The 239113-nt window shown below is 41.3% G+C and overlaps 3 protein-coding genes and 1 non-coding gene across 7 annotated transcripts; 2 read left to right on the top strand and 2 right to left on the bottom strand.

The window, feature by feature from the left end:
• The first annotated feature begins 35718 nt into the window (after positions 1 to 35718).
• TRNAE-CUC (transfer RNA glutamic acid (anticodon CUC)) lies at positions 35719 to 35791 on the top strand. Its single transcript has one exon. It is a non-coding gene; the product is annotated as a tRNA-Glu (tRNA).
• A 50197-nt stretch (positions 35792 to 85988) lies between these two features.
• Positions 85989 to 167811, bottom strand: DPY19L3 (dpy-19 like C-mannosyltransferase 3). Of its 3 annotated transcripts, XM_069550298.1 has the most exons (20): positions 167058 to 167317; positions 166297 to 166363; positions 165169 to 165310; positions 161926 to 162059; positions 139156 to 139246; positions 131948 to 132069; positions 131228 to 131373; positions 128026 to 128149; positions 127364 to 127498; positions 114738 to 114869; positions 113299 to 113400; positions 111082 to 111155; positions 110759 to 110917; positions 107522 to 107644; positions 107042 to 107153; positions 106189 to 106245; positions 101948 to 102030; positions 94748 to 94880; positions 91841 to 91999; positions 85989 to 90011 (listed from the first exon to the last, which is right to left on the bottom strand). In XM_069550298.1, exons 3-20 carry the CDS (start codon positions 165269 to 165271, stop codon positions 89850 to 89852), a joined length of 2151 nt encoding a protein of 716 aa, XP_069406399.1. In that variant the 5' UTR covers positions 165272 to 165310; positions 166297 to 166363; positions 167058 to 167317; the 3' UTR covers positions 85989 to 89849. The 3 variants fall into 3 exon arrangements, with proteins under 3 accessions (XP_069406399.1, XP_069406398.1, XP_069406400.1); XM_069550297.1 differs by lacking the exon at positions 166297 to 166363 and having other exon boundaries at positions 167058 to 167811; XM_069550299.1 differs by lacking the exons at positions 166297 to 166363; positions 167058 to 167317 and adding an exon at positions 166660 to 167047.
• On the top strand, positions 166410 to 172565 carry LOC138419517 (protein PRRC2A-like). The gene is made up of 2 exons (XM_069552401.1): positions 166410 to 167713; positions 172051 to 172565. The coding sequence occupies exons 1-2, from the start codon at positions 166410 to 166412 to the stop codon at positions 172082 to 172084; spliced, it is 1338 nt and encodes a 445-aa protein (XP_069408502.1). The 3' UTR covers positions 172085 to 172565.
• Positions 172566 to 183067: 10502 nt separating this feature from the next.
• ZNF507 (zinc finger protein 507) lies at positions 183068 to 226775 on the bottom strand. 2 transcript variants are annotated; one of them, XM_069550296.1, is made up of 7 exons: positions 224656 to 226775; positions 223099 to 223192; positions 214085 to 216222; positions 212563 to 212680; positions 208873 to 208987; positions 187042 to 187176; positions 183068 to 186915 (listed from the first exon to the last, which is right to left on the bottom strand). In XM_069550296.1, the coding sequence occupies exons 3-7, from the start codon at positions 216218 to 216220 to the stop codon at positions 186546 to 186548; spliced, it is 2874 nt and encodes a 957-aa protein (XP_069406397.1). In that variant the 5' UTR covers positions 216221 to 216222; positions 223099 to 223192; positions 224656 to 226775; the 3' UTR covers positions 183068 to 186545. The 2 variants fall into 2 exon arrangements, with proteins under 2 accessions (XP_069406397.1, XP_069406396.1); XM_069550295.1 differs by lacking the exon at positions 223099 to 223192 and having other exon boundaries at positions 224656 to 224844.
• Between the last annotated feature and the right edge of the window lie 12338 nt (positions 226776 to 239113).

Genomic DNA, 239113 nt, shown 5'->3' with positions numbered 1-239113 from the left:
CTATAACTAGAGAAGCCTGAGAGCAACTAAGAGCTGATGGAGTCAAATATATGTATATAGTAAAGGGCTTCCCTGGTGGCTCAGGGAAATTGGGAGTGCCTTTGATAAAGAATCTGCCTGGAATGTGGGAGACCTGGGTTTGATCCCTGGGTTGGGAAGATCCTCTGGAGGAGGGCATGGGAACTCATGGAGAGTCCCCAGGCCAGAATAGTGGATATATTTTTTAAAGTCCTTATGCTATTTGCTTCATAGGTTCTTTCTGTCTGAAAACTTGTAACTTTAACTTTGGGGGCTTTTATTGTATTGTTCATTTGATAATGTTTCTCTTCTGATTTCTATCTTTGTCTGTCTAGATTGCTTATAAAACTGGACTTCCCCAATACAACTTCTGTGTCTTTTTCATGTCTTCCATCTCACGATCTTATAGCTTTGCTTTCTGGAAGATTTCTTCTGTTTTATCTTCTGAACCTTCTATTCAATTTACCTCAGCATCGTATTTCCATTTTATACAAGTCTCCCTCCCAACTTTTGAAATATTTTGGCTGCATTTGGTCTTTGTTGCAGTGCACGGGCTTCTCCAGTTGTGGTGTACAGGCTCAGTAGTTGCGGCCCATGGGCTCAGTTACTCCGAGGCATTGAACCTCGGTCCCCTGCATTGCAAGGTGGATTATTATTTTTTTTCTTTGCCAGTTGGATTCTTAACCACTGGACCACCAGGGAAAGTCCTAAGAGCCCTTTCTTGTTCTCTGATTGTGCCATTTACTTAGTAGCTTGTTCTAGATTTTGAATGCAAAACTTCCTGAATATAGCAAGGAGATCCAACCAGTCCCTTCTGAAGGAGATCAACCCAGGGATTTCTTTGGAAGGAATGATGCTAAAGCTGAAACTCCAGTACTTTGGCCACCTCATGTGAAGAGTTGACTCATTGGAGAAAACTTTGATGCTGGGAGGGATTAGGGGCAGGAGAAGGGGACGACCGAGGATGAGATGGCTGGATGTCATCACCGACTCGATGGATGTGAGTTTGAGTGAAGTCTGGGATTTGGTGACGGACAGGGAGGCCTGGCGTGCTGCAATTCATGGGGTCGCAAAGCGTCGGACACAACTGAGCGACTGAACTGAACTGAATAATTAGAAAAAAATTAAATTCGCTTCTGTTTCCTGAATTAGTTCTCTTTCCCCTGGAGGTTTTTTTCTTCTTGTTGTGGTACCTTCTTATGGCAGCCCTTAGCAAATTAATACACATATCTGTCTCTTTTTCTGTCTTTTCCTCTGTTCTTTCTTCTCCTTTCTTCTTTCTCTTTCTTCCTCCTCCTCCTCCCTTTACTTCTTCTTTGTTATTAAATTTCTTGCTGGAAGAACTGTCAGATGTTTCACTTGCAGAGTTGACTGTGCATTCTGATCAAGGGTAGAGGTAAGGACTGAACTGTTTAAGACAGAGCCTTTTGAATAATCTCTGTGTTTTTGGCCCAATCTTGCATCCTCCGTCTTCTGCCTCTCTGGAATTCTGTTGGGAAGATCAGCAACCTCCTCGTGGTGTGTCCTCTGTTACTACTGTATCAGCTTGACACAGTCTCACAAGTTTTTTTACCGCTTCCTTCCACTGATGGACAACTTCCTGGTGATTTATTCCCATTTTAGTCCTTTACTACCATTTGTGTAGGGTTTTGAAAAGAAAGGAAGAAAGTGAAAGTCGCGTCCAACTCTGCAATACCATGGACTTCTCCAGGCCAGACTACTGGAGTGAGTAGACTTTCCCTTCTCCAGGGGATCTTCCCAACCCAGGGATCAAACCCAGGTCTCCCACATTGCAGGCAGATTCTTTACCAGCTGAGCCACAGGGGAGGCACAAGAATACTGGAATGAGTAGCCTTTCCCTTCTCCAGCGGATCTTCCCAACCCAGGAATCAACCCGGGGTCTCCTGCATTGCAGGCGGATTCTTTACCAACTGAGCTATCAGGGAAGCCCCTTTGTAGGATCTTGGTGGCGGTGGTAGTGGGGTGGGGGTGGGGACTGAATGGTCGATCATTATTGTTAAAATAGCACTTGTTTTCTTATCTCCAACATGCAGTTTTGATCTTTTTGTTATTGTTTAATTGCTAAGTTCTGTCTGACTCTTGTGACCCCATAGACTGTGGCCCACCAGGCTCCTCTGTCCATAGGATTTCCTAGGTGAGAATACTGGAGTCGATTGCCATTTCCTCCTCCAGGGTTTCTTCCTTACCCAGGGACCAAACCTGTGTCTCCTGCATTGTTGAGCGGATTCTCTACCACTGTGCCAACTGGGACGCCTTTGATCTTTTTGGCTGAGAAGCTATTTAGGAGGCCTGTATCAGACAGGATGCTATGTTGTAGTAACAAAATTCTCAAAATATTAACAGCTTGAAGCGACAGAAGCTTATTTCTTGTTCACCGAGGTTGGCTGGGGGCTCTGCTCCAGGTCTCCCCACTCTGAGACCCAGGCTAACAGAACAGCTGTCATCTCACTGTGGCAGAGATAACCTAGAGAATTGTATACTTTCCCTTTAAGTTTCCACCCAGAAATGATACTTATCATCTCTCTACATATTGCACTGACCAAAGAAAATCATTTGACTATTCTTAACATCAAAGGGGTGAAGAAATGCAATCATACTTTTTCAGAGAAAAGCATAATTTTCTGTGCCTAGAAAATGGAAAGCTGGAAATGTTTGTTGAGTAGTACAGTGAACCATCAGAAGACTGTAAAACTTCAAATGTTTGAATTTTAAAAATATCTAACTCTTAAATTTTTAAAAAAATTGCACTTAAGTCAGAGAATGTGAGCTTGTATCAAACTCCAGAGTTTTTTTTTTTAATTGCAGTATTTGTAAAAAAATTAGCTAATTTTTAAAATATTTTGTGGAACTGGAAAAGACACACCCTTTATTGTTAGTAGACAAGTTTGATACATACATAGCATAAAGCTATTTATATCTTCTATATACCTGTTAGTTTTTTATATACCAGATCTATTAAAGACTAATGAATTATTTGAAGTTCTTACCATATACTACTGTGTTTCTATAGATTTTTCATTGTTTTTTTGTAACAGTTTTGTACTCTTATTTATCTTGTAAGAGTTCATAGCTAAATATGCATTTTCTATGTGGATTAAATAACCTTTGTTTCAATTAATGGAACTTTTAAATTCCTGTTTCATTGACCACATATTTTCTCTACTCTTAGTATCTCAAACTGCTTTTTAAAATAAAAAAAATGTAAATTGATATTGGATTTGGTATTGATTTCTTGGATATGATGCCAAAAGGTAACAAAAGTAAAAAATAGATATATTGGACTTTATCAAAATTAAAAACTTCCATGTAGCCAGGAACACTATCAACTTAAAGAAAAGGCAACCTACAGAATGGGAGAAAATATTTGCAAATGATATATCTAATAAGAGGTTGATGTCTGGAATATAGAGAACTCCTGCCATTTACCAACAAAACAAACAACCCTATTCACAATGTGCAAAGGACTTAAATATACATTCCTATGAAGAAGGTATGCAAATAACCAACAAGCACGTGAAAAGATGCTTACCGTCACTAATTGCTAAGGAAATGCAAATCAAAACCACAGTGACAGGGAAGTATATTCAATATCTTATAATAAGCTATAATGGAAAAGAATCTGGAAAAGTGTATGTGTGTATATGGGTATATTCATATATATATAGTATCTGAGTCACTTTGATGTATACCTGAAACTGGCATGACATTGTAAATCAACTGTACTTCTACTAAAAATAAATCAAAACCACAGTGAGAGACCACCTCGTACTCATGAAAATGATTACTATCAAAAAAGAAACCCCAGAAAATAGCAAGTGTTGAGGAGAATGTGGAAAAACTGGAACTTTTGTGCCCTGTCTTTGGGAATATAAAATGATGTAGGTGCTGTGACTGGTTTCTCAAAAAATGAAGCATAGCATTCATTACCATATGACCTAGTGATACGCTTCTGGATCTATACTCAATGAAATGGAAAACAGGGTCTTGAAGAGATATTTGCACTCTCCTATTCACACCATCATTATTCCCAATAGCCATACGGTGGAAGCAGTCCATTCACCCACTGGTGAATGAATGAATGGATGAGCAAAATGTGCTATAGACTTAAAATGGAATATATTCAGCATTAAAAAGGAAGGAAATTGGAACAGGTGCTACAACATAGATGAACCTTGAAGATATTATGCTGAGTGAAACAAGCCAGCTACAAAAAGATAAATACTGTATGATTTCACTTAGATGAAGCACTTAGATGCTATGGATTAAATTTTTTCTACTGTAAATTCATATGTTGAAGCCATAAACCCCAATGTGGCTTGCTTTTGAGATGGGTCCTTTTTAAAAACATTTTAATGTATTTATTGGACTGCATCAGGTCATAGTTGCTGCGTCTGAGGTCTTTCTCTGTGGCACGTGCTAGCTCAGTTGCTCTGCGGCATTGGGATCTTAGTTCTTTGACCAGGGATCAAACCTACATCCCCTCCATTGCAAAGCAGATTCTTAATCACTGGGCCACCAGAGAGGTCCCTGGAGATAAGTTCTTTAGAGAAGTCATTATGGGTGGAGCCTTAATCCAATATGATTAGTGTCTTTATAAGAAGAGGATGCATGCACACAGTGAGGCCATTTGAGTGCGCAGTGAGGCGGTGGCCATCTGCAAGCCACAGGCAGGGGCCTCAGGAGAAACCAAACCTTCCAGGACTTGTTATTGACCTTGTAGGCTTCAGGACTGTGAAAAAATAGATTTCTGTAGTTTAAGCCATCCCCCCTGTGGAAATTCATTATGGCAACCTTAGCAGACTAATATACCAAAGTACTCAAATTCATAGAGACATTCATGGAATGGTGGTTTCCAGGATCTTGGAGGAGTGGGGAATGGAGAGTTGTTTAATGGGTACAGGGTTCAAGTTTTGCAAGATGAATTCTGGAGATTGATTATACAACAACGTGAATGTGCTTAACACTGCTGAACTGGCTGTTGAAAAATGGTTATGATAGTAAATTGTATGTGTATTTTATCACAATTAAAAGAAAACAGTACAAAACACTTGTCATGATGCTACAAACCCCTTCTACTACAGCCCTATTTTTATCCTTTTCCTTTATAGCAAAACTCCAAAAAAGTCGTTTGTATTTGCTGTTTCTACTTTCTCCTGAACTGTTCCAGGCAGGATTTTCTGAAACTGCAGTGTTACTCAGAGAAGGCAATGGCACCCCACTCCAGTACTCTTGCCTGGAAAATCCCATGGATGGAGGAGCCTGGTGGGCTGCAGTCCATGGGGTCGCTAAGAGTCGACACGACTGAGTGACTTCACTTTCCCTTTTCTCTTTCATGCATTGGAGAAGGAAATGGCAACCCACTCCAGTGTTCTTGCCTGGAGAATCCCAGGGACGGAGGAGCCTGGTAGGCTGCCGTCTCTGGGGTCGCACAGAGTCGGACACGACTGAAGCGACTTAGCAGGAGCAGCTACTAAACCAGTGATTTTGTGTCCTTCTCAGGGCACCACACCTGAAGACACATGATACCATTTTTCTTTTCTCAATGATTTTAATTTTGGTCACTTATTTAAGGTGTTGTCCAATTACCCACTGTATGCAATGCTGATCTCTGGCTACACTTGCCCTGGGGCTTCCTGGTTTTCTCTCACTTCCCCTTTGTGGGTACTGGCTGTTCCTCCTCCTGACTTTATCTGTGAGTTACTCCAGGGCTCTGCCCCAGGCTCCTTTTATTTTTTTAATTTTTATAATTTTTTACTTATTTATTTTGGCTGCACTGGGTCTTCATTGTGGCATGAGGGCTTTCTCCATTTGCAGCAGCAGGCTCTCTAGTTTTCCCGTGACACCTAGGATCTTAGTTTCCTGACCAGCAATCCAAACTGTGCTCCCTGCATTGAAAGATGATTTCTGGACCACCGGGAAAGTCTCCTGCCCCAGGCTTTTAAAATTCTCTCCCTGGCAATCTCGTCCAGTGCCACCTATACATTCAGTTCAGTTCAGTCACTCAGTTGTATCCGACTCTTTAACTCTTTGCAACCCCACGAACCGCAGCACACCAGGCCTTCCTCTCCACCACCAACTGCTGGAGTCTACCCAAACCCATGTCCATTGAGTCAGTGATGCCATCCAACCATCTCATCCTCTTTTGTCCCCTTCTCCTCCTGCCTTCAATCTTTTCCAGCATCAAGGTCTTTTCCAATGAGTCAACTGTTTGCATGAGGTGGCCAAAGTATTGGAGTTTCAGCTTCAACATCAGTCCTTCCAAAGAACACCCAGGACTGATCTCCTTTGGGATGGACTGGTTGGATCTCCTTGCAGTCCAGGGGACTCTCAAGATTCTTCTCCAACACCGCAGTTCAAAAGCATCAATTCTTCAGCGCTCAGCTTTCTTTATAAACCAACTCTCACATCCATACATGACCACTGGAAAAACCATAGCCTTGACTAGACAGACCTTTGTTGGCAAAGTAACGTCTCTGCTTTTCAATATGCTATCTAGGTTGGTCGTAACTTTTCTTCCAAGGAGTAAGCTGAATATGCTGTCTAGGTTGCTTATAACTTTCCTTCAAAGGAGTAAATGTCTTTTAATTTCATGCTGCAATCTCCATCTGCAGTGATTTTGGAGCCCCGCAAAATAAAGTCAGCCACTGTTTCCACATCTATTTGCCATGAAGTGATGGGATTGGATGCCATGATCTTATTTTCTGAATGTTGAGCTTTAAGCCATCTTTTTCATTCTCCTCTTTCACTTTCATCAAGAGGTTCTTTGTTCTTCTTCACTTTCTGGCATAAGGTGGTGTCATCTGCATATCTGAGGTTATTGATATTTCTCCCAGCAATCTTGATGCCAGCTTGTGCTTCCTCCAGCCCAGCATTTCTCATGATGTACTCTGCATATAAGTTAAATAAGCAGGGTGACAATATACAGCCTTGATGTACTCCTTTTCCTATTTGGAACCAGTCTGTTCCATGCCCAGTTCTAACTGTTGCTTCCTGACCTGAATAGAAGTTTCTCAAGAGGCAGGTCAGGTGGTCTGGTATTCCCATCTCTTTCAGAATTTTTCACAGTTTATTGTGATCCACACAGTCAAAGGCTTTGGCATTGTCAACAAAGCAGAAATAGATGTTTTTCTGGAACTCTCTTGCTTTTTCCATGATCCAGCAGTTGTTGGCAATTTGACCTCTGGTACCTCTGCCTTTTCTAAAACCAGCTTGAACATCTGGAAGTTCACGGTTCACATATTGCCGAAACCTGGCTTGGAGAATTTTGAGCATTACTTTACTAGTGTGTGAGATGAGTGCAATTGTGCAGTAGTTTGAGCATTCTTTGGCATTGCCTTTCTTTGGGACTGGAATGAAAACTGACCTTTTCCAGTCCTGTGGCCACTGCTGAGTTTTCCAAATTTGCTGGCATATTGACTACAGCACTTTCACAGGATCATCTTTTGGGATTTGAAATAGCTCAACTGGAATTCCATCACCTCCACTAGCTTTGTTCGTAGTGATGCTTCCTAAGGCCCACTTGACTTCACATTCCAGGATGTCTGGCTCTGGGTAGTGACTCTCAAATCCTATCTCCAGCCCACACTTTCCTGGAACCCAGTGTAGGACATCCATCTAACTACCCTACCTCATCATAAGGATATTGACCAGGCATCTGAAATTCATCATGCTGCAAACAAATCCTGACTACACCTTGAGAGTCTTGTTTGTCATCACAGAAAATGGCATGCATGCTTGCAAAGTCGCTTCAGATGTGTCTGACTCTTTGCAACCCCATGGACTGTGGCCCTCCAGGCTCCTCTGTCCATGGGATTCTCCATGGGGTCGCAAAGAGTCAGACACGACTGAGCAACTGAACTGAAAACATACATACAATAGATACTATTTTCCTATATATGTATACAAAAGCTTTTCTATTAATACTACGCTTGATAAGGGCTTGAGAAGAACATTTTTAAAAAAGAGACGGAGAAATTGGAAAATACTGTTGTTGCTATTTAGTCGCTCAGTCGTGCCTGACTCTTTGCAACCCCATGGACTGTAGTCCAGCAGGCTCCTTTTTCTGTGGGATTCTCCAGGCAAGAATACTGGAGTGGGTTGCCATTTCATAAACTAAATGAAATGGGAGCACTGAATATGAATGAGAAAAAGTGAAACAAACTAGATAAAAGTCAAAGATGGTCCAACTGTTGGAGACTTTTTAGTTAAATGAACCAATGAATAAATGCTTTGCATGTTGAAATTAGTGATATGAGATATAAATGTGTATTCCTGAGGACACCATCAGAAATGTAATTGAACGTTCTTCCCTGCAGGCTGCAGGTGAGAATAGGTGATCATATATCACCCAGAGAGCTAGCAGTTTCCCCATGCCCCTCTCGCCCAGTAGCGAATGTATAGCTTCCAACTGTGGCTGTTTGGAAGGTAAAAGAAGGAAAGAGATGAGGGAGAGGGAGGCAGGGAGAGAAGGAGAGGGGGGCAGGGAGAGAAGGAGAGGGGGTAAAGAAGGAGAGGAGAGGAAGAGGACTGGGAGGAAGAAGACAGACTTCCCTGGCAGCATAGTGGTTAAGAATCTGTCTGCCAATGCAGGGACATGGGTTTTGATCCCTGGTCCGGAAAGATTCCACATGCCGAAGAGCAGCTAAGCTCTTCCTACTGAACCTGTGCACTAGGGCAGGGAGCCACAACTAGTGAGCCCACGCTCTGCAAGTGCTGAGCTCCACGCAGCCAGAGTCTGTGCTCTGCAAACAAGAGAAGCCCCCGCCATGAGAAGGCCGAGCATCTCAACTAGAGAGGAGCCCCCACTCTCCATAGCTAGAGAAAGCCCGCGAACAGCAATGAAGACCCAGCACAGCCAAAATAAATAAATAATTTTTTTAAAAAAAGAAGAAGAAGGGGAAGGAGAGAGAGGGCAGAGAAAGAGGAAGAAGGAGAGGAAGAAGAAGAGGAGAAAGAAGGAAGGGGAGGAGGAGGAGGCAGGGGAGGGTCGCTCCTCGGGGGGCTGCCTCTCAGCACCACTGCTGTGACATATTTCAGGATGGACACGGGTGGTGTGGACAGGTCCTCCTTGTGTTTTCCATCACTTGCAACACAGACACAGAGTCCCACAGAGGCACAGCCTACAGAACACGTCCGTTCATCTGAATGTTTAGCCCCATCCTCCTCCTCCCAGGACTGGCCACCTGCTTGCTCAGGTGCCCAAGGATTCCTGAGTCACTGAGTCTTGATATCCTGTCAGCAGCAGAGGGAGCCCACACTCTACCGAAAGGGATTGAGTTTCTCATTAGAATACAACGCAGAAAATACAATAACTGTTTTTATTTTTGGCCACGCAGTGTGTCCTTACAGATGAAGCTTTACTCTGCCTCATACATCTCTGTTGCTGTAAATTCCTGCTTCGTTTATGGTACCATAAGCCCCGATTCGCTGGGAGAAAGCCACAGTGTGAGCTTGGGCTTCTGAGCTGTTGATACGCTGTGTTGAATTGCGTATTATCATACATTTAAAGGATATGCCTTAATGAGCTCTTTTATATCAGTTTATTAGCCATGATCCTACAGTTGATCAGATAGGTCATGGAAGGGTACCATGGAGCTCACCGACAATTAGGAGATGTGAGGGGCAGAAGGAAAAGTCGGCTTGAAATACAACAGAGTGCGGTTCATCTGATTGTCTAGCAGCTGCTGATTCACCTTCTCATCTGTTTCTAAGTAATAGATACAGTATCTTCTTTGCTCAGGGCAGGCCTGTTGTACATACAGTTGCATACAGTACCAGAAGAGTCCTTTTTTTTTTTTTTCCAAACTCCTTCCCAGGTGACTCTTAAAGGCACAGTGTCAGACGTCAGGACCCACAAGGCTTATTCTTAGGGCAAAGTCACACCATCCTTGTTCCTCACTCCATGCTCTTTCTGGGAAAAAGAAACATGTTCGCATTCTTCCTCATTTCCCTCCCAGAGCAGCTGACCTAAGTTCTGAAACCACTCTCAGGAGGAAAAAAAGCCTCGGGTCCTGTATCCTTTACGATGACAGCTGTCATCTGTGCCTGGTGGGAAAGGGGGACCACAGGAAATGTTTAGGAAAGAGTTTCTTCCTGAAACCAGTCGTGGAGTTTTTGACTTCAGAAGCAGCTTTGACGGAGCTTTTGTGGCCACTTGCTGAGATGGCAGCCTTGTTATGAGGATGGTCTCCATGCCACAGGGCAACTGTGCTGTTACCCCAAGTCGGCCTTCCTTCTCCTAGCTAACAGGCACAGGGCCAGTTTAAGAGCCTTCTAAGCCCCAGAAGCCTTTACTTTTGGAGACTCTACTATATAAAAAGTAAAAAGAAAGAAATAGAAATGCACTACCATCTCGCATTATGATAATATATGAATACATCTTTGTAATAAATGACAATACGGGCATGGAAACTAGTTAACGTATTATGTCCCATCAAGTGTGCTAATCCTGATGTTGCTTTGCTTTCTCGGTAGTTTGGTGCCAATACATTTTTTCCCTCCCAGGCTGTGTACATGCCCTCCAGTTTTCAGGGAATTCTAGGTCTCAAACTCAGCTTCTGGAGCGGGGTGGGGCGGGGGGGGAGTGTTGATGCAGACAATGAGTGCTGAATTGGAGGCCAAAATGAAGTTTGGTCCTAGTTCTCACCTGCCTGGTCCAAAGACAACCAACCTCAAAGGAAACAAGAAGGCCCTTGAAAGAAAGTAAAAATGTTAGTCACTCAGTCATGTCCAACGCTTTGCAACCCCATGGACTATAGCCTGCCAGGCTCCTCTGTCAGTGGGATTCTCTAGGCAAGAATAGTGGAGTGGGTAGCCATTTCCTTCTCCAGGGGATCTTCCCAACCCAGGGATCCAACCCAGGTCTCCTGCATTGCAGGCAGATTCTTTACCATCTGAGCCACCAGGGAAGACCCTTACCTGTCCTTAAATTAAATTGAAAAGACTCTCACCTGTTTATAAAAATGGTGCTCGGAAGGGGATATCTTTTCTAGCCACATGCTCATTCATTCATTCATCCATTCATTCACTCATTCAAAAACATTTTTATAAAAACCCTATAAGTGCCAGACCTTGTGCTGGCGTTTGGGAAACAAAAACAGATAAGATGCAGTGCCTGCCCTCAGGAGAGAGTTCCTCAGTCCCTTTGTCCGGGGGCTGTTCTTAATCAGCCTTCCAGGGCTCACCCTTGTCTCCCAAGTCTCCTCAGAAATTCCTGGCTGTTATAAGCTGAATTGTGTCCTCCAGAAGTTCATATATTGAAATTCTAACCCCTCGTGCCTCAGAATGTGACTGTATTTGGAGACGGGGCCTTTAAAGAGATGAATGAGGTCATTGGGATGGGCCCTAGTCCAATGTGAATGGTGTCCTTGTAAGAAGAGATTAGGACACAGATACACACGGAGGAAGACCATGTGAAGACGCAGGGAGATGAAGACCACCTGCCAACAAGGAGAGAGGCCTCAGGAGAGACCAGCCTTTATTTCTCCTTGCTCTTTGCTACCTCTTGCTACCTCCCAGTGTCTGTTCAGACCATCTACTGGAAGCATCTTTGCTGCTCACCAAATTACCAGCTGTTCAACCTGCTCCAGGCCCAGAGGGATATGCTGGAATCCAGCATGCTTGTTGTATCAAGGGCTCTTCAATCAAACCAAACAAAAGGAGCCCTGACTAGTCACATTTGCCGCTTTCTGTGATGTCAGTGCTCCCATCGTGGCCAGTTTCAGGCTGCCAACGTGAGGTCCCACACGTTGTCCAACAGCTCTGTTCAAACAGTTGATTTGGGAAGAGATGCCCTCTAACACCCCATTATGTTGTCTTCCCACCACTGAGCTACAACAGATGTAAAAAGCCTCAAGTTCAGGGACTTCCCTGATGGTCCAGTGGTTAAGAATCCACCTTCCAATGCAGGGGACATGGGTTTGATCCCTGGTCTGGGAACTAAGATCTCACATGCTGTGGGGCAACCAAGCCCTTGGGTTGCAATGAAGATCTCGAAGGCCACGGCTAAGACTTGATGCAGACAAAAAAAAAAAAAAAATTAAAAAAACAAAACCCCTCAAGAGCAAAGAAGTCAATAAGCCATTACAAAATAAGATAATTAGGAAGAATGTTTGGGATATATATTACCTTTGTAATGGAATCCAATTTATTTAATTTTAAGCTCATATCATTTAATTTTTTGTAACGACTGTTTAACAACCAGCTTGCAGATTTTCTGAAAGTTTAATATCTGACCCTTGTAAGCCAGTAGGAGCTGGCTCCAGCACACAGCTAGGGTGACAGTCCTCTGGGTAGAATAAGGGGTATGTGGATGTACCAAACGGGGTGGGCATGGTGAGCCAGTGGCCCTTGCCTGCAAGACAATGTGGATTGCGAATGAAAACACAACAGTCTGGAAGCTTCCAATGGGAATGAGTAAGCAGAGAGTGCCAGGGCCATGAAACCGTTTCAAGCCCTGTGGCACAGCATTGTTCCTAGACAGCCCTCAGCCCTGCCTCCATGCCTTCATTGTGCATTTTTCTGGGTGGCTCTCGGTGTCTCTCCAGATACACACCTCCATCCAGCCATGGCCCAATCCCTGCTCCAAATGGTATTGTTTTATCCTTTTTTATGGCTGAGTACTATTCCTTATCTGCCTGTCTATCTCTCTATATATACATACACCATATCTTCTTTAACCATTCTCCTGTCGATGGACATTTAGGTTGTTTCCATGCGTTGGCTATAAATAATGCTGCAGTGAACACTGGGATGGATGTAACTTTTTGACTTAGAGTTTTCATCTTTTCCAGTTATGAGCCCAGGAGTGAGATTCCTGAATTAAATATGCACTACTCACTTTTAAACTTAATTGGCATTTATTATCATTTTCTCATCACTTTTGTTAAGACAAAAAATAACTCAAGGCTTGATTTTAATGTTTGCCAGTTTCCAATATTCCCACCATGGCTGATTTCAAGCTGCCAACATTATATTACTGAATGTGGAGTTGGGTCTTCTGTATGAGGAACACCATTGCACAACATTTCAACCATGCAGACATGATACCTATAAACTGCTTCAGAATCCTAGATAACAGTAAAATGCAGTAAAACAACTGGGAAGAAAGAAGATCTGAGTATATATTTTCTTTGTTTTTCATGTAATTTATTTAATTGGAATTTTATCTAATTTAATTTTTAAGTAATGTCTGTGTTTAACAACTGGCTCCCAAAACTCTTGAAAAATTAACAGTGGGCTCTTGTGAGCTGGTAGGAGCCTTCTCCAGCACATCACTCACCACTTATGCCCCTTTCTAGTCTATGCTACCCGCACTCTCAGCTCTAAACAACCATTGATCTGATCTTAATCACTATAGATTTGTATTGTTCTTGAATTTCATACAAACAGAACCACACTGTATGAACTATTTTTGCCTGAATTATTTTGCTTAACATAAGGTTTTCATAATGTGTGATTCAGTCTTCCATAATATGGATGTACTAATTTATTTATCCATTCATTCGTTGATGTATGTTTGGGTTGTTCCTAGTTTCTGGTTACTACAAGTAATGCTGTGATGAACATTTGTGTACAACTCTTCATGTGGACATATTTTCATTTCTCTTGTTAAACACCCAAGAGTGGCATTGCTGGAACTTGCTATATCTTTAACTTTATTAAAAACTGCTACACTGTCTTTCAAAGTGGTCGCATCATTCTACATTCCAGCTGGCAGGCTGACAGCTCCATTTGGTTGATATCCTCACAAACACTTGGGATTGTCAGTGTTTTAAAATTTTAACCATTTGAGTAGGTGTGTATAGTTACCACATTGTGACTTTAATTTTCATTTCCCTAATGAATTGGAGAAGGCAATGGCAACCCACTCCAGTACTCTTGCCTGGCAAATCCTATGGACGCAGGAGCCTGGTAGGCTGCAGTCCATGGGGTCACTAGGAGTCGGAAATGACTGGGCAACTTCACTTTCCCTTTTCACTTTCATGCATTGGAGAAGGAAATGGCAACCCACTCCAGTGTTCTTGCCTGGAGAATCCCAGGGACGGGGCACCCTGGTGAGCTGCCATCTATGGGGTCGCACAGAGTCGGACACGACTGAAGTGACTTAGCAGCAGCAGCAGCAGCAGCAATGGCTAATGATGAGTTTCCCTGGTGGCTCAGTGGTAAAGAATCTGCCTGACAATGCTGGAGACATAGGTTCCATCTCTGGGTCAGGAAGATCCCTTGGAAAAGATGAAAACCCACTCCATCATTCTTGCCTGGGAAATCCCGTGGACACAGGAGTCTGGCGGGCTATAGTCCATGGGGTTGCGAAAGAATGGGACATGACTGAGCGACTAAACAACAATGACTAATGAGATTGAGCACCTTTTCTTGTGCTTATGGACCATTGGTATATTTTCTTCAATGAAGTGTCTCTTCAAGTCTCTGCCCATTAAAAAAAAATTAAGGTGTGAAAACTTCCCAAATGTTCATCAGCTGATGAATGAATAAGTAAAATGTGACATATCCATACAATGGAATATTATCTGGTAACAAAAGGAATGAAGTACTAATACATGCTGCCACATGGATGAGGCCTGAAAACACGCTAAGTGAAAGAAGCCAGGCGCAAAAGGCTACATGTTGTATAATGCTATGTATGTGAAATATCCAGAATGCCAAAAACTGTAGGGATATAAGTAGATTAGTGGCTGTCTAGGCGCTTAGAGAGGCTGTGTGTGGGGTGTAGGTGGGTGGGAGGGTGGACAGCTAAGATGATCAGGATTTCCTTCTGGAGTGAGAAATATGCTCTAGAATTGATTGTGAGGGTAGATGCGCGGTTTTGTGAATATACCAAAAGCCACTGGATTATACATTTTTAAATGGGTGAGTTGGGGACTTCTGTGGTGGTCCAGTGGTTAAGAATTGCCTTGTAATGCAGAGGATGTGGGTTTGATCCCTGGTCGGGGAACTAAGATCTCGCATGTCCCAGAGCAGCTAAGCCCGAACACCACCACTAGAGAATGCGTACACCGCAACAAAAGACCCTGCGTGACTCACCGAAGACTGCACATCCTGCAGCTAAGACCCGATGCAGCCAAATAAATAAATACATAAGTAAATATATATGTTTAAATGGGTGAATTGTATGGCATGTGAATTACATCTCAAGGAAGGTTTTAGAAATGTGGGTTGGGCTTCCCATGTGGCTCAGTGGTAAAGAATCTGCCTGTCAATGCAGAAGATATGGGTTCGATCCATAAGTTTGTATGCCACAAGAACTGAGCCAGCACTCTAGAGCCTGGGAACCGCAACTATTGAGCCTGAGCGTCGCAAGCACTGAATCTCTCATGCCCTGGAGCCTGTACTCCACAGGAAGAGAAGCCACTGCAATGAGAAACCAGAGCACCGCAGCTAGAGAGTAGCCCCCTCTCGAGGCAACTGGACAAAGGCCCATGTGATAGCGAAGACCCCAAAGAGCCAGAAAGAAAATTTTAAAAGTGTTTAGAAAAAGAAATGTGGATTTTCGTATTTTTATTAGTGATTGGTGGAATTTCTTTATATATTCTGGATACAAGTAATTTGTCTTTTTTTTTTTTTTGAAGAGCAGACACTTAAATTTTGAAGAAGTCCAATTTATTAATTTTTTCTTTCATATTTAGTGTTTTTACTCTTGTGTCTAAGAAGTCTTCTTGGCCCACTCGAGGTCACAAAGATTTTTCCTATGCTCTCTTCTAGGAATTTTATAGTTTTAGCTTTTACATTTAGATGTCAGCTCTATTTCCAGTTAATTTTTACGTATAATATGAAGTAAAGATTGAAATTCGTTTTTCTCCAAATGGACGGTCCAGTTTTATCAGTACCATTCTTTTGTTGAAAGGAATATCGTTTAGTCCTTTAAATTACCTTTGTGCCTTTGTAAAAAAGTCACTTAACCGTTTGTGTGTGGACCTATTTCTGGGTCTCTGCAAGTCCCATTCATTAATCACCTATCTTCTGTGCTTTGTGTTGGAAGCAACATCCTTCTTTATTGGCGACATTCATTCCAGTACCTCAAGTCCTCTGCCCAACACGTGCAGGTAGGTAAAAGCCATAATGCTCAGAGGGTGGCTGACCAGCCACAGTCTAGGCCAGACATCCTCAGCCCTGTAGCTCCTGCTAAAGCGAGTGTGTGCAGGCCCCAGGCATCTACCGTCTATCCTCAACTCTGGTCCCCATCAGTGGGAAAGGTGGATGCCCTTAAGTGAAGGGGACATGTAGACATTGCCTAACCCAGAGCTCAGGCGGTGAGGGCCTTCCGGCCACCCTCAGCGCCCTAACATCTGTGTGCTGTCCTGCCCCATCTCATTCCCTTTGCTTTTAGCTCTCTTTTCTGTTGCTTCAACACACGATGTGGTTGCAGTGTCTTAATTTGGTTGTCACTTCTGTAAGTGACCTGCAAGTGACCAGCCTTACATCAGGGCAAGTTCCCACTAAAAAACATTGCTCCTGCTGTTGTGGACAGTAGCCAGGAGTAGAAATGGAAAGCCCTCTTCTTGCTGACTGATCTAGGCGTATCTTTGCCATTCGGTACAAGCAGTACAGACAGTCACGGGTGCGCAGCCGGAGGTGAAGGCAGCCTCCCTGCTTGCATTCAGTTGTGATTTTGTGGGGACTAGGCCTGCTTCACTGGAAACAGATGAGTTACTGTATTTTTTGTTTCTTTCCCCTTTTTGGCCAAGCCACCTGACTTGTGGGTCTCAGTTCCCAGACCAAAGACGGAACTCAGGCCACAGCTGTAAAAGCGTCAAGTCCTAACCACTAGACCACCAGGGAACTCCAGAGTTACTCTATTTATAATCTATGTTTTAATGGGTATTATAAACTTCCAAAGAAGTTGTATAATTTGGAAATGTGTATAAACTTATATCTATATTTTTATTTGAAAATCAAAGAATACCAGTTTGGAAGGGTGCCTCCTTCTAGACAATGCCCTAATGCTCAAGAACCTGATCTGATCCTGCAGTGATGACCTCTGGTCTGGGCCTCCTGCCTGCCCCTCCCTCCAGGGCCCCAAGGAGAAGAGTGGGGGCTAGGCAGTCAAGGCCTGGGAGGGGCTGGGATGGGAGTGTCATCCCTGTCTTTCCCATTGCCTGCCTCTGCCTGGAAACCCCTCTCTGGTCTTCCTTTCTCCTCCCAGTCCTTTTGCCCAGGGAAGAACTTGCAGGATGAAAGAGGAGAATCTGATTCATGGTGGAGAATCTGATACTTTCTGGGCACTAGACAGAAGAGCCCGAGCGTGCCAGGCTACAGATCCCACTGGGGGTCACCGTTTCGATCTGCGGCAAGGGCCCCTGGCCTCAGCAGTCACATGGCAACTGCGCTGGTCCGGCAGGAATAGTGCCTGGTCTTCCCTGGATACTGCCCAGCGCATTTGGGCAGCCTCCTTGCCACAGTCTAGGACCCTGGCAAGCCCTGGAAGAGAGGAGGGGCTGGGACCGCTGGTCAGGTGTCCGAAGTGGTGGAGAAGGTTGGTGAGGATGGACTGGGAGTGAGAGGGCGCCCCCTCGTTTCTCCGTAACTGCATGCACCCACTCCACTTACCTGGGAACCGTGCCCTTTACCAGCCACTTTGCAGCAGAGACATTGCCATAGTAGAAACTACACTGGGTTTTTGGCAACACCTTTCACTCTCCAGAGTGGTTAAACCAGAAGTGTTCAGTGGTTAACCGAGACCACTGAAGAGAGTCATTGCGAATGTTCGCTCTGAAATCGGAAGACTGTGGGTGACGTGCTGTTTTCAGCGATGGGTTCTCTGTCCTGTTGAGTGGGAAGGCAGGCGGCTCGGCCAATGTCCCCTCCCTTCGGAGGGAACCCCAGCTCACCAAGCTCGAGGCATCAGGCTCTGAGGGCGACTCCTTGATTTGATCCTGGGTGCCGCAGCCCTGGTTGTCCACACTGATGGGGAGGAGATACTGGTGAGTCTAGGGACAGAAATGTCAAAAGGTCTCTCTTTAACACTGGAGTTAACTTTCCTCTGGCCAAACCATTGTTTCTGGGTTGCCCTCAGAGGCATGCCTCATCCCTGTCTTCTCAGAGCTTCTCCTGCGGTGGTCAGGCTAGCAGAAGCTGGGCCAGAGACCCCCTGGTCACTGGTCCCAAGCAGGAGCGTCTTCCTCCTCTAGGAGGCTGCAGTGCTCTTGAAGGGCCCTCATGCATCTAGGGTACAGACTTTCCTGTAAGGAGATCCGGCAGGAAGGAAGCCTAGAGAGAGACAGTAGTATTTGGCTGCTGGATAGCCAGCATAAGCATACTTTAAAAAGAAAAGTATTTCCCTGCTAGCTGTAAATGCGCATTTTAGAGCTAGCAGATATTTGCCTTAAAGTCATTATTTTAGCAAAAATGAGGACCCCCCCACGCACCCACCCGCTTCACACTACACTTTTGGGCAAAATTAAGTCCTGTGTCCTAGGCCCCAGAGGGAGTGAAGGTCAAGGACAAGTTGGAGAGTGCCTCTTTGTTTCCTAGAAAACCAGCAATGTATTTTCCAGGTAATAATAACAATATAGATAATAATACTTGATGAATACTGAGCTCATTTCATGACATAAGAACTCTGCTCTCGACTCCAGGGGCACAGAGGGTTCAGGGTTGAGCAAATAAGTAGGTTTTAATCTCCTGGCCACCTGGACCTACCTGGAGCGAGAGAGAGGAAAAGTGAGACATGCTGGAGGATAGGCTGGCTCTCTGCTATGAACTTGGGAAGGCTAGGCCTGCCCAGCCTTCTTCCCCCCTGGTGAAGCCGAGTGCCAGAAATTGTCCAGAAAGTTGTGGGATTCACTGATTGGACCAACTTGGCTTACTGGCCAGAACAGCAGCTGTCCACTAGAACTGCTTCATTTAATAATGTTGAGTTCGAAATTCTGTGATTTATAGGAATTTCCTCTTTGTCCAGTGGTTAGGACTGTGTGCCTTGAGTATTGAGGATGTGGGTTCAATTCCTGGTGAAAATTATGTGGCTAGGCCAAAAAGTAAATAAACAATAAATAAGTAAAATAAAAAGCTTTTAAAATATTTCATGACTTAAGATAAAAACAGTTAAAGTTTTCATTTTTTATCTGTTACTGCCTAACAAATCACCCTAAAATTTATGGCTCAAAAATGTCAACAGCTTATTGTATCTTATGATTTTTTTTTAGGTTATCTGTGTGGTTCCTCTGCTGATTTCACTTGGGATCAGTTATGGGGCTGTGTTCAGCTGGTGGGTCAGCTGGGATGGAAGGTTCAAGATGGCATCACTCAGGTGTTGGGCAGTTAGTGCTGGCCCTTTGGTTCTCTTGTACATGGTCTCTCATCCATAGTTGGCCAGAAGTTTTCTTAAGTGGCAGTGTTGAGGCAGCATTCCTAGAGAGGAAAATATTGAAATTGCCCTGCTCAGGAATTCACACATCACTCCCATACATTCTATTGTTCAAAGTAAGTCAGAGGATAACCCAGGTCCAAGGGCTGTGTAAACAAAGTCTGCCTATTAATGGAAGGAGGTATAAAGTATCATGGCCTTGTTCTTTCGTGTAGATAGCTATTTTTTCTGAGTATGACTATGTGTCCATGTGACAAAGTTTGACATATATTGCTCTTATTGTCCTTTATTTATAGATGGTGACTTTCGTTGAGTTTCAGTTTGACCAGGAGAATAACTTTCAGTTTACAAGTCATTAGATTTTATTTAGTTTTTTGGTTTGACCCATCTTTTTTCTTTTTTTTTAACCCTCTGGTGGTAACAGTATGTGTCCTGTTCAGTTCAGTCACTCAGTCGTGTCCAACTCTTTGCGACCCCATGAATCGCTGCATGCCAGGCCTCCCTGTTCATCACCATCTCCCAGAGTTCACTCAAACTCATGTCCATCCAGTCGGTGATGTCATCTGGCCATCTCATGCTCTGTCATCCCCTTTTCCTCTTGCCCCCAATCCCTCCCAGTATCAGAGTCTTGTCCAATGAGTCAACTCTTCGCATGAGGTGGCCAAAGTACTGGAGTTTCAGCTTCAGCATCATTCCTTCCAAAGAATACCCAGGGCTGGTCTCCTTTAGGATGGACTGGTTGGATCTCCTTGCAGTCCAAGGGACTCTCAAGAGTCTTCTCCAACACCACAGTTCAAAAGCATCAATTCTTCAGTGCTCAGTGTGGGAATTAACTTAGGTTTTATTTGTATCTTAGTATAAAATTATTATTTTATATGTACCTGGACATTTGAAAAGATTGTGTTTTTCTGTTTAAAAAGTACAGAAATTTCTAGGTTTATATTTTTCAAATGTCCTATATCCACTCTATTGTTTTTTTCTATTTGTCTAGTGATAGAATCTCAGGGATGGGGGAGCCTGGTGGGCTGCCGTCTATGGGGTGGCACAGAGTTGGACACGACTGAAGCGCCTTAGCAGCATTAGCAGCAGCAGTTTATCATGGCAGTTTCCTACAGGCTTCTTATGGCAAGCAGAATTTGGGGGCATTATATTGGGTGAATGAGGAGGAATTGAAGTAAACAATGATTTTCATTGTAACCATAGTTGACTTCAGTGGGTTAAAACTGTAGAGTTATTTTTTTCCCTTTTGCTATTGTTCAGTCACTAAGTCGTGTCCTACTCTTTGTGACCCTGTGGACTGCAGCATGCCAGGCCTCCCTGTCCTTCAGTATCTCCTGGAGTTTGCTGAAGTTCATGTCTATTGAGTCAGTGATGCTATCTGTCTCATCCTCTGCTGTCCTCTTCTCCTTTTGCCTTCAGTATTTTCCAGCATGGGTGTCTTTTCCAATGAGTTGGCTCTTTGCATCAGGTGGCCAAAGTATTGGAGCTTCAGCTCCAGTATCAGTCCTTCCAATGATTATTCAGGGTTGATTTCCTTGAGGATTGAATGGTTAGATCTCCTTGCAGTCCAAGGGACTCTCAAGAAAGGGAGAGTCTCTCCTCTTTTTTTTTTTCTTTCTAGGTCTGTGCAAAACTTAAACACAAACTTTCTATATTTCACACAATTAACAATGATCACAATCACAGAAACAAGAGTCTATGTATTCAAAGAATGCCATAGAGATGTTGAAGCTAATATTATGTGTTTCATTGTTGGTGATAGACTGCATAATTGACTTGGGAAGGGGACTTCCCTGTTTGTCCAGTGGTTAAGACTCCACACTTGCCCTGCACGGGGCACGTGTTTGATCCCTGGTCGAGGAACTAAGATCCCATATGCTGTGTGGCACAGCAAAACAAAACAAAAACATAATCAACTTGGGGAGACGAAAGTCATATAGCAAAAATATAAAGACAAAACACAGGAAGTGGCCAAAAGCTGTGAACCAAAGAGAGGGCCAGAGATGAGGAGAGCTGTGTGGAGAGGGTTGGGGTGGGGGAAGCCGCTGGGCTTGGGTTGGGGGTCTGGGCTTACAGAGCTGGCTTGAAGCCTGAACATGGTTTCGTTTGGCCTGAGGGAAGAGTTGCTCCTGAAATACTTAAAGCATATAAGCAGTTAAAGTCATAGTCACCACTAGGCTTCCCAGTGAACCAGCATAACCCATTTTTGGTAGAGCGTTGCTTTGAATTTTTGGTGGTTGCCAGGGTATCTTATGAAGGCTGATAAACAACACAACAAAGGTTGATCTTGAGCAGAGGTATTGGTGTGGCCAGTTTTGTTTTCATAGGACAGGGACCACATGGCTTGTCCTTCGTCTTGTAGAGCCATGTGGTGATTTCTGCGGTGTCCTCAAAGAACTCATATTCTTCATAAATAAAGAACTTTTTATTAAAACATTAGGGTACAGTTCCAATTGTTACAAATTGTAACTTCTTTTGTCTTCTGAAAATGTTTGCCAGTTGGTGGTTAAATTTGACCCTTTCATCTGCCAGAATGATGCAAATCTTAGGCCACTTAAGAATTCAAGAACTCCCTGTGGGATATCTTTCTGTGATCAAGGTAATGACCAGTTCAGTAAAGGGCCAAGCATAATCATAATGTGGAATAAAATGCATTATGCAGGGTGTTCAGATCCCAAGAAGGTCTTGAACTACTGTGCACATCTTGATTGCTAATTAGAAGAAGGTGTTTCAACCCAGAAACCACTGAAATATGTAAACTGAGAAGCATTGGTTATGGAAATTAAAATCAAAGGCATCAAGCTTTGCATTTTTGATTACATATTCAAATCATACAATTACAGTGTATAAAATCAATTTTTACCATAGTCATAAGTAGTAATTAGACATAGACTTTTAAAATTCAAATCATATTTGTATTAGATGTCATTCTTCCAGTTCTTTACCCTCAAGCAGAAAAAGATGTGAATGGGAAACTACTGCCTGCTCTTTTCTTCACAGATAATCCTTAACGTAGTGAAGTTATAACCTGTGTCAACTTGAGGGGACACACTGGGGAAAAAAATGAAGATGTTTCTCTTCAAATGTCATACCAGTTAGGTTCACATTTTCCAGTCTTCAGAGCTTCCAACATTTTGTCAAGGATTTGATACCAAAGAAGGAGAGAAAACAAGTAAGGGTCGGGTAGAGAAATGATTGAGAACTGATTAACAAAGACTAGCTCTTTACGAGAATGAGTAAGCAAAAGGGACCAGAACCAGTGAAAACCCTTAGCACCCAGACTGTGGTCTCTAAATACCATTCTTTACTAAAAAGAAACAAGGCTTCTTGGGAAACAGTGGATTCCAGATCTGGAGCAGCAAATGTGCTAAACTGAGGCTGGAGTATTTTGTTCCCAAATGCAAGGACATTCTCCAAACTTGATTCAAACATGGCAGAAGGATGCAAGAGTGAGCTTGAAGGCATTCCCACTGGGCAAATCTGAGACAATTTGGGCATAACAAAGGATGACAGTAATGGATTATAACGCACTTAATAAAAATTTATTTGAGTCAAATAATACTGCCCTTCATACTCTACACCATATAAAAGAGCAGGAATTAATAAGTAAAAGAAATGGTAAAGCTGGAAAATCCCTTTTTCCAACAACTTTTATAATTGATTCAGATAAAACTTATCGGATAAAACTTATTACTATTGAGTAATAGGATGTTGCAACAGGATAGTCATGTGATCTCACACTATCACCTCCAGAAGACTTACTAATTACAAAGGGGAAAGAGGGTCATTACAACAGAGAAATCTGGTAGATGCCACCTTAACCAAGCTTTATCACCAGTGATGGGAACAGCTGATACCATAAGACTTCTGATGAAGGGCATAACATCACTTGTGAGTATCCTTGCCAAAAACGTTTAACTTGAGTCTAATCATGAGGAATCTAAATCCAAATTTAGAGACTTTCTACAAAACAACAGGCCTGGATTCTTCAAAAATGTCAGTGTAAAGAAAGGCCAAGAGAGATCTAGGGAATCATTTTGGGTTAAAAGAGACTAAAGAGACCTAACAACTAAATGCCACATGTGATCACTGGGTGGATCTTGAATAAGAAAAAATGAGTCCAAAGGCCAAAATTGGGACAATCTGGAAGTTTTAAATATGGGCTGTTTATGAGTTAATAGTAAATTTATTGCTGGCAATAACTGTGTTCATGTAGGAAATGTCTTTGTTCTCAGGAACTACATGTTGAAATACATAAGGCTTAAAGTGTCATGATACCTACAACTACTGTCAGATAATTTAGCCCCCCAAAAGTGTGAATTGCTTGTGTAAAGGTGTATAGAGAGACTGATGAAGCAAATCTGGCAAAATATTAACAAGTAGTGAATCCGAAAAAAGGGTATATGTCTGTTTAATATGCTATGATTTCAAATTTTCTGCCGTTTTGAAAATGGCTGAAATTAAATTTCGAGAAGCAAGCACTGGCCACAACAGTGTGGCTGTACTTCTCCATAGGCTAAACCAGTTTTAAGTAAAAAGAATACATTTAGATGCAACTACATTTTAAAAGTAGGAAGTCAAGAGATACCTGGAGTAACAGACAAATTTGGCCTTGGAGTACAAAATGAAGCAGAGCAAAAGCTAACAGAGTTTGTCAAGAGAACACACTGGTCATAGCAAACACCTTTTTCCAATCATGCAAAAGATGACTCTACATACTGATATCACCAAATGGTCAATACTGAAATCAAATTGATTATATTCTTTACAGCCGAAAATGAAGAAGAGAGCTTCACTCAGTTAGCAAAAACAAGATCTGGAGCTGACTGTGGGTCAGATCATCAGCTCCTTATTGCAAAATTCAGGCTTAAATTGAAGAAAGTAGGGAAAATCACTAGGCCATTCACGAATGACCTAAATCATATCCCTTATGATTAAACAGTGGAGGTGACAAGTAGATTCAAGGGATTAGATCTGGTAGACAAAGTGCCTAAAGAACTAAGGACAGTGGTTTGTAACATTGTTCAGAAGGCAGTGACCAAAACCATCCCCCAAAAAAGAAATGCAAGAAGGCAAAGTGGTTGTCTGAGAAGGCTTTACAAATAGCTGAGGAAAAAAGAGAAGCAAAAGGCAAGGGAGAAAGGGGACAATACATCCAACTGAATCCAGAGTTCCAGAGAATAGCCAGAAGAGATAAGAAGGCCTTCTTAAATGAACAATGCAAAGAAGCAGAAGAAAACAATAAAATGGGAAACTAGAGATCTCTTCAAGAAAATTGGAGAGATCAGGGGAACATTTTATGCAAGGATGGACGCGATACAGAAATGGTAGGGATCTAACAGAAGCGGAAGGTATTAAGAGATGGCAAGAAAACAGAACTATTAAAAAAAAGGTCTAAGTGATTCAGATAACCATCATGGTGTGGTCAGTCATCCAGAGCCAGAAATCCTGGAGTGTGAAGTCAAGTGGGCCTTAGGAAGCCTTACTACAAAACAAAGCTAGTGGAGGTCATTTGGGTTGGCCTCAGCTGGGTGGTTCTGCTGGTCTCACTGGGCTCACTCAAGTGGTTGTAGTTGCCTGTGGTCCAACTGGGGCTGAATGGTCTAAGACGACTTCATTCACATATTGGGTAGGTACTTATTGAATTCTTACTGGATTCTTATACTTTTTCAAATCATTCCTTTGAATTTTTGAATCACATCATCCCCAAATAATGATAATATACCTCCTCCTTTCTAATTTCTATGCTTCTAATTTCTATCAAATAATTGCTTGGCTAGTGCTGCCAAGACAGTGGTATGTAATAAGAGTGAAGGGATGTTTTTATTTTCTTTATGAGTCTAGTGGGACTGTCCTTAGTACAGTATCACACTGTCCACTGTGTAGATACTGGCTTTTTTTTTTTTTTAATCATATTGGAAATGGATGGAAATTTCCTTATTTCTTTAAAAAATATTTTCTATATTTGGCTGCACCAGATCTTAGTTGCAGCAATCGACATTTTTGATAAATGTTTGCAACATGCAGGCTCTTTAGTTGGCATGTGGAATCTAGTTCCCTGACCAGGGATCAAATCGGGCCCCCATGCATTGGGGCCCGGGCTCCATGCTTGGAGTCTTAGCCAATGGACCACCATGGAAGTCCTGAAATTTCACTGTTTATCAAGAAAGTATCTTTTTAGCATTTTTGGAAGCGATTGTAATTTTCTCCTTAATTTCACTGTCATGAAAACAAACAATGTGGCTGGAAATCTTCTCACAGAATTCAAGCCAATTTCCCATTTAATATTAGTGACAGAGGTTCTTATAGAGCGCTAAGCCCAGGCTGGAAATGATAGCTGTCCAGGATCAGGGTCATGATGGTGGTAATAGGAGAGGTAGGTGAATTTGAGTTACATTTTGGGAATAATATCACTGGTGGAGTCAATGTGGAGTGTGAAGGATAAGGAGAAACTAAGGATACTTTCTAGGTTTGAGCTGACAAATGGTTCAGACAGAGCCAACAACTCTTGATTGTCAAACACGATAGGACTTTTCTCACCTTACCCAACACCTGAAGTCTGAGAGCCTGCCGACCACTCCGTCCACTTGCTGTTCTGCAGGACTCAGGCCTCCTCCTTCACTGCTCTCTCTATGTCTTCTCAGTCTCTAGACAGGCGTGTCTCCATCTGCTGGATGCCCAGGCTGAGACCCCTACCCCAGCTCTGTCTGTAGCCACCTTCTCTCCCTGAACATCCTTGGACATTCTCTTTTCTCCCCAAGGTTTCACGTACCACTTGTGAGGTGACGGCTCCCAAAACCATGTCTCAAGTCCCATCTTGCTCCTGAACTCCCAGGGGAAGATCCAGTTGCCTATAAAATTTCTCTCTACGTGGATCTTCTGCAGGTGTCTCAAATCCTTGAAGTTTGAAACCAAACTCCTTTTCTACTCCAATTCTGATACCAATTCCCATGTGCTTTTTCACACCGTCAAGCAATTCCCCAACATAAAATGCATGTCCTACAGGACTACCCTGGTGGTATAGTGGATAAGAATCCGGCTGCCAATGCAGGGGGACATGAGTTCGATCCCTGGTCCTGGAAGATCCCATATACTGAGGGGATAACTAAACCTGTGTACCACAACTACAAAGCCCATGTGCCCTAGAACCCATGCTCTGCAACAGATGAAGCCACCTCAAAGAGAAGCCTCCACACCACAAAGAAGAGTGAAAGTGAAGTCGCTCAGTCGTGCCCGACTCTTTGTGACCCCATGGATAGTAGCCTGCACCAAGGTCCTCCGTCCATGGGATTTTCAAGGCAACAGTACTGGAGTGGGTTGCCATTTCCTTCTCCAGGGACTCTTCCCAACCCAGGGATCGAACCCAGGTCTCTCATATTCTAGACAGATGCTTTACTATCTGAGCCACCAGGGAAGTCCACAAAGAAGAGGAGCCACTGCCTAATGAAGTAGAGAAAACCCACACACAACTACAAAGGCCCGGAGCAGCGAAAAATAAAAACAAACTGAAAAAAAAAAAAAAAAAAGCCAGGTGTCCCACAGTTCGACTCAATTCTGACACTGTCTCTGGAAACAGCAACTGATCCCAAGGGTTAAGGACTCAGTTCTACAAGACTACACCCTCCTCTTTCAGATGCCAACTAGTGCCTCTGACCGACTGATTGCAGATGGAACGTTCCAATAACCCCTACCTTAGGCTTGAGTAACTTGCTAGAACGGCTCACAGCGTGCAGAGAAACGTTTTGCTTTCTAGATTACTGGTTTTCTATAAAAGGATATAACTCAGGGACAGTTAGATGGAAGAGATGTGTAAAGTAAGGTCTGGGAAAGGGCTTGGCATTTCCATGCTCTCTGAGGGTGCCATTCTGCCTGAATCTCCACGTGTTTAACAAGTGGGAAGCTCTCTGAACCCTGTCCTTTTCAGGTTTTTATGGAGGTTTCATTACACAGGCTTGGTTGATTGAATCATTGGCCATTGGTGATTAATTCAGCCTCTAGCCCCTCTCTTCTCCATGGAAGTTGGGACTGAAACTTCCAAACTTTCTAGTCACTTGGTTGGTTTCCTTGGCAACCATCCCGCATCTATAAGTGCTTCCCCAAAGTTGCCTCAGTAACATAGCAGAAGACACTTTTTAAAATCACTCTCATCACTTAGGAAATTCCAATAGGTTTAGGAGCCCTTTGCCAGGAACTAGACAAGAGCTAAATATGTATTTCTTATTATAAATCACAATATCATATCTACCTTCCATCAGACATGATGGAGGTGGGTCTTATCATGGGTTCCATTCTCACCTTTTTTCCTCATCAATAAGTCACTAAGTCCTGAAGTTTCTACCATCTCAAATCAGTTCCTCCCAGCCTCTGTCTTAGTCATCTCTATTGGGAATTACATGACAGCATCCTCTACTTCCTTCCTGTTTTGCTCCCTCACATCCACCATTTCTGAACTTCTCTGTTTTCCTAGAGCATTTTTAAAAATCTATTGAGAAAGTATTTTTTGTTATGAGACTCTTCCCTAAGAATGGCTTTTTGCTGGAAAAACAATGAGCACAAGGACAGAATGCTGTGTTCTTCCTAACTCTTTATTCTGACCATAGAAACATGGGATATCAAGATTCCTTAACCTTGGGATCAGTGCTTTGTAGAGCTTCCTGTGTTGTCAAGAGTATGTAGTCAACCAGATTTACCACAAATCCTGTGCAACCTTTTAGCTTGAATTGGTCTCGGGCATCTGAAGCACAGTCTCTCACTGATGAGACCTAGATGCCTTGCTGTTTCACAAACTACTTTCCTACCTCCATCACTTGACTTTCAAGGTTAACATTTAGAAATCTGTATGAGAAAGTTTTATCCAGAAATACCTTTCTTCTTTTTTTCTACTACAACATGTGGCTTGCAGGATCTTAGTTCCCTGACCAGGAATTGAACCTGCACTCCAACAGTGGAAGCATGGAGTCCTAACCACTGGATTTCCAGGGAATGCTCCAGAAATAGTTTTAATTAATCACAGATACCAAGAACCACAGTCTGCTGTCACTGGCTTTTTGAATGACAGGGAGAGCTGTGTGTCCTGAAGGCCCATTTGGGGCAGTGGCTGCCAGCCTGTGGGGCTTCGTGACTTCTGGGCCAGGATTTGGCAGCCTGGCAGGTTAAGACTGGGGCAGGTGGGCGGGTGAGACTGAGGTGGGGCATTGGGAAGCCAGAAGGAGACTGGCCAGTCTAAGGTTCTGTGTGGGAGTCAGACAGGAAAGGGAGCAAGGCTAGGAAGTTTGGGAAGGTCTAGGAAAGGGTGGGGAGAAGGCAATGGCACCCCATGCCAGTACTCTTGCCTGGAAAATCCCATGGATGGAGAAGCCTGGTGGACTGCAGTCCATGGGGTCGCTAAGAGTCAGACACGACTGAGCAACTTCACTTTCACTTTCATGCATTGGAGAAGGAAATGGCAACCCACTCCAGTGTTCTTGCCTGGAGAATATCAGGGACGAAGGAGCCTGGTGGGCTGCCGTCTATGGGGTTGCACAGAGTTGGACACGACTGAAGCGACTTAGCAGCAGCAGGGAAGGGTAGGGGTGATAGAGACTCAACAAATGAGTTGATCTTCTCAGTGGGGGAATAACCTCAGTTTATGGGAGTTCCTGGAGAGAAAGGGAGAGACAGAGACACAAATAGGCACAGATAGACACAACAGACTCCATTAAGTGAAGAAAAAACAGTCAGAATCAACAAAAATGCCCACTAGGGAGAGAACTTAATTGAAGTGTCCTCCCTACCTGTGGAATCATTCTAAAGCAGTTAAAAGAAAAAGAAAAGAAAAAGAAAAAATATATATATATACTGTCATAATATATATGCTATTATTACATAATATATATTTTATCACTTCAGAATAATTCAATATGTATTTTTTCTTTTTCTATATTCACAGAAAATAAGTAACATTTATTGAAAGCTCTGTGAGCCAAATACTGTGTTGTGTGCTTTAAGGCATTATTTCTTTTATTCCTATTGGAGTTCTACAGAGGTGAGAAAGTGGTGTCCAGAGAGACTGAGTAGTTGGTAATCAGAGATGTTGGTATGGCACCCCAGAAGCTTGAGCTGTTAATAGCCACTCTGGACAAAGAGAACCATGACTGGTGTTTCAACCACTGGTGTAGGTTATTCGGAGGTACGTTGGACAGTTCTGTTTCTGCTGGTGATGGGTTTGAAAGAATAAATGATAAACTGGTTGATCTCCAGTTCTTGTTGCTGCCTTTGTCCTGTTTGGGACTATGAAGGTAAGGGCTGTTGAGCAAGTGTGAAGGTGGTCAGTAAATAAGTTTCGGGCATTTTAAAATAAGGTGCTGAATTGGATGTGAGATATGACATTCCCCACACCCAAAAAGCTTCTTATAAAAGTCACTGGAGTAATCAGCCCTTGATAGGAAGCCAATAGCCATATCTTTTTCTCTCCATTAGGGCACCCCAATTAAGAGACTGGACTTAAAGTCACTCCAGAATTTTATAAGATTTTAATGTCTAAGAATCCAAATTAGCACGTTTCTGTCCAAAGGGTATGAGAAACTAGTCTGAGTATAATTATCATATAATGTGATACTGGGCAGACACATGGAGCCTGTTGCCTATGGACTTAAGTTATTACTGAGGGGGTGGACCGCTAATGGCTCCATCAGTCAGAATCCCACTCAGAGCAGCTTAGGGGAGCACCCCTCAAAGGTCTGAGAGGGGTCAGCGGCTGCTGAATGTTGACAGCCTTACAGCCAGGCCAGGCAGAGAGGTTGCTTGGGAGTCCTGGAAGAAAAGCCACATTTAAAACTCAGATTTGAGATGCTCTCAGGGGGAAGATACTTGTTCAGTGAGAGGTGTGACGAGGACAACAGGAGGGGAGGGGGTCTGCGAACTTTGATTGAATGCTACCTGTCTCAATGCATCAGATCTGCCTTCAGGCTGCTCCAGGGAGCTGACCTGTGCCTTCTATTTGATTCTGAGGGGTGGGGCCACCTCTAATAGGGCATCAATAAAGCTTCAGGATAATTAAGTGCCTAATTGAGTGTCTGGAGCAATTTGCATGCAATCTTGCCAAGTCTGGGATGCCTTTTTCACTTACATCTAAGAAGTCGCATTTTTCCCCCCTCCCCAGAAGTCGCATTTTTGACTCTTTATTTTGTTTCTTAAATTCCTTTGATATGACTGGCTGCCTTTGCATATTTATGACATTGGATAGGTCACTGTGCCCACCCTGGCAAATCAACAATAAATGCAGTAGAAAAATAATACGGAAATTTAAAAAGATAAACAGCTGGGAGTTAGGAAAGAGGTTAGACAAGAACCCCAGAAACTCCCTTAGTGAGAATGACCCTCAGAGGAGTGCCAGAATATCTGGAATATTGGCACTTACTCCTGCCAGGGAACTCTAGGATTTTTATTGGAAATAATGTACATTTTTATTTTGGCTTTTAATTAACAGACCTCTTCTCTCACCTCTGGGAAAAACTTACTGCCTTTCTTTAGTATCTGTGCTTTGGTTCCCATCCGTCCAGTCAAACATTTATTAAGTGCCTAGTGTGTGCTCTCTTCCAGCTGACAGTCTGGTTCTTGCTCTCAACTCTTGCCCTCACTCTCTCCTCCTGCTTCATTCCAAATCCTCTGTCCTCCCTCTCCTTGTCTGAAAGTGGCATCCTGGCCTGGCACAGCAAGCCAGCCCAACATGTGAATCAGGGGCTGGAGCTGGTGGGGGATGTTGCAGATGGATTCTTGGAGCTTTGGAAAGCATAAAGCATTGTCCCCTTTAGCACAGTGCTGGTCTGTCTGCTCCACACCACCCAAAAGCCAGAGATTGCCAGTGGAGTCTGCACTTCAACACTTCAGAAATGTATGTTCAAATGCCTTAGAAGGAGGAGAATCTGCCCCAATTAGGGCTTTATTTTAAAACTGAGCATTACATTTTTGATAAAAAATATAAGATGTCAAAATATGTGCTGTTGCCACTTAGTGTATACACCCTTATTCTGTGCCTGGCTTTCATAGGGACAATTTCAAACATACATGCAAGCTGAGAAAATCGTATGATCCCCACATTTCATTAGCTATCAACTTATAGCCAATTTGCTTTCATCAGTACCTGCTTTCCACTGGATGATTTTGAAGCAATCCCAGCAATCCCATATAATATCCTCTGTGAATATTTTTCAACATGTATTGCTAAAAAAAGAAAGCCATTAAAAAATCCACAAATTATGCCATCCACTCTTGCAATTCCTTAATATCCATATCTAATCAGCAAACGCTCAAATGATTCAACTGCTTTTTAGTTTGTCTCTTCTAATAGGTTTTCAGAGAAGGTCCATGTGTTGCAATTGACTGAGATGCCTGTTAAGTCTCAATCTGTAACATACCACCCCCTTTCCCTTGTGTTGATCAAATGTTTCTTAAAATGGTAAAACCACTTGTTGAAGATCATCAAAGATGTGTTCTGATGTCACGAAATGATGGTCAATGAAAAATTAGAATTGTTTTATCAATTTACACACGGTTGAGAACATAGATAGAGAATTGCTTACAATGAAAAGAGTCCCCTGTGTCATCAGCTTCCCCTCCGAGTCACTCCTCCATTTTCTATTTAGCTTCTCTAGTGTTTATGTCCACAACTGTAATTAACATACATGGATCTCTCTTCCCTGGGTATTACATACTGGCTCTTCACTCTGAAAAATGAGGACTTAATGCTCTTACCTTGTCTTGCCTCCTCCCCCTTCTTACTTACATTTTGTTGTTGATAAGGCTGGTGGTTTTTGTTGTAATGTTAAATAACTTAAACTTCCATGTCTTGTTTCATTACTGTTCAGTAGAACCTCTAAGCTTGTCACCATGAAGGAGAACGTACCGATCTGCTCTAACTTCCCTTCCTCTCTCCTACTAATTTCCTAACTTTTTTTAGAGGTTCCTTTCACTTTTTCCTGTGTTCAAGGTTAAAAACATTGACCTTTTGTTCCTGTACCTGTTTGTTCTCTCTGATCTGCCTAGAGGCTAACTCAAAAAGTAGAATCTAATACACCATTTATATTATCTGTTAAAAAGAAAAAAGTTGGTTTAGATCTTGCAAATACTATTCACTGGAAGCTTGATTAAGTGCATTCATACCTAACTTGATCAGAATGAGTTCTTACCAGGTCAGTTTTCTAAATCTTTGCATATTTGAAACCACTTGATTGATAGTTGGGCTTCCCTGGTTGCTCAGCTGGTAAAGAATTCTCCTGCAATGCAGGAGACCCTGGTTCGAATCCTGGGTTGGGAAGATCCCCTGGAGAAGGGATAGGCTACCCACTGCAGTATTCTTGGGCTTCCCTGGTGACTCAGTTGGTAAAAGAATTCACCTGCAATGCTGGAGACCTGAGTTCGATTCCTGGGTTGGGAAGATCCCGTGGAGGAGGGCATGGCAACACACTCCAGTGTTCTTGCCTGGAGAATCCCCATGGACAGAAGAGCCTGGTGGGTTGCAGTCCATGGGGTCCCAAAGAGTTGGACCCAGGTGAGTGACTAAGCACAGCACAGATTGATGGTTGGCCTGGGTCAGGAGTTTCTGGGTCAAAATTATTTTCCCTGAGAACCTTGAAGACCTTTTTCTATTGAAAAAGTAACTTGCAAGGTTAGGTGTTAATACTCTGGTCATCGCATTTGAGTACTTATGATTTGAACAGTGCCAAGCACTGTTCCAAGTGTTTTAATCAGTATCAAATTTAAACCTTAGCCCTATGAAGTTTGTAGTATTATTATCCTCACTGTACATATGAGGTAGCCAAGGCATGTAGCTTGTCCAGGCAGGATTTAGACTCCAGAACCCATGTTCTGAACCTGGCAACTTTCTTTTGCCTAAGACCACACCTCTTGTGGAGGACGCCCTCCCACAGCCCCAGTCTTGCAGGATTCCTCCTCTGACCTGCTGAGGCCCAGGAGTAACAAGCTTCCAGGGTTGCTGGTCCCCATACCCCAGACCACACCTTTGAAGAGTCTGTTGCCAAAATTCAGCCTCTGTTCACTGATGCTGAATAGAAATGTGAAAACAAAGTTTGGGTAAAGTGAAAAATAGTTTTATTGCTTTGTCAGGCAAAGAGGACCATAGTGGGCTAATGGCCTCAGAACTCTCTGTCACACCCTGGAGGAGGTATTGAGCAGACTAAGGGTGTTCAAGGAGCAGGGCATGATCAGCTCATGGACATTTTCCTGATTGGCTGGTAGTGAGGTAATTGGGAGCCAGCATCATCCACCTTCCAGCTGATCTGGGGGTCTATGTGCTTGTGGGCAGGTACAGTTAACTTCTTTCACCTGGTGGGGGTTTCAGGATCTGCAAAATAGCTCAAAGGAAATGGCTCAGAATATTATCTATAGTCTTTGAGTAAGAACTAAAGTTCTCGACTTTGTTTAATGGCTTGCTGTTGTTTAGTTGCCAAGTCGTGTCTCACTTTTCTGTGACCCCATGGACTGTCCGTGGGATTTTCCAGGCAAGAGTATTGGAGTGGGTTGCCATTTCCTTCCCCAGGGAATCTTCCCGGCCCAGGAATCGAACCTGTGGCTCCTGCTGCGTCTCCTGCTTTGCGGGCGGGTTCTTTATCACTGAGCCATTATTTTGTCTTGCTTGACTGTTTTCCTTTCCTTCTGCATTTTTTTTCACTTCTCTGATGAAATTTATTCTTAGACTAAAGTTTTTCTACGACAAAAGACAGGCGGAGGACATGGGTCAGTGCCTATTCTGAGAAGGCCTCCTAGGGTGGTGCTCAGTTACATGTTTATTACACAGCTTTCCCTATACCTTCTGAACACCCAGCAGAGACCATGACCAGCACAGCCAAGTGTCTGAGAAGTACTGAGGCTGATTCAGCCTGGTTCTTTCAGACGCTGAGTGCTTGTTACCCAGAAATAAATTTAAGACATAAGAAGACAATAGTTCAGAAGCTGTAGAAAATGAAAATGGAGACAGTTTAGGCCAGTGTGTTTTAATTTGGTACTGAATATCCCCATATTTTAAAAAAGTAAACCCGTGTTAATATTATCATAATTATAACACCATTCATTTTGGCATCTGTATTTATTACTAGTTCGTATCTGTGTAGTAAAATAGTTGATCTAAGCAACTTCTCTTTTTACAAGCATCATCTAACTCTAAGTTCTTGTTTTACCATTTCTGAAGTGTTTTGAAAACCTGTGAGGGTCCCCCTGTGGTACACCCTGGGGAGGGCTTCCCCCTCCCCCATGGGTTCTTTTAGTCATCACAGAGCAGGATGGCTGTTCTCCAAAGTTTAGACAACTGGTCCACAGAGAAGACATTGTTTCGGAAAGAGTTGCCATGACAACCTCCTTCTTCAAGGTAAGCATTTGAGTTTTATCAAAACAAAGGACTTGGCTTTGTTTTAAATTGGTCCCCACGGCAGTGTTCATCATACCGTGCAAGCTGTATTAGCCGCCTTCGCTCCTGGTGTATTTTTTTTTCCTGAGATTTAGGGGCTCAGCTCATGGCTGGGTGGCCACCTTCTTGCATCTTGGACTCTGACCAGAAGTCTGATTTCTTCTGTGGAACAAGATCCATCCCTAAATAAAGCAAGCTCTCTGTTAGCTGGATAGGGCTCTTTATCATGTAGTTACTATTTCCTCTTTGAATACAGGCTCTTAGATTTATAAAAAACATTTTTTTTTTGCACTGGAATAGATGCTTGTTTTTTTCATGTTTGGCATTTCTCTCCTCTGCCCCATTTTCTGATAATAGTATTTCACTACGGATTGATCCATTGATTACTAAATCAAGTTAGTAAATATTGCCTGGACAACTGGTTTTCCATTTGGGGAGAAGTCATTTCTCTACTTTCATGTTATTCACAGAAAATCTTGATGGGTTAAAAATAAAAGAATTTCTAGAACTGCTGAAGAAAACATAGGAGTCTATTTTCATAATCCAAGAGATGGAAGGAAAACTAGAAGCAATAGAAGAAAAAAAGAGAGGATCCTTCAAATTTAAAACTTACATACATAACTACATAATAAATAGTTAAACAGTATATAACCAAATTGAAAGTATATTTGTGACATGGCAAAGTGTTCACATCCATAGCATGTTAGAGGCTTCTAAAAGTAGATAAGACAAATGTATGGTAAAAGACAGTTAAGTTTGTGAATCAAAGAGGTATAAATAAACTAGCAAAAATGCCACTGTTGGGCCAACCTAAATGTAAAAATTTAGAAGAAAATTCAGTGTTTGTAAGGGTGTGGCGGAGAAGCATTCCTGCACTGTTGATAGAATAGTGGAGTTTCCCCTCTTTGGAATAGGTAAGTACGGCAGTTTGGGTCCATTTAAAACGTCCATGGGGACTTCCTTGGTGGTCAAGTGGTTAAGACTCTGCACTCTCGATGCAGGGGACCTGGATTCAATCCCTGGTCAGGGAACTAGATATCACATGCCACAAGTAAAGATCCTCTGTGTCACAACTAAGACCTGGCACAGCCCCAAATAATAATAATAAAATAAAATGCCCGTGACTTTCAACCCCCAAATTACCTTCATACAAACCTATCCTACAGGAATACTGCTGCAGATTCAAGATGAGTGTGTGCAAAGATGTGTGTGGAGTGTGTGGGTGTGTACCACAGTGTGTGAATGTGGGAGTGTGCAGGTGTATGTGAGTGTGTCTGTGAATATGAGTCTAGCATCCTTCGTGAATTTGCTCACATGTTCTCTCCTCCACCAGAAGCTCCCTGAGGGCAGGTTCTCACTGGATCCATTCATCCCTTTATCTCAGCACCAGGGATGGCGCCCCCCATGTGGCAGATAATCAAATGTTTTAATTAATGAATGAAGTTAGGTAGCTGCAAGAAAAAACTGAAATTACGTCACTAATATGTGATACGGATTTGGATCAATCGCTCAGTCATGTCTGACTGTTTGTGACCCCATGGACTGTAGCCCACCAGGCTCCTTTGCCCATGGAATTCTCCAGGCAAGAATACCGGAGTTGGTAGCCATTCCCTTCTCCAGGGAATCTTGGATAAAACCTGGGTCTCTTGCACTGTAGGCAGATTCTTTACCATCTGAGCCACTAGGAGAATGATACGGTTGGATGGCATCACCAACTCAATGAATATGAGTTTGAGCAAACTCTGGGAGACAGTGAAGGACAGGAAGCCTGGTCCACTGCAGTCCGTGGGGTCACAAATAGCCGGACACGACTTAATGACTAAACAATAACATTAATGGTACAGAGATATAGTTCACAATGAAGGTGTTCATATTACCCACACAAATGCAGTAAATTAATGAAACTGAAATATACAAAGCAAAAGAAATGAAAGGATAAAGGGTCATAAGGAAAATCAGAGTGGGACGATTGAACACACGGTTCTCAACATTTGATAGGTCAAACAAGGAAAACAGAAGAGCTAAAGCCTTTGTATAAAGCTGATTTACAGATTCGTGGAACTTAGTGCCCTGTGCATAATCACCTTCTTATCTCAGAACCTGCAGAACTCTCCAGTTCCACACGGCGGGAGTCGTAAGGGCACATTCTCTGAAGACAATGTCATAAAACTAAAAATCCATTACAAGAAGTTTATTTTAAAAATTCAAGGCCTGGAAGTCAAGCAGATAAGTCTTTTCAATAAGGGTTAACTTCTTCCAAGTTGCAATTATGGGCTCTTTAGAAGACAGGACCATGGAGAGCATAGGGGACCTAAGCTTATGAGAGATGCAGGCAGACTATGCTCAGAGCAAAAGAAGAAATGTTTTCATTATTAGGCAAGAGAGGATGAAAATAAATGAACTAAAGATTCAATAAAAAGCTGGAAAACCAATAAAACAAAGCCAAGGAAAATAAAAATGGAACTACTGGAGATAGAACTAGGGAACAACAAATTAGAGAGAAGAGCGAAAATAGAATTTTTAATATGAGGAATGGTTCTCGGGAAAAAGTTAAAAATGACTTTGGTTTTAGCAATGCTAATCAAGAAAAAAAGAGACAACATTGGTAAATGGTAAAGGGCATGGAAGCCCCGAGATGGGCAGGGGAGATGGATGCATTTCGTCATGTCCCCTGCCCCACCTCCATTTTCTCCACAGGCCCAGCTCTCCCAGGCACTGGGAGGTGGTGAGGGCCCTCAGGGCAGCCACCGCTGGTCCCGGAAGTAGCAAATGCGCGTGTGCCTGCTAAGTCGCTTCAGTCCTGTCTGACTCTTTGTGATCCTATGGACTGTAGCCTGCTAGGCTCCTCTTTCCATGGCATTCTCTAGGCAAGAATACTGAAGTGAGTTGCCATGCTCTGCTACAGGGGATCTTCCTGACCTGGGGGTCAAACCTGCACCTTCTGCGATTCATGCATTGCAGGCTGATTTTTTAATGCTGAGCTACCAGGGAGCCCCCTTAAGTAGTATGTAGTGGTGATGGTTTAGTCGCTAAGTCATGTCCGACTCCTGCGACCCCATGGACAGAGAAGCCTGGCAGGCTACAGTCTATGGGATTCTTCAGGCCAGAATACTGGAGTGGGTTGCCATTTCCTTCTCCAGGGAATCTTCCCAACCCAGGAATAGAACCCATGTCTCCTGCATTGTAGGCAGATTCTTTACCAACTAAGCTACAAGGGAAGCCCCTTGCGTAGTATATGGTAATCCAAAAGCAGACATGTCACAGCCTTGTCCTTACCTTCCAGGAGTTAAGGGACAGATGCTGGAGTCAGTCTCTCTCCTGGAAATGAATTTAAGATATTCTCGGACTCTGGTCCATCTGGGCCGTTCCTCTAAATCTACAATATGCAGACCTGAGAGCCATTTTCTCTGGCGTTAGCAACCGGGATCTGGTCCTTGGCCTCTTTCTGCAATAGAAATTGATAAGAGGCCAGACAAGGGATTCAAGCAAGTCTTTACTGGGGCCCGTGCGACAACAGGGAGGGAGGCAGAAATGATAACTGATTCTCTTGCTTGCTTCTTGAGGTAGGGCAAGCTGGTTCCTTATATGGGGTGAGGGTAGTGGTGGGTCCAGGGGTCAGGCCAGAGGGGTGACTTAGGTGGTCTCTTCACCCCTGTGTTGGTGCTGTGTGGGCTTTTGTGTTTTTTTGTATCTTGTCATTCATAATCTGCCCTAACTGCGCAGGCACAGAGTTATTTTTAGTCCCTTATCGTTTCTTTGTGTTTTGTTGCTCAGCATGGCTCTCTTTCCACACCCTTTTGAGATAGGCTGGGAGCCCTTTGCTGGAGTGCTTGCACCTGGAAAAACATCTCCTTCTGCAACAGAATACAAAGAAACTATCAGCTCAGTTCAGTTCAGTCGCTCAGTCGTGTCCGACTCTTTGTGATCCCATGAATCGCAGCACGCCAGGCCTCCCTGTCCATCACCATCTCCCGGAGTTCACTCAGACTCATGTCCATCGAGTCCGTGATGCCATCCAGCCATCTCATCCTCGGTAAAAGAAACTATAAGGCACTGAAAATAACTGCGTGCAAATTATGCCTTATCTTATGGGCAAGATACAAAAAGGCCAAAAACCAACTGCCACCTCTGAGAGGTGTCAGGAGCAAAAGCTGGGTACTGTGTATGCTCCCTGCACACAGCACCACCCAGAGGGTGAGCAGACCACTTAAGCCACCCCTCTGGCCCGACACACTGATCCTGCCCCTATGCTCATCCCATTTAAGGAACCTGCCTGCCCTCCTTGGAGAGGGAGTAAGGGCAGCTGTTACTTGCTTTCACTCCCTTGTTGCTGCAGCCTGAGTCCCGTGAAGTCTTGCCTGAATTCTTCCTTGGGCCTTTTCCCAGTTTCTGATAAAGAGTCCAAGGACCCAAGTTGGTAACAACTCTGCCAAGAGGAGAGTGCAGCAGTGTGGGGACCAATGGAGAAAAAGAGAGACAGAGGCAGACACCAAGACCCTGTGGCCCAGAGTGACCCAAAGCCAGTGGCTGCTTCAAGCCATTGGATTCTCTGATACCTTCTTTTTTTGGGGGGGGGGTCTTATGTAAAGTGTAATTTACAAAAGATTAAATAACATGACTCAACAATAACGAGAACAAGTGTCCAAGATTTCCTTTAAATCAGGTTATGTGGGAACCAGGGAAATCTTGAAACTGGTTCAAAGTGCATTGGAGGAACTGGGTATTTTAGAGAACTTTAATAAAGGAAAGTTAGGGTAGTGAAACCGTTGGGTGTCATTTCAGGGGCTCTGAAGAGCTCCAGTACAACAGTTCCTCATGGCTCAGCACATAAAAGAATTCAGTGAGAGGCCAAGTGATAGGTAAGAAGTGATTTATTAGAATAGGACACTGGTGAGGTTTATAAGTGGATGGGTGACAGATACCTTGCCCTGATATCTTACTGGGCTGCAGTTTTATAATCAGAAGAAAAGTAGGGAGGGGAGAAGAACTTCTCTGCCTTTCTCAAGTAGATTTCTGTCTTAAGAGTTCATGCTTCTGTCATCATCTCTTCCTCCAGGTTGAGCAGGGGAGTTTTCTTGTCCTGACATGTACAAGGTAGGTCCACAAATATCCATTTTTATGTGTGCAGAGAGCATGTCCTAGGGATCGTTAACTTGCTGAGCTCACTGGGCAGGATGTGAGTCTCACGCCACCATTGTTTTATTGTTTGGGGGCACGTCTTGTGCTTCTGTTGCCTAGTTTTGTTGTTAAGCAAGCCTGCTTGGTTTTGTGGTTAAGCAAACCTGCTCTCTTGAGTAATCATTAACTTACAGGGGCCTCCTATATATTTTTTTACTTACAATCTCCTAGTGGGATTAATTATTTTATCACTTCCTTTGTCCCTTTGGGCTTCACTGATGGGTCAGCTGGTAAAGAATCTGCCTGCAATATGGGAGACCTGGGTTCAATCCCTAGGTTGGGAAGATCCCCTGGAGAAGGGAAAGGCTACCCACTCCAGTATTCTGGCCTGGAGAATTCCACGGACTGTATAGTCCATGGGGTCGCAAAGAGTCGGAAATGACTGAGAGACTTTCACTTTTTGCCCCTTTACTCTGTCCCTATCAATAGGATTGCTGGTCTAGATAGAAAACTGATTCATCTCCTACAGGACTATAACCATAGCATCTGGGGTTTGTTTGTTTGTTGTTTTCAGTGCTCAGAGATTATTTGCATATCTAACTGAAAAAAGCCTTTAACCTCAGTTCTGCTCATGCAGAGTTGTAAAATAGCCCTGTCAAAAGAAAAGCAGTCACAGGTGCAAACCCAGCAATGCACTGGACATTCGACCAGCAAATCTCACTAATCTATTTTCAAGTTTTGGATAGCTTTTATGACACTGAAAGTAGATCTCTCCTTAACCTAGTCTGAGAGTTTTTGGTACTCAGATCCGAAGTTCTGACGAGAAGAAAGGGAATCGAACAGTGGGGAGCAACCAGGTATGTCCTCAACTGCTTGGAGGACCAGCCCAGAGCACACATACTCCCATACAAGTGTCCCTCCCCACATTTCTAAGTCAAGCTCTGTAAAAGAGCAACATTTGACAAATACCAGTGAATTTTAGTTCATTATAAATTAACCAAACTATCAATCAACGTGTGTCTTTGAGAATCTGCTGCATAATCATGATCCGATTGGAAGCACAGTCTGCCCTCGGTAACCATGGGTCCCATATCCACGAATTCAGCTGATCAGATCCATGGTTGGTTGAATCCTTGATGTGACTGCGGATAAGGAGGGGCCCACTGCACTACACCTTTTTACAGAAGGAACTTGAGCGTCCACAGAGTTTGGTATCTGCTGAGGTCTGGGAAACAATCCCCTGCACAGATGCAGAAGTACTCGAAGACCACCCTGCAAGGCTTCATCGTTGTAACTAGAACACTGAAATTTGTTTTGCATGTATCATCATATACTTGTTATTTTTTCCTAGAAACTTTTTATAAGCATGATCATAGATGTTATTGTGACTTATGGAGAGACCAGGAATATTATGTGAATTAACACAGCAGCGATACTTACTAGTGAAAAAAAATGAGAAAAAGGCACATTTATGTTTTCAGGGATTATTCATGATAGTCACACCCACTGTGGTGGTCTCTGGTATCATAGGGACATTCCTGGAAAACTGGAGATTTGGAGACAGTGTCAGTTATCTTAGGATGCTTAACAAACCACTCCCAACTTTAATGTTTAGAAACAACAATAACTTATTATTTTTCTAGAGTCCATGAATTGGCTGGGCTCAGCAGGGGTATCCTTCTGTTGGTCTCCCCTTACATTTCTTAAATGACTATAGCTATTTGGCAGCTGGAGGGTCCGAGATGGTCTCCTCCCATGTCTGGGGCCTTGATGCTGTCTGTCAGGTGGACTTCTCACTCCACTTGGCCCCTCATCACTTGGGAGTCTCGGGAAGACTCACAGAGCAAGCTGGAACATTCCAAGAACCAGAACAAGAGGCTGCAAGGTTTCTTCTTGCCTAGTTTCATGTCTACCGTGTTCTATCAGCCAAACTTAACAAAGCTTAGATCCAAGTGGTGGGGAAACTGGGCCACACACCCCCGATGGGAGGAGCTACAAAGTCACGGGGAGTAAAGGGCGTGGCCCTAGGGAGATGGGCCGGATTTGCAGTCTTGTCTTATCTACCGCAAAACTGTAGGAGGTGCATGAGACAGGCTATTGGCACCTATGATTCAGGCAGGGCCCAGCAAGTGGGAGAATTTTAATAAACACTTACTGTATTGAACCAGACTGAATTAATTTAGGCCCAAAATGTTTTGTCTCCTTGTTTTATAACCTTTATAACCTTACCTTGTACTGTCAATGGACCAAAAACCCTGAAAAAGATAGTTAGAGGATTGAGTAAAACTGTCTTCAAAATTTTTCATTCTACTTAATTCTAACAAATAGTATATGTATCAGCTAATGAATATTTCAGTCTTTCATGTATGAACCAAAAATGTAATTATGGATTTGATTTTACCAGCGTTTGCTGCCTGCAGTAGTCAGTGATCACAAATCGCATTAAATGAAAGGTGAACCCCATTATGGTATCTAGAAAATGGAACTTAATAAGTTATGTAATTATGGGGCAAATCTATGCAAATTGCAATTTTTATTAGGCAATTTTCCATCTTCATCTAGGCTCTAATAGTCTATTAGACTTGTGGCAGTTCAGTGCTTTTATTAAGGAAGTTCTTTAACTTCTTTTCTGTTTGGTTCCTTATAATGAAGAAATTGTGTTTTGGGGTAAAATGGTCACAAGGCTGCTTTAACTTATCTTTTTCAATCTTATTACAAATAACCTGAATTCTAAGTTAATTATTCAGCTAAAACTTCTGTAGAGCCAATTTATGCCCATCTTATATAAAGACTTAGAACATAAGAGACTTTTATGAAAAAAATCATACCATTGAAATCTTTTCCATTTATTGCACCATGTTGAAATGTTGGCTGAAAGAAAAAGAACTTGATTTTTAAATTTTACCAGGTCAGTTTTTCATCCTAAAAATGTTGTTTCGCCTGTTTGGTGATTATGAAACTATAAATCATTTTATAGACTGGAAATTCAAAATTGACACATGAAATTACTTATCACACTACCTTTTTCTGTACTATTTTGTGGTTGTAGAAAGATTTTTATGATACATCAGATCTAGTAATTCTGTGTTTAGCAAGTTCTCAGGTCTTACTGTCATTTAAAATCTTTTGTAGTATGTTTTAAAATTGTGATTTGATGAGAATTAAATGACCCTGTGTTGCTAAGTATTAAGAATAGCCTCAGACTTCCCTGGTGGTCTGGTGGTTAAAAACCCACCTGCCAATGCAGGGGACATTGGTTCAATCCTTGGTCCAAGAAGATCCTCCGCGCCAAGAGGCAACTAGCCCTTTGCATCCCAACTACTGAGCCCTCACGCCTGAGCTCTGCAACAAGAGAAGCCACAAGAGTGGCAGCCCACACACTGAAATGAAGAGTAGCCCCCACTCAGTGCAATTAGAGCAAGCCTGAGCAGCAAGGAAGACTCAGCACAGACAAATAAACTAATTAATTAATTTTAAAAAGCCTTGTGGAAGGTTTTTCCAGGTTGCTTGTATATTTCTATATGCAGTGTTGGAGGTGGCTCAGGTAGGACAGGGCCGGACTCTGCTCTAAACTCAGTTAGGGATTTAAAGAATGAACTTGACCTAGAAACAGAGGGCATGACAAATAATGCTTGCCAGGAATAATTCCCAGTGCACCAGAACTCTCCTGACTAGGCCCAGGGACAGGCACACTTTTGGTTTCGTTTTAGGAAGGTTTTATGCCAGGTACTCATGTCTCCATAATACTTTAGGTTTTCGAGGATGTGAAAAACACAACTGTCTTTTCCAACAAATTAGTTTACATCTTGTACATGTTGCCCTTGCAGACGGTGCAAATAACCTCTTACTTGGTGGGATGGGTGTTCCCAAGTAAATGATTATCTGAGTTTTCTTGGGATCAATGATCCAACAGAATTATTAAATTTGATCAAGATTTGGCATTCATTAATAACCATGTTGTAAGACAGTTCCTCTTTCCTCTCTTGTTACAGTGATAGGTAACATCAATCTGACAACTGAGAGATAACTATACTTGCATTAGTATCTTTCTTTACTAATGTGGTACGATTCCTGGCTCCTCAATGTCTGTTTTTGTCATCTGATTCTTAATTTGGAAAGATAATCAGACTGGGAATGGTATTCTAGGTACAGAATTATTTCCCTTAAAACCTTGAAGATGTTGCTTTCTTATCTTACCATTAGGGTTGTTCTTGAGAAGTTTGGACTTTCCTGGTGACTCAGACGGTACAGGATCCAACTGCAATGCAGGAGACCTGGGTTTGCTCCCTGGGTCAGGAAGATCCCCTGGAGAAGGGAATGGCTACCCACTTTAATGTTATTGCCTGGAAAATTCCATGGACAGAAGAGCCCTGCAGGCTACAGTCCATGGTGTCACAAAGAGTTGTACACAACTGAGTCACTAACACACTTTGAGAAGTTTACTGATTCTTCTCTGTTGTAGGAAATATTTCATTGGAACCTGCTAAAAGTTTTCTTTCTCTGCCTCTCTCTTTCCCCGCCCCGCCTCTCTCTCTCTCTCTCTTTCTGATCCTCTGCCTTTCTCTCTCCCTCTCTGTGCTGTTCTGAATTTTACATGCTATGTCTGAGGTAGGTCGCCTTTCCTACTGATGTTCAGAGGGCACTTGGATCTGGGGACTCAGGTGTCTTCAGTGTCGATTATTCTTCCTCCATTTTTTTTTCTCCTCCATTTTCCTTCTGGATCTTCTGCTGAATTGCTGTTAAAATTCCTAGATCTCTCTCTGGCTCTCAGCCTTCAGGCTTTCCATCCTGATCTTGTGTGTGTCCAGATCCACACTGGATTCTCTCCCTGGCTCCTCAACACTATCCATTCTGTTGCTTGGCCCATCCCTTCATTTTCAAGATTCTTTTTCATACAGCCCTTTCTACCCACCCCAGTATTCTTGGGCTTCCCTTGTGGCTCAGCTGGTAAAGAATCTGCCTGCAATATGGGAGACCTGGGTTCGATCCCTGGGTTGGGAAGATTCCTTAGAGAAAAGAAAGGCTACCCACTCCAGTATTCTGGCCTGGAGAATTCCATGGACTGTATAGTCCATGGGGTCATAAAGAGTCGGACATGATTGAGCGACTTTCATTTTTCTTGCTTTGTGGATTCCCAGGAACTCTTCCTCTTTGCTCTTGACCACTGTTTGACATGGCCTGGTGGGGGTAGGCAGACTGGGTGGGCCTGCCTAGGGGTCACTGCTGCAGTGTGACCAGCATCTGTTTGAACACCTCCTGGAGCGTGTAGCCCCCTCCGGTCCCAGCATTCCAGCTACTGTCACAGTCCACAGAAGTTCACTCTTGTGCGTGTTTTGGCCTGGTGAGTTCTTCCAATTCAGGCCCATCTACCTTCTGAATTTCAGGAATTCTTCATAATTACTGTGTATTGAAGACATTTCTTCTTTTTTTGAGGACTATGTCATAGATTAAAAAATACGTGTGTGTGCGTGAGTATGCATGCGTGCCATTTTTAGGCAGTTGCAATTAAAGGAAGCTGGATACACTATCTTGTCTAGTCTCTTTGTGTTGTTCTGAGTTTTTTTGCCCATTGTGTGTGCATGCTTAGTTGCAAAGTCGTGTCCAATTCTTGGCGACCCCATGGACTGTAGCCTGCCAGGTTTCTCTGTCCATGGAATTTTCTAGGCAAGAATATTGGAGCTGGTTGCCATTTCCTACTCCAGCAGATCTTCTTGACCCAGAGATCAAACCCACTTCTCCTGTATTGTCAGGCGAATTCTTTACCACTGGCTCCACCAGGGAAGCCTTTTTTCCCATTAGATGATATATTTTTCAGTATCCTAAAGTAGTCTTGAGAACAAGATTCTTAGTGGTTGCATGACATTTTGTTGTCTCTATCATTGTTTATTTAACTAACCTCATATTATTAGATTATGATTTTTGCTATCATAGAAAGATGTATAACAAATATCATATACATTATAACTGAGGACTTCTTTCTAGTTATTACCTTTTCATTTGTATTTCCTTGTGTTATTATTCATATATTCCATCTCTTGTCTTTGAGACTATGACCTTTTTGTTTCTTTTGGCATTATAAATCACATTTCTTTTTAATTGAAATATAATTGGTTTGCAATGTTGTGTTGATTTTTGCTGGGCAGCAAAGTGGTTCACACACACACACACACACACACACACATTCTTTTTTATGAATCACAGTTCTAGTGACTCATTTTCCAAATGTCTCTGGCGGTACATGTGAAGGATTTCCTTTAGTTGGGGAATTACTGGATCAAAGAATATGTGTGTGTCCAACTTCACAAAATTGCGTGTTCTTTTCCAGAGTGGTTTTAGGAGTTCACACTCTGATCAGCAGAAGGGCAAGTTCTTGCTGGTCTGTGACCTCATCAACATGGGTCAGGCTTCCTTTTCTGCTAGTCAGTTGGGTGGAAAATTATGGGCTGAATCGTGTTCCCCCAAATTCACATGTTGAAGTCCTAAGCTTCAGAACCTCAGAATGTGACTGCGTTTGGAGACAAGATCTTTAAAGAGGTAATTAAGTTGAAATGAGGTCACTACGGTGGGCCCTATTCCAATATGCCTGGTGTCCTTAACTGAAGAGCAAATTCTGACACAGATATGAGCAGAGAAGAGAGGGTGTGAAGATGCAGGAGGAAGACAGCCAGCTGCAAACCATGGAGAGGGTCTGCAGGAGAAACCTACCCAGCTGACACCTGGATCTCAGACTTCCAGTTCTCAGAACTGTAAGAAAATAAATTTGTGTTGTTTAAGTCCCCTGGTTTGTGATACCTTGTTATGGCTGCCTGAGCAAACTAATATAGTCTCTGTACAGTTTTGGAAAACTATTTAATATGGACATTTTCAAGTGTTTTTAAGTGGAGAGAATAGTATAGCTGGCCTCATTTCCCCATCACCCAGCTGTGTTTATTTACTGAAGCAGTTTAAGGCAGGTCACAGACATCGTATTCACTGCGGTCTTCAGTTGCGTTTCCTGGATGTCTAATGAGGTTGAGTCATGATTATGTTTATGGGTCATTCTTGTGTGAAATGACAGTTTATCTGTTTTTGCTTTATTTTTGTGTTTAGTATTTTGTGTGTCTGTGTATGTACTTTTTCTATCTATTGGGTTATTTGTATTTTTTTTCTTATTAACTTTTAGTGGTTCTTCACATAGTCAAGACATTAATCCTTTTAAAAAATATATTTGTTTTATTTTTGACTACACTGGGTCTTGGTTGCTGCGCACAGGCTTTCTCTAGTTTGGGTCACCAGGGGCCACTGCCCAGTTGTAGGCTTCTCGTTGCAGTGACCTCTCTTGTTGCAGAGCACAGGCTCTAGGGCACACAGGCTTCAGGAGTTGTGGGGTGTGGTGTCAGTAGTTGTGGCTTATGGGGTCCAGAGCACAGACTCATTAGTTGTGGCACACCAGCTCAGCTGCCCCTTGGCGTGCGGGATCGTCCCGGACCAGGGATCGAACTGGTGTCCCTCGCATTGCTAGCCAGATTCTTAATCTCTGAACCACCAGGGAAACCATGACATTAATCCTTTGGCTGCCTATATGTGTTGCAAATATTCTGTGGCTGATCTCTTCACTTTCCCTGTACTTGGTTTTAAACTTTTAATTTTGAGATTATTTGAGACTGATAGAATAGTTGCAACATAATACAGGAAATTCTTATATACCCTTTACCTACTTTCCTTTCTGTTAACATCTTATATGACCTGCATAATATTTTTGGGTGAACAAAAGTTCTTAATTTTAATGTATGCATTCATATTAATATATAATTTATGTAATATATATCTATATACAAATCTATGTAATATATAACATATTATTTAAATATAATATAAAAATATATTCAAGTAACTAAATTAATATAATTGTATATAAGTGTACAATGTGTTGATATTCCTTTACATTTGGTGCTTTCTATATCTTATTTAAGGAATTCTTCTCTACTCAAGGTGTTATCCTCTGCTAGCTACGAGGCATTTTTAAAAATTTATTTTTTGGTCTTGCCAATGTGGGATCTTAGTTCCCCTACCAGGGATCCATCCGGTGCCCCCTGCATTGGAAGAGCAGCGTCTTAAACATCCAACACTAGTGAAGTCTCTCCTAGGCATTTTTAAAGTCTTGCCCTTCATATTTAAATCTTTATAACCCATCAAGAATTTCACTCATCTGTTAAAAGATAGGGCTTCAATTTCATCTTATCTATATAGATGTCCTTTTCATTATAGGGGACTGGAATGCAAAAGTAGGAAGTCAAGAAACACCTGGAGTAACAGGCAAATTTGGCCTTGGAATGCAGAATGAAGCAGGGCAAAGACTAATAGAGTTTTGCCAAGAAAGTGCACTGGTCATAGCAAACACCCTCTTCCAACAACACAACAGAAGACTCTACACATGGGCATCACTGGATGGTCAATACCAAAATCAGATTGATTATATTCTTTGCAGCCAAAGATGGAGAAGCTCTATACAGTCAACAAAAACAAGACTAGGACCTGACTGTGGCTCAGATCATGAACTCCTTATTACCAAATTCAGACTTAAATTGAAGAAAGCAGGGAAAACCACTAGACCATTCAGGTATGACCTAAATCAAATCCCTTATGATTATACAGTGGAAGTGAGAAATAGATTTAAGGGCCTAGATCTGATAGATAGAGTGCCTGATGAACTATGGAATGAGGTTCGTGACATTGTACAGGAGACAGGGATCAAGACCATCCCCATGGAAAAGAAATGCAAAAAAGCAAAATGGCTATCTGGGGAGGCCTTACAAATAGCTGTGAAAAGAAGAGAAGCGAAAAGCAAAGGAGAAAAGGAAAGATATAGGCATCGGAATGCAGAATCCCAAAGAATAGCTAGAAGAGATAGGAAAGCCTTCTTCAGCGATCAATGCAAAGAAATAGAGGAAAAAGCAGAATGGGAAAGACTAGAGATCTCTTCAAGAAAATTAGAGATACCAAGGGAACATTTCATGCAAAAATGGGCTCGATAAAGGGCAGAAATGGTATGGACCTAACAGAAGCAGAAGATATTAAGAAGAGGTGGAAAGAATACACAGAACTGTACAAAAAAGATCTTCACGACCCGGATAATCATGATGGTGTGATCACTCATCTAGAGCCAGACATCCTGGAATGTGAAGTCAAGTGGGCCGTAGAAAGCATCACTACGAACAAAGCTAGTGGAAGTGATGGCATCCAGTTGAGCTATTTCAAATCCTGAAAGATGATGCTGTGAAAGTGCTGCACTCAATATGCCAGCAAATTTGGAAAACTCAGCAGTGGCCACAGGACTAGAAAATGTCAGTTTTCATTCCAATCCCAAAGAAAGGTAATGCCAAAGAATGCTCAAACTACCACACAATTGCACTCATCTCACATGCTAGTAAAGTAATGCTCAAAATTCTCCAAGCCAGGCTTCAGCAATACGTGAACCGTGAATTTCCAGATGTTCAAGCTGGTTTTAGAAAAGGCAGAGGAACCAGAGATCAAATTGCCAACATCTGCTGGATCATGGAAAAAGCAAGAGAGTTCCAGAAAAACATCTCTTTCTGCTTTATTGACTATGCCAAAGCCTTTGACTGTGTGGATCACAAGAAACTGTGGAAAATTCTGAAAGAGATGGGAATACCAGACCACCTGACCTGCCTCTTGAGAAATCTGTATGCAGGTCAGGAAGCAACAGTTAGAACTGGACATGGAACAACAGGCTGGTTCCAAATAGGAAAAGGAGTACGTCAAGGCTGTATATTGTTACCCTGCTTATTTAACTTCTATGCAGAGTACATCATGAGAAACACTGGACTGGAAGAAACACAAGCTGGAATCAAGATTGCTGGGAGAAATATCAATAACCTCCAATATGCAGATGACACCATCCTTATGGCAGAAAGTGAAGAGGAACTAAAAAGCCTCTTGATGAAAGTGAAAGAGGAGAGTGAAAAAGTTGGCTTAAAGCTCAACATTCAGAAAATGAAGATCATGGCATCTAGTCCCATCACTTCATGGGAAATAGATGGGGAAACAGTGCAAACAGTGTCAGACTTCATTTTTTTGGGCTCCAAAATCACTGCAGATGGTGACTGCAGCCATGAAATTAAAAGACGCTTACTCCTTGGAAGAAAAGTTATGACCAACCTAGATAGTATATTGAAAAGCAGAGATATTACTTTGCCGACTAAGGTCCGTCTAGTCAAGACTATGGTTTTTCCAGTGGTCATGTATGGATGTGAGAGTTGGACTGTGAAGAAGGCTGAGCACTGAAGAATTGATGCTTTTTGAACTGTGGTGTTGGAGAAGACTCTTGAGAGTCCCTTGGGCTGCAAGGAGGTTCAACCAGTCCATTCTGAAGGAGATCAGCCCTGGGATTTCTTTGGAAGGAATGATGCTAAAGCTGAAACTCCAGTACTTTGGCCACCTCATGTTAAGAGTTGACTCATTGGCAAAGACTCTGATGCTGGTAGGGATTGGGGGCGGGAGGAGAAGGGGACGACAGAGGATGAGATGGCTCGATGGCATCACTGACTCGATGGACGTGAGTCTGAGGGAACTCAGGGAGATGGTGATGGACAGAGAGGCCTGTTGTGCTGCAATTCATGGGGTCGCAAAGAGTCGGACACGACTGAGTGACTGAACTGAACTGATATAGATTCAGTTCAGTTCAGCCGACTTTTTGTGACCCCATGGACTGCAGCATGCCAGGCTTCCCTGTCTCTCACCAACTCCCAGAGCTTTCACAAACTCATGTCCATCAAGTCGGTGATGCCCTCCAACCATCTCATCCTCTGTGGTCCCTGTCTCCTCCCACCTTCAATCTTTCCCAGCACCAGGATCTTTTCCAGTGAGTCAGTTTTTCACATCAGGTGGCCAAAGTATTGGAATTTCAGCTTCAGCATCAGTCCTTCCAGTGAATATCCAGAAGTGTTTCCTTTAGGATGGACTGGTTGGATCGCCTTGCAGTCCAAGGGACTCTCAAGAGTCTTCTCCAACACCACAGTTCAAAAGCATCAATTCTTTGGCTCTCAGCTTTCTTTATGGTCCAACTCTCACATCACACATTATCTTGAGCCTATTACTGAATGCTCTAGCCTGTAGTACCACCTCTGTCACATAGGGTTTCAACATCTGCTAATGTGACACGTGAGAAGTCACACCTAAGTGCAGGTTTAATGTGCATTTCTCTTATGCATTTAGGCTTATCTTTTAAGTAATATTTTCAAGACAAGAGATGAGAAGTGGTGGGTGGAGGAAGAATGAACAATTGCTGAGAACCCTTTATGAGGCCCAGATGCTGCACTTCATTTAACTCTCATGGTGGCCTGATAAGATGAGGAACCATTATCTTCCCCATTCTCGGTGAGGATGCTGTGCTCACAGAGCCAGCAAGTGGCTAAGCAGCGGCTCTGGCCAAGGCTGTCTGGCTCCCCCATTTTGCCCCCTGCAACGCCTTCAGGGATGGTGCATACGCCCCAGGGCCGTATGGGGTCAGAGGTGGGGTGCTTGCTGCCAGCTGTACCGCCTCTCTCACTGCGGAAATGACAATGATGGGGACTGGTTAGCCACATAGGGCCTTGGTCTATGTGGAATGTAGGCTTACTCCTTGCCTGACTCCTTGTCTACCTTCTCCTCATTGGGACACAAAGCTTTATTGAAAGAAATAATCTTGCTGTAGACACATAAAGCTTTATGATCTTTCTAAAGAATTAAATCTATCAATCACGGAGATATTGTGATTTATAAGAAATATATATTGGGTCATTCAGATGCCCAAAATACCTTTCTCATATATATTTGGTCTGCATTCACAGTTCCTGGCTCACAACTCCCCAGACCCTTGGAACTTCCTAAATGTTGAGAATGATAAAGGTGTCTTTTACTATGTGAATGAGGTAACTTTTAGAAGCACCTAAGAAAGGGGGCTGGTTGCCTGGAGAACTAGGCAGGTGATTAGAGGGTGGGGGAGGAGAAAGGGACTAGGGGTTGAATAAATCATCATCAGCTTGTGATTTAGTTAATCATGACTGTGTCATGGAGCTACCATGCAGACTCGGCATGGGTACTGTGCGGGTTTCGTTGCTCAGTTGAGTCCGACTCTGCTGTCCTTTAGGTTGTAGTCGGCCAGGCTCCTCTGTCCACTGAATTTTCCAGGCAAGAGGGGATCTTCCTGATCCAGGGATTGAACCTGCATCTCCTGCATTGCAGGTCGGTTCTTTACCCGCTGAGCCCTCGGGGAAGCCCAGTAAAGATCCAGAAGGACAGCTTTTTGGCCCCTTTTCACACCAGGCAAACAGACTGCTTCTAAGTGCCCCCTTGTGTGCCCAGGGCTTCATGAAGACAGAGCTTCTCTGTTTGGAACCTTGCTTTATGTATCTCTTCACTCGGCTGTTGATTCATATCCTTTAACAGCCTTTTATAATAAAGCGGCAATCGAGTAAGTAAATGGGCTTCCCTGAGTTCTCTGAGCTTTTCCAACAAATTAATCAAACCCAAGGAGATGTTGTGGAAACTTCTAGCTTATGGTCAGTTGGTCGGAAACACAGGTAACAACTTACATTAGCTCCTGGTGCCTGAGGTAGAGGGTGGTTTTGTAGGACTGAGTCCTCTACCTGTGGAGTCTGATTCTATCTCTAGGTAGAGAGGGTCAGAATTGAGGTGTAGGACACCCTCCTGGCATCTGAGAATCACCAGCTGTGGGTGTGGGGCAGCCTCCACACACACAAGTTAAAACTGGGTCCAGGAACCCTTTCCAATCACTGACTATAGGAAGAAGCTACCGAGTCTCTTGGTTTAGGCAGATATTTTAAATAAGGTTGGCTTTGTTTATTTACTTTAAAATTTGCTTGATTAGTTTTGGCTGTGCTGGGTCTTTGTCGCTGCACGCGGGCTTCCTCTAGTTGCGGCAAGCAGGGGCTGCTCCCAGCGGTGGAGCACAGGCTTCTCATTGGGGTGGCCTCTCTTGTTGCAGAGCACAGACTCTAGGGGCCCTGGCTTCCGTACTTGAGGCGTGTGAGCTCAGTAGTTGTGTCACATGGGCTTAGTTGTCCCACGGCCTGTGGAACCTTCCAGGACCAGAGATTGAACCTGTGTTCCCTGCATTGGCAGGCAGATTCTTCACCACAGGATCACCAGGAAAGTTCCTATATATATATATACATATTTTTTTAATTGATAGTTTTGATTGAACAGAGTTACGCTTGAGTTGTTGTGACTCTAAGATAAAAAAGTTATGACTCTAAATTGTTCAATGACATTTGGCAACAATTATTTACATGTATGTCTGTTTCAGTGAATTGGATGTGACGCTCATTTGATACCCTAGAGCTTTTGAGTCAATGTGCTTTTGGTATGTAAATGGTCTAGAGCCCTAAGGGTCTATCTCTGTGTTGCCTACAGATTCATCTTCATTTGTGTGCAGGGAGACAGCCTAAGGAATCCCAGGAGACAGAAGCATCTTAGACAGGGTGCTTTAATCTCTTGCTTCTTGCCTCCGTAGACAACGTGCAAGAGCACATTTTTATCAATGACATGAATGATAAAAGCAAAGTCTCGGGATTTCTGCTTTCAGCCCCAACATCTAAAGAGCTTAGAAGAAATAGATAAATCCACTATTTGGAGATTTTAACCTCTTCTGTCAGTAATTGATAGATCAAGTAGGCAGAAAATCAATAAGGATATAAACGATCTGAGTATTATCAATCAGCTTCATCTAATTGACACTTATGGAGTACTCCATCCAACCACAGAAGATCACCAAGAGAGACCAACATCCTGGGCCATAAAACACAACTTAACAAATTTAAAAGAGTATAAAGCATACAAAGTATGTTCTCAGAACAAAATGTAATGAAGCTAGAAATCTGTAACAGAAAGCTGGAAAGTAACAGAAAGCAATAAAGATAGCTGGAAAATTCCCGAATACTTGGATATGAAACAACCTATTTCTAAACAGCACACATGTTGAAGAAGAAGTCTCAAGACCAGGTGGCCAACAGGTTCATTAAAAGATGCTCGACATCACTAACCATTAGGGGGCTTCCCTCATAGCTCAGTCAGTAAAGAATCTGCGGGCAATGCAGGGTACCCAGGTTCGATTCCTAGGTCGGGAAGACCCTCTGGAGAAGGAATTGGCAACCCACTCCAGTATTCTTGCCTGGAGAATCCCACGGACAGAAAAGCCTGGCAGGCTGTACAGTCCATGGGGTCACAAGAGTCGAACACGACTTAGTGACTAGACCACAAATCATTAGGGAAATGAAAAGCAAAACTGTGATGTGATACTACCTCACACATTCAGAATGGCAGGAATGAAAAAGACAAAACACAAGTGCTGGAGAACACTTGTTAAAAAGGGAACACTTGTGCACTGTTGGTGGGAATGTAAATTGGTGTAGCTACTATGGAAACAGTAATTTCAAAAAATTAAAAATAAAACTTCTACAAGAAAACATAAAAAAGCTTCTTGACTTAGAGTTGGTGATGAGTTTTTCGGTACAACACTAGAAGCACAATCCATGAATGAAAAAAATTGGTAAGCTGGGCTTTATTCAAAGGAAAGCCTTCTTCTTTGTGCAAGACACTCACTGTTAAGAGAATGAAGAGACAAACCATGGTAATTAACATATATATGACAGAGGACTTGCGTCTAAGATATACAAAGAACGCTAAAAGTTCAAGGATAAGAAAGCAAACCCCAGTTTAAAAATAGGTAAGATATCTGAACAGAAACTTTATCAAAGAAGCTATCAGTTCAGTTACAAATAAACATATGAAAAGATACCAAACATCTTTTGCATTAAGGAAATAGACATGAAAATAATAAAACAACACTAACATCTATTAGAACGGCTGAAATCCAAAAAACTAAATGCCAATTGTTGGCAAGGATTCAAAGCAAGAAGCACTCTTATTAACTGCTGGTGAGAAGGCAAAATGGAACAAGTACTTTGGAAGACTTGTTTGGTGGCTTATTTTGAGGCTAAAATTAGTCTTACCATATAATCCAGCAACTGTGTACCTAGGTATTTACACAACTGATTAAAAAGCTTACATCCATACAAACACTTGCACACTAATATTTATAGCAGTTGTAATCATGATCACTAAGAACTGGAAGCAGGGACCTTCCCTGGTGATACAGTGGTTAACAATCTGTCTTGCAATTCAGGTTCAATCCCTGGTCCGGGGCTAGATTCCATATGCTGCCGAACAATTAAGCCTGCCCATCACAGCTTACTGAGCCTGTGTGCTTCAGAGCCCAAGGACCACAAGGAAAGATCCCACGTGACACAACTAAGACCTGATGCAGCCAAATAAATAATTAGATGTTTTGAAAAAGAACTTGAAGCAGCCCAAAATGAAATATTTTCTCCTCATCAAGGTAAAATGTATGTAATATCAAGCCACACAAAAATACAAGTGAATCTGAAAAACATTGCTAAATGAAAGAAGCCAGTCTGTAAGGCTACATACTGTATGACTGTGATTACATGACGTTCTGGAAAAGGCAAAACTGTAAAAACAGTAAATAGATCAGTGATTGCCAGGGCTTTGAACAGGTGAATTACAGGGGAGGTTTTTAGAGCAGTATGTCATATTCTGTATGACATTAATGGTGGTGACAGATATGTAAGACGGGGCATTGATCAAAACCATCAAGTGGTTTCTGTGTGCTTTAAAGTTTGAGAAGCATAGGTTTGCTATGACCCATGTATTTCCAGGTGGTACAGTGGTAAAGAATCCTCCTGCCAATGCAGGAGACACAAGAGACACGGGTTCGATCCCTGGGTAGGAAAGATCCCCTGGAGAAGGAAATGACAATCCATTCCAGTATTCTTGCCTAGAGAATTCCATGAAGAGAGAAACCTGGTGGGCTACAAAGAGTCAGATACGACTGAGAGACTGAGCTCACAGCAACACGCTCAGTCCAGCTCCACTGGTGTCAGACATATGAGTGAAGAGGACCTCGGATGACTCCAGCCCTAGGCCTCATCTGAGTGCAACAGCATGATGGACTTCCCTGGTGGTCCGGTGGCTGGGAGTCTGCCTGCCAATGCGAGGGACACAGGTTCGATTCCTGGTCCAGGAGGATCCCACATGCTGCAGCTCGTGTGCCTAGAGCTCAGACACTGACTGCAACGGAGAGTAGCCCCTGCTCACCACAACTAGAGGAAGCCTGTGTGCACGGAGAAAGACCCAGCACAGCTAAAAATAAATACATGCGATAGCATGAGACACGAGAGTCACTCAGCTGTGCCCAGTCAACCCACAGACTTGTAAAGAGATAATAATAAATTTTTGGTCTTTGCTATTAAGTACTGGAGTGGTTTATAAGGCCACAATAGATAACCAGTCCAGATATCTCAGCGGGTAAAGAATCCGCCTGAAATGCAGGAGATACAGGAGACGCGATTTGGTCCCCTGGAGTAGGAAATGGCAACCCACTCCAGTATTTTTGCCTGAAAAATCTCATGGACAGAGGAGCCTGTCAGGGGGAGTCCATGGGGTTGCAAAGAGTCAGACACCACCGAGGAGAGCCAGAGCTCTAACGTTGTACCTTGATCTGGGGACTCCTACCATGTTGCCTTGCTTACCCCAAAGAGAGAAATGCCTGAACTATCAGAGGAGAAAAATGGAAAAGATCTCTAGGCAACATTCCCAAGTCAAGGCAAACAGTTACTCCAGCTCATTCCTCACCCTTCTCACCCATTCTCCAGCAGAATGAACAGATTTCATTATAAATGGTCAATAGCTAGTTCTTCAGCTCTCTTTCTAGGGGAAGAATTAAAACAATGCTCAGGTTATCAGGAAGAAAATGGGGATGGCATCATGCAGTTATCAGGAAGGCTCCGAGAGCTACCCCACTCAGTGTGACCAGAAAGGAACCAGCGAGGGACTCAGGCCTAGATGTTACAAAAACAGTGGTGGAGAGTACAGATACACACTTGAACAAGAATTAGCTCACACAACTGAAGAAGTGAAAGTGAAAGTGAAAGTGAAAGTTGCTCAGTCATGTCCAGCTGTTTGCAACCCCATGGACTATACAGTCCATGGAATTCTCCAGGCCAGGATACTGGAGTGGGTAGCCATTCCCTTCTCCAGGGGATCTTCCCAACCCAGGAACTGAACTGAAGAAACATACTTCTTTTCTGGCTGTGCTCTGAGACCTGCAGAATCTTAGTTTCCTGGCCAGGGATTGAACTAGGCCAGCAGTGAAAGCGCTGAGTCCTAACCCCTGGATTGGCAGGGAATTCCCTGAAGAAACATTTATATAAAACATCTCTGAAGTCTCAACGAAATGATCTTTAATCTTAATCATAATCTTTAAGCTTAACCTCTTGCCTACAAAGCAAGAGGTTAAACAAAAGGTCAAAGACAAGAGCATCAACCAGCAGAAAGAGAAGGGAAGTGGCTCTTGGAAGCTGAGCAGAGGGGAAAACTTTATAGAATGAAAAGCACCTCAGAAGCACCTCGAAGCCAAATGTGTCTTGCTGCCTTGGAGATGAGGTCCAAGGGAAAGCCTGTCAGGCGCATGGGGCAAAGGCAGCGGAGAAACGTGAGGAGATGATGGATAGGAAGCTGGCAGTAACGACGCAGCACACAGTGGGTTTTCCCAACGAGAACAGAGCAGTGTAACACAACCAAATCTGTAAATAAAGTAGACAGGTGACTGTAATTTGTCTACTAAAAGGATTCTCTTACTATAAGACGACAAACAGTGTAAAACCATCAGAACCAATAAAAACCCTATAAGCATCAGGGCAGAATAAGGCCAGCTTATCATGGGAAATTTAAGGTTGGCTTTAGACTTTCCTCCAAAATTCAAGATGCCAAAGGAAAACGGAAGAGTCATTTGTAGAGTATGGTGGGAAAGCCTTTGAGCTGAGAACTCACAAATGCTTCTTAAACTATATGCTTTAAGGGAAGACATATTAAAAGAAGAATCAAAATAAAGGACATATGAATATGAAGGACATATGAGCCTTGAATCTAAATAACAAAATTATTAGGTTAAAGTGACTGACAATTGTGGCCATACACCAGAATTTACTTATTAAAATAGTATTATTTTTACATTATGTTGTTTACTCAAGAAATGTAAGAGATCACAAAAATCTCAGCTAGTGCCAGCAGAAGCAATGGAAGCAGAAAAAAATTGGAAAGGATCTTGGCTTCTTCATTTTTTTCTACAAGGGGAATGTCTTAGTCCATTTGGGCTGCTATAACATAATTCTACAGACTGGGCAGCTTATAAACAACAGATATGTATCTCTCACAGTTCTGGAGACTGAAAATCCGAGATCAGAGGGCACGCATGGTCAGGTGAAGGCTTTTCTTGCTGTGATCTTGCCTGGTGGGGAGGAACTGTGGGGTCTCTCTCTCTCTCTTTTTTTTTTTTCCATATATAACATTTTATTTAGTATAAGCATTATATCGCCTTCCTTTTTCCCCTTTGAACTTTTCATTTTGTATTGGAGTATAGCCGATTAACAATGTTTTCAGGTGAATAGCAAAGGGACTCAGCCATACATATACATGTATCCATGCTCCCCCAAATTCCCCCACCATCTAGGCCACCCCATAATACTGAACAGATTTCCATGCGCTATATAGTAGGTCCTTGTTGGCTCTCCAATACAGCAGTGTGTACATAACCAACCCAAACTCCCTAACTATCCCTTCTGTCCTCCCAGCAACCAGAAGTTCATTTTATAAGTCTGTGAGTCTCTTCTGTTTTGTAAGTAAATTCATTTACATCATTTCTTTTTAGATGTATGGGGTCTCTTTTATGAGAGCTTTAATCCCAATGGTAAGGGTTTCACCCTCATGACCTCATCATCTCCCGAAGTTCCAATATACTAATGCTATCACCTTTGGGGATTAGGATTTTAAAATATGAACTTTGCAGTGGGGAGGACACCTTCATATCATAGCAGGGAATCAAGAAATGATATTTTATTAATTTGTTTGCCAAGTGGCACTTTGGGCTTCCCAGGTGGCACTAGTGGTAAAGAATCCTCCTGCCAATGCAGGAGATGAGGGTTCGATCCCTGGGTCAGGAAGATCCCCTGGAGGAGGAAATGGTAACCCACTGCAGCATTCTTGCTGGGATAATTCCATGGACAGAGGAGCCTGGAAGGGTTACAGTCCATGGAGCTGCAAAGAGTCAGACGTGACTGAGCGTGACTCACTTCACATGTGGGATCTTAGTTCCCTGACCAGGGTGGCACACCCACTCCCTGCATTGGAAGCTCAAAGTCTTAACCATTGGACTGCCAGGGAAATCCAATAATAGTTTATTTTTAAAGCTCATAAATAGGGACTTCCCTGGTGGTCCAGTGGTTATGAATCTGCCTTCCAATGCAGAAGATGCAGGTTCCATCCCTGGTTAGGGAACCAAGATCCCACATCTCAGCCCACAATTAAGCCCAGGCCCTACCACTGGAGAAGACCCAGCACAGCCAAAATTAATTAATTAATTAAAAAACATAATAAATAACTAAATAAAGCTTATAAATATACTTTAACATTTTTATGCTATTGTTCAGTTGCTAAGTCATGTCCAACTCTTTGTGACCCCATGGACTACAACATGCCAAGCTTCCCTATCCTTCACTATCTTCCAGAGTTTGCTGAAATTCATGTCCATTGAGTCAGTGATGCTGTCTAATCATCTCATCTTCTGCTGCCCTCTTCTCCTGTTACCTTCAATCTTTCCCAGCATCAGGGTCTTTTCCAATGACTCGGTTCTTCACATCAGGTGGCCAAAGTATTGGAGCTTCAGCTTCAGCATCAGTCCTTCCAGTGAATATTCAGGGTTGATTTCCTTTAGGATTGATTGGTTTGGTCTACTTGCAGTCCAAGGCTCTTGAGCGTCTTCTCTAGCAGCACAGTTCTAAAGCATCAATTCTTCTGCACTCAGCCTTCTTTATGATCCAACTCACATCGGTACATGACTACTAGAAAAACCATAGCTTTGACTAGAAGGACCTTTGTCGCAAAGTGATGTCTCTGCTTTTTAATATGCTGTCTAGGTTTGTCCTAGCTTTTCTTTCAAGGAGCAAGTGTCTTTTAGTTTCATGGCTGCAGTCACCATCTGCAGTGATTTTGGAGCCCAAGAAAATAAAATCTGCCATGGTTTCCACTTTTCCCCCATCTATTTGCCATGAAGTGATGGGCAGTGAAGGGCAGAATAGGCATGGGTGATTCCAGTAACAAATCTGTTTCCTCCAAGATGAAAATATACTTCCCTTAATAAGCATTTCCCCACTTTTATGTTGCAAGCTTAATTTAGAGTTTTACTTGTAAATGAATCTTTGAAGATGAAGATATCATGCAAAGACAGCATAGTGTAGTGGTTCGGAGCAGACCCTGGACCTAGGCTGCTGGTCAACTCCAGCACATACTAGTTGGGGGATAATTTTTTTGCCATGTGGCGTGTGACATCTTGGGCTTCCTTGGTGGCTCAGCTGTAAAGAATCTGCCTGTGATACAGGAGACACAGGAAACAAGGGTTGGACCCTTGGGTCAGAAAGATCCTCCTGAGGAGGGCATGGCAACCCACTCCAGTATCCTTGCCTGGAGAATCCTATGGACAGAAAAGCCTGGTAGGCTACTGTCCATGGGGTTGCAAAGAGTCAGACATGACTGAAGCAACTTAGCACACACCCATGCATGTGGGATCTTGGTTCCCCAACCAGGGTTCAAACCTTGAACTTGTACCCCCTGCATTGGAAGCACAGAGTTGTAACCACTGGACCACTAGGGAAATCCAGCTGGGGGATCTTGAACAAGTGCATTGGTTGGATTTTCTCATCTGAAAGGGGGGTTTGTGATAGTACCTTTCTCATGGTGCTGAAGTGAGGATTGACTAAATTGCTGTATGTATATCACCCAGAGGGCTTCCTGGCAGAGAAATGATGCTATGGAAATGTTGACTGCAGTAAATACAATAGATAAAGGGAAATAGAATGTCTGACTGCCTTTTACTGTTGCCCTTGCTGAAGGGTGCGTTGATCGTGGTTAGGCCAGCACATGAGTATTCTGTCTTTGTATGTTGTGAGTGGGGCAACACACTGGAGTTGGAGTGATGAACTCGGCATCTGGCTCTTAAGTCTCTGGGTGGAGAGAGCACCTCCTTCCACTCAATTTAGAAATTCCTGTCCAACACCCGTAGATTCTGGACTTTAAGCTTGATGCCATGACTGGATGGAACTTTTGGATATCATCCGTGGAGGGCAGGTGTGTAAGTATATATTGCTTGTAGGGAAGAAGGGTGGTCTAAATATTTAATGACAAGAAGCATAGACTGTGATAATCTTAAGTTGGCCAGTATTTCCACTTCTCCCATTTCTGGGTACCCTGCAGGGTGCCTCTTTGGGGCCCCCTGGTGGTAGAATGAGTTGTGAGCAAAAAAGAGATGTATCATTTCCAGGTCAGAGTTTGGGGTGTGTTTTTTTAAAGTATTTATTTCTCGATTTTTGGGTGCGCTGGGTCTCTGTTGCTGTGTGCAGGCTTTCTCTAGTTGTGGAGAGCAGGGCTACTCTAGTTGCAGTGTGCAGGCTTCTCATTGTGATGCCTTCTCTTGTTACAGAGCATTGGCTCCAGGGCGTGCAGGCTCAAGTAGCTGTGGGGCACAGGCTTAGCTGTCCTGTGACATCTGGGATCTTCCGGGACCAGGGATCAAACCTGTGTCCCTTGCACTGGCAGGCAGATGCTTAACCACTGGACCACCAGGGAAGTCCAGGCCAGAGCTTTTAATTACTGGTACAAGACCCCCTCAAAGCCATCTCTTCCTCTGCCTCGGTGACCACATAAGGGGTCGCATACCACACAAGGGCCGCTTCATCAATCAGTCTATGGGGGAGGATAGCATGATGGAAATTTCCAGTCAACTTGCTGGATATGTAGGGAGAGTGGGAAATAACATTTCATCGCTTTAAGCCGCTGAGATTTTAGGGCTGCTGGCAGCAGAATTAAGCCTATCCTGAAGACACAGAAATGTGAAGGGAACATTTCACTTGTGTGAAATCGCCTTACACTCCATCTCCCTGTTTGGGGGCCAAAACCCTTGTTAAGGCCAGAGAGGAACCAGCATAGCGCTGATATGTCGTGGCTGCCTAGAAGGTAGTTTATGATTGATCGGTGAACGTCATATTTTTCATGCTAGAAATTCACTTCCATTGGACCTCTAAGGTCTCCACTAAGCTATTATTAGAACATAAATTGGAGCAGACTGCTTTGTAGTGACAGGAATATGAAAGTTGGTAACTTAGAGGCACTTCATTTTGAAACCGTTTGGACAGCTCACATTCAGGTATTACAGCAGGAGAGTTATAAGGAAAGATGAGCATGGGGAAGGCAGACAGGTTTAAAATGCGGCTGCTAGAAATACTCTGAGGGGATTCCAGCATCTCAGTATTTACTATGTGATGAGTGTTGAAGGGAGGCAGATGCTTTTTAGCATATCAATGTCCAATGACTTTGTTTTCTCATAGACCAGAAAAGGGGCCTAGTAACCCATGGGTATTAAATTTAAGTATTTAAACAATTTAAGTATTAAATTGTTGGATGTTAAGTTGTTGGGTATTGAGCAGGCTGAGGCCAAGTTCAAAGTCATTCTTTTTTTGAAAGATTTGCATTTCAATGTTTTTGAAGTATAGTTGATTGACAATGTGTTAATTTCTGCTGTACAGCAAAGTGACTCAGATAAAAACACATATAATGCTTTTTAATATTCGTTTCCATTATTATTTATCCTAGAATATTGAATATAGTTCCCTGTGCTATACAGTAGCACCTTATTGTTTATCCATCCTATATGTAACATTTTGCGTCCACTAACCCTGAACTCCCAATTCATCCTTTCCCTACTCTCCTCCTTGGTATAACCACAAGTTTGTTCTTTGTCTGAGTCTGTCTCGGTTTCACTGTTGTTGTTCAGTTACTAAGTTGTGTATAACTCTTTGCGACCCCATGGACTGCAGCGTGCCAGGCTTCCCTGTCCTTCACTATCTCCCATAGTTTGCGCAAACTCATGTCCATTGAGTTGGTGATGCCATCCAACCATGTCATTCCCTTCTCTTCCTGCCTTCAATCTTTCCCTGCATCAGGGTCTTTCCCAATGACTTGGCTCTTCGCATCAGGTGGTGTTTTGGCTAAAGTTTTCACTTTCGTCTCAGGTTCAAAGGATTTGTTAACAAAATAAGCCACACGTTATATACAGATAAATAATATAGATATTTATTAGAGAATTACCTAGCTTACTTTCAATAAGAGAACTAGAAAGACCAAATCGGGTTTTGACCAACATCCAGACTTAAACCGCGCTGGGACGTCCCATGTCACAGCACATCTGGAGTCACAATTGGGAAAATGTCTCAGGCACTGTGTCCACTCCGTGGGTGAGACTTCAAGACTGCAGTTCAGGGTTCCCGGTTATAATCCCAGGAAGGATGCCAACTGATGCCATCATCAATCTGTGACCAAACTGTAAACCTGGTTTCCTGTTAATGCTGTTTGTTTTGTCTTGTAAAACTTGGAATGTTGCTAAGCTTGGGGCTTGGCTGGCCAGGCCCCCTCAAGGGGCTCAACAATCTCAAGATTCCTTCCCCATCTCACCTATGGTGCTGCACGTCTTGCACTCACAGCAGGCAGTCACTTAGAGTCACTCCCAGTCAGGGCAGTGTCCCGGCAGGGTAAAAGCAAGGTCAGAGGCCTGCTCTGCTTAGTCTCTGAAGCCTAAACAAGACTGTTCATTTAATTCCCCAATAGGTGGCCAAAGTATTGGAGCTTCAGCTTCAGCATCAGTCCTTCCAATGAATATTCAGGGTTGATTTCCTTTAGGATGGACTGGTTGGATCTCCTTGCAGTCCAAGGGACTCTCAAGAATCTTCTTCAACACCTCAATTTGAAAGCATCAATTCTTTGGGGCTCGGTCTTCTTTATGGTTCAACTCTCACATCCATACATGACTACTGGAAAAACCATGGCTTTGACTATATGGACCTTGTCGATAAAGTGATGTCTCTGCTTTTTAATATACTGTCTCTGTATCATGGATAAGTTCATTTGTGCCATATTTTAGATTCCTCATATAAGTGATAGCAAACAGTATTTGTCTTTCTCTTTCTGACTTACTTTACCTGAAGTGGTTATCTTTAGTTGCATCCATGTTGCTACAAATGGCCTTATTTCATTCTTTCTATGGCTGAGCAGTATTCCACTGTGTACATGTCTCACATCTTCTGTATCTATTCGTCAGTTGATGGCCATTTAGGTTGTCTCCATGTCTTGGCTATTGTGACCAGTACCGCTATGAGCATAGGGGTGCATGCAAAATCATTCATTTTTGTAGTGACTCCTCTTAATTGTTTTACAAAACATTTCTTTGCCTGCTATATATCACCTTTTTCAAGACTTCATAAAGTTTATCCTTTTAATTCATTCTCATTTTTAATATGGACTGTTATTTCTATTAGTTCATTTCATAAGAGCAGTGAAAGAGGACAAGTGGCTTGGGCAGCATAATCAGCTTTGCATTTTGAAACAACTCCTCTGCAAGATGGAGAATAGATATCGGCATAGGAGTAGGTGCAGACAGACAGAAAGCTGCCCAGGACTCTAGGTGAGAGATGATGTTAGCCTGGATTAAGTTATATAAAAACGAGGAATTGACAGGTACTAGCAATGGCACCCCACTCCAGCACTCTTGCCTGGAAAATCCCATGGATGGAGGAGCCTGGTGGGCCGTAGTCCATGGGGTCACTAAGAGTCAGACATGACTGAGCAACTTCACTTTCACTTTTCACTTTCATGCATTGGAGAAGGAAATGGCAACCCACTCCAGTGTTCTTGCCTGGAGAATCCCAGGGATGGGGGAGCCTCACAGGCTGCTGTCTATGGGGTTGCACAGAGTCGGACACGACTGAAGCGACTTAGCAGTAGCAGCAGAGATATAGAAGAAATAAAATGACTTCTGGATGTGTTGGATATTGGAGACAAGGGAAAAGATAGTACAAGGATAGGTTTCTTAAACGTCAGGCGTAAACATCAGGATGGATGAAGGTACCATTCATTGAAGTAGACGCGGTGGGTTGAATGGTGCTCTCCTCAGATGTCTACATATTAGAACCTGTGGTTGTGACCTTATTTGGATAAAGGGTCTTTGCAGAGGTATTTATGAGTTCGGATCTTGAGATGAAATCATCTTGGATTTTTCCAGATCTTCTAAGAGAAAGGTAGAGGGAGATTTGAGACATACAAGGAGAAGAAGCGAACATCATGTGAAGTTGGAGGAAGGGACTACAATGATGCAGCCACAAGCCAAGAACACTGGGAGCCACCGGAAGCTGGAAGAGCCAAGGGAGGATTGCCCTCTAGGTCTCACCTTTTGAGGGAGGCTTGATTTCAGACTTATGGTCTCCAGAACTGAGAGGGCATACGTTTGTTGTCTGAAGTCACCAAGTTTGTGGTAGTTTGTTATAACAGCTCCAGAAATGAATGCACTAGTGAACACTGGAAAAGGAACAAGCTTGGGAGAAGAAATAGTGAGTCTGTTTGGACATGTTGAACTTGAACTGCCTTTGAGACAGCAAGGAAGAGAAGTTGAATGGGCCCATATGTACTTGTCTAGGCTGGAAAAATCAGTTTGTGAGTCATGTACATTTAGGTGGTCTTGGAAGGCAGGACATGGTAAGATCAGAGGAGAGAAAATACAAGGAAGAAGTATTTACAAGAAGACTAAGTCCTGAACTACCTCAGCCTCTAAAGAGATAAGTAGTAGAAGATACACCTGCAGAAGAACTAGGGAAGGGGAGGGCAGGGGAATAGGATGAATCAGGAGAGCACTGTCTTAGAAAATAAGGGAAGAGGGTTATTTCGGGAAGGATGGAGTGGTTTATTTTTTTAATTAAAATATACTTGATGTACAATACTGTGTCAGTTTCAGGTGTACAGAAAAGTGATTCAGTTTTATATATATGTTCATACATACTTATGTGTATATATCAATTAGGATAAATCTGAAAATATATGTATTCTTTTTTCAGATTTTTCCCTGATAGGTTATTACCAGATATTGAATACAGTTCCCTGTGTATTGAATACAGTTCCCTATGTATACAGTAAGTCCTTATTGGTTATCTATACACAGTAGTGATTATATGTTAATCCCAAGCTCCTGATTTGTCCTTCCCCCACCACCTTTCCCTTTTGGTAACTATAGGTTTATTTTCTATATCTGTGAGTCTATTTCTGTTTGTATATAAATTCATTTGCATAATTAAAAAATTCTACATATAACTGATACTGTATGATATCTGCATTTATCTGACTTACTTTATTTAGTATGATAATCTCTAGGTCATCCATGTTGCTGGAAATGGCATTATTTCATTATTCTCTACGGTTGAGGACTATATCACATCCTTATCTAGTCATCTGTCAAAGGACATTTAGGTTGCTTCCATGTCTTGGCTATTATAAACCACCAATGTTTAAAATCAAGAGAGCACAAGGACTAACAAGCGTCCCCAAATCTCGTGAAGTCATTGGTAACAAGAGCTAGCCAAGTAGTCCTGCTAAATCTACATTGGAATGGGTCAAAAGTGACTACAGGCAGCTTTTTTGGGGAGAGGAAAAGGGCATTAGGCCTGTTCAACAGAGAGAAATTTATACGTTGGAACGAGAGGATGTGAGGGTTTAGTTGGTTTGGTTTGTGCTTTTGTTGGTCTGTTTCTGTGAGAAGAGTCATGAGTACACTGAAAAGCTGATGAGAAAGACCCAGTTGAATTGAGAGGTAGGCTGTGTAACAAAGGAGGGAAAATCCATTCTGAAAGCATCCCGAGAAGAAGGGTCAAGACCGGAACCACACCACGGGTGAGAGGGCGCTTCTCCGTTGCGACAGGTGGTAAGGGCGATGACGCAGATGAATGAGCAGATGAGAAAGTTCTCATGCCATGGCTTCTATTTCTGTGTAAAACTGGAAGTGGGCTGTGGTTGGTAGCCTTGAAGATGGCCCCCAGTGATGCCTCCTGGTGCTCATGCCCTTGTGCGACCCCTCCCTAGAGTGTGGGCTGGACCCAGTGACTTGCTCCCACCAGACCCAACGTGGCACAGTCACGGGAAGCCTCTTCAGTTATGAGATGCCCTGAAAGGCAGTGGCTTCTGTCTTGAACTCTGTTGCTTGCAAGTGCACTTAAGGAAAGCCAGCTGAGCTGCCCTATGGAAAGTCTTGAAAGGTGAGGAACTGGGGAGGGGGGCTTCTAACCAATAGCCTGCAAGGAGCTGAACACTACCAACAAACATGGGAGTGATCTTAGAAGAGGATCCTGCCCCACTTGAGTCTTCAGGGGAGGCACAGACCTTACCGACAACTTGGCTGAAACCAAATGAGATCTGGAGCCAGAGGCATCTAGCTGATCCACACCTGAATTTCTGAACAACAGAAATGATGGACAGCAAATACTTTTCATGTTTTAAGCCATTGAGTTTTTTAAGGTAATTTATTACACAGCAATAGATCGCTAATACTCAGTTTTATCTACTGAGAATGAAGGATGGTCTTTCTGTGACATCTTCAGGGACATAGACTCATTCAGCACATTTGCTGAGGGTTTCTTATGTGCCAAACACCCTTTATGCATTAACAAATATTTACTGGGTGTCTAATTGGGCTTCCCTGATGGCTCAGACAGTAAAGAATCTGCCTGCAATGCAGGAGACCTGGGTTTGATCCCTGGGTCAGGAAGATCCCCTGGAAAAGGGAATGGCAACCCACTGCAGTATTCTTGCCTGGAGAATTCCATGGACAGAGGAGCCTGGTGGGCTATAGCCCATGGGGTCACAAAGAGTCGGACACAACTGAGTCAGTAACACTTTCACTAATTGGTGCCAGGGCTTCCCTGGTGGCTCAGACAGTAAAGAATCTGCCTGCAATGCGGGAGATCTGGGTTCGATCCCTGGGTAGGGAAGATCCCCTGGAGAAGGGAAAGGCTAGGACTTTCACTTCAGTTGGTGTCCGCTGTTCTAGACACTGCTCTTATGGGCGATGCGGAAAATTAATAAGTAAACAAAACGGTGATGCAAACTCAAAAGGAAAGAGGAAGGGATGGGATGAAGGGGACGCTTTTATGTAGGGGGCCAGGGCAGCTTAGTTGCAGGGGCTTCTGGAAATAGAGGACAGTGCAGTGAACAAGATAAAGTCTTTGCCTCCTTGATAGTTACATTCCTGTGGAGGAAACAGAAAATAGAACAAGCACAATTGTGGGACTTCCCTGGGGGGTCCAGTGGTTGAGAATCCACTTGCCGATGCAGGGGACACAGATTCAATCCCTGGTTCAAAAGGATCCCATATGCTGTGGGGCAACTAAACCCGTGTGCCGCAACAACTGAGCCGGTGCTCTGGAGCTCCACAACAAGAGGCCCAGGCACCGCAACTTAGAGTAGCCCACACTCACCCCGCTGGAGAAAGCCCGCGCACAGCCGTGAAGACGTAACGCAGCTACAAATAATACTTTTTTAAAAGTATAGCTGTAGGCACTGAGAGATGGTAGGAAGCAGAATTAGAGCGAGCAGGGCACTCCTCTCATAAAGGGTAATATCTGAACAGAGTTGAATGGAGGGAGGGAGTCCTGTGGAAACAGAATCCCAAGCCAAGGGGATGATACCTAGAAATGCTCTCGGATGGGAGCTTTGGCCAGTGCTCTGGGAAGTGAGAATTGCTTTTTGCTGATGGCACAGAGTATTTCAAAATTTTCATGGAGTTAAAAAAAAAAAAAAAGCAGAAAGTGTCTATTAACAGATGATCTCGTCACACCAGGGGTAAACATTTTATTCCATTGGGTAAGAAGAAGAATTACACAAGCCAAACTCCCCTTTAAGAACTGTCAAAATTGTGTTAATAACAGCAGTAAATATTTATTAGGTGCTTACGCCATGCCTGACACTGCCAGAGAGCTTTAAATTATTAACTAATTTAATCCTTTCAAACCTTATGGGATGAGACTATTGATTTAATCTATTTACAGTTCAGGAAACTGAGACACAGTTTCCTGTGTTTATGTGTTTCTTGTCCAAGGTCACGCTGCTGTCAAGCGACGATGCTCTGGCAGAACCCTTCGCCCTTGTGCTGCCTTCATCCAAATCTCTTGGAAGGATATTAGAAAATATTAGCAAATAATATGCATTATGATTTAAGTTTAATGGAGTGGATTATATACGTGAAGGGGAAATTAATTTCAAATATCTTAATGTAACATTAGATTACAGTAGTTGGATAGAAAGCAGCTTAGATTTTACAGATGGCTTACGAGTTGTTTGGGTGAGAATTCTTAAAATGTCACTCACTGAGTTTGTATCTTATCATAAAATATTAATGGGCTAATGATTTATGTTGAACTCTCAGCTGCTGATATGCCGAATTTTCAAATACTGTCCATCTGGAAAAACCCTAACTGATCATGGGGTAGTAGTCATTCTTTGTGTTTTATAGTCTTTCTGTTTACACAGCAGGCTCACATACCCTGCATTTGTTTTTCCTTTGATAGTTTTGAGCTCTGTCTGTTAATGACTGATTTTCATATAATTAACTTAAAAATAGACTTTATTTTTTAGAGCAGTTTTAGGTTCATAGAGAAATTGAGCAGAAAGTATAGCGGTTTCCTATACACTCCCTGCTCCCCGCTGACTCCCAGAGCTTCCCCCACCATCATCTTCCACAAGAGGAGTGCATTTGTTATAATCGATGAACCTACATCGACACATCCTAGTCACCTGAAGTCCACAGTTGAGGGTTCACCCTTGGTGGTGTATATTCTATGGATTTTGGCAAAGGTATAATGACAAACATCCAACATATATTTAGGGAAGATGCATGTCCCTAAAAATCCTCTATGCTCTGCCTATTCAACATTTCCTCCCACCAACCCCTGGAAACCACCGATGTTTTATGGTCTCCATAGTTTTGACTGTTCCAGAATGCCATATAGTTGGGATCATACAGCATGTGACCTCTTCATACTGGCTTCTTTTGCTTAGTAGAACGCCGACTCCTCTATGCTGCAGGCTTCTCATGACTTGATAGCTCATTTTTTGTGTGTGTGCTGAATCAGATTCCACTGTCTGGACGTACTACGGTTTAACCATTCACCAACCAAAGGACATCTTGTTATTGTTGCCATTGTTCAGTCGCCCAGTCGTGTCCAAATCTGACCACATGGACTGCAGCACTGAGGGACAGGGAGGCCTGGTGTGAAGGACATCTTGGTTGTTCCCAAGTACTGGCAGTTATGAATAAAGTTGCTATACAAGTAGATATACATTTTCAACACATTTGAGTAGCGTGATTTCTGTCTGGGTCATGTGGACTTGGTGGCAGAGGGACCCCTCCCTTGCTTTCAGAGGAGGACGCTGGCTGAGGGCAGGAGCTTTCCGGCTTCCCAAACCACCCTTCCTGGCACTGAGTAGGGCCTGGTGCTTGCAGTGTGCCATCCTTGAGGAGAGCCCCCATCTGCGGGGGCCTGGGTAGAAGAACGGAGGGAGCCCCATACCCTTGGCCACACCTGCCTGGAATCTAGTCTCTGCAACACGTAACTGGGGTTGAAGGGTAAGAAACGCTGTGCCTCCTCAAAAGACACTGCAGCCATCAGTTGGGAGGTTGGGGAGGGAGGCGTGTCCTCATCTACGCTAGCCTGGACTGGAGTTCCTGTCACGCTGAATAGGCAGGGGAAGGGGAGAGAGGGGCTGGCTGTGGTTCAGATACCACAGACTTGCACTGTGTTTATTAAGTTTTAACAGATTTTCTTGAATAAATGTTTTTTTTAATAAGATAATTTCCAGACACTTTAAATGGTTGGGTTAAAAAAATTATTTTCTCAATTTATACTTGTTTCACTGATGAGCAGGTCCATAGAATTCCTCGTGCTACCAGTGTGGAAGTGGCACTCTTTGGAAAGGTTTTTGCTAAATTCAATTTTATTAAGACATTAATTCCTAAAGTATTATCTAAATAGCTACAAATACAGTGTGGTAAAGAGAGAGGGTGAGGGAGATCACTTTATGGTTAACAATAGGTACCTTCATTACCGAATACCTTCAAATAATACTGTATCACTTCAGGTAAAATATAAGAATGTTATAACAGGTGGAGACAAGGGTGAGAAATAACAGTAAACAGAATATAGTCTGACAAAGTGTAAGTTGTGACTGAAATTTGGAGGAGAAGGGAGAAAAGCCAAGACAAATGTGGTAATTGATTGTTGAACAGATAACAGGTGAGACTCAACAGACACCCGAGACAGCAGAGAGCAAAAGCTAAATGAGTTTTTCTCACTTATGCCTAATGAAGAACATCAAAAGGACAAATGTAAAAGTAACCAGTGAAACAAGATACAAGCTTTCCTAAATCTAAACAGTAATTTTAGAAAGAAGTTGACATATCACATGAAGAAACATGGCAAATATAACATGCACAATAATTAAAACAATATGCCGTTAAAAAGAATTCATCTGAATCAGTTCTGATGAGATGGATGAAACTGGAGCCGATTATACAGAGGGAAGTAAGCCAGAAAGAAAAACACCAATACAGTATACTAACACATATATATGGAATTTAGAAAGATGGCAATGACGACCCTGTATGCAAGACAGGAAAAAAGACACAGATGTGTATAACGGACTTTTGGACTCAGAGGGAGAGGGAGAGGGTGGGATGATTTGGGAGAATGGCATTCTAACATGTATACTATCATGTAAGAATTGAATCTCCAGTCTATGTCTGACGCAGGATACAGCATGCTTGGGGCTGGTGCATGGGGATGACCCACAGAGATGTTATGGGAAGGGAGGTGGGAGGGGGGGTTCATGTTTGGGAACGCATGTAAGAATTAAAGATTTTAAAATTAAAAAAATAAAAAACTAAAAAAATAAAATAAAATAAAAGTATTGTATTTTATAAGGAAAAAAAAACAATATGAAGGCATTAAGACCAGACATATCATCATATCAATAAATGTTAATGGGCTTAACCGCTATTAAAAATGAGTAAAATTTCTATGAAAATATGTGAGAGGATTTCAAGGCTATATCACTAAGAAAAAATAGCAAAGTGCAAAAGGATATATTCATTTCGCATAAGGAAAAATGAAAGATAAGAATACACACACCTGTTTAGTTTTGCAAAAAGATACAAAGAAAAAATAAACACCAGAAACTCGTAAAATGGATTGTGCACAGGAATGAAGTCAGGTGGGAAGGATAATGGAGAAAATGACACTTTAAAAAATTTTTTTTGACTTTTGCAATCATATTAATGTTCTAAATACTAACAAACAAAAAACAGAACACCATGGATGGGGAGAGGGGAAAACTCAAACTAAACGCAAACATAAACCAGTGAATCCAACTGTGTTTCATAAGAATAACAACCACAATAAAGGGGGACGGGATTAATTTGAGCAATATCTGAACATAATACTTTGACTATATACCCACCCTCAGTCTAAAAAATAATAAATACTGAACACTTCCAAGTAGGTTTTATTTTCATAGTGACTTATAGGCATAGCAATTCTGAAACTATTTTATGTGATTTTGGATTGCTAACATTGGAAACCAGGGTTCTCACTGCAAAAGTAAGATATAAATATCAATTTTTTGTTAAATATAGGGAAAGCAAGGAAGAACATTGTGGAGTTGTATTGGAATTGGCTGTATCAGCACAAAGTCATGTGTATGTTTATACATACATGCATGTATATATTTACGCACACACGTATATAAATTTTCTCATGCTTGAATATATGCGCATGCATATGTGTGCATGTGTTTCTGTGTATTTCATCATATAGTCCACTGGAAAAGCCTAGAAGCCACAACGGTCAATAGCAATGAGCACATCTAGCATTCAGAGTTTGGTTTCTAAATACCATTTCTTATTAAAAGGACCAGAGCTCCTTAGAGAAATGCTTGGTCATAGGGCTCAGGAAGGAATCACACAAAGTAAGTATGGAATATCTTATTGTACCAGAAAGAGAGGAAAGGTTAAGATAAATAACAGGGCATGTGAAAAAGGCAGAAGAGTCAGCTTGAAGGACTTCCACTGTTCAAAGCTAGAAGAATGTGAACACTGACGTAATAAGATCAGGGATGGTTTGTAAATCTAGTGGAGGAGCCGGAATTGATGAAAAACAGTGTTTTTGTTCTCAAAATATCTTCCCACACATCACTTACTATTTATGTTTTCATAATTGTTAATAATAACTATACAGTGGGTTGGAGAAGGCAATGGCCAACCCACTCCAGTACCCTTGCCTGGAAAATCCCGTGGACGGAGGAGCCTGGTGGGCTGCAGTCCATGGGGTCGCTAAGAGTCGGACACGACTGAGCGACTTCACTTTCACTTTTCACTTTCATGCATTGGAGAAGGAAATGGCAACCCACTCCAGTGTTCTTGCCTGGAGAATCCCAGGGATGGGGGAGCCCGGTGGGCTGCCGTCTATGGGGTTGCACAGAGTCGGACATGACTGAAGCGACTTAGCAGCAGCAGCATACAGTGGGTAATTGGACAACACCTTAAATAAGTGACCAAAATTAATATCATTGAGAAAAGAAAAATGGTATCATGTGTCTTCAGGTGTGGTGCCCTGAGAAGGACACAAAATCACTGGTTTAGTATCACTGTATCTACATAATATATTTATCCATGATTACACTAAAATCTAAATAAACTAAATATTTCTTGAAAAGACAACATTTTCAGAATTGAGAAAAAACCCTACTGTATGTTTATAAGAGACATCATAAATGTAGGAATACAGAAAGTTTCCAAGAAGAAGGGTGGAATACCATGTAAAGAGAAATGGGGTAACTCTACTAACATCAGATAGAGTAAGCTAAGCCGATAAGCACCATTTAGAAATTAAGTGAGGAATCTCATAATACTGAAGAGATTCATCTACTAGGAAGGCACAGCCATTTAAAATCTTTTGAAATTAATTTATTTATTTTGGGTTGTGCTGGCTCTTCGTTGCTATGTGTGTGCTTTCTCTAGTGGCAAGCGGGGGCTACCCCCTGGCTGTGGTGTTCGGGCCTCTCATTACAGCGGCTTCTCTTGTTGGGGAGCACAGGTTCTAGCTGCGTGGGCTTCAGCAGTTGCTGCACGTGGACTCAGTAGCTGTGGCCTGTGGGCTTAGGTCCCCCCATAGCATGTAGAATCTTCCCAGACCAGGGATCAGACCCATGTTCCCTGAATTGACAGGTGGATTCTTAACCACGGGACCACCAGGGAAGTCTGCAATTCTAAATCTTAATGCATCCAGTAGCATAGCTGCAAGACATGTAAAGCAAATTAACAGGAGTAAACTGAGAAAAAGGCGAGCCCATAACCATAGTGGGTTATGGGTTCTGCCACCTTTCTCAACAACTGACAAGAAGAAACAAAGAAATAAGTCATTATATATATTGAATATGTAAATAACAAAATTAAATTTGGCCTAACAATAAATATTAGAGCACTGTATTCAATCAATAATGACATAATAGATATCCTTTTAAAGTGTACATATATATGTGTGTGTGTGTGTATAGTCACCATTTTTTTTTTTTTTTTTTTTTTTACTGTTGAACGCCTTGAGTGGAATTCTCATATTCATACCTTCCTTCTGGAATGTAGGTGAATCCATTTCTTCAATAGGTAGTAGGAAGGGAAGGTTAGCTTGCCAGGAAGCATGCTCTCATTCCCTTTCTCTCCCTAAGAGGAATTGACTGACTATAGCTCGGTGAGTATTTGGCCATTTTAATCTTAATTGCAGAATCCAATGCAATAAACCCTTACAGCACACTCACTCTGGGTGTCCATTCAGAGTTTGAAGATGAAAAATAAATAGTCCCTCTCAGGAAGTTCACAGCACAGTCACAAGGTAGAAACTTACATAATTAACCAGACCCTGGTGCTGGGAAAGACTGAGGGCAGGAGGAGAACTTAGTGACTAACCAACAGGATGACAAGTACCATGTTAACTGTGTAGAAACGTCTCATGAAATTAAGAACATCAAAAAGAGACATCTTAAGAAAGCCAGACTCCTGAGAATTCTTCGCCTGTACTATCGTCTTCATCAGGGATCATTTGGTTGTAAGAAACAAACACACAGTAGCTCAAGTCAAAGAAGTAATTTACTGGAAAGTGAACTAACGGGTACTTCCTGGAACCCAAGAACAATGTGAGAGGCCAGCCTCAGGGGGACTATGATTAGGCCCTGATCATCCACAACCTGCCATTTCTCCCCGTCTCACCAGGCAGCCGCATGGCTTCTTAGGGCCGCTTTTTCTGTCTGCTTCACTCCTGCTTTGCAGGCTGGTCTGTGTAGTTTGGTGTGCACATAGCTGCTCCAGTCTTGTGGTTTTACAGCACAAAATGCCAGTGAAGACGGATGGGGTCCTGAAGTCATAGCTCCAATTGCACTTATGGTAAGATAACCCATGTAGTAAGTCAGCTGTGGGGAGGATTCAGGAATGAGGTCTTTTTTGTGTTAAACAGAGGCTGAGGGGGGCAAACTCTCTGGGAAGCAGATGTGGGCAGTGTGGGTAACACTTGCCATTGATGGGCAGACCCGTAAGTTTCTCAGACTTCTCTCTACATGGTTAATTATCACAGTTGTGGCACTGGAAACAAATGTTAATTATTGTTTTCATAGTATCTATGGGGAAAATGTCAAGTTAAATCTGTGGGTAGATAAAAGTCACATACATGATATCTGCAACAATTTTAGCTGAGATTAATAGTGCTCATAATGGGTTCCATGAAGGATGGGATTACTGATAAAATGGTACATGCTGGGAATTCCCTGGTGGTCCAGTGGTTAGGACTTTGCGCTCTCACTGCCGAGGGTCTGAGTTCAGTCTCCAGTCAGGAAACTAAAATCCCACAAGCCACAGTTGGTGCAACCACAAAACACCAGAAACAATGGTACAAGCAAAGTATCAAGCATTGTGCCAGACCTACAATAGGAACTTGAAAATGTATTCTCCTCTTGTACTGAACATGCATTCCCAGCAGCTTCCCTCTCAAGAATGCCCTGGTTTTCCTAGTCAGGTGAATTACATGCGATTGGTTTCCCATTCAACTCCAGAGGGAGAAACTGATTGGTCTAAGTTGTCAATATAACCCATTCCCATGGTCTCAGTAGTTGGTTCTAAGACAGACACATGAACAAGATCAGGTCATAAAAACTGCATTTTTGGAGTTTTCTGAGCTATAGATCTTGAGAGCAGCTGACAACAAGTCTAGAAACAGGAAGAGTTCTCTGAGAATGGAGGTAATACCTTAGTACTAAATTGTACTCATTTCACATGCTAGTAAGGTTATGCTCAAAATCCTTCAAGCTAGACTTCAGCAGTTGAGCTATTTCAAATTCTGAAAGATGATGCTGTGAAAGTGCTACACTCAATATGCCAGCAAATTTGGAAAACTCAGCAGTGGCCACAGGACTGGAAAAGGTCAGTTTTCATTCCAGTCCCAAAGAAAAGCAATGCCAAAGAATGCTCAAACTACCTCACAGTTGCACTCATCTCACATGCTAGTATGGTAATGCTCAAAATTCTCCAAGCCAGGCTTCAGCAATACATGAACCGTGAACTCCCTGATGTTCAAGCTGGTTTTAGAAAAGTCAGAGGAACCAGAGATCAAATTGCCAACATCTGCTGGATCACGGAAAAAGCCAGAGAATTCCAGAAAAACATCAATTTCTGCTTTATCGACTATGCCAAAGCCTTTGACTGTGTGGATCACAATAAACTGTGGAAAATTCTGAAAGATTTGGGAACACCAGACCATCTGACCTGCCTCTTGAGAAACCTATATGCAGGTCATGAAGCAACAGTTAGAATGGGACCTGGAACAAGAGACTGGTTCCAAATAGGAAAAGGAGTACGTCAAGGCTGTATATTGTCACCCTGCTTATTTAACTTCTATGCAGAGTACATCATGAGAAACACTGGATTGGAAGAAACACAAGCTGGAATCAAGATTGCCGGGAGAAATATCAATAACCTCAGATATGCAGATGACACCACCTTTATGGCAGAAAGTGAAGAGGAACTAAAAAGCCTCTTGATGAAAGTGAAAGAGGAGAGCGAAAAAGTTGGCTTAAAGCTCAACATTCAGAAAACAAAGATCATGGCATCTGGTTCCATCACTTCACGGCAAATAGCATTCTGCCCTTTATTTTTTTGGGCTCCAAAATCACTGCAGATGGTGATTGCAGCCATGAAATTAAAAGACGCTTACTCCTTGGAAGGAAAGTTATGACCAACCTAGATAGCATATTGAAAAGCAGAGACATTACTTTGCCGACTAAGGTCCATCTAGTCAAGGCTATGGTTTTTCCAGTGGTTACGTATGGATGTGAGAGTTGGACTGTGAAGAAGGCTGAGCGCTGAAGAATGGATGCTTTTGAGCTGTGCTGTTGGGAGAAGACTCTTGAAAATCCCTTGGACTGCAAGGAGATCCAACCAGTCCATTCTGAAGGAGATCAGCCCTGGGATTTCTCTGGAGGGAATGATGCTAAAGCTGAAACTCCAGTACTTTGGCCACCTCACGCAAAGTGTTGACTCATTGAAAATGACTCTGATGCTGGGAGGGATTCGGGGCAGGAGGGAAAGGGGACGACAGAGGATGAGATGGCTGGATAGCATCACTGACTCAATGGACATGAGTCTGAGTGAACTCCGGGAGTTGGTGATGGACAGGGAGGTCTGGCGTGATGCAATTCATGGAGTGGCAGAGTCGGACACGACTGAGAGACTGACCTGAACTGAAGGACTACAGTGCTAGTCTTCTCCATTTCAAAAGGTACTACCATCATATACCCAGTTATCCAAGTAAAAAAAAAAAATTAGGTGTTTCCTTTGATTTTACCCTATTCTCAATGTATAACCAACCAGCAACTCCTATTTAACCCTCCTTCTCTTTCTTCTCCCTCACTACCATTCTGTTCCCCAAGCCACACCCTTTTACTTGAAGTACTGAAATACCCTTCCAGTCTTACCCTCTGCCCACTCAAGTCTGATTTCCACACAGCATCTGTGGTAAGCTGAGTAATGCCCTTCTCCCCCAATTTCTCCTTAACCTCCAGAACCTGTGAATATGTCATGTTACTTGGCAAAAAGGTCTTTGCAAGCTATAAACCTTGAAGGCTATAAACCCTGAGATGGGGAGATTATCCTGTAACTTCTGGTGGGTCCAATCTAAGGCCACAAGTCCTTAAAAGAACACTTGGAGTTTCCTGGTGGGCTGCGGGGGGGCGCTCCACAGAAACAGAGAGGCAGTGGAACTTCCCTTAGCAAAGCCTGAGGGGTCCCGAGGAGGGGTGAGCCTGCTGTCCGCCAACCCAGCCCCTTGGCGAGCAAGAGACAATCAGATGCGACAGGGGTTCCATCTAAGCAGTTCTGCTTTATTGCCACAAACTCTTGGTTTATATAGGCAAGCAAGGGGGGTTTGCGAGGGACTTTCTACAGTTGCACCAATCACATTAAAGGTCAAATCTTAATATGCCATAGTTGCACCAATCACGTTAAAGGTCAAGTCGTCATGCACCTTCATTGTAATAGGAGTCTATCACGCGCTGACCATGTGCAGGGAAATCAAGAGAGCCAATCAAAAGTTTTGACAAACAACTTAGGCCTCGCCCTCATCTCTTCCGCCAGGCACCATCTTAGCTCCGAACCACAAAGCTAGCCCTTCTTTTCCAAGGTTTCCCATTTAGGGCCCCACAGTGGGCCAGTGGTTAACAATTCGCTTGCCAACTCAAGGGACGAGGGTCCGGGAAGATTCCATGTGCTGTGGGACAACTAAGCCCAAGCGCCACAACTACTGAGCCCGTGCTCTAGAGTCTGCTCTGCAACAAGAGAAGTCACCTCGAGAATAAGCCTGTGCACCCCAACTAGAGAGCAGTCCCTTTTCGTCACAACTAGAGAAAGCCCGTGTGCAGCAATGAAGACCCAGCGCACAGTCAAACATAAATACAATGTTAAAAAGTGGAAAACTTCTCCCAGCTGAAATCAGAAAGACGCGGTAGACAGAAGGTAGAAGTGACAAGTGGTGCAGCAGAGAGGGCTCCTACACCTTGTTGCTGGTCCTGAGACGTCGGGGGCTATGGGACAGGGTCACAGAGAGATCCCCAGGAGCTAAGGGTGCTCCCCAGCTGAGAGCCAGCAGAGAAATGGGCACCTTAGTTCCACGTGTGCTTGGAACTGAATTCTGTCAACAACCAGAATGAGGCTGGAAATGGACTCATCCCCAGAACCCTCAGAAGGGAGCCTCCATTTCTCGGGAGAGTTTGAGCAGGGCAAACAGCTGAGTTACGCAGACTTGCAACTACAAAACTGAGAGGTAACGTTTTAAGCATAGAAAGCGAAAGTAAAGTCGCTCAGTCGTGTCCGACCCTTTGAGACCCCATGGACTGTAGCCTACCAGGCTTCTCTGTCCGTGGGATTCTCCAGGCAAGAATACTGGAGTGGGTTACCATTTCCTTCTCCAGGGGATGTTCCCCACCTAGGGATCGAACCCGGGTCTCCCGCATTGGAGGCAGACGCTTTAACCTCTGAGCCACTAGGAAAGCCCAGTAATTTGATACAACAGCAACAGAAAGTGAATATAGCATCCATGGATACCGTCTTTGAAACAGAAATTAATGTCACTACTTTGCTCAAAATCCTCCATTATTTTCCTATCATATTGGAGTAAAATTCATCCTCTCCTATGGCATCCACGGTCTGATGGCTGCATGCTTCCACCATTCACTTCCTTCCCTATGCTCTCCTTTCTGACCCTTAGTCGACCCAGACTCCTCCCACCTACTTGCCTCCTTCCTGCCGGTCAAACCCTAGCATAAGTGCCATCTCCTCAGACAAGTCTTTCTGAGCACTTAAAACCAAGTAACCCCCTAATTGGGCTTCTTAGGTGGCACAGGGGTAAAGTATCTGCCTGCCAGTGCAGGAGAAGAGGGTTCGATCCCTGGGTCTGGAAGATGCCCTGGAGGAGGAAATAGCAACCCACTCCAGTATCCTTGCCTGAAAAATCCCATGGAGAGAGGAGCCTGGTGAGCTACAGTCCATGGGGTAGCAAAGAGTTGGACACGACTGAGCAACTGAGCACTGTAACCCCCTAATTACACTGTCATAACACCTTATTATCTCTCTAAACATTTAGCATTTTCTTATTTTTTTTCTTATCGTGTGTATCCTCCACTAAAATATAAGTTCAGTGAAACCATGGACCTTGTCTTCCGTCTTGTACAGTAATGTGTTCTGAGTGCCTATGGGTCTCGATAAATACTGAGTCCATTTAGTCACTGGGACATTAGACTAAGTCTTGTCTAAGGGCCTAATGTGCTAGTAAATTCCTTTTATGGTTTGAGCTAGTTTGAGTTAGGTTTTCTGTAACTCTCAACATGAAACCTCCTAACTGGCACATCCTTTGTCTTCCCTTAGAGGAGTTTTGTGGTTTTGATTAGAGGATAATTGCTTTGAAATGTTGTGTTGGTTTCTGCTATACAACGTGAATCAGCCAAAAGTATACATATGTCCCTTCCCTATTGAGCCTCCCTCCCCCTCACCTGTTTCACTCCTCTAGGTCATCACAGAGCACCAGACTGAGCTCCCTGTGTTTATACAGCAACTTCCCACTAGCTATCCATTTTACACATGGTTTCATATATATATATATTTCAGTATTTACTTTCTCAATTCGTCCCACCCTCTCCTTCTCCCACCATGTCTGCAAGTCCATTCTCTACATCTGTGTCTCTCTTCCTGCCCTGCAAGTAGGTTCGTCAGTACCGTTTTCCTAGATTCCATGTATATGTGTTAATATACGATATCTGTTTTTCTTTTTCTGACTTATTTCCCTATGTATAACATGCTCTAGGTTCATCCACCTCAGTTCAACTGACTCAAATTTGTTCCTTTTTACGGCTGAGTAATATTCCATTGTATATATGTACAACTTCAGCTCTGTCTAAAGCATATCCTTATAACCTTTTCACTCAGTATAACAAGGGTATTTCTATTCATGTTTATATTATAGGACCTTCCCTATCCTTAGGTTTCACCTTATCATAGAGTAGGTCCTCAGTAAGTTCTCATGGAAGGAATCACTGAGCTGAATGATGGTACAGGGAAGGTTGTGTCCATGTTTATAACCCAACAGGCTCTTACAGATAATCAGATTTCCTATTAAACAAGCAAAAAATACTGCCCACAGAGCCAGAGCAAAATAGATGTACAGCAGGCCCTCCGACAATGGTTTTGTCCATTTGTGTTACACCATTAATTATCAATAATCCCCAAATACTTTCCTGGCCAGAGAGAGAATTGAGCATGAGATCAGGCATTGTTTGAAAGAAAAAAAAAAGCATTGAGTGAATTTTGAATAAGCACATGTAAATAATCTTAATAGCAATGATAAAAGAGATAATTGTTCACAGGTGTCATTTCCTGGGGGAGGGAGAAATCCACCATTTCTTGCAAGAGAAAATGCTAATAGTTACATTAAATTTATGAGCTTTAATTATCATTCTGCTGTTCTAATTACTATGGTAATTCCTGAAGTCATGTTCTTTTACTCCTTTCCCTCTCTTAAGTAGATTCATACACAATCAAACACTTTTACTTTCTTCATGAATATGTGCATTTTGGCAGGGCTTTGACATTTATCTTCAATAATGATGACGTTGCTTCCAAAAACATGCAAATAATTAGCTTCTCAGTCTTTGTCTATGGCTCTTTTTTCTCTCATATATATATATATGAGATATGTATATATGTATATATATATATATATATATACAGTCAGCTAGCCACAGACACAAACATTCCTCTTTGTGATGTAAATACGTAACTCAGAAAATACTAAGAAGTTAGTTTCCTTACAAGCTGTAAGTCCATAAAGGTTTTTGTTTTGTTTTTTAAAGATTTTTTTTTTTTACAGCAATACAGCAAAAATAGTTCACAAAATTATCAAGGGTTCTTCTGTCTGAGTCACATAACTTTGTTCTTCATACTCTTCTTGACATTCTAATTTTGATGACAATGATGATGGTGATAATATCCTGTAGCTTCCACCTACTGTACTCACCTTGTACAAAGCATTAGGCCTATTGCTTTAAATGTTATCTCATTTGATCCACCCAATGACCCTATAGGTAGATTGTGGCTCAGATGGGTAAAGCATCCGCCTACAATGCCGGAGACCTGGGTTCAATCCCTGGGTTGGGAAGTTCTCCTGGAGAAGGAAATGGCACCCCACTCCAGTATTCTTGCCTGGAAAATCCCATGGACGGAGGAGTCTGGTAGGCTACAGTCCATGAGGTTGCAAAGTCAGACACGACTGAGCGACTTCACTTCACTTCTTCATATACAAAAAAGGAAGCTGAAGCTAAGAGTATATGTAGCTTGTGCAAAGTCATATAGCCCCATTCTCTTCCCTCTCTCTGTGGGGCTTTAGTTATAGGAAAAGTAAAATGTTTTAACATACACATCTCATGCTTTTTCCTTTTTCACTTTTTTTCTCCTTTTAGTCTGAATATTTTCTTCTAACCTATCATCTAGTTGATTAAGTCTCTCTTCAGCTGCATCTAATTTTTTATTTAACCCTTCACTGAAGACTTATTATTTTTCAATTCTAGTATTTCCATTTTATTCTTATTTTACAGTTTTTAGTTCACCTAAATTTTCCATCTTGTCATTTAATTTATTGGATATAATAAGCATAGTTATTTTTGAAAGTTTAAATGGGTTTCCCAGGTGGTGCTAGTGGTAAAGAATCCACTTGCCAATGCAGGAGACATAATGAGCTGTGGATTCAACCCCTGGGTTGGGAAGATCCCCCGGAGAAGAGCATGGCAACCCACTCCAGTATTCTTGCCTGGAGAACCCCATGGACAGAGGAGCATGGTGGGCTACGGTCCATGGGGTTGCAGAGTCAGACACGACTGACGTGACCTGGCATAGCATATGCTTTAAACTCCAATGTTGGGCTTTTGTGGTGGTTCAGTGGTTAGGAATTCACCTGCCAATGCAAGGTCAGGAGTTTGGTCTCAGATCTGGGAAAATCCCACACATCCCAGGACAACTAAGCCTGTGTGAGACAACTACTGAAGCCCAAGCACCTAGAACCTGTGCTCCACAACAAGAGAAGCCACTGCAGTGAGTCCACGCACTGCAGTGACCACTCACGGCAACTAGGGAGAAAAGCCTGTGCGCAGCAACGAAGGCCCAGAGCAGCCAAAATAAATAAACAAACATACAAAGATGGTGCTCTGGTCAGTTGCTGCCAGATACTCAGTATGGGCCAGACTCTAGTTTTCTTTTTAACCTGTCTGTGGTAGGCAGAATTCTAAGATGGCCCCTAAGATTCCTACCCCATGGTGATGACGCTCTCTATAATCCCTCTCCCAAGTACCAGTGGGCCCTGTAATTATGATGAATGTCACTCCTCTGATTACATCACAGTCTATGGTAATGGTGAGGGAAATTTGTTGATGTAATTCAGGTCCCAAGTCAGTTGATTTTGAGTTAATAAAAAAATGGAGATTATTCCGAGGGGGGTGGAATTGGGTGGGTGGTGGAGTCTGACTTACTCAAGTAAAAGGCATTAAAAGAATCTTTCCTGAAGAGAGATGCATTCCTGCTGGTCTTGAAGAGGCAAAAAGCCATGTTATGAAATGCTTACAGAGAGGCATGGGCTGCAGGAGCTAATGCGCTCAGTCCTATAATCACAAGTCACTGAATTCTGCCACCAATTTTATGAGCTTTGAAGAGGATCCTGAACTCCAGATGAGCAAGCCGCCTGGCTGACATCTTGACTCAAGTCTTGTGAGACCCAGCTAAGCTGTGCTTGGACTCCTGCCCCATGGAAACTTTGAGATAACAAATGTATGTTGTTTTAAGCTGCAAAGTTTGTGGTCATTTGTTATGTAGCATTAGAAAACAAATACACTATCCGTGTTGAATTCTAGTGAACTAACTGAACAGGTTTCCTAGAAGAAATGTGGGAGATTTCCTTATTTTTCCATGGCCCAAATTAAATTTGGAGTTATCCTTTCTTTAAAAGTTGGAATTTGGCTGTGTATCCTTCTTGCCCAGGTGTCCTTTACAACCTTTGGACCTCTTTCCAGATTCTTCTATGGTTCTTATCTAGTCAAGATTTCATCTTCTTCTTGGGGTTCATCTTGACAATTTCTGTTTTGTTAGGAAATCAATTTTGGTAGGGTTTCCCAATTTATTTTTTGCTACAAAATTGTATACATTATTTCATATATATTTTTTGTCACTTCTGATTCTGTGATTGTCTTCTTTTGCTCTTTTTCTTAATCAGGCTTACCAGATGTTGTTTTCAGTAGTCTTTAAAAAAAATATCCAGCATTTTTGGGGTGGGCAATTTGTTTATTCTATTGTTTTCCTATATAATTGGCTTTAGTTCTTACCTTTTAAATTTTTTATCTTCCTAGCTTCCTGGTTAAATTTGTTAGTTTTTAATAACATTACTTGGATAAGTTAATGTTTTTTTAGTTTAATTTTTATTTTTGGCTGCACTGGGTCTTTGTTGCTTTTGCATGGGCTTTCTCTAACTGTGGGAAGTGGGGGCTACTCTTCATTGCGGTGCTCAGGGTTCTCCTTGTGGTGGTGTCTCTTGTTGTGTAGCAATTTGGGTATAAACCCTGTATATATAATCTCTCCTGTAAATATTTCAGTATATATTCTAAAAGATAAGGATCTAACAAAATAACAATGTCCATATCATACCTAAAATGTATAATTCTTTAATATCATCATCATTGTTCAAAAGGGTCTACTCTAGTAGAGTTGGGGGGACAAGCACAGAGCCAAGTTCAAGCTGCCATCCTCCCAGAGTCTCCTCTCTGCTGTAAGGGCATGGCTTTCAAATTGACTATGAATTCACAGTAAGAAACACATTTGACATTGCATTCCAGATATTGACATGTATAACCGAAACAAACATTTCACAAAACAATACTTACAGTTACCATATTGGCTGCCTGCTCTCTCCCTTCCCTTTTCCTCTCTCTCCCTGTCCTTCCTCCTTCCTCTCTCTCTCTCTCAACTACTAAATGTTGGCTGCAACCTGCTAAGCTGATTTCACATTACACTATAGCTCTGTTATCTGCACTTCAAGGAACAATCCTATAAAGCAAACATCTAAGTATTAACTGAAAAGGGGTACCTCCTGGGCAGCCCAGTGGTTAAAACTCTGTGATTCTATGGCAGGCGGCATGGGGTTGATCCCTGATCAGGGAACTAACATCCCACATGCTTCATGGTATGGGCAAATAAAAATAATAAACTAGTTTAAAAATTAAGTGAAAAGGTTTGAGATGCGTTTCAGATACCTCTTCTGAGAGGAGGGGCAGAGAACTAGCATTTTATCTGCTCTGTGCCTGGTGTCACTCGTCAGAGCACTACATGCTCATTCACGTCCTGCATCTCTCGCTTATCTGTACTGTTCGCAATTCTCAATTTGCTAGACTGTTCTAGCAACATGTACTTAACTGTAAGTATACGGAAACTGCATATGTATAAAGAGTCAGTATGAAATAGCTGAGATCCCAGTGCCATTTTCTTCTGTTAGGAAGTATACCTGTCTCCCTGACCATTTTTGCTTGGAATTTCAATATCTGCTTTGAATGATAGTCAAGCACATTTGTTATCTAAACACTTAGCAAAAATGTGAACCATTGCCAATTTTCCTGAGCTACTAAAGACTGAGAATTTGATCAAGAAGTAGAAATAATTCCAAAGGTCAAAACAATAGCATTTATCTCTCTGAAGATAAATTCTGCTGATAGCAGCCTTCTCTTTAGAAACCTTAACTATAACCTTGAGTTTCAAGTGAAGCAAATAAGCAGCTAGCAAACCAAATTTTGTGAAAAAATGAACCCCTTCGACATTAGCAAGCACAATTAAGACCTTGCCACATCCATCCTTAGTGACGATACTCTATTTAGCACATATTTAATACACTTCAGTAAGCCAGTTCCTTGGTTTTCGACTTTCAAAGAACTGAGAGACACTCATTTTGTGTAACTTAAAAGAGCTTTATTCAGTACATAATCTTCATACAGTTCAGTACAACAAATTATAAAAGCTCTTTGTAAGATTTTACCCATAGGATATTAAGCACAGAAAAGGAATCGCCACAAGAAAGTAAGCCACGCTCTCATTTTCAAAGCTTTTTCCCATGAACAAACAAGCACTCTCTTTTATGCCAAAAGGTTGTTGTATATAAAGCATTTGGGAGCATACTGGCCAAGTTATATAATCTGAGAACATTTTGTCTTCCTGTTAATTTCAAGGTTTAAATGAAAATTTAAAAACTGAATATTTCTGTGTTACTTTAGGTAAGTTTTGGCCAAAGATGAGCTAAAATTGTTACAAGGTTCATGTGGAATCAGAATAACCATTTTTAGTTCTTTTAGAGATGCAGGCCAGATGAAACATTGGTCTGCAGTATCCCCATATGCCCTTGCCATCACCAGCACCAACCCGACACATACAAAGACACACACATTCACATAAATACATTTGTCTAGTTGATCTCAGTGAGGTCAAGAAAATCACCTTTAAGTGGACAACAAATGACGTAGATAACACCTAATTACGGTCCTGGTTGCTATATCTGAAATGAATTCCTACTTTTAAGTCTGTAATAAAGTGACTGGAACCTTTCAACTCTAGCAGATCAGTCACTGTGATCAGCATCAGCACCTAGTCATTTAATGAAGTTAAGTAGGTCAAAGCGGGGAATCGTAACTTCACGCGTATAATTTGTATATTCATTTGCTCATCTTTTGATGTAAAGCTGAGACCTTTCCTTTGCATAAGGGTCCAATGACTGCGGTTTTATTCTTGAATAAATCATACCAATAACATGCTTTGGGTACATTTTAACATCTTCTGATCAGTCTAGATTTTTTTAAAGGTGAAATGAGGACTAAAATAAATAAATCTGTGAAGCAATCTAAGCTCATAAATTTTCTTGAATTTTCTCTCAATATTTTATAATTTTCCCAAACACAATTAATTTAAAAGCAGTTTTTACTAGTGGCAATGTTTATCAAATATGACCAAAGCATTCTAGCTAACTTTCACAGAAATAATCCTTTTGTTTTAGATCAAAATGTCCTGGATTTATGTTGAACCGTGTATTTACAACAGGAAGTAGAGCATGCACAGACAAGCAGAGAACTCCAAGGAGGGAGCTGAGGCCTGTGAGAACAGAGCAGCGCGGAGCAGCCCCCAGTGGTGCTGGGTGGCAGTCAGCGTACATGACGATGGAAACTATGAAGGGATCTGGTGAGTTGTGTAAGTAAAGGATAATTAAGAGCACTTACTGTACTTAGGGTTTCTTTTGAATGCTAACTCTGAAGCAAAATCAAGTGGCATTTCTATGCATAAAATACAGCCATAATTTGAGGTCATTATCAAATATTAGCACAGCCACTGAGATCCCTGTGGAAGGGACCTTGGGCTACAGGTCACTCTCGTTGGCTCGACACAGAGCGAGGAGTCAGCCTCTTTTCCTCTCTTTCCTCCTGTGTACTCCAAGGAGAAGGTCATAAAAGAGAAAACTGAGGAGCACTAAAAATATTTAACATGATTCATTGAGAGATTTGGTCATCAGGAAATAAAACATCAACTATACATGGTCACAGTGTTTTGGAAAGAGTGTATGTATGGATTCTGTCTTGCAAGATTTTTTGGCACTTTATATTTTTCACTGAAGACTGAACACTAAGTGTTTTGGCAACAGATGGCACCTAAACCATGAAAAAAAGATTACTGTGTGCCATCAATGCAGTGATGATAAGCATAAAAATTTAAGTACATGTTTCTAGTATATTGAAACTCCAAATACCCAAATGTGTAGATTATAATAATACATATAGAAATATTTAAAATAAATCAAAATATTTCTGAGAAGGTAATAGGGGGTTTTAAAAATGTAACTAGATAGTCTAACATACTGTACCTTACATGTGCTTGGTTTCAATTAGAGTAAGGCACTCACTGAAGAGTGGACTGACCCATGCTGTCAGCTACAACAGGCATGCATCATTACAGAATTAAAGTTTTAGCACTGATTAAAATGTTTTATTATTGTATTATCCTAAACTGCAGTGGTCTCCAACCCTATTAAGGGATACAAGATGTAATTCAGGAGTTTCAGTTGCATAATTTAATAACTCAGCTACTGTCAATTTTTTATTTAAGTAAGTTGTGATAAAGGCCAAGTGTCCTTGAATCCAACATGACAGTGTAAAATTTCTTTCTGAATATTGCTTAATAAGTAGTAGGTGAATATAAAATCATTTGGACATATGATATATCCATCTTCATGCCTACAGTGATTTACTTTAATACCATTGTGAGGGGAAACATTTAAATCATTTCCAACTGGCATGAGAGATGAAAGTTAATTTCATTAGCCGTCTTGATTTAGTTGAAAACACAATATGCTTTTATCAGCAACTTTTTTACATGTCCCTATCATTAAAAATTAATTATAAAAGCAATTATCAAAAACCTTTTGAGCAGGTACAAGGTACACATAATCCTCTTCATTGTTGTTTACAAGTAAGCATGACTTAGAGGCACTTGGTTACCTTTGAGTAAGAAAAAGAACAACCTATCAAGGGCCCTTGCAGTAAGATTGGAGACCAGAAATCAAACCTAGTATGAAAATGCTTTCTGCCAAAAATATCATAGTTGTAAGTTAGTTAAGATACAACAATTAAAAAATAGTAAGACTTTGCAAGGTTCTAGGCTGTAAAAAATACAAAGGCTAAAAACAAAGAGTTTACAAAATCTTGCAAACCCAGTAAATTTGAATGAGTAAGAAATAAAGAAAAATTTTCTTACTTGCAGGATAGGTTAAATAGTATCAACAGGTTTTAAAATGATAACACTAAACAGTAACGAATTCGGCTCAGCTATGTAACATTGCTGCTGCTTTAAGGACTGACAGTATGGAATTTGTAACCCTTTTCTGTGTCCAGCATTTAAGAGATGCATGCACATGCTCGTGTACACACATACACACACAGACACACACTGCTGAAGCGCTACCCGTTACATTTCAGACAGAGCACGACAAAAAATTCAGATATACACGAAGACCTAACATGATCTTTCTTTAAATACTAAAAGCATGACAAATGGAAGACATTATAAAATTTTTAGGTGAAACAGGACAGTAAAGAGCTTTTTTTAAAAAGTCACCAGTTGGTCTTCACTGGTAAAATAATATTAAATAACTTAATTATGCATTTCCTCAATTCGATTCAGCTATAGCTATTGTGAGTCAATTAAAAATTGGAAGTATTTCAAATCCTGAACAGGCTCTGGATTTACAACAGGATATGCAACTGTTCCGGGCTCCCTAGGTGGCGCTAATGGTAAAGAACCCACCTGCCAATGTAGGAGACGTAAGAGATGCAGGTCAGGAAGATCCCCTGGAGGGCATGGCAACCCACTTCAGTATTCTTGCCTGGAGAATCCCATGGACAGAGGAGCCTGGTGGGCTACAGTCCATATGGTTGCAAAGAGTCAGACACGACTGAAGTGACTTAGCATGCACACACGCATGCAGCTGTTCAGGCTTCCTAGAGAACACGTACTGTTCTCCCCAACAACAAACTTCTAGATCACTTTTAGAAAGTGGAAACGTTTAGGCTAAAGAACATTCATGGAACAGGACAAAGACTGAAGCTTGTATAAGATACTTTCGAAGATGGTAATGCTTGTGTAAACATTTGTAGACTTAATCATATCACAGCTTTAAGGTTCAGGCTACCTAATTACATATGAAACATCATCTGAGTTTCATTATGATGGAGTTTCATGTATCAAAAATAGAGATTGAATAGAAAGCTCTGTTACTTGTTTCTGGATAGCTTGTAAACGTGGAATGTTTTGTTTTGGAACACTCTAGTGAAGTATGCCGTGTAGGTGGGCAGGTTTTTTTTAATCTCTTCACAGAAGCGAGGGTGGCCTGCAAGTTTCAAATCAGGATCATTTTCTCCTGGGCCGTCCATCATCTAAAGCCAAAACAAAACCAAATACAATTTGGGAAAAAAATCATATTTACAAGCCAAACATAAGTAGGAATAGGGATTGAGTTTCTTTAAGAATGATATGCTAGTGAACTTAAATTGAATGATGTCAACGTCACCTGCCACTTGGAGATATCTGGTTCATCCTTTTTCCTTTGGGAAGTATGACCCAGGGCTGAAGAGGAGAGTTCTGTGTCAAACAGTGTTCACCTTTAATGGTAAAGCTAGAACTAGAACTTGGATCTCCTTGTCCTGCTGAACACACTACACTGTTCCTCTCACAAAAATCAAATATAAGAAGAACTCCTATGACCAGAGAAAGCTTTTCAACTCATTAGATGGCCTTGTTAGAAACACTTACAAAAGTTACCCACGAAGCAAAATTTAAATGCAGGTATTTGGTCTGTACCTTCTCTGAATTCAAGATAGTTACGGACAGTTATTTTCCTTGGGCAAAAATCTATTCTTTTTTCTTCCCTTGGCTTTATTGAAGCATAACTGACAAATAAAATTATATATATTTAAGGCATATTGGAGAAGGCAATGGCACCCAACTCCAGTACTCTTGCCTGGAAAATCCCATGGATGGAGGAGCCTGGTAGGCTGCAGTCCATGAGGTCGCTAAGAGTCAGACACGACTGAGTGACTTCCCTTTCACTTTTCACTTTCATGCATCGGAGAAGGAAATGGCAACCCACTCCAGTGTTCTTTTAGTTTTGTTTTTTTTTTTTTTTTAGTTTTTTTACACTCCAGTGTTCTTGCCTGGAGAATCCCAGGGATGGCGGAGCCAGGTGGGCTGCCGTCTATGGGGTCGCACAGAGTCGGACACGACTGAAGTGACTTAGCAGTAAGGCATATAATTGATGATTTGTTACACATAAACATGGTGAAATCACGACCACAATCAAGTGGATCAGGACATCTGTGGTCAAAGGATACAAGCTTGCCTTTGTAAGACGAGTAAGTTCTGGTGACCTAAATGTACAGCATGGTGACTAGTGTTAATACTGTAATTTGCTAAGAAAGTAGATCGTTAAGTGTTCAGAATCTCAAATTCTGTAGTTAAGTTTTTTCTTTTCAGAGTTAGGCTAGATTTAGCCTCCCCCCCCACCCCATTTTAGAAATATCTATCAGCTTTTAACACAGCCCCAATAATTACAGCAAATACCACTTCTATAGGGTGAAAATCTTCTGTTTGCTCTACCTGGCATAGCTCCAAAAATATTTTCCCTTAGAAGGGAGAAAAGAGAAGTATCTGTTTTCCTGCTCTGGAGTGTAAGCTTGGCCATAGAAAGCCATCTCTGTGGAAGTGTGTTAGAGGATGAAAAGGGACACCCAACGGGAGAGCAGGGAGAGAAATGAGATTCTATCATGGGTGGGGGCGGAGTGGGGGGAGGGCACAGGGATGGCAGCGATGTGGGGATGGGGCACTGCAGTCATTTTGAACGAGCCAAAATGTTGGTTTGGAGCAGCAGTTTTAAAAGGTTGAGGTTTCTTTTTTCACTTCTGAAGCAAAATTGTAAAAAAAAAAAAAATCTACGTAGAGTATGACACAGACCAGGTGAAGACAAAGCTGCTTTATTTGGTGTGAAGCTGGGGACTAGAGCCCCACTCCCATCTCTCCCGCTGCCCAGCTCCCGTGGTAAGTATCTAACATGCCAAGGTAGGAATTCTGCAGAACACAGCAGATGAATGCTGGATCTATCATGTAATTCTGCAGACACTCAGTCTAAAGGCTGTTATGTTCCTCAGGACTCACCCTGGACCCTCTCCTCCCCGGGAGATGCCCCGTGTGTGCTGGCTGGCATGCTTACGTGTCCATTGGCGACGTCCAGCAGGTCCCGCAGCCGGCAGCCCCGGTGGTGCCTGCGCTCATAGCAGATGCTGTCTTCCAGGATCACGTAGTCAGTGCCAAAGGACCTCAGCAGCGCATGCACTTCCTCTGGGGCCCTCTTTGCATATATCTGATAAACCTTCAAAAGCAGATAAAAAATGAATAAGGCAAAATACCACTTAACATAGAAAGTCAAGACTATCTATCGATGTAACTTCCCCCAGGGGTGAGTCTAATTGCAGCCACCCAGCTCCCTATCTCTTCCCATGCAGGTCATCTCATTCACCTATAGTCCTGGAGTGTGTGGGATATTTCAAAGAAAGAAAACTGTTGGCAAGAGGGAGAGTCAGTTATGCTGAATATATTTGGATTTAGACACCAAAGAGATTTGGATTGAGAATGTATTACCTTGAGTTATGAATATATTCATTAGTAGATGTTGATTCTAAGAATGCTTCACCAAGGTAAAGAATGAGGCAAAGTGAAAGCTGCTCAGTCCTGTCTGACTCTTTGCGACCCTGTGGACTACAGCCCACCAGACTCCTCTGTCCATGGAATTCTCCAGGCAAGAATACTGGAGTGGGTTGCCATTCCCTTCTCCAAGGTAAATAATGCGATTTAGTAAATAAGACATGACCTTTCCCTTTGAAAAGGGGACCTTCAGACTAAGAGGAGTGGAGGGGACTTTGGAGGCACAGATGCGTGCAAGGAGACCCAGCCTCTGATGATGGCAGTTGGGGAACAGGACCCTCACGGGGCCCCTGGACGCGGGCAGGGGCAGCAGCCATCCTCTACTGCTGCTCTGCTGCACTCGGCTTGACCAGCAGACCCTACACTTTCTCTCTCGTCTTTCCTGGAGGGAGAGCAACGTGCAGAGCTCAGGGGCATCAATAGGAGGTGTCTTCCTAGTCACCCCCAGCTTCACACACCTGAAGTCCTGTCTTCCAGGACTTGGCGGGGTGGGGGCGGGGGGAGGCTGGATGGGGTGTGCATGGGGAGGGGGTGGTAATGAAAAGCAGTGCTGCTTCCTGTGCCGCCCACTGATTCTCATACGTCTTGGAATTAAGAGACTGGGTTCTGACAACCTTGGTCAGCATGTCCGGACGGATGTTGAAATGGCAGAGGGTATCTGTTTATGCTGCTAACACTGTTCGGTTAATCCTACCTACAGTCCAGCACCAGCCTCAGAGTAAGGCATTTGAAGGATTTGAAGGTCATGACTGAGGAGGGGCACTGGGACCTTCAGGACATCAATTTTTAGGGCATAAAACAGCACTGAGGTAGGGACTGGATCTTGGAGAGGATGAAACACAGCACTCCCATCTCTCGAGTCAAAGCGGTGGCCACCCCCTGGCTGAATTTTGGAGTCTGGTGAGCCAGGCAGCTTCCCCTCTTCCTCAAGCTAACCTGGGGCTATCTGGAACATTTGGGCCGGTTGGAAAATTCCCATTTTAGCTGGAATCAGACAGTTCTCTTTAAAATGGAGGAGTTAGTAAAAATCATTTGCTTTTAGGCTGCTGCTGCTAAGTCGCGTCAGTCGTGTCCGACTCTGTGCGACCCCATAGACGGCAGCCCACCAGGCTCCCCCGTCCCTGGGATTCTCCAGGCAAGAATACTGGAGTGGGTTGCCATTTCCTTCTCCAATGCATGAAAGTGAAAAGTGAAAGTGAAGTTGCTCAGTCGTGTTCGACTCCTAGAGACCCCATGGACTGCAGCCTACCAGGCTCCTCCATCCATGGGATTTTCCAGGCAAGAGTACTGGAGTGGGTGGCCATTGCCTTCTCTGGCTTTTAGCCTAGTTATTAAGAAATCTCATCCCCTCAAAAGACTTTCCAACAGACTTTTAGCCACCAAGATTATAAAGTGACTGACAAGAAACGCTGAAAAGTCTGGAACCCCTGCTGGTAAGGACCAAGACAGGTACCCTTCTGTAGCACTGACCGGAACGTAAAGTTGGTGTAATTCATACAGACTTAGTAATTCTATCTCAATAAAAATGCCCATACCCTGTGACCCAGCAACTTCACTTCCAAGAATCTGATGTACATTTTGTACCAGTGCAGAGTGAGCCCTAAACAAGTATGTTATTTGAAACACTGTTCGTGGAATTGCAGAAGACAGGAAAACAACCTAAATGGTTAAGTAAAATTTGCTATTTCCACATAACAAAATATTAGGCAGCTTTAACAATTGCAAGGAAGCTGTTGATAAACCAATATGGAAAAATCTCCAAAATATATTATGTGCTCAAGAAAAGGAAGATGTAGTAGGTTCTTTTGTTTAAAAAAAAAAGAGGGAAAAGAATATGAATTTACATGTGTATATACATACACATACATTTGTACATACATAAAATTGCTGGTGATGTTATTTGCCTTCTGGGAGAGGAACTGCTAGTTGAAAGACAGGGTTGGGATGGGGACTTTTCTCTATGTTCTCTTTTGCATGTTCTGAACTTCTTAACTGTGTGTTGCCCCCCTACACACACACACACTCACACACACACACTCACTCACTCACACACTCACTCACTAGAAATGGCCCATAAACACGGTGACCAGCGCAGCTCTCAGCACAGCTCTCCCCCTTTCTCTCCTCGCTCCAGTTCCAGGCTCCGAGGGCTCCATCCTCAAACACTCTGTCCTAAACATCTCAAGGCGCACTTCTCCTCGGGTACTCTTCTAACCCGAGAGGAACATAAGGCCTAAATGGCACGCCTTTAATGGACGGGGCAGGTCAAGGTCTAGGTTCCGGAGATGTGAGTCCTGCCAGGCACTTCAGTTGTGCCTTCCCCTCAGGACCCGCAAGACAAGCAGCTGGAGCCCTGGCTTTACCAAACAAGAGCCAGCCCACGGCTGCCCCACGAGGAGCCAGGTGAGGCCCTCACCGCTTTCGTCCGCTCTCTGAGGCTGTTGTCTTCGTAGTGCGGGTGGTTGGTTAAGGTCCGTCCCGTGCATAGCTTGACGCCCGCCAGCAGCTGCATGCTTCCAGCAAACACAGCCTTCCCTGGAGTGTTAGCGCTAAAAGATTTTAAGAGTCTGAATTAACCTCACTGCTAAGACTTCCACGAAGACAATGCCACACACTCAGGATGACCCGGCTGTGTTAAGAAAGGCTATGTATGAGTTGGGAAAAACAAGAGGCTGCTGTGATTCTGATCTGCACTCAAGTTGTTCTATGAAATTTTTCCTATCTGATTTTGACAATGACTGGGAAGTTTCTGATTTACTGTTTTGATGGGTTTACTCTTACAATGAATTGTCTTTGGATGTGGGTACCTCCTGAGTCTTCTAGGCTCAATCCCACAACCCTCTCCTTCTCCTGTTCCAAAGGGACAGCTTCTAACAAGAGGCCTTAAAAGACTGCCAGTGCCTTTTGTATTAAACTTAATTAAATGGGCTGCCTAGACTAAAACAAATTATGCTAGAAACTGCAGCGGCCATGAGTTGATTCCAAGGGTTTTTGGTTAAAACCAGAAAAAAGGATCACAGATACTACGATAAATTACTTTTCAGAAAAAAATAATTGCTAAAAACAAAAGAACACAGAAAGAAGATTCTGAACTAGCAGGTATCTTATTACTCAGTATGAAGCTATACAACATTTTTGATGCGGGGCAGAAGTATTTTATGTATTTCTCTCCTTTCGTCCTGATTATGAAAGACTGAATGCATCTTAAGAAGTACAGGACATTCTGATACTAAATTATGGTTTCACTTTCCAGTTATCACCAAGCTGTGATTCTCTGCCTCCCCATAGGGTGTGAGGGACAGCTGACGGAGGGCCAAGGGAAGACTTCCTGATTACTGTGATACTGTGAAAGCATGTTTTCCTTTTCCCCCTGGAAAAAATAATCTTAGTCACTGATTCAATTCCCTTCTATTTTTTAAAACCTGGGAGCTACCATCAAATCAATGAGGTGTCATTTTATCATGAAGAACGTAACAGTTGTTCTGTGGACTCTCCTTAATGCAGAATTTCCAGTAAAGGTCCACTTGAATAGTGTGAGATACATTCACCCTTCTTGTGTTAAAAACAAGGAGTTGACGGCTGCTAGGCTGAGTTAAAATGGACATAGTCTGTCTGAGAAGGAGGCTAACTGAAATCATTAAAACTCAACATGAAAGTGAAAGGGAAGTCACTCAGTCGTGTCCGACTCTTTGCGACACCGTGGACGGTAGCCCACCAGGCTCTTCCGTCTATGGGATTCTCCAGGCAAGAATACTGGAGTGGGTTGCCATTTCCTTCTCCAGGGGATCTTCCCGACCCAGGGATCAAACCCAGGTCTCCCACATTGCAGGCAGACGCTTTAACCTCTGAGCCACCAGGGAACGCTGCAGAAAAAGCCAGAGCATACCATTCTCAATGTTTTGGACATCAGGGCATGAAACTTGCTCTAATGTTCATTCTAAGAGAAGCCTCATCATATTCATATATTCCATGCGGATGTTCTACTTATTACATTTTTATGCTAAGACTGCAGCACAAATGCCACCCAACAAAGGCCTTACAAAGGATGTCTACAAGCAAGGCATTCTACAGCTCAAGCTGAAACATTGACAAATAATATACTTTACAAAAGTGCAACATTTTCTAACAATGACATCTCCTTCACTTGAATTCCAATAACCTTTCTTAAAGTGACAGAATTACAGTGAGCACACACAGGGAATAACATAGGCTGTACCCTCCCTTATTCCTGTTGGACGCTAGAACGGATTACAAGAGAAAAACTTTTACACGAACCTGGCTGTGCTTCACAGGATATCATCATTCTGACAACCAGATCCAGAACACAGGCATAAATACATGTCTGCTCTGCCCCCCGCCCTGAACCAGCAATTTATAAGAAATTCTTGACATGTGTCCCACACGATCAAGGAAATAGGAGGGTTTAAACGAAAAAGGGTAAAGGTGCACAGAGTTCCTTAGTGAAAGATTTTCTAAAAATTTAGCTTAGTTCAATGAATACTTACTAAATGCTCAGTCTGTGCCATATATACTGTGCTGCCCTCATTTACAGTGGGTCATAATTGCTAAAGAGAATAGATATGAACAAATAAGATGAAAGAAAATGTCATCATTTTTCCAAATCTGTCTTCTTTCCGTCTGTATACTCTTAACTGGCACAAACCGTCCTACTGCAGTAAATTATACAAAAACGCCCTCTTCGGGTCCTCTGAACCAAAGAGGTTTAGAATGTGGGAGAAGATGCATCTGGTCTCCGTGTTTAGCAAAGCACGAGGTCAAGGTGAGAACCCACAGAGACAGAACCATCCTGGTCTGTATGGTCTTACTGAAACGCAGCAGCTGTGCTGACAGTATTCACTCAAATCTTTAGGCTGTTTGAGGATCATCCTTTTGAATATGCAACAGAATTCAACATCAGGGAGATGTACAGAGCTGTTGGTAATGTTGGCCAAGACGGCCGACTGGCCTGTTATCTATTCATGGTTAACAAACAAGGCTTCTTTCCCCTTCCTGGGCTATCATCAGAATACTTCAATGAGTTATATAGTTCACAAAGGTTTAAAATGTCAACAATCCTAAACTGCTTGCTGGGGACTTACAAGATTCTACTTGCTTCAGAGTTATAAAGTTCTACTTGCTTCGGCCAAAACATTACTGAGAGCCTACTACGTGCTGGGCTGGTATGATACCCTGTCTTCAAGAAGCTTACTGGTTGACAGACTCAGCTCCCACATAGGCAAACACTTCAAAGCAAACCCACAACTAGCCCACCACATACTGATGCCTGCCTTTTGTGGGCCTGCAGCTGTGCTGGAAACAGAACACCTCAGACGCGGCAGGATTGTGGTACACATGCCTCTCCCCTCTGACAGCACCTGCTGCCCCTGCCACCCCGCTGGCTACGGTCCCCAAGGCAACGGCAGCCTCACCAGGAGAGCAGGTCATGCCACATGACCGCTTAGAGGAGGTGAGGCTCATTCGATTGCGACAAGATTTTCATGTTTGGCCTCATTAGTAAAAGAGTCAGAAAGTTTAAAAGAAATGTAATCCGTCTCAACTGCCGGTGCTACAATCCTCCGGATTCTTAAGAGTCTTTCACTAAAGGTTCTTGGTTTCATTTTCAGCAAAATACAAGCACCCCTAATGCCTATGAAATGGATTTAGATATAATAATTTATTTGAAAACGACTGACTTCCAAGCATATAAAGATGCTGTTTATTCATGGGGTTGTTTGACTTGGTTTTATGTGCTAGCCCTGTGGTAAATCTGGGACATTTAACTGCTCCCTTAAATATTTAATTTTACCCATAAAGCAAATGCAAAAGTAAAACAAGGAAAGCGAAACAAAATGAAAAAAAAAATCACACGTTTTCTAAACTTTAAAAACCTAGGTTTGCAGTATTTTATGTTTTCCTTGGTGAGCTCAGTGGGCAGAGGGAGCAGGGGTTCTTTGTCTCGACTTAAAATATGCAGCATGACAGATGGAACGATGGGTATTCTTCCTTCACGGACACTTCTGCTGACACAGTCTGTGGTCTGTGTCTAAAATAGCTAATGTGCTTTTAACCATTGAATGACACTTCTCTATTATAGAAAAACAAAGCAATTTTTACCAATGTTTGAACAAATGATGTATAAAATGAAAGAATAATTTGTTTTTATAGCTCTCTGCCAAGCTCCATAGCAGGCTGCCCAACCTGCAAACAATTTATTCTGTAAGAAATGTCACTAAATAATGACAAGGACTCACAGGTCAAATGGATTTACATTATATAATGTAAATGTCATTCTAGGAAGACCTGATGGCATTTTTGAACAAATAATCTCATTTATTTTTGAAGCTCTAAGCTTCAACAAGTTAATTACTGTTGAACTAATAGGTAAACTGAGCATTATAATATAACGTGTGAACATTTGCTTTATCTACACTTCAAAAATTTATAGAATTATGCAAATGCCACAAAATGATTCATTAAATATAAAAGAGGCTTATTGGCATTTAAGGTCTGAACTTAACCTACATCATATTTAAAATATACTGTAATTCTTTCTGCTTTGATTAAATGTGAAGGAAGTCTGGTCCATTTTTTCAGGCCCATTGAGAAAATATTGCACATGCAGGCTTCATCACTGGCAAGAAACTATTTCTAGTGAAAATCTCCTATAGTAGGTAAAATGTCACACCTCAAAACAGTCAGTCTATCTGAATTGCATAATGTCCAAGAAATGTTTCAGGAGCCAAAAATGAAACATTCTAAGGTTGCAAACGAACAAGGTATGAATTACCAATTGCTGTGAGATTTGGCCTTGAAGTGAATGTGCTTTCTAGTCACACATAAAACCTATAAAAGCTCCACCTGGGTTCTGATGAAAGAGGTACCAGAAAGTAAAACAGAAAAGGCAGGTTTTTAGTTTTCGTATTCAGGAAAAACATCATTAGCAAAAAGGGGTTAATGTGAACACACACACTTAAATCTACTGGAAAATAGGGCATGTGGCAGTTCAGTATAACATGCAAGGTAGGCAACCAGCCCCGTGAACACACAGATGGGGCTGCGGAAGGCGTGGAGAGATGACGTCCTAGTTCTCACTGGGAAGACGCTGGGGGCCAGACTGCAACAAAAGGTCCTCACTGGTTAAAGAAGAATTTAATCTTCAAGCATCGCGCTCTAGCATCAAGTACATGAGGCGGACTAGAAGATGGTGGTAGCTCCTTCTGAACACTTAGCACAAGGGTTGCCCCTGCTGAAATAGAGAGTCATCTGTCTTCCCGAGTTTCTTCAGGTCACCGTTTCTTGTTTGACTCATTTTAGAGGCCGGGCAGCCATCCTGTGCTGACCCCAAAAGATGCGGTCATGTCCACCCTGACAAAGGACAGATGTGAGCCTATCACTCTGGCTACCTGAGAAGAGAAGCAGACAGGACAGAGAGGAGGCATCTCTCAGTAACAGTGCTAGGTGGGACCAGAGGCCCAGCTGCTGCCTTCAGACAATTCCAAACAGGCTTTCAGATACACTCCACGAATCCTTAGCCCACAGCCTTTCCTCCAGCACAGCTCAGACCTACTCATGTCACGAACACTGTGTGATTAGTCAAGGTAGTAGAGTCAAAGTAGAAGGTCATATTTTATATTTTAAAGTAGAAGAAATCAGGACAGGTTAAATGAACAGTAAAGTACATTTGCTTGTGTTTGGAAATGAAGCCTAGACCAGAGCTGATTTAAATGTTGATTTAAACAAACGCATTTTGTGTCTAAACAGACCCTATTTTGACATACATTCATCATCACTTAAGCTTATTTCACAAACATGCCTAGCAGCTATTTTTGCAAAAACAATAATTTAGATTTGAAGACTTTGAAGAGAAAACAGGCAAGATTAGATCACAATGGAACCATTTTTAGGGGAACAATACAAATCCTTCAGTTGCTGAGATTGGTAAAAAGTGAAAAGAATAAGTCTACACACAGGGAGAAGAACTGTTAGTAGAAGGAGAATGTAAGAACAAAGCCCACTTTCCCAAATGCAGACTAAAAGATTATCTTCTTTACACATGGAACAGACTCTCATCCATAATTTTTCAGAACCAGAAACGTTATTTTAAATAACCTCTGTGAGCAAGAGCATGAAAATAAAGGCACTGCAATAAGTATATCCAGTCTGACACAGCCAAAGATAACTCCACTAGAATACAATCTTAATGACACTACGATTAATTCCTAAAAGACTGGGAAGTGGCGGTGGGATGTTTATAATGCCAATCCAAGTAGATCCAGAAGGTGTGCCACCTCCGGGACTGTGCCAGCGTGGGCGCCCTACACCACTCCTACCAACGGTGCAATTTGAAAAACAGAAAACAGCAGCCTCACCTTCAGACACGCATGCCATTAATTTCCAGTTGGCTATAGCTAATGCCAAAGTGATTAGCTTTTCTTTATATGAATAAGCCTTTTTCCTCTTACTCAATACCTACGGAGGGAATTATTTACTCTACAACTGTCTGCCATGATTTAAAGTTAAATAAATAAATAAAGCACTGCTTCACACTCTCAGCACTGGAAATATATGAAAAATTATACTCATTGCATCTAGTCAAATCCAGTCCAACACTGGGACCAAAGCCACGTATATATTTTAGATACAAATCTCTATAAAATCCAAGTATTGTACTCAAGAGGCCCAAGCTATCAAACATTTACCATCGCTTAATACACAAGCCGTGCTAAACTGTACTGGTTAGTAAACATCAGTCACGAGCAAGTGCCAATATGGCTACTAAAATTCTAAGTGATGGAGACAACACAGCGATGCTTTCAGAATATGTCACATAAGATTTGCAGCATCTATTTATGTGTAAATAATTACACTGCTGCTGTTTAGCTATAAAATAGGGAAATACAACATTACAGGGCACAGGAATGCTGCTTGGAGTAAAAGAGTTAATTTTTGCTGGTGGGAGGTGGGTTTCATTAACAAAACTTTGAAAAACATGAATCTCATTCTGCTGCTGAATGCTAAGGTGAAGTAACCGTGCAGGCAAAAAGAAAAACCAATATAACACGAAAGCATTATGATGTTAGAGGAAGGAAAAGCTCTAGCTTTTGTATTTTAAATTTTCTCTAGGCCTAATCTTGGTCTATATGATCAGTTCAAAGAAAGTCTGCACTGAGCTAGTAATTAACTGTATTTTTTTTTTACCGTATAATTTTTAAATGATTAACAAGGAAAGAATACTTTATATGTCAGTATTAATAGAACATTTGAATGCTATTAAAGTGGAAGAAATGCTAAAGATAAAACTGGCAGAGAACATAAAACTTGATTTCCACTACTGTCACTGATCTGATACATCCTCTGATTCTGTTTCCCTCTGCATACCGCTACTTTCCCTTCTTCACGGGACTGTGGTTAGAGAGAGCATTTCTTGAATGGAAAGAAATTAATTTCAAGTATAGAGTTTTAAAGAAAAAACTTGAGAATGAATGTATCTTCATAATTAGATTCAGAAAAAAAAAAAACAAACAAAACCCAAAAGACCAAAAACCAAATGAGGCCTACAGTGACTCTTAAAAAAGCACTTTAATTTTCAAAGGTTAAAAAAAAAAAATCCTCTTACTTAATCCAGTTCATCAGCTCCACTGTATCTGGATCATAGAATTCTCTCAACTCGGAGAGTTCATCCATCATTCCTGGCCAGAACTGAAATTAAAAACAAAACTAAACAAAAACAAAATCCACCCCCAGGCCCACAGCTACCACTAAAATTAAAGTGAAAAAGGAGGAACTGCATATAACTTGTGAACTAAGTAAACCCAGTAACTGGAAGAGCAGAACTCCTTCACCTCTGAGGTCAACCCTTCTAAGTGTAAAGTGACATAAAGTCTGAGAAAAGTTCCCCAAATCATTTTGAGCTGCAGCTAATTAGAAGTACTGGTGTTGCCAACTTTAGAAACTGAACTTTTATTTTACACTAGCAAAAATGCTGTTGTATGTGTGTCAATATCCAGTAAAACATTAATTTGGATATGATAGGAGTGGCAACCATGAGAAAGTTCACAGGATATGAGAAAAATGTGACTAACTAACTTCCTGTATTTATCTTTAAATGCAGAATGTACCCTTTGGAATACAGAATCTCATTGTATCCTCACAACTCCTCAGGGAGAAAGATGACGCAGAAGGCATCATTACCATGAATATCTGTTCTTCATTTTTCTAGTTTAGAGACCTTGGCTCAGAGAGATAGATAACCTGACTTGCTCAGATCAGACTGGCAGAGTCATAACTGGAAACTTTTCATTCTGTGCTATGGTGAGTATATTGTTTGTACTAGAAATCTGGACAAACGGTTTGATGAACATTAATATAATTACAGGTACAAAGGGAGGGAAGAATATTTGAAAGAAGGGTGGTCCAGGAAAACTTAGTACATGTGAGTATTATCTTTATGCCACTGGTCCTCCTACTCAACTTGAGTTATTTAAGCTATGAAAATATAATGCAAAAATACATGCTGAATCCACTGCTTTTATAACTTGTCTGTTTAATTCAACAATTAATTAAATGTTGTTTTATCAAATGGCAGTTGCCTAAAAAGAATTGATCATCTAAATACATGTTAGGGTGAACCACAGAACTCATGACCTATATTGAAACAGAAACCCAATAATAATGTATCTATACTTCGTTAATGTTGTAAATAGAAATTTTCTATTTAAGAACCATTAACTAGAAACAGAGTGGCACCTGACTGGTCTGTGGCTGTTTTTTAAATCCCCATCACTTTCTTATCTTCTTATCATCTCATCTTTGGCCATTTTTACTGCTCATTCATCCCTGGTCTCTAGGGTGGGTAAATCAGGAAAATTGTTGGTGATGGAAAATCAGGTGTCTGCACTAACTAATCCTAGGTTTCAGAAGAAATGTAATAAAAATTACAGATTAAATGATAACGCTTGTAAAATTTCAATTACCCATTGTCCCTATTAATTTTGATAATAATAGAATACTAACTTTTAAATGATATTTTAATTATTTTGGTATAAAACATTTTGAAACCTGTGAATTCAATGATCAGATATTTTTCTAGTTTGAAAGTTGCTGTTGTTAATTCTGAAAATGTTATAATCTAATAACACAGTCTTACAGTAAATGTCTTAAATGCTGTGTGAAAAAATGCCTAATTAACTAAATGCTGTTGGGTAAATGATCAGCAGTAGTTTATATGAGACTTCAGATATCCAAATAAGTGAATTAACATGTGGGCGATGATTTTATTAAACTCGATTTTTGAGTGGAGACTAGCACATATTTTTCCCTTTAAAAGAGTATTATCCTAAGCAGACATAGAGCAAAATAGGTATTATTAATAAGAAAATTTGAAATCCTCATTAAAAGTGCTATGTAAATAAACTTAAATCAGACTTTGAAATATTAGTTCCTATTTCTTACAGATAAATCTGTTCAATAGTTGGAAAACATTCAGTTTCAGGGTAACTGCTAATATACATAAAATCTTTATTGTCTTTGTGATTTTGTATTTTACAAGTTCTGAGAAGCTGAACTATGTAAATTAAACTATTTTATACAGTGAAAGCTGGATGCATCAGGCCTGAAGTCCAATACTGAGAGAGGCTTGGCCGCCTGTCTTTGAAAGGATTCTTCAGAATTACTACTATCTGTCGTGTGTGTGTGTCTGTGTGCGTGCGCGCGCGCTCACACATACACACACACACACACACACACAAACACATTCAGTCTTGTCTGACTCTTTGCAACCCCCCGGACTGCAGCCCACCAGACTCCTCTGTCCATGGGATTTTCTAGGCAAGAATACTGGAGTGGGTTGCCACTTCCTTCTCCAGGGGATCTTCCTGAACCAGGGATTGTACCCATGCCTCTTGCGTCTCCTGCATTAGCAGCCGGAGTCTTTACCACTGCGCCACCTGGGAAGCCCACTAACTGTCTTACTCAGGATATATCTACAAAGATTTCCTGAGGAAATGATTGCCTTTTCAGCGCTATCATTGGTTCTTTTCCGGCAATGGTTCTCAAGAGGGGTGGTGTCAGGGGATTCTGCCATATCGCTAAGGGCACGTTTTGCAGCGTCTACAAATGTTTTTAATTTTGACAGTCACACCTGGAGGTTGGTGCTATTAGCATGCAGTGGGTAGAAGGTAGGGATGCTGCCGAGTGTCCTAGAATGCTCAGGACTGCCCTTAAGTCAAAGAATTATCCGGACAAAGTGCCCACAGTGCTGCCGCTGAGAAGCCGTCCTACGTAGGGGTTTCTCAAGCGTGAGGGTGCAGTAGCGCCACCTGGAGGGCTGGTTAAACCTGGATCCCTGGACCCCACTCCCAGGGCTCCTGATGCGGTAGGTCTAGAGTAGGACCCAAATTTCCGCAATTCTAACAGGTTCCCACGTGATGCTGATGCTGCCTGTTTATTTCTTCTATTATGTCCTTCCTCAATTTTGTCCAGAACAAGAGACTTTAGTCCTCAAGTAGCTTTTTAAGAAAATCAACAAATTTTCAAATAAATATCTGAGACATCAAGGAACTCAGCCCCACACAGAACAGTGGGAGAAAAGACTGTTGGGGTGTGTGTCTTTAGTGGCGAGTCAAGAATGAAGGTGACCTGAATCTTTCCTGTGCTCTATGCCTGAGAATCAATGTGTAAAGATAAAGTTACCTCCTTCATCATCACACTTATACGCTGCTTAATCCTTAGTTGTTGCTTTCCAGATGTTTTTAAGAAGTTTCATTTACTTACAGTAGCGCAATAAAATTCCCAGAGGCATGGTGGCAGAAATGATTAGTTCTATGTTTGCCAGTATCTGGGAATTGGCACAGTGGTCTGCCTATAATAGCAAATGTTTTGGTAGACAGGAATATGACAGAACATAATTTTTTGAAATAGTTACAACAGAACTGTCCAATACAGTGATTATCAGACACTTTTCTTAGCCTAAAACCTTTGCTTCAAAAAAATCTTAAATGAAAATACAAGCAAATAAACCCAGAAGCTGAGCTGCCAAAGCTGATCTTTTCTGTGGGAGAGTCTCCCCACCTCCTGCCACCTTCTTTAGCTACCCTCCTAAATCAGAAGCTATACACAGGAGAGTTTGAAATCTACTGTTCTAAAGTCTGAAAAAAAAAAACAAAAACCTAAAGTTAAAATATATATGTTTTTTTTTCCTTTAAGAGAGGGTAAGAGCTCAATTGGATAAAACCATCCAAGTTCCCTTACCGAGGTAACAATTTAAGCCTCTAAATTTCAAAGGTGTGAAAACACAGACTCATGGTCTTTTATGGAGGAGTCTCAGAACTGAAACACAGTTAATGCTGTTTCAGAAATCAGTCAACTGAGAATACGAAGAATTTCTTTACTTCCTGCTAAAACTGAAGGACAGATCACAGAGCTAATCTTAGACTGTATTTATATGTGCTCAGTGTTCTTACACAGATGATTTTAAGCATCTAATAAAATGTGTAGGCTAAAGTAAGATGCATTTTAAGATCTTACTCTATCAAAAGCAGGTAATGGGGAAAACTAATTTTTCTCAAAATGGGTCTGAAAACATCTTTATTTTCAGAGCTTGTATCAGCTGAATAGTAAGTCAGAACCAAAATTAATTAGAATAATTAAACTGTAGTATTTTTTTGCTATAATGTTTTTATCTGTTAAACCCCTTTTTGGGAAGTAGATTACTTTTCCTACCAATGTCAATTGCCATAAAAACTAAGCAGATATGTGTAAGCTCTGCAAACCACTCTCCTCGCCAATGACACTGAAGTACACTGAGTCAAAGCAATTATTCTGCTAAATAAAGACAAGAATGAGGACAATCAGTCTTACCTTATAGCACAGATACAGCAGTATTAATATCGGTATTGAATATCGCATTATACATATCTATATAAGAAAGACATTATTTAGATTACAAGTATTTGGAATAGTTTTACTTTATATTTTTGCTTTGTAAATATTTTATTTTAAAATATATATATATAATCTAACAGGGCATGAATCTCCAATAGGTGAAAAAAACTGAGTCAATCATTTGTAAAGTATTTGTAGCTTCCACCATATTGCCACCTAGTGAATTTACAGGGCAGAACAACTCAGAACTGCACTTATGGGCTATTAATCATTACCATATTCTTATTAGTAATTATGTACATATTATGTATTATAGTAATTAACAATAATAATAGTGATAACTCTAGATAATGGGATTACTGGTTATTTTTAATATTCCCTTTTGTGCTTTTCAGTATTTCCAAATTCTGTATTATGAATATATCTAACTATGAAAAAAAATTAGAAAATAAAACTAAAATTAAGCACAAAATTATTTTAAAATAATTCCTTATAATGCAGGGAACCCAAAGCTGGTCCTCTGTGATAACCTGGAGGGATGGGATGGAGGGGAGAGATGGGAGGGGGGATTCAGGAAGGAGGGGACACATGTATACCTGTGTCCAATTCATGTTGATGTATAGCAGTGGCCATCACAATATTGTAAAGTGATTATCCTCCAATTAAAATAAATAAATTTAAAAAATCATAATATATCAATTATTTTAGTTTTAAAGTTTAGTATCCACTTTATCAAACTGATACTTAGACAACTCTTGGGAAAACAAATTGATAATGAAAGAAATACTGAAAGTCATAAAAATGAAATGGAAAAAGAAATAGCACTGACCCTCTTTGGGTTATAAAGATGGATCAATTTCAGAAGTAACTCCCATATTTCAGGGCTGCATAAGCCAAATGACGCAAATACACACATATGGGATGTCCAGAGGTACTTCATTCTGTAAGGACACAGGCAGGCAAAGGTCAACAGTGCTAACCGTATAGAAGCCCCGAGACAGCTGTAAAGGCAGCTATATTATTTGTGATCACAGAACTGACTAAAACTATGCAGAAACCAACTGCCAAGGTGTTAGTTATTAATTCCATTGCTTTTTGAGAACAATCATATAGTAAAAATAGAGGAACACTTGGTAATTAGAACGGGTTTATAAATGGTATTTTGTACTGGGAGAAGACAGTAAATAAGGATATTTTTATGGTAACCATAATCATTTAGGAAGATGACTGTCAGTTTCCAAATTACATTGCTAAACTATGTCAGGTAAAGAGTGGTCATAAAAAAAATAAATAGATAAGACAAAAATACCTCATTGTGCTCAATGCCAAGAATCCAAACAGAATCGTATGTATTAAATTGTAGGCAGTTTCTGGTTTCAGGCCAATTGTGTACTTTCCCATTTCACACATGGACTGCTGATTGGTAGAATCACTGGATAAAACAGCACATATACAAAATTAGTTCTTAATTTTAATTCAGCTAAACCTTTGTTAAAGAAGAAGATACAAGAAAGCTATGCCTTCATATATTTAGAAATATTTTATTTCCCTAAAATAAAGTGAACAGCTGTGATCAATTTTGAATTTATGAGGCCAAAACTGTCATAAATATATTATTAGAGTACCTAAAATTGCATAAATTTCATTTTAATTTAAACAAAACCTTAAAGTCCTTCAATCTCTTCAATTATAAGAGACAGCAAAAAATTTTGCAATCACTAAAACTATAAGAGATCTTCAGAGGTGTTGTAGTACTCATATTTTTCTAGTTTTTACAAATAAGAAATAAAAGTATATCCATAAACTTAGAACTCAGTAGTTTTATGAACCAATGATCACATTCTTAACCTATCACCATATCTCATTACATATGTCTAACATGATTTTTAAAATCAAATATGGCTACATTAAAATGATTGTACCCATAAAATTAACAATAATCCTTTAACATCACCTAACACCCAGTTCATATTCTAGTGTCTATATTTGTTACAATAGCTTTTTTCAGGTAGTTTCTCTGAATCAGGATCCAAAGCTTTCATACTACATTTCAGTAATGTGTGTTTTAAATTATCTTTCAATCAACAGAATTACTCCCCACTCCCGACTTTTTAGGGGCATTTACTTGTTGAAGAAAATGTTATCATTTGTCCTATAACTATTCCCATCTTCTGGATTTGGTTGATTGTCTCCTTGTGGTGCCATTTAACATAATTCTCTATTCTCATATTTTTGATAAACTTTTAACTAGATCTAGAGGTTAATTATCAGAGTCAAGTTCATTTATTTTGGCAAGTACACTTCATGAGGGTACAACGTATTCCATACTGCACCAAGTAGGAAAGTATGTACTGTCTGGTTATTCCTACTTGAGTGACACTGAGATGGATGAGTGTGCTCAGATTTGCACAATTTGTTGTCAACGGGAAAAGGAAACAACAAGTAATGGCTGCCAGCTTAGGATAAAAATAATACTTCCATAAAGGCTCCACTTATCCGTCATACAAATCCAGTAGGCTTGGATATGTACAATGCTTCTGTATAACTACCGACCTATTATTTCCTGGAATTCTCTTTTCACAACCCTAGATACTTAAGAAAATGAAAACGATACTCTATGATAAATTTCACCACTGGTGATATTCTTTACCTAAACGTTATGTATCACAACCCAAACTCTGGCTTCCAGTGACACTAAAAGATGACTCCAGACAAGAACATACACTTTCATCCTCCCTTAATACTTGGGAGAATTCTGCAACACCTCTCCCAGGCCCTGCAACTGAGCTAGAATGCTCAATTAACTCTGTGAATATAGAGCAGGGCGCCCCTTTCAGTTATATACTGCACACTAATGTAGATGTGCTGTATAAACATAATAGTACCATCCTTCCTAGCACCAGAAGGCAGGAATACTTTAAATACTTGGCGTTGACAGTATTTCCTTCAAATTACTTAGACATTAATTCACATTAAGACACTGTAATTCTTTAGAGACTTTAATTAATGTAGTGCTTTCCTCTAATCAAGTCCTAATATCCCTACCTGGTAGATGAAGATGCTCTAAAATCTTTATCTATAATCATATACCAAATCAGCTCCCAGGGACGGCTCATAGATTCACACTGAGCATGGCAGACATTTTCACACAACACTGCAGGCCAACTGAACTTCCTGCTTTGCATGCAGTCTAGAGTCCTGTCGACACTTGATGTGTCTGGAATAATATTAAATTACACTGTCTAGAATAATTTCCATCTATTTTCACAGGGCTAAATTTTTATCTTGGGCTCAGTATAAAAAGAACACTTCTGAAAGATACTAAAATAGTTTATAGTCAATGAAATATCTTCATGGTTCAATGTCGCTTCATTCTTAATAATCATAAAACACCTCAGCTGAGCTGGGCTCACTGTAATGACTTTCTCCCAGCCAACTCTTGGTGGCTGTGAATCAGCTCACCAGCACCTTAATTGGCAAGGTAACTACACAGAAAAAGGGCTTCCTTCTGGGCTTCATTACATTTTCACAAATGACAGTAGCTTCAACTTCTTACACTTAATTTTCTTTCAATTTAACATGGATAGTAAATGCAAAAACCTCCATCAGCTTGATAGGCAGGTATTCCATAGGTTTTAAAAAGTCTTCGTATTCCCTGACTTTTTCTTTAAGTAGGTTAGCAGATTGCTACATTTAAAAAAAAAAACTGTCAATTAATACCTTAAGACTTTTAGTAGACGCTAATAATTATGGTCCATTCCAACTTCATAAGCCCTAAACAAGATGCAACAAAACAAACAATGGTTTGTAAATCAATAATAATACCTGCTGCTGCTGCTGCTGCTGTGGCTAAGTCGCTTCAGTTGTGTCCGACTCTGTGCGACCCCATAGACAGCAGCCCACTAGGCTTCCCCGTCCCTGGGATTCTCCAGGCAAGAACACTGGAGTGGGTTGCCATTTCCTTCTCCAATGCAGGAAAGTGAAAAGTGAAAGTGAAGTCACTCAGTCGTGTCCAACTCTTCGCGACCCCCTGGACTGCAGCCTACCAGGCTCCTCCGCTCATGGGATTTTCCAGGCAAGAGTACTGGAGTGGGGTGCCATTGCCTTCTCCGAATAATACCTGATAATGATAGCTAAAACCAACAAAATACTCTATGCACAAGGCACTAAGTACTTTGTGTAATTTTAACTTATTTCTCACAAAGCTTTGATGGGTAAATACTCTTAGTGCTCTCATTCTATAGAAAGGGGAGTGGAAATACGGAAAGGTTATGTAACTGGCTCAAAGATCACATCATTCCCAAGTGCGCGGGCCAGGACTTCAACCCAAACCTGGGTGCATGGCAACCACGACTATTTACAGTCTCTTCACTGTTCCACCCATAACAACTGAGAGGAGAGTCCATCCTAACCTGGGCATGTTCTCCCTTTAAGATAACTGTACTCTGCTCTGTATCTAATGCTTCGATTTTCAATTTAGCAATTTTTCTGCAACACAGAACAAGGTCATTAAAGCACAAAATTAGATTTCTGAAATATGCCATACCTGAGATTACGGAAGGCCACAGCTAATGCTGCAATCACTGTGATGGACAGAACAAATATATAAGCATAAAAAAGCAGAGTATCTGAAAGTCTTTCAAATGTATTAAAAGGTAGAAGGCCAAATGCTTCTTCACACAGGTATAGGTTTGCATCAAAATCTCTAGGAAATAAAAAGAAAGCAAAGTATTTAATTCAATACAAGATAAGTAAACCTCACATTTTTCCTCAAAACAAGCCTGAAATTAAAATAACTGATAACTTACATTTTAAAGACTCTGCTGATTTAATATTAAAAACAAACACAGACTTTAAATTTAATCATACCTTGTTGCTCCAAATCCAAATTTTGCCTTGAGAAATTTAAATATGTGTTCGTCTGACTTAAGGTTAAGAATTTTCTGTTAGGGAGGGAGAAAACAAAAATTGCTAATTAGCTCCTTATACATGGTTTTCTGCCCATTTCCCATTGAATACACTTATTCAATGTCCCATTTCACAGGACTGTATGTGTGTATGTATAAAATTAGTAAATGTTCAAAACAATTCTTAGAATCAAGAAATTCTAAAGCTGAGATTTTCTTTTTTTTTTTTTTTAAAAAGTTTTTAAATGAAGTATGTTCATTACAATGTTGTGTTAGTTTCTGGTATACAGCAAAGTAACTCTGTTATACATACATATATTTGTTTCCATTATGATTTGCTACAGGATATTGAATATAGTTCTCTGTACTATACAGTAGGACCTTGTTCTTTATCTGTTTTATATATAGTAGTGTGCATCTCAGAGTTCGACACGACTGAAGCGACTTAGTAGCAGCAGCAGCAGCAGCAGCAGTGTGCATCTACTAATCCCAAGCTCCTAATTTATCTTTCCCTGAACTTCTTTCCCCTTTGGTAACCATAAGCTTGTCCTCTATGTCTGTGAGTCTGTTTCTGTTTTGTAAATAAATTCATTTGCATCATATTTTAGATTCCACATGTAAGTGATGTGCGATACTTGTCTGTCTCTGTCCGATTTACTTCACTTAGTATGATAATCTCTAGATCCATCCATGCATCCATGTTGCTGCAGATGGCATTATTTTATTCAAAAGCTGAGCTTTTCAAACTCCCTTTCTTCCTGTCTTTTTTTTTTTTAGCAGAATCACTTTTGCAAACAAAATCTAGGCTTAAGTTCAATATGCAAATAGATAAAAGATGAGGTTCTTTGGTTTCAGGGAAAGCAAGATGGCTGAAGCCCCAGTGAGTACAATTTTTTAAATCAGAAAACTGATAATATCATGATCTGAAACCTCAAACAGGAACATAGTCCACAAATCCTATTTTGCTGATACAAGACTCATTCACTCAAAGATAATTCAAGACACAGCAGTAACCCTCAAGGGGTGAAGAGACAAATGCCAGTGTTTATCATTAATGAGTATAATTTTAATTCACATTATTTTATTTTTAACTTATGGCTTACAAAAATTCATATAACATAAATGGGTGAAGAAATTATATCAGAAGAAAAATGAAGATAGAAAAAAAATATGATTAATCCAGAACTGAGGTTGGTACATAAAATATATTCACTAGAGATGAGCCACAAATCTGGACTCAAGCATTCTAGCAGAAAATGCAAAGAAGGAAATAAAAGCCTTTATGCTACTCACAGGGTCATAAGATTAAAACCAACCAGTTGCTTAGAAGAGATCCTTATGGTCTTAAAATTGAGACTCAAGAGAAATCTTGCCCCTGGGTATATTAAAAACAGTGAGCAGTCTCAAAGAGTATCTCTTCCTAATTCTTCCCATTAGGTGGCTGGCAGAATGTCAAGTGCAATTCAATAGACATTATTTTTGGGGGGAGTCAAAGAACAGTGGTCCAGATATGCAGCTCTCTCCTGGTTTAATCCAGACACAGATAACTGAACATCTAGAGTGGTGAAATGAACAGACTGCATAACTTTCAGCCAGTCTTTCAGAAACGCTGATTGTTCTGCTCAAATATGTTTTTGGTGACTACTGACCGATAATGGAGTTTAAGGACATAGTGACAAGGACCTGGAGTAAAGGTGTGTAACGTGGCTGGCTGAGTGAAGGGTCTTTTTTTCTTCTTTGACAGTCAACAGACAGGGGGAGGGACTGCCATTCTCCTAGAGAAAAGGTCTGTCCTGGTCTGGCCTTCCCAGAGGGGTGAAATCATCTCCATCAATCAATGTGGCTCTGATAATAAAGCTAGTTTTATTTATGAACTTAATCCAATAAAAATCATGTCATTTTTTTTTAGTACTATAGTACAGAAAACAATCTCTAAAAAGCAGATTTTTTAAATTTAGAGAAATGCTTGTTAAATGCTTTTAAAGCTGAGTTTTTAAAAAAGTTTAATAACCTCAAAGGTGGGTTCAAAGTAGAACATGTTAAAGAGTGAATAGAAATCAAGGACTAAAATAAAGAAAACAATCCTGTTACTGAAACAAAGGTAAAACTGAATCTGTTTAAAGTAAAACTAGTAACTCTTCAGTAATGCTAAATTAAATATATCATTTTATTAACATACCTTAATAATGTTGTTGAGAAAAAGTGTCACACATAAAACGACAAATAAATGTAACAATAGTTTCCCAAGTCTATTAAGGAAGTTTCCAGTTTTCAGATTTTTCTAGAAATTAAGAGAGTTAAGTTTTAATTTTTTAATATTCATTTCACTTCATAAACATTTAAAATGAGATTACTTAAAAAATTTAAAAGTGAGTCATGCAACATACAGAGAAAATATAACCTAATTTTCAGGCAGTAACATTGCTTAAAGTTTGTTATTTTCTAATAGTAAATGAATCACTTAATAATAAGCTCCATATGATAAAGAAATGTAACCAAGTCCTTTCTGTTTTAAAGACCTCTTCAACCAGAGAATGGAGTCGGCTCCTTAGAAGGTACTCAGCTCATACTGACTGAAGAAATCTTTTGATGATTTATCCACTGCTTTGTATGTCACAGACTATAACCCATTAAATAAAAACACCAGCATAAAAAATAAATTGTGCTCTTTGATATATAATAGTTTTATTGTAACACTCAAATAACTTTATAGATTATCAAATATAATATCTAAATAGTTCAAAGATGAGTGATAATTCATTTCTAATTAAGGTTAAAAGGATAAGTGAGACATACAGTTTCTAACAGTCAGCTAAAAGCCATTTATTAAAATCTTTGTGAGGATTTGCCATAGCAATTCTCACTCAAAAGACTAGTAAGAAAAAGGATTTATTCTTCCCCAAATGGAAAACAAAACAGCTTCTTGATTTAAAAGTGATTATGAGAAATGTTTCTCATATGCTTATGAGACAGAGAATAGGCTTTGCAACATTATTAAGGAAATGACAACTAATTCAAATTTTATGTAAATTTAACAAATTTTAATTGTATAATAAAGTCAAAGATTAGGTGAATGTCAAACATGTTATTCTAGTAAGTGTCCCAAGGTATTTATTTATTTGGAACCTCAAATTCTCAAAACTGTTAATTTTAACTGACTTAAAAATCAATAATAATAATAATATAATATGTAAGAATGAGGGAGAGTGGTGTTACTACTTCAAATAACAAGGTGTCCACCGACTTTAAAGACTGTGACAAACTTCCTACAAGCAATAGGTTCTTCTCATTCTTGAGTTCACACTTGAAAAGTTAACATTTTTTTCTTTTATTTCAACTTTAAACCAATAGCATTCAAATAAGTATTTCAGGCTAATCCTGAATTTAATTAAGATTCCAATTTTTTAGGAAATAATAATGTCACAACAAAGGGATGATGACATATCAGAGAGCTTGAAAACAAATGCTATACCATGCACTTCAAAAAAAAAAAAATGTCCCTACTGTGATTTAGTGGGAGTTTGGTCATAAATTTTCCTTTGTATCCTATAAGAAGACATGGTCCAAACAAATATACATTTTTTAAAAAGTTTAAGGACAAAAAAAAATAAGTCCTACCTGAAGTTTTCTTGCAATTAATACCGAAAGGTTAAAACTAATAAGCAATGATCCAAGAATCATGGAATTAAAAAACTGAAGCATGCAGACCAGGAGTAAACCTGTGAGCTGTATACCATACAGCCATGTCACCTGCAACAACCAAAGGTTAGATGGTTAAACAGATTTTATCACGGGACTCCCACATGCTGATGGGTTGGTCCCTAGCTGAATACATCTCTAGTTATAAATAATGCAGAAAACACACCTAGCTTCAAGTAATACAATCTAAGAAAGGAAAATACAACATTATACCTTTTAGTTATAGAACATTTTAAACTTTATAACATTAAAAAGAAAGGAAATATATGAAGTAGAGGAAGCAAACAATGGTATAAATAAATTCTAGAAATAGGCAAATGCTGTTAATAGCTTTCAATTTTCTTCTAAATTCCTTAACAGTTACAGTTTATAATATTTTATCATATTCCAACAATCAATAAGTTAATGTATACATTATTTCCCAATCTTTTATTTCTCAGTCTTCCCTAATGATGTTGAACATCTTCATGTGTTATTGAACCTTTATATATCTTCTCTGGAGAAATATTTATCTAAGCTTTTGCCTATATTTAACTATTGAAAGTACTGTAAGAATTCTTTATATATCCTGGAAATCTCTTTTCAAACATGTGATTTGCAAATTTTGTCCCCCATTTTCTAAGCTGTCTTTTTACTTTCTTGGTAATATTCTTTGAAGTACAAAAGGTTTTAATTTTGATGAAGTTCAATTCATCAATTTTTTTCTTCTTTTACATACTCGTGATTTTGTTGCTGTTGTTTAGTCGGTAAGTTGAGTCCAACTCTTTGTGACTCCCCTGGCTGCAGCACGTGACTCCTCTGTCCTCCACCATCTTACGGAGTTTCCTAAAATTCATATCCATTAAGTCAGTGATGCTATCTAATATGTCGTCCTCTGTCAGCCTTTTCTCTTTTTGCCTTCAATCTTTCCCAGCACTAGGGTCTATTTTGGTGAGTCGGCTCTTTGCATTAGATTGTCAAAGTATTGGAGCTTAAATTTCAGTCCTTCCAATGAATACTTAGGGTTGATTTCCTGTAGGATTGACTGGTTTGATCTCCTTGCAGTCCAAGGGACTCTCAAGAGTCTTCTCTAGCATTACAATTTGAAAGCATAAATTCTTCAGTGCTCAGCATTCTTTATAGACCAACTCTCACATCCATGTGACTACTGGAAAAACCATAGCTTTGACTATACAGACCTTTGTTGGCAAAAGGATATTTCTGCTTTTTAATATGCTGTCTAGGTTTGTCATAGCCTTTCTTACAAGGAAAAAGTGTCTCTCAATCTCATGGCTGCAGTCACTGTTCACAATGATCTTGGAACCCAAGAAAATAAAACCTGCCACTGCTTCCACTCCCTCCCCCACCTTCTATTTGCCATGAAGTGATGGGCCCTGATGCCATGATGTTAGTTTTTTTGAATGTTGAATTTCAAGCCAGTGTTTTCATTTTCCTCTTTGATCCTCATCAGTTCAGTTCAGTTCAGTTGCTCAGTGGTGTCCAACTCTTTGCGACCCCATGGACTGCAGAACGCCAGGCCTCCCTGTCCATCACCAACTCCTGGAGTTTACCCAAACTCATGATCCTCATCAGGAAGCTCTTTATTTCCTCTGTACTTTCTACCATTACAGTAGTATCATCTGGATATCTGATATTTCTCCTGGAAAGCTTGATTCCAGCTTGGGATTTAGCCAGCCTAGCATTTCACACGATGTCCTCTAGATATAAGTTAAATAAATAGGGTGATAATATACAGGCTTGACGTATTCTTTTTCCAATATGAACCAGTTCATTGTTCCATGTCCAGTTTTAACTGCTGCTTCTTCACCTGCATACAGGTTTCTCAGGAGAAAGGTAAGGTGGTCTGGTATACAGTCAAAGGCAAGCCATTCAATATCACAGTAATCCAAGTCTACGCCTCAACCAGTAATGCTGAAGAAGCTGAAGTTGAACAGTTCTATGAAGACCTACAAGACATTCTAGATCTAATATCCAAAAAAGATGTCCTTTTCATCACAGGGGACTGGAATGTAAAAGCAGGAAGTCAAGAGATATCTAGAGTAACAAGCAAGTTTGGCCTTAAAGTACAAAATAAAACAGGGCAAAGCCTAACAGAGTTTTGCCAAAAGAACACACTGGTCATAGCAAACATCCTCTTCCAACAATACAAGAGATAACTCTACACATAAACATCACCAGATAGTCAATACCAAAATCAGATTGATTATATTCTTTGTAACTGAAAATGGATAAGCTCTATACAGTCAGGAAAAACAAGACTGGGAGCTGACTGTGGCTCAGATCATGAACTCGTTATTGCAAAATTCAGACTTAAATTGAATAAAGTAGGGAAAACCACTAGACCATTCAGGTATGGCCTAAATCAAATCCCTTACAGTTATACAGTGGAAGTGACACACAGATAATCGATTCAAGGGATTAGATCTGGAAGAATGCCTGAAGAACTATGGATGGAGGTTCATTACATTGCACAGGAGGCAGTGATCAAAACCATCCCCGAGAAAAACAAATGCAAAAAAGGCAAAATGGTTGTTTAAGGAACACTTACACATAGCTGAGAAAAGAAAAGAAGTGAAAGGCGAAGGAGAAAAGATATGTCCAACTAAATGCAAAGTTCCAGAGAACAGCAAGGAGAAATAAGAAAGCCTTCCTAAGTGAACAAAGCAAAGATATAGAGGAAAACAATAGAATGGGAAAGACTAGAGATCTCTTCAAGAAAATTAGAGATCCCAAGGGAATATTTCATGCAAAGATGGGCACAATAAAGGACAGAAATGGTATGGACTTAACAGAAGCAGAAAATATTAAGAAGAGGTGGCAAGAATATACAGAACTATACAAAAAAGATTTTAATGACCCAGATAACCATGATGGTATGATCACTCTCTAAGAGCCAGACATCCTGGAGTGTGAAGTCAAGTGGGTCTAAGGAATCAGCACTACGAACAAAGCTAGTGGAGGTGATGGAATTCCAGTTGAGCTACTTCAAATCCTAAAAGATGATGCTGTTAAAGTGCTGTACTCAATATGCCAGCAAATTTGGAAAACTCAGCAGTGGCCAGAGGACTGGAAAAGGTCAGTTATCATTCCAATCCCAAAGAAAGGCAATGCCAAAGAATGTCAAATTACTGCACAACTGCACTCATTTCACAAGTGAGCAAAGTCAAGCTCAAAATCCTCCAAGCTCGGTTTCAGCAGTACGTAAACTGAGAACTTCCAGATGTACAAGGTGGATTTAGAAAAGGCAGAGGAACCAGAGATCACATTGCCAGCATACACTAGATCATAGAAAAAGCAAGGAAATTCCAAAAAACATCTACTTCTGGTTCATTGACTACACTAAAGTCTTTGTGTGGATTGCAACAAAGTGTGTGAAATTCTTAAAAGGCGGGAATACCTGACCACCTTACCTGCTTCCTGAAAAATATGTATGCAGGTCAAGAAGCAACAGTTAGAACTGAAGATGGAACAAGAGACTGGTTCAAACTTGGGAAAGGAGCACATCAAGGCTGTATATTGTTGCTTTATTTAACTTATATGCAGAGTACATCGTGTGAAATGCCGGGCTGGATGAAGCACAAACTAGAATCAAGATTGCAGGGAGAAATATCAATAACCTCAGATATGCAGATGACACCACCCATATGGCAGAAAGCGAAGAGGAACTAAGGAGCCTGTTGATGAAGGTGAAAGAGGAGAGTGAAAAAACTGGCTTAAAACTCAACTTTCAAAAAACTAAGATCACGGTATCTGGTCCCATCACTTCATGGCATATAGATGGGGAAACAATGCAAACAGTAACAGACTTTATTTTCTTGGGCTCCAAAATCACTGCAGATGGTAACTGCAGCCATGAAATTAAAAGACATTTGCTCCTTGGAAGAAAAGCAATGACAAACCTAGACAGCATATTAAAAAGCAGAGACATTAATTTGCTGACAAAGGTCCATCTAGTCAAAGCTATGGTTTTTCTAGTAGTCATGTATGGACATGAGAATTGGACCATAAAGAAGGCTGAGCACCAAAGAATTGATGCTTTTGAACTGTAATGTTAGGGAAGACTTTTGAGAGCCTCTTGTACTGCAAAGAGATCAAGTCAGTCCATCCTAAAGAAATCAACTCTGAATACTCATTGGAAGGACTGAAGCTGAAGCTGAAGCTCCAATCCTTTGGCCACCTGAGGCAAAGAGCTAACTTACTGGAAAAGACCCTGATGTTGGGAAAGACTGAAGGCAGTAAGAGAAGGGGATGACAGAGAATGAGATGGTTGGATGGCATCACTGACACAGCTCTGGGAGATGGTGAAGGACAGGGAAGCCTGGCATACTGCAGTCCACGGGGTTGGAAAGTCATACATGACTGAGTGACTGAACAAGAGAGCAAATTAAAGACAGAGACATCATTTTGCTGACAAAGGTCTGAATAGTAAAAACTATGGTTTTTCCAGTAGCCATGTACGGATTGTGAGAGTTGGACCATAAAGAAAGCTGAGGGCCAAAGAATTAATGTGTTTGAATTGTGGTGCTAGAGAAGATTCTTGAGAGTCCCTTGGACAGCAAAAGATCAAAGCAGTCAATCCTAAAGGAAATAAACCCTGCATATTCTTTGGACTAAAGCTGAAGCTCCAATACTTTGGCCACCTGATGTGAAGAGTCAACTCACTGGAAAAGACCCTGATGTTGAGAAAGATTGAGGGCCAGGGTCCCTGTTCAGGTGCCAAATGTTGGGACCAGCCCAACAACGAACCGACCCGAGGGAAGAGTGCCACAGAAGAATAAAGAAAAAGAAGACTCAGAAATAAAAAGACGACTCAGGGGTCTGATGCCATTCGCAGGCAAAAGCCCAGATCCTAACCCTTGCATGCCTTTTATTGTTAACTTTTACTTCCTTGTTTGTGCTCTAAAGGCATCTGTTCTTTACAATCTCAGATTGGGGATAAAGATCTACAATGCACGGTCCACAATGTCAAGCCTTCAGGCCTTTCATGACTTTGTTTAGCTCTTTGGTTAGTGACAACCTTTCTCAGCAATGCCCTCAAGGCTCTGGTTACAGTTTTCCATCAGTCACATCAAAACTTCAACATCTTGTTTTCAAGATGTCTTTCCATGATATACGTTTTACTGCTCCCAGCCCTTCATCTGGGGGTGAGGAGAAAGTCACTCTTTTTCAAAGAAGCCATGTTAATTATAGTACAAGCCTGTGCATAGCATATTCCCTACATAGGAAAAGGGGATGGACAAAGGAGGAGATGGTTGGAAGGCATCACCAACTCAATGTGCATGAGTATGAGCAAACTCTGGGAGATAGTGAAGGACACGGAAGCCTGACATGCTGCAGTCCATGGTGTTGCAAAGAGTTAGACACAACTTAGTAACTGAACAACAAAAAGTTGACAGCTTGGTTATGACTGAGACTTTTTCCTCTTTGTAAGTAAGTATGTAAGTATGTAGTGCTACACATTTCTCTGTTCGTGCTGCTCTAGTTGCACCCCAAAAGGCTTGATGTCTTGCATTTCTGTTGTCACTGAATTCATTGTTTTCTCAAGGCTGCCTTTTTGTCCCATAGATTATTCAGAAGTGCACTATTTAGTTTCCAAGTTTGGAAAGTTTCCTACCTTTTTGTATGATTTCTAGTTTGAATCCATTGATTCAATCCACTGGGTATTCTGCTGCTGTTGGGTGGGGTGTTCTATAAACGTTAGTTAGATCCTGTCGGTTGATGGTGTTGTTCAGGGCTATATCCTCAATGATTTCTGTCTGGTTCTCAATTGTTGGGAGAGGGTTGCTGATATCCTCAACCCTGTTTGTAGGTCTGTCTATTTCTCCTTTTAGTTCTGTCAGTTCCTGTTTCACATATATTGTGGCACTGCTGTTTAGTACCTACGCATTTAGAGTCCTCATGTCTTCTTGGTGGATGAATCCTTTTCTCAATATACAGTATTCTGGTAATTTCCTTTGTTCTCATGCCTACTTTATCTGATATTAATATAGCTACTCCTACTTTTTTGGTTAATATTTGCAATGGTGTTATCTTTTCCAACTCTCTTAGTTTCAATCTTCCTATATTGTTTGTTTTGTGTGAAGTGAATTTCTTATGGAAAACATTTTGGTTGTGTGTTTTTAATCTGCTTTAACCCATCTCTGTCTTCAAGTTTTTGTATTTCATTGCCCAGAATACTGGAGTGGTATGCCATTCCCTTCTCCAGGGCATCTTCTCAACCTGGGGACTGAACCCAGGCTCCCTGCACTGCAGGCAGACTCTTTACCCTCTGAGCCACCAGGGAAGCCCTAAGTAATTATTGCTGTGCTAGATCTTAAAATCTGTCATTTTATCATTTGCTCTTTGTTCACTCTGTTTTCTATTTGTTTTCTCTTTTCTGCGTTCCTGTGGGTCACTTGAACATTCTTTGAATTCTATTTTTTACTTATTTATAGTATTTCTGAATGTATCTCTTTGTACAGGTTTTTAGTGGCTGTCCTGGATTATTACATTATGCATTCTAACTTATTCTAGTCTACTGGTGTAGACATTTTATCAGTTTGAAGCAAGTCTAGAAATTTTACCTCAATTTAAGTCCCTTCACTTTTCTCATTTACAACTGTCTTAAATATTTCCTCTACATAGAGAACCATAGGCAATATTAGTAACTTTTGCTTCAGCTATCAAACATAATTTAGAACACTCAAGATGAGACACGTTTATTATACTTAATTCATATTTTAAAATTAAGTATAACTCAAAATTAAGGGAGCTACCCACTGCAGTATTCAGTATTCTGGCCTGGAGAATGCTATGGACAGAGGAGCCTGGTAGGCTACAGTCCACGGGGTTGCAAAGAGCCGGACATGCCTGAGCAACTTTCACAAAACAAACTTGCTTCATCTGGTTCCAAATTGGGGAAGGAGCACCACAAGGCTGTATCTTGCCACCCTCCTTATTTAACTTATATGCAGAGTACATCATGCGAAATGTTGCGCTGGATGAAGCACAAGCTGGAATCAAGATTGCAGGGAGAAATATCAATAACCTCAGATATGCAAATGACACCACTCTTATGGCAGAAAGCAAAGAGGAACTAAAGAGCCTCTTGATGACAGTGAAAGAGGAGAGTGAAAAAGCTGGCTTAAACCTCTACTTTCAAAAAACTAAGATCATGGCGTCAGTTCCCATTACTTCATGGCAAATAGATGGGAAAACCATGGAAACAGTGACAGACTTTATTTTCTTGGGCTCCAAACTCACTGCAGGTGGTGACTGCCATCATGAAATTAAAAGACACTGGCTCCTTGGAAGAAAAGCTATGACCAACCTAGACAGAATATTAAAAAGCAGAGACATTACTTTGCTGATAAAGGTTGATGCAGTCAAGGCTATGGTTTTTCCAGTAGTCATAAAGTTGAACACTGAAGAATTGATGCTTTTGAACTGTGGTGTTGGAGAAGACTCTTGAGAGTCCCTTGGACTCCAAGGAGATCAAGCTAGTCAATCCTAAAGAAAATCAGTCCTGAACATTCATTAGAAGGACTGATGATGAAGCTGAAGCTCCAATACTTTGGCCACCTGATGAGAAGAACTGACTCCTTAGAAAAGACCCTGATGCTGGGAAAGACTGAAGGCAGAAGGAGAAGGGAACGTCAGAGGATTAATGGTTGGATGGCACCACCAACTTGATGGAGATGAATCTGAGCGAGTTCCAGGAGTTGGTGATGGACAGGTAAGCCTGGTGTGCTGCAGTCCATGGGGTTGCAGAGTCAGACATGGCTGAATGACTGAAGTCAACTGAATTAATATTTTTATTTTTAATTGCCTTTTATTTGTTCTTGATGTCCCAACATTTCTCCTTTTATCACTTCCTTCTGTTTCAATAACTTCATTTACCATTTTTTAAAAACAGTAGGTCTGTTGGTAAGAAATTCTGTTAGTTTTCCTTCATCTGAGAATGTTTTGCTTCCTCTGTCTTTCCTGAAAGATATTTTGGCTGGGTATAAGACTCTGGGTTGACCATTGTTTTCTTTCAGCACCATGGTTTCTGATAAGAAATTCACTGTCATTCAAATTGGTTTACCCCTATCAGTATCATTTTTCTCTGACTGATTTCACAGAAAAATCTTTAGCCTCCAGAAGTTTGATTATGATGCATTTTGGCATTGATTTATTTGGTTTATACTATTCGACATTAGCTCAACGTCTTGATTCTGTAGGTTCTCCCAAATACGTAAAGTTTTTGATCATTCCTTCAAAAATGTATTTTTTGACATACTTTTTTCCAGTTTAACACTCCTTCTCTCCTCTTGGGGTTCTGATTACATAAATTAAAGTTCCTGCTATGGTCCCACTGGTCTCTGAGGCTCTGTTCACTTTTTCCAGTCTATTTTCATGTTCAAATTAGTTAATTTCTAAATTGTCCTACCTTGAAGTTCACTGATTCTTTCCTCTGACCATTCCAGTCCTCTGTTGAATTGATCTTCTGAGGTTTTTACTTTCATTATTGGAATTTTTCAGTTGTAAAATTTTCATTTGCTTTTTCTTTTTATCTTTTAAATCTCAGTTGAGAGTTTCTATTTTTTCTTTTGTTTCAAGTGCATTTGTAATTGCTCAATGACAATTTTATGATGGTTGCTTTAAATTCCGTGTCAGATAATTCAACTTTTGTGTGTCTTGGTGTTGCCACCTGTTGATCCCTGTTCATTCAAGAGATTTTCCTGGTTCTTAGTTTAATAAATGATCTTCAATTGTACTATAGGATATTATGGATCTTGGAACCTTCTGTAAACCTTCATTGTCAGCAGACCTCCTCTGATACCATCCCAGCCTCAGGCCACTGAGGAAAGAAGGATGCTGCCTAATTATTTCCAGATGAATCTGGCTGTCCAGGGTGCCCATTTGACCTCTGCTGACTTTTAAGTGGGTATCTCATTACTGCAAGGTAAAGATGAAAGTTTAGGCTCCCCAAAAGGCATCTGCTAACACCATCCTGGCAAAGAGGGGAAGGGATGTCTTATTACCAATAGTTAGAAGTTGGAGGTTCTCCATGTGGCATTCATGCTTCACCTTTTCCCTGAGGCTTTTTTCCCCTCTGAATCCATTAGTATTTCCTGGTTGTTAACTACTCTAGTACTTAGTCTGAGATAAACACAACAAAGAGAAAATTGAGGGAGCTCACTGTCATGTTTTTCTTTTGTCTTGAGGTCTCGAGGCATAGTCTACTTTCTTTTCTCCACCTCTCAAAATCTTATGTTTGTTTTTTATATAACATCTAGGGCTGCTTTTAATTGTACTTAGTAGGAGGAATAGGAGAAGGCAATGGCACCCCACTCCAGTACTCTGGTGGGCTGCAGTCCATGGGGTCTCGAAGAGTCAGACAAGACTGAGCGACTTCACTTTCACTTTTCACTTTCATGCATTGGAGAAGGAAACAGCACCCCACTCCAATACTCTTGCCTGGAAAATCCCATGGACGGAGGAGCCTGGTGGGCTGCAGTCCATGGGGTCACTAAGAGTCGGACACGACTGAGTGACTTCACTTTCACTTGTCACTTTCCTGCATTGGAGAAGGAAATGGCAGCCCACTCCAGTGTTCCTGCCTGGAGAATCCCAGGGACGGGGGAGCCTGGTGGGCTGCCATCTATGGGGTCGCACAGAATCGGACACGACTGAAGCCACTTAGCAGTAACAGCAGCAGTAGGAGGAATAAGGAGAAGTGTGTTTACTTCATTTCGTCTGGAAATTTATCGAGTATTTTTAAATTGCCTCCCAGGTATTAATCACTAATGTGTCTTGTTTTCATAATAGGTAATCTCTATATTCTTAGTAATGGAACAGAATTACATGCTTAATAATAACATTTACTGTTCTATTTTATATTTTTAAATTCTGTACACATTTCTCACTGAAAACTTCACTTTTGATGGTAAGAGACTTTCCATCATCCATGAAAAGAAGATGACGTGTACTGAAAAATATAGTTTTTTATCACCACATCAGGCTCTGAATTTGTATTATCCCTTTCTGTATCAATTATTATGACTCTTTCCCATGTGACATGATTAGAGATCATGATTCCAGTTTACGAAGAAACTAAGGCTCTTAAAGAGCAAGTTATTTTCAGAACTGATAGTAGCAACTTGGTATTATAAGCCAGGATCCTTTCATTATGATACTGTTCCTCCTTAAATTCTGATACTACTTCTAACACCAACAGAGTTTCAAATATGAAAAGTTTGGTGAAGTTCAGAACTGAATATAAAATAAGTCAGCTGTATTATTCTTTAGTTTTCTGTGTGTGCCAAAATAGTATCTTTTATTGTTTTCTATTTAAAAAAAAAAGAAAGAAATGTTTATTATGGAAAATTCAAGAGATCTATAGAACAAAAAGAAAATAAGAGTACTAAGCACATTTTGTTGTTGTTTAGTTGCTAAGTCATATCTGACTCTTTTGCGACCCCATGGACTATAGCTCACGAGACTCCTCTGTCCATGGGATTTCCCAGGCAAGAATACTAGAGCGGATTGTCATTTCCTTCCTCAGGGGATGTTCCCCACCCACAGATCAGATGACTGCTAATACTTTAATGTATATATTTCTGGAAACTTTCCTTTCTATATACATGTTTTACTTTTGGAAAAAAGGGAGAAGGGAAACTAATGGTTATATAACACTCTGTTAATAGTTAAGACATGTTTATTTAACAGTACTCTATTGCTATTGACTTAGGTCATTTCCAGACTTTTCTTATTACAATGCAACTAAAATGAGCATCTTTGATTATTTCCTTATGATAAATTTCAAGAAGTGCAAGTCTGCTGAAAAGACAAAACACATTTTCTTGGGCTTTTGATACTTACTGTAAAAATACACTAGAGAAAATTATATACTACAGAAAAACTTCATAGTTATATTTTCAAAATTGCTTGTTATTTATTTTTAAATTTCTTCCATTAATTAATTAATAAGTCAATTTATTTATGTTAAAGTGTACAGTGTTCTTTTGAATGTACTTGTTGGCGGGGGTGGGGGAGTGATATGAAGACACCAACTGGCCTAGGAGTGTATGACAAGGAGAAATACAGAGGCATCTAGGCAGTCCTTCCCCTTAACTTGCAAGTCTCCATGAGCTAAGTATAAAGAGTTAACAAAACAGGAAAGCCAAAACAAACCGACAGGAATGGACTCAGCTTCATTTGTACATACAGCTTTTACAGGCACGTGGGTTCTATTATTATTATCCAGTATCACAAATATACACATACACACATAGACATTCTAGCTTTCGCTTATCCACCTGCTTTTTTAATTTTTTCTAAATTAAAAAATTTTTATTTTATGTTGGAGTTTACTTGATTAACAATGATGTGTTGGCTATTAGGTGCACAGCAAGGTGATTCAGTTATACCCATATCAGTATCCATTCTTTTTTGATTTTTTTCCTATTTATCCACCTGCTTTCTTTACTGTATTTTACCTTCATTATTTTGCTTTCTCACACTCCATCCAAATTCTACTCTCTTCATTTTTTGTCCAGCTCGAGCATCTCATTTCTGTGAAACCTTTTTAGCCTAAAAATAACTTTCCTCTTCTAGACTTCTATTGCTTATTATTACTACCAATTGACATCTATCCATATAGATAGAGGAGAGATATAGATATATAGACGTATATATTAGACATCTAATTGTATAGACATCTTCATTTCCCAAGTTAGATGGCAAACTCCCAATGGATGGGACAACATCTTATACGGGTTCCCACCTGTGTTTTCTGTGCTGACTGATTTTAATATTTCCTAATTCAGATTCAGTCAGTTTTCAAAGAGTGCTACACCTCTTCGGACATGGAATATGTGAGCTTAACTCTTCTCTATTAGATTATATTGCTGCCCTAGGTCTGGAGATAATATTTCATTGTACTTGGGAAATACTTAAGAATATTCACTTTATATACTTTACTTTATGTACTTTACTTTAGAATAGTAACTATGAGCAAGTTAAAATTAGACACAATACATTATAACATATTTCTGCACGTGACAAAAACCATGCAGTTAAATGACAGCAGCACACCCTGGGAGACAGACAGCGCTTTCCTTCATAATTTCCTTATTTCATAGGTGGCCTCTGGCCAATCAATAGGGATTCAGACCCCACACTGGTAAATGCTACTATGAAAATTTTATAAAGTACCACAGAAAAGTTGTTATACATCCACTGATCTCCTTAGGAGGAAAAAGGATGGGGCAATACACAGTAATGCATTTTAAGACAGCTGTCCTATATTTTAACATTTAAGTAAACTCTATAAAGGACCACTGACTCAGACACTAGTGCTCCAAATAAATATGTCTTTTAATGTAAAATAAGGACAAAAGTTAAAATCATCAAACTAGGCTGTATAAATTACTCAACTTCAACTGACCACAACATATTTACATTGCAGTTACGAAGCAGCTTCAACTTTATCATTAAGCATGTGCATATTTTGAGCTCATTCTATGATATAAAACATTAAACAATGACCATCTCAACTGAGAAGAGAAAGCAAAGCTTACCTTCATTGCTGGCAACATGTCTAGGGAGTCCAGTATGAACAGCACTAATGCTTGCATCAGCATCATAAATTGATTAAATTGCCATGTTAGACTAAAGAGAAAAGTTGATATGAAAATGGCAAGAAGTGTCAGCCTCTGTAAAAAGAAAATCTTATATAATTTACACGTCTCTACTAATAAAAAGCCTCTCAGACAAGTGTTCTCAAGAGCAGCCAATATCTCTATAAACAAAACAGAAAAAAACTATATAATGTTGCTCTGAAAACTCTTGCATTTGTTACTTATGCTCTAAATATCCTAAAGTGACACTTTGCATATAAATATTCACATACAGTGTGTGTACGCCATATTATCATAGAGGCGATAATGCACCAAGTCACATCTCAAGAGCAATCGCTTAAAAATTCTGACAGCTCTGCAGAAATTTTGTGTGGGTTTGCTGCAACTATTTAAGGGCAGATGATACAAAGAACATTTTTAACATCAAAAATGAAAACATTTTCTTTGTAAAGTAGGGAAAGGCTTGGAAAAAAAGTTAAAAAGCTAGTCGTGGAATAAGAATTATCAACAGACACTGGGACACTATGAACATCACATTTTCTGAAGCTTCTAAGATAACATTGGAGAACTAAAAATAGACACAAAGGATTGTAAAAACTTACTTGAGAAAGAGGCTGTAAGTTTGGTCTCAGGAAGTATGTAATTGCTGCTATCTGGATTGCAAAGAATGGCAGCGCCCAATTCTCTCTCAGGGGGATGGTAAACTCCACCCTTGTGGTATCTATTCTGTACATGGAAAACACAAAGGCCAAAAGGGTAATTTTTACTATCACTACCTCAAAGATTTCCTGAAGTGAAAGATGTATTACATTAAATATATTTAGATTTTGGTTCTTGGTTCTCACTAATTTGTCCTTATCATCATCCCTGTAACATAAAACTGTCATTGAGAAAATTTAAATAACCTGTCCACAGGCAGACAGGGGTGAAACTGGTAGTGTTTTATACTCGAGTCTTAATTTTGTCATTGATTAATAATACATAAAAATGGTACTGAAGAATTTTTTTACAGGGCAACAATGGAGAAACAGACATAGAGAATAGAATTATGGACATGTGGAGGGGGAAGGAGAGGGTGAGCTGTGTGGAAAGAGTAACATGGAAACTTACATTACCTATGTAAAATAGATAGCCAACGGGAATTTGGTATATGGCTCAGGAAACTCAAACAGGGGCTCTGCATCAACCTAGAGGGGTGGGGTGGGGTGGAGAGGGAGATGGGAGGGAGTTTCAAAAGGGAGGGGATATATGTATACCTATGGCTGATTCATGTTGAGGTTTGACAGAAAATAACAAAATTCTGTAAAGCACTTATCCTTCAATAAAAAATAAATAAATTTAAAAAATACTGGTAAAAACTGCTTGACCCACCCCTGCTAGAATGTGAACCCCCAGAGGGCAAGAATAGTTTTCAAGTTTGTATACCCAGTACCAAGAACCATTCCTACACACACTAGGTATCCAACAAATGTCTCTTATTTACTTTTAATAGAAGCAAATTTGACTTTTAGCAGGAATTATATGTTAGATTAAAATGTTAAGAAGCAGCATAACACAGCGGTCTCATACTTTGCATCTGAATTTTGATTAAAACTTAGCTCCGTGTGTGTGTGTGTATACCTTTCTATATAAGTATATATACCTAATAAATAGTCTCATATACATGCCTATGCATGTAACTTAACCTTTTACATATATTTATATATATAATATATACTATAAAACTCAACCTTTTAAGCTTCAATTACCTCATCTCTGAAATAGTAATAATAATAGTACCTACACTATAAGGTTGCTAAAATAATACACATAAAGCACTAATGTAGAGTGCCTGGCATATAGTAACCACTCATAATGTTATAATAAAAAGTAATTTGTTGAGGATTAACCAGGATCATCAAAAAAGCAAGAGTTCCAGAAAAATATTTATTTCTGCTTTATTGACTATGCCAAAGCCTTTGACTGTGTGGATCACAATAAACTGTGGAAAATTCTGAAAGAGATGGGAATACCAGACCACCTGACCTGCCTCTTGAGAAACCTATACGCAGGTCAGGAAGCAACAGTTAGAACTGGACATGGAACAACAGACTGGTTCCAGATAGGAAAAGGAGTATGTCAAGGCTGTATATTGTCACCCTGCTTATTTAACTTCTATGCAGAGTACATCATGAGAAACACTGGGCTGGAAGAAGCACAAGCTGGAATCAAGAGTGCCGGGAGAAATATCAATAACCTGAGATATGCAGAGAAAACCACCCTTACGGCAGAAAGTGAAGAGGAACTAAAAAGCCTCTTGATGAAAGTGAAAGTGGAGAGTGAAAAAGTTGGTTTAAAGCTCAACATTCAGAAAATGAAGATCATGGCATCTGGTCCCATCACTTCATGGGAAATAGATGGGGAAACAGTGGAAACAGCGTCAGACTTTATTTTGGGGGGCTCCAAAATCACTGCAGATGGTGACTGCAGCCATGAAATTAAAAGACGCTTGCTCCTTGGAAGAAAAGTTATGATCAACCTAGATAGTATATTCAAAAGCAGAGACATTATTTTGCCAACAAAGGTCTGTCTAGTCAAGACTATGGTTTTTCCAGTGGTCATGTATGGATGTGAGAGTTGGACTGTGAAGAAAGCTGAGTGCTGAAGAATTGATGCTTTTGAACTGTGGTGTTGGAGAAGACTCTTGAGAGTCCCTTTGACTGCAAGGAGATCCAACCAGTCCATTCTAAAGGAGATCAGCCCTGGGTGTTCTTTGGAAGGAATGATGCTAAAGCTGAAACTCCAATACTTTGGCCACCTCATGAGAAGAGTTGACTCATTGGAAAAGACTCTGATGCTGGGAGGGATTGGGGGCAGGAGGAAAAGGGGATGACAGAGGATGAGATGGCTGGATGGCATCACCGACTCGATGGACTTGAGTTTAAGTGAACTCCGGGAGTTGGTGATGGACAGGGAGGCCTGGCGTGCTGCGATTCATGGGGTCGCAGAGTCAGACACAACTGAGTGACTGAACTGAACTGAACTGAACCAGTATTAGAACTCATGTTCAAATTTTAAGACTGATACTGAATATTGATGCTGCTTTTACAGGTCAGGCAATAATTTGATATATATTGAATATGTTTTTTTAAGATGTTATTTCATAATGCTCTGGTATTTGGAAATTAATATATATTAATTAAATAATGTAAGAACTTCCTTACGTTTATACAGTGCTTTATGCTTTGCTAATTAGGAGGTCCGCACAATCTTTTGAGGTTGATAATAAAGATATTATTAAACCTTTAAGAGATGAGATTGATGACTAGAGAAATATTAATCATATAGCAAGTTAGTAACAGGATTGGGACTATTATAGATGATTCTTTTGACTTTCAATGTTTTATTCCTCAGTTATAGATATATTAATACAGAAGTAGGACTTTCTATGTTACTAGATAAAAACTTCACGAGGTAACCCAAAGAGAAAATGGTGGTTGTTTAGTCACCAAGTCGTGTCCGATTCTTTTTCCACTCCATGGACTGTATCATGCCAGGCTCCTCTGTTCATCGAATTTTCCAGGCAAGAATACTGGAGGGGGTTACCCATTTCTTCTCCAAGGGATCTTCCCAACCCAGGGATCAGACCCATGTCTCTGGCATTGCAGGTGGCTTCTTTACTGCTGAGCCACCAGGGCTTCCCCAAAGAGAAAACACTGTCACCCAAATGTGGAAGAACAACCTTCTTTAAACTGGAAATGAAGTAACTTCACTTCCCAAACTTACAGTTTAGAAAGGGAGAAAGGAATACTGACTCCAACTCACCTGTTTGTGACGTACCAGAAGGCTGCTAACAGTCCTGACAGCCACGTGCCGCTCAGGAGCCAGCTGGTTACGTAAAGAGCTGTGACGTAAATTGCTTGGAGTCCAAATAAGGTGTAGATATAAAAATAAACTGGCTCTATATATTTCTGTAAAAGGGAATGATTAAAAAAATGTTTGTTACAGAACTCCTACTCCTACTCATTGCCACTTAAAAAACATGCCAGTGGAAATTTAGTATTTAGAAGTTTGGTATTAATTCCAAGAAATAAGCATACATCACTCCTGCCCATGTAAAAGTGTGCTAGCAGCCTTCTTTCTCAGTATCAAGAGCAGAAGAGGGAAGTTCCTGAGGACTTTGGCTTCAGAAAAGTTTTACACCTAATTTTGTCTAGCATTCCCTTATTTAGGTGAGGAGGGTCACTGTGATCTGCTAATCTTCCAGGTTTTTTTTTTTTTAATTCAAAGGTAAATGAGGAGTGATTACATATTTCCAATTGAAAATATTTACCATCTTTCAAACTGCACACTTATAAGCCTTGAAGTATCTATATGTAAAAATATCTTATAAAATATAAAAAGCAAAATTCACAATATGTAAGGAGAAAATTAGCATACTGTTTTTATATCAAGACAGCTGAAGATCAGAAAAACCTATGTGAAACATTTCAACACTTTTACTTTCATCTGATATTAAATTCAATGTCACAGATCACAACATACCTGTATGGGTAGAACTCTATACAAAATACTGAGAAAAACCTCTTGGTAAATATTCATTCGTTGAAGGAGGTTAATTGTCCTCATAGATTCCGTTTTGTTATCATATATTAAGCCACGAAAACCTAAGATTAATATTTGAAAATTCAGGAAAAGATAATTATAATTACTCATTCAAAACTATTCATAGATTCTTTAGTATATGTCAGAGAATGTGCTCAGTATTGGGGATATAATATAGTCCTATCCACAAAAAGCTTGGGCTTCCCAGGTGGCTCAGCGGTAAAGAATCCACCTGAAATGCAAAGCAGGAGATGTGAGTTTGATCCCTGGGTTGGGTAGATCCCCTGGAAGAGGGCACAGCAACCCACTCCAGCATTCTTGCCTGGAGAATTCCATGGACAGAGAAGCCTGGCAGGCTATGGCAAGTGGGGTTGCAAAAGAGTCGGACACGATTTAGCAACTAAACAGCAACAACATTCACAAAGAGCTTACCCCCCATACATCAGATGGACACTTGTTTAAATGTTTACACAAACATAAGTAAATTATAACTTTTGTGATGTGAGAGAATCTTCTACAGAAATTTGCACAAGAGGATTTTATATTTTCCTGCCCTGCCTTCCTGTCATGGAGCCTGTAGGACCTCCTTGGGGAGAATATATGAAGCCTCCCTTACTCCCCTGGGAGGGGTTTGGCCACATGACTTGCTCTGAGCAATGGCATGTGAGTGGATGTGACAGAATCATCAGCGGAATCACTGCAAGTTTCCACCAGCAGCCTTGCTTTTCCCTCTGCTGTGATAACAGTATGCTCCACATAGGGGCTGGATAATAAGAGTGAGAAATAAATCTGTTGTTAAAGAATTCCACTGCTATAATTTGGTCATCTGCTACTGTAACCAAGTCAACTATTCAACAGAAGGTATGAATAGATAGTTCAAAGAAGAACATGCACACAATTCTTACACATTTGAAAAGATGCTCAACCTTACCCCTACTAGAAATGCAAATTAAGATTTCACTGAGATACCACTTCTTAACTACCAGCTTGGGAACAATCAAGAAGCTTGACAATATATTCTATTAGTGAGCCTACAAGGGAAAGGAGTGTGTCAAGGCTGCATATTGTCACCCTGCTTATTTAACTTACATGCAGAGTACATCATGCAAAATGCTGGGTGGAGAAAGCACAAGCGGGAATCAAAATTGCTGGGAGAAATATCAATAACCTCAGATATGCAGATGACACCACCCTTATGGCAGAAAGTGAAGAGGAACTAAAACGCCTCTTGATGAAAGTGAAAGAGGAGAGTGAAAAAGCTGGCTTAAAACTCAACATTCAAAGAATGAAGATCATGGCATCCAGTCCCATCACTTCATGGCGAATAGATGGGGAAACCATGGAAACAGTGTCAGACTATTTTCTTGGGCTCCAAACTCACTGCAGATGGTGATTGCAGCCATGAAATTAAAAGACACTTACTCCTTGGAAGAAAAGCTACGGCAAACCTAGACAGCATATTAAAAAGCAGAGACATTACTTTGCTGACAAAGGTCCGTCTAGTCAAAGCTATGGTTTTTCCAGTAGTCAAGTATGGATGTGACAGTGGGACCATAAAGAATGCTGAGTGCCAAAGAATTGATGCTTTTGAACTGTGGTGTTGGAGAAGATGCTTGAGAGTCCCTTGGACTGCAAGGATATCAAACCAGTTGTTCCTAAAAGAAATCAACCCTGAATATTCATTGGAAGGACTGATGCTGAAGCTGAAGCTCCAGTACTTTGGTCACCTGATGCGAAGGACTGCTGGACTGCCTCACTGGAAAAGACCCTGATGCTGGGAAAGATTGAAGGCAGGAGGAGAAGGGGACAACAGAGGAAAGATGGTTGGATGGCATCACCGACTTGATGGACATAAGTCTGAGCAAGCTCCAGGAGCTGGTGATGGACAGGCAAGCCTGGTGTGCAGCAGTCCATGGGGTCACAGAGTTGGACATGACTGATGGACTGGACTGAACTGAAGGTACTTTCATACACTGTAGCTGGGAAGGCAAAATGATATAACTCTTGTGTAAGAGAATTTGGCAACACCTAGCAAAATTACATATGCATTTACTCTTTGATCCAAGAAGCCCATGTCTAGGAATTATTTCCAAAGACAGACTGGCAAAAAGACAAAATGACATGGGTACCAAATTATGCATGCAACTCCAAAGTCCATCAGTGGGAGGTGTTTTGGACTGAACTGCGTCTCCCCAGATTTCTGTGTTGAAGCCTTAATCCCAATGTGTCTGTATTTGGATAGGGTCTATAAGGAGGTAAAAAGGTTAATATGTGAGGTCATAGGGTGGGACCTTAATCTGACAGGACTGCTGTCCTTATAAGAGGAACTGACAAAAGGGGACTCTCTCCCTCTCTCTAAGAATACACATGGCGGAAAGGGCATCTAAGACCACAGCAAGAACAGGGCCATCTACAAGCCAGAAAGAGGCTTCTCTAGAAACCAACCCTGACAGTACCTGATTGCAGAACTCTGGCCTCCACAACTGAAAAAAAAAAAAAAAAATTTATACTCTTTAAGCCACCCAGTCTGTGTTATTTTGTTACAGCAGTCCTACTAGACTCACGTAGCAGTGTTATGTCAAAGTCCTAAGAACCCCCAGTGTGATGGTATTTGAAGATGAGCCTTTGGGACGTAATTAGGTAGAGATGAAGGTTAGAAGAGGGGGACCCTCATGATGGGATTAGTGCCCTTATCAGAAGAGACGCTGGAGAGCTTGCTCTCCGTCTCTCCTCCACGTGAGGGTGCAGAGGCGGCCATCAACAGACCCAGAGAGTCCTCACCAGAGCCCGACTGTGCTGGCACTCTGATCTCGGACTGCCAGCTTTCGGAACTGTGAGGAAATAAATTTCTGTTTTTTAAGCCACCCAGTCTGTGTTAGTTTGCTATGGCATTCCGAGTAGACAAAGAAGACTACCTGAATAAAATATGGTCACCCACACAAAGGACTACTGTGCCACTGCACGAATGTAAGTAAGTAAATAAATAAGGAATATCATGATACTCTACTACAGAGTGATGAAGATTTCATTCAAGTAAAAAAACAGCAAAATAAAGAACAGTGTGTACAGTAAGCAGGGATTTTTCTACAGTAAAAGGGAAAATAAGAATATATAAAATATTTGTTTACATTGAAAATATTAACTGTAGAAGAATAAACCAAAAACTAATACAAATAGTTACCTTAAGAGTAAGCAAAGAAACAGGGTGGAGATGAGACGGGGACCTTCCTGACTGCTCCCCGTTTTATAGTTTTGACTTTGGAACCATGCAAACATTTTAAAAATAAGTGTGTGTATATATATATATATATATATATATATATATATGTATATGTATATGTATATGTATATATAAATGCTTTACAAAGCAATCCCTGAAAACTAAAAGCAAGATAAAACAAAGATACCTACTGAGTTGGTACTAAAAAAAAACCCCAAAAAACCCTTGTTCCAGTGTTCTTGAGAATAGAGAAACGTGACTATAAATTTCTAGGAGGCTACATCCTAAGGACAAAAATCCCTGGTGGCCCAGTGGTTAGGAATCCACACTCTCACTGCCGTGGGTCCAGGTTCAATCCCTGGCCAAGGAACTAAGGTCCCATAAGTCACACAGTGTGGCCAAAGGCAAAAAACAAAAAACACAAATACAAAAATGAAAAAGAATTACAAAGACAGCTTTGTTTTTCAGGCAGTCACACTGTTGGTAGCAATATTATCATTTCTACACTGTAAGTATTATACATAGCAGCAAAAGATAGGTAAGTGATGTTAATATCATAAGCCAAAATTTTTGACTTAAGTAAAAACAATACAAATATAAAGTTGAAAAAGTAAAACCTTGTTCTAAATTTGAACTAAAAATAGCTATATTCATATTTTCTCTCAGGGGAAAAAAAAAATCACATTTCCTAGCTCTGCTCACTAAAAAAGTCTGGAAACAAAGACCAACCTAGCAGCAGTAAGGGCCTTGAGTACCCAGAATGTGGTCTCAAAATAGCCACAAGAGGACTGGGGCTCCTCTGGAGAAACAGCTGATTCTAAGCCAGGGGTAGAAAACACACAAAGTGGGTTTGAAACAACTTGTCATGCCAAAAACAAGGGAGTCTGCAGAGACTACAGGAGTCATATCAGAAAGACATGAAGAGCATCCCACTGGCCAAAGATTGGACAGCTTGTTGTAAGAAGAATGCAGAAGATTGAAACACATCAAATATGTTAGAGATCCATGCATCTATGGTGATATTTTAAAAAGCAAACCTTTCGGGGATGCGAGAGATGTACCTCATTCTACAACAAAGAGAAAGGACCAATACTTCTCCCACCTTTCCTTGAGGAATTGACGTTCTGGGTTGCCAAACAGCCGAAAAGAAAATGTTTTCCTTTAGAGAGGAATTCCGTCTGATAATGATGGCAGGAATTATAGACTTGGATTATCACCACGTTATAGTCATGTCACAATGAACAGATTTAGGTAGTGGTCCTCAGCGGTGCCAAACCAAAAGGTGAAAGGCCGAGAATTCAATAATCGATGGCCTAGGCCTAACTCCAAAAGAAAGAATTGTGCATTCCCTGATGCGGAATTGTACAACACCATCTATAAAGTATTCTTGCCAAAAAGCAGAACCTAAATCTGAGCAAGCCTCTAGACCTAACTGCCAATCAAGAGGAAATTCAGACAACAGAGAAACACCGAATGCAACCACTGGGGCTCCAGCAAAACCCAGAAAGTGGAAAACTCTCAGACAAAGCAATCCGTGTTTGTTTTCAACAAGGAATTACAAGAAAAAACGATGGTACGAAATCTATAGCTTAAAAGAAAGAGACACAGCAAAAGATTGCAATGGATGAGCTTTACTTGGATCTCAAAAAACTACATCAAAAATCTGTAAGACAATCAGGAAAATGAGAATACTGAGTGGATATTTGATACTAAGTCATTTCTCATTTGTGACAATGACAACTTGGTTATATTTACAAAAAGGAGTTGCCATTCTTTAGAGAAATATACTGATATATTTACAGATGAAGCAATATGAAGTATTGGAATTACTCCAAAATAATCCAGATTGAGGGTGGGGGGTAGTGAGGAGAAAAGATTGGTCATAAATTGGTAACCACTGTAGCTGAGTGATACTTGACTGCAAACCCATTAGTGAGTTCTACATTTTTATATGTTTGGACATTTGCAAAAGAATAATCTTAACAAATGACTTAAATGAACTGAAATATCAACTGTTGCATTCATAGTGATACTTAGGAAATACTCATTATTCACCTTTAGAGCAGTTTCTCAACTTCAGCACTACCTGTATTTTGATATTTTAGTCCTGATAATTCTTTGTTTGGGGGACTGTCCTGAGCATTGCAGGATGTTTAGAAACATCTCTGCCCTCTGCTCACTAAATTCTAGTAGCACACTCACTCCCTCCCTTTTAAATTGCAACAATCAAAAGCTCTCTGGACATTCCAGTGGTCCCCCAGGGACACAACTGCCCTTCAATAAGAACCACTGCTTTAGAGAATGTTAGAGAAGCAACTCATAATTTTGAGAACTAGTGAGTATAGTTGTTCTCATACTTACTGTAGTTATGTTCTATAAACCTGCAAAGAAAACTGAGAGATACTGAACAAGTAGGAAAAACAGGGTTAGGTTCTTCCAAGCTTCTGGTCATGTGTTTTCATCAAATGATCAACTCATGACCTTGATTTATGTGAGTTTTTGTCTAAAGACATCATTTGTTGATTCACTAACATTTAACTCAACAGCACGCTAACTCACACTTGAACAAAGCGTATCTAACACATGCATTTTCTCTGTATGCCTTCCCCACAGCCTTCTCGCATTTAAGAAGACTACATAGCACTTCAGTGCTATGCTTGGGGATCACTTTAAATATCCAAGTCATCAACAAAAGGCACAGAAGCGCAAAAAACATGGCACTAAACAGACTGCGCAAAGGACTCTGTAGTCTGAGAGCTGAAACATGAAAGCAATGTACCACCTTGTTGACCTTCGGCTGGGAACACGCACACCAGGCAACTGAGATTTGTCACTGCTGTGCACACGCTTGTGAATGACCACGGAAGCACCAGAACTGCTGACTCTGGGGTTACAGATAAGTTGCAGTGAGTACGCGCATTTGCAAACACTGAATCCATGAATAATGAGGATCAACTATGTGGGATGAGAAATCAACACTTGCCCTGACTTTTTTTTTTTTTTTAATAAACTACTTCAGGGTAACCAAACAGCTGATGAGAAAAAGGTTTTCTACATAACAGAGTTTTGGCTAATAAATGAAGGAGGAATGACAGTCACTTCTGTAACTACTGAAATAATGTACATAGGCAACAGTCATCAATGGCTGCTAAAGCCATTAAGTGCAAGGCTGGTGGGTAATTTGCCTTCTTATGTCTGAATGTGATTATCTACACAGGAGTCAAGGGATTAACTTTTATGGCACTAAAATGAAAGGCGGCCAAAATTTCAAGTCTCCTATTGTGATAAAATTAGAAGTACAAAACATTACCTGTGACGAATACTTGCCAAAGATATACCTGATTCCAAACAAAGCCTAGAAAAAGGCAATTCTCTGCCACTGCACCCATGTTAAGGATATAAAGCATATATTAAGTAGGAGAGAGCCTTTTGTGGGGGTTCCATTTAACGGAGTAAAGGTAAAGAGTACACACAAAACCACTTAGAAGCCCAGAAAATGGAGGAAAAAGGTAACTGCAAATAAAGGGACGAATGGGGGCACTGGAGACAAAAAAGACAACTGTAATTCTCATTTGTATTGCCAAAATGCCTCCTGTTTTCAGACAACACTCCTTTTAAATACAGAGACCTTTTCCAAAATGATCATGAAAAAACAACAACAACAGTAAAACCAAGAAACTGCAAACAGATAATCTGGGATGGAGCAGAGCTGAGACGCAAAGAGAGGAGAGCTACAGACAATATTACATGTAACTTCTTCCCGAGCAAAACATCTTCACGGATAATGTTAAGGAAAAACATACAAGTACAAAGAAAAACTACACAAGCCCTACAAAACATTGAAAATGTATTAGTGCAGAAGTATATCTTGGCTGGAATATTGCAAAGAATGCAGGAGACTCTGCATAAGACTGTTGGTTGTGATTACCTTGCATGAGGGTAGGAGCCTGCAGCATCTGCTTGTAGTAGGAGTAATACAGTCCACATTCTGTTCTGAAAGAGATTTCTCGCTCCACTTCCTGAAATAAAGTGAGGTTTATTGGGTTTACATGACCTAGTTTTTGTTTAAACATCTACCGTCACTGTAGAAACAGGACACAGAACTACAACCTAAAAAAAAAACAAAAAAACTTCTGACAAAATAGTCTTAAGAAATCTTGGCAAATAAAACAATGGAAGGCTTGATACATGTATACGTATAGCCGAGTCCCTTTGCTGTTCTCCTGAAACTATCACAACACTGGGAATCAGCTACACCCCAATAGAAAACAATGGAAGGCTTGATACATAATATGTATATGTATGGCTGAGTCCCTTTGCGGTTCACCTGAAACTTACAACACTGTCTGTTAACCAGCTATAACCTAAAATAAAACAAGAAGTTAAAAAAATATAAACTACAAAGACATACTGCATAAGACAGGTAATATAGCCTACATTTTGTAATTGCTATAAATGGAATACAACCTTTAAAAATTGTGAATCGCTATATTGTATACCTGTAACTTATGTAATACTGTATATCAACTATTAATATGCTTCAATAAATAAATAAGCAACAGAAGGTTAATAATTATTGCAGCTGGGTATATATTATAGGGGTTGATTTTACTATTCTATTTTTCTGGATGTTTAAAATTTTCTCTAACAAATAATTTTTAACAATGGAGAAAACTAGTTCCATTTCAGTTAATGTTCTGGAGTTAATTTTTTTTATTTCATACAAATTAAAACCTTAAAAAAACACCATTCTTATGTACTATTACTTAGAAACAAAATAGGGACATCAAAAAAGTCTCTCAAATAAAAAGAACTACAATTGCATTAGATACTCACCTAAAAGCTAATAATATTATATAAGATTGATAATCTTTTTATTCTAAGAATATAAGGTATTCTTAGTAAAATGGGGCAGATCTCTTACCTGTGAATTTTACTCTGATAAGTGTAGCCTTGGTGGAAATATTTTCTTGTAGGAAAATGGATATAAGAAATATTAAAGTGCCTTTATATAAACATTCAATTTTAGAAGAACTGAAAATCTAAAGTCGTAGCTATTAGTCAATTTGGTTGCAAGATGCTTTTATGAAGTTTAAGATTTAAATCAGTAATACAAAATATGGAGGCAACTGGTAATAAGCATGGGGAACTTTCTAGAATCATCCTATTAATATTCTTAGACTTTATATTTCATACATATATAAAACAATATAAATGAACAAAAATTTTTCTAACCTAGTATAGATTTTTAACACCAGTATTTAAAAAGACCAGGTCTGTAACACACAGTCTAAAACATAATACCATCTATGTGTTTTTCCTATACAGCAGATCCATCTTCCACCAATGCAGCTTTACTGGGGAAGAAAAGCACAGAAAGTCTTACTTTCTAGTTGATAACTTCTTTTAGCACATCTTTGCTTTCCCCATCTCCAATTATTTTTCAAATAATAATAAACATTTCATTAAAAGAACCATTCATGCTGTTTATCTTCAGATCTGGAAATTATGCAATGTATTTCCTTTTGCCCTTATGATACTTAAATATTTCTCCTACGCTTTAAAAAAGTATTATAAATCAATTCATGAATAGAGCACTGAAGAAATACTCAACTTTCAAAGAGTGTGTAAACATCCGCTTAGTGATACTGAAACAAACTGTTACGTTTTATCATTATTAACTCTTCTTTTTTAAAAAGCCAGGAGATATGGGGTAGCAAAACTTCTTATATACTGAGTTGCCTTTCATAGAAAAAAAATTTATCCTTGGGAAATCAAACATGAAAGCAAACATTCCAGGCCCATGAGGTTCTGAAACATAATTTCATGAGCACACTTGCTTTATAAAAAGGACAGAAAATGATATAGCTCTTTTAGCTTTTACATTTGCTACTGATCTGTGATGTATCTTTTATAGCTACAAAGTTTTATCTTCTTAGCAGTCACATTAATCCATTCACCTTCAATCTTTCAGCAAAACCTGCTCCATTGCTTTTGATAACATAAAACTAAATTGTATCACTTGTTCCTAGAATGTTCAACCTCCTCCTTGATCAAGTAACCATAGAAGCTAGGAATTGACATTAAGCAAATATTAGCTTTTGTCCATACCAAAAAAAAAAAACCACCCCAAAACAAACAAACACCAAACCATTAAATGTATTACATTCCTTTCCTTCTCTCCTGCTGCCTTAAGGTGTTGAAAGTATGCCTGCTTTCGGTGGAATATTCTAACATCAAACTCACATGCCCAACCAAACTGGAGAACCAAACCAGCCATTCACACGTAGGGGGCTTCCAATTTGACACGCTTTTAGAAATAAAAGGATACTGACTTCATAAAGATGAGGGGGGGAAAAAAAAAACAACAACATTGCTCAAAGTACTAAAAGTAGAAAGCCACTTCTGTGCCCCATCTCTCTCTCTAACATAGCCAGAATGTGTGAAGAACAGAGGGGATCCTGATTAGTAAAAATGCATTTCGACATGATTAATTGGTAATCTTAGCACCAGCTGTATAGAACCAAATGCTGTACTTTATTAGACAGACACTTGCAAGTTTTACATCTGCTTCACGCTAGGAGAACATCTGCTTTACTCATTCAAACACTTTTCCAGTTTTTATACAGCAATTTATACTTTGCCTGGTGGATAGTGCCAATGAAAATGTACACCAATAGAAGTTACCCTCTAAAGATTATAAAATGAACAAATATAATACTTCACATTTTAATCTGCACAAGTTCCACAGGGGAAGAAGCACTGTTGAAAGAATAAAAAGAAACATGGTCTCTGAAGATAATGACATAAAAAAGGAGAAAGACAAAAGACTGCATTTTTAAGAAATTATACAGCTAAAACTATGTAAGCAGTAGTTTATATGGTAATTGAACAGAAGTATTAAAAAGAAATAAGCATCAGGAAAAAAAAATGACAGCTCACAGTTAATGATATGCATATCTTGGCAACATACAAAAGGTAACAAGCCCTTTCAGACAAAATCACACCAAATGTGCAAAGGAACCATATCATTAGCTTTTAAAAATCTCATGTAAATAACTTTTGTTTATAAAAATTGCCCCCCAAATAACTAGGCAACTGTTAGTGGGGAAGCCACAGAAAAACCAACATTAAAGATCATGTTAACATTAAAGATTACATTAAAGATAAATGTAACCTTTCAGAATTCAGTTAACAAATCATCTCACCAAGAAACTGTAGCTCATGATAAGACAGCTGTTCTTAAAGTTCTGTACAGGGAATCATGCCCTCAGCAAACATATTTATGGCACATACATGGTTTATTGTCTGGTTAAATTCATGTCCATCTGTTAGAATGGGATGATTCTCACCCTAGAGTTGATTAAAGCAGTGACATGTGACAGTTGCCAAGCAGTGTTTGTGAGTAGGTTAGACTAGTTGAAGTGACAGTACTTCCACTGGGCTCAGTTGAAGCAATTATTATCCCTTGTTCTACCATAGTTACCACTGTGCAAATTAACCCTACTTGGTCTAAAGACTCCTTGCTTTGCAGGAGTATTTAATGGGGAGATGTACAAATTCTATAGTATCAAATACATTCGCAAAAATGTTAGCATAAAGTAAAAAGACTTTTTAAAAAAGTGAGTGACTTTAGTACTTTTAGCCAAATGAGAATTACCTATTCTCATCACTGAACATTCATTTGCTGAGGAAATAAAAGGTGTAAAGAATTCAGTCCTTGACCCCAAGCCGTTTGAGTTTCAGTGAGAAAGAACAATGCATTTTTTAAAAGGGGAAATAACTATTCCAGGAAAGACTGGTATCGATACAAAGGAATGACTATTCTTTGCCTATTCAGCTAGGCTTCCAGACATCGCAGGTGGTCTAGGGGCTGAGACTCCGAGTTCCCAGGTTGCGGGGCCTGGGTTGGACTCGGGTCGGGAACTAGATCACAGATGACACAACCAAGAGTGTGCATGCTGCAACTGAAACGAAAACACAAGGTCCTGCGCGCCACGACAGAGACTGAAGGTCCTGCGCGCCGTGACTGAAGGTCCTGCGCGCGGTAACTGAGGCCCTGTGCAGTCAAAGAGGTAAATAAAAATAAACATAAAAAACCCAAACCTAGCCTGCCAACTGGGTTCAGTGCTTCTGATTGGTATCTTTCTAATCTCCTCACTCACTCACTCACTCATTCATCCATCCATCCATTCATTCATTCATTCAACAAATACCTACTAACCACCACCAATTTGTAAGCAATCTTTTGCCGGGAGATTTAGCAGGGAACAAAAGAGGCACAAATCTCTGCCTTCGTGGAATTTATAACCCAGAGCAGGAGGAGAAGAGAATAAACCAGTAAAACAGAAAAGGGAAAGCAGAGAAGAGGGGTGGAAGGGAAGGGGGTGGTACTGCGGTCCTGGAGGTGGGCACTGAAGGTCTCACTGATGGACTGACACTGGCCAGAGCCTGGAAGAGGGGGGGCAGTGGGCCCCGCGGAGGTCAGAGCAGCCCACACACTCCCTGGAGAGCACGGAGAAGACAGGGTGCTTTGAGCAGAAACAGCAAAGGAGGGGTAGCCTTGTCAGAGCGGCCGAAGGCGCAGAGAGAGAAGCTGAGATGTAAGGGGGGGTTGGGGGCTGGCCCCTGAGTCTGGGAGGCACACGGACTCTGGGCTTGTGCCCTGAGCTAGAAGGTGGGTGTGTAGGGAGGTGTGAGGTAGGAGTTGGGTGTTAGGCATGCTGCGCTTGAGTGTGAAGGGTTTTGAGCAGACATACATTGCCGAACATCGAAAAGAGTCTCACTGGCTGTTACGCTCAGGATAGACTCCACAGCGCATGGGCAGAGCACGGAAAGCAGGAGGGGAGCCGCTGAAGTAATCCTCGCAAACACAAAGGCGGAGGTTGTGAGTGGCGATCCGATTCTAGATACTATTAATAGAGAACTGAGAGACTTCCCTGGCGGTCCAGTGGTTAAGACTCCATGCTTCCCAACCTAGATGTCCATCGGCAGACGAATGGATAAGGAAGCTGTGGTACATATACACAATGGAGTATTACTCAGCTATAAAAAAGAATGCATTTAAGTCAGTTCTAGTAAGATGGATGAAACTGGAGCCTATTAGACAGACTGAAGTAAGTCAGAAAGAGAAACATCAATATAGTATATTAACACATAATACATGGAATTTAGAAAGACAGTAACAACAACCCTATATGCAAGGCAGCAAACAGACAGATGTAAAGAACAGACTTTTAGACTATGTGGGAGAAGGCGAGGGTAGGATGATTTGAGAGAACAGCACTGAAACACGTATCCTGTATGTAAAATAGATGACCAGTGCAAGTTCGATGCAGGAGCAGGGCACTCAAAGCCAGTGCTCTGGGACGACCCAGAGGGATGGGGTGGGGGGCGAGGTTGATGGTGGGGTTTCAAGATGGGGGTACACACGCACACCTGTGCCTGATTCAAGTTGATGTATGGCAAAAACCACCACAATATTGTAAAAAAATTATCTTCCAATCAAAAAAAAAAAAAAGACTCCATGCTTCCAATGCGGCAGGGGGGTGGGGAGGGAGGATGGGGGGGGGGGGGGGGTGGGTTCAATCCATGGTGGGGAAACTAAGATCCTGCATGCTGCGCAGCGCAGCCAGAAAGAAAACTGATAGGATTTCCTAAAAGATTTAATGGTGTTTGAAAGGACTAGAATTCTCTAAGGACAAAAATCCTGAGCCACTGAAGGACAAAGTTGCTATTTACAGATTTGATTTGGTTTTTAAGGAGAAACACCTGCAGCCAGGGAAGGTCAGGTGTTTAAGTCAGTTAAGTCCGAAATGCCTACTGGACAAATGCAGGTGATCAAGCAGGTGGCTGGATACACAAGTCTGAAGTTCAAGGGGATGTCTGAGCAGGGACACCTGGGAGCTGCAAGCGCAGAGATGGTGCACGCGTGCCCAGTCGCTTCAGTCGTGCCCAACTCTTGGCAACACTGCGGGCTACGGCCCGCCAGGCTCCTCAATCCGTGGAATTTTCCAGACAAGAATACTGGAGTGGGTTACCATTTCCTACTCCAGGGGATCTTTCCAACACAGGGATCCAACCTGCGTCTCCTGCACTGGCAGATTCTTGACCATTGAGCCACCTGGGGAGCCCACAGAGATGACATTTAAAGCTATAGACAGGCTGTTCTTAGCAGTTGAGGGTGGACAGAAACATACAGGAGCTGATTCTTAGGATTCTCTGCCAATAAGAGGTCACTCAGGAGGCTGAGGAGTAGCCTGTAAAGGAGTCAAAGGAGCAGCTGGAGAGGCAGGAAGAAACCCAGGAGTCTGTGTGTACTGGAGCCAAGAAAAGAAATGCTAACAGGTCAAGTAAAATGAGGACCGGGAAATGACCACTACAGTTAGTAAAGTAAGTGAAAGTGAAAGTCACTCAGTCGTGTCCGACTCTTTGCGACCCCATGGACTATACAGTCCATGGAATTCTCCTGGCCAGAATACTGGAGTGGGTAGCCTTTCCCTTCTCCAAGGGATCTTCCCAACCCAGGGGTCGAACCCAGGTCTCCCACATTGCAGTCGGATTATTTACCAGCTGAGCCGCAAGGGAAGCCCACAGTTAAGTGACTTGGGGGATATCCGTGACGTTAGCCAGACATTTTTAAGCACATCATGGGTGAAGCCTGACTGCAATGGGTTTGAGAGAGAGAAGGAGAAGAGAGGAACACAGATGACCAGTCACCAAACTCTGGGGTGGGGGGGAATTCTGGTGTTAAGATGAGCAGAAAAATGGGAAAGTGCCAGAGAAGGGGGGAGGGTAGAGTGGACTATTCCCTCCAGGATGGGAGAAAGTGTGAGACGGAAGTAACCGCTGGAGCGATGTGCATCAGTGGAGGACAGGGCCACAGGTCTGGCACACGTGGGGCAGGAAGTGGGCGAGTACGTGGGCAGCTATGCAGTGGAGGCAGGCGGGCGATCTCGTCTACTCTGCTTCTACTTTCTCAGCTGACAAAGTTCGGAACACGTTACCTCAAAATATGGCACCTTGGCATACTGAACACTTTAAGCTGAAGAAACTGGATGGACGGCAGGTGCAGAATGGACTCTTGACCTTTTGTTTCTCCCTGGAAGCCGTCATTAAGACTCTTGTGAGAGGTGGCTTCCGAGAGGAAAAGAACCTCTTATCTCTGAACATGGAGGGTGCTGAGAGGACTCTGAACGAACAGGCCCTGCTCAGTGTCCCCAGTGTACTACCCTGGGCTCACACACCATCACATTCTCCTGTTACTTTCGATTCTTCATCAAATCCAGTACAAACATGCAAAGGTTTAAGGATTCCTTTGGGTCATTTCGTTATGAAGGTGTTTGTCTCTCGTAAAACTTGTATTAAAGAAATTCGTACGCTTTTCTCTTGTTAACCTGTCTTTTGCCAGTTCAGTTTATGAGACTCCAGCCAGATGAACCTAGGCGGGTAGTAGGAAAAATAATTTCTTCCTTCCCTACACGGTGAAACAGGAAGCAGTGTCACTAGCTGACAGTGAAGACTGGAGGTCTAGTGAAGAGGAGCAGGGAAGAAAAGGCTGAAACAGTCACAGGAGAGCTGGGGATCGAATGAAGTGTCCTAGGACTGCCAGACAACACTTTTTAAAAGGGCATGTGTGAAGTCTTCCTTCCCTATTAATTTCAGTTTTTGACAGATGTAAAAATAAAATTATCGTGGCTTCTGTATATTTAATTTTGGCTTCAGCATATCTAAACCCTGGTACATTCTGAATTTTCTTATTGCTTGTAACCATTTTTTAGATTCTCTTGGGGTGAACAGGTACATAGTTGCTCCGTCTGCCAATAACTCTATCTCCTCTTCCAGTACGGTGCAGAGCAGCACAGTGCAAGATGCCCCAGCTCTGGGGCCAGTGGACAAAGTTTGAATCCCAGCTCTTTCAAATATTAGTGGACGGCCTCAGGCAACTCATGTAACACTCCTGAACCTCATTTTTTTTGTGTGTGTGTGAAAAAAAAAGAAAATAGAATCTACCAGGAGGATATTTTAGGATTTAAGACTGCAACCTGTGTGTGATAGGAGTGTGCTACACACATGTACATATTTCCCCAAGAGCAATGGTTCAGTATTCTCTAACTCACAGTTCTCAGTGACTATAGATTGCAACTGATGGAAATAAGAACTGACTATAGCTATATTCTGATCCTCAGGTTCAGTGTGTAATTCTTGATTTATAACAGTATCTTGGAAATTTTCTTCCTCTTTAGTGTTCTAGAAAAGCTCAAATGGCAGTGGAATTTTTTGAGTTTGACAGAATTCCTTCATAAAATCAACAGCATTTGGTATTTTGGGGGTGGGGGGTTAGGTAGGTGTTTTTCAAGTTTTCTCTACCACATGTACAGAAATAATTTGTGTTTACTGGGGCCATTTTGGTCATTTATATTCTTCTAGAAAATCATCCATGTTACCCACTCATCTAACTTGCATAAAATCAAACAAAACAGTATCATGTGGCTCTTTCTTATTTCATGGTCTTTATGGTTATTTCTCTGTGACCATATTTCATGATCTTTGTAATTTTTGGGTATTTTCACTTCCTACCACATCTTTATCTTTCTTTGGTTTTCACTCCCCAAATAACCATTCATTTATGGACTTATTCTTACTTTTGAGGTGATAATTTCTCTTATTAATACTTTTATCCTTCCTTCTGTTGTGAGACCTCATAAGTGGAATAATTCATTTATTTCATAATGAAAGTATTTTCAGCTGTAAATTTTCTTCCGAATAATACTTCATTAATTCTGAAGGAGAAGGCAATGGCAACCCACTCCAGTACTCTTGCCTGGAAAACCCCATGGACTGAGGAGCCTGGTAGGCTGCAGTCCATGGGGTCACTAAGAGTCAGACACGACTGAGTGACTTCACTTTCACTTTTCACTTTCATGCATTGGAGAAGGAAATGGCAACCCACTCCAGTATTCTTGCCTGGAGAATCCCAGGGACGGGGGAGCCTGGTAGGCTGCCGTCTATGGGATCGCACAGAGTTGGACACAACTGAAGTGACTTAGCAGCAGTAGCAGCATTAATTCTGAAACATAGTTTTCAATATTTTCTAGATTTCATTTGCAATTTCTACAAGTTCAGTTTTAATTACCCATGGTCAAAGATTATTTTTAAAACTCAAGGTACTGATTTTTCTTTTTAATTAGTTATCTCCAATCTTTATTTAAATAAAGGGGATACTGTGACCTTTATGCCAAAGTCAGGAACAAGCCAAGACTATGTGCTATCACACTGTCATTAGAGAATATTATCATATAATTTCTGTATTTTTGGACTGAGATTTTTATTACGGCTTAGTGTATCAATGTTTTAGTGAATGTTCTGTGGAAACTGGAGATGAGTGTATATTCTCTCTTTATAGATTGGGTCTATCATACTCAATATTACTAGGTCTTTATACCCTTATTTTTAAAAATATTTATTTATTTTGCTGTGCCAGGTCTTAATTGCAGCATATGGAATCTAGTTCCCTGACCAGGGATCAAACCCAGGCCCTCTAGCATGGACTCCTAGCTATTGGACCACCAGGGAGGTTCCTCCTTACTTATTTTTGTTCTCATGCTTTTCTATGAATGGGAAAGAATTAAAACTCAATACTAATGTATTTCTATATTCTTCTTGCATCTCCTGTGGTTTTTGCTTTGTAAATATTTTGATTATTTGATACACAGATAGTACTATTTGTAGTTTCTATGTTTATCACTGAAACACTGTCCTTCTTTACCTCAGTTCAGTTCAGTTGCTCAGTCGTGTCTGACTCTTTGTAACTCCGTGGACTGCAGCACACCAGGCTTCCCTGTCCATCACCAACTCCTGGAGCTTATTCAAACTCATACCCATCCAGTCAATGATGCCATCCAACCGTCTCATCCTCTGTCATCCCCTTCTCCTGCCTTCAATCTTACCCAGCATCAGGATCTTTTCAAATGGGACAAATATAAGCATCTGAATGCAGAGTTCCAGAGAATAGCAAGAAGAGATAAGAAAGCCTTCTTCAGCGATCAATGCAAAGAAATACAGGAAAACAACAGAATGGGAAAGACTAGAGATCTCTTCAAGAAAATTAGAGATACCAAGGGAACATTTCATGCAAAGATGGGCTCGATAAAGGACAGATATGGTCTGGACCTAACAGAAGCAGAAGATATCAAGAAGAGGTGGCAAGAATACGCAGAAGAACTGTACAAAAAAGATCTTCATGACCCAGTTAACCATGATGATGTGATCACTAATCTAGAGCCAGACATCTTGGAATGTGAAGTCAAGTGGGCCTTAGAAAGCATCACTATGAACAATGCTAGTGGAGGAGATGGAATTCCAGTTGAGCTATTTCAAATCCTGAAAGATGATGCTGTGAAAGTGCTGCACTCGATATGCCAGCAAGTTTGGAAAACTCAGCAGTGGCCACAGGACTGGAAAAGGTCAGTTTTCACTCCAATTCCAAAGAAAGGCAATGCCAAAGAATGCTCAAACTACTGCACAATTGCACTCATCTCACATGCTAGTAAAGTAATGCTTAAAATTCTCCAAGCCAGGCTTCAGCAATACATGAACCATGAACTCCCTGATGTTCAAGCTGGTTTTAGAAAAGGCAGAGGAACCAAGATCAAATTGCCAACATCCGCTGGATAATGGAAAAAGCAAGAGAGTTCCAGAAAAACATCTATTTCTGCTTTATTGACTATGCCAAAGCATTTGACTGTGTGGATCACAATAAACTGTGGAAAATTCTGAAAGAGATGGGAATACCAGACCACCTGACCTGCCTCTTGAGAAATCTGTATGCAGGTCAGGAAGTAACACTTAGAACTGGACATGGAACAACAGACTGGTTCCAAATAGGAAAAGGAGTATGTCAAGGCTGTATATTGTCACCCTGCTTATTTAACTTCTATGCAGAGTACATCATGAGAAATGCTGGGCTGGAAGAAGCACAAGCTGGAATCAAGAGTGCCGGGAGAAATATCAATAACCTCAGATATACAGATGACACCACCCTTATGGCAGAAAGTGAAGAGGTGCTAAAGAGCCTCTTGATGAAAGTGAAAGAGAGTGAAAAAGTTGGCTTAAAGCTCAACATTCAGAAAACGAAGATCATGGCATCCGGTTCCATCACTTCATGGCAAATAGATGGGGAAACAGTGGAAACAGTGTCAGACTTTATTTTTTGGGGCTCCAAAATCACTGCAGATGGTGACTGCAGCCATGAAATTAAAAGACACTTACTCCTTGGAAGAAAAGTTATGACCAACCTAGATAGCATATTCAAAAGCAGAGATATTACTTTGCCAACTAAGGTCCGTCTAGTCAAGGCTATGGTTTTTCCTGTGGTCATGCATGGATGTGAGAGTTGAACTGTGAAGAAGGCTGAGTGCCGAAGAATTGATGCGTTTGAACTGTGGTGTTGGAGAAGACTCTTGAGAGTCCCTTGGACTGCAAGGAGATCCAACCAGTCCATTCTGAAGGAGATCAGCCCTGGGATTTCTTTGGAAGGAATGATGCTAAAGCTGCAACTCCAGTACTTTGGCCACCTCATGCGAAGAGTTGACTCACTGGAAAAGACTCTGATGCTGGGAGGGATTGGGGGCAGGAGGAGAAGGGGATGAGAGAGGATGAGATGGCTGGATGGCATCACTGACTCGATGGACGTGAGTCTGAGTGAACTCTGGGAGATGGTGATGGACAGAGAGGCCTGGCGTGCTGCAATTCATGGGGTCGCAAAGAGTCGGACATGACTGAGCGACTGAACTGAACTGAACTTCCCATCAGGTGGCCAAAGTATTGGAGCTTCAGCTTTAGCATCAGTCCTTCCAATGGATATTTAGGACTGATTTCCATTAGGATGGACTGGTTGGATCTCCTTGCAGTTCAAAGGACTCTCAGGAGTCTTCTCCAACACCACAGATCAAAAGCATCAATCCTTTGGTGCTCAGCTTTCCTTATGGTCCAACTCTCATCCACACATCACTACTGGAAAAACCATAGCTTTGACTAGACAGACCTTTGTCAGCAAACTAATATCTCTGCTTTTTAATATGCTGTCTAGGTTGGTCATGGCTTTTCTTCCAAGGAGCAAGTGTCTTTTAATTTCATGGCTGCAGTCATCATCTGCAGTGATTTTGGAGCCCAGAAAAATAAAGTCTGACACCGTTTCCCCAACTATTTGCCGTAATGGGACCGGATGCCCTAATCTTTGTTTTTTGAATGTTGAGTTTTAAGCCAGCTTTTTCACTTTCAATTTCATCAAGAGGCTCTTCAGTTCCTCTTCACTTTCTCATAAGGTTGGTATCATCTGCATATGAGGTTACTTATATTTCTCCCGGCAATCCTGATTCTAGCTTGTGCTCCATCCAGCCTAGCATTTCTCATGATAAGTTAAATAAGCAGGGTGACAATATACAGCCTTGACGTAGTCCTTTCCCAATTTGGAACCAGCCTGTTTTTCCATGTCCGGTTCTAACTGTTGCTTCTTGACCTGCATACAGATTTCTCAGGAGGCAGGTAAGGTGGTCTGGTATTCCCATCTATTGAAGAATTTTCCAGTTTGTTGCGATCTACACAGTCAAAGGCTTTGGTGTAGTCAATAAAACATATGTTTTTCTGGAACTCTCTTGCTTTTTCAATGATCCAACAGATGTTGGCAATTTGATCTCTGGTTCCTCTGCATTTTCTAAATCCAGTTTGTATATCTGGAAGTTCTTGGTTCACGTACTGTTGAGGCCTTGGTTGGAGAATTCTGAGCATTACTTTGCTAGCGTGTGAGATGAGTGCAATTATGTGGTAGTCTGAACATTCTTTGGCATTGCCTTTCTTTGGGATTGGAATGAAAACTGACCTTTTTCAGTCCTCTGGCCACTGCTGAGTTTTCCAAATTTGCTGGCATATTAAGTGCAGCATTTTCACAGCATCATGTTTTAGGACTTGAAATAGCTCAGATGGAATTCCATCACCTCCACTAGCTTTGTTCATAGTGATGCTTCCTAAGGTCCACTTGACTTCACAATCCAGGATGTCTGGCTCAAGGTGAGTGATCGCACCATCGGGATTATCTGGGTCATTCAGTTCAGTTGCTCAGTCATGTCCGACTCTTTGCGACCCCATGAATCGCAGCATGCCAGGCCTCCCTGTCCATCACCAACTCCCAGAGTTCACTCAGACTCACATCCACCGAGTCAGTGATGCCATCCAGCCATCTCATCCTCTGTTGTCCCCTTCTCCTCCTGCCCCAAATACCTCCCAGCATCAGAGTCTTTGCCAATGAGTCAACTCTTCGCATGAGGTGGCCTAAGTACTGGAGTTTCAGCTTTTGCATCATTCCCTCCAAAGAAATCCCAGGGTTGATCTCCTTCAGAATGGACTGGCTGGATCTCCTTGCAGTCCAAGGGACCCTCAAGAGTCTTCTCCAACACCACAGTTCAAACGCATCAATTCTTCGGCGCTCAGCCTTCTTCACAGTCCGACTCTCACATCCATACATGACTACTGGAGAAACCATAGCCTTGAAGAGACAGACCTTAGTCGGCAAAGTAATATCTCTGCTTTTGAATATGCTATCTAGGTTGGTCGTAACTTTTCTTCCAAGGAGTAAGTGTCTTAATTTCATGGCTGCAGTCACCATCTGCAATGATTTTGGAGCCCCCAAAAATAAAGTCTGACACTGTTTCCAGTGTCATTAAGATCTTTTTTGTATAGTTCTTTTGTGTATTCTTGCCACATTTTCTTAGTATCTTCTGCTTCTATTAGGTCCATACCATGTCTGTCCTTTATCGAGCCCATCTTTGCATGAAGTGTTCCCTTGGTACCTCTAATTTTCTTGAAGAGGTCTCTAGTCTTCCCCATTCTATTGTTTTCCTCTATTTCTTTGCATTGATCACTGAAGAAGGCTTTCTTATCATACCTTGCTATTCTTTGGAAATCTGCATTCAGATGGGCATAGCTTTCCTTCTCCTTTGCCTTTAGCTTCTCTTTTCTCAGCTATTTGTAAGCCCTCCTCAGACAACCATTTTGCCTTTTTGCATTTCTTTTTCTTGGGGACAATCTTGATCATTGCCTCCTGTACAATATCCATTGTTCTTCAAGCTCTCTATCAGATCTAACCGCTTGAATCTATTTGTCACTTCCACTGTATAATCGTAAGGGATTTGATTTAGGTTATATCACATTCACCTTCTTTGCTTCAGTGAATAAAATTTTTTGTCAGAGACTTTCTTTCCCCCTTTTGCATTTATTAAGTCTTTATCTACACTTTTGGTCTATGGGCTTCCCTGGTGGCTCAGAGGTTAAAGCGTCTGCCTCCAATGCGGGAGACCTGGGTTCGATCCCTGGGTCGGGAAGATCCCCTGGAGAAGGAAATGGCAACCCACTCCAGTATTCTCTCCTGGAGAATCCCATGGACGGAGGAGCCTGGTAGGCTACAGTCCATGGGGTCGCAAAGAGTCGGACACGACTGAGCGACTTTACCTTCACCTTCACCTTCGGTCTAATCCCTCTAAGTAACTTTGTTTTGGGAGGATAATATGCATATATGATGTGATTCGGATTTTGCTTTATGATCCAGAGTTTTTATCAGATGAGTAAAACCCATTGACACTTATTTAAACAAAAACATTTGGATATAGTTATGTTAATACATTTTGTATCATGCTTTTTGCTGCTTAGAACCCCAGGGATGGGGGAGCCTCACTGGCTGGCTTCCATCTATGGGACTGCACAGAGTTGTACGCGACTGAAGCGACTTAGCAGCAGCAGCAACAGAACAAATCTTTCGCTACATGATTGGTCTGCTTGTTTCTATGTGTGTGTGTGGCTGCATGTGTGTACATGTGTCTTTAACTTGGATGGTTTATGTTTTTGTTCTAGGGGTTACCTTTCTTTATAACCTCAGAGGATAACTTCTTTACCTCTATGGATAGTATCCACTTACTTCCTATAAGGAGTAATGACAATCTTATTATGAAGTTCATTATTTCTCCTCTGCCAATTTTACTTGATATTTTTCTTGGAATGTTCTTTTATATATACTGTGTGTCTGTTTCTGGACATGATTTTTAGTTAAAACTTTGAATTCTAGCTATAAAAGATACATCAGGATACCTCCACCTTCTTTTACCTTCTCTTTCCAATTCCTCTTCTAATTTGTGCTATTATGTTATTATTACACTGTGGTGTGTTACTATTATAGAATAACATTATTACATGTTATTACATTGTTCATGGGCTTCCCTGGTGGCTCAGCTGGTAAAGAATCCACCTGCAATGCGGGAGACCTGGGTTCAATCCCTTGGTTGGGAAGACCCCCTGGAGAAGGAAAGGGCTACCCACTCCAGCATTCTGGTCTGGAGAATTCCATGGATTGTATATAGTTCATAGGGTCATAAAGAGTCAGACATGACTGAGTGACTCAATTTATTCCCACTGTTCACGTATGTTTTGTTCTGTAACTATTTAGTCTTAGTCCTAGAGTTAAATAAGTTTGAACTTCACTGACAATTTTTCTATCACTGTTTTGCCTTTTATCTGTTGACAGGATAAAGTTTTTCTCTACCAACTTCTCCAAGTGTTATTAAAAATACATGTTTCTCAGAGTCAAAAAAATCTGTATCGTGTCTTATATATGATGGAGTTCGCTCAGCCGCATCCTACTCTTTGTGACCCCATGAACTGCAGCATGCCAGGCCTCCCTGTCCATCATCAACACCCGGAGTTCACTCAAACTCATGTCCATCAAGTCGGTGATGCCATCCAGCCATCTCATCCTCTGTTGTCCCCTTCTCCTCCTGCCCCAAATCCCTCCCAGCATCAGACTTTTCCAATGGGTCAACTCTTCACACGAGGTGGCCAAAGCACTGGAGTTTCAGCTTTAGCATCAGTCCTTCCAAAGAACACCCAGGAACAATCTTCTTTAGACTGGGTGGATCTCCTTGTAGTCCAAGGGACTCTCAAGTCATCTCCAACACCACAGTTCAAAAGCATCAATTCTTCGGTGCTCAGCCTTCTTCACAGTTCAACTCTCACATCCATACATTACCACTGGAAGAATCATAGCCTTGACTAGACGGACCTTTGTTGGCACAGTAATGTCTCTGCTTTTGAATATGCTATCTAGGCTGGTCATAACTTTCCTTCCAAGGAGTAAGCGTCTTTCAATTTCATGGCTGCAATCACCACCTGCAGTGATTTTGGAATCCCCAAAAATAAAGTCAGCCACTGTTTCCCCATCTAATTCCCATGAAGTGATGGGACCAGATGCCATGATCTTAGTTTTCTGAAGGTTGAGCTTTAAGCCAACTTTTTCACTCTCCTCTTTCACTATCATCAAGAGGTTTTATAGTTCCTCTTCACTTTCTGCCATAAGGGTGGTGTCATCTACATATCTGAGGTTATTGATATTTCTCCCGGCACTCTTGATTCCAGCTTGTGCTTCTTCCAGCCCAGTGTTTCTCATGATGTACTCTGCATAGAAGTTAAATAAGCAGGGTGACAATATAGAGCCTTGACATACTCCTTTTCCTATTTAGGTTAAAATATGTAAATCACTCTCTTAGACATCGTTCGTGGTCTTGGAGCACTAGATGTTACTATGGAAAACTTTGAAGCCAGGTTGATCTTTGTCTCCTATTGTACGTAACTTGATGTTTCTGTCTGGACGACAAAAAGTTGTTTACTACTCAAGTACACCAGTTTCATAACTACAACTTGCTAATCACTTTTCTAGGCCAAATCTTCCTGGGACCCACTGTGCCTGTTCAATTTGTATTCAAGTCTTCTTTTATTTTTGGAAAGTTTTCTTGAATTACACATTTAAACTTCTTTTTCTTTTCCTGTTTCATGGTTTTGGTTCCTTTGGGATGCAAATTGTGCAGTCTTGCTGCTGTTTTTCTCAGCTGTCACTTCTCTTCGCTATTTTAACTTTACTAATTTGATTTTGTTGAATCAGTCCTGTCCAACATTTCTCTCTCTGTGCTTTCTGCAGGTTCTGGCCTCCTGTAGTCATGAGTTCTATCTATTATGATTATGCCTTTAAATATTCTATTTATTGACTAGCTTCTATCAGCTCAAGTTTCATTTCCTTTTGTCATCTTCCTGCTTCTCCTTAAAGACGGCATATACTTTGCTATATCCCTAACCTGCATTCACCTTCTGCAGTGGCAAACACTGCACTCTGCTTGCTTTTCAGTGTGACATGACTGGCTAGAACCTTCTTGTCTCTGCTGTAGAAGTTTTCTGGTGACTACTCTTCATGTATCGTTTGTTCTTGTTTTTCTCTTCCCTTTTTTCTTGCAGTATCCTTGTACAGATCCTGTACTAGCTCCTTTTTGAGTATTAAGTCATTTCTGAATGTGGCAAGTTCTTACCCAATCAGCTACATGTCGGAAGTTCACGCAGGGGAGAGGCCTGGGCCATAACTTATGCCTGCAAGAATTTTTCTGGTGCTTCAGAGTGGATTACAGAGTGAGGTTTTAGTCTTTTCCTCATTTTAGTGAACAGAGTGAACAGAGATTGGCGGCTTCGGGGCTGTTGAAAACGCAAGTTTTCTCTCTTTATCCTGGTCTTCTTAAACTTCTTAACTTTGGTAAAAATGGTGTGTTTCTGTGACGCCTTTTAGCCTGTCTATCTTGTTTCTCTTTCACATCAGAGTGTCTCCAGGAAAGCTTCTGTCATTTCTCCTTACATCCAGTCCCATTAGCCACTACGGCCCCCAGCTCAGGATATGCCAGTGAGTTTGGAGGACTAAACTTTGACAGGTTTTTCTAAAATCTGCAGCTTTGAGATTCCTCTCTTAGCATCTTTCTACACTTCCAGGAGTTTCACTGGATTTGGCAGCCCTTCCTCATATATTGCGATTCCAGATTACAGGACTCTCTAGTTTCATCAGAGAAGGAATTTGACTATTTTTCATTTCCTCAATTGCTCTGAAGTAATTCTAAAAAAAAAAGTAAGAGCACTAACATCTTTATCCTGCCACTTTAAAATGAGAAGTAAGCAATTTTAGGGGTCTAACCACACAGTCAGAACAATCTACCACAAATTGGGGAACAAGGAAACAGTGAAATGACAAGGGTATAAAAATGCCAAAATGATTAAATTATATAGCTATCATTATTTACATAATTGTTTGTGAAAATATACAATTGTATATTGAAAAGCATATGATCATTATAAAAACTACCTATATTGAAGTCATACATAAGTAAAATACATATACAGATACAAGATGAAGAAGAATGGAAGGGAAAATGAAAACTGTCTTCTGTTAAAGGTAATAAATACCGAGCAATGTTTTTCATTGAAAAAGTTTTTGTTGTTATCACAGTATAGTTTGTGCAATTAAAAAAAATACATGTTCAAAAAACAAAAACAAACAAGACCATCCAGATATTTACTTTAGCACCTACTAAACACAAATTATTAAAAATGCAATTAATGGCTCCCCATTTGCCATTGCTAGCCATGCACTAACCTTGAAGGCAAGCTCCGAAGGCTGCACCCTTCGGCTCTAGTTCCAACCAGATTCTCTGCAGCAGCCAGTTGTCCCCAGGCTACACCACTCCCTCACCCCTAGAGGCTGACCCTGCTCCAAAAGAGCACTGGCTACTCAGCACTGATGATGTGCAGGTCACTGTGAGCGGAGCACAGCAAGTAAGAGTATGGGCTTTAAATTCTCTTAGTTTGTTTTTTTTTTAATAATATAGAGCAGAAAACAAACAAACAAACAAACACATTGCATTTAAAGGACAAGTTAGAGTTAAAATGCTTGGGCTTTGGAAACAGCCAGATTAAATAAAATATGTGTAAAATGCACCTAAAACAGGGTCTAGCACATAGCAGACATTCAATTAAGGTTATCTGAAAAAAGCTCTTATACTCTGAAAATGACTTTTTAATTAAAGAAATATGCTAGGAAAGGACACTACATACACATTTTCTAGGACCATTTAAACCAACATTTTCTCCTTTTCAGCTCTCCAGTTCCTCTGTTCCAGAGTTTCCCACATTTTAAATTCTAACATTGCTATGATCATTAAAAAAATTACTTTGAATGCATAAACTGAATGTGTGATTAGTCTATTTTATTAGCAATATCTATACTCTCTGAAGGAGAAGGCAATGGCACCCCACTCCAGTACTCTTGCCTGGAAAATCCTATGGACAGAGGAGCCTGGTAGGCTGCAGTCCATGGGGTAGCTAAGAGTTGGACACGACTGAGCGACTTCACTTTCACTTTTCACTTTCCTGCATTGGAGAAGGAAATGCCAACCCACTCCAGTGTTCTTGCCTGGAGAATCCCAGGGACGGGGGAGCCTGGTGGGCTGCCGTCTATGGGGTCGCACAGAGTCGGTCACGACTGAAGTGACTTAGTAGCAGCAACAGCAGCATACTCTCTGAATAATTACAACTAATTCAAAAGAGCAAAGAATTTTCATAAAAAAGTAGCCTAGTAATTTTGGTAAGTTATAACTCACAAATAAAAAAGAGGAAAACAGATTTACACATCTCAAATATTTCCATAATCCTCCAAGATGAAAGTGATGAAATGGAATAAATCTAGGTATAAACTCTGAAAACGAGCTTCTCCTTTGGCTAAGTAAATCACTGATCAATAATGGCTAGAACTGTCATTGGTTTATTCACAGAAAATGTATACATACTTTAAAGTTCAATTTAAGTAAAATTTGAAGTGCAATTCCTGTGTTGCATTAGCCACATTTCCAATGTTCAATCGCTACACCTGGCTGGCAGCTACTGTACAGGACAGTGCGGGTTTAGATCATTTCCTTCAGTGCAGAGCTCTGCAGATCACTGGGTTTAGATGGTTCGAAGATGAAAAATAAACCAATGCCTGTAATCTGGTTTGAGAAATGATTACAAAATCTCAGGACTCCTCTTGTGACATGGGGGAGAAAAAGAGAGAGAGGTTGAATAGAGACCAAGAAAAAAAATGCATGAAGACTCTGGCTCAGTTTTAAGCTTGAGGGGCTGGGGGTGGTGGCTGACAGTGAGAGGGAGAAACCTGTCAGAGGATGGGCCTCTTTCACGGCTTCTCCCAGATGCCACGTGAGGCGCAGCCAGAATCTAGCGTAGGGTCTCTTTCTTTTCTCACCCTACTAACTCCCCAAACAATCTTGCCCACACAGCCACAAGCTGGTAACATCAAAGAGTCTGTTTCCAACACAGATGGAATCCCTGCCTTCAGGTCCGTAAATCCAGCTTCCTTTACTCTAGGTCTTTACTTGGATTGTTTTGAAAGTGACTCACAATGTATCCAAACCCAGACTCCTCATTTCTTGCCTTACTGACTCCTATATAATAAAGGACTTGGTTGCCCTTTATCCCCCGTTCCTGCGGGCAGCCAATGAACCCTGGAACTTCCCTGTGACAAGAGTATCTTTGTTATTCACGGTGGGCTCCTCGGCCCACATCTGATAGCTTGTGTTAACAAGTGACTCAGGGTGGACCCCTAGACCGTTTTCGCTAAGGAGATGATTCAGGATGGGAGCTGGTCAAGGCAGAAAGTCCAGCCATATCATCAGAGGCTTGGGGCATTGAGCCAGCAGATATCAGACCAACATCTGGGGAGTGAAGAGGGGCTGGAGATTGAGTGCGACCCGTGGTCAATGATTTAATTAATAATGCATACGCAATGAAACCTCAGTAAAAACTCTCAACACCAGAGCTCAGGGAAATTTTGCTGGCTGGCAATACTCTATACATTGCCACACAAGAACGTGACAGTCATGTCCTGACTCTGGGAGATGGGACAATGCAGACGTTGAGTCTCGGGTCCTCCCGGCCAGCTGGATGCGCCTCTCCGTTTGGCTGGTTCTGGTTTGTATCCTAGTTCTATAATAAAACTGCAAACACGTATAGAGCTTCCCTGAGTTCTGTCATCTGAGTATGTATGGCCAGTTGGGCACAAGTGAGAGTAGCTGGGGGACCCCCAAGGTTGTGACTGGTGTCTGAAGTGAGGGGCTGTTTTGGGGAGGACCGTGCCATCAACCTGTCAAGAGTGGCTTAACTCCAGGTCGTTGGTCAGATGTTACTGCCCCCTCCAGACCTTCTCTTCTCCTGGGGTTCATGATCACAGTGAATGAAGATCCACCCATCTGTCTTCTGCTAACAGGAGAAAGGTCTTCACTGATGATTCCTCCTCCTCAATCGTCCTCCACACAAACGATCAATCATTACATCCTTCTGACTCTGTCTCGGTCCATTTCTCTCCAATTCCTGCCCAGTCCACAAAGCCCTACATGACCTGGCCTTTTCCTCAGGCTTCTTGATGAGGGGGTATATTAGTAAGGCCACTTATCAGCTTTAAATTAAAGAACTAAACTTACACTTAAAAATTATGTGATCTCTTTCACCTGTTACCTGCTACACAGCTCCTAGCATTTAATTTTGGCTTTACGCCCACAAAGGGGAAATTTCCTGCTTTATTCAAAATACTTGTGTTAAATAAGTTTTAAATTTCTTGTCTCCAGGGAATCTATTTACAGGCACTCCATTTTAAAAAGACATAGGTGAGTAAAATTTTTCTTGACAAGAAAAACTACCAAGCATCATTGAAAGATAAGAATTATTATTCTTTGGTACCATGATCATTTGTAAAAAGATAGATACATAGATACTTGCTGTACCTATAAAGTAATATGACAGGTTTAAAAAAATAAACATAATAGACATTATTCATAAAAATAAAACTTGTCATTCAAAGTAGTCTCCTTTGGAGACTCGTTCCAATAATGGAACTGAAGCTCCAAATATTCTGGAAAACACTAGACACTGTCTTTATATTCTGCAAAGATGCTTTTGAATATTCTCACAGACAATAAACTTTGCTTGTGAAAGTCAATTTTACCTTCATAACCAAACTAGTCATTAGAAGTCATGGCGGGAAATAAGGTCAAAGATCATGACATTTTTGGATGAAAAGCAAGCTACATTTGGACGAAAAACACTGGCAACATGTTAAGTTTCCTTTTAAGTGATATCCTTGCTCTGAACTAAAGCCAAATTGAAGGATATATAGAAATGTTGAGAGAGAGAGAAAGACACCAAGAAAACTGGTGTTTAAAGAATCACAGACCCTCCTGAAAATCTGATGACATTTATAGCTTCCCCCAATCTTTTGCATATACTTTTAGAAAGGTATACCACATCAAGGTCATCTATGGAGCCAGATTAAAACTCCTTGGTTTAGAATAGTTGCTTTGGCTTTCTTTCTTTCTCCCCATCCCCCTTTTTTTCTATACCTAACAGAAAAAAATTATAATGTGACCCGTTCTGTATATACATACATATAGTTAAAAGTTTCACAAATAATTATCAACCTTACTATGTGACCATATTCTCCTGTATCTGATTTCATTAAGAAAAATGTTACTCATGACCTACTACAGCAATTTCACAATCTACAGTTTGAAAAATACTGGTTTAGAGTAACTGATACATGATTGGAATAAGTTAATGAAAATGGGGAAACTCATTCGACTACAAAACTTCTGATGTTATTTTAAATTAACAGAAGTCATTTTACTCTGCATCCAAGCGTAAGAGCCTGAATTCTTTATGGCAAAATGGAACTGTCTTGGTCATACATCTAAACGGCTAACTAGCTACTGGAGACATTGATGGGTAAATCATACAATGTTCATACCTTAATATTAGAAAACCACAAATCATTCTCATGTAAAGTGGCCAGGTAGACAGACGTTAGCAGCCCAATGCACAGGGCAACAGTTCCGCCAACTGTAAATGACAGAATCTTCCATAATCTTCTACTGGTACAACCTTTTAGAAAAAATAAAACAGATGAAAAACCAAATCAGTAAGGGGTTTAGCAGGTAAAAGTTCTATTTCAGGCTGTCAAGCATGCTAAGTTCCAGCTGCCTGTCATTGGAGAATTTTTCCCTGTTAAGGGCTCCTTTCTGTGATTCCACAGATCTTTCTATACTTTTATTATAGCTTTTCCCACCACTGTATCTAACTGTTCATTTGGTCATTTTGCCAACTAGAATGTGAACTTTGTCAAGACGAGCACACAATCTTCTTCACCTTAAAACCTAGGACCGATGTTTGACTTAGTCTAGCTACGGTTTCTTAAATGGAAGAATAAATGTGTTATAGTTAAAATATAAACAGTCTTTTAAGACGATCTACTTAAAATGTATGGTTTTTTCATTAAAAGCTACCCCAAAATTTGATTAAAATTTTAAAATCCATAGGAAAAAATCCATCACACTAAAGTTAAAGGGTGTATAAACTAGGAAACATATTTATAGTACATATAAGAAAGGTTAAGTATTCTTAATATAGTATACTTTCAAGATAATAGAACAATGAATATTCCAGTAGGAAATTGATTAAGGATATGAATAGGCAATGCACAAAAGAAAAAATGGCCCATAAAATTAATAGAAAAAAAAGGCTAGTATTAAAGAAATGGAAATCAAAACAAAGAGCTATAACTTTACAATACTGGGTAATTCGATAGCTTAAAAATGTTTAGTATTCTGTTTTGGTAAGTACACACAACACAAAAAAAGACATTTTAAAAACAGTGCTGGTGTTAGCATAAATTGATACCTTTCTGCACTGCAACATGGCAATAGGAAGTAAAAGCCACTGTTTGAACAATAATTCTAAATCTAGGCATATGCCCTAAATAAAAAGTTTTAAACAAAACATTTGGCCACAAGGATATTTATCACAGTTCAGTTCGTATAGGTAAAAGGTTAAAAATCATCTAAATATTAAATAAGAAATTAGTTAAAGAAATTATGCCATAGTTACGCAGTGACTAAACACTGACAAATTTAAAAAATACACTGACTGATGTATGTTCATATATATCATAATAGGAAAAAGACAGCAAGTTACACAATAGCATGTAGGATCTGAGTTTTGCAAAACCACATCTGAATGCTTGTAGGTATATATGTACAGAGAACAACACGCAGATTGTGAGGTAATCAAAGGGCCATAAGTGGTAATCTCAGGATGAGTGGGTTTCTGGGAATATCTGTTCCTTCCTTTTTGCTTTTGTTTTTTTCTGACATAGATACTGCTTTGGTAGAATTAACAATTCTCAAAGCTGTGTTTTAATTTAATGTTAGGGAAATTAAAATGGAGGAAATCTTGTTCAGGCTTCAGAAGCAGGAGAGCAGGTCTCTGACCTGCTTCTGACCTTCCTGGACACTGCCTGAATTCTGTGCCTGCCTGCAAGTACAGCAAGTCAGGTAGCACTTTAGATAAGAATGGGAGTGTGTCCTGAAATTTTTGGGGCCCTGGAGGTCTGGCCAGTCCCCCAGGGTCTAAGAAATCTTGTGACTCACAAGGTGAAACAAACAGCATTATGAAAGTTAAAGAAAAACCAGAGCTTCATTTTTGTGTGTAAACTAATGATGATATCAGTTTGTGACCTGGGACTATAGATGAAAGTGAAAAGTGAAAGTGAAAGTTGCTCAGTTGTGTCCAATCTTTTGGGACTCCGTGGACTGTATAATCTATGGAATTCTCCAGGCCAGAATCCTGGAGTGGGTAGCCTTTCCTTTCTCCAGGGGATCTTCCCAACCCAGGGATCAAACCCAGGTCTCTGGCATTGTAGGCGGATTCTTCACCAGCTGAACCACCAGGGAAGCCCAAGAATACTGGAGTGGGTAGCCTATTCCTTCTCCAGGGGATCGTCCCAACTCAGGAATTGAACCGGGGTCTCCTGCATTGCAGGCGGATTCTCTGCCAACTGAGCTGTGAGGGAAGCCCCGGGATTATAAGTGGGACTCCTTCTACCTGCAATCTCAAATCTTGCCTGTTGGGGGGACACACACCACCCAGGATCCTTCCCCACCTGAGAGTCCAGATTTGCTATTAAGGAGGGCCTGCCCAGCACTGTTTAAGTCTGGATGTGGGTCAGCCCAATTTGGTGACATGTGTGCTGTTACTTTTCTCTATTGTTTCCATTTATCTTTTTTTAATGATTGTATATTGAAATTAAGTCAAATAATCCTCTATTAAATGCTGAAATTGTTTATTGTGTGTGACAAGTGTTTTCTTTTGTTAACGAATCCTTCCAACCTAAAATGAAAGTAAAACTTTTGGCAAAAATTTAAAAGGACAAACTTGAACTTGTATTTGGGTAAGAATTTCAGAGAGTACTCTGCATTGTCTCAGTTTGCTAACAGCTGAGTGGCATGACTGCTCAACACAGATTGTTTATTTTATAAAACTGCTACCCCCAAATTACTTTACTAGCTCTAGCTACAGTTGACATAAACTCAGTCATATCCAAAATGCCTGATGGACATGGACTTTTTCATGCCTACTTTTAAAAATCCTGATATGCTTAGTCTAAGAAAGCAACTCAGGAAGCAAAAGGTTGGCAATTAATGCCATTTGATGCATGGCTTAGCAAAACTCTTCAACACTGTATAAACAATTTACCAAATTCTGACCACTTCCCTCTCCACCCCCCAAAAAGGTAAAGAAAAAATATTCAGGAATTTGACTGAAAATTAAAAAATGTTTTTATTCATCTTTCAATACTTTAATGAATTGAGAAACTCACCCAAGTTAAGGCTGTCTACTGTTAGCAGCATACACAAACCAGAAAAATAAGAACTAGACTAAAATCTGAACAGTGGGAAAAAGTACTACCCTGAACGTCAAAAGATCAGGTTGGCATAATCATACTGAACAGACACCTGAGAAGCAAAGGATTCTACGCATAACCGTAAAATGAATATTATCAGATTGCAATCAAATCATCTGTAGAACCCTCAGGTAATAGAACAAGTTTCTTCAACTATTAGGTCTCTCCACATTCTGTTCCTGTTAGAGAGTGATTATTTCAATATGCAGACAAAAAACAATCCAAAATGCTGCTTTAATTTAAATCACATACTAGATGGCAATTTATCTTCCAACTTCGCATTTTCTTCTTGTGCCGTGTAATCCTCAGAAACTTCTGTGCTTTGTATTGCTTTTCTTTGCCTGATGGATATCATGGCGTCAAAGACTCACACGCATTGTTCTTCCAACCACTCCTACAAACAACACAGAAGTAAACCACCAGCCACATGCGAGTACCCTCTCTAGCAAATACACCCTAGTGCTCATCTGTGTTTTAGAGACTTTACCTGAGCCATTTTCCCATGCTTACCATGCCCTCCCATTTTCCCATCCAAACCTTAACTAGCATTCAAAGCTACTCTCAAGACACAACACAAATATTTCTTTAACACAACCACATTTATAAAGTGCCTGTTCTATGGCAGGCACTGCCAAGAGTTAGGAATACAGGTGAGCATCACAGACAAACCCCTGCCCTTCTAGGAAGTCTTCTTTTCCTGGGATGCACCGACCCCTACTGATCCTTCCCTTTTCTGAGTTATAGCAGTCATCATGCAATCTGTCACATAATTAGGTAGCTTCCATGGAAATGGTATTAAGTAGAATCTGTTGATTGTTGATAGCCTGATTTTGAAGAACTGAAATACTGTTTTGTCTCAGGTATCTGGATTCTGATACCTGTGTTCCTTCAAACAATCCACTCTGGAAGCTTTAGGAATATGCCTGGGCGGTGATGGCAGCGGGGGTGTGCCAATCAGGGCAGCTGCTCCGCCAGGGAGCAACAGTGGGAGTGCCAGCAGGGAGCAGGAGCCTGGTTTGGAAGCAGCAAGTGGGAGGCGGGGGAGTGCTGGCAGTGAGTAAGCTGGCTACCTTCCCCCAGAACATCTTGCGTCACTCCTCCGACGAACGAACAGCCTTAACTAATTATTTATCAACTATGACCTGCCGCCGGACATGATTGTTGGGGCAATTTATTAATTCCTAAAAGTAAACAAGTTGCTCTATTGAAAAGAACACATCATCCCACATTATGCAATTCATTCATTCAAACAAGCAAAAAAACCTGAGAGGCAAAACAGACTTCGGTGCAAACACGGAAAATGGAGAATCTGGAGCAACGAGACAGAAAAGGAGTGTCGGAAAAGTCGTATCTTCAGAGATGAGCTTATCCCCAACTTACCTCATCCTAGAGTCACGCTCAGAAAGAGGCTCCGAGCGGAGTTGTGAAAAACCCCACAACTGATACACTGTAACATATAAGGATAGACGGCAACAAATGTTTAAGTGTCAACTATGTGTAATAATTGCATGAACCCATGGAACAAAAGTTTCCCCATCAAATTACAAGCTATCTTAATGATTAAAAAGGGAAACGACAACGGTGCTTTTTTCCTCCATTGCTTAGGAGGACCAGCGCGTACTGGACATCCGGGGCGCTGCAGGGCACGTTGTTCAGCTCACCTCCGCACCCAACCCTATAGTACCAGCGGTCCCCGCCGGCGGCCGAGGGGCCGGAGAAGTTCAATAACTCGCCCGGACTCACCCAGGAAGTGGCGTGGCCGCCAAGGCCGGAGACCACCCGGGCCCTCCCTCCGCTCGCGTGGCCAAAGCAAAAAGTCGCCTGAGAAGGCGCCCCGCCCTCGGCAAACTTCCTCTCTCCAGAGTTACTGCCCCCGGCCCCGCACGTCGGGTGGACAAGGGGCGACCCGTCCCAAATCGGGTGCCCCAAGACGCCACGAGGGGCGGGGCCGCGCCCCCAGACTGCGCGACGGAGCGGGGCGGCCAGTGGGTTTTCGGTCTTTGCGGCTGATCCGGCAGAACACCACCAGGCAAACGCGCAGCGCCACCCACCCGCCCGCCCGCCGGACAGTCCCAGACCGCCGAAGCCTGGCGCCCAAGCGTCCCTTCGCGCCGCCCGCGGCCCGACACGCAACCACAAACCTGCAGCCTCAGCCGTCCTCGCGCGCGGCTCGGGACCGGGAAGGAAGGCGGCGGGCCGGCCGGGGGCGCAGAGGGTCGCGGGTGCGGGGGCCTCACCACGGCCTGCAACGCGCCGGGGGTACGGCCTGGACCCCGCAGCCGCGGAGCCTTGTGCAGCACCCTGGAAATGGGGGGCTGGGGGGCGTCTGCCGCCCCGGGGAGGGGGCGCGCCGGGGAGGCTGGGCCGCTGCGGCCGCGCCCATAGGTCCCGGGAGCCGTCCGTCAGCGCGGGCCCCCGCCCCCTCCCGGGACGCCCCACCCCGTCTCGTGCAGCGCCGGCCGGAAGGAAGCAGCGCACTTCCGGTCTTCGAAATGTCCCAGCCTGCGGGGTGCAGCTACCTCCGCGGCACGCGGGACCCCGGAAGAGCGCTGGACTCGTGCTGCAGACCGCAGGGCCGGAGGCCACCTTCCCTCACGCAGACGCCCACCACCCCGGGATCAGAGCGATTGCTGGGGCTTGGGGGAAGAGGGCCGAGCTGCGAGGAAGGGTGGCTCGGATCAGACCGCGGAGCCTTGGCACCTCTTCGTCCCCCAGGGGAAAGATGGGCGGGCAGCAGAAAACTGTTCTTTCCGCCGGCGCCCTCCTGTCCCCTGTGCTGGTCGATCCGGAGGGGCCGGTAAGGGCCCGACGGACGGAAGCATTCCGACCGCTCGGACTTCTCAGCTTCCTGGGTGGCAGGGCCTCCGCGCCCCTTCCCCGCTCTTGGCAAACTCCCCAGGCCCCAGCTGTCGCTCATCTGTGCTTGGAAGTCTTTCACTGACTGCCAGTGAAAGTACCTACAGAGATAATTTCGTATCTCCATAGATGCCCTTTTTGGGGGGCGGCGGCCCACTCCAGTACTCTTGCCTGGAAAACCCCATGGACGGAGGAGCCTGTGGGCTGCAGTCTATGGGGTCGTGAAGAGTCAGACACGACTGAGCGACTTCACTTTCACTTCTCACTTTCATGCATTGGAGAAGGAAATGGCAACCCACTCCAGTGTTCTTGCCTGGAGAATCACAGGGACGGGGGAGGCTGGTGGGCTGCCGTCTGTGGGGTCACAGAGAGTCGGACGCGACTGAAGTGACTTAGAAGCAGCAGGGCAGTAGTGTCTTCTCCCAGTTTTGTCTTCTAGAAAACAGTATGTTCCTGTTTTTACTCTCCTGTGTTACTCGTCTCAAAACTGGTGTCAGCTTTTTGGAGGGCTTTTACTGTTCTGTCTACCTAAATATCTTTCTTAATCACACTGCGATGAACAGTAGGTAAAGCCTTTTGTCAGCAGATCTCAGAGCACATGTTAATTCATTTTTGTTAAGGAATGGCCCTCTAGGTCCTCCACCTGTGAAAAGGCTGCCCATCTGTTTAATTCCAGGAATTAACTTCAGCCAGGTGCCTTTCCTAGTTACCCCTGTTTGATATTTTTCTCCTCCTTTGTGTGTCTGTTGCTACTAATAACAAACACACATTCTGTGAGCATGGATTGAGGTAACTGCTGGGTGGTTTTAATAAAACGAAATGTCAGCTGTTTTTTCAGATGGTGTTTGTCATGTTTCAGCATGATTGTTGGTGTCTTTACTTCATGGTGTGGACCTGTGAACAGGGACTGCGTATTTATAATTTGCCTATTTCACCCTAAGATGCAGTAGTGAAATACATTTCTGTGCTTAATAAATACATATGTGAGTTGATTCCTCATTAACTAGGATTCCCCCCTTCTTTCTTATATAGGATTTTTTAATTAATAAATTTTCATGAGTCTGTTGTGAAACATGTATCTTTTGAGTAAAGGAAATACTGTTTGTTAGCAGCTGCTTGTTGTTTTAATATGAAATGGTTTTTACTAAACAAAGCTTTGAGAGAAATAGACACCCACTGCAGAGAGTAAGTCTTGGTAATGTTAATTAAGAATGAATTCTTCATTCTGATACAGCAGTTGTGGCTGTGGGGGTGATGGGTAATGAGTGGTAGACCTTAGCCCCCACTGAGCTTTGGTCATGGAATGTGACCACAGAGGTGAGCACTTCTTGTTTGTATTATGTTTTGAAACACAGTGGACTCTGGCTTTTCTTTTGTTGGGGTCAGCAACAGTTAAGTTGTGCTGAAACAGGTTAACTCAAAAAGTATGGTCTGGAAACCTGGGTCATCATGGACAGCTTGTTGGAAATTATGAGTCTCTCCACGCCTATTGAATCATAACCTGTAGGGGTCAGGGACTGAGAATCTGTAGAAGTTCTCCATGTTAGTCTGTGTTCAGCAAAGTTTGACACCCATAGCAGGACCTTGCTATTCAAAATGTGATCTGTGGACCAGCAGAGTTGGCATTACCTAGGACCTTAGAAGTGCTGGATCTCCAGCTCTCCCCAAGACCTACTGAATCAGAAACCTGCGTTTTAGTATAATCCTCAAGTTACTTGTATGTACGTCACACTGAGAAGCACTGCCCCAGAAGTCATTAATGCTGTTCACATCTTTCCCATAAAAGCATCTTGCCTTGGACCAGCGGAGAGAGAGAGCTCTACTCCCCTGGCTTTCTTCTCATACACGATGTTTGTGCAGTTTTTAAGTTGTTTGGCTTAGTAGTGTGAACACTCTGGATCACTCCTGTTTTCTGTGGCAATAGACTCTCCTGGTATTCCTTCTTTGTCTTGTTCAGTCTGTTAAGCCATGCCCGACTCTTTGCAACCCCGTGGACTGCAGCAAGCCAGGGTTCCCTGTCTTTCAGGGTCTCCCGGAGATCGCTCAAGCTCATATCGATAGAGTTGGTAATACCGTCCAACCGCCTCATCCTCTGTCGCCCCCTTCTCCTGCCCTCAATCTTTTCCACCATCAGGGACTTTTCCAATGAGTTGGATCTTCCTATCAGGTGGCCAAAGTATTGGAGCTTCAGCATCAGTCCTTCCAGTGAATACTCAGGGGTGATTCTGGCAGTCCTTGATTTCTGGCTTTCCTTTTCAGTCTTTTGTAAGCTCCTTTTCCTCTCTGGCTCATGTCTCCAGTTTCCAGTGATACTGTGGTGACTCATAAGTTTTTATGTCGAGGCATAGCTCCTCACCTTCAGGTCCCATATGTTCAGTGCCTGTTGGAAATTTCCACGTATACAAAGCACCTCAAACTCACCTTGTTAAGAATTAAACTTTTTCTAATCCCCAAAACTACTTTTCCTCCCATGTACCCCCATGTACCTAACTGCCATTAACCTAGGAACCAGACTTTATTCCTCCCTGTTGTATAACCCAAATACCTAGTCAAATACTGAGTCCCATTGGGTTTATTCCTAAATATCTCAGAACTTGCCCAACTTTTCTCCCTATCGCCAGTCCTATAATCCAAGGTCCCATCTTTCTGTCTGGATCATTTCAATAGCCTGCTGACAGATCACCTTGCCTCTGGTTCCCGGTCCCTGGCTTTGTCCACTCAATCCACCCTCCATATAATAACCAAACTGATCTTACTAAGACATAAATCTTTTGGTGGCTTACTAGCTTTCTATAAAAATCAAGCTCCTTAACAAGTTTCTAAGTACTGCCATGAATCAGGCTCCATTTACCTCTCTGGCCTCATCTCTACTTCCTGTTCATAAATTTCCAAGTTTTTATAAGTGGTCTCCTTGCCTGACTTATCTACTATTCAGCCTTTAAATTTCAGCTTAAATGATCCTTGCCTCTTGGTATTTATATACTCCCCTCTCACTGAATACAGCTGTTCTATGTGCTGCATAGGATGTGGTGGAAGTGATACTGTGGGACTTCTGAGTCCAGGTCATAAAAGACATCCCAGTTTTAGCTTAGCCTCTCCGGAACTGTTCAACTATAGGGCCACCAGCCCCTGTGTTGAGAGGACATTCACACAGCCTGTAGTGAAGGCTCCATGGGCAGCACCTGGCCTGTGACCAACAACCTGCCTGCCGTGTGAGCAAGCCACCTCAGAGCAAGACCTGCCAGGTCCAGGCCCTCCGTGCCACTCCCAAATATCTGATGGTGAGAATAGTAAATGTTTATTTTTGATATAGCTGAAGGGATTGGGGGATATAGTTTTGTTACACCATGATGGCTAATCAATACAGTAGTCATCCTCCATATGGATATACTGTCCATTATATCATATGGATATGATATATTTATCATCATTTAATATTCCCCTGTAATTTGACATTTACATGGTTTCTAGCTCTATCCTATTATGAGTAATGCTATAGAGAATATCCTTATATATATATATATTTTAGGATATATTTCTAGAATTAAAATTGCTAGAACTCATATTTTAAATTACGATAAACATTGGCAAGCTACATTCCAAAAAGGTTAAAACTTCTGTGACTTTACACTTGGACCAGTGTGCGTTACGGACACGGTGCTTATTTCTCCGTGTCCTTGCCAACAATGGCTGTTTTTCATCTTTGCCAATCTTAGGTGACAAATGATATATCACTTTAGATGTATTGCTGAGGTGGAGATAGTTATAGCCGGAGATTATTGACTTTGTATTGCTTTTTTCTGTGATTTATCTTTTCCTGTTCTTATATCCCAGGATTATTGTAGATAATGGATATTAATTTTTTGTCATTAACATGCAGATATCCTCTCAGTGTTGTGTACTTCATATTGTGTGTTTACTATGCACTGATTTTCCATTTTATGTTGTCAAATCTATCCTCTTCCCTTTATAGCTTCAGGGTTTTTTGCTATGCTTAGGAAAACTTTTACCATCCCAAGATTGTAAAATTTTTAACATACTTTTTACTAGTTTTAAAATTATTGCATCCTTTTAATATGAGGAATGATAGAGATCTGATAGTTTTTTAAATCAGAGAATCACTTGTTTCACCTTCATTCTTACTGATTTGAATTATCTGTATCACATAATAATTCTTGTATGTATATGGCCTGTTTGTAAACTCTTGTTTAAATGATTGTAAAAAAAGAACTAGTGTGCAACAGTTCTGCATAGTGTATTATTTTTATTTTACAATAGGTCCTTGCAAGGAGATCAAACCAGTCAATCCTAAAGGAAGTCAGTCCTGAATATTCATCGGAAGGACTGATGCTAAAGCTGAAACTCCAATCCTTTGGTCACCTGATGCAAAGAACTGACTCATTGGAAAAGACTCTGATGCTGGGAAAGACTGAAGGCAGGAGGAGAAGGGGATGACAGAGGATGAGACGGTTGGATGGCATCACTGCCTCGATGGACCTGTGTTTGAGCAAGCTTGGGGAGTTGGGGATGGACAGGGAAGCCTGGAGTGCTGCAGTCCATAGGGTTGCAAAGAGTCAAACGTGACTGAGGGACTGAACTGAACTTGCTGATCATCTGTTTTAAATATAGTAGTGTGTACATGTCAATCCCAAACTCCTTATCTGTCCTCCCCTCCACATGTCACCCCTGGTAACCATAAATTCATTTTCTAAGTCTATGAGTCTGTTTCTGTTTTATAAAGAAGATCATTTGTAACATTAAAAAAGATACTGTATATAAGTGATATCATATGATATTTGTCTGTTTGTCTGATTTACTTCTCTGTCTGATTTAATATGATAATCTCCAGGCCCACCCATGTTGTGAAAAATGGCAGTTTCATTCTTTTTACTGGCCAAGTAATATTCCATTGCACGTATGTACCACATCTTTATCCATTCATCTGTCAGTGGACATCTGGGTTGCCTCCGTGTCTTGGCTATTGTAGATAGTGCTGCAGTGAACACTGGGGTGCGTGTATCCTTTTGAATCATGTTTTCCTCCAGATGTATGCCCAGAAGTGGGATCGCTGCATCATATGGTAGCTCTAGTGGCAGGTTCAGTCAAACAGTTCAGTCACTCAGTCGTGTCTGACTCTGCAACACCATGGACTGCAGCACACCAGGCTTCCCTGTCCATCACCAACTCCCAGAGCCTACTCAAAACTCAATCCATCACATCGGTGATGCCGTCCAACCATTTCATCCTGTCATCCCCTGCTCTTCCTGCTTTCAATCTTTTCCAGCATCAGGGTCTTTTCCAATGAGTCAGTTCTATACATCAGGTGGCCAAAGTACTGGAGTTTCAGCTTCAGCATCAGTCTTTCCAATGAATATTCAGGACTGATTCCCTTTAGGACGGACTGGTTGGATCTCCTTGCTGTCCAAGGGACTCTCAAGAGTCTTCTCCAACACCACAGTTCAAAAGCATCAATTCTTCGGTGCTCAGCCTTCTTTATAGGCCAACTCTCACATCCATACATGACTACTGGAAAAACCATATGTTTGACTAGACAGACCTTTGTTGGTAAAGTAATGTCTCTGCTTTTTAATATGCTGTCTATGCTGACATAGGATTAATTTCCAAAATATACAATACTCATGACTCAATGCCAGAAAAATAAACAACCCAATCAAAAAGTGGGAAAAAGACTTAAACAGACATTCTCCAAAGAAGACATACAGATGGCTAACAGACACATGAAAAGGTGCTCAACATCACTTATTATTAGAGAAATGCAAGTTAAAACTACAATGAGCTATCACCTCACACCAGTCAGAATGGCTATCATCAAAAAGTCTGCAGACAATAAATGCTGGAGAGGGTGTGGAGAAAAGGTAACGCTCTTGCACTGTTGGTATGAATGTAAATTGATACAGCCACTATGGAAGACAGTATGGAGATTCCTTAAAAAGCTAGGAATAAAACCACCATATGACCCAGCAACCTCTCTCCTAGGCATATACTCTGTGGAAACCAAAATTGAAAAAAACACATGTATCCCATTGTTCATTGCAGCACTATTTACAAAAGCTAGACCGTGGAAGCAACCTAGATGTCCATTGACACATGAATGGATTTAGAAGTTGTGGTACATATATACAGTGGAATATTACTCAGCCATAAAAAGGAATGCATTTGAGTCAGTTCTGATGAGGTAGATGAACCTAGAACCTATTACACAGGGTGAAGTAAGTCAGAAAGAAAGATAAATATCATATTCTAACACATATATACAGAATCTAGAATAATGGTAAGAATTTCTTTACAGGGCAGCAGTGGAGAAACAGACATAGAGAATAGACTTATGGACATGGGGAGAGGGGAGCAGAGGGTGAGATGCATGGAGAGAGTAACATGGAATGTTACATTCCCCATTGCCAATGGGAATTATCTATATGGCTCAGGAAACTCAAACAGGGGCTCTGTATCAACCTAGAGGGGTTGGATGGGGTGGGAGATGGGAGGGAGGTTCAAAAGGGAGGGGATATATGTATACCTATGGTTGATTCATGTTGAGGACTGACAGAAAACAAAATTCTGTAAAGTAATTATTCTTCAATAAAAAAACACCCCCCCAACACACAAAATAATAAAAGAGCAGTGGTCTCCAAACTTTGATCTCACAACTTAAATAACAAATTTTGTCCTGTCTCTGTGTGTATACACACATATTGTTTATATATAATGTATAGATATAATACAGACAAATATGTGTGTGTATATATATATTGTTTAGTCACTAAGTCATGTCTGACTCTTGTGACCCCATGGACTGTAGCCCACTAGGCTCCTCTGTCCATGGGATTTTCCAGGCAAGAATACTGGAGTGGGTTGCCACTTCCTTCTCCAGAGGATCATTCCAACCCAGGGATCAAACCTGTGTCTCCTTCATTGGCAAGTGGATACTTTACCACTGAGCCACCAGGGAAGCCTGTGTATGTATGTGCGTGCACACACACACACACACAGACACTACTTATGTATATGGAAATGATAGTATGTCTTCCTGCATCCCATATACCTTGCACACACATACACACACACACACACTTATGTATATGGAAATGCTAGTATGTCTTCCTGCATCCCATATACCTTGTATATGACCCATGTCATAGACCTCAGAGATCAGGTGTGTCTACAGCATTCTTTCCAGCCTGATTTGGCACACATGGTCTTAAGCATGCCATGCTGAGTCCTAAGGAGGATCTCAGTGCTCAGAGATCATTCCGGAGTTGCACAGGAATCAACGTTACCACAGAGTCCTCCTCCCTCCATACTCCCTCTCCTCACCCTCCATCCCCATTTAAAATATCTGGTACCTTGCTAAGAGTAGGCAGTGTGTAATATCATTCATAACTTTTTCTCTCTTCCTTTCATCAACTGGGTTTGTAATGGTTTAAACAGTGACATTTATAGGCAGATTAGCATAGGTGCATAGTTATCCAAGGACTCTATTATTTACACATTGTCAGTGTTATTTTCTTCAACACCTGCTACTCTTCTTACCTCCACTCTGTGTTAGTTTCCACCTACACCTTTCTTTTCTGATTCTATGGTTAGATTAATTATTGTACTTGTGTATTTTTGAATGGGGAAACAAAGTGCTAGTGGTTTATCACTCAAGCTCTAGGCCAAATGTGATGATTCCTAGATGCTGGCTTTTCAAATCCACAAATCAGTGGCCTTGGCTAGGCTTTCCAATTTGTTCTCCTAGACTGCACTAGTATCATTCCCTGCAAAATAGCATATACACAACAGTGTCTGGAGACCCTAGAAGCACATATTTCCGGCTTCGGTATTTTTTTTTTAATAGGAAGAAGTAGGACTTTTAGCCATAAATATATGTGTTTCTAAAACCCTCAAATTCAGATGTTTTATCACTTCTTTTTTGTATATATTTTATTAGTTCCAGGTTTCTGATGGGTTCAGAATATGTCCAAGTATATTTATTTATTTATTTGACTGTGCTGTGGCTTACTTGCCCCATAGTTGCAGCACATGGGAGTTAATTCCCTGACTAGGGATCAGGCCCCCTGCATTGGGAATATGGAGTGTCAGCCACTGGACCACCAAGTCCCCCTAAAATATTTTTTAACCAACTCACACAATGGGATTGATCATTGGTTGTTGGAAGGGATCTTGCTTTAGGGATATATGCCTTAGTCACTTGGAGCCCAGAACAAAGATCTGGCCAAATATTTACCCAAAGGCATTATACCAGGGAACTTTGACCACATACTTGTTTAATCATGCCACTTAAGAGAATCAGCATCAGAAATGCCACTGACGAGAGCAGTGGTAGGGTAGGAAGCAGGGCAGCAGGGTTAGTTACAATACAGTGACTATAATAATGGAGTTCAGATTCCAGAGAAAACAGAGGTGGTGGTGTGGTTGCTGTTGCTGTTGAGTTGCCAAGTCCTGTGTGATTCTCTTTTGACCCCATGGACTGTGGTCTGCCAGGCTCCTCTGTCCATGGGATTTCCCAAGCAAGAATAGTGGAGTGGGTTGCATTTTCTTCTATCATTTCTTAAGTTATGGCTAATCTAGCACTGGGTTGAATTTTCACAGACACTTATCCAATCCTGGTCCCCAAACCTTCCTGAGTCCACCGGTGGGTTGATAAACTTGCTTAAGAATTCAGAGGGCTGATTGCATCTCATCAGGCTTGAAAGCTGCTAGGACTCAAATGACCTTAATAGCTGTGTGGAGACTGGAGTGGGCAGGCTTTGTCTGTTGTGCTCCCCACAGTGATGGAGGAAAGAACACAGCTGACTGAGAGGTTTTTAATCACCATCTCTTGATGGATTAAAATGTTTTCAGCCAAGATACCGGGAAACAAGGCTTGTTTCTTCTGACCACTGTCACCAACCAGCTCATTTATATGAGCCTGACTTCTCCATGGTGACACTATTCCCTCCACTCCCAATAGGGAGAAAATTGTTTCTTAGGAGTTGAAAAAAGAATTTGTGTTATGTATTGGGTTGGTCAAAAAGGTCCTTTGAATTTTTGCATAATATGTTACAGAAAAATCCAAATGAACTTTTTTGCCAACCTAGTATAAAATGCAGATATAGTGTATCTAAGGTATTCAAATTTCATGGAGGAGAGGGGATCAGGAAATAAAAGTCTAGAAAAGTTTCCTTAAGGAGGTGATAATGAGAAAAAGGTTGAAATGCTGATATAGATTAAGTTTTGGGGGTTGGAACCCTGACTAAATCCTAGCAGTAAACTTTTTTCTTTAGTGAATTTTCACTATGAATGAGTGTGTGGCAGGGGGCAGGGAGGAAGATGGGAAATAATGTTAGGTTACATCAACAGATAATGGTTAAATACAAATGCTGCTTTGGGTTTTATCTTGGCCCCTTCTGCCTTTTTCCTTTGGACAAAAAAACAGAAAGTATTAGTCACTGAGTCATGTCTGACTCTGTGATCCCATAGAGTGTGTAGCCTGCCAGGCTCCTCTGTCCAGGGAATTCTCCAGCCAAGAATACTGGAGTGGGTAGGCATTTTGTTCTCCAGGGGATTGTCCCAATCCAGGGACTGAACCCAGGTCTCCTGCATTGCTGGTGGATTCTTTACTGTCTGAGCCACCAGGGCAGCCCTTTCTCCTACTTGATCCTAATTCTTCTTGGTGGAACTACAAGAGCTATGCCCCATGCCCACAGGACAGTACCCACAGAATGAGGCTGGCTTTGGGGCTGGCCTGCAGGTGTACTTCAGAATTAGGATTGCTCTGCAACCAGAGTCCTGCAGGTCAAACTGTCCTGTGTGATGGTTAGAAGACTGACTTTCATGTCAGAGCCTTGCATGGTCTAAGGACATTTCTCACTATTTTCAAGAACTTCCACCCTTCCCTAACAGTCCTCTGCACTCCTATATAGTCAGCAGTTGGTTATACTGAGTGCATACAATTTAAAGTACCATTCTTTTTCCTTGGGCCATTCTGCCAGGTTACTAGCTTTTTTAACGAAAGAGGCATTATTACATAGTCCTTAATGGCGGTTTATGGATGTAAGAGAGGGACTGATATAACAGTAGCAGGGTAATGTTCTGATACTTTATCCCAGGCCATTGTCTTTTGAGATGTGACATGAGTTGTATATAGTCTAAGTACCAAGTTTGTCGTTTTGGGGTCTATTTTAAGAGAGAGGATTATTTTGAGTTATTGTTGTTCAGTCACCCCGTTGTGTCCGACTCTGCCACTCCATGGACTGCAGGACTCCAGGCCTCTCTATCCCTCACCATCTTCTGAAATTTGTCTAAGTTCATGTCCACTGCATCAGTGATGCCATCCTCGGACGCCCTCTTCTCCTTCTGCCCTCAATCTCTCCCAGCATCAGGGACTTTTCCAACAAGTCAGCCGTTCTCATCAGGTGACCAAAATACGGGAACTTCAGCTTCAGCATCAGTCCTTCCAATGAGTATTCAGGGTTGATTTCCCTTAAGATTGACTGGTTTGATCTTGCTGTCCAGGGCACTATCAGGAGTCTTCTCCAGCACCGCAGTTTGAAGGCATCAATTCTTCCGTGCTCTGCCTTCTTTACGGTCCAGCTTTCACAACCGTGTGTGACCACTGGGAAGACCACAACCTCGACTATATGGACATTTGTCTGCAGTTATGTCTCTGCTTTTCAACACACTATGTTGGTCATAGCTTTCTGCTGAGAAGCAATTGTTTTCTGATTTCATAGCTGCAGTCACCCTCCACAGTGACTTTAGAGCCCAAGTAGAGGAAATCTGTCACTACTTACACCTTTTCCCCTTCTATTTGCCATGGGGTTGGATGCCATGATCTTAGTTTTAAGCTGACTCTTTCACTCTCCTCCTTCACCCTCATCAAGAGGCGCTCTAGTTCCTCTTTGCTTTCTGCCGCTAGAGTGGTATCATCCACATATCTGGGGTTGTTGATGTTTCCCCTGCCTATCTTGATTCCAGCTTGTAACTCATCCAGTCAGACATTTCTCATGATGTATCCTTCCTCAAAACACAAAACAGTATGGTTCTTTCCAAGGCTGTAACAGGAGGCTTTGATACCATGATTTATAAGGGCATTTAATGCCTCCCTGTCCCCAACACACACACTGAATACTCAAACAATGACAGGAACCACTGTTTGAGCTCACAGATGGCCAGACCCCTTATACCCATGGTTCCTGATCTTCAAACAACTCTACAAGGTTTAAGTATCACTGTTTTACTGATGAAGGAACCAAGGCTCAAAAAAAGGTTGAAAGCCTTACTCAAGGTTACATAGCTTAGACCCAAGGACCATCCAGAACTGGCAGAACTTGACTAGAACTTGTATCTTCTCCTTTAGTCCACATAACTCTGAGGTAGGTATTATAACATCAGTTTGACATTTCAGAAAATAAAAGCAATAACTGAACTTACAAGAGGTTAAAACAGGTAAAAGCAAACTATATTTCACACCAGCTAAGGTAGCAATACTCACTCTGCGTGCAGCCTAGTGGGCTGTCCAGGGACGCGATGTCTGCTTCCCCATTAGGAAGATTCACACTTTTTTTTTCTTTCCTGTGATTACAAAGCAGGTTTTAAAAAGTGTCACACATAGGGACTCAGGATGGAGGGGACACATGTACGCCTATGGCTGATTCATTTCGACGTATGGCAAAAGCCATCACAATATTATAAAGTTAACTATCCTTCAATTAAAGTAAATAAAGTGTCACACAGTAAACTGGAAGCTTTTTATCAGCACTGGCACACAGAGCACAGGGGTGGCTCCAACGGGGCAGATGCTGAAGGGTTTGTTAACCTACAAGGTGACACCCTGCATGGACTCGTCTCAGCGTCACGACCATACCGTGTGCCTTCTCATGCTTCATATGGAGAAGGGTTTAGAAAAGAACGAACCTTGAAACCACTGGTTTCCCACAATTATTTAATTATCTCTGCAAAACTATTTTTTTGTAGAATGTTAGCTCTAGAGACCAGAAATAAATACAGCTTAAGATCTGAACCGCATCCCGCTGTACTTTTTCTTAGAAGCCCGAAATAGAATTTTCTAACACCTTTTGTGGTTGGAAATACTGAATTTAAATAGGATTGCAGATACAAACATGTAGATTGATGTATCTATTTCTGTAAAATGCAGCCACCATATTGGTGAAGTATGGATACTAAAATTAATAAAATGACAAGTAGAAAAAACCCACCCCCCAAATCTGGAGATGCGCACTGTAGTGACAGTAAGCCTTTACGTAACATTAGGTACTAATAACACATCTGAAACACGAGTAACTTGTTTTATTTTGTTGAGGTCTCTCTTCAGTTCACAATTTTCTGTAGTGTACATATTTAAGATGATATACTTTATTGGTAATTCAACAAGGCTTCCCTGGTGGTCGAGTGATTAAGAATCCACCTGCCAGTGTGAGGTATATGGGTATGACACCTGGTCTGGGAAGATTCCACGTGCTACCAGGCAGCTAAGCCAGTGTTCCACACCTACTGAACCCCAAGTGCTCTATGGCCTGTGGTCTACAACAAGGGAAGCCCCCACAATGAGAAGCCTGTGTACCGCACCTAGAGAGCAGTCCCTGCTCGCTGCAACTGGAGAAAGCCCACATGCAGCAACGAAGACCCAGCACAACCTAAAGAAAGAAATACATCTTTAAAAAAAATTTTTTAAAACATGTTACTATTACTGATACCAGTGGCAATGACATGGATAATTATTCTTTTAATTTTTAAGATGATAAAGCTGAGAAATTGGGGCTTACCTTGTGGTCCAGTCAGTAAAGAGCCTGCCTGCAATGCAGGAAACCCAGTTTTGACCCTTGGGTCAGGAAGATCCTGTGGAGGAAGTGGTAACCCACTCCAGTATTCTTGCCTGGGAAACCTCATGGACAGAGGAGCTTGGTGGGCTACAGTCCAGGGGGTCACAACAGTTGGACACGACTGAGCGACTAAACGACAACAAAGCTGAAAAATCAGAAAGATGAAAATAGTTGCATCTGACTGCATGGTTAAAGAGTAAATAAAACCCCACCCACCTGTCTTACCCTTTTCAAACAACGGCCCCATGCGCCTCTGAATTGCCATGAGGGTATATGTCTTACATTCACGTTTGCAAACTGTTCCTAATGGTTCCTTTACTATCTGGATTAAGTGACACAACTGGTGTAAATGTGGCTGAGTTAGGAAGCAAAACAGTACCAACATCTGAAGATCTAAGAATTTACATTAGATGCCTAAAATTAAACTTTAATTCAAAGGATGATCTACTATAATCAATGTTTTTTAAGGCAAACAATTTAAACAGGAATTCCTCATACTGGAAAAAGATAAAAATCAATGTCATAGCACTTTATGGTTCAAATGAGAAAACTGGATACAGTATATTAATATATCACCAGAAGAACGAGGTCTACAGTCCCCCAGCACCACACACACACTGGATTCTGCTGCACCTTTAGGACTCTGGAAATGCTTTAAGCACCTTAGTCATTTGGACTCTAAGATATAAATCAAAACATACTCTCTATTGTGTGGCACCAATTAAAAACAGAAATGTCTCTAAGAATTTACAGGGCCAAGAATGTTTATTTTACATGTTTGCTGCTTGATACAGAAGATCTATGTAGGTGGGTACTGTGACTTTTTCTTAGATCTACCAGTTTAATCCAGTTCTACATCAAAGGCAACCACAACCACACCCGACCTGAATCCGGTTTTAGGCTCAGAGAAGCTATTCATTATAAAGAGGTGGATCTGAGGCTCTTCTTTATATCCTGGATCATGCAAGTTAACTGGTCACCGCGGTTGAGTGGATTAGCTGCCACGGTTACCTCCCACCACAGTTATCACTGAAGGGGTGAAGTAGGGAGGGTACATCAGCACCATAAGGTTGTCAGGAGGAAAAGGGTACTTTTTAAAACGGCATTATTATTTAATTATGTTATTTTAAACAAATGTTTGGCTTTAAGTAGAGATGATGAAACACTTAGGTTGAAGTTGTAAATGATGGGTAGGGCTATAGAAGACGACTATAAAAATTACAGAGGGAGAGATAATAGAGTTATAAAATAGTGCTATATAATAGAGTTTTCTGTATAAGAAGCCTTTTTTCTTTCTCAGAGCTTTAAAGCACAGATCATACCACAGTTCTATGTCGGAGGTCAGCAAACTACCAGATGATTTACTATTAAACAGACCGTAAGTTGGGTTTCATGGTGCATGTATTTTCTGACAACTCTTTTGTGCGGCTGTTGTACGTCAAACTTAGCCATATGCAATACGCAAATGACTGGGTATGGCTGTGTTCCAATAAAACTTACTTTTACAAATATGGGTGTCAGGCCAGATTTCAAGCACGAGCTGTCAGTTTACTAACCCCTCTTCTAAATCACCACAGATAAACAATGTGAGCCACATATGCAATCTAAAATTTTATAGCAGCTACACAAAAAAATAAGCAGGTGAAATTCATTTTCATATTTTATTTAATCCAAAATATCCCAAATATCATTTCAACAAGTAATCAATATAAAAAGCTATCAATGAGATACATTTAAAAAAATACGTCTTCAGAACTGTTGCATATTGTACACGTAGCATCCTAGTCATTACAAGTGCTCAGCAGCCACCTGTGGCTGGTGGCTACCAAACTGCACCACAATGTTCTGGATCTTCTGTGCTGGGATTTTTACAGCTATCTGGAGGCTGGCGAGAGTGTTGGGATTTGGCTCTTGAAAAGACAGGGGATATAATTATGCTGCCTCTGGGAGACAGGACAAGGGATTAAAGCTTTTGGGAAGAAATATGTGGCCTTGGACATTAGCAGTTGAGGTAGCCCGTGATTCTAGGGCAATGGAACTAGACCAATGATACAGTCAGACTAGCTTCACTTCCCAAAGCACTGAATCAATGCACATGCGAAATGCTAACTGCAGTTAGGAGAGCTAGTCTTCAGCACTTAGACTGTACCAGAATTTAAAGCATATATGGATGTGGAAGATGGCTGTGAAGCAAGGAAAAACAAACTTCAAAAATTATATTGAATTTTTAAAAAGATTAAAACAATCTAAATGCTTTTTCAATTACCTCTGTCCAACACAGTATAATGCTAGTCACCAACAGTTTAACATGTTACTAAGACACAATCATAACCCTTATTTTAAGCCTGGAGAAGTTCTTCATTATTTAAACCCAAATTTCTAAGTGGTTAAATCAACATTTCCAAATTAAGAATGGACATAACTTTTTGTTAATGAAACGTAGAGGCAAGTGTTTTTAACAAAAAATTTATTACCAAAATACAATATTAAAGTCAATACATGACAAACTCCTGTAAAGCAAAATAAATTATTCTAACATTATACAGTATTTCCAAAGGTAGTTAAAGAAGCGCTAAGACCTTGCTTCACTGTTTATTGAACAGATAAACTGTTCTACCATGAACACAATCCTAGAGTTTTAGGCGTTAAGGCATGCAGCTTGATGTGCAGGATAATTATACAAAATGCAAATCATCCTATTTTAATAAGATACAGTGTCAGAATTAACTGTAGTCTTTACATGTCAGTGTTTTGGAAATTTTCAGACTTTGGCTATAGAAGCAATGCCATAGTGTTACACAATACTTATTTCTTAAAAAAATACATGTATTCATGTTCATGAATATCAAACTCAAATTTCTATTAAATATATTTTATAGAATATTACTTAGAGCACCTTGCTGTACAATAAAAAAAAGATTAAATAAGTGTCTATGAAAACTAAAAATATAGTAAGTCTCAATAGAGAAGCCTGCTTGTCTCTGTCAAGCCAAGTACATTGCAGGAAGATACAATGTAAACATAGGTGCCCACCGCTTGCTTTGTGAGAAGAGACAAAAAAACAAATAGTAGCAAAGCCACTGATAGCTACCTCGAATAGACCGAAGATCTAGAATAAAGGCTTCAGTCAGTGTCACTACACTGCGCTGGTTGGACTCAGAACTGGAAGTCTACAGGTCAACTGGAATATAGGCATGGTGCTGTTACAACACTGGGGATACCAACCATATTCTGGATTACTAGAGAAAGGGAAAATGATAGAGCCCTGATAAAATATTATTTATAATGATCAGAATGCATCATCTTCCCCCTCCCCACCTCTGCCTTATCCAGTAAGTTTGTTTTAAAAACTATGTTCACTATCAAATCTTAGAATTTAAGTGTTCAGCATGGAAAACAGATACTGAGTTTTCTATAATAAAAGATCGAGTACCAGTACATGTTATTCCTATATAAAGAGAATTCCTGCTGATTATTTTAATACCTATTTCTTCTAGAATTAAAATTGCATATTTAGTCTTCGTCAGTACTTTTAGAAATACTCAATTGTTCTTGGTGGAGACAGTTAACTTAAGGCTTGTCACAAAACTGTAATGGGAAAGTACAGAACATTTTTGGTCTATGGTTCCTCCTACAGGCCAGGAGAGAGCTTCTGGAGATATTTTAGGCTAGAGTCAGATGAATATTTACAGACTTTTGAACTTATGGGTTAATTTTTTTCCCATGAGCTAGGGAAAATTTAAATTTGTGATTCCAAATGGAAAATTAAATAACAACCAATGGAAGTGGTTTAAGGAAATGAAGAACGTTAATTTAAAAATTCATTGTTGAAATTTTGGGAATGTTGTTTAGTTATTAGTATTTTCCAAATGTAAAATTAAAGCCAAGGAAAATTTATGTAACAAAAAAATTCTTCTAAGGTTGTCAGTTTTCAGAATAATAGATTTTAATAAAGAAACACTGAGCCAGAGCCACCAGTAATGAAAAAACTGAGTGAAAACAATATAGTTATAATGGAACCATTTAAAATGTATCATTTGAACTTGAAATAAAATTTCAGTGTGTTTTACTCCTGAAAACAGGAGAAAATGAGAAAACCGATTGTATGGGGTCTTGGGTAATACAGTTTAGTATATATGAATTCATCTTCTCTTTTAAAAAGCAGATATCAGAAATGGATTAACTTTCACAAATAAATTAAAGCTACCTAAAATAAAGAGCTGAAAAGTTACAATCAATTCTGTTTGTTCAAATATCATCATCAAATGAGATTAAAAAAAAAAAATCAGACAATATTTCAAGTGTCTGGCCTCGCTTACGTCGTTCCTAATGCTATCTGAAAAATGTTAATTCGTTCGACTCATACCTGGACTTTGGGAACAGAATTCTTTCCTAAAATGTGTCTATGGAGTTTCCTATTCAAAAAAGTCTGTTTCAATGTTTTCTAAGCTTATGAGTCACAGCCTTAGCTCAAGAGGATGAAATGTCAAGGTGAGAAAGAGCACCATGAAGATGGCACACTGCATGGTGCCCCGGTCGCTTTCTGATTTGTAGGCAGAACTGACATTAACAGAACAATGCATACATAAATGAGCAGGACTACAAAAGCAAAACCAAAAACTCTGTTCTCTTTACCCTTTGAAATACGCTGTAATACAAAATGTGTAATTAACGAGAAGATTTCAACTATCTGATGGCAAGTTTTCATTAGCTTCCCATGTGTCCTATTGCACATCCAAAAAAAAAAAGAAAAAAAGCAATTTCCTAGATAGGAGAAACCCAAATGGTTTTTGTTATTGGAAGTTTTAGAAACACTCTGAATTTTTACTATATTTTAGCCACATTTGGTTATACTTCGTATGCTAAGTATAACTAAATAAAAAACTAAAGGAAATAAAATCTCAATAGTAATACTCATTTGAAGGGGCTTCTGAATTTCATCCCACTTCCCCTAAATGATTTTTATTTAACAGTTTAAACTGTTTCCAAGGTCTCATGGCTAGATGCAGTTTCCTACTTTGTTGTTTTAACAGACTTTTTTAGATAACAAGCTTGGTCTAGTTTAGAAGAGCGGAGTAGAAGGCCTATATAACTGCTGAGAAAACTGGGGTTTCTGTCAACACTCTGAGAAGAATCTCTGAGAAGTGCACTGTGCTCAACTAGTCACCATTTTTATGAACCTTGAGTTCTGATTTGAGGTTGGCAGGAATTCACCTTTCTCCTCTTTTGCTCACAAGACATTCGCTGTAAATTTAAGACAATAATTTACTTTGTAAATGGCTACTTATAATCTAGATTTGGATTTAGAGATCTCTTTTCTTTCTAAAGAGTAAAGTATTACTAATATATCTCAGGTTGAGTGTAGATTTATTCCTATCAATCTGACGAAAGATTTGGATTGACCATCTCAAAGCCCTGTAATAATCTTTTTTTTTCTTGTTGATACCAAAAACCCTCAGACACTTGCCTCCCATTTCTCACAAGAGGCCTGTCATCCATGTCAAACTTGAGAATAAAGAAAACTAAGGTCTGCTTAAGACTGTGACACTTTAGTAACAGTACGTTTTGGAATAGTTCCTGAAAAGCCCCTTCTTAACTCTTCTGCTTGCATTTCTACACTATAATAAGCTTTTAATAATAAATACACTCAAACTAAGAGGTAACAGAAGGTTATTGTCAGGTTATATCTTTGCTGCCTCCTCAATCCATTTCCCCTCACTCAAAATGCTTAAATATTATTACCCCTTATCTATTTGGAATTTCTTTTATTACATTACAAATTTGGTTCCAAGGTACCATCTGTCATTTCCTCAAGAATCACACCTACTATTTCTTCTGTGTCTAGTAAGTTCCTGGACAGCACAAAGGGCAGACTGAAGTTTAAAGGAGTCTTCCTCGGCTGGTTTCCTCTTTGGATAACAATTCCATCTAATTTGTGTTTAGAGTTGTGTTGTGGTCCTTATTTAGGATGATGTTTACAATTTCACCCTCATGCTCTTTCATATGATCCAAGAGATTCTCTTTGCTGGTAGATTCAAAACCACATATACAACAACAGAAGAGTAAAACGCAATACTCCACGCCAGGAGGGGCCAGGCTGGAGTTTTTTTCTAAACTGCATGAGGTATTACTTGCAGGGCTTAGCTTCTCATTCTCGTTGGGACCTTTGACTTCATTGGGAGCCTGGGGAATCAGCTCTGAGGATGACACCAAATTTTCTGAACTTCGAGAAGTGAGAGAATCAGCTCTTCCTTCACTGTTGTTTAATACTGTCTTTCCAGAGGACTTCCCCCGAATCCTTAAAACAAAACACATCAAATAGAGTTGGTTATAATGCAGACTAGTAGATTTAACTCTAACTTTACAGAAAAAAAAAATATATGTAACAGTAATTTCTTTATATATAATAGTAAAGATCGAATACCTGCCACTTTGTGAAATTGCATCATTAATAGCCTTGTTTACTTGTTCGTAGTTGTAATTTTGGTCACTGGCATGCTTCCACATGTGAGACTTCAAAGAAGGAGGATGGCTGCACACATACCCACACAATGAGCATCTGAAAAACCAAGATGAAGGAAATCAGATGATCCCATGATTTCGTAACTGTTAAATTTGTTCTCCTGAGGACTTACTAGATATCACATTTCACTGAATCTAAGATGCCACTGATTATAAGAGACATAATGATATCAGAGGCTAAAATGTCCTAGTGCAGATCTCTCAGAATCAATGAAATAAAAGTATTTTACATTATAAAGAAATAATAAGAGTTAGGACACAAACATCCCAAATTACTTTAGCTATTACAGTATTTGGAAAGATTTCTAATATACTAACATGTGAAATCTTTGCACTAAATTATTTAACCACACACATTCACAAATAGACAAAATCAATTCTCTATAGTACTTTATTTCTTAAGAAAGCAAAAAGGAATTAAATAATTTCCAACATTAACTCTGTGCTTACTTATAAATCCACAGAAAATGTAAGTAGTAGTCCTGAAATGCTTCAACAATGTAGATTTCATAAGTAAAACAGGTACTTATCTTAAAGTTTCTAGTCCAAGTAATAATTGTTTGACATAATTGGGCACATTCAGTAAAATCTGAACTGAATAAACTACTTAAAAAAATTAACAGATTATTTTTAGAGCGTGCTTATGTTTATCCTCTTTTCCTTCTGTACCCAATTCCTCCTATCATTAACATCTTGCATCAGTGTGGAATATTTGTTTCAACTGATGAACCAATATCGATACATTATTATTAACTAGTGTCTACAGTCTATATTAGGGTTCACTATGTTGTACAGTTCTACGTATTCTGATAAATGCATAATGCCATGAATCCATCATAACATCATGCTGAATACCTTCCCAACCTTAAACATCCTCCACCTACTTATCCCTCCCACGCCCTAACCACTGGCAGTCACCAATCCTTTTATTGTCTCCATAGTTCTGCCTTTTCTAGAATGTTGCATATTTGGAATCATACTGCATACAGCCTCTTCACACTGGTTTCTCTCCCTTAGCCATTTGCATGTAAGTTCTTCCATGTTTTTTCAGAGCTTGAGAGGCCCCCCTCTCCATTGCTGAATAATATTCCACCAAGCTACCACATTTGTTACTGTTTTCTATTTGTTGTTCTTGTTGTTATTTTCTTCTACTCTTTTTCTGCTTTTGTGGTTTTCACTCAGCATACTGTATGATTCAATGTTTCTCCTTTTTAGCATGTCAGTTATACTTATTTACTTTATATTATTGGTTTCCCTAGTGTTTGGCAAATACATTTACAGCTAATCCAAATCCACCTTCAAGTAACACTATACTGGCTTCACAGATAGCTCGGTTACATTATGATACAATAAAGACATCTAGTTGCTCCCAAGTTTTGTCAATTATGAATAAAGCTTCTATTAAACATTCATGTGCAGGGTTTTCTGTGAATATAAGTTTTCATCATTTGTGTAAATACTTGAGAGTAGAATGTTTATCTTTTTAGGAAACTGCAAACACTTTTTAAAAGTCATTTTTATTAAATACTTAATTACCAATCTAACGAATCAGGTAACTTAACTGAACTCTTCACCACAACAAGAGAGTCAGCAGAGGGGTAAAAGAACCACTTTGAGACATGCCAGAACATTCTGTTCCTAATAAGGTCTGCTCTCAGGAGAAAGTATTTAACCAGAGCTTAACCTACTGGAGTTTTATCAGAGCATAACTGACCTGAGGGAAAGAAATACCCAACTCCAGGACACTCCAGCTATCTTGTCAACCAGGGGCTGGGGAGGGAGGGGGCTGAGAAGCACAGTTCACAGCCCAGAGGCACAGGATCACTAAAAAACTGAGACCTAGTCATGGACAACAGAGCGCTTTCCCTCCCTTTACTTTTAACCATCACATTTCTAAAGTCCTACTGATAGCAGAGCCTTTTACCCAGTACATCATGCCTGATTAGCAAGAAAAAAAATTATAAGACATACTAAAAGGCAAAAACCAAAGTTGAAGAGACAGAGCAAGCACAGGAACAAGAGTCAGATACAGCAGGATGTTGGAATTATTAGACTGCTGATTTAAAACTATGATTAATACTTCTAAGAGTGCCAATGAATAAAATACATAGCATGGGAAAACAGATGAGTAACAAGGCAGAGAGATGGAAATTCCAAAAAAGAACCAAAAAAAAGAGATCAGAACCCTACAAAATGAAATTAAAAAAATAGATAACAGAAATGAGGAGTCCTATAATGGGCTTATTAGTGGACTGGATACACCTGAGGAAAGAAATCTCTGAGCCTGAGGATATCACAACAGATAGAACCCTCCAAACCAAAAAGCAAAAAAAAAAAAAAAAAAAAAAAAAAAAGACTTGCAAAAACAGAATATACAACTACAAAAGGTGTAATCTATGTGTAATGGGAATACTAGAAGAGAGAAAGGAACAGAATAAATTTATTTTACACAATAATGACTGAGAAGTTCCCTAAATTAACATCAGATATGAAACCGTAGATACAAGCCTCTCAGAGAACACCAAACAGGATAAATGGCAGAAAGATTACACGTAAGCCTATCAGTTTTGAACTACAGAAAATAAAAAGAAAAAAGGAGCCCGAGGGAAAGATAAGCAAAGAAGAATTAAATCAAACTTCTCAGAAACAATGCAAGAAAGTAGAGTGAACTATTCAAAGTGTTGAGAGAAAAATCAACCAACGTAGAGTTCTGTACCAGCAAACTTACTCTTCGAAAGTGAGCAGAAATAAAGACTTTTCCCAACAAACAAAGTTGAAGTAATCTGTTGCTGGTAAATCTGTCTTGCAAGAAAGGTTAAAGAAGTTCTTCAGAAAGAAGGAAAATGATCAAGTTCAGAAATGTGGATCTACACAAAGAAAGGGAAAACGTCAGATAAGGCATGTTGCTGCTGCTGTTTCATTGCTAAGTTGAGTCTGAATTTTTGCCACGCCGTGAACTGTAGCCCACGAGGCTCCTCTGTCCATGAAATTCCCTAGGCAAGAATACTAGAGGGGTTGCCATTGCTCCCTCCTGGGGATCTTTCTGATCCAGGGATCAAACCAGTGTTTCCTGCATAGAGAGGAGGATTCTTTACCACTGACCACCAGGGAAGTCCCAGATTAGGTGTAAGAGCGGGTAAAATGAAAGTTTTTCATTTTAATTGATCTGAGAGGTAACAGCTTATTTAAAATAATAATAGCAACAATACATTCGATTATGTATGCTTATGTATGTGTGTGCACGCGCATACACACACACACACACACACTCTATGTATAAGTGAAATCAAAGAAGTAACGCAGATAATGGAACAGAAGAATTAGGTTATTTTATTATAATGTACTGGAGAAGGCAATGACACCCCACTCTAGTACTCTTGCCTGGAAAATCCCATGGACTGAGGAGAAGGGTAGGCTGCAGTCCATGGGGTCGCCAAGAGTCGGACACAACTGAAGCTGGGATACCCACGAGGCCAGTAATGTTACTTGAAGGTGGATTTGGATTAGCTGTAAAAGTGTATGCCAAACCCTAGGAATCCATTAATGAAAAGCAAAAAAAAATTAAGTACAACTGATATGCTAAGAAAGGAGAGAAAATGAAATCACATAACATGCTCAATGAAAACCACAAGAGGCAGAAAAAGAGTGAAAGAAAAAAAACAGAACAAGCGCAGCAAACAGAAAATGGTAACAAACATGCAACTATGAATTCAACTATTACCAATGGTCTAAATACACCAATTAAAAGACGGAGATTGGGACTTTCCTAGTGGCTCAGGGGATAAGAATGGCCTGCCAATGCAGAGGACAAGGGTTCAATCCCTGTTCTGTGAAGAGACTCCACTGCAATGAGAAGCCCACGCAACACAATGAAGAGTAGCTCCCACTCAGTGAAACTAGAGAAAGCCCGCGTGCAGTCCCAGTGCAGAGCCCAACAGAGACCCAGCACAACTAAAAATAAAAAGATTGTCAGGTTGGATCAAAAACAAGACCCAACTACATGTTGTCTATAAGAAACTCACTTTATAAAGACACATATCAAATGGATAAAGAATATCTAGAGTAACCCTAGAGGTAACATACTTAATAAGAAACTAAAAGCTTTCCTGATAAGTTTAAGAACAAAGCACAGATGTCTTGTCTCACCATGCGTTTTCAACATCATAACTGAAGTCCCAGTTAATGCAATACAAATGTGTGTGTGTATACATGTGTACAGTTTGTTCATGTGTCATCTGACTGTCTACACAGAAAATCTTAAAGCATATGCCAAAAAACTCCTAGAACTAATAAGTAATTATATCAAGATTGGAGGATCCAAGATTAATATATAAAAAAAGTCAATCGCTTTCCTATATTCCAGCCATAAGCAGTATTTGAAATTAAGAACATTTAATCCCACTTACCTTAGCAGTACTGAAAACAAAATACTTAGGTATAAAACTAACAAAATATGTACAAGGTCTGTCTTTATGAAGAAAACCACAAAACTCTGATAAATCAAAGAGTTATAAATGTAGAGAGTGTCTATATTCATGGATAGGAAGACTCAATACTGTCAAGATGTTAGTTCTTCCCAACTGGATCTACAGATTTAATATTATTCCAATAAAAACCCCAGCAAGTTATTTTGTAGATATTGACAAACTGATTCTAAAGTTTACATGGAAGGCAAAAGATCCAGAAAAGCCAACACAATATGGAAGGAGAAGGATAAAGTTGGGAGCGTGCCACCACACATCCATGGAATCAATAAAAGATGAGTAGTCACCAAGGTTTGAGTCACTGAGTGGGAATAAATACGTGGGATTCAGCTGATTTTTTTAGGGCAGTGAAACTACTTTGTATGATACTGTAATGGTAAATACATGTCATTATAAATTTGCTCAAATGCACAGAGTGTGCAGTATCAAGAGTAAACCCAAATATAAACTACAGACAGGATTACAATGATGCGTCAATATTGGCTTATCAATTCTCACAAATGTACTACTCTGGTGGGGAATGCTGATAATGGGGGAGGCTATGAATGTGTGGGGCACAGAGTATATGGGAGATCTTTGTGCTTCTGCTTGATACTGCAGTGAACCTAAACTGCCTCTAAAAATTAACCTATTAAAAATAAACTGACAGTGGGGCTTCCCTTACGGTCCAGTGGTTAAAACTCTGCATTTCCACTGCAGAGAGGATCAGTTTAGTTCAGTAGCTCAGTCGTGTCCGACTCTTTGCAACCCAATGAACCACAGCATGCCGGGCCTCCCTGTCCATAACCAACTTCCAGAGTCCACCCAAACCCATGTCCATTGAGTAGGTGATGCCATCCAATCATCTCATCCTCTGTTGTCCCCTTCTCCTCCTGTCCTCAATCTTCCCCAGCATCAGTCTTTTCACATGCATCAGCTCTTCACATGAGGTGGCCAAAGTATTGGAGTTTCAGCTTCAACATCAGTCCTTCCAAAGAACATCTAGGACTATCTCCTTCAGAATGGACTGGTTGGCTCTCCTTGCAGTCCAAGGGACTCTCAAGAGTCTTCTCCAACACCACAGTTCAAAAGCATCAGTTCTTCGGCGCTCAGCTTTCTTCACAGTCCAACTCTCACATCCGTACATGACCGCTGGAAAAACCATAGCCTTGACTAGATGGATGTTTGTTGACAAAGTAACGTCTCTGCTTTTCAATATGCTATCTAGGTTGGTCATAACCTTCCTTCCAAGGAGTAAGCATCTTTTGGCTGCAGTCACCATCTGCAGTGATTTTGGAGCCCAGAAAAATAAAGTCTGACACTCTTTCCCCATCTATTTCCCATGAAGTGATGGGACCAGATGCCATGATGTTTGTTTTCTGAATGTTGAGCTTTAAGACAACTTTTTCACTCTCCTCTTTCACTTTCATCAAGAGGCTCTTTAGTTCTTCTTCACTTTCTGCTATAGGGGTGGTGTCATCTGCATATCTGAGGTTATTGATATTTCTCCCGGCAATCTTGATTCCAGGTTGTGCGTCCTCCAGTCCAGTATTTCTCATGATGTACTCTGCATAGAAGTTAAATAAGCAGGGTGACAATATACAGCCTTGATGTACTCCTTTTCCTATCTGGAACCAGTCTGTTGTTCCATGTCCAGTTCTAACTGTTGCTTCCTGACCTGCATACAGGTTTTTCAAGAGGCAGGTTAGGTGGTCTGGTATTCCCATCTATTTCAGAATTTTCCATAGTTTATTGTGATCCACACAGTCAAAGGCTTTGGCACAGTCAATAAAGCAGAAATGATGAGATATTAATTTCTTTCCCTAAAGGCCTACTATTCCAGTGACTGAAGTCAACAGACTAGCCAGCTTCTTCATATTTAACTTAGCTTGTACCTTTAAAGTTTCAGAGACCTTTATATAAAAGTTCTTAAAAATATGAAAAGCTTTTATATAAAGAATATATATATATACACACATGGCATTATTAAAATAATACTACTGTTATTCTTTTAATCTACTATAAAAGCCTGTTTTCCAGCATTTTATTCAGGATACCTGTATTGATAGTCCTAAGTGAGACTGGTATATAGTTTTCTGTTGCCCTTGCCAAATTTTAGTATCAATATTATTCTAATTTTATAAAAAGACTTTGAAAGCCTTTTTATAAAGGCTTTAAAGAAAAAAGAAAAAAACCTTTATAGAAAGGTGCAGGGCTTCCCCGGTGGTGCTAGTGGTAAGGAACCTGCCTTCCAATGCAGAAGACATACGAGACGCAGGTTCAATCCCTGGGTCGGGAAGATCCTCTGGAGGAGGGCATGGCAACCCACTCCAGCATTCTTGCCTAGAGAATCCCATGGACAGAGCAGACTGGAGGACTATAGTCCATACGGTCTCTCAAGAGTTGGACACAACTGAAGCGACTTAGCAGGCATCGCCATGTTCTTCATGGGAGGCTTATTTTAGGAACACAGAGAATTTAATAGGAAATATATTATAATAAATCATTATTTGAAAGGATCGGAAAGAGACAAGTCATTTTCACTGATGTGACTGAAGGAAAATTATTATGGACAACTGAAGCAAAAACTAAAGCAGGAAAGCATAATGAATCTCCATTTCTCAACTCCAGTAATTACTGACATTTTGCTCATCTTGTTTCATGTATTCCCTCAAATTGCCCTGATTTCTGCAGAAGTGGTTTATTTGAATGAGGATCCAAGTAGGATCTATACAGTTATCCCTGGGTATATGCAGGGAACTGGTCCTAGGATCTCCCATAGATATCAAAATCTGAGATGCTCAAATCGCTCATGTGAAATGGTATATATAGTACTATACTGCATTTGGTTGGCATCTTGAACTCTTTTAATACGTAATAATTCTTTCTTTTCCCCATCCCCCTCACGCCATTAGTATGTTGAAGACTCCAGGTCATCTGCCTCCTAGAACGTTTCACAAGCTGTACTGATTACTTTCTGTTAGTGTCACATTTCTATATTCCCCACATCTTTTTTTTTTTTTTTTGTAAGTGGTAGTGAGAGATCTAGAAAAGTTTCTAAACCTTTGCACTTGACATTTGGGCTAGACAATTCTTTATTGTGGGGGCTGCTCTGAGCACTGCACGATGGTTTCAGCAGCATCACTTTCCTCTACCCATTAGGTGCTGCTAGCATCTTCTCTTCCTCTTGTGACAACCAACAATATCTCCAGACACTGTGAAATGTCTCATCTGGGGACTACTGACGTAGAGGTTTTATCAGATTCAGGGTTAGTTTTTTCCATTTCTATTCTTTTTCAAACATAACTTCATGGGTACAGCTGTGTTCCCTACCACATTTTAGGAGGCACTTGAATCAGGCTGATAACACCTGAACCCAATTAACACTCAATAAAATTTCTCACCAAAATATGCTAGGCAAATAATGCTTCAACATGAAAAAATGTATCTACCTAAACCCCCCAACTAGCATAAAGCTCAAAGCAGAAACATCAGAAGCATTCCCATTAAGCCCAAGAACAAAGTTAAGGATGGTCACTATCCCCACAGTTATTTAGAACTGGGGAGGTATTTCGTCATTGCTGTTCAGTCACTCAGTCATGTCTGACTCTTTGCGACCCCATGGACTGCAGCACACCAGGCCTCCCTGTCCATCACCATCTCCTGGAGCTTGCTCAAACTCATGTCCATTGAGTCAATGATGCCATCCAACCATCTCATCCTCTGTTGGCCCCTTCTCCTCTTGCCTTCAATCTTTCCCAGCATCAGGGTCTTTTCTCATGAATCACCTCTTTGCATCAGGTGGCCACAGTATTGGAGATTCAGCTTTATCATCAGTCTTTCTGATAGAATACTCAGGGTTGATTTTCTTTAGGATTGACTGGTTTGATCTCCTTGCTGTCCAAGGAACTCTCTAAAGACTTCTCCAGCACCACAGTTGGAAACCATCAATTGTTTGGCACTCAACCTTCTTTATAGTCCAACTCTCACATCTGTATATGACTACTGGAAAAATTATAGCTCTGCCTATATGGACTCTGGTCGGCAAAGTGACATCTCTACTTTTCAATATGTTGTTTAGGTTTGTCATAGTTTTTCTTCTAAGCAGCAAGTGTCTTTTAAAAAATTTCATGGCTGCAGTCACTGTCCGCAGTGATTCTGGAGCCCAAGAAAATAGCCTGTCACTGTTTTCATCTTTTCCCCATCTATTTGCCATGAAGTAATGGGACCAGAGGCCATGATCTTAGTTTTTTTGAAAGCTATTCTAAGCCAGTTTTTTCACTCTCCTCTTTCAACTTCATCAAGAGACTCTTCAGTTTTTGTTTTTTGCCATTAGTGTGATGCCATCTCCATAACTGAGGTTATTGATGTTTCTCCTGGCAATCTTGATTCCAGCTTGTGCTTCATCCAGCTGGGCGTTTCACATGATGTACTCTGCATATAAGTTAAACAAGCAGGGTGACAATACACAGCCTTGACATACTCCTTTCCCAATTTTGAACCAGTCTGTTGTTTCATGTCTGGTTCTGTTACTTCTTGACCTGCATACAGGTTTCTCAGGAGGGATGTAAGATGGCCTGGTATTCCCATTTCTTGAAGAATTTTCCACAGCTTGTTGTGATCCACATAGTCAATGAAGCAGTAGATATTTTTCTGGAATTCCCTTGCTTTTTCTATGATTCAACGGATGTTGGCAATTTGACCTCTGGTTCCTCTGCTTCTTCAAATCCAGGTTGTACATCTGGAAGATCTTAGCACTGACATATTGATTGCAGCACTTTAACAGCATCATCTTTTAGGATTTAATATAGCTTAGCTGGAATTCCATCACCTCCACTAGCTTTGTTCGTAGTAATGCTTCCTAAGGCACACTTGACTTCACACTCCAGGATGTCTGGCTCTAGGTGAGTGATCACACCATCATGGTTATCCGGGTCATTAAGATCTTTTTTGTACAGTTCTTCTGTGTATTCTTGCCACCTCTTCTTTATCTCTTCTGCTTCTTTAGGTTCATACCATTTCTGCTCTTTATTGTGTCCATCTTTGTAAGAAATGTTTCCTTGATATTTATAATTTTCTTGAAGAGATTTCTAGTCTTTCCCATTCTATTGTTTTCCTCTATTTCTTTGCACTGTTCACTTAAAAAGGCTTTCTTATCTCTCCTTGATATTCTTTGGAACTCTGCATACAGATGGGTTTATCTTTCCTTTATTCCTTTGCCTTTTGCTTCTCTTCTCAACTATTTGTAAGACAACCATCTTGCTTTCTTGCGTTTCTTTTCCTTGGTGATGGTTTTAGTCACCACCTCCTGTACAATGTTATAAACCTCTGTTGACAGTTCTTCAGGCACTCTATCAGATCTAATCCCTTGGATCTATTTGTCACTTCCACTGTATAATCGTAAGGGATATGATTTAGGGTATACCTGAATGGTTAAGTGGTTTTCCCTACTTTAAGTCTGAATTTGGCAATAAGGAGTTTATCATCTGATCAGCTCCTGGTCTTGTTTTTGCTGGCTGTATAGAGTTTCTCCATCTTTGTCTGCAAAGAATATAACCAATCTGATTTCAGTATTGACCATCTGGTGATGTTCATGTGTAGAATTGTCTCTTGTGTTGTTGGAAGAGAGTGTTTGCTATGACTAGTGTGTTCTCTTGCCAAAACTCTGTTAGTTTTTGCCTGCTTCATTTTGTACTCCAAGACCAAACTTGCCTGTTACTCCAGGTATTTCTTGACTTCCTACATTTGCATTCCAGTCCTCTATGATGCAAAGGACATCTTTTTTTGGTGTCCTTTAGTTCTAGAAGGCCTTGTAAGTCCTTGTATAGGACCATTTAACTTCATCTTCTTTGGCATTAGTGGTTGGGGCATAGACTTGGATCACTGTGATACTGAATGGTCGGCCTTGGAAATGAACTAAGATCATTCTGTCGTTTTTGAGACTGCACCCAAGTACTGCATTTTGGACTCTTTGGTTGACTATGAGGACTACTCCATTTCTTCCAAGGGATTCTTGCCCATAGTAAGATAAAATGGTCATCTGAATTAAATTTGTCCATTCCCATCCGATTTATTTCACTGATTCCTATGACGATATTCACTCTTTCCCTCTCCTGTTTGACCACTTCTAATTTACCTTAATTGATGGACCTAACATTCCAGGAATATTGCAATATTGTTCTTTATAGCATCTGACTTTCCTTTCAGTTACTAGTCAGTACAATTAGATAACAGAAAGAGTATGTGTAAATATCATAAAGGCATGGTTGAGAAAAGTATTTGCAGATAATACAATTATGAACCTGGCAATCCAACAGCAATTAATCACAAGTAATAAGATAATTCAATAATTATATAAAGCTAACATGCTGTATACATCAAATTTCCCCACATAACAATACTGAAAACTAGGAAATGATCCAAGTTATAAGAGCAATAGGAAAAAAAAGGAATAAGCCTAACAACAAGTGTGTGTGTGTAGGCAGTCCTTGCCCTGTAATATTTCTGACATGAATGGATTTCAGTTACTACGGCGTATGGTTAGATGAGTCTCCTAACACCACTGTTCAAATTTCAAAGTGTTACTAACTGTGAGTGACTGTAGTGTACAAACTTCACTAGGAGCTCTTTGGTCCACTCTGAAAACGATAGGACAAAATATAATCAGTGACTAATTTATGCCATTTCTTTCAAAGTCTGTCAGTGATTAGTCAGTTGCTTCTATTAATTCAGTCACAGACAGCAGAGTGTATAGTTATGTTGCCTCCTTGTATCCCAGTGATAAATTCACATAACAATTTACAAAAATGGATGATCCAAAAAGAGAACTGGCCAACAAAATGGAAGAACACACAGCAAGAAACCCGAAAGTGGTAACGGTGGAAGTGCAATTAGACACGAACGTAAATGGAGTTAGAGAACAGACAGCTGAGCAGAGGAAAGCCGATGCTGCCACTGCTGCCGCAGCTCCGGGTATGCAGCCAGTGATCGCCAGACACAAACAAGGAGAGCCGTGCCCAGGGAAAGTCACGCCAGGGAAAATTTCATGGAACAGAAACTCCTGGAGATGTTTCATGACAGCTAAAGAGCAAAGGATAAAATGTTCGGAGTTGATCCCTACTTAGGAGTATGGCCACTGGCCAGGGCACAGGAAAACTGCTCAGCCTGTGCTATAAGGCATACAGTGAGAACACAAGCTGCTACTGCTGCTAAGTCGCTTCAGTCGGGTCTGACTCTATGTGACCCCACAGACGGCAGCCCAATAGGCTCCTCTGTCTCTGGGATTCTCCAGGCAAGAATACTGGAATGGGTTGTCATTTCCTTCTCCAATGCATGAAAGTGAAAAGCAAAAGGGAAGTCGCTCAGTCCTGCCCGACTCTTAGTGACCCCATGGACTGCAGCCTACCAGGCTCCTCCGTCTCTGGGATCTTCCAGGCAAGAGTACTGGAGTGGGGTGCCATTGCCTTCTCCGAGAACACAACCACTGTGCAAACTATTCTTGAGAAGTTTCTTGCAAAGAAATAAAACACTCATTTTCAGTGTTTCTAAGTTTTAAGCTACAGTGTACTAAGTTAATATTACTTTTAGTATTTTTCATTTCCTTATACATCCGTAACTAACAGTAAAAGAGCTTTTAATTTTTAATTAAAAAAATAATAGAACAATTGTAGCTTTCACCATTGAGATAGCTTTACATAATTTCAGCTTGCCAATCATTTCTATGGTCCCATACTATTGGACAAACTGAGAACTATCTGTATACTTAATGCATACATGTATGTATGCATGGATATATACACATACAAAACAAGAAATGTACACAATAATATAAATGGAGAAAACTCTGCATGCTTATGAGGGACAACTGGTGACTTGAAAAAAATGGAAGAGCCCAAACCTTATTTGTATAACGTTGTAAATTTTTTCTAAATTAATCTAGAAGCTTACCATGATCACAATACAAATAGCAACAGAATTATTTTTAAGAGGAAACTATGACAAACTGCTTCTGAAGTTCTCCCGTGCACGTATGTATTACCCAATCAAAACCTCAAACAAGAAATGGAATTATCCACAAAATCTACATACTTCACTTCCTTATCACCATTTCTCCCACAGAATTTGGAAGTTTGCATATATAATTGGAAAAATGATTTTTTTCATTTGTGAAATGAAAAAGAGTGGTATAAAGTGTCCCTGCAATTTTACAAAATGATAAACCCTGGGTTCACAATAATTGCTGAAGGAGAAGACTACCTCTATCTTAAGACCTCTTTGTGGGTTCCTCTAAGATCTCATACCTGTTCCTCCTCAAAAGAGGCATCACTTCTTTGAATTTTGTATATGATTTGTTTACTTTTCCTTAGTTTTACCTTTATGTAGACCATCCCCATCGAAAAGAAATGCAAAAAAGCAAAATGGCTGTCTGGGGAGGCCTTTCAAATAGCTGTGAAAAGAAGAGAGGTGAAAAGCAAAGGAGAAAAGGAAAGATATAAGCATCTGAATGCAGAGTTCCAAAGAATAGCAAGAAGAGATAAGAAAGCCTTCTTCAGCAATCAATGCAAAGAAATAAAGGAAAAGAACAGAATGGGAAAGACTAGAGATCTCTTCAAGAAAATTAGAGACACCAAGGGAACATTTCATGCAAAGATGGGTTTGATATAGGACAGAAATGGTATGGACCTAACAGAAGCAGAAGATATCAAGAAAAGGTGGAAAGAATACACGGAAGACTACAAAAAAGATCTTCACGACCCAGATAATCACGATGATGTGATCACTAATCTAGAGCCAGACATCTTGGAATGTGAAGTCAAGTGGGCGTTAGAAAGCATCACTATGAACAAAGCTAGTGGAGGTGATGGAATTCCAGTCGAGCTGTTTCAAATCCTGAAAGATGATGCTGTGAAAGTGCTGCACTCAATATGCCAGCAAGTTTGGTAAACTCAGCAGTGGCCACAGGACTGGAAAAGGTCAGCTTTCATTCCAATCCCAAAGAAAGGCAATATGAAAGAATGCTCAAAGTACCGCAGAACTGCACTCGTCTCACATGCTAGTAAAGTAATGCTCAAAATTCTCCAAGCCAGGCTTCAGCAATACGTGAACCGTCAACTTCCAGATGTTCAAGCTGGTTTTAGAAAAGGCAGAGGAACCAGAGATCAAATTGCCAACATCCGCTGGATCATGGAAAAAGCAAGAGAGTTCCAGAAAAACATCTATTTCTGCTTTATTGACTATGCCAAAGCCTTTGACTGTGTGGATCACAAGAAACTGAGGAAAATTCTGAAAGAGATGAGAATACCAGACCACCTAACCTGCCTCTTGAGAAATCTGTATGCAGGTGAGGAAGCAATAGTTAGAACTGGACATGGAACAACAGACTGGTTCCAGATAGGAAAAGGAGTACATCAAGGCTGTATATTGTCACCCTGCTTATTTAACTTCTATGCAGAGTACATTATGAGAAATACTGGACTGGAGGACGCACAACCTGGAATCAAGATTGCCGGGAGAAATATCAATAACCTCAGATATGCAGATGACACCACCCCTATAGCAGAAAGTGAAGAAGAACTAAAGAGCCTCTTGATGAAAGTGAAAGAGGAGAGTGAAAAAGTTGTCTTAAAGCTCAACATTCAGAAAACAAACATCATGGCATCTGGTCCCATCACTTCATGGGAAATAGATGGGGAAACAGTGGAAACAGTGTCAGACTTTATTTTTGGGGCTCCAAAATCACTGCAGATGGTGACTGCAGCCATGAAATTAAAAGACACTTACTCCTTGGAAGAAGTTATGACCAACCTAGATAGCATATTCAAAAGCAGAGACATTACTTTGCCGACTAAGGTCCGTCTAGTCAAGGCTATGGTTTTTCCAGTAGTCATGTATGGATGTGAGAGTTGGACTGTGAAGAAGACTGAGTGCCGAAGAATTGATGCTTTTGAACTGTGGTGTTGGAGAAGACTCTTGAGAGTTCTTCGGACTGCAAGGAGATCCAACCAGTCCATTCTAAAGGAGATCAGCCCTAGGATTTCTTTGGAAGCAATGATGCTAAAGCTGAAACTCCAGTACTTTGGCCACCTCACGCAAAGAGTTGACTCATTGGAAAAGACTCTGATGCTGGGAGAGATTGGGGGCAGGAGGAGAAGGGGATGACAGAGGATGAGATGGCTGGATGGCATCACGGACTCGATGGACGTGAGTCTGAGTGAACTCCGGGAGATGGTGATGGACAGGGAGGCCTGGTGTGCTGCTATTCATGGGGTCGCAAAGAGTTGGACACGACTGAGCGACTGAACTGAACTGAACTATTAATTACAGTCTTGTTTTATTCACTTCACTGCACTTACTTTCTGAAATTCTAGTTTACTTATTTTCTGTATTCTTTCATGAAGGTGTAAATTCCATGACTATGCATTTTGCTGAGTCAGAAAAAGAACAGAACGTTAATGTATCAATAGAAATCTGTGATATCATGATTTATAACAATATATATTTGGTCTTTATCCCAGTTCTTGGCACAGAGCTCCTATAACCCTTGAATTCCCCAAGAGATAGAGAGATAAAGATCTTCTGTATGTTAATGAGGTAATTTTTTAGAAAGTTTCTAGGTCAGTGGTCCCCAGCTGTTTTGGCAGCAGGGACTGGTTTCATGAAACACAGTTATTCCATGGATAGGGGGTGAGGGAGATGGTTTCCAGATGATTCAAGTGCATTATATTCATTGTAGACTTCATTTCTATTATCATTACATCAGATCATCAGGCGTTAGATCTCAGAGGCTGGGGATCCTAGGTAACCTAAGGATGGAGGCTGATTGCCTCCAGAGGAACCAACCATGTGATTAGAGGGTTGGAACTTCCAGTCTCAGAGGACAGACTACTGAGATTCAGTTCAACCATCAATGGCCAATGATTTCATCAATCGTGCTTATGGAAGGAAGCCTCCATAAAAACTTGAAGGCTGGTTCAGAGAGTTCCCAGGTTGGTGAACACATGAAGGGCTGGGCGAGTGGCACACCCAGAGAAGGCACGGAAACTCCACCTCTCCTGGCTCGGCCCTCTGTGTCTGTTCATCTGATTGTACACCTGTATTCTTTCTAGCCAATCAATCAAGCCTGAGGAGGGAGTCACAAGAGCCTTGTTCACCTGATTCACGGCCAGCCAACAGCAGCACAGCTAACAGCCTAGACTGGTGACTGACATCTGAAGTGAGGGCAGTCTAGTGGGGCTGAGCCCTTCCCTGGTGGGATCTGATGCTATCTCTGGGTAGACAATGTCAAGACTGAATTAAATTTGCAGGACACTCAGCTAATGCTGTTGAGAACTGAGTTGCTCAGTGGTATGGAAAACATTTGACATCAGAAAATCCAAGGTTTCTGAATCTGGCCAAAAATCTGAACTGAATTTTTCTACAGGCTTTCTCCCATTGCTAATAGGTCAGTTACTTTAATTCCCACAGAGCTAAGAATGTGGTTTAACTACCCTATTTCCGTGGCCTGGGGCTTTACTTGGACATTACTCCAGATCTGATTTAATTAAAACAACTGTCTTGAGGGGCTGCTGCTGCTGCTGCTAAGTCACTTTAGTTGTGTCCGACTCTGTGCGACCCCATAGACGGCAGCCCACTAGGCTCCTCTGTCCCTGGGATTCTCCAGGCAAGAATACTGGAATGGGTTGCCATTTCCTTCTCCAATGATAAAAGTGAAAGGTGAAAGTGAAGTCACTCAGTCGTGCCCGACTCTTAGCAACCCCATGGACTGCAGCCTACCAGGCTCCTCCGTCCATGGGGTTTTCCAGGCAAGAGTACTGGAGTGGGGTGCCATTACCTCCTCCGGTCTTGAGGGGCTAGGCAGAGGAAAGCAGAACCAGATGTACTGCAGTACTGGAGGTATGGCTTGAACATATGTGAAAAGACTTAAGTAGAAACCTTGCAATAGAATTTGTCTTACCACATTCAATTAGATTTCTATGCTTTTAAAGGATACATAAACTAAGGCCCAGAGAAGATTCACTTTAAATTTTGTGATAAACCTAAGAACTCTTTGTGCCACTGTAAGAAACAATGTCCATCAGTTCATTCCTTCTAAATGAAACACATTTCTTTTCCCTCCAAATTAAACCGTAAGCTAAACTGTTTTCCTTAAAACAAATTCAGGGTTTTCAAAGACTTGAGATTTTTCCCAAGCTAATGCAACTGACTAACAATTCAACATGGTTTCGGATTAAAAGAGATTTAAGAAATCTGTAGGGTGGAAGGTGGAGTTCCCAGGTGGTACCAGTGGTAAAGAACCTGCCTGCCAATGCAGGAGACATAAGAGACGCAGGTTCGATCCCTGGGTCAGGAAGATCCCCTGGAGGAGGGCATGGCAACCTACTCCAGTATTCTTGCCTGGAGAATCCCATGGACAGAGGAGCCTGGCGGGCTACAGTCCATAGGGTCGCACAGAGCTGGACACAACTGAAGCGAGTAAGCATGCACAGGGTGGAAGGTAAGTTTAAGAGTGATGGGGCATGTATTAATATATACCTATGGCTGATTCACGCTGATACATGGCAGAAGCCAACACAATATTGTAAAACAATTATCCTCCAATTAAAAATAAATAAATGAAAAAAAAAAAGAAGTCTAAGTTGGTGGAAGTGGTGACATGTGACTTCCATGGTATGTCATAAAAGGTAATACTGCTTTCATCTACTTCTTAGCTAAGCATTCACTTGTGGAACCAGCACACTTGGAAAAGTCCATGTGGAGAAATCATGTACATGTTCCAGCTGAGAGGTCCAGCGAGGCCCCAGTCGACAGTCCGACCAGTGAGGGAGCCCTCAGATGCCTGCAACCCCTGTCATCTCATTACCTCCAGACTTCAAGTCTTCCCTCTTGTCCCAGACCTCAGGAACAGCCATCCCTATAATGCCCTTTCTGAATTCCTGAGCTACAGAATCCCCGAGTCGAATAAAAGAGCTGCTGTTTTACACCACTAAGTTGGGGGTGGTTTGGCAGCACGCCTCATGAAGAGTTCTCTCTGGCAAAGCAGATACAGGTGGAGTGGCACAGCTGACAGGAGCAAGGGTTCAAGGCCTGGCTCTGCCACTTGGGGAGATCGTGGGAGATCGTTTCATCTACCCAGCCTCCTTTCCATATTTATTAATACAACATAAATAGCAGTAACATTCCCAAGTACTGGGCTGTCATGAAGATCAAGTGAGCTGACGCAGCCTGAGTACTCAGCACATTGCCTGGCCCATGAAAAATGTTTTTACAAAAAAATGTTAGCTATTATCATTGTGTCCCTCGGTTGTGTCCGACTCTCTGTGACCCCAAGGACTGCAGCCTGTCAGGCTCCTCTGCCCGTGGAATTCTCCAGGCAAGAATACTGGAGTGGGCTGCCATTTCCCTCTGTAGCGATCATTATTACCATTTGTAATATAGCTCTATAAAGACCAGACTTTTTACAATGACTGACCACGTATAGGAGGCAACTCTGTCATTCCCAATGTCATTTCCATTGCTTAAACCCTGTTTGTTTTTTTTTTTTTGAGATTTTTCTTTTACTTTTTGTGTCATATTATAAAACCAGGGTCATTAATGCATAAGCACACAGAATTTTTGACCTAGTTAATGTGAATCCCTGAAAAGCAGGATCATTATTTTATAAGCACACATTTTTACCTCTCCTTCCATCATCTACCTTAACTGCACGACCACTTAGAAAAATCAGCATCAGTTTCAGAGTATAAAGATACATAAGGCCTAAGCACAAAGAAAAAGATTAATATATTTGGTTACATTAAAACCAGAAATTTCTTTCTTCAAAAGATACCACTGAGAGTAGCATTAAGTATAGAAGATACGGGCAATACACATAATAGACCAAAAAACAAACAAACAAAAACCCCTTGTATTCAGAACACATAAAGAGTTGCTGCAACATCAGTCAGAAAAAAGCCAATAAAGAAATGCCACGTGAAAAGATGCTCAACTACATAAATCATCAGGAAATGCAAATGAGAACCACCACAACATATGTACCTACCAGAAGGATCAAAACTCAAGACTGATAAAACGAAGTATTGATGAGGGTTTGAACTGGTACAACCACTGTAAATTGGTATAACCATTTTGGATAACTGTTGACAATATCCACCACACCTCAATGTAGCATGTTCTATTACCCCCATATTCCACTCCTGGGTATATACCAATGGAAAAGAACCCATTTCATGAAAAAATATGTAAAAGAATATTGGCATTATTCATAATGGGGGAAAGTCTGGCCAATAATCCAAATATCCATCAACAGTAAATAAAAAGTAAATTGTGATATAATTTTAAAATGGAATACTACACAGTAATGAAAAGGAACACGTTAATTCTACACTGAATTACACACAATGGTGCTGAATGAAAGAAGCTAGATGTTAAAGAATACGTGCTGTATGACTTCACTCATATTAAGTTCAAAAACAGCCAAAACTAATTTGTGATGTTAGAAGTCAAGATGGTGGTTTATCTGGTGGGGGATAGGGGTAGTGAGTGGAAGGGCCAAGAAGAGGGTGCTGCTGAGAAACTGGCAATGGTTTATTTCTTGGTCTGAGGAATTACAATGATGGGTTTAATTTGTGACCATTCATCAAGCTGTATGCTTTTGATTTATGTAATTTTCAGGATATATGCTGCATTAAGTTATAAAGTCTACTTCAAAATTTTCAAAAAGAGAGAGAGACTTAAGAAACATATCAATCAAATGCAATGTTTGGACCTCCTGATATAAACAAAGTAACTAATAGAAGATACTTCTGAAACATTTAAGGAAATACTGGGTATTTTTAGACTAGGCATTAAAATAGGATTGGTACTAAAAAATCAACATATAGGAATATATCTGGGCGACTCTTCTACTTAAGGAAGAATATTACCACATATTTATTTTCAAAACACAATAAATATATAGAACCAGAGCCTTTTTATAGATGAGAAAAACTAAAGTATACAGATAACTATCAGTCATTTGAGCCCAACACTGGGCTTCCCAGGTGGTGCTAATGGTAAAAAACCTACCTGCCAGTGCAGGAGACCTAAGAGATGTGGGTTCGATCCCTGAGTCAGGAAAATCCCCTGGAGGAGGGCGTGGCAACCCACTCCAGTATCCTTGCCTGGAGAATCCTATGGACAGAGGAGCCTGGAGGGCTACAGGCCATACAGCTGCAGAGTCGGACACGACTGAAGTGACTTAGCACACAAGCACATCAGTCGTTTACTGAGTATCTACTATGTGTCGGGCAGCGTGCCGAGTGCTTCAGTCCAAAGCCCATGCATGTCCCTCTCTGTCATGTCGTTCCTCCTGCCCTCCGTCTCGCCATGGAGTTTTGGAACCCGAGTACTGGTATAATTATGTTTCTAAGGGAAAATGGGCTCAAAGCCACAGTCAGGAGGAACTGTGGGGACACGAGAAAGTGTTTTGTTGTTCCATCTCTAGCTAGTCAGTCATGAAAGTGGTATTAGAGGAAGGAAACCAGCAGTAACTCTAGTACCGCAATATTAAACTAAACCAGAGACAATCTAATATCTGAAAATTTTGAATGCATCTTCTACTAATCTGGGGGTCAATGTCATAATTATCATAACTGGTATGTGGTTTACTTAGAATGTTCCTTACTAAAGCACTGAAAATAACTAAGTTTGCTACATTTGGTAGATGTGGGACAGGATGAGGCCTTTTTCATCTTCCCCTGTCCTAACATGGGAATGGAAAATAGCTCTCTTCCTTCTGCAGTGAGGACAGGGTTTCTGAGATGACCTCATGAGCCAGGCCCTTCAGTGCTCCAAGAAACATGCTATCAGAAATGTGCAGTATACACGCTCCGAGAAAGCAAGCCTCAACTCTGACTGTAAGTGTGCTAGGCAGCAAAACTGAATGAAGCATACATGAAATAAGCCAGGAAAACTACAATAACTCAATACTAAATGAGATATCAAGAAGGCTATGCTTTCTAACAGTAAGTCCTAGAAACATACTGGAAAAGAATATGGTAACCCATAATGCTCTGTAGAGTGCACATCTCATGAAGGCAAAGGAAAAGTATTTAAAGAAGATTAAAAGAAGAGTCACAGGATTTGAAAGTTGGAAAACAAGTGTTATGTGAAAGGTAATAATTACATGGAGGGCTTGGTGTGACAACATTTTTTCTAAGGTACTCAGGTCAAACCCAGTGAAAAAGTACAGTGTGAACAAATTCGGAAAATAACCTACTAAGGCTTCTCTGATGTAACAGGAAGAAGATTCTTACTGCATGTATTAATTATTTAAAACCATACATAATTATATACTCTCTAATTAAACCACACACATATATATAAAGAGAGTGAGAGAGAGTGTGCCATAGCATGGGGTCAAGCAATGGCAATTTAAGGTACAGTCTGCCACGTCCTCATTTAGATATTAATACAGTAACTTTCCCACAGTGACCTGGGTCACACCTATAAAACCTGGGAAGAGAGTTAAAACAGGAACCAAGTTTTGTCAAGGGGATAGAAAAGCTCAGGGCATTGCTGAGCACGATCGGTCACGGTGACTTGGCTTAGCTCTGCCTGGAAACTTGATGTTCCCTGATGGCTACCAGTAGAAAACACTGCTCTGTGACAGCTGGACAACCTTTGCAAAAATATCTGTATCTTTACTATACATAAACAACAGGTAGTTTATTCTCCAGAGGCAAAGTTTATTTAAGCAGTAATTATTTCTATTTGTCAGCCTATCTTAATCAACTGAGAACACCTATATTTTCTGAATACATATTAGAATGAGGTTTTGTAAAAAAATCAAGCAACAAAATTAAATGATCTTACTCTATACATGGTAAGATTTATTTTCAAAAATAGAAATCTTTCACAAGGAATTTTATTGCTTTTAAGTTTTAAGAGTCTTTTGCTGGAATATTGAATACTTAACAACCAAATTATTGAAATGTACTCTAAGCAATGAAAATTGCTATGATAATTTATACCCACATGAAACTGACAGATATAGGCATCTTCTTTTATTGCTACTAGGCAAAATCTAGTCAAAAATAAGCCTATCATCCTGAGACTAAAGCTTAAAATTCAAGTTCTTTAACAAACTACACAATACTCGTGAAACCAGGAAGTGAAAGTTTCTTAGTGCTTAACCTACGCTTAAACAACTGTTATGAATTTTTAATTACTTCCACTTTTTTCTTTACAGTATTGTAATACAAGTATTAAAGCTCCAGGATCATCACACTTACCTGTAAGGCTTATCAGAGTTATGGATTCGTCTGTGGTTTCTGACACCAACGTATGTTGTACTTGTATAATCGCATACATCACATCTATACTGTTTCTGGACTGAAGACTTATTCCCTGGACAAAGCATTTCAGTTTTAGTGATGTGGTTGGATTAGATTAAAACAACAATATTTACATTCCACTGTAAATTAACATTTCATTGTGGGCTTTCTCACTGGTTAATAAAGTCAACAAGCTCAAATCTAGCTTTACTGGTTCTCCTGCATCTGCACTCTCTGTGGATATAAAGTGAGTATCATCTGATCTGTAAAAATACATTGGGTTAGCTTCTACATAATCTTATACAAATTCTAAACTATGATGAACCTCATGCCAGCTGCCCTAATGACTGAATTGCAACTGATTTAACCAGAGATAAACTGTGAATCTGAAAGGTGTTGGATTCATCCACATAGGATATAGCCTTCAGGAAACACTGATTTTCCAACCAGCTGTAATTTAATACTATAATCCAGTACTATAAAGTACAGCTATAACAAACTCAATATACAAAGTCCAAAGCCTTTTCACTCTGCAGATTTCCTTTGTTTATAACTTACAACAGAAGGAAAAGCAAAGGCAAATTATTAAGTGCTATGTAATGCAGTATAATTACACCCCGTAAACTGACAGTTTACAAGGACTAAGGTGAACACGCAGCTCTCTGAAATCCAGGAAACACAGATCCATGGAATCAGGCCCTGTTACTAAACTTACTCTGCAACAAGGGGCAGGGTGCAGGGGGTAGGCAGGATTCAAATCAGCGTAAGCAAGCAGAATGACTTGATCATAGAAAACTGTTCCTGAAGATATTCAACAATTTATTTACTCTTCTGTCAGCACAAAGTTCACAGGCCATTCATAGCCTGAAGGCTTCATATTCAGAAACAGAGCGAGCATAGAAATTGCAGAACAAGGCAGAACAGGAAGAAAGCTTAGGTGGAACACCAGCACACGCTGCAGAGAAGTAAAATTGGTGATACAGAAGAACTCCCATACGGAAATTTTAACAAAACAAAGAAAATCCTTAGGTTAAATTTAAGCTTTCTAAAATTGCAATTTTCTTTGGCTAATAACTACTTTTGCCAGGCGGAACAAAATGTCCTAATTTCCCGGTATAAATCTGTAACATTAATATACACACTAATCATAATTATAATCTAAGTACTGCTCTTAATTGGTGGGTTAAAAACTTGGACTTGATTATAAGTGGCACTACTCCAGATAAGAGTTTAAAAAAAAAAAACACCCTGAAAAACAGAAGTGTGAAATATTGTATAATGGTTCTGTGTGAGAAATAGTGCAGATCAATGACAACTAATAAAAATGACAGATGGGGAAGCTTAATATAGCACAGGATGAGAGGCTGTGCTACTTCAAGCAACTGTTTCCAACAGAAAGGATACTGGATTTAAATTTCAAAACCTTGGGCTCAGTCCCTGCTCTGCCACTTAGTATGAGTGTGATCATGGGCAAATTATTTCCCCTCCTGAGGACCTGGTTTCCTCACCTACAAAATGGGAATCCTGGAACCTCCCGGCATGGTTTGTAAGCCCAGGAGCATGCTTTACTTCACAGCAGTCTGTATGTTACCTGTGGGCTGGTGTCAAGTCTGACCTGTCACTAGCTGGAGCCTCCCTGAGGGCAGGGATCTGCTTGCTCTGCTTACATAAAATCCCCAGGGCTTGGCAAATCATAGGTTTACAATAAAGAACACTTAATTAAGTTTCGTTAAGAAACTCCATGTGAAAGTGCTCAGTCTACAGCTCTCTGAGAATCTGTGGTGTTTGTTAATGTACTTGTTAATACCGGTGTGTGTTCCTCACTGGGCTGGGCCCCTCGAGGGCACTGACACCTCGACTGCACTTCAAGCACTGAGCACAGACTCCAGCTCACGATGGGCACTCCATACCTTCTGGCAGAACAAATGTCTGGGCCTTTACACTCTATTACACTGGGCCTCAGTCAAAAATGAGCTACAAATTACCTGGGCTATCATCGTGACAAGAGACTCGAAGCCACAGAAATATACATCTCCCCTCTAGTTTAATAAGTTTATTAAATGGTTTAAAATGTTTGGATAAAATGTGAATCATTTTCACCTTCTTTGTGAGCTAAAAACTTGTTCTTCAGCCCAACTGCCAGATTCTGAAATATCTAATATAGAATCAATAAAGTGTGCAGATTAAGCAAGCAGGAATTCTCAGTCATCTGAATTGCTTTCCTACCTGCAAATAGAGTTGAATGGCGGGGCGGGACGGGGGTGGGGGTAGGGGGGCCGGAGGCATGAAGAAGCAATTTAGAATCTATACGTGGAACCCTAAGACACAAGAGTTTGAGCCACAAAGGAAAGCTGCTGCAAAATGGAATATGGTGGAGAGATGTAATGCTATGAAGCCCAAACTGGTTATTTTAATTTTGAGCTGACATTTCAATCTTTTTAATTCAAATTGTGGGTTTTAATTTGTTAACCCATTTGGACAGTTTTAAATTACTGCTTTTGGAGATGGTGCTAGAAAAGACATATTCTACCGATGGTAGTAACCGCAGGTGGTACCAGTGAGTAGTACTTACTTTATTCCTTCATTAGGGATTTACGGTCCAAAGATATCAAATGTTTTAATGTCTCCTTTAAAGGGGATATGGAAACATAATGAATTAAAATAAAAGGAGGCAGTTAGGGCTATTTTGTACAAAGGAAACAAAACAGTTTTAGCTCAGCCATCTATTGCAGGAACAGATGCTATGTCATAAACTCCTTTTGTTTTGGATAGTTTTACAGGGATGACATCTGTTTGACAAGGGAATTTTGGTGCTACAGTGGTGTCAAAATCAGTTCTTTCAGGAACATTCTAGAATCAGTTATGCTTTCTGGGGTATAATTTAATGAAACATTATGGTAAAACATTTCACTCTGCAGTTGTTTCTAACTTTAATTCTGAGGAAATCTAAAAAGGAAAGTCACCCCAATATGTTTTATTTCCCATAAACGCTATGTACCACAATTGAGACATTTAAAGTATATCAATTTAAGTGAGCTGATGCAAGGAAGCACAGCTTATTACACTTTATCCCTAATTCTCCGGATGTGGCATCCGCCTTTTCATGGAACTCTAATTAAATCTTTTGATTCTAATATTACTATTAGCAGAAACTCGGCCGACTGGCACCTAACTGGTACATAAAAAGAGCCTGTGTTGTTTTTTTTTAAATAATGCAGATGAAATCTGGCAGTCACACTTGGATAAGAATAAGATCACAGCAGGAAGCCTCAGTTAAAGTTTGAGGTGGGGGCCTACCATCTGCAAAAGCTCCGTTCTCAGTGGGTCAACCGGTGCTGAGAGAGGGAGGAGGCTTTCCTTCCACGCTGCAGCTTCCCTGGCTTGCTGGCTGTCACCTCAGGGTTTCTGCTGTACCTGGCTCTTACAGGACAGCGTGAATTTCAGAGTACATCTACCTAGACAGGTAAGCTGAGTACTTACTAACAAGATTCACTTAGTACTCAAGAGAGAAGATTCACTCACATAATATAAAAAGAGAAGAGACGCAGCCTTAGTCCTGAAAGTAACACACGTGACAACAAAGGGCATGGTTTTCACTTCGTATGCTAGTCAACCTCATCTATATATACATTAGAAGAATGCAGATACCTTCTTGAACACATTTTCCATCAGTTTTATCACTGGAAATTCTGGACTCATTAGAAGTTGCTATTGACAAAGTATCTGGAAGACTGTGTTGCTCCCTCTCATGGTTCCTCAGTTGACTCTAAAAAATTGAGAGAAATTAATATGTAGTTTTCAATAAACACACCTGCACAGTTACTAGGAGGCTACAGAAAGGAGGGAACTGCTTTCATGGCCTAGTACCTAGAACACATGACCAGTATTTAAAAACCAAATGCGCTAAAAGATAACCTGACACATTTGACAACTTACAGGAAGAAATTCACTAGAGAAAACACAATCTTATCAAAAAGGCAAGTTAGTTCCTCTTTCCACGTTCTCTGAAAGGAAGCCACTGCTGTCTTAGGGGCGCTTGTGCAGAGTGTCTGTACGCTTCCTGAACCCCTGCTAAGCCCAGAGGAGGAACAAGCAGAGTCTTCAGAGTAACTCAATACCTTCACGAAAACCAATCCAATCAGTTAACTTCTGCACTTCTGCCTTTAAATACCAACTAAATGTGTAAAAGAGACTTAACTGAACTGTGACTCCAAGGACCTCTTCCTCCTCACCCCTACCCCCGTGAATCAAGTGTTTCAGCAGAAGAAACTCCTGGAACTTGCCTCTGCGGCTCCTCTGTATGGCTCATCTCAATGGCCAGAGGCCACTTCAGAATTACATGAGAGCAATCCAAGTGACAGTGACAATCTCTGACTCAGAGGCTTTTTTTAAACTCTTGATTACCTATTAATTATCAGTGGACCTGGACCCCAACACTGGCTAATCTAAGAGCAAAAATCTACATCTCAGTTACCTCCACCCCCTCAACAGTCAGCTGGCACACTGAAAAGTTCTAAACCAGTGATTCAATGAATGCAAATTTCCTTTACAAAAACAGTATTTCATACTGGTTGCTGGTTTTAGGTGGCACATAAAATGAAAACCAGCCAAGGTAATCCTGGAAAGTCCTGTAAACTTCCCATAAAACGCAACACTCATGGCTCCGTTTCCACTGCACTGTCTTTCACTGTATCTCATACAGTCCGTTTCTCCCTGTGCAATGGTATGAATCACCCTTGGCTCGTTGTGTAGCAGCTGAAGAGAGGGACTTGCATTTAGGTGTTTTTGTGCACCGATGACGTGAGGCTAAATGTGAGTCAGATGTGTGTACAATGTCCCTCCGCAGTACATCCCCTTGCAATTCCCTTGCACTTTAAAATCAACAGTTTTAAAAAGATACACACATGAAAACACTAAAGCAATAAACACAGAGTCTGTTAAAGATGGGGCATGCGGGGGAAAAAGAATCCTATGCCAGACATCCTGACGACCCAGATTCTAGTCCCAACTTTAACACTAATTACTAGGGATCCCCTGGGCACACTACCAAACTACTGTGGGCCTCAGTTTCCCTATCTATAAAGTGAGGTGAGTGGCCTGTACCTAGAAAGCGCCCTCTTTGCTCTAAACCGCTACAGCCTTCTGAAGGACTTCATGCGCCCACGCTTACCTTATAATGGAAGGAATCCTCACACTGCTTGCACTGGTAGATTCTTGTTTTGCAGTGGTTGATCATGTGGCTCTCCAGGTCTTTGCTGTTGTCGGCAATGTGCTCGCAGATGGGACACTGGTAGGGCTGTCTCTGCCGATGGACTCGCAGGTGCTGCTTGATGTAACCCTTGTTACCGCTGCTGTAGTGGCACAGCCGGCAGCGGTAGGGCCGCTCGGCGTTAGGGATGTACTCCACCACGCTGCTTCCCGACAAACTCGCATCACTGTTGGGTTGGCACTGGGCGTTATCCTGCAACTCTTTCAAAATGTCATCGTCGGAAGCATTTTGGTCTGTCCTTTCCCGTAACTTTTCAATCACAGTGAGTAGGGACATGCTGATGCCTGTCTTAACCTGCCCATCTGCCAGCTCCTGCCTACCCTCTGGGAGTGCTACTAAGGTAGAGTTGCTTTGGTTGAAACTAGCTAACCCCTCAGGAGAGTTTTTCAGTGGGGACATCATTTTAGAATATGCTGCCACTGTCCCGTCTACTGGCCTTTGTCCGGTGTCCGGATCTAAAAGGTTTACATTCCCATAGTGCCCAAGGTTGGTTCGTGTTAGTTCTGCAGCTCTTATGGGCATTGTAACCAGGGCCTCCGCAGCTAGGGAGTGTAGTCTAAGAGACTCAGAATTCGTCCTTCTTCGGCCCGGTGGGGCATTCTCATCAGTAGCCAATCCTTTGTTTATTAACTCAGTGTCTTTCTTCTCTGAGTTGCCCCAGCCTATGATCAGCCCCCCGATATCGACAGTGCATTTATCAGCGTGGTAGACTTCATCTCTTCCTTCGCACCCGATCTTGGCTTCTGTCGGGCGCAGGCTCTTCCCCTCCTCTATTTCAGCGTTCATGAGGAAGTGCTTCTGTGAAAGCGCTTCTTCGGCACTCGGCAGGCGCTCCACTATCACGTTGGCGTGGCCTTTTTTATGTGGGCTGCTGCTGATGATCTTCTGTGCTGACGAAAGCAGGCTGTCAGCAGCCAGGTTCTCCTCGGCATCAGAAATCACCTCAAGCATTTCTTCCTCGTTAGGGTCCAGGGTAACTGACTGACTGAGATGAACCCCACCTTCTGCACTGTGTTCTAAAGGGGAGGAAGATGACAACGCCTCTGAGCTGCAAATCTGCACCTGCACTGACGGCCCGTTGTGGATACTCAGCTCATTGTCTCCAATGGCGATGACTACTGCGTGGACACCGCTGGCTGCAGCAGCCACTGAGGAATCCAGTAGGCCTAGGGGCTCATTCTCATTTTCAAAGATTGGATAGGAGCAGTCGACCTCCCCGGCATGTTTCCAAGCATGTGTTTTCAACATTCTCTGCTGGCCACAAGTGTAACTGCAAAACAAGCATCGATACATGCCATACTGTTCATAGGCATACCATTTCCTCTTACCTATTTCCGCCATGGAAGCCGTTTGGACAGTATGAGGCTGTGGGTTGTCCACACTTGCTGGGATGTCAGGAATCATTTCATTCTTTCTTTCTGAGGTTCGGTGACACAAGGGGTTGGTGGGGCTTATGCACTGTTGGGCTTTGGACTGAGTGTGGCTGCTGGCATCATTTTCGTGGTCATTTACCACGTGAGCTTCAAGTTCCTCTTGGCTTTTTGATGTAATATGGCACTCTGCGCACATTAATATCACTTCATTCTGCTGACCATGCTGCTTGATATGATCTTTTAACACAGAAAAAGATGATGATAGAAACTTACAAAGGCTACACTGGTAAGACATAGCCTTCCCATCACTCTGGGCAGGAGAGTCAGGGGTGAAATGTATTTGAGACATCTCAGCCCTTCTAATATCAGTAGCAGGTGACGGGGTTACTTTAGCTGGAATCTCACAAGATTCTTGACTTTCAAGAAGAGAGTGTGCTGCAGCACTGGAACGTGGCCGTTTTTTGCCAATTAAAAGACATTTTTGTGACTTTTCATGTTCCACTATCTTGCTTAACTTCTGGATAACATGGATTAATGGATCTGTTTTGGCTTTTCTTTGTTCATCAATTTCCAGTGATGAACTGATGACAGTTTTGGCAGTCAGCATAGCTTCCTGTTCCCCAATATCTGACACCAACATGGCGACACTGCTGCTTTCTTCCATATCTAAAAAAACAGAATATATGACAGAAAAAAACACCAGGTTACAAGATCATTATAGGAATATAATTCAGGAAATCTTAACTACTCTTTAAGAGTTTAAGCTGATCTAAGTATTTTCTAACCTGGGAGCTCCATATTGATATACCTGGCTATCCTCAGCAGAGACTTAAATTGCTTAGAATTTTTCTTTGGAGTGTTGTCCCCTATTGAGACTGATGATCAAGGTCTTTCAATCCTTCATTTCTTTCTTTGGAAATAAGTTAACTACATCTCCTTTTTTCTTGACTTTCTTTCCCCTAAACATCTAGCTGGACCTAATCAGTACTCCTCTTTTGTACAATGCCAGATTAAAAAAAAAAGGCTGCTAATCCATTATTAAAGGGCTATAGTCACTCTCAGGGTACGTGCAACCACCTCAAGTATTATGAAACACCATTCTGTAAATTCAACACATGAATGATGCAATTCTCAGGAGACAATTTCTTGCACCAAGTATGCTGCTGCTGCTAAGTCGCTTCAGTCATGTCCAACTCTGCGCGACCCCATAGATGGCAGCCTACCAGGCTCCCCCATCCCTGGTATAATTATGATTTATTACTGTAACCATAAACTTTTTTTTCCTCCCCAGATCTTTAGAACTGTGAAAGTATGGGCATGTAACTTTATGTAAAGGGCATAGAGAATTTTGAGAAGTATTATACAAATGAAACTAAATAAAAGCAATGATCCAGTTCCTCCTTTTATTTATTTTCCTGACGATAAACCACAAACTACACTGTGGTTTTTTTAGAGGTCATATTAATGGTCAACTATTACTCATACACACACACTCATATACATATATATATTTTTTTTTTCTGAAAGGGAAAGGGGCAGCAGAGAAAGCAAAAATTGATATCCTAGTTGTGTTTCAGGTCTAAAAAAAGCACAGAGGCCTTAAAAGGGGTTATCTGTAGGTTCAAGTAATATGTCATGGCCAAGGAAGGCATTAAACATGAAATGCTTTATCTTTTAGCCTAAATCTTGAATATTTTCTGGCAGAACTTTCAAGCATTTCCTTTGGCTTAAAGTGAGATTAACTTGTTGACTTGGAACACATTTTTAAGTTTAGGCTTTTTTCCAGCACTAAGTTTTGTTTTTCCACATTTTAGGTGCATTCTGGAATCTTACTCACAACATTCAGTAAATGCCAGCAAAATTACTAGTAGAACTAGCTACAGGCCAAAGATCAATTCTTAAACCTCAGTACAGGCTCTGAATTCATTTCAGAAGGTGAAGCAAGGCTCCTCTTCCTGCACATGGCTGAATCAACTTTTAGGGGCCCATTAGCTGCTGCCAAGGTGGTACCTGGATTCCTGTAAGACCTCACCAGTCCTCTGTCAGTTTCAGGCCCTTTACTCCCCCATGAGCTGACAGCAGTTATGGCCTTCCTGCTCTTATTTTCTACTCTTTGCGGCACACTAACTTTCTATAGCCAGATCCATATCAGGCAAAAAGGCAAGCATTTTACTCTCAGTTTCTTTAGTACCACCTCTCCCCTCCGTCCGGACACTCTGCCTTGCGCGATGGGGTTTTTCTCTCTTCTACTTCTAGCTGGACTCCCAGCAGGGTATGCATTCCACAGCCATTACAGCAAAGACAGCTATGCCAGCTCCCCCAGGCTAGTGGCCCTTGGGTCACTGTCCCACTAAACAATCTGAGGGCGTTGCCTCTCAAAAGACTATCTCCCTTATATCTCTCTCAAGCAGGAAGAACAGGGGTGATTTTAAATCTCTACAGTCAATCTTAAGTCACTAAAGAAGGGACTATTGGGAGAACAATTTGTTTCTTTAGAAAAATCCTTTGTGGCTTCACAGTGAAAATGAGTGTTAGTCGCTCAGTTGTGTCCAACGTTTTTGTGACCCCCATGGACTGCAGCCCGCCAGGCTCATCTGTCCATGGGATTCTCGAGGCAAGAATACTGGAGTGGGTTGCCATGCCCTTCTCCAGGGGAATCTTCCCCACCCAGGGCTCGAACCCGAATCTCTTGTCTCTTGCATTGGCAGGTGGGTTCTTTACCACTAGCACCACCTGGGAAGCCCACACTGTCTGAGAATTCCCCATCTGTAGGCCAAGGGAAGCTTTGGCTCTTCAAGTGATTACTGATTTCCCTCTAGGGTCATTCACTTAAGGCTTTATTTCTTTCAGTTCAATTGATTAATGCAAATTTCTTAAATAATAGTTACTAGGACTCCTTGAACATTCCATTTCTTACATAAGATTTGGTGCCCTACTACAGATGGAAGGTCTCCTTCCCAAGAAATGAGACAGCTACGTAGGCTGATTGATAATCTGGAGGTTAACAAGTTAATATTTGCTCACAGACTCTGCACACCCACAGGGTTACAAAGGTGACTCATATTATCCTTCTACTATTTAATGACATAATAGGAGGGAGACAGAGCAGTACAAATTGCTCCCTGAGGATATTTCAGCATGTACCTTAAAAGAAAGTGAAATGAAGAAGAGGAGGAGCTCATCTCATTGCAAGAAAAAGACTAATACAAAAGAATCTGACAAAACATTCAGATTTTAAAGCTGTGTCTGCTCAGGCATTAAGAGCTAATGGAAATTTGCAGCAGATGCTCCAATTTTCCCTGAACATTTATGCAAGTATCTCATTTTAGAGACTGCATACATTCGGGGGAAAGTACAGAAATGGCACCTATAAAACAGATATCACAACATAAAATACATCAAGAAGCACCTGAAAAACCAGTCTGGGTCCACATGGCAAAGTCAACGCACAAGCCTCATGATAACAAAAGTCTCTGTTAGAAAAGGTTAGATAAACAGCTCATAATAAAGTATGCTAAGAGAGGAAGTTAAGGTGAATACTGGCCAACTCTTAAAATTTTCACATAAAATTTCACGTAGGCCACCAATGTGCATGTGCATTTGAGATCACATGTCCTAAGGTAAAATCTGCATAATAAAGAAGATAAAAATAAGGAGTACAGATACAATCCCAGTGGCTCAAGAATGCTGACAACCTGGATTAAGATAATCTGCGTACTATCCATGGCCTCCAAGAGATCAAGGCAAATGCAACTTAAAAACAGCATCACCAAGGGTGGAGGGGTAGGGGCGTTCAGGCTGACAAACCAGGTAAGAACAGCAAATTTTCTAACTGGAATGATGAGTCCCTTGGAGTTCATTATTATTCTTTCTACTTGTGTAAACCTTAAAGAATTTTAAAACTAAAAAGCTAGAAAAGGAAAAAGTTATGCACAAGGCATCAAGCTAGGTATCAAGAAAAAAGGGAAAAAATTGTATTCACACAGTTTAAAACTGAGTTGAGTGGGAAAGACTCACATACTTAGAACTTAAAAAGAACTAACCACTTTTAAATAACCCAGCAGTACCTAAGGTGAGAAGGTCAGTTTTCATTCCAATCCCAAAGAAAGTTCAAACTACGGTACAACTCTGCTCATTTCACATGTTAGCAAAGTTATGTTAAAAATCCTTCAGGACAGCCTTCAGCAGTAGGTGTACAAGCTGGGTTGAAAAAAGGCAGAGGAACAGGAGATCAAATTGCCAATATTCCTTGAATCTGGAGAAAGCAAGAGAATTCCAGAGAAACATCTAGTCTTGCCTCACTGACTACAGTAAAGCCTTTAACTGTATGGATCACGACAAACTGAAAAACTCTTAAGAGATGAAGTACCAGATCACCTTACCTGTCTCCTAAGAAACCTGTATGTGGGTCAATAAGCAACACTTAGAACCACACATGGAATAACTGTTCAAAATTGGGAAAGCAATACAAGACTGTAATTGTCACCCTGCTTATTTAACTTCTACTCAGAGTATATTATGTGAAATACCGGGCTGGATGAATCACAAGCTGGAATTAAGACCGCTCTAATGGCAGAAAGTAAAGAGGAATTAAAGAGCCTCCTGATGAGGGAGAAAGAAAAGACTAACAAAGCTGGCTTGAAACTTAACATTCAAAACACTAAGATCATGGTATCTAGTCCCATCACTTCATGGTAAACAGAAAGGGAAAAGTGGAAGCAGTGACTGATTTTATTTTCCTGGGCCACAAAATCACTATGGACAGTGATCACAGCCATGAAGTTAAAAGACGCTTGCTCCTTGAAAGGAAAAGCTACGACAAACCTAGACAGTGTATTAAAAAGCAGAGACATAACCTCGCTAATAAAGGTTTGTATAGTCAAAGCTATGCTTTTTCCAGTAGTCATGTACAGATGTGAGAGTTGAAGCGTAAAGAAAGCTGAGTGCTGAAGAATTGATGCTGTTGAACTGTGGTGTTGGAGAAGACTCTTGAGAGTCCCTTGGACTGCAAGGAGATCTAACCAGTCCATCCTAAAGGAGATCAGTTCTGAATATTCATTAGAAAGACTGGAGCTGAAGCTGAAGCTGAAGCTCCAGTACTTTGGCCACCTGATGTGAGGAGCCGATTCACTGGAAAAGACCCTGATGCTGGGAAAGATCGAAGGCAAAAAGAGAAGGAGGTGGCAGAGCATGAGATGGTTAGATAGCATCACCAACTCAATGGACATGAATCTGAGCAAACTCCAGGAGACAGTGGAGGACAGAGGAGCCTGGCGTGCTGCAGTCCATGGGGTCGCAGAGTCAGACATGACTTAGTGACTGAACAACAATCACCCAAGGCGAAATAGTTAGAAGGAAACAGCCAATGACCAAATCCTAACAGACTGAACTCATTTTGGTTAGGAAGGGAAACAAAGGCTCCCTGAAGAGGTAAGATGCATACTGCATTCCGACAGAAGAGCCTTCTGGATGTCATCCATCTGCCCCTGTGGGCTCACTGACTGACTCTCCACTCTGCTCTCTATTCCAGGAGGAATTACATCATTAGGCTCCCATGCCCTCTGGCTGAGTTATGCCAACGGGGCGCTGTAACAGGAAATCAGGAGGAGGCAGCAAAGGGAGATCAGATACTCATTTTTCTGGTTCCCTCCCTCGAGGTCACCTTGAACTGGCTGTGATCCTCAACAGAAGGCCATTATCTCCAGGCAGGCTGTTCTACAGGACTCTCCTTTCTCCTGATGCTGCTAGCTCCAGATAACTGAATGATTCCTGGGGCTTGACTACATAGGTCCTACATCTTTATAAGTATCTTGTAAAATACAACCTCCCTGAATTGTCCTAATCTGAGTGTGCCTGCCATTTGCTTTCTTGGAATTTGGTGACAAGAAAGCAACCATAACATCAGTAGATTTTCAGAAGAGAATAAGCATGCTATCTAGAGATTAGAGAAAAGACCAGTATGGCTGAACAGCAAGGTTTATTAGGATGAGGAGAGATTACAGGCATCAGCAAACAGGGTGTTTCTCATTTGAAATCTTTAGACGTAACATTTGACCAAACACATCAGATTGTTATAAGTAAATAAATGTTGTGTCCCAAACCAGAAATGTTCTACAAGCTTTTCCACTTTTCTAAACAATAGACTCCCACAGGCAAAAGCTTATAATTAATGTCTTTCCCAAGAAAAGAGCCAACTTTTATCAGCTGTCTTTATTTCCTTAAAATTTGCTATTTGGCTTATTTGTACATCTAATTAGTTCCTTTCATTTATAGCAGTATGGTTATCATAAGTAAAATCAAGTTGAACAATTCATGTGGGCCTGGGTGGGACCAGATAAAAGCTGTAATTTTCTGTGGAAGAAGACAGTTCAGTATGTTATATCAAGCATCTTTTCTTTCAGACTAAGATTGTTCTTCCAATTATTAAAAAAAATTATGTTACAGAAGTAATGGTCATTTCCTCATTCTTCCACATTATTGTAATTCTGAAAGAGAAAAATATTTATTTTGCTCTAGCCAAAAGGTGGCAGGGGGCATAGCTAATGGGTTCCTCTCCTAGAGGAACCTCAGTTGTGTGACCTTTGGCAAGTCACTGTTTCTGAGCGTTTTACATTCTGCAGCTGTAAAACTCCAGAGTTGCGCTGGACAAATTTTCATGTTTCTGGGTTATAAACTGAAAAGTTACTTTGAAAATGCTTACATGTTATTTGTAGATTTAACTTACTAATGCCTCTAACATACTTGAGTTAAAATCTCCTTAGCTTAATGTAATTAACTGCCCACCAAGAAAAGAATGAGTGTAAATATTAAAGTATGTCTAATATTCCTTAGCTGGCATCTAGCCTGACAGAATATTTGAAGTCGGCAGCTGCAATTAAGACATAAGGTGAAACTACTGTTAACCAAGATTCAGATTTAACACTCACTGAGCACCTATAAAGTGCCAAGCAATATGCTGGAGACTACCAAAGTAAGAGGGAATCTGTGCCCTTGAGGTGCTCACAGACCAGAGAATAGTGCCAGCACAGATTCTTGTATTACTAATGTACCTGGTAATACTGGCCTCTTTATTTGCAGATGAGGAAACTGAGGCTCACAGATGTAAAGTAATAGCTAGCTTAAGAATTAGAATACAGGTCTATCTTATTCTAAATTCATCGTTTCTCAGTTCAGTCGCTTAGTCGTGTCCGACTCTTTGCGACCCATGGACTGCAGCACGCCAGGCCTCTCAACACACCAATTTTCCTCTTAATTCTCAGCGTGATCAAACAATGTACAAAGTATGAATACTGAAAAGAGCAATAGCCCCTTACAGCTAGGCAGTATCAAGCATGTATGTTTGAGCTTCATTAAGTCTTTGTGACAGGTTACCTGGGTGTTACATAATTCTACAAATAAGGGAACACTCAGTGTTCTTGCCTGGAGAATCCCAGGGACAGCAGAGCCTGGTGGGCTGCCGTCTATGGGGTTGCACAGAGTCGGACACAACTGAGGCAACTTAGCAGCAGCAGCAGCAGCAGCAGTGCAGTTTAAGTGACTTACCCAAGGTTACATGGCTGTTAAATGGCAGAGCCAGTGTCTTTCAAATCAATTCCTGAAATTAATACAGTCCCTTGGATCAATCTTCAAAATCCAGCTGTAGCCAAGAATAAAAGTATATAGTATCAAACATTTCTCTTTCTTGGTGAAACCAAGTAGTAACTTTCCGGGTAGGGGTGGGGATGACAGTGAAAAATTACCCAATATTTCATGTAAAGAAATTCAGAGGAATGTTCATTGAACCCAATTATGTGATCCAAATTTACAAAATTTACCTAATAAGCAGACTTGAGGATCTGGCACAAGTTGGAAAAAAACAGCTCTGGAAATTTCTCCAATAATCGTATATTTCATGTTTTAGCTCAAAATTTATCTAATTGACTCAAAATACTATTGGCTTTACTGATATAACTTTCTAATGAATAAAAAGCAGTAAGCCGTACACTGCCATTTTAATCTTAATCAAAAATACAGTCTAAATGGTTGATTCTGCAAATTTCCAACAGTTCTACAACTGAAAGGCAGCATGAATTGATAAGTCACAGTCGACTGACCTACCTATATCATTTAAGGCACTTTCCTGCCCCGGTCCTACATATCTTTGCTATTTCTTACACTAGCTAGAATGAATTTAAAAGATCAAAGAATAGTATTCATTTCACCTATCATGCAACTTTATCGACTATGGTTAAGTAAACAGTTCATTGCCAGGGCAGAAAGCACATATTTGGCTCTCCCCTGAAATTAATTTTAAACGAGTTAGTAGGGTAAAGGAACGCAGGACCAGACTTTCTCTTTAATCAATAATGCAACCCATACACTGAGTCACAGCAGAGAAGAAAGTACAGACTGAAAGAGGTGTTAAGTCCAGTAATTGCCGGATAAGAGAGATGCAGACCGAAAGCAAATTACAGCCCACTGCGGTAACTAAAGAGATCGCCTGCGGGTTGGGATGGTGGCCTCGGCCTAATTAATCATACAGGCCTTCCACACACAAACCGTTCACTCCGGATGCCCCCAGGTCTTAACGGTGGGGAGCTTTTCCCAGTGATTTCAGTGACTGATCAGTAGGGAGACCACTTACTTCATCGAAATGGTTCGAAATAGGTGCAGAGACCAGAACTGCTTTTCTACTAGTTTTTCCTACATCAAGCAGTGGCTGAAGGGCAGGGGCGACAGGGGTTGGGAAAAGTAATCAAGAGACGTGGGGAGGACACCGTTTTCGCTCCATCCCGTCTAGGCGAAGCGGTTTCACCTGTGCAAAGGGAAGGAAGCGACGGCCGGCGAGCCTGCCTGCGTGCCAGGCTGGTGAGAGTTAAGCCGGGAGCAGCAGGTTCCCCCCACCCGCAGCTGCAGGGCAAGCCCGGGGTCTCCACAGTCCCTGCTGTGGAAGGGACAAAGGACTGAAAAGGGACACGGAACTTGGGGCATGTGGCGAGCACCGGGAGAGTGTCGACCTGCTGAGCAGGAAGCCGGCGCCGGTAGAGGCCTGAGGGGAGGACGCACATGGCCGGCGGCGGCGCTAACAGCGGGCGGAGGGACGGTCCGGGGACGCGGTACCTGCGGTCGGGCGGCGGCTGCTGCTTCCGCGAGCCTCTTTTGCCGGCCAGGAGTCGGCCGTGCCCTCGCCCTCGTCCTCGCCCACCTCTCTCACGGCTCTTTTCCCTCTTTTACCCCGCTTTCCCCATCCTCATCAGGAGCTCCAAAATGGCGGCGCTGGGGACGGATCACGTGAGCTGCGGGCAGGTCAGGTGACCCGAGTGGCGGGCGGCGAGGGCGGGGCGATGTTCAGGCCCCGCCCATGGGCATCCCGGGTCCTGGGGCTGGGCGGGCGCGAAGGCGATGCCACACCCACTCACTGCCATCCCTGCCTTTTGGGTGGGTTTAAGGCGCGAGTTGTCGGGCTCCTAAGGTCCCATGGCGAGGCCTTGTCAGCGGTCTTTGGTTCTTGAAGTCAGTGACTCTTCTCTTTGGAGTCTCCACGTGTCGCCCAAACCCTCTGTGGGCTGTCTTTATCACCCCATCCTCCCCCTCACTGGCTTCAGCAGTGGGCCTTGACATTCTTTCAGCCCCATACTTATGAGTTTGCTACTGCTTTTGGCTGGGCTATAATCTTTTGTGGTGTTCTTGGCTAAAATGTAGAGGTCATACCTAGGTTCATGGCTGGACTTGAAGTGCGCTTGGTGAGGAGTAGAGCTGGCCCTGGGAAATCTATTTGTTGGTGAGATTGAAGATTTTCAGGAAAATCCCCGGGGTTGTAGGACCAGACTTGGTAACTTGCTTGACCCAGGAGCACAACTGTAGTCCTTTGAGGGCAACATAGTGTTGGTCATTTGGATCTGTCTTATGGCATACACACCAGCTTTATAAGCAATCCTGTTTTGCCCTGGCTAACAGAATAAAATGCAGTGTGAGTGAAGCTTTCTGCCCAACTTCAGGAATGCTGTACAGGTTGAGTGTCTTAGCAACTGAACAGCAGGGTGCTTGGATTCGGGCTGAGAAGGAGGGCTGTGAATAGTAGGAAGGGAGTGAAACTGAAGATTCCACTCATAGTAATGCACTTTTTCATTGAGATACAGGTGTACCCGGAGGACAGTGTGGATTTGACCATTGCACTGAAGTGAGTCACATGAATTTGAGATGAATTGGTTTCCCAGAGGATGTAGAAGTTATATTTATATGCGACTGTGGTCTAATAAGTGTGCAATAGCATTGTACCTAAAAAGCATTATTTGTTGTGTTGTTGAGTCGCTAAGTTGTATCTGATTCTTTTGTGTCTCCCCCCTCTGCCCCCACGCAGGCTTCTCTGTCTCTTCTCTGTATTTCCTAGGCAAGACTACTGGAGTGGGTTGCTGTTTCCTTCTGGCAGGAGAGGGGGAGTCTTCCCAACCCAGGGATGGAACTCATGTCTCCTTCATTGCAGACAGAGCAAATGCTGTTGGGAAAATGGCACTGGTAGACTGAGTTGATGCAGGGTTGCCACAAACTTTCAATTAGCAAAAGATGCAGTATCTGCAAAGCTCATTGCAAGGAAAAGATAAATGAAGTGCAATAAAATGAGTTATGTCTGTATCTCTTGGGGATTTCCAGGTGTATACAGAGACCTTTGCAACAGGCTGGGCCCTCAATTATCAAGTGGGAGAAAGGTCCGGAAAAACCTAGTCATTGTTCAGACAGGTCAGTAATTCCTGAGATGAGGTATCTGAGGATACAAATTCACCTGAATTGGGTGGGTGGGTAGGCGGGGAGGTTGGGAAACCAGCAAAGTTAGAATTTTGCTAGTCCACAGAATTCTTTGCCAGGTGGACTAAATAGCTAAGAAGAAGGAAAGATAAAGGGGTGAGTAATTTTTTTCAATAAAAGAGATTGAACAGGAGACTAGCATGGAAGGGTGGAAGGAAAAATAATCGAAGAAAACCAGAAGGCATGAAAGGAAGAAAGTGAGGACAAACAACTAATGGGCAAATTTCTTTCTTTTTTTTTTCTTCTAGAGCTACTGACACGAACAATCCTTGTTTGTAACTATCGGAATAGAGGCTTTTCTTCAGTACTGTCTTAACTGTAATGTCCATGAATATAAAAATGGACAGAACAGAAATAACAGAGTTATTTTATCAGAGTATGAAAAAAAGGAGAGAAACTGTAAACGAGGGAAAATAGGGGAATTCTAAAACAAGTGAGAGGTTCAAGTCCCTGTGGTTGTCTTTTCTAATATTCACAGGCTATTTCCCAATGTTCCCCTTCCAACACGAAGTAAACTTCCTGGCTCAGAGGTGTGGCCTGTGACTAGTGTTGGCTAATGAATTGTGTTGCAGAAGTCAGGGCCACCTCTTCTGTCCTGGAGCACTTATTGCCAGGGCAGTTCCCTCCAGAGTGCCCTTTCCCTGCTGGCTTTATGACCAGCCAAATAATGAAATGGTTTGAAATGGTGGCCACCCCATCAGCCCACATTTTATGTTGTTTGGTCATGCCGCACAGAATGCAGGACCTTAGTTGCCTGACCAGGGGTAGAACCATTGCCCCCTGCAGTGGACATGTGGTGTCTTAGCCACTGGAGGACTGCCATTGAAGTCCCCCAGCTCACATTTTAGAGTGGTGGTGATGAGCTAAGCTTCTAGTTGACCCACAGCGTAAATGTAGAATGAGGAAGTCACTGAGGTTTTGGAGCTGTCTGTTACCACAGCACCATATGGTCACTGCTGATTGACACTCCTCTTCCCTACACTGAAGCAACTGGAAGAGACAGAATCAATAAGAAGAAACCATTACAGGCAGATAGGAATGTTAATAAAAGAATTAGGACCTTAATTCCTGAGTGCAGAGAAGGTATGGGATGCAAAGTTCCATAGAAAAACCTAGGCAACTTCAAAAACTCAGTGGAGCAAAACTCACTGTTTTGCTTTCATATCCAAAAGCTCTCCAGAAAATTGCAGTAAACATTTTTATGTCGGGGAACACAAAGACATTCAGGTGTAGTTCAACTGAACTTGTGGACATCTCACCAAAATCTCTTCTAGGCACCTTCCTCTTGCCATAGCATATCATTTGTCATGATTTAATTAACCAATCCTAGTAAGATTTAGGGTTATAGATAGGAAACTTTCTTACGCAGGTATCTAGTAGCTACTCAGTGGAATCCTATGATGTCTCCAGATGAGTGATGACCCAGATAACTGAAGCCTATCTCCACACATCTCATTATTCTACTTTGGGGTCATTAATTAGCTGACCAGCTTAAAGGTTTCACTTCTACCATCCTCACGGGTCTGTATCTTTTAAAGTGAATAGGTTGTCTGATAATACATTGTGTGTGCTTGACAACTTAAGCCAGAGCACAGTTTAAATTTGGGGAACATTCACAACAGTGCAGTGAGCAAGTTGCCAAGGTGATGACTGGTTATAAACTGAATCATATGGGGAACCAGTTGAAACTTGTGGAGAAGACCAACTTGTTTCCACCCATGATTTTCATGAAGGACACCTTGTCTTTGGTGTAATAGGATTAGGTTAGATTTCTTTTAAAGGGATGATTATATAAGTCTTTGACACAGCACAGAGTTACAGGAGACATGTTAGCCTACATTTCTTTTAGTTGTCATTTTTATCATGGCCTTAAAAAAATATACTTTGGATGAACTGCCTCAAAAAAGGAAAGTTTAATAGACCCACAGACATAGAAAACAAATTTATGGTTCCCAAAGGGGAAGGTGTGAAAAAGTGAAAGTGTTAAATCACTCAATTGTGTCTGACTCTCTTCGACTCCATGGTCTGTACCAGGTTCCTCTGTCCATGGAATTTTCTAGGCAAGATTACTGGCATGGGTTGCCACTCCCTTCTCTGGGGGATCTTCCTGACCCCGGAATCAAACCCAGGTGTCCTGCACTGCAGGCAGATTCTTTACCCTTTGAGTCACCAGATCAGGGGAAAGTGGGGGGACTGGTAAATTAGGAGCATGGGATTAATATATACATGTTATTATATATAAAACAGGTAACCAACAAGGACCTATTGCAAAGCACAGGGAACTATACTGAATATTTTATAATAACTTATAAGGGAAATATTCTGAAAAAAGAATATACATATGCATATATAGATATAATCGAATAGCTGTGCTGTACACCTAAAACTAACATGACGCTGTAAATCAACTGTACTCCAATTAAAAAAAAGGGAAGATTGTGGAAGGGTCAGAGATGGCAGGGGACTAAATGTGAGGGGAAAAGGATGTGATGGTTTGAGTGGAGAAGGGACACACAAATTTTTTTCTTGACTTTCTATTTAGCCATTGTGGGGCTGTGAGCAGGTGGGCTGTGTCTTTCTGGTGTTTCCATCCCGTCTGTAAAAGAAGTTCAATTTATCCTCTTCTTTAGCTTCAAATGTCTGGTATATGGAAGTACAGAGTTTAATTATAGGAGTCCTTTGGGTTCAAAATGGGACTTCATCATTAAGAATAATGGCAAGGCTTGATTTTATTAATGAATGAAAAGATTGCTTGATGTAAGTCAGAAGGAATGTAAGATTAAAAGACGTGATATATTATTATATATACAGCTGTCAGTAATAAATTAACATTAGCACTAGGTTCCTTACACTTTGCATCCTGAATGTACACCTAGAAATACTTCATAATTATAGTTCAGGTCTCAAGAATCATCATAAATTATCCATCTGTCATTCATTCTCTCCTAAAAGCCACAGACCTACATCATTTCAACAGCAGACTGACATCTAAAATCTCTGGTGCTACGAGGCACACATATTAATTTATTTCTTATTTCGGACTGGATTAAACTAGAAGGATACACCACTGATAATGACCAGGAAGAATCAGAGGAGGAGCAGGGGGCATCTGTTTGTGAGAGTAGGGGGTTTGTTCCTGCTTAACTTTCAGCTCAGCAGTTTTGGGTCTGAGCTGTTAACTGGTTTAGAAGAGGCCCCCAAGGAACTCAGACCGTCACCACATCTGAAGCAGCACTGTGGTGCAAATGGTGATGGAATTCTGTATAGAGTTCCCTTAACCCTGGACTGTCTTATACCAGCACCTGTGAGTGAGGACAGGCATCAATGGTGGTGACATCTAGTGGCTTACCTGGAATGTTGCAGTCAAGCCACAGAGCCCTCCAGTGGGAAGCAGGGAGTTTGCCTTCTCCAGCTCACCCAGGTCTGACCCCTGGGGCTCTGAATCAGTCTAAGAGATTGCTTTCTGATGGAGCTGCCCTGCATTCATGTTGATTTATGGTTGGGGTCCAGGAGAGGCACTGGCAGGCTGAGAGTGGAGGTGGAGTGGGGCTATTCAGGAGGGTGTCAGGAGGCTCCCTTCAGTCTGGTCTGCGTACGCCTTGGACTATGGGCTGGGCGGAGCTGCATGGAGGAGCAGGGAGCTGGTCTCCGCCAGACTGTCTCTCTGCTTCAATGCAGACTGGTTATTGGAGCGCTCAGGCAATTTTCAGTCGTCTTTGTCAATAAAGTCTTTTCCACCAGGGGAATGAAAATGAGATTTTGAGGCCTCTGGAGGGCTGTCTCCTCTGGGCACTTTATCTGCCCAGGAACCTCAGCTGAGTTGGGTGGCAGCTATTCACTGTGTGCACAACCCTGTTGACAGGTAATACCACCTGCTTCTGAATGAGACAGTGTGATTCTAATAGGGCACTGTTAAATTCTTCTCACAGAAGCGGTTTCCTTAACGCAGTGACCTTTATTGATGAGAGGGGTAGAGGAAGAAAATGAAAAGGAGGAGATGAAGAAGGACACTAAGAGGAAAAGTAGCTGCTAATCAAACCAAGAGGGCCTGGCTAAAGGATAATCCTATGACCTCCAGATGTGTCATTTGTTATTTTGACAGGTCCTCTCGAGGTGATAGACTGGGAGAAACCGGCAGGGAGTGCCACCTCTTGCTTCCTTAAGACATTAGTAACTGGATAACCACAGACAGTAAATAGAATACCTTCTACGGTCCTCCAGTCTGAGCTCTTATATATACTATGGGGGACCAGGCATAAGGAATGTTATTTGATCTACTGGGATGTTTCTTTCTTTGAGAAAAAGACATGAGTGAGAAAGGGAAGGGAAAATGCATATAACACTCGGAGATGTCCAACACTGTAACTGTGATGCCTTTTCTGGCAGTGAGGCCAGAACTGGTCATCAATGGCTCCAGCAAGCTGTAAGTTTGGGAGGACCCACCAGAAGTCTATTGTGAGATGGGAGTGGCATATCCAGGGTCAGGCATGTGTGAGATTGCAGGGCACATGTGAGTTTCATGAGCAAGTTTCCATGTCATCTTCATGCAGGGCACAGGGGAGCTTCATGAGCCAGGCTTCCATGTCATCCACCTCTCTTGCACCAACATCTCTCCCTCAGCTTGCAACTCTGGGCCCCAGAGAGGGAGATCCCTGTGCCTGGATGATGGAAAGGGAGGAACTTGAGCTAAGGTCTTGGTATGTGGAAGAATATGGACAAACATGAATGGAAGTGTGAGGTGAGGGTGAGCATCAGGCATCTGTCTGGATTGTGCAGACACCTCTGCCTGACATAGAGGGATTGGAGTGGGGAGTAGGGAGATCTTTGGTCTGAAAGGCACACTGGGGTTGAGGCTGACCTAGGTAAAGACAAGCAGCGAGCATCTGTCGGGGGACCTCGTGGTGTAGGGCCCTGTGGTAGGGGCTCTGCTTGTCTTGTTTCACACGTCTTTGTGGAGTTGGCTCAGTGATCATTAATTACTTACATAATCTCTGCCTCAGCATCTGTCTACCTTGGCAGGGAATGAGTTCCAAGAGCCCAGGGAGCTTGCCAGTCTTGTGCATCAATATTCCTTGTGGCCTAGAATAAGACCCTGAATGTAGTTATACTCAGTAAACACTCGTTGATTGAATGAAAAAGTGATTTCATTCAGCAGATGTGCTCCCAGACCTGAGATTTATTTGAGGAGCTACTTGAAAGCTGTGTTTGGGGAGCTCAAGCATTCAGTTGAGAACTAGGGGCCTGGGAGGGACTGGGAGTTGGCCTCAGCGAGGTTCTGAGAATCCAGGCTGTGGACTGGGTATCATCCTGAGCTTCCAAACCTATTGGCACTCACTGGCTGTGTGATCTGGGCCAAAGAACTTAACCTCTCTGTACTTCTGCTACTTCATCTGGAAAATGAGGATAGGGACACCTATCTGGCGAAGTGGTTGAAAAATTTTAAAGGACATAATGTATAGGAACCACTGATGTGCTCGATTGATAAACAAGTATTATTATTGCAAAGGTTTAGACTAGAATAACATGAAGTGGATGGAAGAGATAGAAGTGGAACTGTGATCAGAGAGCATGTAGCGTTTGAGGTTAATTGCAACTAGGGTATGAAGTGGCGGGCAAGTGATCACCTCTGTTCTTTCAGTGTGCCCTGAGTGGGAAGGACAGACAGCTCTGGGCTCCAAGACCCATGACAGAAGCAAGCACAGAAGTCAGAGGACACGCGGAAAAGAAGAGGCCAGAATCACCCAGCTACTCTGCAATCAACTCATCAGTCGTTAGCCCTGTTTGTCATGTCACATATGACTACATGGGTTTCCAGCCTATTTTTCCTAAACGCAGATTTTATTGGCAACAGAATGTGTGCTGACACCCTAAGATTTAGTTACATTATGGTTAAGAAGTCCAGAAGACTTTGGACTTGGCTTTGAAAAATTGAAAGTGAATTGAATTTGCATTATTTAAGTGGTTTATTCAGATTAACACTGCTATCTCTTCAGATTTAGAATTTCAAAGACTCAAGATTTGATATTTCAGCAGCAACAATGACATCTAGGGGTTGGTTTGTACAGGTTTAATCTTAGATATATGTCCTCTACATTTTGAGAAAAAGGGGTGCTCACACATTGATTCCATCCAAAGTGTCTGGACTGTGTGAACTTGGTCGGTGGCCAGAGCAACACTGATGGATCAAAGTAAGCAAAGAGCCAGAAGTGGCTTCTGCTTCATCTAAGAAAACGAGTTTCCTTCTAAAACTGCAGCACCTTTCGGCTTACTGAAAGTACTCATTTCCCCCATGACCTTTTAACTAATGATATAATAGCATCCTTCTCCGTTCTCCTGCTTGAGTCTCGACTGCTCTTCCTGGGAGTGACAGAATTGCCTTTCCTGCTTGGAGAGGGGCTGGGACCACAGGTTCTAGCTCCTTCCAGTTTTTTCCATTATTTGATTGTTCACCTCTTTCTATGCTATGATTTTATCAGATTCTTTTTTTTAATGCATCAGTCTGTTGACTTTGGGGCTTTGACTGTCAGACTCAGAGTAAGCTTTTGGTCTGTTGTCAGGGAGTCAGTCAACTGACTGTTGATTGAACACCTTCTGGGTAGTCTTATCTGTGTGCATACCTCTGTGTGTGTGTGTGTGTGTGTGTGTGTGTGTGTGTGTGTGTCCCATGGGACTGATAGGGGCCCAAAAAGCAACCCTCCTAGATTAAGTCCATGAAAAACAGTTTGTTTAGAGGACACCAAGCATACATGTTAATAGGAAATAAATTATACATGAAAACTTCTATGAACATACTAGAAAAATTCACAAACATTCAGATGATGTTTAAAGTTCCTCTCAGCTTGAAAATTCTGTGATTTTGTGCAGATTAAAATTAGTACCCTGTTACACTGATGCATAATAATGTTGGTAGCAGTGCAAGAATTATAGTGTTGCTTTTTTTTATGTTCTAGTGAAAGCAATGCAAAATTGGATCCATTTCTGTGGGTGAATATGAGCTGACCTTCATCATTATCAAGCTGTGAGGCTCACTTCTGATTTGCAGACCTGTACAGAGTGAACTGGGAGAAGGCAATGGCACCCTACTCCAGTACTTTTGCCTGGAGAATCCCATGGACGGAGGAGCCTGGTGGGCTACAGTCCATGGGGTCGCTAAGAGTCGGACACAACTGAGCGACTTCACTTTCACTTTTCACTTTCATGCTTTGGAGAAGGAAATGGCAGCCCACTCCAGTGTTCTTGCCTGGAGAATCCCAGGGACGGGGGAGCCTGGTGGGCTGCCATCTGTGGGGTTGCACAGAGTCGGACACGACTGAAGCAACTTAGCAACTTAGCACAGAGTGAACTGAGGCTTCCCAGGTGACTCAGTGGTAAAGAATCTGCCTGCCAATGCAGGACATGCAGGAAATGTGGATTTAGTCCTTGGGTCAGGAAGATCTCCTGAGTAGGAAATGGCAACGCACTCCTGCAGTATTCTTGCCTGGCATGGACGGTGGAGCCTGGCGGGCAACAGTCCATGGGGTCTCAGAGTCAGACATGACTGAGCATGCATGCAAGGACAGGGTGAGCTGAGGGTTGGGAGAGCTGGCCCAAGTGTGCCGCTCTGGAAATGCACACCCTGATTGTTTACCTTTCTGATTATCAAGATGGGCCGGGAAATCCTTTCTTATCAAGCTTTGCTGTTGAACTGCTGTCTCTTTAGCTCATTGGTCCAGTTTCCTGCCGTAGCCCGCGGAATGCATAGAACTGACTGTTAGGCTATCAGTTTCACCTTCCCAAGAGTCCTCGAATAGTTCCCTTTCTGATGGTGCCTCAAAGTCTCCAGTGCCTCATAACAGAGATCCAGACCTTTCTCCTGTCTCCGAGGTCTGGCCTGATGCCTGTGACCACTGCTCCAGCCACGGTCCCATCACACCTGCCCATCCTCAGATGTACTTTCTGGTCTCCCTGCTACACCTGGTGTCCTCCAGCCTCTTACCACTACTCTTCACATGGTTATCTCTTACTCTGCTTTAGGTCTCAGCAAACAGCCATTTTCTCAGGGAGGCCTTCGCTAACTTTCACAACCAGGTTAAATCCTTTTACCCTCTCTTAGAGCCTTGTGCCCTTCCTTTGATCACAGATCTTGGCATTGCTGTAGTTTATCTCTATGTCTATTGCCTCCATGTCCATCCCCCTTCATAAACATTGGATTCAGTGGCATCAGCCAACATGTGTTAGTGTAGTGCCTGGCACTAGTAGATGCTAGTGAAGAAATGAACAGTGAATGAATGAATGATGAATATGGTGGAGTTTGTCATAAATGACTGAGATTCTTACAGTGTTGCAGTTTCATCAATCCAATATCAAATCACTCTGATTTAGTCCATCCCAGCTGCTATCACAGAAAGCCATAGACTAGGGACTTATAAACAACAGAAATGTATTTCTCACAGTTCTGGAAGCTGGAAGGTCAAAGATCAAGGTGCCAGCAGATTTGGTGACCAGTGAGGACCCACTTCCTGATTCATAGGCAGCTGTCTTCTTGCTGCATCCTCACATGGCAGAGGGAGCAAGGAAGTGCTCTGGAATTCCTTTTATAAGGGCACTAATTCCATCCACGAGGGTCCCACCCACATAGTCTAAGTTCCTCCCAAGAATCCCACCTCCAAATACCATCACACTGGGGATGGCTTTCAACATGTGAATTTTGGGGGAACACAACATTCAGTCCATAGCACTCCATTTGATTGTACAAAATAGAAAACTAGACGGTAGATAATGTGGGTTGTATGTATGTGAGTTCTAAGACCCACTGGGGAAAATTTGATTTGAATGACTATTTCACCATGTCTCAGTGCTGATATAAAAAATCCTAATCACTTGAGTAATCTCATTGATCAAAGGTCCTCCTGAATATTATCAGTGAGATGCTGTAGAATAAAGAGGCACTGAGGACTTCCCTGGAGGTCCAGGGGTTAGTACTTTACCTTCCGATGTAGAGGGAGTGGGTTCAGTCCCTAGTCAGCATGCTAAGATCCCACATGCCTTGGGCCAAAAAAAATCAAAACATAAAACAGAACCAATGTTGTAACGAATTCAATAAAGACTTTAAATATAGTCCACGTTAAAAAAAAAAGATATTAAAAGGGGAGAGCCCGGGCTTCCCTGGTGGTCTAGAGGTTAAGAATCCACTTGCCAATGCAGGGGACACATGTTTGATCCCTGGTCTGGGAAGATCCCACGTGCCAAGGAGCAACTAAACCCATGCACCACAACCACTGAACCCAAATGCTGCAACTATGGAGCCTGTGCCCTAGAGCCCATGCTCTGCAACGAAAGAAGCCATCACAGTGAGACGCCTGCACGCTAGAGAGTAGCCTCAGCTCGCTATAGCTAGAGGAAACACTTGCAGCAGTGAAGACCTAGTGCAGCCATAAATAAAAAAAATCAATCTTTTTTTAAAGAGGCACCTGGTATAACTAGTTTTGCTCTGATGAAGTTCATCGACGTTTTTTTGTTCAGTCACTAAGATGTGTTCAACTTTTTGCAACCCCTGTGGACTGCCACACACCAGGCTTCCCTGGCCTTCACTATCTCCTGGAGTTAGCTCAGATTCGTGTCCGTTGAGTCAGTGATGCCATCTTTGTTATCAGGTGGCCAAAGCACTGGAGCTTCAGCTTCAGCATCAGTCTCATTAATGTGAGTTAAGAATTCTTATGATCCAAACCCAGGCGGAGTCCAAGAATGGGAGTTGTATTCTCACATCTTGAGGGAAGAACTCCTTCCACTCTCTCTTGGAAAGAATTTTCTAAAAATCTTTTGCCTCACTAACCTCGGGTTGGAATCTCACTAGCCTCAGGTTGGTATAGTCTTAATGTTTTATCTCTAAGGGAAAGATGATCAGGGGACATCTTGATTTGGAGCAGAGATTTGTCATTGGTTATCTGTTTTGGAAAAAATAAGAGTAAACTCAAGGTGACATAGTGTTAGCATTCAAAGGCTTTTCTCAGGGTATTTTCCTAATTGTTTGTGTATTTATCCTAGATTTCAAAGTCAAGAAAAATGGCACGCATAGAGTTTAAGAGCACAGAGTCTGGGCCATGCCTGGGTCTATTTCCTGGTTCCATCACTCACTAGCTCTCTAATCTTGGGCACATCATGTTGACTCATTGTGTCCTGATTCCTTGCTTTCAGCATTCAAAGAACAACATTCCAGATCTCGCAGTCATATCATGTGGGTTTTATGACTGAATACCCTGGAGAGTGCTTTAAACATGCCCCAGTAGAAAACATATTTCAGCCTTAGCTACTACTCTGTATGAGAAGTGGGAGGAGATATGCTTTTACCTATTCCAATGTGTGGGTGGAATTTGTGGTTTGCAATTTCTCACCCACTTGTTTTGTTTTAAAGCACCTAAGGTATGCGTGGTGGTGAATAAGATGCTATTTCAGGGAACTTATCACCTAATTGGAGAGAGAAGGGCCCTGTAAGCACAATTGCAGAATGTACTGAATCCATTTATTCAGTCAACAAATATTTCTTGGGACTTCCCTAGTGGTGTAGTGGTTAAGAATCTGCCTGCCAGTGCTGGGGACACAAGTTCAATCCCTGGTCAAGGAACTAAGATCCCACATGCCCTGGAGCAACTAAGCCTGCAAGCTGCAGTTACTGATCCTGCATGCTCTAGAGCCTGCATACCACAACTAGAGGAAGCCTGAGCTCCACAAGGAAAGATCCTGCAACAAAGTTCACCTGTACCTCAACTAAGATCTCGCACAGCCAATAAATAAATAAGTAAATAAAATACAAGTATTTATTGAGCATCCACTGTGTGCCAGGTGTTATTCGAGGCACAAGGGATATGGCGGTGGAAAGGACTGACCAAGTCTCTGCCTCTGTCTCCTTATAATCTAGTGTTGTTGCTCAGCCTCCAACTCGTGTTCGACTCTTCGACCCCATGGACTGCAGCACACCAGCGTCCTCTGTCCTGCACTATCTCCTGGAGTTTACTCAAATTCATGTCCTTTGAGTCAGTGATGCTATCTAACCATCTCATCCTCTGTTGCCCCCTTCTCCTCCTGCCTTAATCTTTCCCAGCATCTGGGTCTTTTCCAGTGAGTTGGCTCTTCGCATAAGGTGGCCGAAGTATTGGAGCGTCAGCTTCCACAACAGTCCTTCCAGTGAATACGCAGGTCAACAGGCAGACCAATCATAGCATGGCTGCAATCTAAGAAGAAATAAGAGCAGAATGAGAGGTTAGAAAGTACAGGGGAGGTGAGAGTCAGTCACTGTTATAGGCAAATGAGGTGTCCAGAAGAGGCTGCCCAGAGGCAGACCAGAGGGATGAAATCTGGGCACTGATTGTTTCAGGCTTGGGGGACCACAAGGTGAACAGAGCCTGGACTGAGCTATGCCAAGCACAGGAAGGCCAAGAGGAGACCCAGACAATCTTGAAGAAAATGATAGGCATGGACCAGCAGAGTGAAGGAGGAAGGCATTTCTGTATTCTGTTGGTGGGACCCGGAGAAAGGGCTCCCTCAGGGCAGTGCTGATTATTCCTCCCTGACTGCTGGGAAGGACATTGTTGGGACTCTGAGGTTCTTAGAGCTCATGCCCCAGTGCCCAGCACTTGCCATTTTCTGCGGCTGGTGCCAGGTCCATCTGAACCCTTTCTCCTCTCCCTCCCAGTACTGGGAAGCTGAGGCAGGTGCAGCGACGCCAGTCGGGAGCCCAAGAGCAAATGGGATTTTAAAGTTGTTAGGGCATTTTGGCATCCAGTTCCCTGAGATGAACAAAGTGTCTTGTCTGGTAATTGCAATTAATGGCTCTGCTATTCAAGCATATCCGTCAATAAATCTCCTCTAATAACCGATTGGGCACAGTCGTTGCCATAGTTATGTCTCTAAATTGAGCCCAGGGTAGTTGGCCATGACACTGACCTTACAGGGGTCAGGTCTGCTTCCTGACTGTATGACTCCATATCCCAGGAATTAAAGTTACCCGCCGAATGATTGGCTTTGGGCCAGCTGAGAGACAAGCCCAGCCCCTTGCCTTAACTGCCTGGAGATTTCCTGTAAATCTCTTAAATGCGGAATAAAAATCTTCAAAACCCTATAATGTCAACAACTGTAGTCATTAATGCCATCTGACCCACTTTTGTACAATGCTGGGATGTAGTTAGCGAGAGACCACCCATCAGATCTGTGATCACCGGTGTTATTCATGGCAGGCCCTCACCTCAGCATCCCTGCCGTTGGGGTCAGCACCCCGCTATGGAGTCCTTGTCTTCAGGGCCTCTTGTCTAGAGAATTCCTTCCCCCAGCCTCAAGTTCTGTCTTCAGGAGCCTTCCCTTTCTCTGGGCCATTATTCTGCAGCCTCCTGGGTTGGCTTGTTCAGCTAAGGGCTTGAATTTCTGAGGCTCCTGCCATTACTTCCAGAGACCAAATCTGGTCCTTTTCCCTCTGAAAGTGCCTCCTTATGGCACTCCTTGTGTCTTCAGGAGATCTTGGATTTCTGGAGCGCCATCTCAAAACCGAATTGGGAACACCTAATGAGGTGGGGGTATTTTTAAATGTGTCTATTTATATGTTTGAGATGATTGTTGTTGATTGCACAGAAGGTGGAAGAAGGGACCTGGAGGCAAAAGTACTCAAATAGTCTCTCTTAATTTGTATCTGTGTAAAACAGTTGGTGATGGACAGGGAGGCCTGGCGTGCTGCAATTCATGGGGTCGCAAAGAGTCGGACACGACTGAGCGACTATACTGAACTGAACTGAAAACCCTGGGTGAGGGA

The sequence above is a fragment of the Ovis canadensis genome, chromosome 14, assembly GCF_042477335.2.
Source record: "Ovis canadensis isolate MfBH-ARS-UI-01 breed Bighorn chromosome 14, ARS-UI_OviCan_v2, whole genome shotgun sequence".
NCBI classification, from domain to species: Eukaryota; Metazoa; Chordata; class Mammalia; order Artiodactyla; family Bovidae; genus Ovis; species Ovis canadensis.
Note: the sequence above shows the minus strand (reverse complement) of the source record. Positions and strands in the feature narration are given on the sequence as shown.

Coding starts and splice junctions, on each gene's coding strand:
- ZNF507 (XM_069550296.1), bottom strand. CDS start 216,220: ATGGAAGAAAGCAGCAGTGTCGCCATGTTGGTGTCAGATATTGGGGAA. Junction 208,988..212,562: donor TGGAAAATGTGTTCAAGAAG/GTATCTGCATTC, acceptor TGCTTTGTCCAG/GGAATAAGTCTTCAGTCCAG. Junction 187,177..208,872: donor AACTCTGATAAGCCTTACAG/GTAAGTGTGATG, acceptor TTGGTTTTTCAG/ATGCTCATTGTGTGGGTATG.
- DPY19L3 (XM_069550297.1), bottom strand. CDS start 165,271: ATGATATCCATCAGGCAAAGAAAAGCAATACAAAGCACAGAAGTTTCT. Junction 132,070..139,155: donor GGCTCCTACCCTCATGCAAG/GTAATCACAACC, acceptor TATTAATCTTAG/GTTTTCGTGGCTTAATATAT. Junction 107,154..107,521: donor TTGGCATTGAGCACAATGAG/GTATTTTTGTCT, acceptor GTGTCCTTACAG/AATGAAGTACCTCTGGACAT.
- LOC138419517 (XM_069552401.1), top strand. CDS start 166,410: ATGTGTAATAATTGCATGAACCCATGGAACAAAAGTTTCCCCATCAAA. Junction 167,714..172,050: donor TGGTCGATCCGGAGGGGCCG/GTAAGGGCCCGA, acceptor ATTTTACAATAG/GTCCTTGCAAGGAGATCAAA.